The 276,159-nt window shown below is 33.1% G+C and overlaps 44 protein-coding genes, 3 long non-coding RNA genes, 1 other non-coding gene and 1 pseudogene across 92 annotated transcripts in view; 22 read left to right on the top strand and 27 right to left on the bottom strand.

Annotated features, from left to right (window-relative positions):
* The window catches only part of LOC101250365 (probable metal-nicotianamine transporter YSL7), a 4,351-nt gene extending 3,227 nt beyond the window's left edge, over positions 1–1,124 (top strand). For both annotated transcript variants that reach the window (XM_004233722.5, XM_026029446.2), the window contains exon 6: positions 1–1,124. This exon is cut by the window's left edge and continues 116 nt beyond it. In XM_004233722.5, the coding sequence (XP_004233770.1) occupies positions 1–991 (991 nt within the window). In that variant the 3' untranslated portion in view covers positions 992–1,124.
* A 245-nt stretch (positions 1,125–1,369) lies between these two features.
* LOC101260892 (uncharacterized) lies at positions 1,370–2,125 on the top strand. Its single transcript, XM_004232604.5, has one exon. It carries the CDS (start codon positions 1,577–1,579, stop codon positions 1,775–1,777), a length of 201 nt encoding a protein of 66 aa, XP_004232652.1. The 5' UTR covers positions 1,370–1,576; the 3' UTR covers positions 1,778–2,125.
* Positions 2,126–2,480: 355 nt separating this feature from the next.
* Positions 2,481–5,161, bottom strand: ftsH6 (FtsH protease). Its single transcript, NM_001247262.1, has 5 exons — positions 4,512–5,161; positions 3,879–4,419; positions 3,465–3,778; positions 3,047–3,287; positions 2,481–2,947 (listed from the first exon to the last, which is right to left on the bottom strand). Exons 1-5 carry the CDS (start codon positions 5,090–5,092, stop codon positions 2,606–2,608), a joined length of 2,019 nt encoding a protein of 672 aa, NP_001234191.1. The 5' UTR covers positions 5,093–5,161; the 3' UTR covers positions 2,481–2,605.
* Positions 5,162–6,630: 1,469 nt separating this feature from the next.
* Positions 6,631–7,369, top strand: LOC104645784 (uncharacterized). The gene is made up of 2 exons (XM_010318234.3): positions 6,631–6,979; positions 7,054–7,369. The coding sequence occupies exons 1-2, from the start codon at positions 6,829–6,831 to the stop codon at positions 7,236–7,238; spliced, it is 336 nt and encodes a 111-aa protein (XP_010316536.1). The 5' UTR covers positions 6,631–6,828; the 3' UTR covers positions 7,239–7,369.
* A 410-nt stretch (positions 7,370–7,779) lies between these two features.
* LOC101250659 (protein ROOT PRIMORDIUM DEFECTIVE 1) lies at positions 7,780–10,744 on the bottom strand. Of its 2 annotated transcripts, none has more exons than XM_010318235.3 (2): positions 8,698–10,744; positions 7,780–8,546 (listed from the first exon to the last, which is right to left on the bottom strand). In XM_010318235.3, the coding sequence occupies exon 1, from the start codon at positions 10,642–10,644 to the stop codon at positions 9,421–9,423; it is 1,224 nt and encodes a 407-aa protein (XP_010316537.1). In that variant the 5' UTR covers positions 10,645–10,744; the 3' UTR covers positions 7,780–8,546; positions 8,698–9,420. The 2 variants fall into 2 exon arrangements, with proteins under 2 accessions (XP_010316537.1, XP_004233771.1); XM_004233723.4 differs by having other exon boundaries at positions 9,312–10,738.
* Positions 10,745–12,914: 2,170 nt separating this feature from the next.
* LOC101261187 (nibrin homolog) lies at positions 12,915–29,918 on the top strand. 4 transcript variants are annotated; one of them, XM_010318245.4, is made up of 14 exons: positions 12,915–13,143; positions 14,318–14,371; positions 14,956–15,217; positions 15,327–15,415; positions 16,070–16,200; positions 17,316–17,362; positions 17,463–17,571; positions 17,700–17,768; positions 18,582–18,750; positions 19,943–20,448; positions 20,990–21,051; positions 21,135–21,237; positions 21,324–21,381; positions 29,609–29,918. In XM_010318245.4, the coding sequence occupies exons 1-13, from the start codon at positions 13,107–13,109 to the stop codon at positions 21,375–21,377; spliced, it is 1,692 nt and encodes a 563-aa protein (XP_010316547.1). In that variant the 5' UTR covers positions 12,915–13,106; the 3' UTR covers positions 21,378–21,381; positions 29,609–29,918. The 4 variants fall into 4 exon arrangements, with proteins under 4 accessions (XP_010316547.1, XP_004232653.1, XP_069149841.1 ...); XM_004232605.5 differs by lacking the exon at positions 29,609–29,918 and adding an exon at positions 25,255–25,541; XM_069293740.1 differs by having other exon boundaries at positions 12,971–13,143; positions 19,970–20,448.
* Positions 25,616–27,752, bottom strand: LOC104645785 (PR5-like receptor kinase). 4 transcript variants are annotated; one of them, XM_026029443.2, is made up of 4 exons: positions 27,322–27,439; positions 27,116–27,160; positions 26,905–27,013; positions 25,616–26,183 (listed from the first exon to the last, which is right to left on the bottom strand). In XM_026029443.2, the coding sequence occupies exons 2-4, from the start codon at positions 27,122–27,124 to the stop codon at positions 25,672–25,674; spliced, it is 630 nt and encodes a 209-aa protein (XP_025885228.1). In that variant the 5' UTR covers positions 27,125–27,160; positions 27,322–27,439; the 3' UTR covers positions 25,616–25,671. The 4 variants fall into 4 exon arrangements, with proteins under 4 accessions (XP_025885228.1, XP_069149853.1, XP_025885227.1 ...); XM_069293752.1 differs by having other exon boundaries at positions 25,616–27,013; positions 27,322–27,659; XM_026029442.2 differs by lacking the exon at positions 27,322–27,439 and having other exon boundaries at positions 27,116–27,251.
* Positions 28,388–30,529, bottom strand: LOC101250956 (rust resistance kinase Lr10). The gene is made up of 4 exons (XM_019212360.3): positions 30,351–30,529; positions 29,874–30,255; positions 29,760–29,789; positions 28,388–29,667 (listed from the first exon to the last, which is right to left on the bottom strand). The coding sequence occupies exons 1-4, from the start codon at positions 30,441–30,443 to the stop codon at positions 28,556–28,558; spliced, it is 1,617 nt and encodes a 538-aa protein (XP_019067905.1). The 5' UTR covers positions 30,444–30,529; the 3' UTR covers positions 28,388–28,555.
* LOC101261683 (uncharacterized) lies at positions 30,444–36,038 on the bottom strand. Of its 10 annotated transcripts, XM_069293742.1 has the most exons (5): positions 34,714–36,038; positions 34,569–34,589; positions 34,446–34,481; positions 30,618–30,685; positions 30,444–30,490 (listed from the first exon to the last, which is right to left on the bottom strand). In XM_069293742.1, the coding sequence occupies exons 1-5, from the start codon at positions 35,363–35,365 to the stop codon at positions 30,479–30,481; spliced, it is 789 nt and encodes a 262-aa protein (XP_069149843.1). In that variant the 5' UTR covers positions 35,366–36,038; the 3' UTR covers positions 30,444–30,478. The 10 variants fall into 10 exon arrangements, with proteins under 10 accessions (XP_069149843.1, XP_069149848.1, XP_069149842.1 ...); XM_069293747.1 differs by lacking the exon at positions 30,618–30,685 and having other exon boundaries at positions 30,448–30,490; XM_069293741.1 differs by lacking the exon at positions 30,444–30,490 and having other exon boundaries at positions 30,545–30,685.
* A 30-nt stretch (positions 36,039–36,068) lies between these two features.
* Positions 36,069–38,224, bottom strand: LOC112940940 (rust resistance kinase Lr10-like). 2 transcript variants are annotated; one of them, XM_026029445.2, is made up of 3 exons: positions 37,556–38,224; positions 37,440–37,469; positions 36,069–37,348 (listed from the first exon to the last, which is right to left on the bottom strand). In XM_026029445.2, exons 2-3 carry the CDS (start codon positions 37,465–37,467, stop codon positions 36,237–36,239), a joined length of 1,140 nt encoding a protein of 379 aa, XP_025885230.2. In that variant the 5' UTR covers positions 37,468–37,469; positions 37,556–38,224; the 3' UTR covers positions 36,069–36,236. The 2 variants fall into 2 exon arrangements, with proteins under 2 accessions (XP_025885230.2, XP_019067907.2); XM_019212362.3 differs by having other exon boundaries at positions 36,069–37,469; positions 37,556–38,223.
* A 2,196-nt stretch (positions 38,225–40,420) lies between these two features.
* LOC109119495 (rust resistance kinase Lr10-like) lies at positions 40,421–42,783 on the top strand. The gene has a single exon (XM_069293739.1). The coding sequence runs from the start codon at positions 41,950–41,952 to the stop codon at positions 42,574–42,576; it is 627 nt and encodes a 208-aa protein (XP_069149840.1). The 5' UTR covers positions 40,421–41,949; the 3' UTR covers positions 42,577–42,783.
* A 1,354-nt stretch (positions 42,784–44,137) lies between these two features.
* On the top strand, positions 44,138–52,623 carry LOC101262474 (gamma-tubulin complex component 2). The gene is made up of 21 exons (XM_010318246.4): positions 44,138–44,538; positions 44,725–44,780; positions 44,948–44,993; positions 45,424–45,558; positions 45,744–45,875; positions 46,384–46,467; positions 46,546–46,644; positions 47,933–48,024; positions 48,551–48,623; positions 48,695–48,847; positions 48,967–49,086; positions 49,204–49,257; positions 49,721–49,804; positions 49,905–49,979; positions 50,066–50,197; positions 50,724–50,849; positions 50,951–51,058; positions 51,551–51,613; positions 51,741–51,815; positions 52,064–52,266; positions 52,351–52,623. The coding sequence occupies exons 1-21, from the start codon at positions 44,452–44,454 to the stop codon at positions 52,475–52,477; spliced, it is 2,124 nt and encodes a 707-aa protein (XP_010316548.1). The 5' UTR covers positions 44,138–44,451; the 3' UTR covers positions 52,478–52,623.
* Positions 52,624–54,504: 1,881 nt separating this feature from the next.
* Positions 54,505–55,702, top strand: LOC101262768 (NDR1/HIN1-like protein 6). Its single transcript, XM_004232611.5, has one exon. The coding sequence runs from the start codon at positions 54,804–54,806 to the stop codon at positions 55,584–55,586; it is 783 nt and encodes a 260-aa protein (XP_004232659.2). The 5' UTR covers positions 54,505–54,803; the 3' UTR covers positions 55,587–55,702.
* Positions 55,703–56,389: 687 nt separating this feature from the next.
* LOC101251847 (uncharacterized protein At1g65710) lies at positions 56,390–59,230 on the bottom strand. The gene is made up of 2 exons (XM_004233727.5): positions 57,781–59,230; positions 56,390–57,406 (listed from the first exon to the last, which is right to left on the bottom strand). Exons 1-2 carry the CDS (start codon positions 59,014–59,016, stop codon positions 56,570–56,572), a joined length of 2,073 nt encoding a protein of 690 aa, XP_004233775.2. The 5' UTR covers positions 59,017–59,230; the 3' UTR covers positions 56,390–56,569.
* A 3,278-nt stretch (positions 59,231–62,508) lies between these two features.
* LOC101263072 (uncharacterized) lies at positions 62,509–64,217 on the bottom strand. Its single transcript, XM_004232613.5, has 4 exons — positions 63,811–64,217; positions 63,564–63,639; positions 63,304–63,476; positions 62,509–62,711 (listed from the first exon to the last, which is right to left on the bottom strand). Exons 1-4 carry the CDS (start codon positions 63,921–63,923, stop codon positions 62,636–62,638), a joined length of 438 nt encoding a protein of 145 aa, XP_004232661.1. The 5' UTR covers positions 63,924–64,217; the 3' UTR covers positions 62,509–62,635.
* A 3,308-nt stretch (positions 64,218–67,525) lies between these two features.
* Positions 67,526–73,893, top strand: LOC101252144 (uncharacterized). 7 transcript variants are annotated; one of them, XM_069293755.1, is made up of 9 exons: positions 67,536–67,664; positions 67,989–68,111; positions 68,723–69,283; positions 69,465–70,859; positions 70,939–71,263; positions 71,399–71,660; positions 71,740–71,956; positions 72,122–72,170; positions 73,056–73,082. In XM_069293755.1, the coding sequence occupies exons 2-8, from the start codon at positions 67,992–67,994 to the stop codon at positions 72,137–72,139; spliced, it is 2,898 nt and encodes a 965-aa protein (XP_069149856.1). In that variant the 5' UTR covers positions 67,536–67,664; positions 67,989–67,991; the 3' UTR covers positions 72,140–72,170; positions 73,056–73,082. The 7 variants fall into 7 exon arrangements, with proteins under 7 accessions (XP_019067902.2, XP_069149856.1, XP_025885221.2 ...); XM_019212357.3 differs by lacking the exon at positions 72,122–72,170 and having other exon boundaries at positions 67,526–67,664; positions 73,056–73,893; XM_026029436.2 differs by lacking the exon at positions 72,122–72,170 and having other exon boundaries at positions 68,870–69,283; positions 73,056–73,893.
* Positions 73,894–74,336: 443 nt separating this feature from the next.
* LOC101263564 (uncharacterized) lies at positions 74,337–78,383 on the bottom strand. The gene is made up of 8 exons (XM_004232614.5): positions 77,109–78,383; positions 76,297–76,378; positions 76,001–76,097; positions 75,787–75,850; positions 75,644–75,700; positions 75,496–75,533; positions 75,331–75,412; positions 74,337–74,760 (listed from the first exon to the last, which is right to left on the bottom strand). The coding sequence occupies exons 1-8, from the start codon at positions 78,201–78,203 to the stop codon at positions 74,671–74,673; spliced, it is 1,605 nt and encodes a 534-aa protein (XP_004232662.1). The 5' UTR covers positions 78,204–78,383; the 3' UTR covers positions 74,337–74,670.
* Positions 78,384–79,776: 1,393 nt separating this feature from the next.
* Positions 79,777–79,858, bottom strand: TRNAS-AGA (transfer RNA serine (anticodon AGA)). Its single transcript has one exon. It is a non-coding gene; the product is annotated as a tRNA-Ser (tRNA).
* Positions 79,859–79,917: 59 nt separating this feature from the next.
* On the top strand, positions 79,918–84,252 carry LOC101263864 (protein DJ-1 homolog D). The gene is made up of 5 exons (XM_004232615.5): positions 79,918–80,135; positions 80,256–80,372; positions 81,353–81,793; positions 83,329–83,691; positions 83,897–84,252. Exons 1-5 carry the CDS (start codon positions 80,079–80,081, stop codon positions 84,083–84,085), a joined length of 1,167 nt encoding a protein of 388 aa, XP_004232663.2. The 5' UTR covers positions 79,918–80,078; the 3' UTR covers positions 84,086–84,252.
* On the bottom strand, positions 82,295–83,081 carry LOC112940939 (uncharacterized). Its single transcript, XR_003245314.2, has 2 exons — positions 82,942–83,081; positions 82,295–82,825 (listed from the first exon to the last, which is right to left on the bottom strand). It is a non-coding gene; the product is annotated as an uncharacterized lncRNA (long non-coding RNA).
* A 5,421-nt stretch (positions 84,253–89,673) lies between the features above and the next one.
* LOC101264170 (probable polyamine oxidase 4) lies at positions 89,674–94,858 on the top strand. Its single transcript, XM_004232616.5, has 10 exons — positions 89,674–90,269; positions 91,373–91,488; positions 91,578–91,666; positions 91,772–91,885; positions 92,285–92,372; positions 92,464–92,549; positions 92,648–92,750; positions 93,035–93,132; positions 93,445–93,874; positions 94,385–94,858. Exons 1-10 carry the CDS (start codon positions 90,224–90,226, stop codon positions 94,700–94,702), a joined length of 1,488 nt encoding a protein of 495 aa, XP_004232664.1. The 5' UTR covers positions 89,674–90,223; the 3' UTR covers positions 94,703–94,858.
* Positions 94,859–95,669: 811 nt separating this feature from the next.
* LOC101265393 (ras-related protein RHN1) lies at positions 95,670–100,275 on the top strand. The gene is made up of 7 exons (XM_004232619.5): positions 95,670–95,950; positions 96,045–96,122; positions 96,244–96,411; positions 97,018–97,066; positions 97,337–97,410; positions 98,486–98,579; positions 99,814–100,275. Exons 1-7 carry the CDS (start codon positions 95,912–95,914, stop codon positions 99,912–99,914), a joined length of 603 nt encoding a protein of 200 aa, XP_004232667.1. The 5' UTR covers positions 95,670–95,911; the 3' UTR covers positions 99,915–100,275.
* A 4,306-nt stretch (positions 100,276–104,581) lies between these two features.
* Positions 104,582–106,604, bottom strand: LOC112940025 (trans-cinnamate:CoA ligase, peroxisomal-like). Its single transcript, XM_004232617.5, has 2 exons — positions 106,314–106,604; positions 104,582–106,215 (listed from the first exon to the last, which is right to left on the bottom strand). The coding sequence occupies exons 1-2, from the start codon at positions 106,509–106,511 to the stop codon at positions 104,713–104,715; spliced, it is 1,701 nt and encodes a 566-aa protein (XP_004232665.1). The 5' UTR covers positions 106,512–106,604; the 3' UTR covers positions 104,582–104,712.
* A 7,238-nt stretch (positions 106,605–113,842) lies between these two features.
* Positions 113,843–116,026, bottom strand: LOC101264780 (trans-cinnamate:CoA ligase, peroxisomal). Its single transcript, XM_004232618.5, has 2 exons — positions 115,632–116,026; positions 113,843–115,533 (listed from the first exon to the last, which is right to left on the bottom strand). Exons 1-2 carry the CDS (start codon positions 115,827–115,829, stop codon positions 114,004–114,006), a joined length of 1,728 nt encoding a protein of 575 aa, XP_004232666.1. The 5' UTR covers positions 115,830–116,026; the 3' UTR covers positions 113,843–114,003.
* An 11,515-nt stretch (positions 116,027–127,541) lies between these two features.
* LOC101265090 (trans-cinnamate:CoA ligase, peroxisomal-like) lies at positions 127,542–130,345 on the top strand (annotated as a pseudogene).
* Positions 130,346–130,505: 160 nt separating this feature from the next.
* On the bottom strand, positions 130,506–132,171 carry LOC101265881 (glutathione S-transferase F11). The gene is made up of 3 exons (XM_004232621.5): positions 131,623–132,171; positions 131,472–131,520; positions 130,506–131,173 (listed from the first exon to the last, which is right to left on the bottom strand). Exons 1-3 carry the CDS (start codon positions 131,767–131,769, stop codon positions 130,677–130,679), a joined length of 693 nt encoding a protein of 230 aa, XP_004232669.1. The 5' UTR covers positions 131,770–132,171; the 3' UTR covers positions 130,506–130,676.
* Positions 132,172–133,632: 1,461 nt separating this feature from the next.
* On the bottom strand, positions 133,633–137,927 carry PSY2 (phytoene synthase 2, chloroplastic). 6 transcript variants are annotated; one of them, NM_001319853.1, is given in 7 exon segments: positions 133,633–134,175; positions 134,574–134,766; positions 134,994–135,229; positions 135,503–135,675; positions 136,386–136,436; positions 136,544–137,253; positions 137,621–137,816. In NM_001319853.1, coding segments are annotated over 6 exon segments (1,317 nt in total). In that variant the 5' UTR covers positions 137,028–137,253; positions 137,621–137,816; the 3' UTR covers positions 133,633–133,995.
* Positions 137,928–142,326: 4,399 nt separating this feature from the next.
* LOC101266180 (protein SET DOMAIN GROUP 40) lies at positions 142,327–145,162 on the top strand. Its single transcript, XM_004232622.5, has 6 exons — positions 142,327–142,579; positions 142,670–142,820; positions 143,131–143,262; positions 143,413–143,553; positions 143,786–144,052; positions 144,325–145,162. Exons 1-6 carry the CDS (start codon positions 142,431–142,433, stop codon positions 144,949–144,951), a joined length of 1,467 nt encoding a protein of 488 aa, XP_004232670.2. The 5' UTR covers positions 142,327–142,430; the 3' UTR covers positions 144,952–145,162.
* Positions 145,163–145,934: 772 nt separating this feature from the next.
* On the top strand, positions 145,935–149,721 carry LOC101266474 (uncharacterized). The gene is made up of 4 exons (XM_004232623.5): positions 145,935–146,486; positions 148,023–148,106; positions 148,215–148,304; positions 149,022–149,721. Exons 1-4 carry the CDS (start codon positions 146,076–146,078, stop codon positions 149,283–149,285), a joined length of 849 nt encoding a protein of 282 aa, XP_004232671.2. The 5' UTR covers positions 145,935–146,075; the 3' UTR covers positions 149,286–149,721.
* Positions 149,722–150,694: 973 nt separating this feature from the next.
* On the top strand, positions 150,695–151,073 carry LOC138341831 (uncharacterized). Its single transcript, XR_011214768.1, has 2 exons — positions 150,695–150,830; positions 150,928–151,073. It is a non-coding gene; the product is annotated as an uncharacterized lncRNA (long non-coding RNA).
* Positions 151,074–158,414: 7,341 nt separating this feature from the next.
* LOC138341830 (uncharacterized) lies at positions 158,415–159,602 on the bottom strand. The gene is made up of 3 exons (XR_011214767.1): positions 159,464–159,602; positions 158,859–159,378; positions 158,415–158,782 (listed from the first exon to the last, which is right to left on the bottom strand). It is a non-coding gene; the product is annotated as an uncharacterized lncRNA (long non-coding RNA).
* LOC101266782 (sucrose synthase 7-like) lies at positions 158,885–163,006 on the top strand. Its single transcript, XM_004232624.5, has 15 exons — positions 158,885–159,118; positions 159,227–159,381; positions 159,487–159,679; positions 159,767–159,885; positions 159,962–160,178; positions 160,383–160,478; positions 160,561–160,734; positions 160,817–160,933; positions 161,018–161,184; positions 161,313–161,537; positions 161,626–162,192; positions 162,274–162,412; positions 162,506–162,597; positions 162,711–162,734; positions 162,843–163,006. The coding sequence occupies exons 1-15, from the start codon at positions 158,885–158,887 to the stop codon at positions 162,871–162,873; spliced, it is 2,550 nt and encodes an 849-aa protein (XP_004232672.1). The 3' UTR covers positions 162,874–163,006.
* Positions 163,007–163,556: 550 nt separating this feature from the next.
* LOC101267079 (DEAD-box ATP-dependent RNA helicase 21) lies at positions 163,557–166,384 on the bottom strand. Its single transcript, XM_004232625.5, has one exon. The coding sequence runs from the start codon at positions 166,044–166,046 to the stop codon at positions 163,911–163,913; it is 2,136 nt and encodes a 711-aa protein (XP_004232673.1). The 5' UTR covers positions 166,047–166,384; the 3' UTR covers positions 163,557–163,910.
* A 1,562-nt stretch (positions 166,385–167,946) lies between these two features.
* Positions 167,947–171,720, bottom strand: LOC101252458 (uncharacterized). 3 transcript variants are annotated; one of them, XM_004233729.5, is made up of 11 exons: positions 171,390–171,720; positions 169,992–170,097; positions 169,831–169,844; positions 169,537–169,755; positions 169,345–169,416; positions 169,162–169,248; positions 169,034–169,072; positions 168,849–168,953; positions 168,594–168,759; positions 168,359–168,468; positions 167,947–168,208 (listed from the first exon to the last, which is right to left on the bottom strand). In XM_004233729.5, the coding sequence occupies exons 1-11, from the start codon at positions 171,612–171,614 to the stop codon at positions 168,122–168,124; spliced, it is 1,230 nt and encodes a 409-aa protein (XP_004233777.1). In that variant the 5' UTR covers positions 171,615–171,720; the 3' UTR covers positions 167,947–168,121. The 3 variants fall into 3 exon arrangements, with proteins under 3 accessions (XP_004233777.1, XP_069149839.1, XP_010316552.1); XM_069293738.1 differs by having other exon boundaries at positions 169,992–170,086; positions 171,390–171,584; XM_010318250.4 differs by lacking the exon at positions 171,390–171,720 and adding an exon at positions 170,901–171,022.
* Positions 171,721–173,006: 1,286 nt separating this feature from the next.
* Positions 173,007–177,586, bottom strand: LOC101252745 (NAC domain-containing protein 54). Of its 2 annotated transcripts, none has more exons than XM_010318251.4 (6): positions 177,197–177,586; positions 175,925–176,202; positions 175,213–175,590; positions 174,476–174,892; positions 174,244–174,319; positions 173,007–173,832 (listed from the first exon to the last, which is right to left on the bottom strand). In XM_010318251.4, the coding sequence occupies exons 1-6, from the start codon at positions 177,351–177,353 to the stop codon at positions 173,183–173,185; spliced, it is 1,956 nt and encodes a 651-aa protein (XP_010316553.1). In that variant the 5' UTR covers positions 177,354–177,586; the 3' UTR covers positions 173,007–173,182. The 2 variants fall into 2 exon arrangements, with proteins under 2 accessions (XP_010316553.1, XP_010316554.1); XM_010318252.4 differs by having other exon boundaries at positions 173,007–173,839; positions 177,197–177,502.
* A 3,871-nt stretch (positions 177,587–181,457) lies between these two features.
* On the bottom strand, positions 181,458–190,791 carry LOC101267372 (pentatricopeptide repeat-containing protein At1g06710, mitochondrial). 8 transcript variants are annotated; one of them, XM_010318256.4, is made up of 7 exons: positions 187,393–190,791; positions 186,363–186,450; positions 184,872–184,955; positions 184,681–184,754; positions 184,371–184,553; positions 183,288–183,443; positions 181,458–181,843 (listed from the first exon to the last, which is right to left on the bottom strand). In XM_010318256.4, the coding sequence occupies exon 1, from the start codon at positions 190,508–190,510 to the stop codon at positions 187,568–187,570; it is 2,943 nt and encodes a 980-aa protein (XP_010316558.1). In that variant the 5' UTR covers positions 190,511–190,791; the 3' UTR covers positions 181,458–181,843; positions 183,288–183,443; positions 184,371–184,553; positions 184,681–184,754; positions 184,872–184,955; positions 186,363–186,450; positions 187,393–187,567. The 8 variants fall into 8 exon arrangements, with proteins under 8 accessions (XP_010316558.1, XP_004232674.2, XP_010316556.1 ...); XM_004232626.5 differs by having other exon boundaries at positions 184,860–184,955; positions 187,393–190,700; XM_010318254.4 differs by having other exon boundaries at positions 184,867–184,955; positions 187,393–190,700.
* A 1,155-nt stretch (positions 190,792–191,946) lies between these two features.
* LOC101267670 (PH, RCC1 and FYVE domains-containing protein 1) lies at positions 191,947–198,673 on the bottom strand. Of its 6 annotated transcripts, none has more exons than XR_011214765.1 (9): positions 198,290–198,633; positions 197,536–197,622; positions 196,902–196,991; positions 196,729–196,803; positions 196,405–196,599; positions 193,558–195,624; positions 192,909–193,066; positions 192,345–192,742; positions 191,947–192,255 (listed from the first exon to the last, which is right to left on the bottom strand). XR_011214765.1 is itself a non-coding variant. In XM_010318257.4 (9 exons), exons 1-9 carry the CDS (start codon positions 198,338–198,340, stop codon positions 192,135–192,137), a joined length of 3,231 nt encoding a protein of 1,076 aa, XP_010316559.2. In that variant the 5' UTR covers positions 198,341–198,673; the 3' UTR covers positions 191,947–192,134. The 6 variants fall into 6 exon arrangements, 4 of the variants coding, with proteins under 4 accessions (XP_010316559.2, XP_010316560.2, XP_025885216.2 ...); XR_011214766.1 differs by having other exon boundaries at positions 196,895–196,991; positions 198,290–198,609; XM_010318257.4 differs by having other exon boundaries at positions 192,920–193,066; positions 198,290–198,673.
* A 9,050-nt stretch (positions 198,674–207,723) lies between these two features.
* On the bottom strand, positions 207,724–209,111 carry LOC101267956 (probable glutathione S-transferase parC). The gene is made up of 2 exons (XM_004232628.5): positions 208,660–209,111; positions 207,724–208,381 (listed from the first exon to the last, which is right to left on the bottom strand). Exons 1-2 carry the CDS (start codon positions 208,981–208,983, stop codon positions 208,037–208,039), a joined length of 669 nt encoding a protein of 222 aa, XP_004232676.1. The 5' UTR covers positions 208,984–209,111; the 3' UTR covers positions 207,724–208,036.
* A 379-nt stretch (positions 209,112–209,490) lies between these two features.
* On the top strand, positions 209,491–211,116 carry LOC101268538 (protein ALTERED XYLOGLUCAN 9-like). Its single transcript, XM_010318260.4, has one exon. It carries the CDS (start codon positions 209,876–209,878, stop codon positions 210,992–210,994), a length of 1,119 nt encoding a protein of 372 aa, XP_010316562.1. The 5' UTR covers positions 209,491–209,875; the 3' UTR covers positions 210,995–211,116.
* Positions 211,117–212,051: 935 nt separating this feature from the next.
* LOC104645788 (berberine bridge enzyme-like 21) lies at positions 212,052–213,943 on the bottom strand. The gene has a single exon (XM_010318261.4). The coding sequence runs from the start codon at positions 213,941–213,943 to the stop codon at positions 212,354–212,356; it is 1,590 nt and encodes a 529-aa protein (XP_010316563.1). The 3' UTR covers positions 212,052–212,353.
* A 535-nt stretch (positions 213,944–214,478) lies between these two features.
* On the bottom strand, positions 214,479–217,625 carry LOC101268246 (expansin-A13-like). The gene is made up of 2 exons (XM_004232629.5): positions 216,851–217,625; positions 214,479–215,239 (listed from the first exon to the last, which is right to left on the bottom strand). The coding sequence occupies exons 1-2, from the start codon at positions 217,333–217,335 to the stop codon at positions 214,930–214,932; spliced, it is 795 nt and encodes a 264-aa protein (XP_004232677.1). The 5' UTR covers positions 217,336–217,625; the 3' UTR covers positions 214,479–214,929.
* Positions 217,626–220,360: 2,735 nt separating this feature from the next.
* LOC101268827 (protein CLMP1) lies at positions 220,361–223,641 on the top strand. The gene has a single exon (XM_004232631.5). The coding sequence runs from the start codon at positions 220,690–220,692 to the stop codon at positions 223,024–223,026; it is 2,337 nt and encodes a 778-aa protein (XP_004232679.1). The 5' UTR covers positions 220,361–220,689; the 3' UTR covers positions 223,027–223,641.
* Positions 223,642–224,987: 1,346 nt separating this feature from the next.
* ACO4 (1-aminocyclopropane-1-carboxylate oxidase) lies at positions 224,988–226,681 on the bottom strand. Its single transcript, NM_001246938.2, has 4 exons — positions 226,479–226,681; positions 226,140–226,366; positions 225,591–225,924; positions 224,988–225,508 (listed from the first exon to the last, which is right to left on the bottom strand). The coding sequence occupies exons 1-4, from the start codon at positions 226,584–226,586 to the stop codon at positions 225,215–225,217; spliced, it is 963 nt and encodes a 320-aa protein (NP_001233867.2). The 5' UTR covers positions 226,587–226,681; the 3' UTR covers positions 224,988–225,214.
* A 9,465-nt stretch (positions 226,682–236,146) lies between these two features.
* Positions 236,147–237,398, bottom strand: LOC104645789 (uncharacterized). The gene is made up of 2 exons (XM_010318262.4): positions 237,259–237,398; positions 236,147–237,032 (listed from the first exon to the last, which is right to left on the bottom strand). Exon 2 carries the CDS (start codon positions 236,994–236,996, stop codon positions 236,385–236,387), a length of 612 nt encoding a protein of 203 aa, XP_010316564.1. The 5' UTR covers positions 236,997–237,032; positions 237,259–237,398; the 3' UTR covers positions 236,147–236,384.
* Positions 237,399–242,822: 5,424 nt separating this feature from the next.
* On the top strand, positions 242,823–244,566 carry ChrC (plastid lipid associated protein CHRC). The gene is made up of 3 exons (NM_001247254.1): positions 242,823–243,326; positions 243,862–244,057; positions 244,153–244,566. Exons 1-3 carry the CDS (start codon positions 242,857–242,859, stop codon positions 244,465–244,467), a joined length of 981 nt encoding a protein of 326 aa, NP_001234183.1. The 5' UTR covers positions 242,823–242,856; the 3' UTR covers positions 244,468–244,566.
* Positions 244,567–246,219: 1,653 nt separating this feature from the next.
* Positions 246,220–252,889, top strand: LOC101243849 (pyrophosphate--fructose 6-phosphate 1-phosphotransferase subunit beta-like). The gene is given in 16 exon segments (NM_001310043.1): positions 246,220–246,523; positions 247,166–247,327; positions 247,418–247,539; positions 247,649–247,702; positions 247,808–247,914; positions 248,037–248,142; positions 248,728–248,791; positions 250,407–250,495; positions 251,029–251,160; positions 251,274–251,444; positions 251,518–251,633; positions 251,744–251,855; positions 252,019–252,103; positions 252,208–252,252; positions 252,368–252,436; positions 252,578–252,889. Coding segments are annotated over 16 exon segments (1,710 nt in total). The 5' UTR covers positions 246,220–246,324; the 3' UTR covers positions 252,655–252,889.
* An 11,597-nt stretch (positions 252,890–264,486) lies between these two features.
* Positions 264,487–265,930, top strand: LOC101244145 (uncharacterized). The gene has a single exon (XM_004232632.5). It carries the CDS (start codon positions 264,680–264,682, stop codon positions 265,727–265,729), a length of 1,050 nt encoding a protein of 349 aa, XP_004232680.1. The 5' UTR covers positions 264,487–264,679; the 3' UTR covers positions 265,730–265,930.
* Positions 265,931–269,378: 3,448 nt separating this feature from the next.
* LOC101244442 (plant UBX domain-containing protein 4-like) lies at positions 269,379–272,909 on the top strand. Its single transcript, XM_004232633.5, has 4 exons — positions 269,379–269,821; positions 271,124–271,412; positions 271,837–271,932; positions 272,283–272,909. Exons 1-4 carry the CDS (start codon positions 269,667–269,669, stop codon positions 272,655–272,657), a joined length of 915 nt encoding a protein of 304 aa, XP_004232681.1. The 5' UTR covers positions 269,379–269,666; the 3' UTR covers positions 272,658–272,909.
* A 951-nt stretch (positions 272,910–273,860) lies between these two features.
* LOC101253352 (chromatin remodeling protein EBS) overlaps positions 273,861–276,159 on the bottom strand; it is a 3,492-nt gene continuing 1,193 nt past the window's right edge. The window contains exons 2-5 of the mRNA XM_010318264.4: positions 275,739–276,081; positions 275,589–275,657; positions 275,379–275,505; positions 273,861–274,142 (exon numbers count right to left, since the gene is read on the bottom strand). Coding sequence (XP_010316566.1) covers positions 274,116–274,142; positions 275,379–275,505; positions 275,589–275,657; positions 275,739–276,081 — 566 coding nt within the window. The 3' untranslated portion in view covers positions 273,861–274,115. The remainder of the gene's footprint in view (positions 274,143–275,378; positions 275,506–275,588; positions 275,658–275,738; positions 276,082–276,159) is intronic.

Below are 276,159 nucleotides of genomic sequence, written 5' to 3'. Positions count from 1 at the left end.
CCTGCCAGTTGGTGCTCGTCCATCTCCTCCAGAGCCTTCCATGTCTTTTGATGACCAACGACGAACAACGCTTTTCCTCAAGGATCAAATTCCAACATGGGTTTCCATAGTTGGTTATGTTGGCATTGCTATCCTCTCTACTATAACACTTCCACACATTTTCCATCAACTTAAGTGGTACCATATCATTGTGATTTATGTTTTTGCACCGGTATTAGCCTTCTGCAATGCTTATGGTTGTGGTCTCACTGACTGGTCTTTGGCATCCACCTACGGAAAGTTGGCAATCTTTACAATTGGTGCATGGGCTGGGGCTTCTCATGGAGGGGTTCTTGCTGGACTAGCTGCATGTGGCGTCATGATGAACATAGTCTCCACTGCATCTGACCTAACACAGGACTTTAAGACTGGTTATATGACATTAGCTTCCCCACGGTCGATGTTCATAAGCCAGATTATTGGCACAGCAATGGGTTGTCTCATCTCCCCATGTGTATTTTGGCTCTTCTACAAGGCATTCCCTGACTTAGGTACCCAAGGTTCAGCGTATCCTGCCCCTTACGCCCTGGTGTATCGTAACATGTCTATCATTGGAGTTGAAGGTTTCTCAGCTCTTCCAAAGAACTGCCTCATCCTTTGCTGCATATTCTTCATAGGAGCTATTGTGATCAATGGCATCAGAGATCTTGTGGGAAAGAACAAGGCAAAGTACATTCCTCTCCCAATGGCGATGGCTATTCCCTTCTATCTTGGCTCCTACTTTGCTATTGACATGTGTCTCGGGAGCTTGATATTGTTCGTTTGGACAAAGATTAATAAGGCCAAGGCTGATGCATTTGGGCCTGCTGTGGCTTCTGGTCTGATTTGTGGTGATGGAATCTGGACCTTACCCAGTTCAATACTGGCTTTGGTAGGAGTGAAACCGCCTATTTGCATGAAGTTTCTGTCTAGGAATGCCAACACCAGAGTCGATAGTTTCTTAAATTCTTGAACTCCCCCCCAGTAGGTGTTTCTCATTTTCTTTTGTACTGATAGTATTATCGTCACATTTGCTATGAAATTGTTCGTGTACATATCAACTACTTCAATTGTCGAACTCAATTGAAACAGGAATTGCTATCTGAGTTGCTTCTTCCTTTCCTGCGTCAACTTTCTTTATTATTATTTGTTTTATTGGAAAGATAATATATCTCATTTCTTTACTGTTGGAAAGACCAAGAAAAATTAAAAATAAAAAGAAGAAAATTCGTTATCCAGAAGCATATATAAAAGCTTGAAAACGTCAACACGTTTTTTACTCGAGTCCTTTCCAGATATTTCTAGCTTTTCCCATATTCCCTTATCTTTTCGAATATATATGCTTAATCTTAATCCCAACAACCCCACCTTTGTGACTCTATTCTGCCATATCTCTGTTACTTCCGGGTGATCTAAGTTTCTTTAATTGCCACAAGTTTTGCAGCAAATCTGGTATATACGCAACAACTGCTATTGAAGCTAAAATTAAGGTTGTGGCTGCAGTAGACTTGCCTCAGAGAGTTTTGGTTTCGTTATAATTGTCACTAGTGCCCCAAATATGTGTTTGGTGTTTGTATGTGATGAAGATGAGAGGGTGTTACAAAGACAGGCAGCTCCAGGAGCTTGTCCTTACTGCGGAGGGATGGTTCAAGCCGTGGACATGGAGAGTCAGTGGAGATTCTGCTTTGTCCCTTATTATTTCAAGACTAAACGCAGATACTACTGTACCCTTTGCACCAGACGTCTCATCATCCAATAATTTTACCTAATCTTATGATATAGCCTCTTTGTGGTCCTTGAACTTTCTAGAAAACAAAGATGTATGATCTTTTGGCTTTTCAGGTGTAAAGGGTGTGTATGTGTTATTGTTATCTGAGTTTTATATGTTGGTTTACCATTTCTCTTTAATTATTTGTTGGTTATCTATAGATAACTACTCTGTTCTGGTTCCAAAATCATATGGTTAGAAGTTAGAATTACAAAATAAGGAAAAAGGAAAATGTACAAATTTACCTGTGATATTTGGGATTTGTCTTGCATTTTCCCTTTGTTTACCTTTCGGTCCACAAAAGTCCACATTAATGGAAAATTGCTCTGATTTTGCTGATATGAAGGAAGCCACACATGATATTATCTGTTCAAACACTTTGTCTAGACAGCAATTCAGCATAATCTTGAAGGTTTTTTAACTATTTTGCTCGAGTAAAACTTGGTGAATATGATTCCAATGAAATATTTTCCTCTTAACAATATCAACTAAATTAATCACCATAATTGAAGTATTTCCTTCTCCATTTTCCTATTCGAATCGTTATAGTGCATTCTTATTTTTCTGTAGAATTCAGTGCCTCTCTAGCTCGGGTTTGTTTCATCACAGATGTCTTTCAAGTGTTGTTATGTTTACTTTTCCTATACTTGATGTCCTTCTGTCCGGAAATGCTTTATGAAAAGGATAGATCTGTATACACAAAGTTGATGAAGATTATCTATTTATATTACATTGATCTTGCTTTCTGCACTGCATTAAACATGTAAAATCTTGTGAAGGTATTTAGTTTCTGCAGCTGTACATTGGAAGTAATTTCACCTAGGCCTCAATTAGTTCTCTAATTGGTTTTCTGTTTATGTTAACGAATGGGATATCAGTGAATTCTGAGAGTATAGCTCTAAACTCATCTCCTGTAAGAGTCTCCTTTTCCAGCAGGACATCCACTAATTTGTCGATTGCCTCCCTGTTGTTCCTGATGTGGTTCTTTGCAATTTCATATGCTCTCTCGATTATGTGCCTTACAGATTCATCAATGTCTTCTGCTAGTTTCTCTGACATTTGATTCCTCGCTAGCATTCTCAGCACCACATCGCCACTTTGTGCTGCTGGATCTGTTAACGCCCATGGTCCAATCTCAGACATCCCAAACATTGTAACCATCTGCTCAGGTTGCGAATATTGACAAGTGAAAACTTGTGAGTATTCGACTATGTTGTTTTCTTTAGTAGGTGCAACAAGAAAATGTGCTTGAGTGAATACCTGTCTTGCTATTTGAGTTATTTGTTGCAAGTCTCCTGCTGCACCAGTAGTGATTTCTGGTTCACCAAAAATTATTTCCTCTGCTGCTCTACCTCCTAAGCCTCCCACTATTCTAGCAAAGAGTTGCTTCTTAGAGATTAAGGTTGGATCTTCACCAGGAATGAACCATGTAAGACCGCGAGCTTGACCTCTTGGGATCAATGTGACTTTCTGTACTGCATCATGGCCAGGGGTCAATGTCCTACAAGCACAAGAGCTCACTCTTAGTACCTTGTCTTTTGATCACAAGAGCTCACTCCTAAACTTGTTCAGTTATTTCATTTAGACACCTTATTTAAGGGCATGGCCTATTGAACACCTAATGTTAGTTGAAAAACAAACAACAGAACAATTAAAGGGGCAAGAATTGCTGACTTACGCGCAGACAGCATGTCCAACCTCATGGTATGCTACCAGAATCTTGTTCTTTCCATCTGTCATGGTAGTTCCTTCCATTCCAGCGACAATTCTATCGATGGAATCATCTATCTCTTTTGAGGTAATCTTATCTTTTCCTCTCCTTCCAGCTAGAATGGCAGCTTCATTCATCAGGTTTGCAAGATCTGCACCACTGAATCCTGGTGTTCTCATTGCAATAACACTTAGAGACACATCTTTGTCAAGCTTCTTGTTGTTACTGTGAACTTTCAATATTTCTTCTCTTCCTCTTATATCAGGCAGTCCAACAGTTACCTGTTGAATTACAATATAAATGTAATATCAATGTTAGTGAAGTGTATCCTGGAAACTGAAATCTTTTTGGAAATTTTACATTAAAAAACTCATTTCTTACCTGCCTATCAAACCTTCCAGGTCTAAGCAAAGCTTGATCAAGAATTTCAGGCCTATTAGTAGCAGCAATGACAATGACTCCAGTGTTCCCAGTAAAACCATCCATTTCAGTAAGAAGTTGGTTCAGTGTCTGCTCTCTTTCATCATTTCCTCCACCAATACCAGTTCCTCTCTGCCTCCCAACAGCATCAATTTCATCAATAAAAATTATGCAAGGCGAATTTTGTTTCGCCTTGTTGAATAAGTCCCTAACTCTAGAAGCTCCCACACCAACAAACATCTCAATGAACTCTGAGCCAGAGAGAGAAAAGAATGGCACCCCTGCTTCTCCAGCAATCGCCTTAGCCAGCAATGTCTTCCCTGTCCCTGGTGGCCCTACTAAGAGAAATCCCTTTGGTATCTTTGCTCCAACTGCAGCAAACTTCTCTGGAGTCTTCAAAAACTCAACAATCTCTTGAAAATCTTGTTTTGCTTCATTAACTCCAGCCACATCATCAAATGTTACTCCTGTATTTGGTTCCATCTGGAATTTGGCTTTGCTCCTGCATTGTCCACAAACAAGTTAAGCATATCAATCCATTAGACATAAAGTTTCAATCTTGATCATGTTTTTATAAGTTCCCAGTCAGCATACCTTCCTAATCCAAAAGGCAAGTTTGGCCCTCCAGGGGTATTTGAAGAGCTTCTCAACAGTAAATAACCAAGCAATATCAATGGAAAAGCTAAATTCCCAAGCAAATCAAGAAGTGGTCCAATTACATTCTTTTCAGGTAGATGAGCAGCAAAATCTACATTCTTGTCTTTAAGTTTTCTCACCAATTCTGGTGGCAATCCTGGCAACTGAATTTTAACTCTCTGGACTTTGTTAAGAGCAGGATTGATCAATATCTCAGCAACAGCACTGTTCTCAAAGAAATCAACTTTCTTGACAGCACCTTGATTCAAGTAATCCAAGAATCTTGAATATGACATTCTACTTGAAGTTACCTCAACTGGTGCTTCAGTCTCAGCTCTTGCTGGCTTAGACAAAGTCCCTGCTACAAGGCTCAAACCACTAGTACTCAACAGCTTCCTCCTGTTTATTCTGGTGTCTGAATGTGTTTTCTGACATGGGGTTTCTTTATTGGAGATTTTAGGATTGTAAACATCCTTGGAGAAGTCTTGGGATTTGCATAGGGGGAACTGAGAGACAGACAAAGAAAGAGCAGTAGACATTTTGTTTTCCTCTACTTAGGCTTTTTGTGCTTATGAACTATGAATTGCAGTTTGGGAAGTTGAAGGCAGTTGACAACTTTAGATGGAGAGTTGGTAAGAATGTTACAACAATGTAGTTAGTTATATATAGGATATGAAAGGGACTACTTTGTTTGGAATTATGTTTGTGATATATATTTTGGTAGAATCAAGTATGTACTTGGTTATTCATGAAGGGTCTAGAGTAAAAGATGACTCATGGCTTATATATATTAGGATATGATGTGATGGAAAATAGAGAAGAAGCATATCTTAATTTATAATTTAATTACTAGACATTATATCAGTTTAACCATACACTTGGAGAGAAAATAGTGGTCTATTGTTTGGACAAATTCTAGTGGGCACTTCTACAGTAACTTTTGTTTCCAAAAAGAAGAAAGAAAAGTTCAAATAGTTTATCCTAGTGCCATCTAAATATAATTATTTATTCTAGTGGCAAACATAATATTTTTAAACATTCTAAAACAAGTAAGACTATTTGAATTATTCGTGACCTAATTTGATATGATATATTTTTTTTATTCGTTACTTTCATATTTCAATCATAAATTAAATTAATATTATAAATTTTATATTCAATCAAACATTCTAAGAGTAATAATATTGAAAACATCATGCATATTGCCAAACACTTGTGAATTGCGAGCCGTACATATTTTAACTATATTTTCTTGGGATGAAAAGGTGAAAAAATAAATAGCTTAGAGTTTCTAACAGATATATTTATCAGTTGGATGAGAGTGAAAAGTCGGAAGAAAGAACGGAGAGCATTGAAGAAACCTTTAAATCCTTTTCTTTGTCTCTTCTATTATTATCAAGCACTTGATTTGACGAATAAAACTGATTTAGGGCGTGTTTTGGTAAGGAAAATATTTTTTTAACGAATGCATCTTTTGTACTTTGATTTTTTATATTTACAAATCAGCGAACAAATCTTATTTTAAATTTATTTATTATAATATGCAAAATACTATGGGTGTGGGCCCTATAGGTGGATGGGGTATAGTATGAGTTGCCATTTGTGAAACTTATTTTTTTAATTTTTAAGAAACTTATTTTTTGTGAAAATATTTTAATATATTAAACAAATAAAATTGAATTGGATGAAATATCTAAAACCTTGGGTGGAGTAAGGAGGTTTATTCGAATTCCATTTTGACAAAAAATTAATATGTATATTTAAGATTAAAATTACTTTTGAAGTATTTTATATAACAAATGTTGCATTCATTCTTCTGTGTGTGTTTAATTTTTACTATTTTGAATTCACTAAATAATTTTTTTTATTTCATTGTTATTTAAAACTGGAATACTTTTTATTATAAAAAACACAATCTATTTAGCTCCGTTGACGATACATGTTAATAGAAAAACTTGAGCTTTTGAAACTATATTTGGACATAGTTTTTGGGTTGATACTTCCTTAGTTAGTTTTATGTGCTTCACAAACTGGTTCTTTTAGTACTTCAGATAGACATTTAAAAAAAGACTAAAATGTGATTCAAAAATATAAGCTTAGTACTAGTAATGGGGTAGACGAAGAAGCTTTTATAATATCGAGAAACGGACAAAGAAACTTTTCATGTCTTGCTTTATGGCTTAGTTGACACTGTACGAGGAGTTGGAATTTTAAAATAGCAGTCATTCGAACTTTCCGGTATTTACTCTTCTTCCGTCTTTCCACGAAATAAAGAATGGAAGAAGCAAAAAAAGAACTGGAAATTTTAGAAACTCAGCATCCGAACAAGTTTGAATATCTCAAGTTGGAATTAAGATCCTTCATATCTTTTCTTGAATCTCACTACTCTCACACTCTTCCTTCTTCCTCCTATGTGGATACTCAAGGTAATTTCTCTTGTCTCTGTTTCTCTACTTTAGTTTTCTGTGTGCTGATGTTGAGTTTTTGGGGACTTGTATAGAGTCATCAAGTAACAGGAAGAGGAAAAATGGAAGCTTTGCTAGTAAAGAAGAACCTAAGAAGAAGCTGCAAAGGGTGGGACAGGATACTGTGGGATGTAATAAGAGGAGTAGGATTGATGTTGTTATGGAGAGGGCGCAGGCATGTCTACGAAAAATTCAACGATTCAAAACTAGTAACATGTGATTTTCTTGTAAATGCATGTATAGTTCGAGTAGAAAACAATGAGTTCAGTTGGAATCAGAGGATGAGATGAAGAGTTGGTTCTTGGCTTATGTTTAAACCACTGTTGGAAATTTTGTAATGATCTTCACCAATATCATGTAACAGCATTGAAAATGTTTGTGTAGTAAAGAATGACACACTGGCCAGTGGCTCCTTGTGTCTCTATGCTTGTCGTTATCTATATACTCCTTTGGGTTTTGGTGAAACTTTTCTGATGCAAAAGAAGCATTATTGATCCTGGAGGGGGGCTCAGTGAGCTGTCACCTCATCATAAGGTGAAGATCCTGCATTAATAAGTGCTCAGTTAAAAACATATGTTGCATACAATCCTGCCAAGAAAAATGAACTCATATAGCGCCCATTGTTCTTTACTTGTTTTTTTGGCATTGAGGTGGATTGGTAGGATAATATACTGATTAAACTATATTTGACATTTTAAGAAACACCATGCATACTGTGGTGGTTTGATTTAAGGAATTTAAAGCATGGTATGAAAAAAGAATGGAGGAAGAGTGGAATATCATTTAATATCAAATGGTGCATTATTTCAAAAATCAAATTTACATTCTTCTTCAACTAATAATATCAGCTTTCAACTCACTCGTCTGATTAACTCATACATAAGGATCAATGAAGGATCCACAAGAGTAAATTTTTTTAATAAACATGGTATCCAGATCGCATCTCTGATTATTTCACTTGGTACCTGCTATCTCCTGCCAGCAAGGAGACCAGGTAATTCCATCCAACAACATCGGGCAGATGGAGAAAAACTACTACGGTTTTTCTTCTCTGCTAGAATTTGTGGGTAAAGTACAACACAACTGCAGAGCACAACACCAAAGTAAAAGTGATCATTTTCCGAGCAAAGTGATATAATCAATGACACTAGTCCTGTCTACATTTTAGAAACTGAAGTCAAGCATCCATCTGAATTGCTACACTGAATGCTCAGATCCCCTTCGCTGGCTTTCCCACCTTCACAACTGAAAAGAATCGCGCGGAAAGTTCAGAAAACAGGACACTGCAAGCATAACAGCCTGTGTTTCGGCCAAAGATCACAACCCTAATAAAAACAACTCTCTTAAGTTATCAACTAAACATTCACTTGCTCAGGTCATCCATCCATCACAAAGCCGCACGTCTCACAGCACTGTTACAATTGTACAAGGAGACTCGGCCTTTTCCTCTGAGGCAGATCTCTACGCTAATTGGTAGATAATTAATCCCCGCTGACAACAATTTGAATGTTATACATGACCCATCTCCCTGAAGATAAACAATAGGACAAAATCAATAAACCAGATATACAGCTTCTAGCTTTTTTTTCTTTAACATGGAAAAATCAAGACATGACTGCTAGGACTGTTCTGTCAATGAAAGGTGGATGCACATGGATATAATATCAGATAATACTTACATTTGTCTTCCAACGTGAACTAGCTATATATGCAAACTCTCACAGATCAGCCAACCTACCATCCCACTGTATTAGTTGAAAGGTTGCTAAACATCAAATCGTTGACCTTAATTTCAGATACATGCAGGGTGTGTTTCATGTGCATACGAGTCTTTGCGTTGCATTGGTTTTCAGTAAGTTAAGTTAGAAAGACCTCAAGTGGTAAGATTAGCTTTCTTGATAATAAACAGATGATATTACCGTGTATAGCCATGAGATATATATTACTTGCTTCTGCCTCTATAACATATGTTGGGAAGTCAGGAAAAGAAAAGAGGAAGTTCAATTTTTTGATAGTATAAAAACATCTGCTCTTTCTGGACGTTGTAATGAAATGGGTCTGAGCCCTGAGGAGAGTTGAAAGGATATAGACGACTAATATAGCCAATCTTAAATAGTAGTTTGGAATTGATGCATAGTTGGTTGATTGGGCGACAACATACTGGAATGTCATGGACAAGAATGTCGTGGTCCATCAGAAAGTAAAGTGAAAGCAATGTTTGTGCTTTTGAATGAAAGGCTTCCAAAACACCTGATAAAATGAAGAATATATAACTTGTGGGCTCAATCCTTACCTCTAATTTCATTTGCTAAGAATTTGTTCAAGTCTCTTGACTTCTATGATCCTTTCCATCAGGCCTTTAGAATTGCAAAGCATCTTGCATTTATGGTACGGATAGTAAACTAATCTTCATCTGAATCAGTCTTCAGCTCCTCAGTGAAACCGTCTTCCCCTTGGTTCACACCTGTTGGCTCAGAATGACCTCTAGACAACCCTCGCCGTCCCAAAATAACAAGATCAAGAAGCTTCCTCCTAGCCTCATACACTGCATTGGGTTCAATCAAGCATCCCCTTTCATAAGCCTCCCTCAAAAAAACTGTATGCCGATACCCTTTTGTCGAAAGATAAAATATCCCTGGATGATCCAAAAACAAGTCCCTTACATTCAAATCAATCCCAAACCACTTCCTAAAATGACTAATCTTCTCTACCTCAACCATTTTCTCAACTGTCAAACTCAAAAACTCGTGGACAATACCAACTGCCCTCTTCTCCATCTCCATCATCCCAATCTTATTTTTCCTCTTCTTTCCAATATCCACAGCCTCATACGGCCCCACATACTTCAACTGTTGCCATTCTTTAACCTTTGCCTTAAAACTCCTCTTCAACTTCATCCCCGGTGGATAACAATGCTTAAAACTATACAAAATCTCATTCCTATCAACCCCACAATCCTCTTTACAACATTCCACTACCCTCCAATTATCAACAGCAGCCACTAACTCCCCCTTCGGTATATCCCCAACAAGCTTCAACAAATGAGTGTTCGGTTCATTCCCACTATCAACAAGTGCAAAAAGGTCAGATTTTTTCAAGATTACACTTTCCTCAAAGTCATCAGGCAACCCAAGTTCCCTAAAAACCTTGAAAATGGCTCTAAGGGGCAATGATTTAGTCACTGACATCGACAATAAACGAACCAAACGGGTTACTACAAGTGGTAAAGTAGCATTGATAGCTGTAGCTTCGTGTTGGGTGATTTTGAGGGCGGTTTCCGTCAGTGTACAATAAGGTTGTAATTTGATAGGGTGGTGGAAAATGTTGAAGATGTGAGGGTACTTACGGAGGAAATGGGTGGCGCCGCGGTTGAGATGGAGGCGCTGGGATAGGCGGTTGAGGAAATCGAGGGAGACGGCGGGAGGTGCGGCGGCGTTGGTGGTTGTACCGAGGATGAGGTCTTGTATTGCGATTACTTTGAAGAGGTTTTTGTACTTGTCCATGAGTTTTTCGAAAGTGGGGTCTCGGTTTCTTGAGGCTACGTATTCAGCTGAGGTGGTTTTCCGGCGGAGGAAGACGGTGGTGGGTGGTTTATGGTTTAGTTTTTGGAGGAGATGGGTCAGCATGGTTCAAGAAGTGAAACCAAATTGCAATTTTTATTTTTCTTAAGTCAAATTTATTTGCCCAATTATTAATAACAAGTATTGTTTGGAACAAAGAACAAACAAAAAGAGTATATTAGAGCAAACGTTTTGTATTTTAATAAAAAGATAAAATAAATTTATTAAAAAAATAAACCGTCTCAAGAATTTTATATTTCAACAATACATTATTGACTATTTTCTGTATCTGGATAAACTATCGATCTACTTATATAAACACATCTTAATATTCAATTGTCTAAATATTAAAAATTGATTGACATTAAGTATAGAAATAAAAACCTTGAAAAGAAACAACAAAACAAAGTAAGTTAGAGCAAAACCTTTTTATATTTTAAATTAATAAAATTTATGAAAATTTTATAACTTTTTTAAAAACTTCGTATTTCATTATATATTATTTTATATAACTAACTAAATTATTGGTCAAACTCACATCCAAACACACTCCATATAAATTGTTTAAATATTAAAAATCAATTGACAACAAGTGTTGAAATTTCTAAAAAAAATTATAAAATTTTCACAATCCATATATTGAAAATCAATTAACAACAAGTGGTGAAAATTTATAAGAAAAGATCGATCTCACATGACATTTATAATAGCTAATTGACCCCTTTTTAGTTATTTATTTATACAATTTCACAATAAATCTTAATATTTTATTAAATTCCCCAATGAATAGTATAACTCTACAAAATCTTAAAATTCTACAAAATCTTATTTTCTTATATAACAAAAAATAAATTGAAAGCTACGCGTTGATCTACGTTGAAATTGAAGGTTAAAAGGGGTAAAAGTTAAGATTGAGTGCTTTTAACCATATAATTCTAATTTTTGAACTTTAATTTGATTTTTAATCCTTTTTAATCTTTATCCATTTAATTAAATAAAGAAATTCGTCTAAAGTCTTCCAAACTATACTTGAAATTTCAACTACACACTCTAACTTTATCGAATTAAACCACATGCTCCACCGCTTGTGCAGGCCCCCGTCAATTCCTTTGAGTTTCGGTCTTGCGACCGTACCCCTTCAACTGTTTAAAATTAATATAATTTACTCCCTAAACGCTTATGTGCGCAGTGAGTCTGTATCTCAGTCTCTCAAAAAGAGTGAGGATCAAAACAAATAATAAAATTTTATTTTTAAATTTTTTTCCCATAAACATGTGTATTTTTAATTATTTTTTTTCCTATTTATTTCATTTATTTTTCACAACACCATAAACTAAATCTCTTCATCACTCACCCGAGTTTGAATTAACCATGAAATTTCATTATTCTTTTTGATCCTAGAATTTCGTTTATTCAATTTGTGCATGAAATTAGAAGATTTTAAAAATCAACTATTTATTAATATTATTAAAATTGATGATCATCATTCCTAACCACATGGACAAATAGGTTAGCAAATTCTTATATTGATTTTTGGTGCCATAATTTAATAATTTAAATTCAAGTTCAGGAAGAATTTTGGGTTGTCAATAAAACTCATATGTGAATTTGAAAATAGAAATGAAAAGATCCATTGTTATGTATCCATTATTTCAATTTGAAGAATTTAACAAATTCACCCATGAAAATAACTTGAGTATCAATCAAATGATGAACGAAACGGTTAAAAATAAAATTCTCGCTAAATTGTACCTTTCAAAATTGATAAACGAAACAAGATACGATTCAAATATAAATTTTCTGAAACGTAATAATTTAAATATATTTTTAATTCATAGCTCAAATTTTTAATATACATCACACCAAAAACCGAATAAATAATCACACATACTAATAAACATATGTACATGAGATATGTTTACAATATAGTATGGATTAGAAGATGTTAAGATACTCCGCATTAATTTGACACAAAATGATTAGCAATCACAATCAAGACTATTATAAAGTAAGATTAAGAAAACATTGAAATAACAATTAAAAGTTTAAAATGTAATGATCATGATATTTAAATCCTTAAATTAATTATTAAAATTTAATAAGTAAATATCTAAAAAATTATTAAGAAGTAATAATATCAGTAATTTTTATACATATTATTTGTATGTATCACATTAATAAAAATAAAAGTAAATTATTTTAAAGTAACATAAAGAATATATATACATACGATATGTCTGCATTAAACTTTTTATCCTCATATAATTTAAATAATATAAAATTTATTTTAATTAGGAAAATATGTGTATATAGGAAACTTGGGAGGACTATTGGTTATTTTTCTTTTCGTACACTATAAATACATGACCCCTTTTTAATTTCTTTTTGTCCATCAAAGGCACTCAACTTTCTTGAAATACTTCGATTTTCTTCTTTATACCGAGAAAAAAAGCTCCGGTGCCGGAGAAGAAATCGGCGGCAAACTTCCATCGACGGCGCGTCCTTGGTGTACATTCTTGAACAAGAAAATGGTTTGGGGCCTTTTTCCTATTGATCCTCTTCCAGGTTCTATACAGGCTTCTCTTTACGTGTTGTTTCTTTCCTTAAAAATTACATGAACCACTAGAAGTTCACTTAACCCAGTAATCAAGAAAGCAATGATACTAAAAGTTCACTTGACCTAGTAACCAAGAAAGCAGTAATACTAAAAATTCACTTGACCTAGTAATCAAGAAAGCAATGGTACTAAATGTCACTTTTAGGATTGATATTAATTATTAATCAAGAAAGCAATTATTTAGCCCTCTTTTTTCTCTTTAAGTTTATGGAATATTAAGCACTCAAAAGGGTGTGACCAGTGATCAATGAATGAAATATTAATACCTCAAAAGGGTGTAAGACCTAGTGATCAATGAAATGGGAGGAGAGGAGAACCGTGATGTTTCAGGTTTAAAATTGCAGTGGAGGCAAAATTAGATGATTTCTTCCTGCATAAGCCATTGTGGGGCTGAGTTATGGTACTTGTGCTGTGAGTCCAGGATTATGTCTTTGTTTATGTTATTATGCCTATATTAGGTTTGGTCTGAGTAGAGGCTTGTATTTTTGTGTAGCACGATTTATAGAAACACTAGGTTTAGAGAACCTCCAAGTTTGTCTTAAAACACAAATTACACGTAGGTGTCTTGGCATAACAATAATTAATTTATATGAAAACCATGCGAGATCAGATTCAAATACTACTACTGGCAGACGAGGTTACATGATTTGTATGTAATTGTGTAAGTGGCACCTGTGCCACTGGGAGGTATTAGGTACCTAGTAGACTCTACTTTTTGAGGTGTGCGCATGTTGGTCTGGGGACCACCATATGTAAAGACAAATTCATTTTGTAGTATTGAAACCGAATGTGGCTGGATAAGCAGGATGGATATATAGATCAATATAGCTTAGACCCTACTAGTTGGGCTTTGAGGCACAATTGATTGAGGACTTATGTCCCATGAATAAACATATGCACGAACAATCAATTGTGTTAGTTATAGTTACAACACTACATTTCATGTATGAGCTAATTTTACTAATGTTGAAAGTTGAAGCAAGTCGTCCATGGCTTTTATTGATCGCATTTTGTTAATGACTTCTGTTGGTTTCATTTTAGACTAGAATTCTGGCTGATTTATCATGTTATTAACTTTGCTACTATCAATTGCTAATACACTGCTCTTTGTATATGCGGCAGGTGAAGATAGTTACTATTTCTTCAACGAAGGTACATATAAAGTGGGTCGAAAAGGTAATATTCTCAATTACGTACTCTCATAAAATCTCTCATAAAAAAAAATAGTGTCAAAAAAAATATGTACTCTCTTAAAAAATCTCATAAAGTTTTCTTAATATGTTTACTAATTCATTACAAGGAGTAACTTTTGAGTTTCCTCTCTTAGCTTGGTTACTCGCACTGTCACTGCTTCCTTTTTTGATTAATCTTGTTGATGAGATGACTTATATGTCACAATTTCTGATGTGATCCGTCTTCAGTCCAAGTTGTGGGTCATGACAATAGAGCATTTAACATGCCATAATTGGTTTGCTGATGGTCTGTTGTAATTAGGCTTAAAACATACTTTTCCTTTAACTGGTAACGAAATTCCTTCAAGACACACTCCTCCTTCACAGGCAAATTTTTACACACCGCGCTTGCTCAGCTGGCATGCATATTTTTTACCAGCTAATGAAGTGCGTGAACAAGGATTTTGCATCAGATGTATTATTAAGTAACATGTGTCAAAGTTTTATTACTAGTTATTTTTATCTTCTTCCTTACTTAGACCCACATTACTTCTGTCATGGACTTTCCTTAAATGTATTGTTTCACAGGATGTGATGTCATTGTCAACAAGGATAAAGGAGTTTCAAGGATACATGCAGAAATTTTAGTAGATGAGATGATTTCTTTGGATCAGTCGAAGAAACCCTCAAATATTCTGTCTAAAGTACGTGTAAGAGACTGCTCAAAGTATGGCACATTCCTCAACAAGAATCTGGATTCGAAGGAGAAAGTTCATGAGTTTCCAAATAAAGAAACGATGCTCAAGGATGGCGATCTAGTTTCATTTGGAACTGGTAATGCAACTTACAGGTGATTGAAGTTACATGTTGTGATTCTTACCTCCTACATAGTATTTCTTGTTAATTGTCCATCAATCCTATTGAACAAACATATTGATGTGATGATATTCATCAAACAGATTCTCTTACGTATCATTCATATTTTTCATTTGCTCCCCGAAGCATTCAAAAACAAATCAACTTATTACAAAGAAGGTTTCATCAATAGGTGAGTGATCATTTATGCTATGTACATAAAATATATGTTCAGACAGTTTATGCACTTTTGTGTTTCAGGCTACTTATAGTGTTACCAGTGTGATCTGTTGAATTCTTGATCTTGTTTAATTTTTTTGCTGTGCTAATTTCAAAATATTGTTTCCTATCCGGTGGAAAAAATGATGAATTTTAAAATAAAATAAAGATGTGATGGGAATTATACTAGTCTTTGATGCACAAATTGTGGTTAAATGACGAATACAACCAATTATTTTATACCTATTTTCTATTGGTGTTGTGGTCAAAAGGACCAAGAACTACTAGAGTATCAAAATATGTCCTCATACATAACCCTAGAAACCGGATTTGGTACTTGATTTACTGTAGACTGCAGTTACATTTAAAAGAATAAATACCTATATATTATCAAAAAAGAGTAAATGCCTATATATAATGTGCTTACAAGCATAGAAAGTATCTTGAATGCTTTCATGCATTTTAGGATGCCACAATCATAGTAGTCTAAAGTTGCAAAAGCACAAGGAACCTGTTAGGCTGTTATAGAGGGAATACCTAGATTATATTATAATCTCAATTCTTTTCATTATATGTATTTGTATGTTCAGAGGATGTCATATGCCTATTACTTTCAATCTCCTTGCAGGTGCAAGTATAACTAAGAAGTGGAGTTTGGATTGCTCACATGTGCTTGTAGATGACTCCTTTCCTCTGAGTGATGACCTGATTGATGCTATTGTCGCTAGAAAACCCTTGGTTCAGTATAGCTGGGTCGAGGTATTCTTGTATAAATTACCTAAGATTTTGCAAGTATAATTTGCCAATAAACATGTTTATTCGCATTTAGAGTAGCTGATATCTAGATACACAATGTAGTTCAAAGTAGTGATACTGTAACCAAATGTATACACATGACAATCCTTACACATAGATTTACTAATGTGAGGAATATGATTTAGTTGTTTTATGATTGTGCTTTACCTACCTTACATTATGTTAGATCTTTCCCTTTGTTATTTGAAGATTTGAGATAGTTTTCAATCTTCCAGAGAGATCCAAATAAACAGGCGGGTATCATTATGCGTGAACTTCATGATTGCAGTGATATAAACAATGATAGCATTATGCTTTTCTTTCAAATATTGTTCCATGACATCAGATAATCATCTGTCCCCTCTGCATCAGGAAATTTGTTAGTTATTGAGCCGTGCTATAATAGACTACTTTTCCCTTTCTTGTAGAAACGAGGAAATCTAGAAGGAGTACAAGTGTGGTCTGAAATACTATCTCTTTGCATTATGTTGGTTAAGAAGCCAAAGATTCTTTGAAGGAATTAATAATTCCCTACATAGCTTGCAATACTTTAGCTTACAGTTTCAGTTTTCTGGTGCAGCTTAACAAGCGTACATGATGTAAATGTTTTCTTGGATTTGTGGCTCCCTACCCTTTGAAAAGTGTCTTACATCTAGAAGAAGTACAACAGTAGTCTGATTTTTATTTTTTGTTTTGTTTTGAGAAAGGATGTAAAATATTCTTTCTGCATCATATGGGTAATATGGATTATGCATTATATGGGTTATCTAGAAGAGAATCCATATATTCTTTGGAGGAATTTGTTCAGCTTTCTGTTGCACCTTAATAAGATTTTCGTGGATTTTGTGGCTCCTATCTCTTTGATAAGGGACCTAAATCTTTGTACCTTTTGTAATTTTGAGTTCATAACTTCCTTCTCTGAGTTGTTGAAATGGATACTCTTTACTCATTCTGAAAACAGAAGAAAAATGAACTTAGCCCTTAGCTCTTCGATTTGTTGCATCATGCTTTTACAGTATTCAATCATGAAGAAATTAATTTTTCTTTTGTTTATTTAATTGGTTGGCTGTGAATTTCAGCTAATTGCAGGAAAAAATATTTGCACCGATATTCCAAGCCACAGTTCGTAAGTACTGTCTTAATATTAATCACATTATGCTTCTGAAATACATGTACAACATTTCTCTTTTGTATGCTGAAAAGATTAGTTGTGCCGTGTTACCCAGTCATGCACCAAAGTTGATGCTGGAAGGAGTTTCCGTGCAAGTGGTAGATCCTCAATCCCGTGAGTGTTGTTTGAAAGGATATGCTTTTTTGCTGGAACCAGAAAACAAGGTGATTGTTTTCTTAGTTTTTGCTGCTACTCTTTTGCATTGCATCAAGCAAGTCATGCAAGATGACTTGATTGAGAATTACTTAGATATTTTTGCTAGACTGAGATAAATTTTTCCCGTTCTTTGCAGTATAAATTTGAGGGCAGGTTGCAGTCCTTACTGGAAGTTGGGGGTGCCAACATTTCTTCTTCTGAAATGGTTTGTCCTAATGGTCTATGTTATTGTTGGCTGCTCTCCCTTCCCCATTTTCCTTGGTCTTCCTCTCTGCATCTTCTGTATAGCTCACCTCTTAAGATTGAACTAATTTGGTAAATCCTAGCATGTTTGAAAAGGTACATGGCACAACCTCTTGAATCATGTGTTTTCTAATGGATAGGGGGTCCAGTTCATAAATGGGAATGCTTGTTGGAAGGGGGGAGAATCTAAAACGGGAAAGCATTTTGAAGATGCAAATTGCCTAAACCAGCATATTAAAAACTCTCACTCACTTAAGTGCACCCTTGTTATCCTTTTCTCTTTTTCATTGGACTGGTAAACTGCAATTTTTTCACTTCTACCAGAATATGTTTACTTTAAGTGTAGTATATAGTTCTCAACAGTCAGCAAAGCGGTGGTAATTTTCTTGAGTTGATTCCATATTCTTAGTGGATAAGTGAAAAAGGTTAACGGAATGACAAATCAAGATAGAAGTGAAGGCATACAAGAGAAGAGGTCCTTATCCAAAAAGAGAGAAAAAGCGCATGGCCTACTATGGGAATGGTGGCAAGACATAGGCGGATGAGATTTTGGATTCATACAACTCCAAATATACTACATGAGTCTAGATTGAGTTGAATCACGCCTTTGCATTTCCTATTTTGTGATTGCTGCCAAGTTTCAATCTTTTCTATTTTGTGTGGTGGGGTTTATGGGGTGCTCATGGTTTTGCATACAAGGTAGATACTATTGAGCCACAGAAGATTGTGTACGTAGTAATGTTTAAACTCACTAGCTCATTTCATCTGCTTTTAGGTCTCGGAGAAAAATGGAAATGACCGTGTGGTATGTGTAGTTCCAGCAGGATCAAACAACTTTAAGTCTTTTTCTAACCAAAGTTCCTTGCCTTGGGTGAGTGAAATAGATCTGGTTTCTGCGGTTCTATCCGGATATCTGGATCCTATTCTTATCACATCCCCACCGGGTGAGTGTAGTATAAGCTTAGAATTTATTTCTTTCCTTGCACACGACATAACAATTGACTTTCTATGTACATAAATTTCTATTTTCTCCATTTCATGTCTTTGCTCACTCATGTTCACTTTCCTCCTTTCCTATCTCTTTCCCCCTTTAGATTTTGGTTTGGAACTTCTACCAGCAGATTCAAATTGCAAAACATGACATGTATTGAATTTACTAATTACATGCTCAGATATGGACCTCTAACTTGCAGTGGATCGCCATTTTGAAGTCTGGTCTGTGGTAATAAAAGTAAAAAACCTCGTGATGATTATTTGAGGTGGTCAAGGATCAGGTCATTTTATCACTGTGCATCTGTGCCTACTGTTGTGCAAAAGCAAATAAAAATTGCTTGTTAGAGTAGCCAAGAGATTTAAGAGTGTGGCTTTGGACTGGTTGATAATGTCAACTAATCGTGCAATAGAATTTCTCATAAAATCTTGCTCATTCTTGTTTAATGCTGGTTGAGTTGATTTTTAACTAGGGAACGATTCATTATTAGTACGACTAATGGATTCCCTTTAGATAGATAGAAACTGGCTACTCATGACCATGGTAATTGGTCATTGATCTTGCAGTTTGTAATGTCTTTCAACAATTGATTCTTGAAGCAGTCGCCTTAATTTCTCCAAATGAAAAAGTAAACTACCTTTGTAAGCTAGCTTTGATGTGACATATTAACTAAAAATGCAACAGTTTTTCTTTTCACAATAAGTTTTTTAATAATTTACAAAATCCCTGCTTTGTGTACCATTTGCTCAAAATGGATCCAAGAAGTTTCTTACACAAATAAATTGCTTGTGGATATGCTTGAATGCGTGGATACTGGATAACTTATTTTACTTTTCTGACTTCAAGAAGTACATGAGTAGAATTCATTTGTTTTGATGAAGTAGGTAGGATATATCACAACAGGCAGAAATCCTTTTGTGCAAATAATATAGAAGATGCAAAAAGGTTACAAAAGAAGTGAGAAATTCATTGAAGTCTTTATCAGGACATTCTGGTTCAACCCGGTGCTGATAAGATGTGCATTATTATGAATCTATGTGTTCTGCCAATTTTATCTCATATGCTGATAAGATGTGCATTGTTATGAATGTATGTTCTTTGCCAATTTTATCTTATATTCTTTACTAAATAATTGTCCTCTGCAGTGCTCATTACCTCTTCATGCTCCACAGATGAGACAGTGGTTGCAGACTCAGATGCCGAAACAGAAAGTACAAAATCAGATCACGTCGCTGCTGCTTTCTGTTCAATAGAATCTTCTGAGCATGACAGCAAGGGAACAACTTCTATACACAAGTTAGAATCTGTTGAATATCACAACGAAGATAAGTGTACTGTTCAAATAGAGATGCCTAGGGATAAGGTATCCATGAGGGACACATCTCCCAGTTCAACAAAACATATTAAACACGATGGAAGTCACATAACACATGATGATGCTACCATCCATGACGGCGAAGGTGGTTACATCAGGCGCCTAGGTGTCAAAAGTGATAATACAGTGGTAAAAGAAGATATCACGGATCAGCGGGAAAATGGGAAGTTGGATATCATATATAGCCAAGATTTAATTGTTAGAGATTCTATCATGTCATTACCAGTCTCTTCTTCATCAAATGGCGGAGTTGCAAATTTTAAGCGCTTCCGTAAGGTTTGTATCTATTACAGTGTCTTATATGAAGTATATTTTTATAACAGAGAATGGAAAATTCCCACTTCACTTTCTTCTTTAGCCTGCCTTCCCTTTGTTGCTGAAATATTAGACTTCCATCAGCATCAGAGTTCAGCTAGCAATTTCAGCTTGATCTTGTCCTGTTCTGTCTAAATTGGTATTGAAAAGTCTGATATAGACTATGATGATGATCCATGTGTCTGTTTTGCTGGTCTAATATGCAGTTGGTTCAGTAAAATTCTAGGTTTGATTTGATTGCTAGTCCAGGAAGCATATAAGTTTTTGTAGTCATAATATTGCTTAGTGAAGATTCTTACTAATTTTTTTTTTGCTTTCGAAAGTTCTCTGTAACTTTATTGCTTCTGTAAAGTACATTTAGTTATGTCCATGAATTGCAATTCTAAAATTGATGCATCTTCACTTTCAGTTTGGTTCCTCTTCTTCTTTGGTCAGTGGATTTGATTATTATGCTATATTCTAAATGCCAATTTTTGCTGTTCTTTTTGACCTATTTTTATAGGCAAATGCTCCATCCCAGAATAGCTTTGCAATCTTCATTCCATTCTCCAAGCATCCATACCAGTAAGCAGCTAAGTCTATCTCTGGTTTGTTTATAGTCTGTATTACATATCAGACTTTGATGTTGATCTGTGATCATATGGCAGAGAATCTGAGTGTAAGAATGAGGATGTTGCTGAATCTATTAGAGAAGAGAAAAAAAGAAAACAGATGGAAGCAATTGCCGAGGACCTGTTTAAAAGTGAAAAGGTCAGTAATATGACTTGTATTATTGCCGCAGCTAAAATCACAGGAAATACATCTCTCAAGCCAGTGCTTCTATTTCTCTATCACAGGGAAAAAAAAGTGGTGTTGCTGGTTCCTTGCATGGGTTGTTTGCTCGTAGATAATATGGTAAGTTTCTTTTCAGAGTTGAAGAACTATACCTTCTTTTCGTTAGTCTGCTAAGCACATGCAGCTTTTAGTCTGCAAAGCACATACAGCTTTGTACTTTGTGGAGGGAGTGAAAGGCTAGATGCTTTGAAGATAGAGGAAATTCCATTCAGAAGATCTGAATGGGTTGTTTACTTTTGTTATATTTTTGGTGCAAATAGAACTTTGTTAGTGACATTGAAACTGTTATAGATCTTATTGTATCCCTTAAGTACGGAAAAAATCTTTCTGTCTCTTGGGAAGGTTGTGCCTTCTTGGTGGTTTTATTTAATTATGATACAGCAAGCATTTCTTGAAAAGGCTCTGTTCGGCGTTCGTATGCATCAATTTCCTCATGCAGCGTAGCATCTTTGATGTAGGTCAGACGCAACATAGCAACGACATACCCCGTGTAGTCCCACAAGTGGGGTCTTAGGAAGGTAGGATGTACAAAAACCTTACTCCCACTCTTGTGGGGTAAAGAGTCTGTTTTTGATAAGATTAATATACCCTTGACTCAAAAGAGCAGATACTTGAAGCAGGGTTATTGGCAAAATATGACATCAAAGATCAACATACCAAGCTAATAAAATAACAGGTAGTAAAACACATTGAGAGATAAGAAACTACATGATTACTAAATACTACTGCCTCTGTCCCAATTTATATGACTTACTTTCCTTTTTAGTAAGTCCCAAAAAGAATGACATTTCTATATTAAGTAACAATTTAACTATAAAATGCCTATTTTACCCTTAATGTAATGATTTACAGCCATACAAATTTCTGTCATTCATTTTGGACCACAAGTTTTAAAAGTCTTCCTTTTTTTTAAAAAAAAATTCCGTGCCGAGTCAAACTACATCACATAAAATGGGACAGGGGCATAATAAGGTTGCGACGAGGAGATAGGGCTAACCCCCTGTCTCTCCTACTGAAAGGACGACAACCCTTGGCACACCTGCTAACCTTCTACCTTAATCTTCAATCTCAACATCTTCCTATCTATTCTGTCTAATCACCTCCCCTTGGTTATTCTTTGAACTGCCTCTACCTCTCTTAACTCGTATAACAACCAACTTCGCTCACACCTCCTTACTGGCGCATCCGCTTGCCTTCTCTTTCATGCATGCCCGAACCATTCCAACCTTGCTTCCCTTGTCATTTCTGCCATGGAGGCCACTCTAACCTTGTCCTGTAACTTCATTCCTAATCATATTTCTCCTAGTATGCCAACACATCCACACATTATTATCATTTTCCGAGACCAGAATGCAAACGGAATAACTCTTAAGTACAAGTGTTAACTTCTGTCAGCATCATATATAAGAAGTGTATCGTCAGGATAAACAACATATCCACACATTATTATCATTTTCCGAGACCAGAATGCAAACGGAATAACTCTTAAGTACAAGTGTTAACTTCTGTCAGCATCATATATAAGAAGTGTGTCGTCAGGATAAACAACATGAGTCTAGCAGATTCCTCTGCCATCTTTACCAGAAATGCAAAACCCTCCATTCCAGCTCAATTCTTCAGGTCTCTTAAGCATTATTCTTAGGGGTTCCATGACAATCACGAATAGATAAGGAGAGAGAGCGTCTCCTTGTCTTAGGCTCTTTTAGACTTAAAGAAGCCTTCGGTGCTTCCATTAATGTGAAGATGAAGTCTGACATTAGAGATGCAATTAAGGATCCACTGTATCCACCTATCCCTAAAAGTGCGCAAGTCATGACTTCCAATAGAAAATCAAATGCCTTTTCTAAATTACACTTGAATATTAATCCTGCCTTCCCGATTCTCAAGTAGTAGCAAAGACACTTTGCAATTAACGACACATCTAAAATTTGTCTACTTTAATTAAGGCATTTTGGTTGTCTGTAATGAGTTTGCTTATCTTATGTCTTCAATCTTTCGGCAAGCACCTTTGCAATGAGTTTGTAAATGGTACTAGGATGCTATAGGTCTAAAGTCATTAATCTCCATTTCCTCTTTCTCTTAAAGGGAGCTCTGAAAGTAGCAGTGAAACTCCTCTCAAATGTGCCTTCCTGATAATTTTTTTTCAATGTTTTCATTTATATCGGTCCTGTCAGTGGACCAACCTTTTTTGTAGAACATGTTAAATCCATCAGGTGCCAGGGGCTATATCCCCATCAAATTGCTTGTGTGCGTCCACTACATCTTCCTCTGTAAATGGCCTTTGAATCCACTTGCATTCTTTGACCCCACATTTTTGTCTTTCAGTAAAGAGCATCTCATAAAAGCTCTGAATGTGTTCTTTGATCAGCTTCTTGTCTCCAAACAATTTTCTTTCAACCTCAGTCTTGTTAATATCATTGTACTTCTCTGGGCATTGGCCATCTTGTGATAAAAAATTGTATGCTTAAAATCTTGATTTTTGTGTTCAAGGTATTTCCAAAGCCTCTGCAATTTCTTCCAGCTCATAAGACTACCTTTTTGTCTGCCTCTTTCAGCTTCATCTTCATTCACAGACTGAGCGATCCAGCTCCTCTAATTCGGAGAGGATGTTCTCTGCTTGTGTTTAAGCTTTCCAAATTCTTGCTCGTTCCATTCTCTAATGACTGCCTTGAGCAACTTAAGTTTTTTGGGAGGTAAGCACTTGAGACACAAATTAGAACAAAGAGAATTTTTTGTTGTAGAAAGTCTCAAATTCAGGATCTTCCTCTGCGAATTTCCTGAGAAACAAAGTCATGGGCACGTAGGTTCAGAGCTAGACCCAACTTCCTCTGTGAATTCAGGATCTTCCTCTGCAAATTTCTTCATGGTTGGTTTACTAGGGTAAAACGTGCCCCTTTCCACCTCTAAGTAGTGGTGTTGGTGTGTTTCGTGTTAATCATTCTTGGAAGATTTTCCTATATTAACTTTTGGCTGTATTGTTAAAATAATTCATAAGGTAGTAGAATAGTGGCTACAATTTGGATATGAATCTCATTTGATCACGTACTTAGGAGAAAACAAACTCAAGAACATGTTGTTTTCCATGTGGATTCTGACAAGAGTCAGAGTACTTTTGTATCACATGCATATGGTTTGTGTTTCTACTTTCACCCACATACATTTGATCTCAGTGTTTTAGGGTTAGTGAACTGAACTGAAGAGCTTGATAGAGGATCATTGGTATTGGCTCAACTGCAATTTTACATGCATGATGATTAGCTGCCTACAATGCGAGTTTCCAGAACTAGGATCAGCCTACTTATATAGAATAGAAGGGTTCTTTTTAGCCAATGGTTCTTGAAGTTTATCTGCCTACTGTTGCAATAAATATTATAATTACATAACGTATGCTATATTTCATTATGAGATTGGCGAACCTGTTTTACTTGCTTAGTATTTGCGAGACAAATTAAAAGCCAGGAGAGATGACTTGAATGGACAAAGTGTTGACCTGATGCTCAAGCATTTTTAAGCTGTTATCTGATGGTGGAAACAGATTTAGTCGGTTTTGTTAACAAATACAGCTGCATTTTGGTGTTATACTTGATCCCTGAAATCCTTAACAACAAAAAAGAAAAGAAGAAGTAAAAGGTCAAAGCTTAGTTTATATCCCTCTGTCTTAAGGGGAACAATCTCAGTAAATCGGGAGTTTTAAGTGCATCAGATGAGCAAGCTGCATTATGCAGAGATGGTATTGTGGTAGAGCTGCCTAACTCTTGGTTCCTAAGAGAGAAGGTTTGATGTTGGTTTGAGTTTGATGAACTGCCTTAAGCTTACTTGATGACTGTCCATCTAGGCTCTCCACAAACTCTAAAATTGTTTTGATTGATGCAATATTATATCAGTAGTATGATTTCTTCTTGTAATGCTAACACACCAATTTTGTGTTTCCAGATACCAAAGATACAGAGATGTACTGGATCAACCATCCAAGACATTTTGTTGGTATTCCTAGTTTCTTAGCAAACACTGTAGATAGACCCCTCCTTTTCTTTTCTCCTTGTATGAAGATGGGGAAGTCATCAAGTTCTCTTCAGGATGAATTTTGTTAAGCTATTGTATTGGGTCATTCTTGAAACTAAACTTCAGCGTCCGTGGGAAATCATAGGATTTGCACCCGGCAGTTGATTGTACATGATGGTGTTATTCAAGCTTATAAAAAGTTTTTTCAAAGTCGTTAACTTGTAGCTAGTGTGGTTTGGTTTAACTTGTGTTGCTTTGCAGAACTAGTACGTACCACAATAACAACACCTCATTCCTGAACATTAATATTTGTTATTTTGCAAAAACATTACATAAACTATGAGTCGATCAAAATTTGTCTAATTCAACGGGATTATCTGCGGAATTTTCTAACAAAGCTATTGAATCAGACGAAAATGTCATGGGACTTGCCATAACCTGATGAACAATCGGTTGAGATTGAAGAGGCTGAGGAGGTACTTCTAGCACTTCGCCTTCACCTTCAAGCATTTCTAATACTCTACTCATCGAAGGGTGTTGTAACGGATTTGTTTGTATGCACCATAGCGCAACTAAAGTCAGCTTTCTAGCCATCTTCTTTTCATCATCATTTGCTTCTTCATCCACAACAATCTCCTTCCCTTTGTTGAACTTATCGTAAATATAGTAAGGAAAATATTGGCTGGAATTCTCTTCATTTGCACCTTCATGTCTCTTCAAGTCCAGCATTTCCATTAGCAGCATTCCAAAGCTGTAAACATCAGCTTTGTAAGAGATTACTCCAATGCTTCTGCTGATCAACTCTGGAGCTACATAGCCAATTGTTCCACGAGCAGCTGTGAGATTCACAATGCTTATATCTGTTGGATATAATTTTGCAAGCCCAAAATCAGAAATCTTTGGAATGAAATTCTCATCCAAAAGAATGTTGTGTGGCTTGATGTCAAAATGCAAAATTCGTACATCACAGCCTCGATGCAAATATCCAATTCCTCGAGCCACTCCAACAACAATGTCATACTTCCTCTGCCAACTTAACAGAGGACTTCCTTCTTGACTGGTGCTGATGTACTTGTCAAGTGATCTATTGGGCATGAAGTCGTAAACAAGAGAACGCTTTGTTCCCTCAACACAATACCATTCTGTTCTTCGAGTTGTTCTATTCAAGAATTTTTGTATACTGCTTACTTGTGTTAGATTACTAGTTTTTGGGAACGTGCAATGTTGCACGTTTATCTCCTATTATTTTATAAACTCTGTACATGCCGTACTTTTAGGAGGATGTGATACATTATATTCTGATTTATTCAAAAGTATAAAATTTTAATTTCATTAAAAGATGCTACAAGAAAATAACAAAAATAAAATTCATACATCAAATCATCTTTTCAAGAAGCAACATGTAATAGGCAAGCAAGACATGTTGGTTCACTACCATATTAAAAGCTAAACCATATGATTATAACTCCTAAGCTCTTCTCCGTGTATTTGAGTAAATGGATGAAAAGCAAAATGGAATGTTAATCTGTGTACAGCCAAATAATCCTACAGCTTGCTGAAAGGATATATATAGGAGCTTACCCATGAAATACAGAAGTAGCGACAGACTGGTCACTGAGAGATAATGGAGAGTTGAAAGTATATATGGAGAAAAGTTTTGAGTCCTCACGGAGAATCTGTTGACTAATACCTACAAAGGCCATAAAGAAATTAAATTGTTGTGAGTTAATTCATTGTTTTGTTAGGATGGAAAAGAGAGTTAATTAAGGAGCAGAGCAAATATTGTCCTTACTTTGTTCATTAAATAGGAAACACATGTGTGTTTCTAGAGTGTCACCTGGTTAGATTAAAGTGCAGAAAATATAGAATGAGGATTAGATTAGAAGTATATGTAGTGAAGAAATTAGATTGTAGTGAGTGAATCCATTAATTGTTCACTGAATTTCTTAGGATTGAAAATTAAGAAGCAGAGCATATATAATTGAAGTCCGTCCTTACTTATCCTTTGTCCAAAATCCCCATAATTTTGGAGCATATAAACGATATTCCGAACGTTATTATTGTTGATGGCTTGTACATAGAGCTTCTTGGAGGATAGCCATATAACTGTTTGTTTGGTTACCTTCACAACCTAATTCATATCCTGGAAAATGACAATCATTATTTGGATCAGTGTTTAAGATAAAAGGGTAACTTATGTTACGGATATCGCCACAAACAGAAGTGGGAAAGTAGTAGTGTTTGTTCTTCCTAGCATTGCATGTTTGCAGAAAGATGAGGAGGATTATTTGGTTCCCCTACACAAATACATTTTGTACTTTCTTTTCAAAAGACTTGAGACTTGAAATGCAGGTGGGTGTATTTAAAGTTGTGTGGAATTTTCATTAACAATGGAAGACTAGCTTGTGTTTGGTTGTTGCAATTTGATTGACTATTTCCATCCTGTCTGCTTAACCAAATGATGCCCGAATTTACTCCATATTGATTGGGGTGGCAAAATCAAATCCAACCCAACTCATTTAGGTTTGACCCGCTCATTTGTTAGCTCAACTCATTAGAAATAGCTCAAACCATTAAAAATTAGGTTGATAGGTAACCAGATTGATTTTATATAGTTATAATAAAGATTTTTTTTATTAGGTACTGAAATACACAAATAAAGCTATTAAAACTTGTTAGGTTACTAACTCGTTTTGACCCAACCCATTTTGGCCCAAACTAATTTGGGTTGGGTTGAGTCTTGCCCCATTTTGATTAGCTAATTTTTGTCCAGCCAAATAATGCAACTTGCCAATGGGATCGGACTTACCCATGAAAAACTCAGCAAGCTTCTCAACGCTCCTCCTTTAAATTTAGTCCAAATTCTTTGTCGAATAACTTTTAGATGTATGCATGTCTACTTATACTAAGTTTGCTCCATCATCACTAAGTAATAGTATGTACATTAACTCTATGCATCCATCCTCTTCAAATCCTAAATTCGTCTTTATAAAAACGGGCCTTCTCTATAATATTTTGAGTAAAGCTTTGAAGAAATAACTGACTTTTCTTTTGGATGAGTGTGTTTGAGGAAACGACTATTTCTCAATTTATCATTGAACTAATTCTTCCGATTAACACGGGTTTAATGCAAGGATATAATTAATAAGTCTACATATTTATCATTCAGCTTCCTGATCACTACTATGAAATAAAATACTTTTGCAATTCTTTTAGAAATGATTTTGAAGTGCTATTCAATTTCTAATATCACGTCTAGATCTTCACCGTGAGAACTTGCATTTAACTTAGGCTTATCAGTAGCCATAAAAGGATTTGGGGACAAGTTGAGATGGCTTCCATCTCCTTCCAACATCTGAGTAACTTCTTTGATTGAAGGCCTATCAATTGGATGCCACTGTATGCACCAAAGTCCAACAATAGCTAACTTTCTCACAATTCTACCATCTCCTTCTTCCTCTATCTGAATCTTTAATTCTTCCCCTTTCTCCAAATGTCTATATATCCATTCCAAAGAATTCACTTTGCTATGGTTATTCGTCTTAGCATCCATATTTATCCTCCCACCAACCATTTCTAACAAGAGCATCCCAAAGCTATAAATATCAGACTTATGAGAAACTTTACCAAAGTTTCTTGATAACACTTCTGGTGCAATGTAACCAATGGTTCCCCTAGCAGCTGTCATAGTGACCGCACTTTTTTCTTTAGAACACAGTTTGGCTAGGCCAAAATCACATATTTTGGGGTTCAAGTTGTGGTCTAGAAGGATGTTTTGTGGTTTGATATCGAAATGCAGGATTTGCTGATCACATCCCTGGTGAAGATACTCAATCCCTCTTGCAGTACCCAGAGCAATATGGTGAAGCTTGTGCCAGCTGATGAGTGAAACACTACCCGGGCTTGAGCTTACTGGTAAAATAAACCTTTCAAGTGAATCATTTGGTAGGTATTCGTAGATCAGAGCTCGTCTGAATCCATCAGCACAAAAACCAACCAAACGGACCACATTAACATGGTGGATTCTCCCAATCGTATCAATTTCATTGATAAATTCTTCCCCTTTACCCTTGGAATCGCGTAGGACTTTTACTGCAACATAGATGTCACTGGAAAGTTTGCCTTTGTATACAGTTCCATAACTCCCTTCTCCTAACTTTTCATTAAAATCATCTGTTACCTTCTTAATATCAGCATAAGAATATCGTGTTGGTCTGATGGCCTTGTAGTCATCCAAAAACTTTTCAAGTCTAACTCGACTCTCTCTTTTGTTTCTACTTGTCAGGTATAGCTTATAAAGTGAGAAGACAATAATGCAAACAAGCGCTGCACCTGAAACTACACCTACAATAATTGAATTGAATAAACAACATGTCATAAGCATAAAGGAAAATCAAAGTAGGAAACTGATGGAGTAAGAAGTTAATAAAACTAACCTGCAATCAAGTGCTGCTTAGTGTTGTTACCTATTATGGACAAAAATAAAAAGTGTCTGTTAAGTGTTTTTTAAATAATGATGGAAAAAATTAATTAAGATATGCAAGTAGTACCTGTTCGGGTTATATCTTTTCGATTGAAACAATGAGTTTCCAATAGCTTTGTTCCGTCCTTGAAACCACAATCCATTCCTTTGAACTCACAGTTTCCACAGAGTGGTACATTCCAATTCAGCTGTAGCATGTTCTCACCAAATGTTGAGTCTGAGTATGGGTACTGATGAATTTTTGTGCAAGGCCCAGACAACAAGAGGTCAAGGTCAAAAGTCGAAGTAACAGCATGTACTTGGTAACCAGAAGAAGCAAGACATGGAACCAAGTAACCATCATTACTTTCTGGGAATGGTTCAGAACAATTGAATAGGACTGTGAGATCGTCATCATTTGTGAAATTAGATTGTGACAAATTCAGTTTTGGTAGCTTGGCTGCTATGCACTGGTCAGGATCATAAAGGTGAATTTGCTGTGAGACATAATCAATATTTTCAACACCAAAGTGAACAGAGGAGGGAAGCTCAAGGATGGTGTCACCTTTAGTGTTACAGTGTAGTTCAAAGCCAGGATCATAGCCACAATGTTTTGGTTGATGACTGAGTCTGAATGGGAAATGAACGTTGGGACCATCACTCTTGCACCAAGAATCCTCACAACCCTTTAGTCTATGTCCTAAGCTAAGAAATGGGAAAAATACCAAGAGAAGTAAGATGGACATTTCTCTAAAAATACTCTTTAGTTTGATGCTAAATCACTACTAGTTTAGTGCTACTATATAGATATGATTGGCAACATTTCTAAAACCTCAAAATCTTTTTCTTTGAAAGTATTCAGTTTGAGGAGCGGACTTTTCCACACACCTTCCTGAGTTCCTGTAGTTGGAAAATTATTGACTAGATCAAATTAGTCCAGAATGTAGACATTCATCGACAAGTCATTTTGGGCATATTATTTCATGGAATATGTGGACTAGATCAGTCTACCTTGTTTGCTAGTAGTAATTTGATAAGAAAGCTCAACTTAGCAATGGGAGACTTCCAAGTCAATGGAAGACACGTGTTTAAGTCGGAAAAATTACATAAACTCGGACATTCTAATAAATAATTACTGATTTTAGCAATATTTTTTATATATTACCATTTATAACAATATTATGTTTAATCTACAAAATGAATTAAAAGTGAATTATGTATGTAATATATATGAATTATAATTGTTTTTTTGAAATATATTATATTTGTTTGGTAAAAATTTGACACATTATTATAAATGTATTAAAAGATGTGATAAATTTATAATCCATCGTTAAAACTTGTCCTCTCTTAAACCTTATCTCCGCTAGGGCTAGAATTTGACACATTATTGTTGTAGCGTTGCTTGCCTAGGTGTTGCCCCTAGAGCCAATGCTGTCTCTACCTAGCCAAAACAAACTACATTTTTTAGTATATACATACACCAAATTTGTCAACAACAACAAACAACATACTTACTATAGACCAAATTTGTCACCAACAACAACGAACAACATACTCAGTATAGACCAATTTTGGCAACAACAACGAACAACATACTCAGCATAGACCAAATTTGTCACCAAAAACAATGACAACATACTCAGTATAGATCAAATTTGTCACCAACAACAACTACAACATAATCAGTATAGACCAAATTTGCTAACAACAACAACATATTCAGTATAGACCAAATTTGTCACCAACAACGCACAACATACTCAGTATAGACCAAATTTTTCATTTACTAAAATTGAAACTAATTTTATAGCAATGTACTATCAAAATTGAGCAACTTTTCTACTTCTTCTTGTTCCAGTTTATGTGACAAAATTTTCTTTTTAACGAGACACATTATCTATAAACATCCAAGTGGGAGTGTTACAAATCCACTTTATTGTGTGGATGTTTATCTTAATCCATCCTAACGTAATATATCTATTAATTAAATATGTTCTAACGTATTTGTCAAATATTGTAAATGATGGTTTGAATGTCCTATAAAAGGGAAGTCTTTCACCCTTGTGAAAGAGACTTGAGGAGAATAACAAAGCTCTCAATCTTTATACTTGTCATCACTATTTGTCTTACCTTATTGTTTGTGTATTCTTATATCTTACTCTCGTTTTACAAACAAAATAAAAATTAACAAAACTTATACGTCATATACATGCAAAGTTAATTAGAGCCTCAATACCTAAATGTGAAAATCAGGAACAAATAAATTATTTATGATATCGCTAAGATTTCTACCATTTTCAAGACCAATGGACATATTTAGAATACTTGTGATCTCAAAAAGATTTGAGAAAAAATAGAATGTCTAGTGGTAATTAATTCATGTTATTTTGGATAATGACTTTTCATTCAATGAAATGTATCATTCAACTGTATTGGAACATAATGTCAAGTGATAATGGATAATATCATATTAATTCTAATAATATATACATAACACCTATAAAATTGATATCTAAAATTCAGTCCAAACCCATGTAAATAAAGAGTAGTAACAATTACTCTCTTCGTTTCATTTTATGTGACACTTTTCGTATTTTGAGATTCAAACAAATCCATCTTCGATCGTAAGTTTTTCATTGATCCTTTTAGCATTTTGAATTATCTTTCAATTATTGCGACTTATAGTATTCCTTACGTAGTTTACAAATATATAAATTTTATTTTTAAAAAAATTAAAGATTTCATACGCAAATGTCCGGTCAAAGTTAAGTTGTTTGACTCTCGAAAAATGAAAAATGTCACGTAAAAAGGGACACAACGAGTACTAAAAGTTGAAACATAAAGTTATCAAAAAGAGAAACTTGAAAAGGAAACTTACTACAATGGCAAGATGGTCTTGAATAAAAATGAAAATGATATATAAGAATATATACATAAGAAATATTTTTTTTATAAATTCACATATGTTGACCCTTCGTCGTCTATTACAATTCTTAGTTTTATTCCTTTATTAAAGTAATAAAGATCCAAACTTTGTAAAAATGAAAGAAAAACTCTTAATCTTCTCCCTTTATTGAAGCAATAAAACTCCAAACTTTGTAAAAGTGAAAGATGACCCTTTATATATATATATATATTTTGAAATTCATGTCTATTTATATATATTTTTCATAAATATATAAATAATAACAACAATAATAATGATAATGTTGAATATAACGTTATAATTAATGTGTATTTACATTTTTGTCCACAATATTATTACTTTATAATGATATTTCAACTTTTAACTTGAGTGTTTTTCACTTATAATAATACTAGTCTTCGGGCATGTGCGTTGTACGTGTATCCTAAATAAAAATCAATAAAAAAATTAATGAAAAAGTATATAATAAACTAATAGGAAAACATGATGTTTTTTTGAGTGTTCTCTCGATATTTTCGATCTACTGCACATTAGATAAGTCTCCAAAGCTTACCCATTTATAAGCAATTAAATGCACAAACAGTCATCAACAACTAAAAAATTCATGAAATTGATCAATCAAAAGGTGATTAGATATCAATATTTGTAAAATATTCCAAGAAAGACACATCAAGTTAAAGAATTAAAAAGGGAAAATGCGACGTTACTTAAAGTCTTCTTGTATCCTTAATGTGTGTCGTTACAAATGTAACTACTTCCTTAAAAACTTCAGATATATGCAGACTTACATTTATAGGCTTATAACTACTATCCATCACTGTTAGAAAAGACTTGGAGTTGCTACATTTGTTGAAGAAAATGTGATATATTTTGCTAGCAAACAGCTGCAATTTCAATTTATTATTAATAGTTTAAAAGTTTATAACATGGTTTCTTTTCTGCGGGAAACTATGCTTAGAGAGTATCAAAGAAAGTTGATCATCATTCAGTGTCAAACCATATGTGTACAACACTCAATTTTTTATGTGTGATTATACCTTTCAAGCTATTTATTTTATCTATTAAAAAAATTAGAAAGTTATCATTCAAATGAAGTTAGCAAATCAAACGGAAAAATCTAGACTTAATAAGATTGTACCTGAAAATTAGAAGACACTTTTGTATCCACTTAACAATGGAAGCTTATGTTGAATGACTAATATTGAGTATGTTTATATAGTGTAGTCTTGAAGATTTGTTGATAAAAACTCTTTGATATTCCTCAATTACTTATTTTAATTCCTTTCAACTTCTCATATTTAGCAAAATACGTATCAACTTTTATATTAATTGAAACTTTATTATTGTTCATCCTATTTCGTTGTTTCACACATAGTAATTGAGTAGACTGCTGAACTTCTCATTTTGTTCCTCTATTATGTGATTCAAATATTACTATTTAATTTATACTTGGGTAAAGTATTTTATTACTTTTTAATTTAGTATAGAAACAAAATAGTAATTCAACTTTATACTTTCGAGCTTCATACTTACAATAATATATGATATATGCATGATGTTTGGGAAGGAATATATGTAATAAAAAAATGATCGCTACTAATTACTTTACTAAGAGTAATATATTTGGAGTTTGGAATTATGGTGGTGTGCTACAAATTTACGATCAACGAATGGTAATGTGTGTGTATTCAAATAAGATACAGCTTGCTTTAGGGATATAGAGGAACTTACTGGCGACACGCTGAAGTAGCGGTGTGCTGCTCTCTGCTTTAGATTAAAGGGCAAAAAGTTTAGAATGAGAGATAAATGGAGAATTATTTAAAAGTCTATGTAGAGAAAAGTTTGAGTCCTCACATCGAATCCAATCAAGCACAACTACAAAGACATGAAGAAATGAAATTGTAGTGAGTGAATATATCCATTGTTTTCCTAATTTGTTAGGATGGAAAAGAAATGATTATTAAGAAGCAGAGCCTATATAACTGAAGATTGTCCTTACTCTTCAAAATCACGCGGAGAGCGAATAAAGAAAAGCTCAAATCAGAATGGGAAATGTTATTCTCTGCGTTTTTAATATCAGGCAATGAGGTCATGGCTATAAATTCCATTCTGCATCCATGGCTGACTTCAGAGACTTTCGTTTCTCCAATCTTTAAATAAGTGTACCTGCTTAATTTGCAGCCACTAATTTCCAGAAATGTCGAAGAACTATTAACAGCAGATGGACAGTTGAACATGAAAATGGGCTCTGCTGATCTAAGCCCACTATAGTATGATCGGAAGATTGTATCGGATTGGTCGAAGAACAGAAGCTGAGGACTGAAAGAGCATAGATCATCTTGTGTTTGTAAAGCTGGATCTACCAGGTGAATTGTCTTACTATTATAGTTGATGGCTTGCACATACAGCTTCTTGGAGAGGATCGACATAACCGTTTGGTTATCTTCACAACTAAATTCAAATTTCGGATCATCTCCACAAATTTCTGGGTCACTGTTTAAGTGAAAAGGGTAGCTGATGTCTCGGATATGACCACAAGCAGAAGGGGTCTTCGGATAACAGTAATCGGGCTTCATCTTCCAAGCATTGCATGTTTGCAGAAAGATGAGGATTAATGTTGAATATTTTAGCAGAGAGGTATCCTTAGACATTTCTGTACTACAACAGCTGAGACCTCACAATTATTTTATTATTAGGTATAAGAGTATATGCAATTAAACCATCTACCTACTTGAGGCGGTTTCATTACCAATATTACTCCTTTGGGTCCCCAAGCCAACTTGATGAAAGGGCCCTCAAGAGGAAGACGTTGACGTTTAGCACTTAAAAGGAAATGAGATTTATTGTAAGGTCCTATGATAACGCGGATAATACTTTTCTCAGGAACGCGCAAAAAACTTAAAAGACCTTGAGAATACTTTTCAGTTTCAGTCATTGGCGTTTACCGATCTAATGAGCTATTAGTCATCGCTTGGGGTCAATAATTTTCTTCTCCCTGTAATTTCCATCTAGCATATAAGGTAGCATTCTGTGTTCCTAACCAAATAATGCCCGAATGTAGTAGACATAGATTAATGGTATGCTAACTTGTGTTCAGACAAATAATGTAACTTGCTAATGGGATAAGAGCTTGCCTATGAATAACTCAGAAAGCTTCTCAAAGCTCCATCGTCAGATTTAGTCCAAATTTTAGTCGAGTAACTTTTAGATGTGTACTTATACTAAGTTTGCATCCACTATCACTAACTAATAGCATGTACATTAACACTCTACATCCATCCTCATAAAATCCTAAATCCGCCTGTATAAAAACTGACGTTTATTTCATTATATATGATAGTATTGGGAAAAGCCTTGAGAAAACAACTGACATTTCTTTTGGTTTCAATGTAAGGATCTAATGCATACAAATCGAGAAATAAGACTAAATGTGTATCATTCAGCTTCCTTATTACTATGAAACAAAATACTTTTGCAATTCTTACACTAATTCCTTTTCATTATACAAATGACTTTGAAGTGTTATTTAATTTCTAATATCACGTCTAGATCTTCACCGTGAGGACTTGCATTTAACTTAGGCTTATCAGTAGCCATAAAAGGATTTGGGGACAAGTTAAGATGGCTCCCATCTCCTTCCAGCATCTGAGTAACTTCTTTTATTGAAGGCCTATCAACGGGATGCCACTGTATGCACCAAAGTCCAACAATAGCTATTTTTCTCACAATTGTAGCATCTCCTTCTTCCTCTATCCGAATCTTCGATTCTTCCCCTTTCTCCAAATGTCTATATATCCATTCCAAAGAATTCACTTTGCAATGGTTATTCGTCTTAGCATCCATATTTATCCTCCCACCAACCATTTCTAACAAGAGCATCCCAAAGCTATAAATATCAGACTTATGAGAAACTTTACAAAAGTTTCTTGACAACACTTCTGGTGCAATGTAACCAATGGTACCCCTAGCAGCTGTCATAGTGATCGCACTTTTTTCTTTAGAACACAGTTTGGCTAAGCCAAAATCACATATTTTGGGGTTCAAGTTGTGGTCTAAAAGGATGTTTTGTGGTTTGATATCGAAATGCAGGATTTGCTGATCGCATCCCTGGTGAAGATACTCAATCCCTCTTGCAGTACCCAGAGCAATATGTTGAAGCTTGTTCCAGCTGATGACTGAGACACTACCCGTACTTGAGCTCACTGGTAAAATAAACCTTTCAAGTGAATCATTTGGTAGGTATTCGTAGATCAGAGCTCGTCTGAATCCGTCAGCACAAAAACCAAGTAAGAGGACCACGTTAACATGGTGGATTCTCCCAATTGTGCCGATTTCATTGATATATTCTTCCCCTTTACCCTTGGAATCGCGTAGGACTTTTACTGCAACATAGATTTCACTGGAAAGTCTGCCTTTGTATACAGTTCCGTAACTCCCTTCTCCTAACTTTTCATTAAAATCATCAGTTATCTTCTTAATATCAGCATAAGTATATCGTGTTGGTCTGATGGCCTTGTAGTCTTCCAAAAACTTTTCAAGTCTAACTCGACTCTCTCTTTTATTTCTACTTGTCAAATATAGCGTATAACGTAAGAAGGCAATAATGCAAACAAGCGCTGTACCTAAAACTACACCTACAAAAATTGAATTGAATAAATAACATGTCATAAGCATAAAGGAAAATCAAGTAGGAAACTGATGGAGTGAGAACTTAATCATACTAACCTGCAACCAAGGACATCTTAGATTTCATATCTATTATGGACAAAATGAAAGTGTATATATGTTAAGTGCTTCTTTAATAATGAGGGAAAAAATTAATGAAGACATACAAGTAGTACCTGTTGGGGTTATAGCTGTTCGATTGAAACAATTGAGTTTCCAATTGTTTTATTTCATCCTTGAAGCCACAATCCATTCCTTTGAACTCACAGCTCCTACAGAGTGGTATAGACCAATTCAGCTGCAGTTTGTTCTCCCTAAATGTGTACCATGCGTAAGGGTAGTGATGAATTTTTGTGCAAGGCTCAGACAAGAAGAGGTTGAGGTGATCAAACTCATAAACAGCATAAACTTTGTAAGCAGAAGAACTAAGACAAGGAACGAAGTCATGAATAGTATCTGGTAATGGTGCGGAACAATTTAATAGGACCATGGGTAAGTATTCATTTTTCAAATTGAATTGTGAAAAATTCAGTTTTGGTAGCTTGGCTGGTAAGCACTGGTCAGGATCATAAAGGTGAATTTTCTGTGAGACATAATCAATCTTTTCAACACCAAAGTGAACAGAGGAGGGAAGCTCAAGGATGGTGTCACCTTTAGTGTTACAGTGTAGTTCAAAGCCAGGATAGCCACAATGTTTTGGCTGATGACTGAGTCTGAACGGAAAATGAACGATGGGACCATGACTCTTGCACCAAGAATCCTCACAGCCCTCTAGTCTCTGTCCTAAGCTAAGCGATGGGATAAATAGCAAGAAAAGTAAGATGGACATTTCTAAAAGTACTCTTACTTGCATTCTTTGCTTTGATGCTAATATACCGTACTAGTTCTCGAATACGTCCGTTGCACGTATATTTCACGTTAAGTAATTTTTTTAAGAAAATAATATGAGTTGTATAGATTTGAAAGGGTAGATTACTTTTTGTCTGATTTAAACTTTTGAGTCATTTCTTTTTTGAATTCAACATACATAATTAGTAAAATATATGTATATTGAATGTAACATGACAAACTATTAAAATCAATGTTTTTCATGCATTGCACCACCATATTAAACTAATAATTTCAAATTTTTGATTAAACCTCTAAAGTATATAATCTCATATATAACATTTTTTTTTCTATAGTAATACATGCACTTACATATATTAAAGTGTAAGATAAATTAAAGAATAACAAAATAAAGACACAACAATTTTAACTAATTAATCAACATCACCTGATAGGTAAACTACCACGAAATAGTTATTTGACATTGTTGCCTCAAATATGCAATCGGCTATAAGAATCTCAAGTTTTCAATCGTATGATATAATTTGAATAGTAATACACTTATCTAAATTACTTTGCAAATCAATTGGAATTGCATCCTATGTTTTTTTTTAAAAAAATGTTATGTATATTTATATAAAACTTAATAGAGTACATGAAAAGTTTTCTAACGGATGAAAATTAAAAGAAATAAAAAATTTAAAATTAATGGGATAAATGCATATATAATTATATAGTAAAAGATAAATTATACTAAGGGCTTGATAGATTCATGAACTTCACATTAATGTTTCATAATTTCCGGAAGTTGAAACGAAATTAAAATATTGAATAGAGGACAATTTTAGGAAGATGAAAAAGCTAGCAATTCCAAAACATTGAATATAGATTCCAAAACATTGAATACGGACTGTTGTAATTTGAGTGATAAATTAAAATATTACTCCTATTTAATTAGATTGTGTAACAATTTAAATAATACTACTAATTAGATTAGTTATTTTTGTTTATTAAATATTTTTATTAAGTAAAAGGCAAAAAAGTAATTCAACTTTGATAATCAAAATTCATTGAATCCCGAAATAAATATTAAACGAAAAAAATAATATTTTAAATAATTTCAAGAAAATAAATTAAGATATTTTAATTAAAAATTATTCTAAAGGGTGGAAAAGTCATTAACATTTTGATTAAAATAATATAATTTAATATTTAAATTAAATAGTTAAATATCTTTATAACATTTAAATTTATAATAAGGATAAAATCGTATTTCAACTTTTAACTTTTTTGGTTTCCTCTTATAATAATATATGATTGGCAACATTTTCCAACTCTCAAGACTGACTTTTCTTCAAAACTGTTCGATTTGTGGAGCACACTTTTCCACATACATTGCTGTTTGGGGTGGCAAAATGTGTCTACATAATCCAGTCTAAAATAGAGGGCAGTTGGAGTTAATAGATATTTATTTATTACACTAATATCTCCAGTTGGGTCAGTGCATATTTAATTTTATGATATTTATTAATTTTAAAATCTAATGGTCCATACTTATTTAAATAAAGCATTCTTTAAACTACAGTGAAATATCATTAACCATGGTAATTACACACTATTTCTCTTTCTCTCTCGTCTCTCTGTCTCTTCCTTTCCCACTTAATTTTGCAACAAATTCTTTTTGTCAATCATCAAAGAATTTGCTTGGTTAACAATAAATCATTTTTTCTTTTCATTATTTTTACACAGTATTAAAAGAAAACAAAATTCAAAGGATGAACTTGGGTCATAAAATTTAAAAAATCTAACCCATCATGAGATTATTTCTTTGAAGCTTGATTAGATCATAATGGTGATTCACAAAACTCTGTCATGTCGTCTTCTTCGTAACATCAATATTTTCGATTAAGAGTTTATGAAAAATTCAACTAAAGGATTTGGAAATGGCACAAGAAATGGGTAGGAAAATGTTTTTTAATAAATTTTTCTTTTGAAATTTCAATTAAACTTTGTGAGACAGACATAAATTGAAAAATTATTCATGATTAAAAATAAAATGAATTTAATGTTTCAAATATCAACACTAAAAATAAAATTCAGAAATCTTTTATTGATTTGCTGCAAAAACAAGAATTTGAAAAAATAAACTAAAACAGAAAAAAAGGATTCTAAGCACAAAAAGAAGTGAGAAATGTTAACTATGATAAAATTCTTAGTTAATCAAGCAAATCGGAGTCATAAGATTATTTGTACGACACATGTGAAAATATTAAAGAGATAATTGATGAAGCCAAATCCTAAATTGATTGACAAATCATTTTGGGCATAGTCCAAATCAGCACATGGTATATGTGGACTACATCAGTCTACCTTGTTTGCTAGTAGTAATTTGAAATTATGGGGAGATGAAGAATCAAGATCCAAATAGATAGATTGATAGAGTACAGGAGATAAGAAAGCTCAACCTTTAATCAATAGTTAACCTCTTTGATATGTCTATGGGAACCTCTCTTCTAAAATGTATAACAATAATCTTGATCATCTCTGAAACATGCTATGCTAGGAATAGCGAATTTCACTACTATGTCCGTTCTGCTTGTGGAAATATCCCTGACATAAGTTACCCTTTTCGTTTAAAGATCGACTCAAAATATAGTTACCTTTTCAGCTCAAATACCGGTTCAAAGCTATTTACAGAATATGAATTAGCTTGTGAAGGTAACCAAACGGTTGTATGGTTATTCTCCAAGAAGTTGCACGTTCAAGCCATCAATTATGTTAATCACACAACTCCTGTTGTAGATCCAACTTTACAAAAACAAGATTTATGCTCTCTATTACCTCAGCCTTCAACAATACATGAATAGTTCGCGTTTTCATCCATATTATAATTACACTAGTAATGGATCACAGAGTAATAGCAGAGCCTATCTTCATATTCAACTGTCCGTTTGCTGTTAACAATTCAACATTAGTGGCTGCAAATTAAGCTGGTACACTTATTTAAAGATTGGAGAAATGAGTGTATCTGAAGTCACCGATGGATGTGCAGAGTGGAATTTATAGCCATGACCTCTTGGCCTAATATTAAAAATGGCAACAATATTTCCCTTTATGATCTTCATCAAGCATTCATCGAAGGGTTTGAGCTAACTTATCATCTGAAACTGGAAATCATAGAAACGATTCATTCAAGTAAGGATGACATGTCTGTTTACTTATTCAATTAATATTCGTTAGCAAAACAAAGAATTCACTACTACTAAAATTTTATGACTTCAATCTAACCGGGGAACAGAAGGCCGCTACTCTTGTATCTCGGAAGTAAGCTAAGCTCTTATCCCTTCAACAAGAGAGATTACAATTATTTTTACACAGAAGATTTATGATGTTACTCTTCCGACTATACAATCTTCACCAAATAAGTGAAAATGTTAAAATTTGATATCTTTTTTATTAATAACTACGCAAATCATATTGTTATATATAATAATATAGTTTGGGATCTACAATATTTGGTGCCTAAGGCAAGGACTTCACTTGCCTTAGCTTAGAGCCTGGTCCTGCTCATCCTAGAAGCTAGCTAGCTAGCTCATGAGATGAGGAATATCCAAGACACGACACACAACTCTTCTCTCAACTGACGTGGGACACTTAACAATGTAATTGTCAAGAAAAATTAGATTTTCCTGATCATCATTCATCACTATGAATCGTAGGCTTAAGAGCAAGTTACTTTTATATGACTTCTCAACCGTGCAGTGTATTGGGAGCAAAATGTGTGATTGGCCTACCGTTCATAATTGAATTTCTGGTGTACATCAGCACCAGTCAAGAAGGAAGTCCTCTGTTAAGTTGGCAGAGGAAGTATGACATTGTTGTTGGAGTGGCTCGAGGAATTGGATATTTGCATCGAGGCTGTGATGTACGAATTTTGCATTTTGACATCAAGCCACACAACATTCTTTTGGATGAGAATTTCATTCCAAAGATTTCTGATTTTGGGCTTGCAAAATTATATCCAACAGATATAAGCATTGTGAATCTCACAGCTGCTCGTGGAACAATTGGCTATGTAGCTCCAGAGTTGATCAGCAGAAGCATTGGAGTAATCTCTTACAAAGCTGATGTTTACAGCTTTGGAATGCTGCTAATGGAAATGCTGGACTTGAAGAGACATGAAGGTGCAAATGAAGAGCATTCCAGCCAATATTTTCCTTATTATATTTACGATAAGTTCAACAAGGGAAAGGAAATTGTTGTGGATGAAGAAGCAAATGATGATGAAAAGAAGATGGCTAGAAAGTTGACTTTAGTTACATTTATGGTGCATACAAACAAATCCGATACAACACCCTTCGATGAGTAAAGTTTACAAATGCTGGAAGGTGAAATTGAAGTGCTAGAAGCACCTCCTCAGCCTCTTCAATCTCCACTATTGTTTATCAGATGATGGGAAGTTCTATGACATTTTCGTCTGATTCCATGGCTTTGTTAGATAATTCTGCTAATAATACCGTATCAAATTAGACATATGTTATGAGTGATTCATAACTAATTTTATGTTTCTCATGAAGTTTGTTGCAACTATAGTCCCTATGGGTATTTCATATCAAGAAAAAAGGTGGTGTTGTATTGCAATAAAATAAAGAGATTTAGATGTAAATCATTACAAATATTATGATAGGACTTAGGAGGCAAAGCACAAAATCATGCATGTTTTAGGCATAAACATGTTGGACCTAAACTTGACTTTAAATTTTAATTTTGACCTCCAATTTTTATATTGCACAAACATACACTTTAACTATTCAATTTTTTAAATAAATAAACACATGAGTCCTACATTGAACAATACACGTAATACACCACATATGACAAAAAAATGACACGTAGGATGACATATGTGTCTCTTTGTTCAACTTTATACAAATTTAAGTGTCTATTTGTGCAAATCCAAAATTAAATAGCATAAATATAATTCGAAATCAAGTTAAAGAGCATATTTATGTATTATACCCATGTTTTAAATGCAAAGAACTCTATTGTTACTTTGATATGACCAAAAAAATAATTATAATTCAGATTCATTCATGAAACACAAATAACTACTCTTTCTAAATAATAATAATAATAATAATAATTATTTAATCTTTGTTCATTGACGAATAAGATATGTTTATGAAAGTAATTAAATAATAGTAGTATGTATTAATAAGGCAAATTGGTCATATTAAGATTTTTCACATTAATAATATTTAAATTAGGGAAAGGGTAAAAGTTCTTTGTTTGATCAAAAGTATCTTTGCCGTCAATATTTTGATCTAAAAATATTCTTGTTGTTATTTAATAGGTCAAAAATATTTACTTTCCAAATAAATATATTATTTATTATCCTTTTAGCACATTTTTAATAAATATTTTTATCGTAATATAAATATAAATTAATGATGAATATATTACGATATTTTATATATGACGTATATGATATGTCGAAGGGGTACATGAAATTATTCAATTTTAATTGATAAAATGAGATTAAGAAGAAAAAAATATTTCACTTTTTTATTTTGTTAAAGTGATTTCAAAAGAAAGAACACAAAAACATGGTTCGTTAATAATATTTTAATTAGGAAAAAGATTGTGTTAAAAAGAAAAATATAATATATTTATTCAGAAAATAACATTTTTGACTCATTTAGTAACTATAGGATCATTTCGGACAAAAATATTGACAAAGGTACTTTTAAACTAAAATATTGATGGTAGATATTTTTGAGTCAAACTATAAACAACGAAAAATATTTTTATTTCTTTTACATAGTTTAACAACATTTTTGACCCATTCCCTTTTAAAAAATTTAATTAGCAAAACAAAGTGTGGAGATTTTTGAAATTATATATATATATATATATATATATATATATATATGTTATTATTATTATTCGACAAAAGAGAACTACTACCATCTCTGGGCAAAATTTGCAGTTCTCTTTTTGTTTAAACTGTGAGACTGAATTTGCTTTCCCAAAAATTTCATCTTCAGCTAATCAGAACATCAACCCTAAAATGAGAAACACTTTGTGAAATCTTGAAAGTTTAAGTTCTGAATTGAACTGCGGTGGCATTGTGGTCGTGTCTACGGTTTCAAACAGTCACCGGAAGTGCCGGTGGAGCAATTCCTGCTGAAACTGAGTTGGGTCATCCCCATTTACTTCAACTTCAAGATTTGAGACGAATTACATGGATTCAGCCGCTGCAATTTCTTTATGCCCATCAACTCCTGGTTGGAATCTCGATCGTCCCTTTCTTACTGGCCAATTTTATCAGGTACTCAACATTTTATTGCTTGACATATGTATGCAATAAACCCCTTCATGCCGTTATCTAAAACCTTCATTTTCTTGGACTTTTTCGACTCTTCATGAATGCTGCTTTTTTCCGCCCTTCTTTTCTTCTTTTTCTTGATGTCCTAGGTTGAATTGAAACTATTTTGCCCCTTGAAAATACATACAGGAAACAAAGATTTCGTCTGGAACTTCTGAGTACAAGGGGTTTTCTGCGGAATCAAGGTTCCCCTTTTATTCCTTGGCTTTCTGCTATTACAATTCAATTTTTTTTTTTTTAATAATGTGTTTTATCTTGGTGTGTTTGATTTACTTTTTTAAGTCAAATTGGTGACTTCTATTTGGTACATCTCCTACTTATTTTCTGTTTCTGTCTGGAAATTTTAATGCAGTTCCGGAGCAGATAAAGCTATAGGTTGTTACCATGCCACCATTCAGGTATGCCTCTGCTGAATCAAATAGGTTGTTCCTTATCCATCTTTTTATAATTTTTGTTCATATTGTTGTTGGTTGTCACTCTTATTGTTATTGTTATCATCTAGTATAATGCCAGTAAGAAGAAGTTATATATTTGACTCCAAACGTATACACCTGGATCATAAGTTCTAACGAGACTGTAGTCAACTTATGTCATGTTTTCTTCTTGTGTGTGTGTTGATATAGTTTGCAAGTTAAGGTCCTGTGAATATTTGTGTATTTTCTTGCTTTAAGTTTTAAGGTTAAGGATAGTGAGGACTATTATGTTGTGGCCCATCTAAATGGTTTTTCTTGTTAATATGTTATGTCCTATATGAACTTGACGATCTTGGTTTTGAGTTTGGTCAGGGTCACCGTCATTTATTAAAATATTGTCTTAACTATTATGCAGGAATTGATTGTTATTGATGATCTTCTATCTACCCTTATTGGAATTGAAGGACGCTATATTTCGATCAAGAAAGTCCGAGGGAAGGAGGATGACATAACCTTTCAGGTTGATGCATCTATGGATTTAGCTCTTCAGGTACTTATAGGGAGATATGTTTTCTGTAAAAATAGCTAACGAAAAAATGAGACATTTCATCCCTGATATATAGTGTTCTAAAGCAACGAAATATTTTGAGGCTAAAAGCCAAGTAAACATGAAAGAAAATCCATAGCGTATTTAGTTTAAAACATTAGCTGAAATAATTTGGGCTATTATTGTAGGAGTTTGCAAAAAGGCTGTTCCCGTTATGCGAAAGTTATATCTTGATTAACCAGTTTGTGGAGACAAGGTCACAGTTCAAGACAGGCCTAGTCAATCATGCCTTTGCTGCAGCTCTAAGGGCACTCCTCCTTGTAAGTTTCTTATTTATTGATCCTTCTATGGTTGCATGGTGGATTATTCTTTTCTCTACTTGTTTATCTGGTATGTTATCCATCTTATGTATAAGCTCTTCTTGAGGATATCTAAATTTTATATTTGAGAAATCATTTCTGGGAGGATTGAATCATCTTCATTATTTGTTTAATCTCTTTTTGGATACTGTAGATTCTCTCCTCCTTGGTATAGCTTGTATATGGTTCAATTATTACTAAAAAAATTATTACCTTACAAAATAAAAATCTCTTTTTGTGGATGGATTAATGTGACTTTCAGAAGATTATCTCCTGGGAAGCTGAGAAAACCTGTCTGCTACCTTAATTTGGTTCAGCTAATTGTCTAAGGTTTTTGGATGCCATGAGTTGTTTCCATAATTGTCCCATGCTGTGTGGACATACATGTACAATGTAGTATTAAGAGAAAGAATAATAAAGGAAAATAAAAAGGGAGAGCTAATTGAAGTCTAGAATATATTTTTTCCAGGACTACCAAGCAATGGTGGCACAGCTTGAACATCAATTTCGCTTAGGAAAACTTTCTATACAAGGATTATGGTTTTACTGCCAGGTAACGCTGCTTAAACTGGTTTAATTTCCATTCAGTTTGACTCCTCGTCATTGGTGCTTATGAAGCTATGTCTTGCAGCCAATGATGGGTTCGATGCAAGCACTGTCTATGGTGGTGAAAAAGGCTGCAGCGGATAACTGTGTTGGTTCTGCAGTCCTTAACCTCTTGCAAAGCCAGGTCTAACATCTTAGTCACTTTTCATGACTTTAAGGATCTATGTCTGAGTTCCCCTGGAATTGTGGAATACCATAGATTCATTACGATGGTTTAAATTCCATATTTGCTTGAACATTTGTGGTTTGGTTTCGCATGGTTATCAAAATGAGACCTGCAATTTTTATGTTTTAAGGGGTCGTTTAGTAATGCATGTATTAGTTATGCTTGCATTCATTATTCAATAATTATTTTTATGCATTGTTTGGTTTGATGCATTAAAAATAGCATTTATTGCATAAAAAAGTTATTTACAAAGATACCCTCCACTATTATGGTGGAAAAGATGTATAAAAAGTTTTGAGGGATAATTGGGTCTTTAATTGAGTTAATGCATGCATTAAAAACCATTGCATTGCTAATACCTAGAAATATATGGTATTACTAATGCACACCTTAATACACAATAGAGTGTATAACTAATGCAAGTTAGTTATACATAAATTAGAAAAGAGTACCAAACAAGGTACTAGTAATACACAAGGCTAATGCATGCATTATTTTTCCTAATACACTCGGTCAAACGACCCCTAATAATTTTAGTTAATTAGTCTTTCTCATTCCAAAATCTTCATGGGAAGTTTGAACAGATTTTAAGTGTCTGTGATAGACTCTATTTTGATATGTTTAGAATTGTTGAGAAAATAAGATAAGGAACAACCCTTGGGGTTCATCTCAATTGGCAAAGGTTGAGGGACTTTGATCTTAAATCACTAGTGTGAGTCCTATGCCAAACGAATTAAGACTAGTTTATGTGGAGAATGGTAAAAGGCGGAGCCATCATCCTGGATTTCTGGAAACTGCAGTTGGCCCAAAGGGTTGGTTCCGAACGAGTTTCTTGGTCATAAAAAACATAAGAAGGAATAATTGGTTCTCACACAACATTCACGAAATAGAGAGCTAATGCAAACAGACATGAAAGTAATCTGTAACAATAGTGGTGGCTATTTTTCTTCTTTTTGAACGTCTCTGGTGACTGCAACAACGAGAATTATATTACCAATGCTATGATACCATCTGAACAAATAAAACATGGAATAATTGAGTGAAAACTTAGCTTGATTACTCCCTCAAGTTGCTGGACTGAAAAAGTGAATGTACGACAGTACGAGTGTTAAAATAGGGAAGAATCTCTCTAATTAGTCCTAGTTGGTATACAGTATCATTTACAATTTTCTTTACAGAAACTACATATGTTCTATTTGATCAGAGGGGGTCTATATTTATTTCCAGATTAATTGTTCTGTTTTAGGCAAAGGCAATGGCTGGTGATCATGTAGTGAGGTCTTTGCTGGAAAAGATGTCACAATCAGCAAGCACTGCATATCTTGGAATATTAGAGAGGTACTTAATCTAGATTCTGCAATGATTATCCAAGTTTGCTTAAGGTCTGGCTGACCTCTCATTGTCTGGGAATTGCCTAATCAAATATTGTTTTGTCCTAAAATAACATGTTTCTACTTTTTGTTAAGTGTAAAAGAAGTTGGTGATACATAAATCGCCAGGGTTAAAGGAGTAGTGGTTCCTATATCTGCTATTTGATCTTGACGTGTCTATGCTAATAATGTCTACTTGGGGAATCAGCTGATGTAGTTATAACACATATTAAAAAGTAGTGTAGGTTTCCTTCAACAATGAGTTTCCGCTAAATTGGTAATGCATTTTTTTAATCTTTATACTATTCCCATGATAATAAGCAAGTAAAGTACTTGTTTTCTTGTCTTCTAGAGTAAATGTTAGGTTTTCATCAGCTGCCTTTTGTAGGTATTAAGTGTGTCGCTTTTTCTCGTTTTTTGACAGTCTTTGAACTTCCCGTTCTTTTATAGTGAATTACTGTTGTTTCTCAATGTGAACTACCCTAAAATTTCAGGTGGGTGTATGAAGGAGTGATTGATGATCCTTATGGTGAATTCTTTATTGCCGAGAACAAGTCTCTTCAGAAGGTACATCTTTTTCAGCAACACTTTTTTACTTAGTTGCTGACATCTCATTGATCTCACTGTATTTTCCACAGGAGAGTCTTACTCAAGATTATGATGCCAAGTACTGGCAACAACGTTACAGCCTGAAAGATGAAATTCCTAGCTTCCTTGCAAATGCAGCGGAAACAATTTTGATCACTGGAAAATATTTAAATGTCATGAGAGAGTGTGGACATAGCATTCAGGTTTTGACAAGATCCCATTGCTGCTATATGTTCACACAATAAAGCTTTTCCATCTTTCTTTGCATTACAATTCCATTAGTAATATTAGCAGAGGTTCGTGACCAAATTGTTTTTGTTAGATCCCTGTGGCAGAAAAGTCAAAGTTGACAAGTGCAGGCTCAAATCATCACTATTTGGAGTGTATCAAGTCTGCTTATGATTTTGCCAGTGGCGAACTATTAAACCTTGTTAAAAACAAGGTATGCTGAAGCAAGAAAGATATTTCTTGACAGCTTTTTTCCATGTTTCTTGATTTGTTACTACAAGTGCTTTTACATGAAACTTCTCTCTGATGAAACCTTTCTATTCTTTGGCAGTATGATCTCATGGGTAAACTGCAATCTATTAAGCACTATCTTCTTCTTGATCAGGTACCAGCTAGCGATTAACAAATTATATATCTAAGTTTATGATAGTTTGGGAATTGGGGGTTATGGGGAAAACACTGGTAAACTTTGAATTTAAATGCTACATGCAATGGAATGCTTCAATAACTTTCTTTATTAACTAGTCAGTCCCTTTGCATTATCTTCTTTTAGTAAAAGAAGATATTTCTTGGCCTAGCAGCTGGCATCAAAATGTGTTGCAGGAAGAAGAAAATGTTAGACACTCTTATGCCTATCTTTTCCAAACAAGCAAATCCATCAATTAAAATGCAAATTTTTAGAATCATTCTATGCTTCTCTGTCATCCTGACCCTGGTTTTGCATTTTTCTTTGGTTTCATTCTTTATTTCTTCATGTGTGCTCTCTGTAGATGGAAGTTAAAGAATTGTTCTGGTGCTGGTTTCCATTAAGAAATTTATATTCATACTCACTTCAACTGTACATGCAGGGTGATTTCTTAGTGCACTTCATGGATACAGCTAGAGAGGAGCTCATGAAGAAGCCTGATGAGATATCTGTGGAGAAGCTACAGGTTTATACATAGTTCTTTAGGTTTCTGCTTCCTCTAAATAGGGAAATCATTTGAAGCTCTTTATAATGTGGTGTCATCTTCTTTTCTTTCTTCTGAGTAGTCTCTTCTAGACCTTGCTTTGCGATCTACTGCAGCTGGTGCAGATCCTTGCCATGAGGACTTGTTATGTTGTGTGGTGAGTTATTATTACCTTGGCCTGTTTAACCTTCTAGACATGGAGATAATCTGCTAAATTATGTAAAATATGGTCCATCTTTTCAGGAGAGGACTACTTTATTGAAAAGATTGAGTACATTGAAAGATCTTGAAATCAGCCGGTCTGCTCCAGATAGCAATGATTTAGAGGAGCCACTGAGCATAACTGGCTTGGAAACTTTTTCTTTGAATTACAAGGTTTGCCTTCTAATTTCTCTTGTAGATGAAGGAAATTACACCGCAGCTCCACACAACAAAAAGAAAAAGAAAAAAGATGAAAGAACAGAAAATTGCATAAAAGCAGTTCTCTATGTCTTCTATATCAATCATAGATTCAGAACTCATGTAAGATAAAGCAGTCTGCGACAATTTTGCTGTTCAATACCTGGCCAATTTCAAAAAATTAATTAGCAGGAAATTTATCTATACTTTTAGCTAAGTCAAGAGAATCAATTGGGGAGTAAAATACTCACTTTCCCCTCCTGATACTTGTCCTATATATCTCTGCGTTACAGTTTCTTTTATAGCTGTGTGCAATGATGTTAATCTGTTCATTGAGTGCCACCTAGCAACAACCATATTTAACGAACGCTGAGGGAGAGCATCTTGTTTCCTTCTCTTGATTTTCTGTTTTGGTGAGAATGACATTAAAGGTCGAGGTATTATTTTTGCTGGGTCATTATATTATTGTCTCCTGAGCCTGGTTGCATTTGTTGTGTTTCAGGTTAGATGGCCCTTATCTCTTGTAATATCAAGGAAAGCCTTGACAAAATATCAGTTGATTTTCAGATTTCTATTTCACTGTAAGCATGTTGATAGGCAACTCTCTGGAGCATGGCAAGTACATCAGGTATGAGCTTTCAGTTACTTTTACTAACAGTAGTAAAGTAGTTTCTCTTTTTCTTTTTGACTTCTGATAGATTTGCATTTTTGCGTATTTTGTTATTATAGGGTCTCCGCAAGCTTGACATGCAAGGAACTACAGTTTCTGTATCATCTTTGTTATGTCGCAATATGCTGAAGTTCATAAATAGTCTCTTACACTATTTGACATTTGAGGCAAGTTTCACCCCTTCTAAGGGAACCACAGTTCCTATGTTAGTTTGCTATGTCTGCCTGTCTTTGGTACATTAATTTCTGCTTGAAGGCTTTGAGTTTCTTACTTCTCTATTTGTATTTTTTTGATATGTTATTCTCCCGTTATTTTAATTTCTGGTTGCATACTTTTAGTTTCCCAGTTTTTCTCATTGTTCTTTTCATCACTGTCACCGTACCACCACTAATGTATCCTTCTCTTTCACGATTCTTCTTCATTATTTATGCTATATTAGACATGTACTAGTTTAGTACATCTACTAAACTAGTGAAGACAGCTGTTCCTTTTTTCTCTTGTTATAGAAGGTCAAAAGAATGAATTATATTGACTGATTTAAAAGACGGCTGACTGTAAAATTTTTGATATTTTATTGGTTGATATACAAGAGGGTTGACAGAATAAGTTTTGATGTGTATTGCTAGTCAGATTGAACCAGTATTTTATTGTATCTTCAGGTGCTTGAACCTAACTGGCATGTAATGCTCAATAGACTTCAAACTGCAAAAAGCATTGATGAGGTAAAATGATTATGTACAAAGAAATCTTGTGTCTAAACACCTTATAGGAGAGACTCTTGCTCGGGTGGTCCTTATGTTTCAACTTGATGTGTTGTCTCATTGATTGTTTGATTCAATTTTTGGGCAGGTTATCCAATACCATGACTTTTTTCTTGACAAGTGCTTGAGGGAATGTGTGCTTCTATCACCAGCCCTTCTTAAGGTTAGTTATGATTTCCACTCCTGGTTATTGGTGGCCTTCAGATACATTGTTCCTAATTATAAAGTCTTCACAAAAGATGATACTGATTATAGCCCTTCTGCAATGTTCAAGAACCAACATTTATAGCAACTACTAGATTACGTTTTAGGTTTTGAGTCTGTTCCTTTTCAGGTGATTAATTTTGTTATTTTGTTGTTCTAACTATTTTTACTGTCCTGATTTTCTCATGAATGTTTTTCTAAATGCAGAAGGTGGAGAGGTTGAAATTAATATGTCTGCAATACGCAGCTGCAATGCAACGGCTGATTACCTCCTCGTTGGATACTACTGACAATGACACATTGTCTAATGATTCTCCCAGTATAGAAAAATATAAGAACTTGAAACTAAGGACCCCATATCAGATGCTGAGACTAGCTCCTGAAAACGTCACAGTATTAGACTCCGTTCTGTATGTTATAACGAATTTGTACTTGATTTTTTAATCTCTTTTATCTGTGTCTCTCTCTCATAGCTAACTATAATCATTTTGCAGGAAATTTGAGAAGGAATTTTCTTTTGAGCTTCACAGCCTGGGACCGATATTAAGCAGTGGCTCTCGAGCAGAACCATACTTGACTCATCTTGCACAGTGGATCCTTGGTGTGGGAAAAGACCAGTAAGCTGATTGTTTTTTGTTGCCTACAAACTTTAGTTTTAGTGATGTTTATTTTTATTTATGTCTGTTCGATTTCTTTTTCTTCTTAATTACTCGGTTGAGCTTGTAGAGTGTGATCGTTGTGAAATCAAATCAAGCTTTTCTTATTTATTTACTTCTGTTACTGAAGAAAATATGTTGTTCTCCATTTCCAAGTATAAAAAAATACACTATCTGGACTAAGGTTCTATCTCAATTGTTTTCGATCCAGATAAGTGAAAAATATGTATAGGTCTATTTTCAATTATTTGATTATGTATACATAAATACATTTCTATAGTGTAGTAAAATACCTAAGGTTGAACTAATCCTAACATTTTTAATTTGCTGATTAACTAAATACAACAACCGATGGTTATTGGGTTTGTTGGCTCTAATAAATGGATAGGCAGCCGCTCCTTCTCCTTAAAGTCAAAAGAGGATTTGGTATTGCTTTATGAGAAGAGAATTATTTGTCCAAATAATATCGTAAAAATAGATATTTTTATGTACATATTTTTAGAATTAATTTAACAATATTTTTTAATCTTAAAAATTCTAGGAAAAAGGAAACCGAATAGTGTACCTTTAAGTATTGATTTATTAGTTTATAATTTGTTGTAAATTATAAATTCAAAAGTTCTCTATTTTTTTTAAAAAAAAATATCGTGTCCGATCAAAAGAGTAATAATTTCATGGAAGCTTCTAAAAACTTTGTTTGTTGCTCAACGTCTTTATTTTTCTTGATGCCTAAGACTTCTTCATATAACAACTAGTAGTAGAAGAAAAGCAAATGTGGAAGAAATAACGAAAGTTTTCAAAAAATAATAATTTGGGTAGCGTCTACATGTGTAACTCTGACCTATTTGCCTATTCAACAGAGTTCCTTATTTTTTTTCTTCAAGGATTTAAAGTTGTTAGATTCTAATATAATGAAAATTTTATATTAATAATTTAGTTTAATACGTTATATAACCAGTTGATTATAATTTATTATAGATTGTCAAATCAATATTATTATACGGAATACATACATACTTTTGAATTGATCTAATTACGTAATTATCTATTTGTACAAAACATGTAGTAAGTAGTTCATAAAGAAAATATAATTCTTTGTAAGTGGGGGGAAGAAAAATACAAGGCTATTATTATTGTGGAGGTTAAAAGCTATTCCCTCTAGTCCAATCAAAATATATTGTTAACAATGGTTCAAAATATATGAATTTTTCAAAGTTTTAGAATATATTAAAATTTATTTATTTTATTTATAGAATCAATTTTCTTTTAAGAGGGAGTTTCAACTATTTTTAAATCTCAAATAATTATCATTACTTTTAAGAAGAGTTTTGAGGAATCAAAAGGGTAGCATTAACGAATAATTTTTTTGATTGATGTCTTTAAACAAATTTTTTAAAGGATGTGTCACACTCCAACAAAATAATTAAATTGGACTAGAGAGGAGGATATAGTTCCATTAGCAACACAATTGAATATTTTGATTATATTACCATAATAATAACGAGTTAATGTGATTCTGAGATTCATAAAAATTTAAGTATACTCGATCGTATTGCATTCAACGGGTATGATAGCACTAAAAAAATTCAAACCATTTAGACTTTATAGATTGAATTGTTTAAAAAAAAAAAGAAAATCTCACCCCAAATGAATTTCAGTAGTTTACTTACCAAAACACATTTAATAACTTCCCACACAAACCAAACACTGACTTTGGGAAAAAATTAACGCGTCAACTTTTTGACTCATAAAATTGCACCTCCCCTTTTTTTTCTTCCCTATGAGCAGTTAACAAATATTTATTACTCATTTAAAAGCAAAGTGTGTACTATTAGAATACCAAATTTTTAATTAAGATGTTAGATAGGGACACATCAACCTCTCTTTATAAAAGAAAAAGTCAAAATAAGGAAACTTCAATAATTATACATATAGATCTTGAGGTATGACACTAATTATATTTTAATCTAAATGGTTTAATATGTTAAGTTTCTTTTTAATCCATGTCTAAATAGAATTTGTTGTCAAAATTATATTATAACAAGGTTTCCAAATTCTAGTTAAAATATGTTTTGCACTATTATAAATAAAAGGAGGGGTATTGCAACTTATTTTCTTACGAGTGAATTAATTTACCTTACGTAGTTTACCTGTTGGCCGAATTCAGATCAGTGAGTTTCGGATACCAAATACATAAAAGGAAAAAAAGAAAATTCAACTCTTTCAAGATTCTATATATATTAACCAAGTACTACACTCTTTGTTACATCCACCCCACATTTCTTTCTACAATGGCAGAGCAACAAAGAATTCATCCAGTACCTGAACCAGAACATGAACTTCCAGTACAAAAACCCTCTGTCCCTTTAGTGCCAAAGGGCTCTTTCAGTTCAGAAAAAGGTGACCCTGAGAAACAGCAGCAGCAGCAGCAACCACCTTTTAGAAGAACAATCCCATATTATCCACCATTAAAACCACCAAAGAGAAGATGTTGTTCTTGCAAAAGATGTCTATGTTGCACATGTTGTCTGTTGTTCATCATCATCATAATCATTGCTGCTTTATCTGCTGCTTTTTACTTTGTCTTCCAGCCAAAAATACCAAAGTACTCCGTTGACAGTATGAGAATCACACAGTTCAATTTCAATAATGACATGAGCTTATTGTTTGCTACTTTTAATGTTAACATCACTGCAAGAAACCCCAACAAGAAGATTGGGATTTACTATGAAAATGGTAGCCAATTGAGTGTTTGGTATACTGGTGTTCAGCTTTGTGAAGGGTCATTGCCAAGATTTTATCAGGGTCATCAGAATACTACTGTACTCAGTTTGGATTTATCAGGACAAACACAGAATGTAACTGGATTGTTGCAGGCACTGCAGGTGGATCAACAAAGAGGAAGTATTCCATTGAATCTCAGGGCAAAAGTTCCAGTGAAGCTCAAGATTGGGAATTTGAAGCTAATGAAATGGAACTTTTTGGTGAAGTGTAGTCTGGATGTGGATAGTTTGTCTGCAAATAATGCTATCAGGATTAGGAATAGTGATTGCCAGTTTGGTTTTAGGTTATAATCCAGTCCTGGAATTATTTTTTCCTTCCATTTTTTACAGATTTTTTTTTCAATATCTGTTGACACTGTTTACTCATATTATTTTGGATTGATATAAAGTGATCTGTTTCCTCTTTACTTTTTTGGGTCTAACTGGTTTAACGGAACAGAATTGTCGGTATCCAAAAGAAATTTCTGAACAAGGTAATACAATTTAAAAGGGCAGCTCGGTGCACAAAGAGGTGTAATGTAGGCAACCTACAGCGATTGATTCCACGGTTCGAACTTGTGACCTATAGGTCAACTTTAGTGTTGCAAGGCTCCTCTTCTGAACAAGGTAATACAATCACTATGAGTATTTCAATCTTGATATAATGTGAAGTACAATCACTTTATTTGAGCTTTTTGCTATGACTTGTGCACTCCAAAGATGTCCATTATTTGATTACTTTCCCTCTATTTTCATACATAAATTCTTACTTCCGTTTTTTGCCTAGTTTACTTAATTCCTGTATCTTGGTGAGACCTTCATGGATGTGGCCTAAGCAGATTATAAGAGCATCTATCGCTATGATTATTGCAATATACATGGTTAAGCATCTATCGCATATCAGGTGCAGGAAAGGGACTTTTATAGGATAAATGATATTCTCATCTTTTGCAGGGAATTCTAATTGCTATCTCTGAAGTCAATTTGAAATGGTGCATCTGTTGCGCATATTTGTTGTATGCTTTTGTTCCCTTCATTAAAGTGATGCTCCAATTTTAGCACGATGGTATCAATCATAGAACTTAAAAGAATAACTGTGACACAGATCCCACGAGTAGGCAGTAGATGAATTACATTTGCTTCAAGTAAATCATTTGCAGACAACATTCAACGAAAACGAAAGGTTGCAAAGCATACAATCTTCAATGAAAACAAAAGGCTGCAAAGTGTGCAACCACAACTAAAAATTCTATTCTAAAACAAACTGCATACATCTTAACAAATTCTTCAACGTTTTAAGTAGAAGCAGCCATAGAAATCCCTCCTCTAAGTCCAACTCTGCCACGGCCTATTCCTGTTTGCTGGTTGTCAGATTCCCTCCTCTTCACATTCACTCTTCTTTTTCCTTCTTCCATGTCGTGGCTAATCTCAGAGATCGCATGCCTTTGAAAGCCTAGAGGACTCTTGTTATCATCTCTACTGTAGGATTTTGAAGAAGGCCAACAGTCAGTTGAATCAGCCGAATTTGGTTCCCATGAGGAAGGGGAAAGCCAGTTTTGCTGACCACCAACAACACTGTTGCTTCCTGAGGATTCTTGTTCTTCCATATCAGTTCCCCTTCTGAAAGTTACATACTTTTGTATGCTTGGCTCCATAAGGTCATCACTTACAGTAACTTCAGACTCCATGAAGGGATCCTTGATCCCTAACTTCTTCTTCCCTAGAGGATCGAAAGAAGCATTATCATTCTGACTATATTGCTCAGATGTGGCGTTTCTTCTCCTGTCATCGGAGAGAGCACTGGACAGATTGGAGCTAGTGGTTGAGTTCAGGTCAGCAACTGCATCAACAATTGAGCAAGCTTTTGTTACACAAGGTGGTAGTGAAAATGCAGGGGTGGTGGTATTAGTCTTTTGATGGAAGTTTTGGATGTCTTCAAGCAACAGTGCAGTATATGATTGAGGAGGGTTTGAGAGAGCTTCAGGATTGATGTCCAGGTCTCTAGATAGCCTTAAAGACCTGCTTCTCTGTGGTTTATGGCTTTCAGGTCCTGAAACAATCACATTCATTGCAACATTATGCTGCTGCTGCTCCTTGACTTTGCCATTGCTCACAGTTTCTGCATTCAATTTCTGCAAAGAGAGAGCACATCAATATTGATACTAAATCAATCAAAATCCCGTACTAATCGGGGCTAATGAATACTCCACTCTCATTAGTCTATAGATGTCTATTTCAAGTAAATTATTCATCTTCCAAGGAAAATAAGGTTCTTTAAATTTCACATTTATTCCTACATAGATATACAAGTTTCTAACAAGACTAACATCGGTTTCCATTCTCTAATTTCACACTTGTACCTACACCAGACCTACAAAACTAAAATTCATTGCATCAAAGATTTGCTAGCACAAGCAATTATCATCAGCCAATCTATGATAAATAAGCAAAAACTAAAACATAAGTTTCTTCTAAGGAAGTCTACAACCTAATAAAAGGAGCCAACCTGGGAAGGGACCTTCAGTCCTGGCGCGGGCATCTGCTCCAAGACAACGTTGCTGTCAATCTCACTGAGAGGATTTCTTCTGTATGGAGATTGCTCGTGTTTCCTTGAATTGCTACGGCTAAGGGACATGGGCTGCTGTTGATTTTGATTAGAATGAGTATTGTTATCTCTCTCATTCAACACCTTTGCATTCACCCTTGCTGGTGACCGAGCGCGCGGAGATGCAGCAGTTCGTGGTCCGTCACCACCTGCATTTCTCTTCACTTGAATCCTCTTAACAGCAGCAGCAGATATATTGTCAGTTCCACCAGCATCAATGCTCTTATCCATCACCATAGATGAGACAGTAGCAGGTACAGATATCATCTTCCCTGGCCTACCACCATTATTTCCATTAGCATTAACAGAAGCCACATTACCACCATTTGTGGTAGTAGTAATTGGTGAGTCAGATCTTCTACCAGGAGATCTGCTCACCCTTCTACCCCCTCCTCCACCACTGCTGCCTCTTTCTCTACTACTCCCCGACCGCTGCTGCTGCTGTTGTGCCTGGTCTCTTTCCCTACTCGGGGTTCTCCTCCGTCCCTGAGACGAAGAATTAGGGGTTCTAGGCTGACGCTGGCGTTGCCTATGGCGACGAACTCCAGTCCCAACAACCCCATCATCCTCACAATCTACTACATTATCGTGCATCCCCTCATTTCCATTGTCATTCTCAAAATCAAAACTCCTCTTGGAACCAGAGTACTTTCTACTCCTTTGAGGAGTATCAGTAGATCCATTAGAACCCAAAACCCCTGTCTTTCCAGTAGATGAACTCCTGCTAAGCCGCCCACATTGTATCAAAATAGCATCAACCTCTTCTTTAGTACAACTTGAAGTCCTCACGGGAGCCGATACAACAATACCATTCTCTTTGCCTAATCCTAATCCTAACCCTAACCCTAACCCACCATTGCTATTACTAATACCATTTTTCACAGTCTCAACAACTTCAATTCCCTTTTTAACCATACCCTTTTCTTCTTCAGTCTTCCTATCCACTTCATGGCTTTTTCTGTGTTTAATAACAAAGATCTCTTTTTTCACACTTTCTCCTTCTACCTCTTTCTTGTTGTCCAGTTGGGTACTATTTTTAACAATTTCTTGATTTGTATTTGAAACTGCAACAGTAGAAGTAGAAGTAGACTTAGAAGAAGAACAAGAAGTGTTCTTCTTACTCAAACAACTCCCCATTTTTTTTTCTCCAAGAACTGAAATTTTTAAAATTTGCAGTGAGAAGAAGATAAAAGATTTGTAACGGGCAGGAGATGAGAAAAAGATAAGAGGAAAAGGGGTTCAGAGTTCAAGAAAACCACTCAATTAAAAATGGCAACTTTATGGGGTAATAGAAATAGATTCAGAAGAGGCATTTCAAATTTTGACTGAGGCGGGCAAGGGGGTGGGGGTGGGGGGAGGCAGTCTGTCAATAGAGCCGTTAAAAGGGGGTTTTATTAATTTTTTCAAAATAGAAAATAATAAATGTTGTCACCTATATGTTGTTTCAAGGAATAAAAACAAAAAATGTTGTTTTGTTTTGTTATTTTATGAAGTATGTTTGGGGAATGATGAGAATCTTGATCCAGTTTTTGGATTAGGGAATCCTTCAACGGTCGTTTGATCAGTGATGGCAATTACAATGGTACGATAGATATCGAATATTATATTAAAATTAAAAATTTTAGTATCGTAATTTAATATTATGCTATTTGAAATATATTTTTAAAAATATCAAATATTGTATTCATATATATATATATGTAAACTATACAATACCACTCTAACAAATATATAAAATAGTAACAAATTATTTAAATGTTAAAATTTTGATAACTCTCTTGATTTTTTTTTTTTTAGGTGACTGATTAACAAATAAAATTGTGTATACTTTGTTTTGAATATATTTACACGTATTATAATAGAGACGCTTCTTGAAAAGCTCAAGTTGCAACTTTTTTATCATATGAATATATGTAAGTTGAATGTTTGAAGTTGATCAAATTATGATAATTGATTTACCATATTATAATTATCAAAATCAAATTAAAAAAAAATATTGAATCATATCGAAATAATTTGTTAGGAGGATAGTATAATATTTTTAAAAACCGTAAATTGAAATTATTAAACGGAACTTTTTAATACCGTGCCTACCATACCACCCTACACGTGGGTCACATTAGTTTTCTGTAAATGAATCTTCTTGCTTTGGTGTTGTAATTGTGCGAATTTTTTTTTAAAAAAATTAGATGCCTTATATATAGATAATAATAAAATTGGAGAAAGTGATTTTATTAGAATAATTAAAGCAACACGAAGGTCCCAACTTCACCTACTAGTATTCGGAATTAATTAATTTTGTCCATAATTTATTTTTGGGTATTCGGAATTAATTAATCTTGTTCTTACTTTATTTTTGGTTCATTTATACTCTTTCTTTTAGAAAAAAAAAGTCTTCTATTTGTGTTTCCTATTGTACCAAGAGTTTCACAATGAAACAAGTGGTTCAAATTTTTGAAAAAAAAGAATGTTCAAATTTAGTTTAATGATTAGGTTAATTTAATAAGATACATCAATAATAAATATTTTTTAATAATTATATCAAATTAATACGATCAAATAATATGAAATAGAGAAAGTAATAATATTTTATTATCTTAGCTCGTAATTTAGTATACTTTTGTAGGTAGTGGCGCTTGCTAAAGCCTGGAAAAATATAGTATACTTTATATGTCATGTCTTTTGTAGGTGAAAAAAATTATAATTTTTTTGGTCTAAAAGTTTGCTATAGTCAAAACAAATGGTCGTAATTTTTTTGCCAATGTTAAAAAATGCTTTGAAAGAAAATAAGGTTCTCACTATCAGGACTTTGACTGGTTTTTAAATTTGTGTTTGACTAAGGTAACTTTCTAATGAGACCAGAAAATTAACAACCATCAATTCATAGCTTTCTGCCCTGTTTGAATTGAATTCTAAGTTTTTTTTTTTTTTTGATATTTTTCTAGTTTTCGAATAAAAGAAGTATTTATTTTAGGGTAATGCTAAATGGTTAGAAATTTAAAAATAATTATAATTTCTTTAATTTAAAATAAACTGGTCTTTATTCCATTTTTAATTAAAAGGTATAATAGTTAAAATGGTAAAAATGTAAATATCATTCTGACAGAAGAAATTTTTCCTTTATTTTAAAATCAAAAGAACAAATATAAGTCAGAAACTATAAATTAAAATTATGTTTATAATTCCATCCAAACAAGCCCTAGCCCTTTCTCTTCTTTTTTTTTTTTTTTCCTTTTTTTCTTTGTTGAAGTTGAAATTCCCAATACAAGTTTGGAATTTTTATTTATTTGAATCACATAACTAAAATGTTCAAACGAAAGTCCCCCACTTACCAAGCTAAAATTTTGAGCTTATGGATTAGGTATTAAAACCTGAGCAAAGCTACTAACTGGGGTGACTATCCCAACTAGTCTTTACAAAACCAGCCTCTGGATTGAAGTAATCCAAACATACCATTTTTCATTTCTTGAACCAACCAGTTTTGCTCTTAGGTAATTCAAAACATTAAGGGGTTTGTTTGGTACAAACATTGATAGTGCACGGATTAGTAATGCAGGGATTAATAATGCAGAGATTAGTAAATGCAGGGATTAATAGTGTAGGGATTATTTTTTGTCAAGTGTTTGATTCACTATTTTCCACTTAATTTTGTGTTCAATTTATAATTATACAAAAAAATTCTTTCCTATTATTCCCTTGTGTTATTATGAGTGTTTATTTCATATAATTGAATCAAGGTAGATAATCACCGGGCCGGATAATTTTTTTAAAGAATTTATTCTATTTAATTAGTTAAATCAAATATATATATAATTGTTATTAATTTTAAGGTATGATGTACCACTAAGAAGATCAGTGATGGCACAATGTATTTCTAATTTTTTGTGGGTCAAGTATATATCTTAAACTTAGCATAGATTTAAGACTACTTAAATTGTTAATACGGTAAGCTTATTTTTATTTTTATTTTTAAAACAAATAGTTCAAGTGGGTAATTGACAAATTATCATAAATATAAAAAAAAATCAAGAAAAAATGGAGAAAAAAAATATTAGTAAAATCATTAAATTACAACAAACGAATTTGGAGAATTAAAAAAAATATTTATAACCACTCCAATATAAATAAAAAGGAAATTAAACTACAAAAGAAATTTAAAAAAAGAATAAAGGGTCATTAGGGATCTTATTCAAGGTTTAACAAACCTTGGATAAGTTATCCCTCGATTTCCAAGAGATAAGATAATACCACATATGATGGATAAGCAATTCATGGATTAAATTAAATGAAGTAACCAACAATGGATTAAATTTTAATCCATGTATTATTTTACCTAATACCGCCTACCAAACAGGTCCTAATAGTACATATATTATGCATAAAAAAGAATCAAGCTCGGGCATTAAAGAGCATGTTACGTGCCTAAAATACCAAATAAAATGTTTTCCCTATATGAGATGGTCACATAAATCAAACACTTCGTCATATTTACTAACAAGACCTAGTTAAGATCAAACGATTCCAAACATGAAGTCATGTTACAATAGTCTTGAGCAATGCCAATTTCCTTCCAAATCATAATAAAATCACTGTAACTAAAAATGGCAAACACTGAAAACAGTATGCAGATGAGGTAACTTGATACAGAAAGTACCAATTCAATTCATATTAATGACAAAACAGACATAAAAAAGACATCATTTCTTACTGGAAATAAAGGGAATTACAAGGAGGTTACTCTATTTGAGACTAATATTCATGACATAAGAAAATTAACTCCACAAGATGCTGCGCAAATCATCAGTGCCATAATTGCCAAGAAATTGTATTTCCTGCACAGAAGTAAAACCATTATAATTAGCATTCAAAACATTACACACCATTTCATAAACTTTTCCATTCTAATCCCCCGCAACCAGATAAAAATACTCCATGTTTATATTAAAACAAAGACATTTAACCTTAAGGGGTCGTCTCATTCAAAACAAGGATATCCAAGGATTAAAACCAAGATTATAGCTTGGATAATGGATCCCACCATCTATGTAGAATGCCTACAACCAAACACGAGACAAATTTAATCCTAAAAACTATACAGCGATGATCCACCAAATCCCTCAAAAAAAATGGCCTGTGACAGTTAAAAATTAACCATGAAAGTGACAAATGTATGTATGAAATACACTTGACTTCCATTCATCGACCTGGATAAATTTTACCCCCACCATCATAACAAGATCATAATAATTCAATTAATGTTTCTTAGTCAGGGCATTAGGCAAGAGCAAGTAAAAGACTCAGTTCACTACTTCATACAGAGCAGTTTTTGTTTTCCTTCTTTGACATTTTTGGGTACTCAATTTGTCAGCACTATTCAATCTAAATGAAAATGTGCATTCAACGAAAACTGGACGAGAGACTAACCCAAGAGTAAGCCGATTTTGGGGATCGCCAGTGGAATAACCAGTGAAGTAGAAATAGCGAGATACAATATAAACAGCTCCAAGAGATGCACAAATCAAGGGGTGCCTAATTCCTCCAACAATCATCAGCATGAAAAATGTTGGCATCATTTCTAATGAATTCTGATGACCTCTCTGCAATCAACACACCAACATAACAACAAATTCATATCATTTTTTTCATGAATTACCAAACAATAAACTATGCAGAAGATAGCTTACCTGAACACAGTTAAAGGAATTAGCATTCTTGTTTTCAGCTTCAGTAGCATACATTGTTGGATAAGGAACCTTGTACCTGTTAAGTTTTCCATCATTAATCAGTATCTCTAGCTTCAAATCACAAAAGGGGTTGGGATAAATCTTACAAAAAAACAAATCTTTAGCTTCAAAATCACAAAATTCACAAAGGGGTTTTGTAAAATTTGGCAAAATAAAGAAATAAACAGAGATTTAGACAAAACCGTACTGTTTGCGGGCTTTGCCGACTTGAAAGGACATCCAGAAGTTGAAGAAACAGTAGACGACAAGAGCAAGAATTACATATCCATATTCTTTGGGGAGGAATTCAACTCCGGCCATGGTTTTTTTCCGATTTGGTGTTTTGAGAGGAAGTATGAGAAAAGGGAGAATTGATACTTCGCTTTGCGTTGAGGTGAGGTTTATTTATATTGACCTATTCAAGATCTCTCTACAGTAATGGTGTCTTGTTTCTCAAGACTGCACAAATGAGATTTTGACTTTGTCAATTTGTGTTCCCACAATTATAATAATGGATGCAATTTCTGCAATTTTTAGACCCTTTCTTCTAGAACTAGAAAAAGTGCAAAAAATTGGAATTGTCTAGTGTGAATTTCTTTTTTTTTTTGACAAATTAAATGATATTTGTCTCTTTACTCCCTTTTACATTTTCAACTTGTAATTTTTAATTATTCTTTTCATGTGGTAGGTATTTTTATTTTAAATTATGGAAAAGAAGTTGTGGAAATTATAAATTTTAATTAAGTGCATAAAATTTTACCAATAAATACAAAATAAGTGTAGATAAAACGCGTAGTTGTTTATTTACATAAATGAGTTTGAATTTATGATTTTGTCTATTTTGAATTTATATATTGTGGATTTGATATGTAGAAGCATAATTTCTAAAGTTTATATATATTAGGATAAATGTCTATATCAATTTTCTTATGACAATGTTCATTCTCATATTAGGATCTTTATCAAGCAGTTTTCAATTGTGAATTGAATTATCCTTTAAATTGACTTAAGCCCTTTCATTAGTTTATTAATGGTTATTTGGTGAGGAACAAATTATTACGAAATTAATTATTTGAAGATTAGTTATTTCATTATTATGTTAAAGAATAATTGGATAAATAATTACAGGATTATCTAATACCTTCAATCAAATATCTGAGATTATTATATTTTATATCTTACACCAAAAGAGAAAAATAAACTAAAAAATTAACTTTTATGGAAAAATATATTATATTTGTTATAAAATGAAGTATTGGAAATTTAATAACAAAAAAATAGAGAGAAAGAGTAGTAATATTTTTCTTTCAATCTTTCAATGTCTTTATATCTAGATATATGATTGACTATATATAGAAAGTAAGTATATCACTAATACTTCAAAGTCATGAAAGAGATCTTTAAATTCATAATTAAATCTCCTAAAATCATAAAATGTGGATTTAATACATGACATCCTCATATTATTATTATATGTACATGTGTAAGAGTAACGTGATTTATATTTTGACTCATTATTTTTTCAATTCTAATCCAATTCAAATAACTTTTGATTGAGTTATTTGCTCATATCAAACCTTTACACAACAATATCAAGTATGATCAAATCTACTTAATAATATCATCATTTTATCATGCTTGTTTTTTGTTACAACGAACGAAGTATTGTTGCATAGAAAATATATAATATAAAACTATATGAAAAATAAATTTCACAAAAAATATAAATATCAAAGTAATATCATAAAAGAAAATTATTTTAGAAAAATATTACTATATACTACTAAATGATTACACTAGCCAAATTTAATTTAAATCAGAAATGTACCACATGATTTCCACTTGAAAAATAAATAAACAATCGAGATGAGTTATGATGCATTAGTGGGAGTTTTTCACTCTGAATTAGATTTTTGGGTTTGAGCCCGAATTATAAAAAAAAAAATTTGAAAATGCAATTCAAAATTTAATTAAAACTCTAATATAAATTTTAAACTTTAAATTTTGTGAATGAAAATTTAAAAATAAAATAATAAAAATAAAAAGGACCAAGTTTTTCTCAAATAAATAACAAAGTGGACAACAAAAGGAAGGGGACAGACAATGTCACGGATTCTACAAAGTAAATAAATGGCAGGCTCGCAATTTAGCTCTTATTTTTTTCATCTCTTTTACATTTTCTTTTAAATGGAAATCGGAGAAGAAAATTATAAGAAGGAATATCGAACTCTTATAAATAAATTGCTATAATTTATTCGGTCAATTAAAAGTTACAATAATTTTCCTCCACATTTTCTAGATAATTTCAAGCAAAATATAATCAATTTTTCATTTGCTTTTTAGTTTTTAAAATTATTTTGACTTATTTTTAAAGTTAAAATGGATCAAATTAATTTGATAATTTATATCTTATAAAGTAGTCTCAGTATTGATTAAACACATACCACATAATTAGTCCGTAGATCAAGAAGAAGCAACATAATTATAAGGCATTTAAAAAGATTGATTAGGACTCAAAACCAATTAACTATTAGTTAAAAGAACGACAAATGAGAAAGAACAATTTATACATATTATTAAGAAAAATGTCTATTCATGTTATCATTTTTCTTAAAGTCGTCGTTTGGTGAGTGTAAATAGTTTTGAGATTAAAAAAAAAAGAGTTCTATGATAAAAAAATTTGTGTCTTGTTTCTCACTGTTAGAGGCAGAGTCAGGATTTTTAATAAGGGAATTCAAAATCTGTAGAAATAGATAGCCGAATGGGATTCGACATTCAATATATATACATTTAAACTTATTTTATTTTAACCATATGAAAATAATATATTTTTTTGCCGAATGAGATTCAGATGAACCCTTTCAATTAAGATAGCTACACCCTTGCCCATTGTTTATAACATAATTATGAAATAAATTATCTCATATATTTGGTGATGATGAAATAAATTAACCCATGATAATTAATCTTTGAAAATTTATTCTCAACCAAATACCCCTAGATGCAGTCATCTTCTTCAATATTCTTTTTGTTTTACTAGTCCATTGTTGTTCAAGAATTCTCTATTAATTCTTTTTTTTTAAAAAAAATTGAGCTCAATCATAATATATAAATATTTTTATTGTGAAATTAGAATTGTTATCGATAATTAAAAATCATACAATAAGAGTATTACAAACTTTTTGACTGTTAATTTCATCAGATTTTTTAAAATATTAATCAAAAAATTATATAATTTGTTTTTTCTAAAAAAGTTAAATAAATACTGTAACAATTAATATGAGAACGAGAAACCCTTATATTCTTAATTTTGCCGAATAAAAATATAATTAATAATCATCCTAAGACATTTTGATAACGTGTAACTTGAATTAACCTTGAATGAAGCTTGTTGCAAGAATTAACTTATATTTATCTGTTTGAATTTTTTTTCTTCTAATTAACACCAAACCACGAAATTTATAAAATCGATAAACTCTTACATAACTTTTATATAATGTTAATAATAAATAAACAATACTCTATAAAATAATCTGTTATAATATCATAAGATGTGGTACTAGTAAATGATATATTTTCTGTTTCTTTTGTACATAAATATTTGTCATCATATGCTAAACACTCAGTGATATAAAAAATTATTAATAATAATAATAAATTATTTTTTAATATAACCATTCCACGTTGTATGAACAATTTAATTACATCAAGTATGGATTTTCTCTTATTTGATTTAAAATAATAATATTTTTTTATAAATTTAAATTTATAGATAAGTATTATATGCAAGAAAATATAAAATCCTACTTAGAATTTGTGATTCTAAATTAGATTGCAATTACGCAATCACAAGACCTGACATTAGTTTGACGACAAAATAGCAATTGTGGTAAAATATAAGGACTAGTTTGTATTTTAACCAAAAGGCCAAAAAAATAAAAGAACTTTATATAATTTGTGTGTTGGCCCCTCTTCCCTGTCAAAGGGGTTCCCCTTTCTTCCAAGAACAAGAATCACTGGTAAACCCCTATTCGACGCAGCAGTTATCCTTCGAGTTTTACAGTTAACTACTTCACCTTTCTCTATCTTTTTCGATTTTACAGTAATGTAGTTTTATTTATAAATTATGATCATACAATGGGGTCTTGCAAGAACAAGAAAATCACTGAAATTGGGTTTTGCAAGAAAAAGAAAGAAAAAAGTGTAATGGGGTTTTGCAAGAAAAAGAAACAAAATAATAATTTGAAATTGGGTTTTGCAAGAAAAAGAAAAAAAACTAAATGGGGTTTTACAGAATGTGATATAAAAATGGTTTGCATATGCTTAGGATGTTTCTTGTTTGATTTATATGCTGTTGAATTGTGATCATGCAATGGGGTTTTGCAGAATATGACTGAAATGGAAACTGACGATGATGGTGAAGCCATTCTTCTTGAAAAGACACTTATAGACGTTATCTTTTCTTGGTCTTTTAAGGATGTCCTTAACGAAGATCTTTACAAGGACAAGGTTTGTTCTAATGCTATTTTTGTCTCGTCTTATTTTGTGTGTGTTTGGTTTTTGTAGTTATTAATTCTATGGTTTATCCCTTGCCTGTTTCATTTGGTGGCATTTGTTACCTGGGATTTTACTCTACTTAGAATGATCCAGATTTTAAGTAGGTGTCGATTACCATTGCATCCACTATGGTTCGTAAGTGCAACATGATACTTCTAATTTAGTTGTTTGTTAGACTGGGTAGGTGTCCTTTTACTTTTTCACAAGTTGGGTTGTGTGCAACTTTTAAAGATTGATATCGATGCAAAGAGTAGCTATGAGACTAGGCATTTGAAATGTGGATTATCAACTTTTTTTTGTATCTTATAGTACTTGTTAGTCATGAATATAGACAATGGGTTGCATTTGATCAAAACCTTTCTATCAATACACGATTAGGGTAGCATTGCCAGTATAACTGATGTTATTAGTTTTGCACATCGAAGGTAGATGATGAAGATTTCATAATATTTTTTGTCAAGGCAAAAACAAAATGTCCATTATCTTTCATGATGTTTGAGCGTATATGTTTGGATGTCTATCTTAAGTATATTCTAGTCATATGATCTTGAGTTATCCTGTAGGTGAAGAACATCCCTTCAACATTTCAGTCCACCGCTATGTATATGAAGTCATTCGTCTTCCCTCTTTTAGAGGAAACACATGCTGATTTGTCTTCTAGCTTTGATAAAGTGGCAAATGCATCTATATGCAAAATATTGTCTATTCAGGAAGTGGAGAGTAAAAGGCCATCTGATAAATGCTTATACAATATTGAGATGGAAAGGAAAGAGAGTAGTGGTGATGGCAGAGCATATGAACCTGAGACGGGGGATCTCTTTGCCATTACAGATGTAATACCAACATGTGTCGATGATCTAAACAGACCCACAATGTCCTACATAATGGCTCTGGTTCAACGAGTGGCATATGAGAAAGATTATATCAAGATCCAGGTCTTCTCATCAAGACCCTTTTGGGTGGAACAAGGCATTAGGGAAAATCATATGAGGGACTCTTTGTTCTTGGTCTCTCTTATAAATACGACAACAAATACACGCATTTGGAATTCATTGAACTTGGGGCTGGAAAGGCAAAACTCCAAAGTTATTCAAAAAATACTGGAACCTAATTTTGATGTGACTGTAAGCTTCATATTTTTCTCATTTGTTATTCTGCTTAAACGGTCTTACCAGAATGATACCTCTTCATATTTCCTTATGAATTTTCATGTGACTATTGGATGACCTTTTATCACTAAGTTCTTCCAGTTGTTAGTTGTATATCATAATATGAAATATTTGACTTCTTCTATTGCTTTTGTAGGGTAAGGAGAAGTGTAATGTCTGTTTGCAAGGGGAAGTGTATCGAGTTTGCAGATCAAAGATCCTTGCGTCTAATTGGTTAATCAATCTTAATGATTCTCAACAAGAAGCAGTTCTGAACTGTCTTGCGACAAAGTATTGCCATCACGAGAACACGACGAAGCTAATCTGGGGTCCTCCTGGAACGGGGAAAACGAAGACAGTTAGTGCATTGTTGTTTTTACTTCTGAGTCTCAATTGTAGAACAGTAACTTGTGCTCCAACTAATATTGCAGTCTTAGAAGTATCTAGACGAGCGTTGAAGCTTGTGGTGGAATCATGTGAATTTTTGACTTATGGTGTAGGAGATATAGTTTTGTTTGGAAACAGGAAACGAATGAATATTGATAGCCAAGATGAGCTACTTCATATTTTTCTTGATTATCGTGCTGAAGTTCTAGCAAGGTGCTTTACTCCTGCATCTGGCTGGAAATACTCATTGCAGTATATGATAACATTACTTGAAGACACTGAACTGTTGTACCAGCTCTATTCCATAAATGATCAACAGGAAGATGCTGATGCCGAACTTTATCAGAAGTATGATAATAATGCTAACTATGATAGTGATTCAGGGAATGCACTTCTTCGCAAAGAAGGCCTGAAAAACAAAGGTGACAAAACACGGAGGTTGTATGCTCAAGGTGTCAAAGACGAGTGGAACAAGAGACTTGGACATGTAATTGCCAAAACAATAAAATTGAATGATGAAAGTCAACTTGGCAGAGGGTTTTGTCGGAACAAGAAATATTCAAGGTCTGTTCCGAGAAAGGGTAGTAATGATTCTCATCAAACTAAAGCAAGGTTAAATTTTGATGAATTTGTGACAAGCAAATTAAATTGCAAACTGGAGGCTTTTACTTTCTATGTTGTTAACTTTGTCATGCACTTGCCAACTTCACTCCTGTCCGTGGTGGTGGCAAGAGACATGATCAGAGCTGTAAACTTACTTCATTCACTTAGTAGTTTATTGCTAAGTTTTACCTTTACTGGTAGAAGTTTAAAAGAAGTCTTTGTTAGAAACAAAGAAATAGAGAGACGAGTGACCGGCAGCTCTTCTGATGTAGAATTGGTTAAAGAAGAGTGCCTTAAGATACTCAAATCCCTTCCTAACAGCTTTTTTGAACTTGAAGACAAGTGTTCAATTAAAAATCAAATTTTGAAAAATGCATGCCTGCTTTTCTGTACTGCTTCAAGCTCCTTCAAATTGCATGAGACAGAGGCTGAATTGCTGGTTATTGATGAAGCTGCTCAGCTTAAAGAATGCGAGTCAACTATCCCCTTACAGATTCCTGGTCTCCGTCATGCTATATTCATAGGGGACGAGTGGCAACTGCCAGCCATGGTTAAAAGCAAGGTTGTCATGTGCTACTCTAAATGGTACCTAATTATAAAATTCTGCACAGTTGGAAAGTAAGTTGTTCTTTTCTAATTAGGTTTGCGAGGAGGCCAAGTTTGGGCGGAGCTTGTTTGAGAGACTGGCACTTTTGCGATTCAAGAAATACCTTCTTAATCTTCAGTATAGGATGCACCCGTCAATAAGCTCATTTCCGAACAGGGAATTCTACCAGAAACAGATTATAGATGCTCCAAATGTCAGAAGTACAGGATATCTGAAGCATTTCCTTCAAGGTGAAATTTATGGTGCTTATTCTTTTATCAATGTAGCATGTGGAAATGAGGAAGTCGTGGATGGGCGTAGCATCCGCAACATGGTAGAAGTAGCTGTGGTTTGTGAGGTAGTTGTCAACCTCTTCAAAGGTACACTAAGATTGATTTAATGGCATTATCAAGTGAAGAAACCTTACCAGTTTCAAAAAAAATAAAAAATCAAGTGAAGGTGCACATTATATCATTTGCTAAACTACGGATTTTCTGATTTTATTTCTGATACAGGATTCACTTCCTCCGAGAAAAAGATTAGTATTGGTATCATATCACCCTACAATGCTCAAATTGCTGCAATTAAAGAGAACCTCGGAACTAAGTATAGCACTGACGACGAGAGTGAATTCTCTGTGGATGTACGATCTGTCGATGGTTTTCAAGGAGGTGAGAAGGATGTAATAATAATCTCAGCGGTACGCTCCAATGCTAACAGATCAATTGGTTTCCTTTCAAACAGTCAAAGGGTTAATGTAGCACTGACTAGAGCAAGGTATTGCTGTTTTTCAAGATACTAACTCAATTCTCTAGGAGATTGTCTATGGTTCAGTAAGAAAGCTTGCTTCTTGCAGGCACTGCCTCTGGATAATTGGCAATGAAGCAACATTAAAAAGCAGTGGTTCCGTTTGGAAGATACTTGTACAGGATGCCAGGGTTAGGGGCTGCTTCCATGATGCTCAGAATGATAAGGACTTGGTGAAATCTATGGCAGCTGCCTTGGTAGATATTGACCTCCTTGACATTAAAATACGCCTTTATTCAGTAATTTTTGAAGGAACAAGGTGGAAGGTATGATATTTGAGTTTCTAAAGCAAATTCTCCTAAATCAACTGGCAATGCCTTTTGACTTACTTTATATTCATTAAAAATGTATTTTTACTCATTTTCTTTAGATATGTTAAAGCAAGTTTTTCTATCAGGTGCCACTTTCCTAATCTCCCTTTATACACACAGGGCATGAGCATATACTAAATCACATTTAATGTGCCATCGTTTGATTGGGGTATGAAGTTTTTTTCTTTTATATATAATTTTCTAGGGTGGGTAGGCCCGTGAGGACTGAGTAGCGGGGCAGAAAAGGCAGAAGGGAAAGCCTTGATTGGGAATAGAGCCCTAAAACCAAGTAATGTAGAGTGAAGTTGCAACTACTAGGCTGGACTCTCCCATGTGACACAAAATTTAAGATGTTATTGACTCTTGTTCATAAATTCATATAATAAGAGTAGAAGAAATATTAAGTAATGTTTGAAAACAATAAAATTTTAAAAGTAATGATATGATTATAAATTGTATTTACAATGAAATAAATGGTTGTTAGATATAATAGGGGTGGTTTTAACAAAATATAAACTTGTGGGTCAATTTTATATTTAAAAAAGCCCAAATCATGATATGGAATTCCCAAATCATGATTTTTGGAGAATATGTGATTCATCTATGATATGAAATAGATGGAATCAGTTTGAAATCGCATGTCCAAATGCTAATTCCATCTCACGATTTCATATCATGATATGATATTGCATGGCCAAACGCCTACTTACTTTTTGTAAATTCTTTTAACAAAATGTGTCACTCTATGGGACTAGAGCTAAGGTAATAGATAAAAACCAGTGAAGGCAATGCCTTTCTATAAATGAAGACAAAGAATTGAGTACTTACAATGAGTAGAGTTATAATTTCTTTTTGTTTGTTATAGAATCATACGGTTTATGGCATTACTAGTACTCCTTCCATCCTAATTATGAAGATTTCATTTGATTAGACCAGAGAATGAGCCCCGGTCAGGGGAGATTATGTGAATGTTGGTTGTCAGTGTGTTTAATTTATGGTTTAAATGTTGTGGGAAAGCGACTTAGATGCTTCAAGAATTTCATTTTCGTTACAGGTAAGTATTGATGATAAATTTTGGAAAGCAATGGAGAAAACTAAAAGCATAGAAATTCGTAAGAAAGCAATTTCCGTATTGATGAAGCTTTCTAGTTATTCACAATGGCCTCACACTGAACATATTACTGTGCCGAGTGGGGTGTCTAATCAACTCATTGAGCTCTGTCCTGTGGATGGGATACTTCATATTGTTCTGACTCTTGAGACAATTATGGAGACCTCTAGATATGTTGGTGTCATGCGGGTTTGCGATATTCGGCCACTGACAGAGATACCAAACCTAGATCCTATGTTTATCTTGTGCAAGCAGCTTGATGCTTTTCATTTGAAGGATGAGTCATCTGCTGAAAGTTCACATCAGGTAGGTTTATCTTGAAGAGTGCATAAAAAAAAGAAAAAAAAATATCTTTAAGAGTGTATACATGATGCAATATACAAGATTGGAAGGGCATTTTCTTGTAGAAATGCTGCAAATTTTTGAGACTTTGTTTTCTTAATGTGGCATAGATAGGATTTGTTACATATTGATGCAGTTATAGAATGAAGAGTTCTCTTAATGTGGCATAGATCATGCAATTACAGAAGGGGAAAATCATTTTGAGGGGATAGAATATTCTGTAGTTTACTTTTCAGTTTGTAGCTATCCTATTAATGGAGTTAAGAGAGCTTTTGGTTTGCAGTTGACATTTATTTGTTTATCTGTACTCATTTACATTTCCCTTTTCAGCCAAAATAGGTCAAGCTTCTGGTAGTTTGTGTATATCCTTGAACATCTCTTCAGAGACATTTATACCTTTGGAATCAGAAAAACTGCATTCTTGCTTAATCGATTCAAATATGTTCTCATTAACCAGTCTTTCGTCTGTTAACGTTCATTCTAGTTTATCATTTTAAGACAGATTCAACATTTAGGATTCAGAGTCTTGGGTAATATACATGACATTCTGATCTGGTTTGACGTTGCTCTTTGCATTAAAGCTGATAAAGAATACAGGATTAAACTCGGACTAGAAATTGATCAAGTTTTGCTCTGGCATTTGATAAATTGCTAAACAAGTACTGAACTACACAGAGCCCAAGACACACTATTTTAGTCGTACATTTCATTCAAAAACATCAATTCATAGTTCTAAAGCTTCTTTCACGTCTGCATTTTTCAATTGCTAACTTTCTGGTTCACATGAATGGTACATAGCAAAATTAGCAACAAACTTCATGATGGAAATGAAAATTTTGCAAGTCATTTAGACATTCACCAATAAGCTAATTACTGAAAGCATTTTCTAAAGAGAATACTGAATAGAATAACCATCCAAAGTGCCAGGTTTGGGATGGTGAAAGCTCACATAACATGCTCCACAAAGCACTGAACTTACACTGGGTAAAACTACTAATTGAAGTGTTACAAATTACACTGAATCGCATTCAGTACTAACAGATCTTCAGTCAAAACTGTCAACCCTCAATAACAGGTGGTAGCTATGCTCTTACACATTACATCAAAGAATAAAGTGACATGACTAACTGAGGACATCATCTTAATACTTTTAAAATAGCCAGAGTTTACACATCATTCCAATGATATAACGTGTGCTTTTTCAACTGTATTATGGTCAAAAGGACGATATGAACCTTTGAATCTTTGATTGTCCCCTCTCCTTCTCTTCTGGCCCTTCCAGATCCCCTATGTTGTCATGATATTCCTGTGGTGCAAGTATAAACTTCAATAACATAACAGACTTTATCTAGTATTCTTCAGATTAAAGGAAAAACTAGGCCTACTGACAAAAAAATGAACCATATAATAGGAAGGAAAACAGCTTCACATAAAACTTGTATGAATTTCATTAAAGATTAACACAGGCAATTCATGAAGATGGACAAGGGAAGTCCTCAAGGAGTTAATGCTTCTAGATCTATCTTCAGATATTACCACGCCAGAACACCGAAGTTATATTCCAATAATTCAAGCATGACAAGAAACAATTTACATTCGTTGAACTAAATCCAAAGTGAAAGATACAAAGGTCAATGCAAATAACATGTTGCAAAAGCTGAATTTTGCTCTCATTTGCTACAAGTCCTAAAGCTATTGTTTCTTGCAAGTTAACCTTGTCTCCAAATGTATCCAAAAATTTTCACTCTTTTTTTTGGATTAAGTAGAAGAATCCAGAAAAATTTGTTGTATAATAATGTACCCAACTCGAAAGCAAACACAAGAAAATCAAGAAGAGTGTATTGCTAGAGAAAAAAAGGAAGTCATGAGCAGACACCTGGAGTATATCTTTTACATCTTGCTTAGTCAGCTTTTGTTGCTTTAGCAAAAGGTCAATCCTTGCTCTGATTCGAGGATGTCTGCATTAAAAAGAACAATTAAGCAGGAGGAACTAGATATATCCAACCTGAAGAGAAAAGTATGTCCGGTTTTCAGAACTTACTCAGATGTCCAAAGATGACCCAGAATAACAGCTATCAACTGCAGGATCAGGGAGAAAAAGAAACTACAATAAGAATGCCAGAGATCTGAAGTGGTAATGTGCCCGTACAAGAGATAAGTACAAAATTAAAATGCAACAGATCTTTGACCTGAAGGGTATAAAGACCAGCTTCTAACTTTCTATTGTATTTCTCGTCTTCATCCATCTACAAACATGTTAACCATTATGGCAATATAAAATTAAAAGCTTTAGTGAAAGACATAATAAGCAAAGTCTAAAAAGTAAACAGACCTCCAAATCATCAAGTTCAAGCTGGTCAAACCGTTCAGACTCAAGTTTTACTCTATCGGAATATCTGCAACAGCCCAAAGGATTAAAAATTTAAAACAAGCACAATGTAACAAAATAGTACAATCAGCCTCAAGGGAACCATTCTTTTTTTTTTTTTCCAAACAGTGGAAGCAAATGAAGCAGGTACTTAGATATATGTTGCATGAACAATCACCTCATGTAGAGCTCCATAAGCCTGTCAATTTTTTCGCACTCATTCTCCACGAACTTACTTAACAATCTATCCCTTCTAGAACCTCTTAAGATTCCTCCTGTAACAGCAAACTAAAGCAGTCACATCCAAGGTATATGGGAGGTTTTCCCATTATAAATAAAATTATCTATCTTATATAAAAATGCAGTCACATACAAATATAAGGCAACTTTTTTTCTTCTTCCCCCCACCCCCTAATAACAGCAAAATACTTGTGTCTTCACAGATAGATTGTTCTCAGTTATTAGCCTCCTTACCAAATAAGGAAGCCACAAGTGATACAAGACGCTCTTCCAATTCTTCTTTGTAGCGTTTCTTGTTCTTTTTGCTCAGAGGCAGCTGATGATAAAACATTTAAGCATAATAAGTTATATGAGTCAATAATAGAAGAGATTATTTAAAAAAAACACCAAAATCATCCTAAAGAGCTCATTGAAAATTTGAAATAAAAAATGGAAACTCATCCATTTGGGGAGAACTTGTGATATGGTTATGTTTTTTAACTACTATATCTCATTAAGAAACTGCTATGTCAACAATAAAATTGATACTAGAGTTGTTGTCATGTAACAAATAGCCAAGTTATTAGTGAAGTAACAACCTGATGGGGGATATAATCCTTATCTAGACATCGAACATTTTAACAACGTATCTGTGAAAAAGAAAAATTGACATCCTAATCCATTCATCAACAAATTTAAACCGCAAGAGTTGTTTATGAGACAATCTTTGAAAAATTAACAACTTAGTCAATCAAACAACTATATTTCAGTTCCAAATTAACTGGAATCCACTGTATGAATCATTCATATCCGTTATGCTCAGAAATTTTTAGAAATTAGCAATCAATCAAAACACAATCAACCATATCTCAATCATAAACCAGCTGTGGTCTACTGTATGAGTCCTCTATATCCATTCAACTTAAGAAAATTATCACACTGGTCAACAAATGAACTATGTCTCAGCCATAAGTCAAAATCAATTGCTGACGACTACATGAATTCACTATATCATTCTATCAATGTAAAATGTAACAAAAATTAAAGTAAAAGGGAACTTGACTTGCCTTACCCATAAAAGCAGGAAATGCAGTCTTTAACCCCATTACATCCACAAACCTCTCACATGCTGGAGGATAATTAGTCATTGCAAAATCCAACGCCCTTATAGCTGATCCATAGCACATTTTCTTCTGATTCATAATAATGATCATCAATTCCACACCTTCAGATTTCACAAACTTCTCTTTATTCTCCAAAGGCATTAACAAACAACACAAGGCGTCAAACAAGTTCTCAACCATCTCTTCCTCATCTGGAGTCTTAGGGTCCTTCGATTTATACATTGCTACAGCTTGTAACAATGCGTCCACACCGTTCAATTGCCCTAATCTCTTCTGATTGGCCGTGCTGCTCTGCAGCAAAATAGCCAAAATCTCCGATGCATACTGCTTGTTTCCATCAAATTCTCTTACCTTTATTCTTGTCAGCAACCACTTCATTAACTTAGTCCTTTCACATACAAGTTCCGCCACCGAGGGTTTCACTTCAATAAAATTCTCAACAGTCGCGAGTATACTATATATGGCAGCGGACTCGTCCGGATCGGAGTCAGACATTTTACCTAGAAGCTGAACGAGCAATTCTAACGCATTGTTCTCAACCAATGAATCAACTAAAATTTGCGCCGGCTCGTCGTTGTCCTCGAGAACATCCTCGTCGGTCAGGTCTTGTAATAAGCCGACAACGTCAATAGCGATGTCAGTGTTTTCGTGATTGAGGAGGCTGGTGATAGACGCAATGGTCCCGAGATTCACGAGTTCCGGGTAAAATTCGGGGCCTCCGGCGAGTATTTTGAGCTTTTCGATTTCTTCATGGAGCTCGACTTCGGAATCCGCGAACTTTTCTGGTTGGTCCGGGTACTTGAGACGTGCAGCAATGTTCTCCTTAAGACGGCGTTCGAATGCAAGGACGAGTTTTTTCACTGTTTTGATATCGAGAACTTCCACAGGGTTTTGTTGAGATTTTTCTAAGGCTTCGAGCAGTGAAAGGTCGATCCCTCCGTTTGCGGCGGCTGAGGACGGCGGCGGCGGTGGTTTGAATGTGTCGTACTCATCTTCTTCGTACTCGGCAGAGTTTCGCTTGCGTTTTGCTGCTTCCATAGCTTCTGGCCAAAACCCTTAGCTCCCCCAGTAGCAGCAGAAGAGCTTCTCACACACAAATCACCTTTTCCCTTTTCACCCCTTCATTTTTCTGCTTGATACTTCATACACCTCTAATCTATGAAAATTGCTTGGGAGACCCCAAAGTTTTATTTAATACATAAATAATCCTTCATTTATTAATAAATTTAATTTAGAGTTTCAACTTGGAACTTATTTCAATTGGTCACTGTAAGTTTCAACTTGGAACTTATTTCAATTGGTCACTTAAACGCAGAATATGGTGTTTTTAGTAGACACTTTCAATTTAAAAAAATTTCCAAAATAAAAATAAAAATGCACATGTTATCCAGCTTTCGCTATATAAATAAGTTAAATACATAAAATATGTTATTATATTAAATCTCAAATCTATTTTAATTGAAATTAACACGTATATTTTAAGTATATAATATATATTATGTGGTTAAATACTTGTAAGTTTTTTAACTATTATTTTGAATACAAAACTTCATAAATCTTTGTTTAATTCGTTAATTTATTATCAACGAACATTTACTCTATACATATTTAATCGAGTCAATAAATTTTTTGATTTGTGAATCTTTAACTTCTTTATTTCGTATGTGAAGTTATTATTAATAGTCATAATATAAGTGCAGAATAGGTGCGTACATGATTGGGTTGGTTCGAATTTTTTAAATATCAAATCATTTGTGTCAATTCTTAAATTTATAAACCAAACTAAACTTATAAAACTCGCGGGTTTTCAATCTCAGATTTTTTCTAGTTGGTTTGAGTTTTTCAAATATCAAATCAAACCATTTATGTCGAATTTTAAAATTTTAAATCAAAACAAACTAATAAACCTCGATTTTTTTGGATTTTTTCAGTAAACTATTCATACAAACATATATTTAACGTGTGCTCCAAATATTTCTTTAGTCCAATAAAACTATTTAAGGTGTTTCTTAAGAAAATAACACAAAATATGAGATAAGTGATGACACTAAAATATTCAATAACAAATGATAATAAAAATCGTATAAAATAAATATTGTAATTGATAAGTCATAATAAAAATGATAATAAGTTAAAGTACTAAATTATGCTAAAATAAGTTTAATAAGTATTAATTACATGATTAAACATCAAAGAAAAAATAAAATTAGGTTATATAATTTGGAAGTCTAAATCAATGTAAAAAGTAAAGTCCAAATATTCAACGTTGTTGTTTTTCTTAAATCTCGGTGTTGAGTTAATTTTTTTTGTTAGCATTAATACTGATTAGATTTTGAAACGAGCTTTATTATAGATACTAATTACTAATATTTATGGACTATAATCTTTATTGGACCATTCAAAATTCTAAATCTCAAAAAGCTTGAAAAAGTATGTTAAAAAAAAGAAAACATATAAGTAATATTTAGAAATTACATCAAAGTAAAATACTCTAATGTATAAAATAAATTTTAAAAATTTTATTTATAATTTCGGGTTAATTTGATCTCAGCCGTTGTATTAAATAATACAAAGCATTCAAAAAGAATTGTAGAGAAAATATATAAAAACGCGTGGACGGCAGGATTCGAACCTGCGCGGGCAGAGCCCACATGATTTCTAGTCATGCCCGATAACCACTCCGGCACGTCCACCTTGTTTGCAATAAAACCTTTATTTTCTAATTTATATCAAACAAAACAAAACTATATCTGGAGAAGCTTCTACAACTCCACTAATATTCATTGACAGGTGGATTCTGTATAGCAACAGTCAGCTTCTTCGTCTTCTTCTCTTATAATATATATCAATTCCTTAATCTCTTCCACACACAGAGAAAGAGAAAGATAGAGCTCAATTCCAGCTGATTGAAAAATGGCAAATCAGAAAAGGGTTCTCTTACTATGTGGAGATTACGTTGAAGACTATGAGGTTGCTCTCTTTTTCTTTTCTTTTTTTTTCACATTCTTGATTTCTACTTAGTGTGTTATGAGTATATGTTAAAATGGTTAATCGGTTACTGATTTTTTTGTTTTGTTTGTTATTGTTCAGGTGATGGTACCATTTCAAGCTCTACTAGCCTATGGACTAGCCGTTGATGCTGTTTGTCCTGGAAAGAAATCCGGTGACATTTGCCGCACTGCCGTCCATCAGCTTTCTGGTCACCAGGTCAATTATTTTCTCTATCTTGTCTGTTAGTTTGAATCCGCATAGTTCTTCTAAGCGCTATGTTATGTAATGTGATTATTTACTAGTTTTTTGGAGTAGATTCTTGGTGAATAGCTTTGATCTGTCTGGCAACTCTGATAAAGACAAGGGTTGAATTTTGAAGTAGGTCAAAGCTAGTCTATTAATTAGAGCCTGATACATATGATTCATATAGTGGATCTCAATCAAGTCGAAAAAATGATTATAGTTTGCCATTTTGTGTATACCTAATTGACTCATGCTGGATTGCATTGGATCGTAATGTTTTCGTTCACAGTACGGATATATGCTCTTATGATTTCTGTTTGAAAATTGGATACCCATTTATTACAAAAAGTAAAAGGTTAAGGCTTTAGAGTTATTGGAGTATGATTTGAATCTGCATAATTCTTATCTATGATTATTATTTCTCAAGTAGTATTCGGGTTGACTTTTAGATGTTTAATGAGTAGAACTTACCCTTTGACTAATACTGGATTGTAGTTGAAGATTGAAACTCGATTTGTAGATGTGTTCATTTATTATGAGTTTGAATTCAAGGAAATAAAGGAGCTTTCATTGCTGATGGACGTAGAACTTATGATACTGGGATCTTCAAGTGTAGTTTCTAGCTTTCAAGAAATCGGATGTTGCATCTCTATATGCAGACCACTTAGCTCATAATAATTTACAGCTGAGGGCAAGAGACGTGGTGGATGAGTTCTTAGTCAAGGAGAGTCATCGTTGAACAATTTAGCTAGATATAGGCTGGCCAATTGGAGTTCTAGGTTTTAGACAATTACAACAATTCTTTAACCAAATTATATGTGTATACTCACTTGTACACATGGCTTTGAGCAATGCACTAATTTTTTCCTATTCATTTGTTATAGAATTTGAATTTGTGATGGTATTAATGTTTTGTGGTAGCAGAGTCTTATTTAGTTTCAAAATTGTTTCAGACATATTCAGAGTCCCGCGGACACAATTTTGCTGTTAATGCAACCTTCGATGAAATCGAGGCTACAAAGTATGATGGCTTGTTCATACCAGGAGGACGTGCTCCAGAATATCTGGCCATGAATGAAGCTGTGTTGGACTTGGTGAAAAGTTTTGCCAACACTAAAAAGCCAATTGTCTCTGTCTGTCATGGACAACTGATCCTGGCGGCTGCAGATGTGGTCAGAGGTCGAAAGTGCACAGCTTATCCTGCTGTCAAGCCGGTGCTTGTTGCGGCTGGTGCCCATTGGGAAGAGCCAGAAACCCTGGCCTCATGTACCATCGATGGTAATCTCATCACTGGATCTACTTACGAAGGAAACCCTGATTTCATTCGACTCTTTGTTAAGGCACTCGGTGGCAGCATAGTTGGTTCTGGTAAAAGAATCCTATTTCTATGTGGGGTAAGTTAATGATCATGTAGCATTATCTTTTTTAGCTTAGAGAATTTGAAATGCTGAGTTTCAAATTGCAGTTTACTAGTAAATGTTAGTATATGAACCAAATTTACAGATTATGGTATGACTTGTGACCTTTGAAACAACTTCCATCCCACTCCTAAATTTAACTAGTTCTGTTGATATGTAGGTGAAAGAAATTTCTCCTTACTGAAATTCCAATATGTGCCATAATAAGATTCTCTCTTTATGTTTATTCGCATAGTTTGTGTCATATTTTGCTCTCCACATGTTGGTGAGGCATCAGATAATCACCTGATATTGTTTGGAATGGCATGCCTGCGTACATAAGAAAGAGACTCCAGTTTGACCTGTCATCTTAAGTTTGACAGTATAGATTGATTATTATCAGCTGTAACTTAGTTTTGGTAGTGTGTGCTCCTATGTCTCAAGGAGGATTTGTTGAAGAAGATGAGATGTAGACTGTCATAGATGCTAAAGAATAAATAAGAGCTTTTCAACTTTGTTCTTTCGAAGTGCTATATTAGCAAGTGGTGCATCTCTTTGTTGTAAAAGCGAATAGTATTGTAACTTAAAAGTTCACCCAGGGAGCTTGTAGTAACTTTCATAGCACATTTTTTGGGAAAAGGTCTTTGCTGCATATGCTAATGTATTATTCTCTTTTCAGGCCATTGCAGAGCGCCTTTTACCTTTAAATGAACGTTTAACTATTAGTACTGCTTTATCATATAGGATTACCAACCTCATTCTTTTAAGGAACGTGATATCGAAATTGTCTCTTGAAGATGATATCTGGCTACTCTATCCTCCATGTTCTTTATGATCAAGGGTCGCAGTTCTTGTCATTCTCTTGGAGGATTGTTTTATTTGGATCATGAGCTGTTTATTAGCACATTTTAGTAGAGCTTCCTCCAAATAGAAAAGAAAAAGAACCCTTTCCTTACTCTTTCCCCACCTACGTGAATCTATGCAATCTACAGAAGTTATTGATGGTGGCCGACTCCTTGAGTTATTTATCTGAATTGCAAATTCCATACAGAATTAGTGAGGTTCACGGTTCACCTTGAACAGGATATACAGTTTTTAAAAAAAAGGTTTTTACAACTCATGATTTATGAATTCCCGTGTCTTACCTGTACTACTCGGCCAAACTATCTACACAATCGGATTAGATGTACTTCTTGCTTGATTTATATTTTTATTTCCCTCGAGTCACTCTTTTCCGCTTTGTTGATCATGTTATCATATTTCCTGTTACTTTATCTAATTGAAGCCATTGGTCTGGGGTCTGGGCATCGGATGTCTTGAAAGATGTTCCACTAAGTAGAAGGCTTGAAACTACCACGCTAGAGCCTTTATTTTTTCAGTATGAGTTACCTGGCTAGTATCACGGATGTGTGCAGATTTCATATTTAGAGTTCTTCTCTGCTCTGGTCTCAGACTGTTAAACTTGTATTAGATTGACATCTTATTTAGCAACTAATTTGAGCGCCCTTGTGTCTACTTTCTTTTGGGTGTAGGATTTCATGGAAGACTATGAAGTCAAGGTACCTTTTCAGTCCCTCCAAGCTCTTGAATGCCATGTTGATGCTGTTTGCCCCAAGAAGAAAGCCGGAGAGAAATGCCCCACGGCTGTGCACGACTTTGAAGGTGACCAGACTTATAGTGAGAAGCCAGGTCACGATTTTACCCTGAATGCCAATTTTGAAAGTGTGGATGTTTCAAGCTATGATGGACTTGTAATTCCCGGAGGCCGAGCTCCAGAATACCTTGCCCTGGATGATGATGTTATTAAGTTGGTCCAGGAATTTATGGAGTCCAAAAAACCAGTTGCATCAATCTGCCATGGGCAACAGATACTATCTGCTGCTGGTGTTCTCAAGGTATCTTATCTCTCTTAACATCATTTAGAATGGAAGTTTAAAAAGTTAGGTGCTTACATGATGTTTGAGGAACTTTTTATACTAAGATGTTGTGATAAAATTGATCCCATGCAGTAACTAGAACATGTTATCTTCAGAAATGAGATAAAATGAAAACATGTGGTGTGTGCAAACTCTAATCCGTGTTCTCGTTAAACAATTACAGGGTAAGAAGTGTACTGCGTACCCTGCTGTGAAACTTAACGTGATACTAGGAGGGGCGACATGGCTAGAACCAGAACCAATAGACCGTTGCTTCACGGACGGACATCTTGTGACGGGGGCAGCTTGGCCAGGTCATCCTGAGTTTATTTCTCAGTTCATGGCACTGCTTGGAGTGCATGTAAAATTTTAGGCTACTTGTTTGTTTGACATGTTTTGCCAGGTGATGAGAATAAATTTTTTTTAATTGTAACAGAATAATGAGTGTGTTTTTATAATGTTCGAAAATCACTAAAACTACTGATGTCCGCATAAATGTACTCCCTTGGGAATTCTAAATGTGACTTTTTTACCTATTTACTTAGAGGGCGTTTGGTAGGATGTATTAAAAGAAATAATCCATGTATTAGATGTGGTATAATTCAATGCTGTGTTTGGTAGGAATGTGAGCCTATGTATAACTAATCCATGGATTAGTTAATACATCCTACATGGTATTATGTGATGTATTGCTAATACCTTCCATTTGGAGGTATTAGCTCTAATACTATGGACTATTCTAGGTAAAGACAAAAATATCTCTCAAATTCTTTTAATATTTAATTTATTTTTTTGATTTTATATTTTATATTTTATATTTATACTAATAAAGTTATTTAAATAAATTAGCTTACAACTTTTATTATTTAGATATAATTTTTTGTTTCTAAAATATGAATTACTTAATCTATTTATTATTAATATAAAATATTATAATCCGACTAATATGTTAATGCTTGTATGAATTTAAGAACAATTCATAAGTAAAATATTGTTTCTTAATGAAAGTTCATTAAACATTACACAAGTAGTTTAAAACAAGAGTGCGTGTATATATACATATATACACACTCATTTCGAGTATAAAAACAGTTTAATTTATTTTTCTATTTTTATTTTATTTTATGATAAAGAATTTTTTAAAATTTAAAGTTCAATAATTTTTCTCTATAATCATTATAGTTGTGTGACCTTTTGAGTTATTAACTCTAATTTATTAAGATGACAATTATTTACTCTTAAATAATTTAAGTGATAAAATAGTGAACATGACAATAAAAATTTTATTCTCCTAACTAGTTAAAAATGTTATAAAAAAATAATATTCTCCGTTAATTATCTACTTTGACTCAATTACATGAAATACAAAATCTCATAATAACTCTAGGGTATAATTGGAAAGTTTTTTAAAAAAAACTTTTAAACCACACACAAAATTAGATAAGAAACAATGAACCAAACGCTTGATAAAAATAATTCCTGCATTATTCATTTTTGTATCAAAATAAAGGGTAATATTGAAAGAAAAATGATTAAATTTATCTTCAATTGTTTAAATAGTCGAGTAAAATGAAAAAGAGTTATACATAATTTGAAAATTGGCCAAATGATTATACCCAGCGGCTACCACAAATACTATATTTAGAAGTAAATGAATCGACATACAGTCACCTCCAAAAGAAAATGGGAAGTCATTGATAAGTTAACATTCCAATCTAGCAAGACAACTATAGTTAGAGTTGTTAATTATAACGAGGAGAAGGTTCTTTGCGATTTCCAAACAAGGATTAAATCCACGCACTTAACTAATCGATAAGTGGATTATTGAGTACTTATTAATTTTATATTGCCAATTATACTCTATGATCTTCTTGTCCTACTTTAATGTAGTCCCCTAAAATTAAATGGACAGTGGTTGTTTCTTGACAACCTTTTCCACTCAATTTCATTTTAGGGCAAAAGCAACTATCACTGTAATTACATTTTTGTTAAATTCAAGAAAATTGTCCAAAGTAGTAATAGATATTTTTCTATATAGAAGATAGAATATTCACTGTAAAAAGAAAGATATTTAATTAATGGAGAACGTGAGGCTGTTAGGTCAAGCTCTCAAGGAGTCAGCACAACTTTGTCCACACGTAACTACAAGTTGTCCTCTAGTTATGTTAGGTCTGATTTTGCTCTGGAAAATTCAGCGACAACACTTTGTCTTCATCTATTCATAGTCTTCAAAAGTGAATCAAATTGCCAACCTGATAATGACTTCTTTTTGTTTTGTTTTGTTTTCTGCTCAGTATCACATATGTAATGGTAGTGAGGTTTAATTAAATTATATATTCGAATATATTATATGACTTATTTTTTAAGGCGATATTTTCAATTAATAGACTTTCATTTCTAGAGATCGAATATGAGACTCATTCATTCCCACTGGCGGATTCATAATTTTCATTAGGAAGGTTCGAGTAGTGCCTAAGATTTGATCTTGACAAAGTGAGTTTTGAACACCTCAATCACTAAATCAATCTCTAATCATATATTCAGAAAGTTCAAAATCAACATACTTTTTTTTAAAAAAAATATACTTTTAAAATACAATATATTTTTTTATTAAAGGGGTTTAGATGAAGCCCAAGATGATTTTTAACATGTTGAATAGGCGGCTCTTGTATATTGGTCCTAGTTGAATGAAAGCCGAAAGTTGTTGTCTATTTTTTAATTTGCTAATTATTTTCTTAATTATACTTTCCTATATAATTAATTAGTGTGTGTCTAACTAATCCCACTAATAAATGTCTGCTGCACATAGTGGATTAAGTAATGTTTAGTAGTCCCTATTTACTTATTCATATTTTCTCTTTTAATTATTTCTATTACTTGTCTATTTTGACAAATCAAAAAAGGACAAAAAAAGTTTTTTTATTATATTCTTATTTAATTTTTTTAGAAATTTCTAAATTTTAATCCATCATTTTTAAAATCATAATTAATAAGGATAATATTATAATTTTACTATGTTAATTATTAGAGACAGTTAATTGGATCAAATTAATTATTACACAACCTAATTAAACCTAATTTGATAGGTAACTTTTCCATCTACAGCAAAGACATATCATAATTTATCGCGAATATATCATAACTAGTCCAAGCTTATGATGAAAATGTTAACATCTTGTCCTAATTATTTCATTTAGTATATAATTTTATATACAAGGAAAATATAATAATTTCTTAGTTTATATTATAGTAACAATGATTTTCATTTTTTGGTGCTTAGAAATTGATTGAGAGATACTGATATTTATGTTTATCGACAGTAGTAGATTTATATAGTATTGGTTCTTAAACCCTCTAATCGATTTGCTTTATTTATACAGCTAAGAAGGAATTAAAAAAATCCACCGTTAGGGTTTCTTTAAGTTTGAAAACTTACAAATGAAATTTGTAATTTCTTGATATTTTTGATAAATTGATGATTAAATTTTGTTAATAAAATTTATGTACGTAATCTTACCCTACTGCGGGGTGCTGGACCATCATCACAAGTGGATTGTTGGTCTCACACTTGCGCACAGTTGTGCCCATAGATGGGTGACTCATCGTAAATTAATTTATTTTATTTTGGCCAAATACATATGCAGGTCCCTAAAGTTGTTCGCATTTTCCCTCTAGATACCTCAACTAACCAAGATTCATATTAAATCCTTTAATCCCCTGTAATTTGATCCTTTTAAATATTCTTGGCTGATGTGGAGCCAAATTTTAATAAATTATTTTTGGTAATTAGGCGCGTGAGATGATCCTTCCCCACGTGGAAATTTTGACCAATACACTCCAACCCAATTACACGTCAGTGCCACATATTAAGTCATCAAACCTAAAAATCAATTTCCCCTCAAATCACTTCTAACCCGTTTCTAAACGAGAAAACCCTAAGAATCTCTCCCTTTCAATGACTTTTACAGCTGAAATTCTTAGATTTTAAAGTGATTTCGAGTGGATTAAAGTGATTAAAGTGAAATTCTTAGATTTTAAAGTGATTAAAGTGATGAAATTCTTAGATTTTATAGTGATAAAAGTGAAATTCTTACATTGGAACTTGATGATTAAGAAGAAATCAATGAAAAAGAGATAATATAATGAGCTAAATAGGAGAAATAATGATGAAGAGAAATAAAAGAGGAGAAAAAATGGAAGAATGGGAGAAATTAGGGTTAAAAGGGGGAAGAAGATAGTTGGTGGGTGGGTTTAAGATCCGCATCAGCGTTTTTAAAGAGTCTGCACGCACTTAAAGGACGTGAGATCACGTTTGGCTCCACATCAGTCAAGAATATTTAAATGGATCAAATTATAGTGGGTTAAAGGATTTAATAGAAATCTTGGTTAGTTGAGGTACCTGGGGGAAAAGCGCAAACAACTTTAGGGACCTGCGTATATATTTGGCCTTTTATTTTATACATATAAGCAAAAATAAAGAAATAATAATAATAAAAATATATATATATATATATATATATATATATATATATATATATATATATATATAAACTACTCAATAATTCTGATTCCCTTTCATTTGCTTCAGTCCAATTCCAGCCAAACTGACAGAAATATGAGCATTTTTAGCACAATAGTCGTTTGTTAGCTATCTATTTGTTCCCACAATCCCACCGTTATATTCATGCATTGTCCTTGGATGAAATTCTCTTTTTATTCTTGGTTTTGCGAGAGAAGTCATTTAAAGTATATGAGAGAACTGATTAGATAATATGTGAGATATTTATAATTTATAAAAAATATAATTTTATATAGGAAAATATAATTATTAAGGATTAGAATTAGAATAAAATTAAACAGGGAGGATTATTTTTATAATTTATAGTTGAAATACTATTTTTAAAGGAGAAAGTGAGAAAAATAAATAAAGGAAAAGATAAGTGAAATCCGAAAAAGGTTAAATACGTGGGAGAGAGAGACGGACAAACAGTTTGCTATGTAACACAACGATGTATTTATTTTATATTATTAATTTGTCATTTTGTACAAATATCCTTAAATTAAAAGATATATACATTTAATTAACTAACGAGGAATAACTTGAAAAGTATAAATTTTATGATAAAGAATTATTTATCCTGAAAAATAATTAATGTTCTACTAATGTTTTTTTCAAAAGAAAAACTTAGAAATTTATTGAATATTTCCCATAACAAAAAACAGCTTCCACTACTACTATATTATTTTTGTTGGTGAAACGATTTTCTTTTAAAAAATTATTTTGATAAAAAATATCATTTAGCTTTTAAAAGCTTGATCAAAACAGACCATCATTAATAACTTTGAGTTGTTGGCTATTTTGTGCATAATGTAATATATTAACAGTGTAAATTTGTCACGAATTTAAATTTTATATATAGTTAGTTACTTAAAATAATTTCTTAATGTAATTAAATATTATATGTTTTTAAATTGTGACACTCACTTTTCTCCTAATTACTCGACTTCTAAATTAGAAAATAATAATTAATATAGTGTCTTTACAATTTTATCGTATTAGTTATAAAGTGAATAGATTGAAAACTTAACTTTTTGAGAAGTTAATATTTTTTTAAAGTAATTAATCAAGTGTATAATAGATTTCTTTTGGTCCTTTGATTTGACAACTAATTAAGAACAATTAAAAAAGAAAAATGAACAAATAATTAGAACTAGTAGGAGTAATTATAATGAGATACTCCTTTCGTTTCATAAAAAATGATCTAGTTTGACTTGATACAAAGTTTAAACTTAATTCATATTAAAGATGTCCTAAAATATCTGACAAGCGAAAAGTTATAGTTAAAATGTTAGTAAAAAAAGAAAAAATAGTTCTTTTTTAAATTAATTTTAAAAAAATTTAATTTTTTTTTAAAAAAAAGAAACAAGAGAATGGTAATATTTTTGTTTTTACTCTTCAATAGGTGAAAAAAGAAAAGGGAAGCTCACGTGAAGCGAACATGTCATGCATTACGCGCTGGCTTCCAGTTGTATGCTCATATAACTCCGTTCATCGATATAAATACATCACCATATTACATCCACCATTTTGTTGCTTCATTACAATTTTTTCCAGACTCTTCCTTATAGAGAGAGAAAGAGAGATTATTCACTATTGAGATCTAGAGAGAGACGTACTACGATTCAGAGATTAATTTCTGGTCGATCTATGCAAACGAAGCAAAAATCTTCGATCAATTGTGGAGGATTTGTTGCGTTGATATTTGATCCAGGTTATGATTATGAGCTGGCTTGATAAGCTACGGTCTTCTTCTAATCTCAGCCGCTTCATTGCCGGCCTTCTTATCTTCATGCTTTATCATTCATCTCAATTAATTTCTAATTTCTTGATTCCTATACAACCGTAATTTACTTCACAATCACCTCCCTTCTCTGTTTTTTTCCTCTGTTCAAAAACATTCACTCTTCTCTCCCGATTTAAACAACGTCGGCGTTTTTGTTCACGGATTTCATGGAAATCAAAGATGATGATTCTGGTTCCAGCAATTTATTTGACGGTGAGTTCCCTATTTTACTCCAATATTGTTTAATTCATGAAATAATCATTTCTATTTCACTTGAGCTGTAACTAGGACCTGTGGTTTTTCCAATTAATGATTACTCTATTTGATGTCATCTGATTGTGTTTAAATGAGTATGATATTTTAACCATTGCGGCATTGTCGAGCTAAATGAATTAGTACTAAGTAAAAGACGAACAAGAAACCAAAACACAGAAGAACTTACTGATTATGAAATCTTTGAAGTCATAGTAGTAAAAGTCTTAATTCGGATAGAATTGTTAAATTTTGACATAGATGATGCTAGAATTATATTTCATTCGTCCGGTAATCTACCAAAGATAAAGATGATGCTATGCTAGCAGCTCCATGTGCAATTGTTTCAAGACCGACTAGAATTTCTGTTTTTCTTTTCCTGCCAAACAAAATTCTCTTGATTGATACATGTGCAAAGCCTGAAGTCATTCAAGTAAGGATTGGTTGTGGACAATAGACACAAAAGTGTCTTACCCTCTTCGGACATTATAAAATGGGAAGTGAATTACCTCGGGTAAAATGTTGATAAAACAAGCATTATGTCTTATTTCATATTTCAGATGTTGTTGATATCACTTTGAGCTTGAAAGAACTATAAAATAATTATATCTCGTCATAGTAGTACAAGTCTTACTTAGGATAGAATTGTTCTGTTTGACATAAATGATGCTATAATTATCTTTCATTCGTCTGGTTTTTTAACAACGATTAAGATGGTGTTATGCAGCAGCTCCATGTTTGGATATTATTAAATGGACAACTCTTTGGACTATGAAAATTTCTCTTAGACGGCTTCCGCAGATATCAATAAATGAATGTTTACTTGAATTTAAAATTTGATGTTAGATTTTCTCTTCCAGAAACTTTGAGTTACATGCATTTTGATTGTCTACTCATGAGGAATTTTATTCTTATCTTAATTCTTCACGTTAAACATTTTGTTTTTACTTTGTTGGGAGTGTTGAAGTATAAATGAAGAACTTTATATTCATGTCCATCATATTGCTTATTCTAGTGATTTCTATCGGTGGAACTTAATTTGCTCCTTTCTTTTGCTTGACTAGGCATTTTACCACCCCGCTTAGGTAGGCTGCATAGTTCAGCTCCGTCTGTAATTGTAATTGGTGGAGGTATCTCAGGGATAGCTGCTGCGCGTTTCCTTCACAATGCATCTTTTAAGGTGGGTATACTCAGGCTTTCTAACTCTTTCACATGTAACAACCTTTTATTCTTTCATTCTTAAAAACGACACTTTCAATATTTGTCCAGGTTCTCTTATTGGAGTCACGGGATAGACTGGGTGGTCGCATACATACCGACTACTCATTTGGTTGCCCAGTTGATATGGGAGCATCATGGTGAGGGAATTTAAACTTTTCCTCCAAAATTATCTTCCCAGATCTGGAAGATTATAACTTTCCAATCTGCAATTAATTGACTCTGATCATTAAACATTCTTTCAGGCTCCACGGGGTGTGTGATGAGAATCCGTTGGCTCCATTGATACGTCGATTAGGGCTCACCCTATATCGCACTAGTGGTGACAACTCAGTGCTGTATGACCATGACTTAGAAAGGTAACCTGGATGACATACATTGAACAAATGATTTTATCATGAATTAGTCTGCATTTTCCCTCTTTTGTTTGTTCACTCTCTCTCTCTCTCTCTTGTTAGATATAGGTGTTAAATTTTTACTTTCTATAACATCATCCTGATTCAACTAATCAGAATATTGACACTAACAAATTTGGTAGTTTGTTTTGAATTTAAATAAAAAAAGGACTTACAATTGGCCTGGGTGGAATGAAATTTAGTTGCCTCCAGAGTTCCAATGTGGTCTGGTTTCAAAGTCTCCTGCATTTCCTGAATTTTAGCCTCTGCTCTTTTTTCTGTTCTTTTTTTATTTTTCTGTGCAAATTAAATAAAGATTCTATTAACTCAGTCAAGAGCTTAATCGTGTTTTCCGTTCAATAGTTACATGCTGTTTGACATGGATGGTCATCAAGTTCCTCAAAACACAGTTGTTCAAGTTGGAGAAGTTTTCAAGAAAATCCTCAGCGAGGTTGATCTTTAACTTTAAACTACTCAAAAATGCAGTTCCTCCTAAGATTTTAAAAAGAGACCAGTGCTGATTATTTGTATTGCTTATGCAGACTGAGAAAGTGAGGAATGAGCATAGTCATGACTTGTCAGTTCTTCAAGCAATATCTATTGTACTGGACAGGCATCCAGAATTGAGGTATGCAGAGAAAATGTTTCTCATGTGGTCTGCTATTGTCTGTTGGAAGTGGAATGAAGTTATACATGCGCATACATATTGTGTTATTTGTAATGCAGGCAAGAAGGACTTTCCCATGAGGTGTTGCAATGGTACATATGCAGAATGGAGGCATGGTTCGCTGCGGATGCAGACACGATCTCTCTGAAAACCTGGGATCAGGCAAGCGTTTTTTCATTTACTGTTATTATAAGCAGTTTATTGGGTGTTTGATGCAGTTCCCAATTTCATTATCTTGCTCAGATAAGGTCTTATTTCGAAATAAGTAACTTCTCAAAGATTAAAACAAGGGCTTTACAAGATGCTGCTATTGATAGCAGTCACTTATTTTGACTTATTCCCACATTGCAAATTGGGCACAATCATTTGATAGATAATTTTTGAAAACATTTGAACAATTGTATTGTTTTAGGCGAGTAATATTGATAGTTAAACTTTTTATGCAGGAACAAGTTCTCACTGGTGGTCATGGTCTTATGGTGCAAGGTTACAACCCAGTCATAAAGGCCTTATCAAAAGACATTGATATCCGTTTAAATCACAGGTGCAAATGGGTTTCTCCAATATGCGGAAGTTCTACTTTTTCTCTTTGTTTCTCGATATAGCTGCAATGACTGTAAAACCATATGAACTCTTTCAATCCTGTTTCTATTTAAGAAATGAGGTCAACTTTTTTACACCTTTGGTTACTTGATTTCCTAAGATATTTAAAACAAAATGTTGTTCCTTTCCTCCATGGAGATTTCTTTTTAGTTACAGCTCTACAGCCATAAATGATCTTTCCTCTATGGTATTTTTCCAACTTTTGTTTATTTTGAAGAAACTAAACTGTTTTGTATGGATCTAATTTTACCAGGGTCAAGAGGATTACAAATGGGTATAACAAGGTGATGGTTACAGTTAAGGATGGGAGAAATTTTATTGCAGATGCTGCTATTATAACTGTGCCTCTAGGTGTTCTGAAAGCCAACTTGATTGAGTTTGAGCCAAAACTGCCAGAATGGAAACAATCTGCAATAGCAGATCTTGGTGTAGGCAATGAAAACAAGATTGCATTACGATTTGATAATGTATTTTGGCCAAACGTAGAATTGTTAGGTGTTGTTGCACCCACTTCATATGCTTGCGGTTATTTTCTTAATCTCCACAAGGCAACAGGACATCGGGTCCTTGTTTACATGGCTGCTGGAAGACTTGCTTGTGACCTCGAGAAATTAACAGATGAATCTGCTGCTGAGTTTGCAATGTTGCAGTTGAAGAAGATGTTCCCTGATGCCACTAAGCCTGTAAGTAATCTCTGCTTCTACACCAATTGAATTACAAGTCTTAGCTAGTACATGCATGAGAAAGGACTGAATTTCAATAGTGTTGCGCACATGATAGTTTACTTTGGTCTATTTTTGGTTCAATTGGTGAGTTCACACCATGTCGATTATTAGTTTATTACAGTTTGGTAATTGTTCATTTTCACTGTACTTTTAACGTAAAAAGGTAAAACAATCCGATAGAAAAGAGCGAAATATAGAAGTAGAAGGGAAAATGAGGAAGCACCTCCATCCTCTTATCACTTTCTTTCATTTCTTATTTTACTTCAAAAATTGTCTTTCTACATTGAATAAATAAGGGAAGTGATGCATATTCCTTTCATTAATTACGGCAAACTATAAGCAAATCTGCATTTGTTTGTCTAACACTCCTATAACGTAAACTTAGCTAAAGCAGTGTTGAGTAATCAGAGAATGCTAGCACAAAAGCACCTGTAAGCGCTCTTGTAAATCATCCGGTATATTTTACAGGTTCAGTATCTTGTATCTCACTGGGGTACGGATCCAGACACCCTTGGATGTTATTCTTATGACTTGGTTGGAAAACCAACGGATGCTTACGATAGGCTTCGGGCACCAATTGGTAATCTATTCTTTGGAGGGGAAGCTGTGAGCAGTGATGATCATCAAGGGTCGGTTCATGGTGCGTATGAAGCTGGAATTATGGCTGGTGAAACGTGCCGCCGACATCTCATCAAAAGACATGGAAGTCTGGAAATGGTTCAGGCTGTTTCCTCTAGGGAGGAGACCCTTGAAGCAGCAGTTCCTCTCCAAATCTCAAGAATGTGATATATCTTCTCTGAATTTGCAAGTTACATTTCAAGTAACTTATGTAGTTTGTTCCAGTTTGTACTATTACCTTGTATGAATAAATTAACGATTATGTCTCCGTGCAACTGAAATATTCAAACTATATATATATATGTCAGACTTTTTAATTGACCATGTCTGAGAGTTTTATTATTTCTTCTGTCGGAACAATTAGTTGTTTATTATGTTTTCATTATCCTTGAATAGGAAATTTGTATTGGAAAGCATTGCACAAGCATTTCCCTTTGAATGAATCACATTAAAAACCCAAATTATTTACCATTTGAGTTTGATTCTTAATCAAATTACACAAACCAAAAAGAAGAAAAAAGGAAAAAAAAGATTAGAAAGAACGAGAGGTCTGCTTTGGGGGAAAACATTTTGCGAGACTGCAGACATTGGGCTTGTGCAGCCAAGGCCAACCTAAAATTACTGGGCCCAATTAGGTTGGTCAGTCATTTTATCATCCAAAAAGAAAGAAAAAACAGAAATTTAAGCAGGGTGGCCTTTTAAAGGGCTAATATTTAACTTTTGACCCCAAAATACACACATCCACCTAACTTTCTCTTCCTCCTCCTTTTTAATTTTCTTCCTATGTTCCAACGAAACATGACTAAATTTGGTCCTAGTTACTTTTAGAGCGAAAGAAAAGGAAAATTTATTACTTATTTATGATTAAAGAAATTTTAATAAATCTACCGAGTATTTTTTTATGCGTTTGTTGATAGAAGAAAACAAAATGAAAAAATTCTGTGGATAAAATTTCTAAACAATTAATCATAATAGTTATAACGAATTTAAAATCATTTAATTGTTAAAATTCTAATTACAAATATTGAAAGATCATAATGATCCGGTAAAATAAACGATCAAATCGCAACGACTATTATAATTTGTTAAGAGGATTAAATAATAATAAAAAATTCATGACTACTTCTAAAATAATAAATTATGGCAAACCAATTTTATTACTCTACTTTTTTTTCTTTTTCAGAGAGAAAAAAAAAAGGTCTGGTCGGTGGCTGATAAGAAAAGTCCAAATAGAACAGTGGAATTATTAACATTTGGTGTACAACAACAACATTTTGTTACTATTTCTTCTTCACTTTGCATTAAGAAAACAACAGATCCCTTCTCCCTCTCTAAATTCTCCATTTTTCTTCCTTATTTTTTTTACAAATTTTATTCATGGCATCCACTGGGCACACCAATCTGAATGCAAAACTTGTAAAGTTTTTTTTTGATCCATGCGTATGAGAATGAATTTGAATTTACAGCTTTAAATCTTTTACCGTAAATTTCTATTTGATTTTTCTTTTAGGTATTGTTAGGTGACATGGGAGCTGGTAAATCAAGCTTGGTTATACGATTCATAAAGGGCCAATTCCTTGAATTTCAAGTATTCTTCTTTCTTTTCATTCGACCTTTCAATTTTGACATTTTTAGGGTTTTGTAATTTTTGAGTTTATGGGTGTTGATTTACAATCCGGTATTCAAAGTTGATTTTGTTGATATTACAGGAATCGACGATTGGGGCGGCTTTCTTTTCGTCTACATTGGCAGTTAATAATGCTACGGTGAAGTTTGAGATATGGGATACTGCTGGGCAGGAGAGGTACCATAGCTTAGCACCTATGTATTATAGAGGCGCTGCAGCTGCTATTATTGTCTATGATATCACTAGCTCGGTAAGAGACTGTTTAATTGGGAGAATTTGGAATTCAAATGGGTCAATACAAGTGCTTTCGTTGTTGGCCTTCTTAAATTGTTTTACTTGATAAATATATTGGTTGTGCATGTGAAAAGAGATAGGAGTAATGGCTGCTTTACTTCATGCATTTTTAAGGTTGAAAAGAGTAGATTTTGGAGCTAATTACAGGCGGAAAAAAAACTAATGCTGGTCTCCATATGATTTTCTCTGTCAATAAATCAACCCCCTTATGAGGAGGTCGCCTTTTTTTCTCAAATTTGGAAGGTTAAGGTATTAAATGTCCAATTCAGTAGTGTCAAACGAAAAAGTGCACAAAATGCAGTTTATGGTTTTCGAGTATCTCGTATCCTAGAAAATTTTGTTCCTTAGTGGTGGAAGGACTTCTCATGAAATGAAAGAAGCAGTAGATACAGTTTTGGTCTCTATAGAATTGAGATTCAGAGAGAATTCTTGCTTATGTTCACTTTGCCTTTTACTTTACTTATCTTGCTTCGGATTTGAATGATCACAAATCTGTAATATGGATGTCTACATGTCTATGCATCTACATTGAGCTGTTTTCTTTTATTTTCTGCTAATTTAGGATTCATTTGCAAAGGCAAAGAAATGGGTGCAAGAATTGCAGAAGCAAGGTGATCATCCCTTTAATCTACTTGCTCTGTATAGATTTAAAAAAAGTGAAAGTTATTATCTTCTTTCTATTTTGAGTAACCCTGACAGCTCCGTTTTATGATGTCTAGAGAACTCTGGAAAAATCATCTTGATGTCTCTTATTTTTTCCTATATGGTTTTCTGCCTAGTGTCAACTTTACTTTTGATGATCCAGATTTTGTTTTGAAATAATCACGACCCTGTTTAGATGGGTTTTCAGGAAAATAAGCAATTTTTTGATAACATGGCAGGTAATTCTAACATGATCATGGCTCTTGCTGGCAATAAGGCAGATCTAGAAGATCGAAGGAACGTTCCTGCAGAGGTGAGTTGTACTTTTTGGTTATCCAATGTTTCATGCCCATCATCCTTTATTGACATTCCTCCTATTGGTCTTTGCCTAGCGTTTTTATATCACAGTTCTTGGATGCAGATTCTGATATATTGTTAGTAGTCTCTGCTTAACAACATATCCAATCTACAAGATTGACATTTGAAAAAAAAAGAGTAGTAATTGGTGCTTATTATTGCTTAAGCTTTCTTAACCAATCATGTATTGGACTAGATTTGAGAGGACCCAAACATTTAGTCACCCTCTAAGATCTTCAGTTCCGAGCACGATATAAAACTAAGGTACTCATTTGGTGGGAATCAATATGAATCAAGTATGTTTCAATCCTAAACAAGTTGGTGTTGTCTATATGAATCCTCTACATCTATTACCGCCTTCAGAGGTTTCATCATAATCAGCCTATTTTTGTATTGGGCGCTAACCAGTACAGCTTTTCTTTATCTCAATTGGGAGTTGACTATGCTTTACTATGTTCTCATAGGCAGAGGTTTTTTGTGGCAGTCACTTTAGGTAAAATTAATTCAATGCAATTAGTACTCGAGGAGAAGCTTTCTGCCTTTTCCAGACTCCATTTATGGGATCACACTGGATATGTTGTTGTTGTTGAGGAGAAGTCTGCTGCCTTCATTTTTTTGAAAATGCTATATTCTAGTTTAGTTTGTTGCAATTATAAGATAGGCCATATGAACTCGTAGGCTCTTAGGTGATACATAATCTCTTCAATTGTGGAACAGGGATGAGTTCTCAATCCATTGCCTAACCTAACGTGCAATTTGCTGTGGTTAAGCATTGTTAGATCTATGTCAATGCTCTTATGGAACCTTGAAAGTTAAAAACAATCTCTTTATTTGAAGAGAATGTGGAAGTCATAAATAGTGAAAATTCTTAGAGAAGATAATTAGAACTCAGTGTTCTTTGTTTCTCTGCTTAATGATTTGTATTTAGTTACCTTATTAGGTTTCTCTCTTATCCAGTAACTGAGGTAGTTCAATCTCTTCATTGTTTTGGTACATCAGTTTTCCTGATAGTATTCTTGGTGATTTTACAGGAGGCACGCTTGTATGCAGAGGAAAATGGCCTCTTTTTCATGGAGACCTCTGCCAAAACTGCTGCGAATGTCAATGATATTTTCTATGAAATAGGTATGATGATTTCTTTTCTCGTTTAAATATTTCCTTTTGTTGCTCTGTGTGTTTTTCATTTATTTCTAATGGTATATTAAGAGCAGGCAACATTATTATGCATCCAAGTGATTGAATCTTAAGGTGCAAGTCAAATGTAATTTTATCTTCAGTGGTTGTCATCTTGTGCTTATCCTATTATATCTGTTTCTTTTTCTTCGATTAATATCATATGTTAAGTTATTTTCTTTCGGGTTTAGCAACATAGGATTACTATTATATTTAAAAAACATTAGGCTTATTGTTTAACCTACACTCGAAGGGTTGAAAGGAGATAGTGCAACAACCTTGCCTTGGTGTTTGCACTTAAGTGCTGCCTAAGCAAGGTGAGCTGAAGCACTCAGTTCTTGTTATACCTAGCTTTAAAGCTTTAAGCACGCCTATTTGCTTTAGCCTAGTTTTACTTATACTATAGTTAGGCATCTCCAGTAGCTTAGTTCGTAAAGTGGAACTTTGTGGGATTCAACTTGTCTGAAAGTAGTGTTCTTCCCTTCCTGTTGTTTGGGATGATGAGAAGAGAGCAGTGTACATTTCTCTTTCCCCTTCATTTTCAATCGGAAAAGCTTGGAAAGACTAATGAGTTTCTCGCTCTGTTAAGAAAATGAGTTCTCGCTACACCTTTTTCACAACAAACCACCTTCAACCTTGCTCAAATATTTTATCTTACTGAATTCGAGCATAGTAATTTTACCCTATGTTTATTACAGTTTGTGATATATATATATATACAAGGGAAACCCGGAATCCCGCAGCTGCTACCCTTTGGGTGCTCACAGGGTAAAAACCCACTCCTATCCAATAGCTCGCAAACCACATAGGAGAGGTAACCCGCACTAGGCAAGCTTGGTGCGACGAGCTCAACTCAGAAGGCAAATCCCTAGCTTTTGCTGGCAAGGGGTTCAAACCTAGACCTCCAACATGGAAGTCCCAAGCCCCAACATGGAGACCTCCAACATTTTTATCAATCTTTCTAAAAGTATGCTAATATTGAATGGGGAGAAACATCTCAAGTCTTTTACAAGTGTTAAAGTTATTTTTCTACACATGCCTAAACTCTAGCAGGTTAAAATTCTGAAAACTTTTATTCTTTTAGGGCTTGCACTTTATGTAGGTCTTTTACTTCTGTGTAAGAAAAATAGCATGTCTTTTTTATTTGCTTCGACTCCCTTAATCTTTGGAGTTTGCCATTTTGCAGCTAAACGGTTGCCTACAGCTCAACCCACTCAAAATCCAGCAGGAATGGTTCTTGAAAACAGACCAGCAGAAGGATCTCGAACTGCATCATGTTGTACTTGAAAATCATCATCTCTCATAAATTCATTGAACCTTTCCTAATCCTTGTCTAGAGTTCACTTGTTCTTTCATGCTGTGCTTGTACCGATGAACATGAAGTCTGGAAGTGGGAGTGGCATGGTTCATATGGAGTAGAATATGTAAAAAAGAAGAAAACGATTTCTTTAGAAGTTCCCTTAATAGAGGCAGGAGGCACCTGATTTAGTGCACGTTGGCTTGGTCCTCACCTCATGCTTCTGGTTTCTCTCTTTTCCTATTTTGTAAATGATTCAACCTTTACCTCTTCATTTCCACCTGATGAAGTCCGAACTCTGTTATGTTATTCCTTGAATCTTGAATAACCTGCTTTGGTTTCTTTTTAGCATATTGGTGTGATTGTAAAGCTTGAAAAAGGATCATCTGAGACTGCACGCATAATCTCCTAACTACCTCTATGTATTCAATCCACGCATAAAGCGTAACGTCAGTGACCGAATTAAAGAAAATTAATTATTGAAGACAATTATTTTTCGTTTGAAAATTCGATTTGACATATTGTCTTGTCGTGTTATGCACATTCATAAACATCACTTTTGCCAACTTTATTTTTCTTTTCTAATTCGTAGTAGTAGTTAATATTGGTATCTTAGAAATAATTTTAAATATTCATAAGAATAATCGAGTGGATTGAACAAATATAGTGTTTTGTCTTAATTTTGAGAATTCATGTTTGCCTTTTTGATCGACCTTGCTATACTAAAGTTACTTCTCCAATATAAATTTTCGAGCTATTAGACTAAATAAGAGTTGACCTGTGTATATTCGAAAGATAAGCAACAAAATTTCTTGTCGACGAAAGAGGAAAAATATTAATTTTAATCACATATTTAATTTAATCTAATCATATTTTCCTGACTCAATCTAATCATATTTTTGTAATACATAGCATAATACTATTACTGAAAATTGTGTCAAGTAATATGTAACTCAAAATCTCTTCTAACTTAAAACTATAGACTAAATAGAATAATAGTTTTTTTTCATATATTTATCCATTTTAATATGATTAACTTGCTGCTATCATAAAGTTAAAATTTAATTTCACGAAGATTCAGTATCAAGGCAGCAAAGTTGTTAACTTCTTAACCACATTGCAAACAAATAAGATAGAAATGAACAATATGTCACAAAAAAGATTCATGGTGAACCCTTCAAATCCACCCTATTTATTATTTAATTAAGTTACACCAAGTCAAACCATTTAGCATTGTTATTTATTTTATAAATATATTTTTATAAGACTACAATTGTGAACTTCTTAGAGTAACTTCTCTGTTATTCATATTGGAAAATTGCCTAGCAATAACTTTTGTTTCTTTTAACACTAACATATAATCCAATTACTTTTATTTTCTCAAAATAAACTTAACATAATAAAAACTTTTTTCTCCCAACACATTATTCATTTTTTAAAATAAACTTTTTAATTGTTTCAAAAAGAATGACTCGTTTCTTTTTTTGGCAACATTTTAACTTTAACTTTTCACGTGACATGTTTAAGACAACAAGATTAAACGACATTTTGATACATTTGACATAACTTTAATTAATAACCACAAGATTAAAAAGTCTTCTTTCTTTTCTTAAACTTTGTTCCAAGTCAAATTAAGTCATCCCTTTTTAAACGGAGAGAGTATTGTTTTGATTTGAATAAATTATGGGAAAAAATTAATAAAGATATTTTTTATTTCATCCAATAAAAAAATGACAAATAATAATTATTTTTTGTAAAAAAAAAAAACATTACCTTCCTTATCTTGACAACTATATCAACCACATGAATTCTAAGTGAAAAAAATATTTTCCTAACTATTTTAATGGCGTTCCAAGACGGGACCTGAATGTTTGCCTCTTGCACCATAAATGAAATTTGAAATATATATATTTTTTTGTCGTTAGTTATTTTTTTTTTAAGTTATATTTGATTATTTTTTTAACAAATTAATAACAAATAATTTATTTAAAATTTATTGTATCTTCAACTAATTACATTTAAATATGTAAAACTTCATAAAAATTTTAAATTTTAATCCATTCACTTCATAATTAATAGAAATAAAAAAATAAACACACTATATCAAGTATTATTATTTTAATGTATATATTATTTTAAAAATAAATTAATAATTACAAACAGCCAAAAAATAAGTCATGTGTGTGAACATTATTGGACAGAATCAATCTCTTTCATTAAGATTTTTTACTTTAATTTAATACGAGGACAGAAAAAATCGGCAATCCGTTTCGAACAAATAAATATTAGCCATGTGGAATTTTAAACTCAATTATATCGACATCTCAACCAACGATCTGATTTCGAAATAAATAATTTTGAGTTGAAACATGTATTACGATTAACAATCGAAATAATTTAATTCACTATAACTATAGTTTAAACAAATCTTATACCAATTCAGGCTACGCTTGTGTTGAAGTGACATTATTTTTTTATGAAAAAATTACATTTTACTGTTAAGTGATTTTTATAAATAAAATATATGTATTGTATGTTGAATTTTCTTAAGTTATTCGTGTGTTTATTTCTTTATAGTATGATTTTTTCTTTGGTGAAAATTTTTGATCAACCACTAAAAATTTTCTATAATATATATATTTTTTCTGACTAAAAATTTACTAATAATTTTATAGTTTGGTAAGAAAGTTGTTATTCGTTAACTACTTTTTTTTTTTAAGAATATATGCATATCTTCAATAGTTTTTAATTGTACAAATTCATGGTTTTCAGAAACTTTAAAAAAGGCTGTAGAGAAGTATGGTTTCAGGTTTACAATGTCAATTCACTGTCCCAGTCAGTGGTGTATAAAAAAGGGATCCAACTATAGGTACCGTTACCGTAGTCCATTTTATATGAATTAGTTTAATTCGATACGTAATTTAAGAAATAAATTAAAAATTTTGAATTTTATGATTTAAAATAAGTGATAAATATTTATGTGTCTATAAATCATTTCATTAAGAATAAATTTAACATTACAAAATTAAAATGTGTTAGAGTTTTATTCTACTTTTCTTACTTTATTTGAAGTTTATTTTCTTTCATAAAGAAAAATTAAAATATTATCATAAATGTTAGAACTTTTTATGAAAGAAAATATTTTCTTCTATATTTGGTTTATTCTTTTTAGGAAAAATTTGAATATCTACAAATCTAAGATTTCTATTCTCATAGTTCTCTCTAAAATTTTAATGTATTTTATTAGTTTTTAAAATGCAGGCCAATTGACCAAGTTTCATACAATTATATTTTGATTTTAGTATAAGTTTTTGGCATTTGATTTATTAATTATATGATTTGCAATTTTAAGCTTTTGCATGATGCCCTAATCTCCCTTCATAACCAACAAATTGTTATTTGATATGAAAATATCATTTTTTAAAATGAAACTGATAAGAAAAGTAAGTCGCATAAATAGAGACAGTTCAAAGTATATAACATGATTTTATATGAAGTGTGGCCCTGCTTGAAGAATCAAATTTGATACTTTAGCCAATTATCAAAGAATATTTTACTTTTTGTTTTGACTTTTGAGATCTCCGGAATAACATGCAACTTCTCATTGGGAAATTTTCATAATTTGCAAATTACACCTGAGATATATATAAGTTATATTAGACATATTTTACGTAACTATCTTAACTTAAAAGATATTGAAAGGAAATCATTTCTGCTTGAATGACCAGCAAATCAACTGATACATTTCAAAAAACATTGAAGAAATTCGAACCATGTTTATTTTCAGAGAATAATTCAAAGTTACAACAATCCCTTGAAGTGAAACAAACTGAGACTTCGCTTTTTCCTCTTTGGTTATGCCCCAAGTTTTAAGAACCTAAAAAAGACCTTCAAAAATCATGATTTAAATGAAATAATTGTGCTTCACATAAACGAATAAGGGAAAGCATTTAATATTTGAAATTATGATAAGAAAATGAGATGACTTTACAACTATTTTACATATAATGTTCGAAATGTGTAAGGGTGAAATATATCATAAATAAGTTGAAAATAAAAGAAATAAATAAATAATTATCTTGAGATGTGGATATATCATTCTCTTTAAAGCGATTTAAATCCATTACACACGATATAATCTTCACTATCCAGCATTATAATCTTGAAATGCGGCCTTCTAAATATAATAGCTCAACAACGTCATACGACTCTAAATTAATTAAATAGTCCAAAGTGAAATGTCTTTACAATTATTTTACATGTAATGCACAAAATTTTTAGAAAAATGTGAGTGAAATATATCATAAATTATAATTGAAAATAAATAAATTAAAATTTATACTAAGGTGGTATACATTGCTCTCTTTAAGGCAATTGAAGTTCACTGAAATGTGGTACAATCTGCATCGATCCATCAATCTAATTCTCAACTTATGCTCTTTTAGTTACAATAGCTCAACAACATCGTAAAGTTCTGCCCGAAGAGTACATTCGTTGATCAACATAAAATTACTCTACTTTTTTTTATAGGAGCAGAACTCTTTTATGGATTAAATAACAAAATAGGGTTGAGGATTGGTAACTAGTGATAGATTGTGGCGTTAGTGATTACCGACAAATAATTATAATCACCTTCTTCTCTACTAACATTAAGAGAAAAAAAAAAAAGAAGAAGATGAAATTATAACCAAATTCTTGAAATATTACAAAACTAAATAAGGCATACGGTAAACTCAAAGTAGAGACGTGATTAGAATTAAACAAGCCAAACGTCTTTCTCTTCAATCTCTAGAGACGAGACAGAACAAGAATCTGCTCATGATTTTGATTGTGTGCTATAGGCTTTTCCCTTTTGCTTGTTTGATCAGACACCACAAATGTCTTTGCCACTGCTCTCAAATGATTCTTCTGCACTTTTCCTGATCCTGTTTTAGGCAATTCTTCAACAAATTGAACCTTCTTTGGTACCATGAATCCTGCTAACTTCTTCTTACAGTGTGCTATTATATCTGATTCTTTCAAGTTTGAGTCTTTCCTCAATATAACAAAAGCACATGGACTTTCACCCCACCTTGGATGTGGCATTGCCACAACAGAGGCCTCTACTACATACGGATGTTTCATTATTGCACTTTCTACTTCTACACTGCTAATGTTCTCTCCACCTGATATGATCACATCTTTGCATCTATCTTTGATTTCCAAATACCCATCTGGATGAATCACTCCCATATCCCCTGTGAATAACCAACCATTCTTGAATACTTCTGAATTTGCCTTTTCATTCTTTAAGTACCCTTTCATGATACTGCTTCCCCTCAGGCATATTTCCCCTGCTGTTTTCCCATCACGAGGCACACTTTCCATATTCTTCACATCAACATCAGCAAGTGTTAGTATGCCCAGCCCTTGTCTTGCCTTTAATCTGGCTTGTTCTTCCCTTGGTAATTTGTTCCACTTGGCTCGCCACTCACACACAAGAGCTGGTCCAGTGGCCTCTGTGAGCCCATAGGCGTGGACCACGTGGAACCCCACCCTCTCGGTTTTTTCGAGCAGTGGTGCTGATGGGGGTGCACCCCCCACCAAAACTTGTACCGGGGTCATAATTTGACGCTGCTCGTGTGGCTTGGCCTCAAGGATTATGCTGAGAACAATAGGCGCAGCACACATATGCGTTACTTTGTGTAACGCTATGTTGGAGTAGATTTCTTGGGCTGTTGTATTGCGGATACAAACATTTGTGCCACCCCTTGCAGCTATTCCCCACGTGAAAGTCCAACCATTGCAGTGAAACATTGGGAGGGACCATAAGTAGACAGGCTCAGTACCCATCTCCCATCCCAAAATCAAACTCAAAGTGCTTAAAAAAGCACCTCTGTGGCTGTACACAACTCCCTTTGGCTCTGAAGTTGTACCTGATGTATAGCTCAAAGTAATTGGATCCCATTCATCATCGATATTCTCAACGACATATTCAGGGTTGCCTTGGAATACCAACTGCTCGTATTCAAGCTCCCCTAACCGGATTCCAGTAGGGGAATCAAGGTCATCAATGACAACGACAAGAGGCATTGGCATTTGAAAGTCGGACATTAGTATTTCAATGGCCTTTTTAGCTTTGTCAATGTATTCATAGTCGATAAAAAAGATCTTGGCTTCGGAGTGCTTGAGAATAAGGGCAACATTTCTAGCGTCCAGCCTTGTATTGATGGCGTTGAGCACAGCCCCTGCCATAGGCACAGCAAAATGCATTTCTAACATGGCGGGTACATTTGGTGCAAGGACTGAGACCTACATGATTGTAAAATCAAGCCACATTAATATATGACCATAATCTCAATGAACTCATATATGAGAATTACTCGCGATAATTAACTAGATAGACTTACCACGTCGTTCTTGACAATGTTTAAGGAGCGAAGGGAGGAAGCAAGGCGACAACAACGTTCATGGGTTTCCCGCCAATTGAAGCCAACATTGGCATAAATAATAGAGGTGCGGTTGGCATAAGAATTAGAGGCTCTTGTTAAAAAGGTGAGAGGAGTAAGAGGCACATAATTAGCTCCACATTTAGGTAAATTATCCATGGGAAGTTGCAATTTGTTACTAATAATAAAATGATGTGTTTTGGAAAAGGCTTGCAACTTTGTATTTTGGAGAGGTATAGAAAATTTGTATAAGAAATGGAGCTGATGGGTTCTGCTTTATATATATAAAATTTAGCCCCCTGTCTAGTTGACCCCCTAAACGTTTTAGTGCACATTGATTTGGTCGATCACCTCATGATTCTCGTTTATTTCCTTTCCTATATTCCTATTTTGCAAAGGTAAAGAACCAAAAATTCTCATGGACTATAGTAAAAAGTTTAAAAATATAATCTCGTACATTTATTGGATTTAAAATATTCTTCATTTATCTTTTTGGTTCATAATTATCCTTAATACTAACAATTTTTTATTTTTTACTTATTATGTGACATCTTCCTATTGAATAAATTTAAATTTCAACCCTCCAAAAAAATTTCTACCATATGACCCATATCCACAATTTTTAACCGAAACCAAATTAAAAATCATTAAAATTAAAAGATTTGAACATTTCTTCTCTACCATTCAAACCTAATAACCTATTCTCATCTCATCATCATACACAACCTCAATCAATGATAACTAAAATATAATACATATATTCATATCAATAATCAACCAAGAACGAACGAATATAATACCAATTAGAAATAAAAAAAAAACTCTTCTTGATTGTGTTAAGTACCAATTAGAACTAAAAAAACTCTTCTTGGTTGTGATAGAATTTGGTCAATATCACCATTAAAATACAATCAAATAGAGATTTTTAGTGTAACTCCACTATGAAAAATTGAATCTTTGAAAAGGATATGAACCAAAAGGACTAAATAAGAAAACCCAATTCAGGTTTCCTCAATGCCACCATGAAAACACAATCAAGAACAACTCTGTTAGTGCAACTCCACCATGAAAATGAATCTTTTGAAAAGAATGTGAACCAAAAGGAAGAAAGAAACAAGACCCAAGTCAAATTACCTCAATTTCACTATAAAAGCATGATTAAGAAGAGCTATCTAGTGCATCTTTTCCTTAAAAAACTGAATCTTTTCGCATGGTGTGAATCAAAAAGAAGAAACAAAAAATACCAAATTCAAACACAATCAAGAAGAGCTTTTTAGTTCTTTTGATGTGACCAAATTCAAATACCAATATGTCACTTTCAAATTCAAATACCAATTGATTCAATCAATAATTTTATTTTGAAATTGTTGAATAAGAAAATAAGAAAAAAGAAATAGGTTATTAGGTTCAAGGGGAAGAGAAGAGTGTAGAATTTCATGTAGAAATCTTACATTTAAGTAACGGAGAAATCAAAGATTTATTAATATATTGATGATATTGATCGTATTGATAAATTGATATGTTGATCAAAATTGGTAATATATGAATAATAATATTAAGTACATACTCCTTATATATTAGAGAATTGTAGAGTCTTAAGTTAACTATACTTAGAGTCCTAATACAATACATATTACTATTATGATAATAATAATAATGCAATTATAAATAATTTATATCCTAATTATACTATAATTCTAATAGTAATCTAATCCTAGTTGTAAAATAATTCTAATCATAATTTCATTCTAGACGAAATATAATCCTAACTAACATAAGTAGTCTAATCCTTGTGTGACTATAATTTAGCAGTACTCTAAACTCGCCAGTCAGTTTCGTTGGACCTGTTCCTTCAACATGTTTCAATCTTCAACTTCCTTCTTCATCAACAATTGTTGCAGAACGTCAGTCAACTGCGTTAGACCTGTCCTCTTGACAGGTTCCAATCGTCAGTTTCCTTTTTCTTCAACACTTCCCCTCACACTAGTGAGTAGAGACACAGTTACTCCTAGCTTACTTTGAATATCCAGAAAAAAAAATCTTTAAATACCCAGCAAAAACTTATTTTTATGTTGATGTTGTTGTTGCCGAATATCCAGCAAAAAAAAATAACTTTGAATACCCAGCGAAAACTTATTTTATCAATGCTTCGATATGTTGATGTTGTTGTTTCCTCTTCCCCCGTCTTTTTGGGCAGATAATACCATGTTATGATTTTGTTATGACATTTTCTTTTCCTCTTCCTTTGTATCAAAGCATGTGAGAGTATTATCAAATTGATTAAGGGTGGGTTATGGTGTTTTACCTAAGCTTCTAGCAAAATTTAATTGTTTTTGGTGCTTGAATGTATATTTTTTAAAAAGATTTTTTCGCATTCCTTGACAGTTGAGCAACCCACAATTAGGTGCATGCTTTCTTAGATTAATTGGGATATGTATCTTCTTTATGAGGTAGTTTGGTGGCTTAAGTTTAATGAAGCAAGCGACAATTATTTGGTGAAGTAAGAAGGTTGACATGGTTTTTGGTAGAAGAGGTCATTGCAACGTTTGGGTTTTTTTTTTTTTAATTATTATTTTTTTGGATCAATACTCAGAGAGCGAAAAGCTTTAAGCTCTGATATCATGTGAAATTAGGTCTTAGGCCTAAGTCACACCCCAAAAGTTAGCTCAAAGGGAGGAGGATTGCCCAAGCCATATAAGGACTCCACCCATCTCATTAACCACCGCTGTGACACTTTTGTCATTCTTTAACACCCCACCTCACACCCAGCGCGAAGCATTTAGTGTGTGGGCAATTTTGATTTTGGGGGCCCTAACATCGGGTGAGACGGGCCCGACTCTGATACATGTAAAAATCTCACATCTAAGTACCTGGAGAGAAATCAAGGATTTATTGATGCATTGATGGTACTAGTCGTATCGATATGTTGAGCAATATTGGTAGTATTGATCTGTTGATCATATTGATAGTATTGATGAAAAATAACGTTAAGTACATACTCCTTATATTGGAGAGAATAAAAATTTTATTTAAGCCTCGAATGATGTTGACCCGAAGCAGTTAAATATATATAAAAAAAATAACAGACTGGTTAATTATATCATGAGTGAACATTGAACAAGGACCAATCTCTTTCGTTATGAAATTTTTATTTTTTTTAACTATATGTAGAAAGACTGAAATGATCAGCAATCCCTTTTGAAGAAATATATATATGAGCCATATGGAATTGAATCTCAACCTTATCCACATCTCAACCGATGATCTAATTCAAAATAAATAATTTCGAGTTAAAAGATATTCTCTCATAAATAGTTTGGGATAATTTAATTTAAGCTAAGCACATATACAACTTCTTAAAAGGAATTAAAAATTAATGAATGGACATCAATTTTCCTGGAAAAAAAAATTACTCTTTCAATTTTATAATAACTTAAGCTTCGAATTCTTCTTTATTTTTTAAATTAACTTAAGTTTTCAATCTTTGAGACTATTTTAAAATTATTCTTTCAATTTACCCTTTGAGTTAGTACTGAAATTAATTATTACTAATATTCATTTTTTATAATAACTAATAAAGATAAAAATAAAAAATTATGTTCAATGTACTCAAATTTTAAGTTATTATGGAAAAGAGGGAGTAATAAATATTTCTTTGAGATTTTTTTCATGAAAAATCGATAATTTTCTTTCTTAAACATTCAATTAAATTAAATAATAACATAACATAATTTATTAATATCATCAAAACTATCTGAATTAATATAAATACCCGCTTTTGAATTTTAAATTCAACTGAATAAAAACTCGTGGGGGTAGAGATAGAAATCTTTGTTCCTCCACGAAGTAAATATACTGGTGTACATATAGAAATAATTTGAATGAACCGATAGTATATGGTCTTTTTCTGATTAAAATATACTAATATTTTTTTTTCGTGACTAAAAAAGGGCTGCAGTCTGAGAGAAGTGTGGTTTCGGCTTTTCAATGTCAATTAAGAAGTGTGGCCTGCTTCAAGAATCAAATTTGATATTTTAGTCAATCATCAAAGATTTTTTTAATTTCTTCTTTCTTTTTGAAATATCAGGATAACACGCAACTAAAAAAAACTGAAACCAAAAAAATGTAAAACGCTAACACATGGATAAGAAGAACTAGGGTTTGACATTCGGTATTTTGGTTTGGTTTCGGATTTTTTTTTGGTTTTCGATTTTGTAAATTGTGTACTGAATATCGAACTGAAATATTTTAGTTCGGTTTGATTTTTGTTAATTCAATTCGATTATTATTAATTCGATTCGATTTTTTATTTTGGTTTTTTAATGGGCCTGAGACGGCGCGGCTGCTGGCTGCTTGATGTTGGACGGCGCGGCTGCTGGCTGCTTGATGGCGAACGGCGTGGCTGCTGGCTGCTTGATGTTGGACGGCGCGGCTGCTGGCTGCTTGATGGCGAACGGCGTGGCTGCTGGCTGCTTGATGTTGGACGGCGCGGCTGCTGGCTGCTTGATGGCGAACGGCGCGGCTGCTGCTGGCTGCTTGACGGCGCGGCGGCTGCTGCTGCTTTTGGCGGACAGCGCGGCTGCTACTGCTGCTTCTGGTGGACGGCCGGCGTGGCTGCTGCTTCTGGCTGGCGGAACTCGAAAGAGGAGAAGAGGAAGAGGAAGAGGAAAAGAGTCAAGAAGAAGATGAAAGACCAAGAGAAAAAGAAAATCACTAAAAAGATGAAAGAGAGAGGAATAGGGCCATAGGGTTTCTTTTTTTGAAAATTTATTTAATATTAATAATTATTAATTAATATAATATAAATTATAGTATATTTCGGTTTAAATCGAAATATCAAAAATCAAAATAATACGTACCGAAAACCGAATCAAAATATCAAAAAATACAAAAAAGTAAATCGAACATTGAACCAAAAACTGAAATACCGAAATCAAAATTCTGAAAAAATTTTAGTTCGATTTGGTGTTTCAGTTTTCCGGTGTTTATGCCTACCCTTAAGAAGAACCCTCTGAAGCTTAATTTCAAGAGGAACTGTCGCTAGGTTATAGATTTTGTTATTGTCTTTTAAGGGGTTCAAAATATATATATTCACATAAATATAAAAAATTTATCTTGTAAGTTTTTGTCGATAATGTTTAAGTGAATCCGATGGAATCCACACGGGTCTGCCCCTGCACACGTGAGGTGGATTTCATGACCCTATGTTAACATGTTTGACTTAGAAGGTATTAAGGAAGAATAAATTCCCTGGTCATATACGTGGATGACCATCCATTAAATCAACTGAGGATATCAATTCTTACAATATTTATTTTCAAGCATAATTCAAAGTTGTATGATATTTTCTTTGTTTCTTTTTAATTGTTATAGTCTTTTTTTTTTAGAGTCAAATGATATGAATTTTATCTACATTTTAAGACATACTTTTCATCTTATTGATATGAATTTTTTTATTTATTTATAGTAATTTCTCTCTAAATTTTTAAATGTTGAAATTTTATTTTAAAATATCAAATAAATATAGTTTAATTTAATTTTAAAAATTAGTTAAATTGCTCTATCATACAAAACACGAGAGAACGACATAAAATAGTCCCTTAACTATATAGGATAGGAGTAGGTCTAAAATGGTCCTTTAACTATATACTTGACGGATATATTCCTTTAACTATATACTTGACGGATATATTCCTTTAACTATTCAAAGTTTTATCAGGTTTGATCCCTTAATTATACACTTACCAATTTTATTCCATTAACTATAAACTTACCGATTTTAATCCTTTAAGTATTAAAAAACTTATCATGTTTGGTCTTTGTTCATTTTTTTAATACAAATAGCTTAGGTTTATATTAATAAAAATATTCGTGAACGTAAATCTTTAACCCATTTTTAAAGTTGTTTCTCTATCCCCACCTTTTTTTCAAACTACTGTTACAAAAAGAACAATAACGGCTGCGATTCAAAATAAAATTAATGAGGAAACAAGATATAAGTCCTAATTTTATTCAATGGGTGATAAAATTAAGCATATACGTAATTGTTTTAATGACTTGAAGTCGCACTTGAATATTTTAATTAGTATGAATTTTGTTGAATTTACTCAAATTCTTTACGTAAAATAAAATAAATAGAATAATAAAATTGATCTATTTCAAAATATTGCAAATATACCATTTTATAAATTTCAATTTCTTAAAAATTAAACAAATTTCGCTCAATGAAGTCGTTGAAGTACAAACTTTGAATTTAACGAAAATAATTTATTTCTTTTATATTAAAGTTTAGCATATTCATGTCATTAATAACAATAAATATGTTTTATTTTATCATTTATTGAATAAATTTATGATTTATACTTTCTTTGCTCATGAATTTTATTTTGCATCATTAAGTTTAAGATTCTTCGCATAAGGTTAATTTGAAGAAAATGAAGCAGAGAGAGAGAAACAAAAAAAATTGCTAAAAGATTTAATTTCTCGAGACATGTTCCGTAATATGAACATAAGCTATTTATATTTTTAAAAATGGAAAAAGACCGAGCGTGATAAATCTTTAAATACTTAAAGGACTACAATCAGTAATTTTATAGTAAAGAGAGTAAAATTGATAAATGTATAGTTAAGGGACCAAAACTGAGAAATTTTTAAAATGTTAAAGGACTATATTCGTCAAGTGTATAGTTAAAGGACCATTTTAGACCTACTCCAATAATGAAGAGACTATTTATGTCATTTTCTCTATAAAATACAATCATCCCCAAAAAAGGAAGATCAAATTGTGATTTAACTTTCATTTTCACTTCGCACAACAAACGATGTGTACTATTTATTCCAAATTAAGTAGAATTATTTGATTATATCTAAGACTGAGCAATGAATCGAAAAGGGATCACCGGATCGAAACAAATCGATACCGCAACGGGACGAGTTGATCGGTATCGGGATGAACCGGACCGGAATTATCAGGACGGATACTCAGCCGTCCCGTCTCACTATATATCGGGATGGAATCGGAACGGACCGAAATGAAACAGGATGACACATCTAGTTATTTCAAAAAATAATTTTTTTGCATTACGAAAATATGAATATTTTTTTATTTTTCTAAGTTTAAATCAATAGTTTTTAAATATATAATCTAATATTTTACTTAAGTTTAATCTAAAGATATCTTTTTTTTAAAAAAAAATTACTTATTAAGTTTGCAAGTTAAGTCTAATTAAGTTTTTAAGATTTAAATATCTTGAAGTTTATAAGTTATAATTATAATTTGTAATTTAAATAAATTAAATTTATAATTTTAAAAAAATTAATTAAAAATAAGGATAAAACAATTACACAAATAGGGAGATAATAATATTGTAAAACATACCCATGGGTAACTAGTGATAGATGGTAGTGTTAGTGATTATACTGAGAAATAATAATCACCTTCTTGTCAACTTGTATAAACTAACATTCAAAAAAAAAATATTAACATGAAATTATAAACAAATTCTTGAAGTATTAAAAACTAAATATCCGAAGACAACGCATACAGTTAACACCAATTACAGATGTGATTAGAGAGAGTTAAACAACTCAGCTGCAGCCAAAAGGAGAAAAAAGAAAAAGTTCAAACACTTGTTAAGTCTTTCTTCAATCTCTAGAGACGAGACAGAGCAAGAATCTGCTCATAATTTTGATTGTATGATCTAGGATTTTCCCTTTTTATTTGGCTTGATTTTTTGCTTGTTTGATCAGACACGACAAATGTCTTTGCCACTGCTCTCAAATGATTCTTCTGCACTTTCCCGGTTCCTGTTTTAGGCAATTCATCCACAAATTGAACCTTCTTTGGTACCATGAATCCCGGCAAGTTTTTCCTACAGTGTGCTATGACATCTGATTCTTTCAAGTTCGAGTCTTTCCTCAATATAACAAAGGCGCATGGACTTTCACCCCACCTTGGATGTGGCATTGCCACAACAGAGGCCTCTATTACATATGGATGTTTTAGTATTGCACTTTCTACTTCAACGCTGCTAATGTTCTCTCCACCTGATATGATTACATCTTTGCATCTATCTTTGATTTCCAAATACCCATCTGGATGAATCACTCCCATATCCCCTGTGAAAAACCAACCGTTCTTAAATACTTCTGAATTCGCCTTTTCATTTTTTAAGTACCCTTTCATGATACTGCTTCCCCTCAGGCATATTTCCCCTGTTGTTTTCCCATCACGAGGCACACTTTCCATATTCTTGAAGTTCTTCACATCAACATCAGCAAGTGTTAGTATGCCCAGCCCTTGTCTTGCCTTTAACCTGGCTTGTTCTTCCCACGGTAATTTGTTCCACTTGGCTTGAAACTCACACACCAGGGCTGGTCCAGTGGCCTCCGTGAGCCCATAGGCATGGACCACGTGGAATCCCACCCTCTCGATTCTTTCAAGCAGTGGTGCTGGTGGGGGTGCACCCCCCACCAAAACTTGTACCGGGGTCATTATTTGACGCTGCTCGTGTGGCTTGGCCTCAAGGATTATGCTGAGAACAATAGGCGCAGCACACATATGCGTTACTTTGTGTAACGCTATGTTGGAGTAGATTTCTTGGGCTGTTGTATTGCGGATACAAACATTTGTGCCACCCCTTGCAGCTATTCCCCACGTGAAAGTCCAACCATTGCAGTGAAACATTGGGAGGGACCATAAGTAGACAGGCTCAGTACCCATCTCCCATCCCAAAATCAAACTCAAAGTGCTTAAAAAAGCACCTCTGTGGCTGTACACAACTCCCTTTGGCTCTGAAGTTGTACCTGATGTATAGCTCAAAGTAATTGGATCCCATTCATCATCGATATTCTCAACGACATATTCAGGGTTGCCTTGGAATACCAACTGCTCGTATTCAAGCTCCCCTAACCGGATTCCAGTAGGGGAATCAAGGTCATCAATGACAACGACAAGAGGCATTGGCATTTGAAAGTCGGACATTAGTATTTCAATGGCCTTTTTAGCTTTGTCAATGTATTCATAGTCGATAAAAAAGATCTTGGCTTCGGAGTGCTTGAGAATAAGGGCAACATTTCTAGCGTCCAGCCTTGTATTGATGGCGTTGAGCACAGCCCCTGCCATAGGCACAGCAAAATGCATTTCTAACATGGCGGGTACATTTGGTGCAAGGACTGAGACCTACATGATTGTAAAATCAAGCCACATTAATATATGACCATAATCTCAATGAACTCATATATGAGAATTACTCGCGATAATTAACTAGATAGACTTACCACGTCGTTCTTGACAATGTTTAAGGAGCGAAGGGAGGAAGCAAGGCGACAACAACGTTCATGGGTTTCCCGCCAATTGAAGCCAACATTGGCATAAATAATAGAGGTGCGGTTGGCATAAGAATTAGAGGCTCTTGTTAAAAAGGTGAGAGGAGTAAGAGGCACATAATTAGCTCCACATTTAGGTAAATTATCCATGGGAAGTTGCAATTTGTTACTAATAATAAAATGATGTGTTTTGGAAAAGGTTTGTAACTTTGTATTTTGGAGAGGTATAGAAAATTTGTGTAAGAAATGGAGCTGATGGGTTCTGCTTTATATACAGAAAATTTAGCCCCCCGTCTATGTGGTCCCCTAAATGGTTGTTTAGATGGAAATAATTGAGAAATTACAGTGAATGTGTTATGCTAATACCAATTACTTAACACACATGGAGTATTTCATAATTTAAACTTTAAACAAAAAAAAAAAAAGACTTTGACATTGACTATTAAATGCCCTCAACAAGTATTTAAAAGCCACGTAACTAGTTCCTTCACCCTTAAATTTTAACAAACAGAGAAAAGAAATGTGAACTGACCTTAGTGCATTTGATATTTACTATAAATATTTAATGTATAAATATGTTGGAAATGATTTTTAATGTATTTAAATTTAAAAGGTGATCAATTTGGTCCCAAGACATATAAGTAAAGAAAATCGTTGTGTTTGTTGTTAAAATAGACTAAGGCTCTCGGCATCTTAGACTTCCTTTAATATTATTTACTATAAACTTGCGATTTTCTTCAAGTTCTATCTTTGAAGGATTTTTTATGTCTCTTCCAAGTTTGGGTTATGAAGTTTGATGTGCATTTTAAATCGTATCGAATGTTACAATAATATATATTTATTTGGTAGTTTGATACCAAAAACATCTGTTTTAATAAAAATAAGAATAACGATTATCTTTACTTATATGATTTAGGACCAATTTGATTTCATTTTTAAATATATTCACGACTTTTCCATCATATTTATACATCAAATAAAATGAAAATCATAGGTTAAGGACCAATTTTGATCATTTTCTCTTACCTGGGATACAAACAATTTCATAACATTGAACATACAATGCCAAGAAAAGGGTTGTTCGTTTAAGCAAAAAATCTATAAAAGAATATCCTATGGTCATATAACGTGTGGTGACAAAAAAAAAATATCTTAAAACATTTTATCAAATTCATATCTCAATAACCAATTTTTTTGGGGGAAACGCGAATAAAAATCATATAGCACATCAGAGTAAATGACAAAAAAAACATCTTTTATTTCTTTGGGTAGGTTTTAAATAATTACGTTCTTTGAATATATTGTTGTGCTATTTTGTTTGTAAAAATTTGTCAACCGTATGTATTTTTGTCTTCAAAATATAATTAACAAACTTTAGCTATAGATTTTTACGAGAATTTAAAATAATTTTTAGAGACAATTAATTAGTTGTAATTACTTAATTATTGTCAATATTTATTTTTAGTGACAATTTGTTCTTTTTGTAAATGTCCTTAAAATTAATAGCGACACTAAATTTAATGCCAATAACTAATGCTAAAAAGATTTACTAACATTTTTTGTTAATGTGTATGAAAAACTATTTTTATTATACTTCTTTTTTTTTACATGTCATCCTTACTATAAATAGTTGGTCCATCATATTTGTCATTTCAATGAATGAAATCATGAATAAATTATAATATTTTTTCTATTATACCTAGTTTTTTTGTTATTAATTAGTATTAAAAATAAATATTTCAGCAACCTAGAAAGACTAATAAGTAATTAATGTTCATTGTAATTACTTCATACATTTATTTATTACTCTAACCACCACACTACTCTATAAAATCTAATTTTTTTTTAAAAAATCTTTACAAAAAGAAATTTAAAAAAAGATGAATAATTTATTCATTTATTAAAAAATTGATTTTAAAAGTATATCAAATAAGAATAAAATTGTAAACTTAATTTGTTATATACAAGTAAAATCTAAAAAATAACATACTAAAAAGTACCGAAGAAAATAGTAAAATAGGAACAAGTAAGAGTATGAATATATTTTTTTAGTGCAACGCTCATTCACTACTGATAGATTCCCACTAAATCTTTTGAAATTTTATCTACAATAAATAATTTGATCATGCGCTATTGTAAATATTGAAATTTACTCGACTTTTTTTGATGAAATTTTAGATCTAATTTGAATTAATATATGTTATTGTTCTTAAAATATCAATGTTAATAGTATACTTAACATATATTATTTATCTTTTTTTATACTAAATGAAATAAATTATCATTATATTATTTATTTTAAATCTTTTTAAAAAAGGAAATTATGAATAAATATTGGTGGTGCACTTAAATGGTGGATCTATGTTCAAGCAATCAAGCTTATGAATGCTTGAGCACTCATTACATTTTGGAGTCATCACAATTATTTATATAAAAAAAGTCTAGTAACTTGTACAAATATGTACATTGAGCGATGGATTTTAATAACAAATTCAAACTAAAAATAATTAAATATTTTATAACTATAAAATTTTAAATCCGCCACGAGCTGTTCATACTTTTTGCTCGTTATAAACCTTTTATTGAACAGTGTGCACCACACTCCCGATAAAAAGGGGATGTCCAATACAAAAGGTGATTGATTACCACCCTCCATTGTCTGTTCAACACTGGTTATGATATTTTTCATCATACAAAACCAACAGTAGTTTAGAATCATAATCAATTCCTTTCAAACTATATATATTGAAACGTCCTATTTGAAAAATTAAGAAATAATTTATTATTTTTTATCTATTTTATTTTTATTATTAAATAAATTTCCTTTAGAAATGTTTGGGAGTATCTTTTAATGTGTGCATGTGAAAAATCAATGGTGAACAAGTATTATTGGACAGAGAAAATATTTTGTGTCTTAAGAATTCATTTAACAAATTTATAAATGTTAAATTTGATTGAATTTATTTAATACCAACAAAAAAGTTAAGATATTCAAAAATTTCTACGAAAAATATTATAAATTACAATTTTTTTCATACAATATATTAAATATTTAAGAAAATTATGTGGTTTGACATTAAAAAATAAAAATAAAAGTATTTTGATACAGAAGTAACACATCTGAGTGGCTTTTAATAGAAAATAGACTATTCGTAGTATGTTGATAGATAAAAATTTAATTAGTGATTTAATATTTATTTTTTAAAAGAACTAGTTATACTAATTGATTTGGAAATAGAGAAATAGCAAATTATGAGGTCGTTGTGATTACAAGAAGAGAAACTAGAGTGGTGGCTACTATTAATTATTATAATGCCTATCACCAATTATTCTTTATTGTCTTCCAATATTATGATTAATGGATATTTATAGTGAATTTTTCAGAAACTTTACCAAGCACAATAGTGGAAGAATGAGGGGAGGGGCCAATATAATCCCTTGTCATGTTGCTTTCTTTTTCAGAACTTTTTTTCCAACACTTTTCTCTTGAACAAGATATTTGGAATAATTTATAAAGTCTTTTCCTTGTATGTTCATCATGAACTTCCATGGAATAAGAAAATTATTGAATTAGATAAGAGATAACAACCACGGTCTTTTAATTGAGTCGATTAGGTCAGATCTTTAATCAATAGAAAATGTACATAGTTGAAATACTAGGAATAAATATTCTATCCTAACTTTTATCGGAAGTAGTTATTTAATACTATTTTTTTTGACGGATTTCAGAATTTGATACAAGCCTCTTGAAAAACTTTAAGCTATGTTTTTTTTTTTTGGTGAAACTCTCCAAATAATAATGTTAATAATATTTAATTGAAGGAATACGAAATTTAAAAATACATTTATTTTACCATAATTCTCATGATCGGAATTAAAGACCATATATATTAAATATATAATTGGGACATAAGTTGATCAAAGTAGAAATTTATTTTTTAAAAAACAAAGGACAGTTAGAAGCATGACTTTCATTGAATATAGAATTTAGCTTTTAAAAATAGAGTCAACAAATATATTTTATTACTAATCAAAATTCAAAAGGACTAATTGCATGGCAATTATTTGACTTCCACATGCAACAAACTCATTTTTTCGTTTTTTTTTTTTAAATTCTTACTTAGTAACAAACTTGAAACTTCCCAAGAAGAAAATGTAGGTTAAGATCGAGACTTGGTCTTAGAGTGTGTTTGGTACAAGGAAAATTATATTACATTATTTTTTGAAAAATGAATATTTTGAAAATATCTATAGTAATTTAACTAAGAAAATAATTTGGGATTGGATGTTGATGGGGAGTGGAGGGGGACATCATTACGTCAAATTAAATAATTGCCTTTATTTCTATGTTCTTTGTATGATTGATGAAGCGTTTGAACAATACTACTGAACAAACTAAAAGGAGCCCACTTAATTAAAACATCAATTTCATGGTAAAATACAAATAAAATAGCATATTGTTATTATTACTAACGGAGTCAGAATTTTTTTTATCGAATCCACCTTTTCACTTTTTAAAAATTATGCAGTGAGATTTGAAGTGTTGTTTTGTACTATATGTTTAGAAAAAATATATATACTTGCTATATTTGGTAACGATACATCTTTCTATGTTTGATAATTATGAGTCTTATTTTTTTATATATTGAAAATATTACCAAATAAAATTGATTAAAAAGATAAAGATAAACTACTTTGTTTGATATATAGACCAAGAAGGATATTAATTTCTTTTTGTGAAGTTTGTTAAGTAGGAATAAAAGATATTAAAGTGAAGAAGGGGTTTATTAGTTGCATATGTGAAAGCATGGAATTCAAAGTTCTCTCATTCAAACTTTTTTCTTTTAACACAAATTGATTGTTAAAAGCTAGATTTTGTAGTCAATGAAAGTCATGACTAACTGTACTTGTTCATGGGACCATATTCTAGATTATATTTTAGTCAAATTATGTATGAATCCAAGCTAGTAGTCATTTTTCTAGTATAAGAGCCTGTTTGGCTCAGCTTAAAAGCTGGTCAAACTGACTTAAAAGCTGGTTTTTGACTTATTTAACTGTTTGACAATATTCAAAATAGCTTATTTTAAGTTAAAAAAAACTTATTTTAAGCCAAAAGTTAAAAGCTGGGGTAGGGGTGCTTTTTTTTTTTTAGCTTATAAGCTGTTTTAAGTTGACCACATTTTTATGTTTTTTTCCTTAATATTTTTATACAATCTCCAAATTACCCATATAACCCTAACATCTCTTTCTTCTATTTTTCCCTTTTCACGTTTGGCATAACAACTTCAGCACTTTTATCCAAACACATAACTGCTTATTTTAAAAATAAGTTTCAGCACTTTCAAAAGTACTTTTTTAAAGCTACTTTTATTAAGCCCATGGGCCGTAAGTATAGTTGAAACATACTTTTCTTGCATCCTCTTGGTCTCATGCATATATAATTATGTACTCCAAATCAAATAAAGAATGACAACTACTTCTTTTTTTCCAAAAGTTACTCTAGCATCGTGGTTCTACCATTAATATATAACATCCACTTGATATAAAAACTTAGCTTTCTATAAAAAGAGAAAAAATGATGAAAAGATATGACATATACCTTCATCACTCATTTAAAAGGATAATTTTGACATTTTATATATATATATATATATATATATATATATATTCGATTTATAACTTAGCAAATATCTATTCCATCTTATTTTATATATCATCTTTCGGATTTCAAGAGTCTAACAAGTCTAACTTTGATCGTAAATTTTTCATATATTTTAAACATTTTGAATTATCAATTATTGTGATTCATAGTACTTTTTACGTAGTTTACAAATATATAAAGTTCATTTCAAAAAAAAATAAAGATTTCATGTGTAAATTTTCAATCAAACTAAAACTGTTTGATTCTCAAAATATAAAAAGGTGTCATATAAATTGAGACAAAAATTCCGTAGATGGGTTATATAGTTACGTTGTGGCCTTTTTCCCCCTCCCACTAGTCTTTCAAAATTAACATGTAAAATGGAATATTTGGAGTAAAGAGTGAGGAAAGTGAAGGTAGAAAAGAGGACTTTTTATTTGGAATATAAATTGGAAAAATTACGTGAATAAATACATTTTTAAAATAATTACTGATTTTAGCGATACTTTTTATTTATTATCATTTATAGCAATATTGTGATAAATCTGTAATATGTATTAAAAGTGAATTATGTATGCAATATATTTGAATTATAATTGTTTTTGAAATATATTATGTTTGTTTGGTAAAAAATTGTCACATTGTATTGTAATTGTATTAAAATGTGTGATAAATGTATTATCCTTCATTAAAACTTGTATTATATTTGAATAATAAATTTATGTTTGTAATATGAATTAAAGCTATATTAGAAATGAATTAAAAGTGATCAAATAAAAAAAATATTATTGCTATAAATAATAAATATTTTTTTACGTAAGTTTCCTATATAAATTCTACACTAACAACAAAATGGTGCACAGCTATATTTTCTACAAAATTATGTTATTTTTGTCTAAACTTTTTCAAGAAATTTCATGGTACGTGAAATACAAGGACTTCAATACTATGAATTTATTTTTTATTACAAAGAGAAATTCTTCAAAGTTATTTTGTGTTCAAAGTAATACTTACAAGTCAAGAAAGAGTAGTTTTAGTTGCATCGAACACTTTGTTATACAATTTCTTAGCATTTTTCGATGCCAAATCAAACCCTTTGCTTTTTTTCGGTATAACACTTAATTAAATAATTGTTGACCCTTTTTTTAAAGATAAAATTTTCAGCAAAAGTCGTTAACAACGTTAATTTCCTTGTTTAATTTATGCATGGTTGATGCTACTATATATAAACTCTATATATTAACTATACTTTGGTCAAATTATAAAAATAGAAAATCTTTATTAATTGTTTTTTTGTGCTAATGGGTATGCATCCAGTTTTTCGATTCGGTTTTATGCTATTTGGTTTGGGTTTTTTAGTTTTTGATTTTGAAGAAGTGTTATCTAATCCGAACCAAAATAAATTTGGTTTGGTTTGGTTTTTCTCTTTTTGGTTTGGGTTTTTTTCGATTTAGTTAATCGGTTATCAATAATTAGAAACGTAACTTTTAAAACGTAAAACATAATACTTAAAAGTATATCGATTATAGATGTCCAAACATAAGAAAATAAACTAAATCATAATAAAAATATCTAAAAAGGGACAAAAGTGGTTAACTCCAACTTAATTTTATATATATATATATATATATATATATATATATATATATATATATATATAAAAATTCAATTTTCTCGATTTTTTGGTTTTTATTTTTCTAAATCCGAAACCAAACTAAAAACTAAATAAAGTAAATTCTAAATTCAAAACCAAACCAAGAATCCAAAAAGTCAATCCAAACTAAAATTTAATTTAATTTGATTTGATCTTTCGATTTAATCCAAATAGTGCACTCCCCTAATCAATTGAAATATTTTCTCATATGAAATTCGATATTAGTATTAAGGCTAAATTGAACATGATTCTAGATAGAGGCTCTCTTTGTAAATAACAAAACTTGGAATTTAAATTTTCAACAAATTAAAATGACGCATGCATATAAATTCACTAGACTTGGAAACGTTTATTTCTGTGAAATCATTTTCCATGAAAGTTTGGTGAAATTACAAAAGGAATTAAAGAAAGAAACTTATTTTTCTAGATGTTGAAAAGTTAGCTCAAATTGATAGTCAGTCAAATTGAAGTCGTTCCTAACTGTCCTTGTTGACAAACAATACACGAATTCTGTAGTTCTTTCTTTCTCCGTCTACTTTTACGCGTCATTTTTACTATATAAGATTTTTTTGATTAATTTTTTAATATAAAATTTAATTCAATTAGTTTAATATTTAAAATTTTGATATTCAAAAATTATATAAAAAAATATTATAAGTTGTAATTCTTCTCATATTATAAATTAGTTTAATATCCCTCCGATACACCTGTGAGCCAAGTGTTTGTGAAGTATCCGAAAACCTATAATTTTAAGGGATTTTTGTAACTCACAAAAAATTAGAGATTAGACGTAATTAGCTTTTATATCATGAAATTTATACGATTTTTACAAATTATATGTGATCTTTTTTATACGTAATTTAGATAATAAAAATGAGTGAAAAAGAAAACTCAAAATTAATTGATTTGTTTAGTCATCTAATTTATAAGATTTGTCTTCCTTAGAGGAATTCTTGAAAAAATGAAAAACATTTTTCTCAGTTTAAACATTTTCCAAGAAATTCTTACTGAAAATACAAGGAAAAGAACTAAACTTCCTTTGTCAGTATTCTAAAGAGAAATTCTTGGGAGTGAACGTTTCCAATAAAAATAAAAAAATAAAATGTGATGACAATAATTAATTTTTGTCCACCAAAATGCTAGGTAGTTTTCAAAAGTCCATATTATTATTATCCTCAAGTAGACAAGAAAGAGGAATTGGTGGAAGACAATATAATAGCAAAAATTCTAATCCAACTTTTCACCACTTCCTTTCTTCTACTATTAGAATTTTCAGATAAGAATGACATCATCAAATTTGTGGTTGTGTTTGAGTTCATAGTTTATGCGCCGCTAATGTAGCGGCTTGTCGAGCATTTGACAAACTCACACCATCCATTTCAAATAGGATTTTTCCACGATATCGTTATGATCAATTAATGGGACTTGGCCGGAAAGTGTTCTTGCCTCTATCATTAGCTCGGGTAGTCCCCGTTTCTGGTGTTTTAGTCACCTTTCGTTTTTAAAAAAATTCGTGTTTCGTTTATAATTTTAGAGATAATGCGCAAGTATCTTCTTAATTTATGTTTGAAATCTTAGAGACACTCTTGTACTAAATTAAGGTCCTGTTTCTTTCCAGAACTTATGTTATTAATAGTTTTCTATCCCTTTTCGATTTACGTGACACTATCTTGTGGGTCCAACGTTGATTGATTTTTTTTTCAAGTTAGTGCCACGTAAATCGAATTGGGATCGAAAATTATTTATAAAATAAGTTCAGGTGAGTAATAGAATCTTAGTATAGTGTAAGTGTATCTTTGAAATTTGAGACATAGGTTGAGGAGTACCCGTGCATTTTTCCTAAATTATTTTATTATTTTTTATGAATAAAGGAATATATCTCTTCCGATGAGTATAGGCAAAACAAATTTCATTCGAGAAATTAATATTTTATATTAGTTGACCTTCTTTTATTTTTATCTAAATTTTTTTTAGAGAAATATATTTTTATTTACTTATCAAATTCAAAAAAAATAATTCAACTTTTTTAAAAAACATTAAATCATTTTTAAAAAAAATAATATTTTAGCTTTATTTTCAAATATCCTTCAAAAATAAAATGCTAGTTTATGAATCCGCATAAGTTTTAACTTCAATTTAAAATGAGTCTTCAAAAATAAAATAGGACTTCAGGTTTCAAATTGTGATTTCAGTTATTATTTTGAATGTAAATATATCATTATCCGTAAATTCATATTTTATGTATATTTTAAAAATAATTCAGTATTTGATATTTAGTTAGAAGTAACTCATGTTTGATATAAATAGATTATTCATATCACATGAGGGGATTCTATTAAAATGGTAATTAATTACTACTAATATTGTTAATTTTTTGGATCAACAAATCTTTGTAAAATCACGGGTATTTGTTTAAGTAAAGTGTAAATTGAGAAATGTAGGAACATTTCTTCCCAAGGAAAAGTTTTATCATTATATTAAAAAACACTTTTTAATACTCCTTTCGTTTCATAAAGAATTATATAGTTTGACTTGATACGAAATTTTAAAAAATAAAAAAAGTTTTTGAATATGTAGTCCTAAATTAAATTTATGTCAAATTCACAAAATTATCTTTAATTTTGTGATCTTAAATATATAACGTAAAAAGTTGTTATCAAAAAAAAATTTAAAAAAAGATTTTTTTGGTGTACATTTAATAGAATTCGTTCAAAGTAGACGTGAGAGAAGAGAAATAAACAGCAACCAAGTATAACAGTGAATTGGGTAACAGGAGCATGTGGCTTAAGTAAAACGAAATAATATTTTTTAAACCAAAACATGTGGATTAAATAAAACTAAATAATTTTTTTTAACAAAAACAGGTGGCTTGAAATGATGTGGTTAATTTTGTATTATTATATAATATATATAGGGAGAGGGGAAGAACTCCAAAAATTATTTTCTTTCTCGTAATTCATGTGAGTATTATTTGTTTGGTGTTAACTTTAAAAATATACATATAAATATTAAAACATAAAAGTCTGATTTATAAAAAATATTTTATATGATTATAAATTATTTTATTAAATAAAAAATAGTTTCTTTTATATAAATTAAAAATAAACTTTATCACATAAATTGTGAATTAATGATATCTAAGTTATACTTTTTGTTTTTTGTGATACTCTATTTAAGTGTAACAAACAGCTCTTTGTTTTTCGTGAAAATAAGTAAGTAAATACACACTCTTTGTTAAGAAGTTGGAAAAGTAGAAGCATTATTTATGTTGGACAATATCTTGAAATTTGAATTTGTGGTGTGAATGTATCGATAAATAAAATAAATTAATGAAGTTGCACTAAAATAATATTCTTTTGGTAGTTATGTTCCTTAGGGGAGCTGCTATGTAATATGAAATCAGTTGACCCCACGTCATATGGAACAAAAACAAAATCATTTTTTTTGTTTTTGCTTCAATCAACAACCCATTTTATGTCTTCGTCTGTATCGATTATCTTATCCTTAATGAGTAGAATTTAGCGTCTCAGTATAAATGGGTTTGTGTCGTAATTTGTGTGATATTATTTGAATTTGAGGAATTAAATAATTATTTTTTGTTTAAACTTTTGAGATATTTTTTATTTTTAAAATTAATTTAGTTGTTCAATTTTTAAAATATTCTTTTAATTTTATCCTTTGTGATGACTTCATTGAATTTGACAACAATTAATAAAGGTAAAAATGAAAATTATATTTAATTACTTCATCCGTCTACAATTATTTGGTAAATTTATTAAAAGTAGATGTTCAAGATTAATTATCAATTTAAATAGTCAAGAAACAATTAGTCTTTTTTTTTCAAATTTTCCCTTAATGATTGTGTAGTTCAATTGAAAAGTTATGTGGACTTTTGATATTCTTGATATTGTAGGATTATATTAGTCAAATTAAATTTCGCATTAAATTTTTCTTGAGAGGTATGCATGACCTTACTATGATAACAATTGTGGACATAGGGAGGTGTGAAACATTCAAAAATTCAATTAATATGAAATGAAGAGAGTATAATGTTTTTTATATATTTTTTGAAATTATTATTTTAACGCAAAACTAAGAAGTTTACTCTAGCGATCCGAATAGTGATGGATTGGTGAATTGTTTAAAACATAAGTGGCTTAAGGTTATTGTCCCAGTTGGGTAAATTGGTGACGCCAAGTGACAAAAAGTTGTGTGACAACTGACTCAGTGGTTTAGGCTCGTCCCGCCAAAATTTTCCCAATAAAATTTGCCAGCTTTCGTATTGAAGCGAGATTTTACTTATACACATCTAAAGTAACAATCTCTTGTCGTTATAAAAAAATTGTGAAAATTACCAGACATTAGAACATTCAAGATTATTAGTCCCTTTTTTAAGAACTGTTTTTTTTTGTGCGCGCGTCTGTAGTATAGGTCGATGCATATGGTTTTAGTATTACACATTCACCGCAACTTCCTTATTATTTCCATCTAAACAACCATTAGGGGGCCAAATGGACATGGGAAATTAGGCTGAGATTCTTCTCTATATAAACAGAACGCTGAGCTGCATCTCTTACACAAATTCTATAGCCTATCTTTACAAACCTTTTCCATAACATACACTTTTATTAGTAACAAATTATAAATCAATTCAACTTTACACTTTTAGATCCCATGGACAATTTACCTAAATGTGGAGCTAATTATGTGCCTCTTACTCCTCTTTCCTTCTTAACCAGAGCCTCTAATTCTTATGCCAACCGCACCTCTATTATTTATGCAAATATTCGATTCACTTGGCGTGAAAACCATGAGCGTTGTCGTCGCCTCGCTTCCTCGTTAAAGTCCTTAAATATTGTCAAGAACGACGTGGTAAGTCTATCTAGATTCACATTTTAAATTAATTAACCTGTGTAATTAGTATATATGATCATATTTTAAATAAGGTTAAATATTTTATGATCATGTAGGTCTCGGTCCTTGCACCAAATGTACCCGCCTTATTAGAAATGCATTTTGCTGTGCCGATGGCAGGGGCTGTACTCAACGCCATCAATACGAGGCTGGACGCTAAAAATGTTGCCCTTATTCTCAAGCACTCCGAAGCCAAGATCTTTTTTATCGACTATGAATACATTGACAAAGCTAAAAAGGCCATTGAAATACTAATGTCTGACTTTCAAATGCCAATACCTCTTGTCGTTGTCATTGATGACCTTGATTCCCCTGCTGGAATCCGGTTAGGGGAGCTTGAATACGAGCAGTTGGTATTCCAAGGGAACCCTGAATATGTCGTTGAGAATATTGATGATGAATGGGATCCAATTACCTGTTGGGAAAGACAAGGCACTAACAAAGAATGCCTGACAGGATAACAGCGGAAGAATACCCAAGTCTATACTTTCCCTTTTCGATTTGAACCAAGAGAAAACAAACAACCACAAGCAATATGATAGTAAGGCAGCAAGTAATTCAACCAAACAAATATAACAAGACAATAATAAACCAATCACACAAGACACCAAGATTTACGTGGAAAACCCTTCGATGTGAAGAGTAAAAAACCACGGGACCAAAAGCTCCACTATAATCACCAAGAGTTACAATATTGTTCTCCAAAATTGGCCACAAAACAAAGTGCCAAACAACGAGCAACAACAAAATAAGATTGCACCAAATCTAGAGAATTAAAGGAGCAAAATCACCAATTTCGCAGCTACTGTTCACGACAGCAAAACTGAAGCTGCAGACCACCAAATCCAACTCTGTCAGTTCCTAATCAAAGATTGAGATGAAGATAATATGCTGTCCAAAAATCAGCTCAATCGGACAAGAAACGAAGCGGGAATCGCAATTTGAAGTTGGTTGTTATGGCTGGATTTTTTACTGCGAATTTCTCTCTTTTTCTCTCTTTTGGCTGCTGAAAAACTCTCTCTAAAAAATCTGAAAATAAGACCTAAAATAGGCTTATATTTGCCTCATAAGAATGGGCTTATGCACAAAAATGGGTTGGTCCAAATTGGGCTTTTATTTATCTACATAGGAAGGGAAAAAAGACCCATAACCCAACATTACCTTGAGCTATACATCAGGTACAACTTCAGAGCCAAAGGGAGTAGTTTACAGCCACAGAGGTGCTTTTTTGAGCACTTTGAGTTTGATTTTGGGATGGGAGATGGGTACTGAGCCTGTCTACTTATGGTCCCTCTCAATGTTTCACTGCAATGGTTGGACTTTCACATGGGGAATAGCTGCAAGGGGTGGCACAAATATTTGTATCCGCAATACAACAGCCCAAGAAATCTACTCCAACATAGCGTTACACAAAGTAACGCATATGTGTGCTGCACCAATAGTTCTCAGCATAATCCTTGAGGCCAAGCCACACGAGCAGCGCCGAATAACGACCCCAGTACAAGTTCTTGTAGGGGGTGCACCCCCACCAGCACCACTACTCGAAAAAATCGAAAGGGTGGGGTTCCGCGTGGTCCACGCCTATGGGCTCACGGAGGCCACTGGACCAGCCCTGATATGCGAGTTTCAAGCCAATTGGAACAAATTACCAAGGGAAGAACAAGCCAGGTTAAAGGCAAGACAAGGGCTGGGCATACTAACACTTGCTGATGTTGATGTGAAGGAATTCAAGAATATGGAAAGTGTGCCTCGTGATGGGAAAACAGCAGGGGAAATATGCCTGAGGGGAAGCAGTATCATGAAAGGGTACTTAAAAAATGAAAAAGCAAATTCAGAAGTATTCAAGAATGGTTGGTTTTTCACAGGGGATATGGGAGTGATTCATCCAGATGGGTATTTGGAAATCAAAGATAGAAGCAAAGATGTGATCATATCAGGTGGAGAGAACATTAGCAGCGTAGAAGTAGAAAGTGCAATTCTGAAACATCCATATGTTGTGGAGGCCTCTGTTGTGGCAATGCCACATCCAAGGTGGGGTGAAAGTCCATGTGCTTTTGTTATATTGAGGAAAGACTCGAACTTGAAAGAATCAGATGTCATAGCACACTGTAGGAAAAACTTGCCGGGATTCATGGTACCAAAGAAGGTTCAATTTGTAGAAGAATTGCCTAAAACAGGAACAGGGAAGGTGCAGAAGAATCATTTGAGAGCAGTGGCAAAGACATTTGTTGTGTCTGATCAAACAAGCAAAAAATCAAACCAAGTCAAAAGGGAAAAGCCTCGAGCATACACGATCAAAGTCAAGAGCAGATTCTTGCTTTGTCTCGTCTTTAGTGATTTAATTTATAAAAAAGATTGTAACACCATCACCTTCATATTCATATAGCTGTCAAAAGTCTTTTTCGATGGTTCTATAAATAAGTAATGACAGAATGAGACACATTTTGTTTATACAAATTCATCTTCTGGAGATACTTTTTGGCAGAAATAATGCCTAGCAGAATCGAGAGAAAAAAAGATGTTATCAACAAGTATTATTTATTCTGTTTTCCATATAATTTGATCATATTTGTCATTAAGGTATTGGTTATTGCGGATATGTAATATGTTACATGTCTTGATGGTAAACCCATAGTTCAATTTTATTTTATTTTTGGTGATTACAACACAACGAAACACAAAACGCTTCAATTTCAAAACCTAACTGATTAGATAGACAGAGTTGGCAATATGAATTCTCAGTATCCATGCCACTCGTAACAGAATAATCATGGCGTTGTAGTGTTTGTTAAACTTTTACTTCTTCTTTAGGTGGGCCGGGTAACATCTCTAATTTCTTCAAATTCATGAAGTCCAACACTTTGCTCCAAGAAGGCCTACTTGAAATATCCAAATACCAATCATGCAAATACTTCCTTTGAGTCACCAAATGTGCAAAGCCACCTTCATTCATCAAAAATCTAAGGCTAGGGAGGTGGCTTAGATCAGCTAAGGAGAAAAAATCTCCTGCTAAGTATTTACTCTTGGACAACCTTTGTTCATAGATATCGAACACTTTCTCTAAATTGTTGGCACATTTTTGTACGACGATCAAGTCACTTTTGTGTCCCATTTTAGGGAATACGAGGAGTTGGAGTACCATGTTGTATACCAAGTCATTGTAGTTGTTGGATTCCACTTCTAGCCATTGATCTACTAGAGCTTTTTCTTCCAATGTCGTTCCGGTTAGTTTCTTTCCCTTGTCTTCATATTTTGCTGCATAGTACCTTATTATTGCTCTAGATTCTGAAAGTAATCAAAAACAAAATTTACGTGTTACCATCTTTAATTAAATAAAGAAAAAAACCGACCTAGTTCACCCACATCAATAAGAGGATTTGAGCGTTAAAATCAATTGACTTAATAAATGTCCTAAAATAATGGGCCATAACTCAATTCCCTCGACTCTTAATTGGGTGGATCCAAATACGTTGAGTTAATAACTAAGTGGGTTATGTTATCTTGAACTAATATTGGTACTTCTAGTGGAGTGGGCTGATTTGCCTCAATGGGCCTGGCTTTAATAATGATAGTATATAGTTACCGAAAAGCCTGAAATCGCCCTCTTCAATGACAGGAACCTGTCCAAATGGCTGCAAGAATATATAACAAAGCGATTCGAAGCATAAGTAATTAATGTTATGAGTAAATATGATTTTCTTTTGATAAGTTAAAAGCGACAACTAAAATATTACCTGTAAAAGCAAGAAATCAGGTTTTTTCTGCTGGAGAGAATCAAGATCAACATGTATAAGTTCATAATCGACTCCCAATTCTATAAGACAAACCATGACCCTTTGTGGACATGCAGCCATTGCTGAACCATACACTTTCACTACCATTTTTCCTCTTTTTTTTTTTGTTGTGATGTCCTAGTACACCAGGTTGAAATTTCTAATAATCTTCTTATTTGTGATCAATAATTGACCATATATATAGATATATATACTTTCTTCTTAAATAGACAATTTCATTAGCATGAAAAAAATAACAAAGGACCAAAGAAAAAGAGCTACTAGTGTAGTGGAGGTTGTACTTGTCATATGAGAATTAGGTGGAACAGAGTGAGTGTATTTGAACTGAATAGTAGAAAGTGAATTGCTTAAAACAGTTGTACTTGCTGGTTAAATGATTGTACGTACATTTGATGGACTTGAATATTTAACAATTTTCTTGTATTGGGGGTTGGCACGTGAAGATGAGCAGCAACCAGTATGTGGTCGAGTGGAAAGTCCCACTTACCAAAAGACTGATCAAATAATAATATTAATCGGACGACGTGGAAAGTCCAGCTTACTCTTTCTGTTTCAATTTGTTTGTACTATTTTTATTTTAATTATAATTTTTTAGTTTTTATTTTACATGACATGTTTAAGATCATCAAATTTGTTTGCCTCAAACACGTCGTGTAAAAAAAAACTAAAAAGGAACGTAGTAGAACAAAACAAGGAAAAGTTATATATCTTATTTTTATCATAATCTTTAAAATTTTCAATCATTTTCTTGAAAAAAATAAAAAATCCCCCCTCAGATTCATCATTTCCCTCTTTAGAGTACATCTCTATCCTTCTCATATCCATCCGTTCCCTCTCAAATACATCCCTTTCATGTGTGTCTGAATGTTTTATTCCCTTTCGGATACATCACTTCTCTATGTATCTAGATGTCTGTTGATGTATCTGAATGTGCAGTGATGTATCCCGAGGTCTAATAAAGTATCTGAAATTCATAAATTTTTGAGAGATTTTTGCAATTTAAAAAAAGGAACAAAAATAATGTAATTAGATTTAAATTCTATAAAATTTATGTAAATTAGTACTATTTCTAATCTTTTTTATTTTTTCAAATTCAAATCAAATCAAACACATGAAAAATCAAAACGGAGAGTATTTAAGAGTGTAAAAATCACAATATGCATGATGTTAAGACTTTCATTTAAAAGGGCTAGTGACTTGGTGTATAGTGGAGGAATTTTTGGGTGAAATTAGATTAATCAACTCAATTAGCCTATTTTTTCCTACAAAAATGGTACTTACTCAATTAGTATTCTCTAAGCTTAGTGACGATAATGGTACTTATAATAATAATAACAATAAAGCTAATAGTTTAGTTATAAATTTGGCCTATTTTAAACTTCAAACTTGAAACATAAAATTTAAAGTTTGACAAAAAATAGTTTAGGTTATAATATACTTTTTGGACTTTTAACTTTTAATAGTGTCCACCTCTCTTCAAATCTTAATCAAATCATGTAGAAAAAAGTACTTAAAAAATTAATATTTTTTTTATATATATTTTTTTAAGTAAAAAATTGTTGTTTATTTGTTTGTGTATTTATATTTTTAAATTCTTGTAATAAAAAATTTGGCTGTATCAGTGCCTCCCATGTAGTAAGCTACTTTGTCGTCGTTGTATTTTGTCCCCTTATTCTCTAGCAAGCTTTCATCAACTTAATTTACCAATTCTTGACAACTGTTCGATTTATTTTATTCAAATTCATTTAATCTACTCAACATTATATTCTCAAGAAATTAAGAAAGATCTTTGATAAGATTTTCTTCCATTTGTTAAATATAAAGGGTTAATTAGCCAACTCATTTTCAGAAATAATTCCAAAATTTAGAAAAATATATAACGTTGCAAATTTTATTTCTAACTAATTTCATGTGATTACTGATTTTCTCCAATTTGAATTGGTATAAACATTCGAGGATAAAGTTTTTTCCTTCGATTAGTTATGACCGAACATGCGATCTTGTTGACTCCTCCATGACACTTGACACGTGGCATGAAATTCAAATGGACTTTAATTATTTTATGAAGCCCAAGTAAATGTTTGAAACTCAAATGAAGTCAATTATCTACATGAACAATTAACTTTTCCCCCTTGAGGATTTGAGTGTGAAGAGTGAAGACACATTAATCTACCAAGAAATAGGCATATTGAATTTACAATCTACTTTTAATGATATGATGAAACACATGTAGCAAAGATAGCTCATTTACAATTAAGTACCTGTTTTCTTTAGTGTATGTATAGGCCTCTAATTGGCATTTAGAAACTTCATTCATGTCTTTGCTAGTGGGGAAGAAGTTGACTTAGGGGGCACTAGAGATCTTGCATAAGCAATGGGCAACGTCAGAAGCTTCTTTGGCTTGCTCACATAAGCCCTCCTTGTGAAGTTGTTGTAGTCGTTTGCTTCAATCTCGTCCAGTATCTTGCGATATAACAGCAACGATGCCAACACCTGCAGTAACAAAAAAGAGTCTGCTCATTCTTCATACTAGAACAAAGATTTCACAATGTAAGTTCAATGCTAAACTAGACCATAATTGCCTAGGCACGTCGATCAAGATCTCTTTCCTCTGTGATGTAGGAACATAAGCAGCACATTACAGAGAAGGTTTGAGCAGATTTAAGAACTTGATGTCAATTAGTCCATACAAATTATAGTCAAATGAGACGGAACTATTTTCTGGACTGAAGTTTATTATGCTTTGTGTAACAATGTGATGGAATGTGTTGTGTCACTATGAAAGATTTAGTTCGAATTGCCTTTTCCTTACTAATATAACAATAAAAGAAAAAGTAGCAGATGCAAACGATCAATTGTATTTGTATTCATGTAACTTTATGACTACATACCGGCCATCTACTAGCAGAACTCAGTTCTGTGACACCTTTCTCTGCCTCATCAAAGAATTTCCTTGCCCTCTGGATTTGCTTCTTCATAAAGATTCTCCACTTATCAGTCACCTTTCCAGCAAATATGTCTTCATCGGAGAGCCCTGCCTGTGCTAATTCATCTTGAGGTAAGTATACTCTTCCTCTTCTTGCACTGTACAAAAAGAAATATGTTAAGGCATTTTAAGCACTGAATACATTGTACTTCAAAATAAACTGAAACAAATAGAATGGCAAAGTCGCCTGTGACTTTTTAGAAACAACATGGAGCAATAGGCATTACACTGAACTTGTATCTGAGAAATAGACTACTCTTTCGATATATTTTGGCATGTTACTTGGGAAATGATCAATATGAACTAAATATAGCTTTGTACTTACTCTTCTCCTACATCTCTGAGTATATTGGTTAGTTGATTTGCGATCCCTAAAGCCAAAGCTGCATTATATACACTCTCTGTCGTTGCCTTTGATTCAGGTGCAATGCCCATAATTGGAACACTCATCAATCCTACTGTACCAGCGACATAGTAACAATAGAGATATAGCTCATCAAAGTTGTTGTATCTGGATTTCCACAAGTCCATACGCATTCCTTCAACCATATCTCTGAATGGCTGCACCAGATAAATGAATAATCAGACACTTCACATGGGGAGGTTATTAAACACAAGATAAACGTCAGCTGCAGTGATAGCAAATGAAAACTAGTTGCCTAATTTGCTAATCAAATAACAAATATAAGTAAATGTTATTAGAGAGAGAGAGAGAGATACAAAGAAGAAAAGTATATCAAATTCTATAAGTACTTGCATCGGAAAAGCACTCAGCAAAAGAGAATAGCATCTGAATCTGGCGAAGATAATGGTGATCCACTTAGAGAGATTAACCTGAATATCAACCGGAAATCTGGAAACAGTGTCGGATAAAGCTGCATCAAGCATATCAAATGGCCGCCCGTTAAAAATATCTTCCAGCCTTGCCTCCCACCTATCTAAAGCTTGTGGAGTTATGTGTGATGCATTAGGGCCATCAACAAGCTCATCAGTTCTCCTGCACCACACTGTATAAAAAGAACACAGCTTTCAGACAACAAGGTCATCTATAAGTACGCTTAACTTGCTTGAGCTACAAATTAATCTAGCAAGCCAGAAACATCACATATTTTTTCAATTTCAAGTGGAAATTTTTTCATTGGCAAGATCTAGCCCTTCTAGGAAACGGAATACATGAAAGCACCAAAAGTAACAGATATACCATAATTGACTATGCAAAAACCTTGACCAAACTTGTAAGACTGCCAAACGAAACGGTAAAGAGAATCAAATCACACCAGTTTTTCACCTAGAGACCAGAATGGGAAGTGCCAACTGCATAATGTTAAATTATCTGGATGCTACTTTCTTTAACCTTTTGGACTGTATAAAGCATAATATTTCGGTACATAAAGAGCGTAACTACCGGCAGTGAAAAGTTGAAAATATGTCAAAGATTCCCAAGAAAGCTGATAAAACAAACAGTTAGCATGTTACACTTCTGTGGATCCAGTCTAATAATTTAGCATTTCTTCCACTAATTTTGACTGTTGTATATGGTAAAAGAAATTAGATCTCCTCTCTTTATGCATATAATAATGTTTCACTACCTAGTAGAGATCAACTAGCACCTATAATATTCCATGTCTAACTAAAATATAATTCTCTTTTGTATGTCCTCAGTTAAGCATAGATATATACATAGAAATACTATATGTCTTGAAAGTTGAAACATCACCATATATTGCCCAGATAGCTCTTCTTCTGTCTGGAGTCATTAGCATGGTTCCTAAATAAGAACCAAACAAAAAGATTTAAATTTTGTCTTCATCAACTAATACCTTAACCAAGATTTTGTAAACTAAAGAACAGATAAAAACAAAGGTTGAGACTGACCTAAGTAAAATGTCTTTGCATACTCTGCACATACTTCGCCACAACGATCATATGCTTCACTCAACAAGCCCAAATTACCCGGAAGAACAATATCCGGCTTCACTTGTATGTCATCAGTAGATATCAGATGCCTCTTCACTAAAGCTGCCTGCTTCAATACCACCTCATACACTTTTTTTTCTGATGACACAGCCATTTCTCCAGCTGGACTAGCCACCAAACTAGACTGTACAGAAAAACTCCTTCCATTCTCAGTTCTTGATCTTCCTAAACACGAATATCTCAAATCTGCATTTAAAAACCCAAAATTCCACCCCTGTCTCCCACCTTTCTTGAATCCTCCTTTCCACATCGAATTCCTATCCCGAGATGGGAACCTGGATGATTCCAAACCCCGGTTCCCTTCTCGGACTGAATCCAAGAATCCTGTCCCGTATGAGACCTCGGAATTCGGAGAAACAACCCACAACAAAGCAACAGACATGCTGAAACAACAGACACCTACAATTCCCAAGTTTTTGTCTTTCCTTTATGTTACCTTGTCACCTCAGCCTAGTAGATACCCACTAGAGTCTATCCACTAATTTCAAACAATACCAACGATTATAAAAATCGCATAATAAGAAAGTTAACCGACTTTGGCTTACACAAACAGATGTATAATGCACTCACTCATCAACAACAACCAAAAACCTTGTATTTCTGAGTTTCTGCACAATGAGATAAACCAAATAAACACAATGAGATACAGTTATGACCACACAAAAATCATAAAGATTGAAACTTTATCAACAAATTAAAAAAAGTATCCCAATACCAAGAATTCAAATCAGCAACAGCACAAAGCCAATTACTCAACTCACCCCAAATGAATATGCTTTTTCACACTTTCTTCAAGTAATTGGATTGGAGCTTACTATATATAGTCAATTAGATTATAATAAGTTCCCTTACTACCTTTGATACACGTAGAGACTATCTAGAAAAGGAAAAGGGTGTTCAAATCTTTAATATTATATTAAGTTAAAAAAAAAACAGATTAATAATGAAAGGTACGGGGGAATTTAAAGAAATAACCTGCGAATAGCAATAGAAAGAAAGCTCCTATTAGTTGAACAAGGTTTTTTTTTTAACACATCAACATCAGTTGAAAGAAAGTTAAAACAAAAAAAAATGGCCTCCTTGTTGCTTGTTGCTGATCACAAGAATTTTAGCAGCATTTTCTTGTTCAAATTACTCCTATATATTTTTGAATACTTTAGACCATTCAATCTTTTTTTTGTTTTTTGTTTACTCGTGCTGATTAGAATTGAGTGATTCAGATTCTATCTCCTCCTCCTCGTCCTAGTTTCCACCTTTTAACCTTTTGTCACTCAAATTTTACAGTTTGGTCCCACTAACGTACCATGTTTTATTAAGAAAGATATGGTGCCGTGGATGAAATTATTTCTTCATAATTTAATATGGTGCAGCGAATTTTTTCATGAGTCAATAAGTTTTTCTTATTGACATGATATGGAATAACCCTTGACAGGGAGAGATTTTCTTGAATGGGTCTTATGTTATGCGAATCTGAAATAATTCAAGTAGGATTTTTGAGTTTTTTTTTTTTTAAGAGTATGCATTACATTATTTTATTTTACATTTTGTCTAGCATTACATATACTTGACAAAATGTAACATTATATTAAAGCGAAAGTATTAAAAATTTGGTTAATTAAGTATAGTGTTAGAGAATGACAAAAGTCTGCATTGGTGGTTCTTATATGACTTGATAATCCTCCTAATTAGAGTTATCTTTTAGAATGTAAGTTAGGTTCAAGACCTAATTTCATATGATATCAGTGTCAAATTTCATCTCACTGAACGTTGAGGTTCCTTAAATCAAAATAATCGTGTGAAGTGACATAAGTCTATATTGATGATTAATGAAATCAATGGACTTATTATAAGGCTTACGCGAGCCTACTCCATTTAAATTAACTTTTAAAGTATGAATTAATTTCAGACACAGAAAATTGACCTAATTTCCACTTTTGTGCTGCATGAGCTAACTAGCTTCCGAGGGAATTGATTATATACATAAAAGAGCACACATGAGTCTAACAAGTTGTAGCTACATTAAAAGTTTCCAAATAATAAGTGGCGCGGAATAGAGGTTGGACCCTATGGTAGATAGTCAATAATTTCTTGATTATCAATAAAATGATAAAGTTTAGAGTGCAATGTTGTGCTCAAGTCTCTTAATTTGGTTATCAATAAAATCCACATATTGTAATTTAAAACTACAAATACATTAATGAATAGTCACAATTTCATAATCAAGAATATTTATTTTGAAATATTGTAGGCTAAAAAAGTAATTTTGACTTGGGAAACAATTTTATTTTTATTTTGTATTTTGACACGTGGTAGGATTGTTCCCTAAAATTTAATGCTATTCTCTTCTGTAATTGTAAAGAATATGAGCATTATTGAGTCCATTTATAAGTATAATACCAACTTTAGTAATGGGGTAAGAAGATGGTGTATAAAGAGGACACGTGTAAATCACAGCCCAATCAGTGGAAGATAGCGTTATCAAAATAAAAGTGGGCAGCTGGGTTACGATGTACATGTGGCAATTTTTCATTGGATCAAAATTCTTACCTTTTAACCCAACTATGAGTCGCAGCGGGCCCACGGACTAGAAAGTGCCTACTCCTAATCAAGTGGACTGTGGGTCCCACTCATGTGGGTCATACACCAGAACGTACGAACCTAATTGTCTAAATTTGTCATTTGCGCGCAAAACATCTCTATTTCGGGGTGTACATCTTTAATTTTATGTTTGAGAGCGTAAATATTTCTTTCATTAATTTATTTTGACTTAAAATGAAAACGAAGTTCATTGAAATATTTCTTTAAAAAAAATTGCGAGAAAATTTAGGATATAAGTTTAAACATATATATGTTTGAGCATAAATTTTATGACACGAATTATGTTCCAAACATAAGTGGAACGATATAAACTATGTGTTCAAATACAAAAGAAATTAAATTCGGTAATGTACTAAACTACGCCGAAATACTTATGTATAGTGACAAATTATAACTAAGGCATAACTCAATGACACAAATTTATAACTTTAAGACTAATTGAGTGACCAAAGTTATATTTTAAGACATCTTAAATTTTTTTTAGAAAGGTCTGCTTGGTGATGAAATATTTTTTTTAGAATAATCAATGAAGTCAACATTAAATAAGAGCGGACCACGTAAAAACTTGATTCTGGAAAATGGAAATTTATGCATGGGCCAGAAAAGCCCACCTACGTATGCGTGTGCTATCCACAACAAGTTGAGTTGAGCCTAACTGCGGGCTCAACATTTGACACGTAGCTGTTTGTACTTGCTTTGGAAAAAAATAATATTTATTCTGTTTCTATTTATGTGATATTTTAAATTTTAAATAAATTTATTATTATTTATTAATTTTTTATATATATTTAGATAGACAATTATTATTATTTATAATACTTTTTACACAATTTACTAATATATAATTTTTATTTTAAAAAAATTTAAAATTTCATAATCAAAGAATCTCAATTAAATTTAAATGATTTGGTTCTTGCCAAATAAAATATGCAGAAAATAGTGATAATTTCGTGCAGAGATACTAATACAGTTAGGGCCATTAAATTCAACGGTGCAATAGCAGTATCAATTTATTTAGTTATATATTTATGGCTAATGGAGCAAAACTATTTTTGGATCATTAATATAATATGAAAATGAAAATAAAAATGAAATAATTTCCTAAGTAGCAAATCATCAATTTGAAAACTGGTCAAATAACATCTAGTTAGAGAAATATCATTTGAAATCAAAGGAGAACATCTGATGAATAGAATAAAACGATGTTATAAATAAAAAGATAAAAAATAACAAAAGGATGTTGTAAAATAGATTAAAGAAAATAGTACTCTCCGTATATGAGGAAGGATAACTTGGTCAAATTGCAATCTTTTTTTTTTTTAATATTAAATAATTATGTCAAGAGAATTATAATAAAATAACTAAAACAAGAGAGGTAAATATTTAATTATAAATCACAAAGGAAACAAGTATTACGAAATCAAACTTAAGGGAGATTTAATTACTAGTTAGCTACTACTCTCTTGTCTTTTCTATATTTTGAGTTGTATCACATTTAAGCATTGTGCCCACGTACTCCTCATTCTTAAAATCATTTATTTGTAAATTTTTAACTATTTTTTTTCAATTTATATGGAATCTTTCGAACTTCGAGAGAATATTTTTTTAGGTGCATGGTTCTAAAAGAGTAAAATCCACCAGAAAGAAAAGGACTACCAAGTCTATAAATAAAGTAGGCTCTCCTAAACTTTGTTGAAAAATAGAAGAAATAATATCAATAAAGAGTTATAATTTGTTATATGTTATTTACGTGTACGTTTCTATAATGTCTCACTAAAAATTTCTTCAAATAGTACAATGAATATGAAATGTATAGAGGCAATAGTTAAGATTTTGAGTTCTTGTTATATCCTAGCTACTACATTTACTCTAAAATTGATTGTGTTGCAAAAGTTTGTTGATTAATTAATACACAATCATACAAAAAAAATAATAATAATAATATAAGAATTCAATGGAGATCATCCATCAATATTTTGCCTCGAAATTATTTTACATTGTTTTTTTCTAAATTAGGTTAAAACTTAAGTAAAAACATAAATTTATATTGAGATATTGACATAAATAAAAGATACATAAAAGAAAATTAAAAAGGAAGATATTAATCAACGGTCGTCATAGTCTATTTTGACTCCTTTGCAAGGAAGGAACGAGTCACTTCCCCCTTTCCTTCACCGTCAGCTTGAGCACAGTTTTCATCAATTTCAAGGTTATCAAAAATACAAGTCCACCAACATGGCTACGAGCTCTTTCTTCACTTAGATGTCCATCAAATAATAGTCAATAAGTATATATTTTATATGATATATGTTAAAATATACATTTTGATATAAAATAATGTATAATTTATAATAGGAAAAATTGTATATATAATAGTAAACTATTAATTCAAATTGAATGTTATAATCATGAATTAATTTAATTGTACACTATAGCAAACTGTTGCTATTTCGCCTCTCTCCTGGTGAATCTCGCTCGTCACTATCGTTTTCTCCCTCCACTCTCTAGCCTTTTATACAAACGCAAATGTATAAAATGTGTTTGTATTTCTATAAAGCGAGAAAAATTATATATATACATATACTTTCGTTTCTCTCTCCCATATCTCGCTCTTCACTCTCTCCGATCTCACTCGCCACCCACGCGTTGCTTTCTCTCACTAATACAAACACAAAAGAAATGTATAAATTGTGTTTTTGTTTGTATAAAGTAAGAGAAAATTGTATATACACATGCAAATACGTATATTTTGTCTTATATACTGATAATTATACTATACAAATACATTCATTTTCATTTTTTTGTCTTTTTCTCTTTCTCGTTTTATACAAACACAAATTATAGAATTGATCTTTTGTAGATGTATATTGAAAATGAAACAATTTATATACAACTATTTTCTTTTGTATATGTATAACGAAATATACATATTTATGTTTCCTATGGAGTGCAATATTTCAAATAACATCTAAATGATTTTTGTGTTTGCTATATGTTTAGCGATTGTAATTATTTTTGATTGGCTAAATATGTAACTTGCCAAATCATATTTAGGCCATTAGCTTTTGGACTTGGGCTCACTTAAGCTGAATTGGCCCAGTAAATGAAACAGTAATCCAATTGGGCCATCAGAATTTTCTCTAACAAAAGAAACGGGAAAAAAACCCAGTTCCACCGGAAAGCCGCCATGGAAGAAGCTGAAGAATTGAACCTGAAGAGCTTTCTGAAATGGGCAGCGGAGCTGGGAATATCAGATTCTCCTTCAACTTGTATAACCCAATCAGATTCATGTTTGGGAAACACCCTTTGTGTCGCTAATTTCCCTAAAGCCGGAGGGTATGTATTAATCACAATTCTTTTCTTTTTATTTTTTGATTTTCTGGTATGAAGCTGATGAGGAATGAATGATTTTTTGAATTGATGAAGGAGAGGCTTAGCAGCTGTTCGTGATATTAAGAAAGGGGAATTGATTCTTAGAGTTCCAAAGGGAGCGCTAATGACTAGTCAAAATCTTATGATGAACGATGTGGCATTCTCCATTTCTGTCAAGAATCACCCTTCTCTGTCCTCCGCACAGGTTATTCTTTGGAGTATAAGAATAAGAATTTTGAGTTAGGAACTTTATGTTTTTGGGGTTTTATATGATCACCTAGTAATATGAATTTAACTCAATCTGATTGTTGTACTTGTACCGAATGGCTGGATTTTTATGATGAGTCTGCAGTTTCTTCAAGTGTTTATAGCTAACGCGTTGGTTGTGCAAAGTGAATCAAATCTCCAATATCAGAGTGTTTAACACTTGTTCTACCCTACGTGATTTGTTTGGTATGCAACGATGGTTTCATTCAATTTCATGTTTATGTTATTTGATCTTATTTTTACTGCAGATATTGGCTGTTGGATTGTTAAATGAAGCGAACAAGGGTAAGAGTTCTAGATGGTGGCCCTATCTAAAACAGTTTCCCCGCAGCTATGACACACTTGCGGATTTTGGCAAATTCGAGATACAAGCATTGCAAGTTTGTAGCAATCCCTACAAGTTAAAATGTATTTCATAGTTGGAAAACACTTCTTCTGTTCACTGCATTGCTAATGTCTATCATAAAGCATCATAATTGACTGAAATTCAACATAAAAGATTTCATCTTATATATCTCCACTGCTTTTAGATTGATGATGCCATATGGGTTGCACAAAAGGCTTCTAGGAAGGCTGAACAGGAGTGGAATGAAGTGACTCAGCTTATGCATGAACTGAAGCTCAAGCCACAATTCCTTGCTCTTAAGGCATGGCTCTGGGCCTCTGGTTCTGTAAGTATGTAGTGAACTCAAGTGCTAATCTGGAATAGTGCGATGTCATTTCTTACTCTAGTGGTCTGATTAGATATCCCTAATCATTGCAAGATTCAAATGCGGTGTTTGATTCGTGATCTATCTAACACTGTCTGTCTTCATTCACAATGTACTTGAGCACCACTGTCTATCAATTAGACAATTTCGTGTCATATTCATGGTTTAACATGAAAAAAGTTTCTTACTGAAGATATCCTCGCGGACCATGCATATACCTTGGGATGAAGCTGGATGTTTATGTCCTGTGGGAGATTTCTTCAATTATGCAGCACCTGAAGAGGAAACATCTATTTATGAAGATCAAGGTGCTGGAAAGCCTTATTTTATGCAAGAAAACAGTACACTTAAATCAGAAACTGAATTGGATTCTACCACTAGGCTAATAGATGCTGGATATGAGAAAGACGTTTCTTCATACCATTTCTATGCTAGAAGAAACTACCGGAAAGGAGACCAGGTGATTCTGAAATGCTTCCTTCCTTTTAATACTTCTTTTCTTTATGTGTGGCATTCAGTAAATTAATAGAAGTGGTTCCTTTCCATTAATAAGTTGTGAGGTGGATGCTCCATTACTTGATATTCAGGATATTAAGAACTACAAAAATGAACAGCGCTTGCATTGCATCAAATGTAAAGTGTCATTATCACGACAGTTTGCCATCTCAGTTTGAATTATTTTCTTGTTTGAAGGAGTTGCTTTGATCCCACTAGCTTGATTGATCACTGCAGGTTCTTCTAAGCTACGGAACCTACACCAATCTGGAGCTTCTACAACACTATGGATTTCTTCTGACTGAGAACCCAAATGACAAGGCCTTTATACCTTTAGAACCAGATATGTATTCTCTCTGCTCATGGGATAATGAGTCACTATACATTCATCCAGATGGGAAGCCATCCTTTGCACTACTATCAACATTGCGATTCTGGGCAGTCCCTAAAACCAGTCGCAAATCTGTTGTACACCTTGTTTATTCAGGGAACAGACTTTCAACAGAGAGTGAAGTTGTTGCAATGAGATGGCTAATTATGAAATGCAGAACCACATTGGAAGTTCTTCAAACAACTGCTCCAGAAGATTGTAGGTTGCTCAACATCCTATATAAGTTTCAAGACATTCATAAATTCCCCGAGGTCAAAGAGATACCACCACCCCTTGCTAGTGAGCTTTGTGCTTTTATTGAAAAAAACAAGAATGTGGCCAGTGAAGGAATTTGCTCCTTGTCAAGTGTAGCTAGAAGGTCCACTGAGAGATGGAAATTAGCTATTCTGTGGAGGTATCTCTACAAGCAAATACTTTGCAGTTGCATTATACATTGTAGTGCTGTAATTTATTATTTAGGGGTCGATCGGTAGGAAGTATTAGGAGAAGTAATTCATATATTATTTAGTACTATATTTGAAAGGAATTTTGGACCCAAGTAAAATTAATTCATGGATTAGTTATATATCCTTCATGGTTTTGTAGGATGCATTACTAATACATATGATTTAATACCATGGAATTCATCTATGTAAGATTTTCTTGATTTTATATTTTATATTTATACAAATAATATTAAATAAATAAGCTTGTAAATGTTATTATTTAGAGAGTTGTTTGTTGCTGAATAAATAAAGGGTAAAAGGGTAAAAAAATGCCCTTAAACTATGCGAAAAGAACAAAAATACTTTGTAGTTTGGTCCAAAAATGTCCTTCTCATCAATACTTTGGTTCAACAATGCCCTTATTGTTATTTTGGATAAAAAATGCTCGTTTTTTCAAATAAATATATTATTTATTTTATTTTGAATACACTCTATTTCTAATAATATTTTTTAAAATTAGAAATTGTTTATCTTCAAATATAAAAAAATAAAAAAAATACTTTTTATTTTATTATAATGATTTATTATCGGTATATAAATATAAATTAATGATGGATATACTATAATCTTATATATGTAATATATATTATTTGTCGAGATAGTATATGAAGTTATTTTTATTTTAATTGATAAGATGAGGTTAAGAAGAAAAAAATATTTCCTACATTTTTATTTATTAAAGTGATTTTAAAATCCTACTTTTAAATGACCATTACTAATTTTTAACAAATTCATACATTACTAATTTCTACTTTATTTATTTTTATACTGAACGACACTTAGTATCTCAAACTACCCCTTTAAAATAAGAGAAGAAATCCAGCTAAGAGTTAAATTAAAGGATGATTTTTGACAACTTTCCTCTTCTTATTTTCAATTCCAAGTTAAATAGTATGTATACCTATGCCCATATGTAGTGAAGGGACCAAATCTAATAGTTAAAACGAAACTTACAAGCTCAAAGTGTAACCAACATAACTTTTATTTAAACCACAGGACTAAAATGTAATAAAAAGAACTAGTATCAAATTAACAGTACGCGACCTGGCAACTTCACACAAAACTTATAGCAGTAAGGTGATTACATTGCTCAACTATAAACCCTAGAAGAAATGTTGAGAAGAAGAATCACTTCACTACTATCATCGTCTTCACTCCAAAATGTTCCAATCTACGGCGAACCCATCAAGATTTCTCAACCCATATTCACATCTTCACAAAAGTTACCACTTTTGCAATTCTCTCAACGCCCCATCTCCAGCATTGGATCATTGGGGTGTCAGTTTCGCAGAGCTTACAGTCTTCTGAGCCTAAATGATTTGCAAGATAACAAAGGTTCTAGGAAGCAGAAGACTCGGAAGGGAAGAGGTATTGGGTCTGGTAAAGGGAAGACGGCGGGTCGTGGACATAAGGGTCAGAAAGCTAGAGGGACATATAAGTTCGGGTTTGAAGGTGGACAGACCCCACTTCGTCGCCGTGTGCCTAAACGTGGATTTAAGAACCCGTTCAGTCTCACATTTCAGGTATTTTTACTCTTGGGTATTGGATTTTGGTTTTATTTTTCAGCAGTTGATTGATTTCGTGCTTATAGCTGGGATCACGTCAAAGTTCAAATTTTGAATGGTTTGAACGTTCTCTTGAAAGTTACATAAAATAACTTTTTAAAAATGATTATGATAGAAGGTAGAGCATTCATTGAGTAAATATGTCATTTTATAAATTAGTTTCTAGTTTGGTTGCTGATAGACTAAAGGAATAATTGTTCCATAACCAGGGTTGTACTTTTTGTTAACGTATAGAATCAAAAGAAAGTAGGACATGTTAAATGGGAGTGGCAGTTTAGAAAATTTGGTAGTTTGTTTGTGTTTTATGCGAAGATTGTATAGAATTAGCCATTTGGTGTTATGTTATTGTGTCTGTTTGTACTTTTTAGCTATGTAGTACTTTCTGTTAGCGCGAATTTCAACTTTCTTGATTTCAGACTCTGTAGCTTCTTCTTTCCTAGAAATGTTATTGTTGTGTAGTGATCCAGTAATAAGGGTAGGTCTTGACTCACTCATAGGAGTGAGGTTTTTACCTATTGCGCACTCAAAGGGTAGCAGCTGTGGATTTTCCTTGATGTAAAAAAAAAAAGCCATCTGTGATCTTAAGCTCTTCAAGTTGTAGCTTTTGATGTGTGTGTCATCAATCAGAGATCATAGAATCTGTCTATCAAGCCAATAATGGTGGATTTTCCAGAACCACTTTGCCCAACAAGTAGTACTGTTTTCCAGATTCGTCCCTGGGAAGATTGATTGATCAAGCTTAGAAGGATGATAAAAGAAGACATTCTTCTGCTCTATCTTTCCTCTTTATACCTTTGTGACATAAAGCCCTTCAGGATTCTCAAGTTCAATCTCAGTCTTCGATCGAAGACAGCATATACAGATGCAATGGCACTGCTACCTGTTGCCAATTCAGAAGTCATACTTTCAGAATCTGCTATATTTTTCCCCGTACTCATCAAAAGGAACAAAACTTGAAATAGTTGCTATGAACCGAGTAAGTTTTGTCCATTAGTCTTCCCCATACCAATATGTTAGGGCAATGGCAACTGCAGTTAGAAATTGAGAGCAAAAGAAGCCAGCACCAGAAAGTAGCGACTGTCTAATATTTTCTTTTCTGGGGCTTCCTGAGATCCTTTAAAGCGGTCTAACATTCTATATTGAGAAGAGAAGGGTGTGATAGTCCTTTGATTGATCACTGCTTCACTTGCTAGCTTGAAGAAGTTATCTAAGAGTAAAGGTTTTATAGATATTAGTACAACTTCTACTTAAATATGTTGTTTGCACCATACAGGTGCCATCAATTATCATGACAGGAGGCGGCACATCTTTTTCTTACTAAAATTCCCCCTTTTTTGGATGATATGTGGTTAAATACGTCACTAATTATTTTATCATTGAGTCAACATATGTGAATATTTGTTTAGTTATTAAAACCAAGATGGCTTAACACCTTGGAGTAATGTTAGTGGTTCTCTTCTGATTAGTTGTTCTTTGTTTATGTGCTCCATGCAGCCAGTTGGGTTGGGAAAGATTGCAAATCTGATAAATGCTGGGAAGATTGACTCGTCAGAGTTGATCACAATGAAAACTCTAAAGGTAATTGTAGATTATGGTATAACTATAGCATTATATGGTATAACTATAGCATTATATTGCTTAATCATTTAGCACCTTCCTTTACAAAACAACTTCTTGGGCCAATAGGATTCCGGTGCAATAGGGAAGCAAATAGAAGATGGAGCCAGGTTGATGGGGCGTGGGGCTGAACTTATTCAATGGCCCATCCATCTAGAGGTAATATTCAGTCAAGACTAATTAATATAGCTTTTTTATTCAATTTTGTATTCATTGTTAAAAAACAATACTCCCTCTATTCCATATTGACTGAATTTCTGACGCAATGATCACTTATTAAGAAAAATATTCATGGAAATATTTTAAACTATACTTTCCACTATTGTCCTTTGTGAAATTATAAATATAACTTTGCTGGTAGTGAAAGTTATCTCCTAGAAATATCAAACATCATTAAAGGAATGAGCAAAAAATTTCAAACATCCATCCATCTTGAACTTTGAACAATTCAATTATTTTGAACAATGATAAAAGACCCAAAAATTCAACTAATGTGGAATAGGACGAGAAATATTAAATTTGGTATTGCACTTCATATAAAGGTCATTTGGTAGAAATAACATAAGTTGCATTTTGCATTTGAGTTGCTAAGTGGTTCTTGACATGTACTGCTATTTATATTAAATGTGTTGCAATGTATAAGTATTTGTAAAAGCTCACGTCAGTTCAGCACTATTTGAAATGTGCTTTGCACAAATATTGATGGTGGAGAGGGGATATTTTCATGTTCCTTAAACATAGATGTTTGGCATGATCCTTTTTTCTCTTTGTTTATGGTGTTGATTTATTGAGAATATGCATTACATTTACTTGCTAAAATGGCAAATGATGTCTGTCCTCTCAGCGTACTCATCCAACATCAACTGTTGATGACAGGTTTCAAGGGTGACCGCTAGAGCTAAAGCAGCTGTGGAAGCAGCGGGTGGGTCTGTAAGGAGAGTGCATTACAACAAACTTGGGTTGCGGGCACTACTGAAGCCTGAGTGGTTTGAGAAAAAGGGCAGGTTGCTCCCGAGACCAGCAAGGCCTCCACCAAAACTGAAGGATAAGGTGGATAGCATTGGGCGGCTGCCTGCCCCAACCAAGCCACTTCCTTTTGTAGTTGAAGAGGCTGAGTCCGTGTCTGCTGCCCCGGCTTGATAGTGATTAGCTTTCTTCATGTTTTATAGATCTAGGTTCCATTGCAAGGGAGCAGTTTTTGGCTTCATGTAGCTTCCCTAAAGCCTTTATACTTGGTTTTGAGTGTTCCCCAATTGCCATAGATATTCAGAAATAAAATCTCACTTGCTGAATTTTTTGAGTGACCTTAAGTTCACTCAAGGATGTATTTTCATAGGTATTTCTGGATTCCCAACAATAACCTTCGCTTCTTTAGATTGAAACAGAGTGCCTTAATATTTCATTCCAAAAGCAGGTATATGAAGATGAAACTTCTCTCTAGAGATGGTATCTCTTTTTTTTACATTCCAGTGTCTGCCTTTTCTATTGATAAAGCTTCGATGCTCTGAAGATGACAATTTGTACAATTTAGAGCAAAGTGGACTAATTAATTAATGAGAAGATTGATTTCATCTAATGTATTGTTGGTCATAAGTTCTAATTATGGTGTCTCCATATTTTGGCTGCTTTGCATATATAAAGATTATGTGAAGTAAGAAAGGATAAAGCTCAAAAGAGTCATATCCTGAAGATCCTGTAATATATTTCTTGATTTCTTCCGTTAGGTATGATTCTTGTAACCTTATAAATTCCATCATATTCATGAATAGAATCACTAAGTTGTTCCAGCCTGGGAAGAGGTCTCTGCTGTTGCCTTCCACTTGCTGGCATGGTTCAGCAGATCTGACGTTGGCTTGCTGCTCCACATCATCTTCTCATTCATGATACATTACGGTATTCGTCTGGTGTTGAATCTCTATGTGAAGGTGTGCTTTTCACTTTGTCTTCTTCACAGTTTCGTGTTTTGCCTTAGAACTTTTGGGTAAAGGTTCAGTTTTTTGGGATGAAGCTGCTATTTTCTTGAGGAACAGACACTATTTATTTGCCCTCGTTGTCAGTTTCTTCACTAAACAGTAGTTGAAAATGTCTGTTGATAAAGTTTCTCCCTCTTTAACAGTATCCAAAATTACAGAATATTAGTTAAATGGGTCATATTATTTAATATTGGAGTAAAAAAATCAAGGTCTACTTGCGTAGTGTTGAAAGGATGACCATCTTAGTCAGGACCCTCCAACTGATGAAACTAAAAAAGCTTGGATGAGAGATGATGCTACACTGTTCTTGCAAATTATAAACTCTATGGACAATGCAGTAGTTGGTTTGGTTCATCACTGTGAATTTGTTAAAGAGTTGATGGATTATCTAGAGTATCTTCTATATTCTGGCAAAGGTTAAGCATCTCGAATTTATGATGTTTGTAAGGCTTTCTACCATCCCGAGAACTGAACATGTTTTTGCCATTTAGTACTGATATCAAGGTGCAACAAGCTCAGAGGGAACAAATGGCAATAATGAGTTCCTTAGCGGGACTTCCCACTGAGTTTGAGACTGCTAACTCACAGATACTCGCCAGTTGTGAGATCACTTCTCTCAACGATGCGTACAGACAGTACTCCATCCAATCAGCTAACCAAAGTAGTTGTTGCAAAAGGAGAAGAAAAAAGTGATGCTAGAAGAAACTGTTTAGTGAGTTAATTCTTTTGGTTGTCTCCTTTTCTACAACTATTTTGTGAATCTGCCTTAAATTCATCGATGAGACATGTCATGTTGATTGCACTTTCAGGCAATGTCGAAATGTTCTTTAGCTGGAAGAGAAACTAATGTTGAAGCTGCTGCAACATCAACAGATGAATAGGTGGAACAGTATCAGCCCGGTGTCTATGTAAGATTGACAGTGCTACCAAGTGGAAAGAAGGGATCTAGGTTCAGGTATATTTTCTTTCATAAGTTGTAAGAAACACAAATTTCCACCTTTTCTGCTCTTATTATGTCTTTTGATTAAAATCCTCACTTTAAACATCTTTAGCTAATATGTTAAACTGCTTACTAAATGTCTTTTTGATTGAATTTTGCAGTAAAAAAGAAATGGTGGAAAGAAAACAAGCTTTCTGTCTACAAGAATTATGATATTGAAGACGCTTACGACGGTGGTTCATGTTAGACAAATGGATTTAATCACTGAATGTGCTTCATATGTTGAGGAGAAAAGTGCTATTTTATACTGCCTATGGAATATGTAAAGACTATCTTAAGATTAATTGGTATTATTGGAAAACTCTCTTTTTCCTAAATTTTATGTTTTTTTTCTTCCAGATATCTTAATTCAAATCCTTCTCACTTAAACTGTTGTATCATTTTTCATAATTTTATTTCAAAAATTAAGAAACTGATGGCCAATCAAAGAAGAATTCGATGTTTTGATTCTTGTGCTCCGAATGGTAAGTATTCTAATAAATTTTATTTCCTGTCATACTTCCATATTTTTTATGCTAACAAGAAATCTCTTGATGAAATGGCAAATATTATCATATTGTTACACAATGAACTTAGCCAACTTTACCCGTAACATTTGTCTATGGTTAGAAATAAGTTATCCCACGACAACTAACCTTGAGACAAGTTATTTCACTATGCATATATAGATAACTTATTCCATCACTAAAGGCTCGTTTGTTGTGAGGTATTTTGTTGTGAGGTATAATAGTCTTAGGATAAAATGTAAGATTATTTCATTTCATGTTTGGTTGAAGGTATTAGATAGTAATTGGATTAACCATTCCACCATTTTTGTGATAGTGACTGGATAAGATATCCATATACATAGTGGAATAATTTATTGAAGATTAGATCCTGGGATAACTTGTTTCCACACAGACGAGGCTTACGATATAAATAATCTAAGAACTGCTTAATGTCTCCAATCAAACACGAGATAAATTAGTCCTACATTTTAAACCTGGAACTATTATACCTAATACTTTACCCTACACAACTCCTAAGGTTTAGAACTGAATGGTCAAACTCTTTTGGCATGGTATTAGAGTCGTACTGTCCCGCCCCGCAAGGCGGAACATTAAATTCCGTCAATTCCAAAAACGCTGCAGCTATTCCTCAAAGCTTGGAGGGTCCAAAATGCCTTGTCAAACTGCCTCCCCAAATGCTGGAGGTTGCTTGCCAACATGGAGAAAACAGGCCATGCTCACCAGGCCAGCCAAGGGGTGAAGGACAAAATTCTGTGCAAGCAGTCTGCCATGTGGCAGTAAAGCTGTGAAGACAAAGCTGCCTCCTTTCTAGCCTCTGAAAACCTGCCACTTGGAGCTTTTAATTTTGAATGTTTGCCCACACGTTTTTGGCTCACTTTTGGAGCCTTTGTATATTGTAGAAGTTGCATTTTCAGCAGATAGTTAGAAAAATACTTTCCTCTTACTTTGTAAAAGCTCTTGGAAGCTCTCTCTTGGAAAATATTGGAAAATTGGCCTTGCTGCCTCCCAAACTTGGTTGCCTTTCTTGCTTGCATTCTTGCCTTTATTTTCTGTTTTGTGGCTTTGCTTGTGGACTCTTGCTTTAGATTCTTTGGACGTTTGGTTGGACTGAAGTTAGAAGAGCTGTGCAAGCCTTCTTGACTGTCCTTCACGGTGCTGAAAAATTCACCCTATGACAAGTTGGTATCAAAGCAGCAGTTAAGCATGACGTCCAGGTCGCAACGGAATGAGGAGAACGTTCAAGACAAGGAACCAGAGGTTCGGAAAGAACCATCCAAGAAACGAGACAAGAGTAAGGTAAGAGAGCCCTCTTCTACCCCTTCTCTTGCTGGTCGAACTGTTGTTGAAGAGGAAGGAGGTTCGGACAACAACCCACTCGACGAGAGAATCGTCGGAGTTGAGGTGGGGTTGTCGGCCTTGAACCGGAGGATTGTGGTGGTTGAAAATAATTTTAGTTCCCTCGAGTCCGTAGCCATTGAAGGGCTGGACGAGGTGAAGAACAGCTTGGGTGAACTTGAAGACATGCAACGAGAGGGTCTGTCAGCCCTTGAAATCAAGTTCAACGAAACCATCTCTGCTCTTCAAAGAGAGGTGGAGGGTTTGAAACGGCAGGTTGATGAGACTGCCGAGGCGGGAGTTGCTCCTCCCGTTACAGTTCGAGAGACCCGGATTGAGGCTCCTAAACCCAAAGAGTTTCGAGGGGAGAGGAGTGCTCAGGACGTAGAGAACTTCATATGGCAAATGGAGTCATATTTCGAACATGTTGACATGCACACGGAAGCGGCCAAAATCCGGACAGCAGCTATGTATTTGACGGACACAGCCATGCTGTGGTGGCGACTCAAAAAGGCTGATATGGAGAGAGGGACTTGCCAGATTGATGATTGGGAGCAGTTTAAAACTGAGCTCAAACGATAGTTCTATCCCCAGAACGTCGTCCACGAAGCCCGCAGGCGATTGAGGGAGCTAAAGCAGACTTTCTCCATCCGGGATTATATTAAGGAATTCACGAAGTTGACACTTCAGGTTCCTAGTTTGACGAGTGAGGACTTGCTGTTCTATTTCCTTGATGGCCTGCAAAATTGGGCCAAGCAGGAGCTGCAAAGGCGTCAAGTGCATGACGTTGATGAGGCGATCGTAGTGGCGGAGTCGCTCAACGACTTCCGTGGTGATGCTGCCAAGGGGAGGGATAACAGGAGCAGAACTATTCCTCCCAAAGTCGACAACAACAACAGGGGCCGTAGCAGACCAAATACCAACCGGAGCAATGACACGAGAAGCAACCCTCGTGATCAGCCTTCAAACTTCCGGAAAAATTATGAAGACCGCAAGAGGGGTGCTCCTCAGCGGGAAGGCTGTTATATATGTGGAGAGACGACACATGCCGCTCGGTACTGTCCGTCGTTGAGGAAGCTTAGCGCCATGGTGGCTGCCGAGAAGCAGCAAGAGAAGGCTGCAGCGCAAGCAAGCAGTTCTGCCGGTGAGAAACGTGGGCAGAGTAGCGGAGCTGACAAAGGCAAGAACGTGGCCATAGGGATGTTCAACCATATGGCGCTGATCAGCCACATCTCCATTGCTGCCTTGGCTGCCAAACCAGCTGGAGTCAGGCCTCGGGAGTCATTGTTCGTCGATGCCAAACTGAACGGCAAAGACGTGCGGATCATGGTAGACACAGGGGCAACCCATAACTTTGTGACTGAGCAAAAGGCCAAGGAGTTGGGCCTAAATTATGTTGCCAGTAATACCAAGTTGAAGACCGTCAACGCCACTCCTACTACTGTCAATGGTTTTGCGGCTGCAGTTCCAATTGAGTTAGGAGAATGGGCCGGGCAGATTGATTTTACAATTGCGCCAATGGATGTTTTTGATATCATTTTAGGACTTGACTTTTGGTATGAAGTCAATGCCTTCATCTCACCGCGTCACAACCAGCTACATATTAGCGACGTTGGAGGGTCTTGCGTGGTACCCCTTATTCGGGTACCACAAACTGGAATGCAGTTGTCAGCAATGCAGATCATCAAGGGGTTCAAGAGAGGCGAGCCAACATTTATTGCCACTCTGATTGAAGACGCTGGGAGCTGCGATGAGGCAGTTCCATTGCCGCCCTACATCGAACACGTCCTTAGCAGCAACAAGGACGTTATGCCAGCAAAACTTCCCCAACGGCTGCCACCTCGGAGAGAAGTTGACCATCAAATTGAGCTAGTTCCAGGGGCAAAGCCGCCTGCCATGACGCCTTATCGCATGGCGCCCCCAGAGCTGGAGGAGCTAAGGAAGCAGCTCAAGGAGTTGCTGGATGCTGGGCACATCAGGCCGTCCAAGGCGCCGTTTGGTGCGCCTGTACTGTTCCAGAAGAAGAAGGACGGGACACTGCGATTGTGCATCGACTACCGGGCACTCAACAAGGTCACAGTAAAGAACAAATACCCCGTGCCTTTGATTGCAGATTTGTTCGACCGGTTGGGACTGGCGAAGGTGTTTACCAAAATGGATTTGAGAAGAGGCTATCACCAAGTCAGGATTGCCGATGGTGATGAGCCGAAGACTGCTTGTGTAACGCGTTATGGGGCGTTCGATTGGCTGGTAATGCCATTTGGGTTGACAAACGCACCGGCAACGTTCTGCACGTTGATGAACAGACTGTTCCACTCCTACTTGGATCAGTTTGTTGTGGTTTACCTGGATGATATCGTTGTCTACAGCGACAACATGGAAGACCATGTAGAACACTTGTGCAAAGTGTTTGAGATTCTGCGCAACAACGAGCTGTATGTGAAGCGTGAGAAGTGCAGTTTCGCACAACCAATTGTCCGTTTCCTTGGGCACACTATCAGCCATGGCAAGATTCAAATGGATAGCGACAAGATAGCTGCTATCAACAATTGGGAAGCACCAACGAAGGTACCAGAATTGAGGTCCTTCCTTGGCCTGGCTAATTACTACCAGCGCTTCATCTTCAATTATTCCACAATTGCAGCGCCTCTCACAGACTTGCTGAAAAAGGACCGTGCCTGGAATTGGTCGGCAGCTTGCCAAACTGCCTTTGAGAGGCTGAAGTTGGCTGTGACACAAGAGCCTGTGTTGGCCTTGCCAGATTTCTCCAAGCCATTCGAAGTCCACACGGATACATTGGACTTCGCTATCGGTGGCGTCCTAATGCAAGAGGGCCACCGGATAGCCTATGAGAGCCGGAAACTGAATGAAGCGGAGCAGCGGTACTCAGCACATGAGAAAGAAATGACTGTCGTGGTGCACTGCCTGAGAACGTGGTGCCACTACCTGTTGGGGGCTCACTTTGTCGTCAAGACGGACAACGTCGCGACGACATATTTTCAGTCCCAAAAGAAGCTGTCCGCCAAGCAAGCTCGATGGCAAGACTACCTGGCTGAATTCGACTTTACCCTGGAGTACAAGCCGGGGAAGGCAAATGTAGTGGCTGATGCCCTTAGCCGCAGGACTTCATTGGCAACTATTGTGAGCTCAACCAGCAGCTCAATTGTTGACGACATTAAGCAGGGATTGCAACATGATCCCATTGCCAAACAGCTCTTCGCCTTGGCCCAGCAAGGCAGGACGAAGAAGTTTTGGGCGGAAGACGGCCTGCTATATACAACGGGCAGGCGTGTGTACGTCCCGAAGTGGGCTAGCCTTCGGCGTACCTTGATGAAAGAAGGCCACGATTCTGCTTGGGCTGGTCACCCAGGGCAGAAGAGGACCTTGGCACTACTGGAAGCTTCATACTACTGGCCTCAGATGCGAGATGACGTCGAGGCGTATGTGCGAACGTGCCTTGTCTGCCAACAGGATAAAGTTGAGACAAAGGTACCAGGCGGATTGCTGGAGCCGCTGCCCATTGCTGAAAAGCCTTGGGACAGCGTCACCATGGATTTCATAACATGTTTACCAAACTCGGAGGGCTTCGGAACAATTATGGTCGTGGTGGATCGTTTCTCCAAGTATGCGACGTTCACCGCCACCACGGCTAACTACAAAGCCAAGGAAGCTGCCAGGGTCTTCCTACGTGATGTTGTCAAATACTGGGGCATTCCTAAACACATCATCAGCGATCGTGATCCCCGGTTTACAGGTTCGTTTTGGAGGGAGCTGTTTAGCTTGCTGGGGTCGGAGTTGCATTTCTCGACCAGTTTCCACCCTCAGACGGACGGGCAGACGGAGAGAATCAATGCACTATTGGAGTGCTATCTGAGGCACTATGTTAGTGCTAATCAAAGGGACTGGGCAAGGCTGCTAGACACTGCCCAGTTCTCATATAATCTACAGCGCAGTGAGGCAACGGGGAAGAGTCTGTTCGAGTTAGCGACGGGGCAGCAGCCAACAACACCCCAGTCCTTGCCTGTTGACACTGGTTTCAAAAGTACAGGTGCCTATCAAATGGCCAAGGCCTGGGAAGAACAGGTCGACCTTGCACCGTCGTACCTCGACAAGGCTGCCCGAAAAATGAAAAAGTTTGCTGATCGTAGGCGACGTCCGGTGAATTATCAGATTGGGGATAGAGTCATGGTGAAACTGAATCCCTGGCAATTCAAGTCACTGCGAGTCGTGAATCAGAATTTGATTCGCAAGTACGAGGGGCCATTTGAGATTGTTGCCAAGGCTGGCAAAATCTCCTATCGGGTAGACATGCCGCACCATCTGAAGATTCATCCGGTCTTCCACGCAAGCCAATTAAAGCCCTACTTTGAAGACAAAGAGGATAAGGATCGGGGTCAGTCCGAGAGGGCCAGAATTTTCGTAGTGCCGCCTACTGTGGACAAACAGATTGAGGCGATCATTGATCACCAGCTCATTCGTGGGAAAGGCTGGAACAATTCCAGTTCCCAGTTCTTAGTACACTGGAAGGGGACGGCGCCGGAGGAGGCAACTTGGGAGAAGTACGAAGACTTGTGGCAGTTCCGCGACAAGGTCCATCGGTACATGCAGCTATGTGGCGTCGGGTCGTCGCCAGTTCAGGCGGGGGAGCGTGTCCCGCCCCGCAAGGCGGAACATTAAATTCCGGCAATTCCAAAAACGCTGCAGCTATTCCTCAAAGCTTGGAGGGTCCAAAATGCCTTGTCAAACTGCCTCCCCAAATGCTGGAGGTTGCTTGCCAATATGGAGAAAACAGACCATGCTCACCAGGCCAGCCAAGGGGTGAAGGACAAAATTCTGTGCAAGCAGTCTGCCATGTGGCAGTAAAGCTGTGAAGACAAAGCTGCCTCCTTTCTAGCCTCTGAAAACCTGCCACTTGGAGCTTTTAATTTTGAATGTTTGCCCACACGTTTTTGGCTCACTTTTGGAGCCTTTGTATATTGTAGAAGTTGCATTTTCAGCAGATAGTTAGAAAAATACTTTCCTCTTACTTTGTAAAAGCTCTTGGAAGCTCTCTCTTTGGAAAATATTGGAAAATTGGCCTTGCTGCCTCCCAAACTTGGTTGCCTTTCTTGCTTGCATTCTTGCCTTTATTTTCTGTTTTGTGGCTTTGCTTGTGGACTCTTGCTTTAGATTCTTTGGACATTTGGTTGGACTGAAGTTAGAAGAGCTGTGCAAACCTTCTTGACTGTCCTTCACGGTGCTGAAAAATTCACCCCGTGACACGTACTCTTCTATTAATTTATTGTTTATTCTATATTGCTTGGGGTTTTTCTTTCTCAAATTACTCTATCTAGTCGTATTGAGTTTTGAATCCACTTCACTGAATAAGGACAAAATGCAAATTTTGTTTATAAAAGAAATTCTTGAATTGCCATTGGCTGACGCATCTCTACTTGACTCGTCTTAATGTGCTAACAATGTAAAATATATTTACAATCCAGTCAAGTAAAATACAATTATGTTAAGTAAGTTACATGCTATAACAAGTTAAAGCGAAAACATTAAACAGGGATTGATATAAAGGTACTTGTCTATCCTGATTGCATGCTCTTTTTGGTTTTCCTCCTAGTCTTTCTCATTTGGTACAGTTTCTTTTTGTTTGTCGTGAGATAGTGAATATTCTCATGGCTTGATCATCAATCAGACAGAAAGAAAAGAATGATACCAATACCTCAACCATTCACCCAAATGACAACAACATTCCTTTCTTTTCTTATTTCTTTAGAAGAAAGTTTTGTCCTTCCTTTCCTCTTTTCCTTGTAACATTCTCTTGCTAATTACCTATAAATTCCCAAAAAAATCTCAACAAAAATCACAAGTCAATAAAAAACACAATTCTTTGTGTAAATATCGACACCTTAAGCTTTTGTAGCTCGCCGAAAAATGGCTACTACACCAGCCTTGAAGAGATCAGAGTCCATAGCTGATAGCATGCCAGAAGCCTTAAGGCAAAGCCGGTATCACATGAAGAGATGTTTTGCCAAATACATAGAGCAAGGCAAGAGGATGATGAAACTTCATAACTTGATGGATGAATTAGAGAAAGTGATTGATGATCCAGCTGAAAGGAACCATGTCTTGGAAGGCTTACTTGGTTACATTTTATGTACTACAATGGTATAGCAAGAGCCATATGCTGCACTTAGTAATAGTTTCCTTACATTGTTTTCAGATTTTGCATGATGTGCATTTGTTCTTAAAATCTTCTGTGATCAAATTTTGCAGGAGGCTGCAGTTGTTCCTCCCTACATTGCCTTTGCCACGAGACAGAATCCCGGGTTCTGGGAATATGTGAAAGTGAATGCTAATGATCTTTCTGTTGATGGTATTACAGCTACAGAGTACTTGAAATTCAAGGAAATGATAGTTGATGAAAGCTGGTATAGAAAACACTGTAGCTTTTATAATACCTTCTATGGTTTTATACCTCCAATCAGAAAAGTGAAAACTCATAAGGATTACCTTTGTGTGAACATGAAATGCAGGGCAAAAGATGAATATGCACTGGAAATTGATTTTGGAGCAGTAGACTTCTCAACGCCTCGCCTGACACTATCTTCTTCAATCGGAAATGGTCTCAGTTATGTTTCCAAGTTTCTAACTTCAAAGCTAAATGCTAGCTCCATGAGTGCACAGTGTCTAGTTGACTACCTGCTCACGTTGAACCATCAAGGAGATGTATGTCAAGCAAAACTAGACTTCATAAATAATAACTTGTCCTAAGAGGAAAAGATAATAACAAATTTCCTTTATGTTCAAATGCAGAAACTGATGATCAACGAGACACTCAGCACTGTCGCAAAGCTTCAGGCTGCATTGGTTGTAGCAGAAGCATCTATTTCTTCCTTACCAACTGATACACCATATCAGAGCTTTGAGCTAAGGTTAATTAGTTTTTCCTCTACTTCCTCCCCCTTTTGGCATGCTACAAAGTACTAAGTGGCTTCAATTCTTGTGCAGATTCAAAGAGTGGGGTTTTGAGAAAGGCTGGGGTGATACAGCTGAAAGAGTCCGAGATACAATGAGAACACTTTCTGAGGTGCTTCAGGCACCAGATCCATCAAACATTGAGAAATTCTTTGGAAGGGTTCCGACTGTTTTCAATATTGTATTGTTCTCTGTTCATGGATACTTCGGCCAAGCTGATGTTCTTGGCTTGCCAGACACCGGTGGTCAGGTAAGCATCTAACTTTTACTTACTTCACTGTAAAAGAATTTTTAAACTATCAGGTCACCTAAAAGATAATCACAAGTAACTTCCATTAGAAACGGAATTGAAAAACCTGCAAAAATCAAGAAGGTTACCTGCTACGATAGGTTAAAATACACTACTATTTTACACTTGCCATATTATCCAAGTTAATACGTTGCGTTTGATCAGGTGGTTTATGTTTTGGATCAAGTTGTAGCTTTTGAAGAAGAATTGCTTCAAAGAATTAAACAGCAGGGGCTCAATGTTAAGCCTCAGATTCTTGTGGTGAGTTCCTAGACAATCAACATGAGTATGCAATAAGGTAGAGGTTGTTTAGAAAAGCTAATATCATATCTTGATTCTACAGTTAACCCGGCTGATCCCAGATGCAAAAGGAACAAAGTGCAACCAGGAACTAGAACCAATCAACAATACAAAGCATTCTCACATCCTCAGAGTTCCATTTAGGACAGAAAAAGGAGTGCTTAATCAATGGGTTTCTCGATTCGATATCTACCCTTATCTGGAGAGATATACTCAGGTGTGTATCTTTATGTAAAACCTTGCTCATCCAGAGTTTTTCTTTCTTTCTAAATTACATTTGCTTTTTGCCTCGACTTAAGGATGCTTCTGACAAAATCATCGAGCTAATGGAAGGCAAGCCTGATCTAATCATTGGTAACTACACTGACGGGAATTTAGTGGCATCATTAATGGCTAGAAAACTCGGGATAACTCTGGTAACTTTCCCTAATCATATTCAATATTGTTTCTTCCCCAAGTTAGTGTCTATTGTCCACTTACCTAGACCATCTCTGTACTAGGGAACAATTGCTCATGCACTGGAAAAGACTAAATATGAAGATTCTGACATCAAATTAAAGGAACTAGATCCAAAGTACCACTTTTCGTGCCAATTTACAGCTGATTTGATTGCAATGAATTCTGCAGATTTTGTTATCACAAGCACATATCAAGAAATAGCTGGAAGGTAAGAATTAGAGAGAATAAGTAATGCATTAATATGATAGAATTGAATACACATCAGAAATCCAGTTATGTATTTGCTCAAATTATTGAAATTTCATGGATCTCATTCTTATGTGCTAACATTTGCAGCAAAGACAGGCCAGGGCAATATGAAAGTCACAGTGCATTTACCCTTCCAGGGCTTTATAGAGTTGCTTCAGGCATCAATGTCTTTGATCCTAAATTTAACATTGCTGCTCCTGGGGCAGACCAGTCAGTATATTTCCCTTACACAGAAAAGCAGAAGCGTTTGACTGATTTCCGACCTGCCATTGAGAAGCTTCTTTTTAGTAAAGTGGATAATGACGAGCACATGTAAGTCTTAGTGCTCAAACTTCAGTTTAGTGCCAATAGGAATATCCCACAGTTCTACGTATTAATGTTTTACTTCTTTCAACCACAGTGGATATTTAGAAGACAGAACGAAGCCTATCCTCTTCACCATGGCAAGGCTGGACACAGTGAAGAACACAACTGGACTAACTGAATGGTTTGGCAAGAACAAGAAGCTCAGAAGCTTAGTGAACCTTGTTGTGGTTGGCGGTTCCTTTGATCCTACAAAATCCAAGGATAGAGAAGAAGCAGCTGAAATAAAAAAGATGCATGTACTGATAGAGAAATACCAGCTTAAGGGTCAGATTAGATGGATAGCAGCTCAGACTGACAGATACAGGAATAGCGAACTCTACCGCACAATAGCAGATTCAAAAGGAGCTTTTGTGCAGCCTGCTTTATATGAAGCATTTGGCCTTACAGTCATTGAAGCAATGAACTGTGGATTACCAACCTTCGCTACCAGCCAAGGCGGCCCTGCTGAGATTATTGTTGACGGGATTTCAGGCTTCCATATTGATCCAAATAATGGAGATGAATCAAGCAACAAAATTGCCAATTTTTTCCAGAAGTGCAAGGAGGATCCTGAGCATTGGAACAGGATTTCAGCCCAGGGTCTAAAGCGTATATATGAATGGTAACTCACAAATAAACAATTGTTCAAATTGCAGAGAGGCATATATCTGGTTGAAATTTTCTTAATCCTTATATTTTGCAGTTACACATGGAAGATCTATGCAAACAAGGTATTGAATATGGGGTCAATCTACACTTTTTGGAGGACATTGTACAAAGATCAGAAACAAGCAAAGCAAAGATACATCGATACTTTCTACAATCTCGAGTTCAGAAACTTGGTATATTTCTGCATGCCTGCATTACATTCTACTCCAAACATCCTTATGAGATATACTTTTCTTATTTTGCTTCCTAAATTACACTTGCTGCAGATAAAAGATGTGCCGATCAAAATTGATGAAAAAACAGAAGGACCAAAGGAGAGACCCGAGAGGGTGAAAGTTAAGCCACAGTTATCACAGAGGTACGCTCTAGAACTTTTGCCCACAATTTTTCAAGGGTCCTAGAATATTCTAGTAGTAAATTAGAACCACACAGCAACGGTACTGATGTATGCAATTTTTTCTATGGTACCAGGCGCTCACAATCAAGGTTGCAGAAGTAAGATTTTATACAATTGCTACTGCATGGATCACGGATGTGTCTATTTCTTTTATCCTCCCTCCCCTTTTGAGGAGGTTACTAACGATTTGAAGTGTCATACTGCAGGTTGTTTGGATCATCGAACAGCCAGTCATGATACTTGTTCCCTCATTGTCAACCATAACACGCAAATAAAGAGTGTAATTTTCTTTTTTAAGTATGATTTGTAATTCAATTTCAAGACAGAATAAGTGAAAACCAGCAGTGGCTGTGTCTTTCTTGCTTCCAAATTCCAGATTGATTGCTCAAATCTATCTTTTTGAATATTGGAAGTCCAGTAGTGTTTACTTGCACGAGCATGGACATTCTCAGCAAGTAAATCCCTCTTATTCAAAAAGTGTAAAACCCAACTAAAAGCAATAACAGAAATTATACAAGATGTTTCAAATTTCAATCAATTTTTCTCAAATTGTAAATTAAAAAAACAATGACAATCAAATTCTTAAACAGAAATAACACCAGCTTACAGACTTCGGTGTCTACCCCAAAACTTTTAAGAAAGGAGGTTGAAATGGTGGTGCATGACTTGATTGACAGATTACTGAGAGTGCATTTCGGTAAAAACTTTGGATTACACAAATGAAGAATATTAAGTGCAGTTACGTGAGGCTAGATAGAGTTGAAGCAAATGAGAACCACACAACATAACATAATAACGTAAAACAATCATAAAGGAAGTAGGTTATATCTACTAGAATATGGACTGGTTTACCAAATTCCATACTCACATGTACCTGTTGTCCAAAGAACTTGCTAACTAATTGGCGATAAACTTCATACTTTGGCGATAAATTTAAGTTCCTGAGACTATCTTAAGATTAAGTAATAAAGAAAGGGAACACAAGAAATGTTTAAGAGTTTACAGGAAGCTCTTCAGTAAAGCCTAGGCATCGACAAACGGAATCAGAATAAAAAAGCAAATCCCTTCAGCAAAGCTGACAGCACATTACTTGTTAGTAACAGAAAAAAACTCATTACCAAACATTGTTACCACTTCACTTCCATTATGTTTGAACCCTAATATCTATCTACCAACTCCATCAATCACCCACCTAGCTCATTTTTTTCAGCAGATACCATTATAGAAACTCCCAACACTTGACCCCTACAATAGCATATGTAGCAATTCCAACTTTAATGAACAAATACAGTATCATTCCTCCTAGGTGGTCTGTCGGGAATACTTCCTGGCTTGAACTTCGAAGCCTCGTGCCGGGCAAGTTCTGGGGGAACAGGACTGTTGCTTTGTGTGAGCATTTGTTTAAGATCATAAAAGACTTCAGTATCCTGCATGGTCAAGAATGTTGTGGCTACACCCGTCTTTCCTGCACGACCTGTACGTCCAATACGATGGGTGTATGCTTCAATATTGTTTGGCATATCAAAGTTTATCACATGGGCCACATCAGGTATATCAATACCACGACCAGCAACGTCAGTAGCAACTAACACATTGTACCTCTTGGTCCTAAATCCTTCAAGGCTGATTTCTCTTTGCTCCTGAGACTTTCCACCATGCAGTGTGGTTACCCTGTAGCCGTTTTTATCCAGATTCTTGGCAACAAAATCAGCCTGCTTCTTAGTGTTGATGAACACAATAGCTGTCTTATCTCCAAGCTCATCCAGCAATTTCTGCAGTTTATACATTTTCTCTGATTCCTTTACCATAAACACGTGCTGAGTGATGAGGTCAGTAGTCTTTCCAGCAGTGCCAATAGTCACAACAACAGGATTTCTCAAGTATTTTCTAGCCAGCCGCTCCACAGCAGGTGGCATGGTAGCACTGAACATATAAGTGGTTCGATAAATTCTTTTCTCATCAAGCTCTTCATCCTCATTCTCCGGTTTCATATTACTTGAAGGCATAGCATCCAGTACACCAACAACTTGAGGCTCAAAACCCATGTCAATCATACGGTCAGCTTCATCAAGAACAACATAATTACACTGGTTCAGAACACAATAACGTCTCTCCAAGCAATCAAGAAGTCGCCCAGGGGTTGCAATCACAACTTCACAACCTTGCCTAATCCTAAAACCTTGCTCCTCTATGGACTGCCCACCAACAATAGAAACAACTTTGATACCCAAATAGTGTGCGAACTTGACAGTCTCATCCTCAATTTGTTGAGCAAGTTCTCGTGTGGGGGCCATAACAACGGCATATGGCCCCTCCGCCTCATTCTCCTCACTCAATGGAGGAAGCCTAGTGATATAAGTCAACATAGGGAGAACAAAAGCAGCAGTTTTACCTGAACCCGTCTCTGCAACGCCAATCACATCACGCTGTTGAAGTCCAAGTGGAATGGCAGCCATTTGTATGGGAGACGGCTTCTTGTAGCCAGCCCTATCAACAGCCTTGAGCAACTCAGTAGTTAACTTGCTCTCGACCCAATTCCTCATTGGACGGGGTATCCTCGACCCCTTGTATGATATATTGTGATCCTCCCTGAATATCCTCCAATCTCTCTCTGTCATTTCCTCTAGCTTCTTGTCTGACCAATGGCGATCGACCCTCATGTCAAAAGTGTCATACATGTCGGCATCCTGTTCCTTCTTCTTCAGGGCAGCTGCTTCTACGGCAGACTCCTCAACGCCATCCTTTTTCCAGATCTCCTCCCGCAGCTCTCTCTCATTCTTGGCAGCAAGCTTCTTCTGCTCCCTCCGGTCCATTCCAGCACGGAATCCGCGACCAAAGAGTAAGCGGGCTTCGTGAGGGTTTTGGTATAGAGCGTTCATGTCGCGAGATGTGTCCTCGGTGTTCTCCCAATCAAACGAAAATCGGAATTTCTCACTAGGTTTAATCACCCGCTTCTTAGGTTTTTTGGAGCCAAGGTACTGCTCTTTGATTGCATCAAGCTCTTTCTCTCGCTCTCGCTCAGCTAATTTGTCCAGTCGAGCTCGCTCTCGTTCCTTCACCTCTTCGTCACGCTCCCTCTCGCGCTTCCGGCGCTCCACCTCCCGGTCCCTCGACTCCCTTTCTCTTTCCCTATCTCTGTCTCTATCTCTGTCCCTGTCCCGGTCCCTGGAGCGATGGTGGTCACCCCTACTATCTCTGTCACGATGATCTCGTTCATGGTCGTTATCGGTGGAGGAAGGGCGGTTGTTACCCTGTTGTTGGAGAAGCTGTTCGGCCCGCCGTTTCTGTTCGGCGATTTCATCGTGGCGGCGCTGTAGGGCTAGCTGCTCTCGCTGTGCTTTGGTGAGGAAGACGGGCTTCTTCGTCGGATCCGGTTTGGTAGTTCCGAGCTCGTCCACTGACCGACTCATATCGTCCGGCTGATGCAGATAGGGTTCTTGTAAAAGGGAAAAAGTCGCGATACCGTTTTCTCCTTCTGATGATCGATTAGGGTCTTTTTAACAATATTTCACTTTAGTTGTGCAAGACTAACAATATGCATCACGCTTTGAACACAAAAACAATTAAGTAATTGTGGTGTTCAAGTCTGTTTTTGCGCGAATTAAAATTGATGTAGGAAAATAATTTGGTAGTCGTGATGTTTAGATCTATTTTTACATGCATTAAAATTAACACTTAAAAAAATAAATATGGAATTTGTGATATTCAAATTTGTATTCGCGCGCATTAAAATTAATGTAGGAAAATAATTTGACAGTCGTGATGTTTAGGTCTATTTTCGCATGCATTAAAACTAACACAAGAAAATAAATACAGTACTTGTGTTACTTAAATTTGTATTCGCGCGCATTAAAACGAACAAGAAAAAGTAATTTCATAATCGTAGTGTCCAATTTCGCAAGAATTAAAACTAACACGGGGAAATAATTTTTGCAACTGCGATGTTCAGGTGTGTTTCGCAGGCATTAAAACTCACAATGGAAAACAATTTGGTAACTGCAATGTCTAGATCTATTTTCGCGTGGATTAAAATTATTACGGAGAATAATTTGATAAATGTAATGTCCAGATGTGTTTTCATGTGCGTTAAAATTAACATAGAAAAACAATTTGATAACGGCGATGTCCAAATTTATTTTTTGCGTGAATTAAACTAACATCCAAAAACAATATTTCTAGGTCTATTACCTCCAACTAGTAACAACATATAATAGATAACTCGATAAGAGAAGATATGTTTGCTCAACCCACTTCATTACATATTAGTCATATTCATTAATAATTCTATGTTATCAAAGTTTTCAAAATTGTCATCCATCAAACCTAGCGGATCCCTCAATTATCATTTTGTTTGGTAGAATCTTGTTAGAGTGGATAAAAGTTCCACATTGGTTGGAGAATGAGTTAGTGGTCTCCTTCTATGAGTTTGGACAATTCTTCCCTCATAAGTTAGATTTTGAGATTGAGTTAGACCCAAATGTCATTTTTTTTATTTGGTATCAAAGCCAGGTCATCTCAGTTTGGACTTCCACCCAGTCCACGCTCCTGTCAGGTTCGGGCGTGAAGAGATTGTTAGAGTGGGTAAAAGTCTTGAGTTAAGTTCACGTGTCATATTTTTACAAATATGATTTCATTTATGAAGTCTTACACTAGCAAACTAATAAAATCAGCTCTCAATTTAACTATTCGATTTCACATCATTAATCTATAAACTCATAATTAATAAACTCAATTCTCAATTTTATCATCTGATTTCATCTTACTAAACCTTTAATTTCTTCTCGGTTGTCCGGATTAAAGCACTTGAAGAAATGACAAATCTTTAATTTCTTCTCAGTTATCTGGATTAAAGCACTTTAAGAAATGACTTCTATCTCTTCAAAGTAGGTAACATTAGGAACATGTCAAGATGTGAAGCCATTACGATTAAAAAATCACTTTAAGAAATGACTTCTATCTCTTCAAAGTAGGTAACATTAGGAACATGTCAAGATGTGAAGCCCATTACGGTTAAAAAAGCACTTTAAGAAATGACTTCTATCTCTTCAAAGTAGGTAACATTAGGAACATGTCAAGATGTGAAGCTCATTACGGTTAAAAGAATAATAAAAGTCTTATTTTAGTAAATTCTTTATAAAGTTTGGACAATTTTTCTCTCGGAACTAGATTTTGCCATATGATTTAGGTGTAGAATCTAATTTTAGATGATATCATAGCAAAACATATCTCACCCAATGTTAACCCTGTAAAGCAATAAACTGAAGCTGATGGCGGCTAGTACCGTTGGTTTAACTTAAATTCTGCAGAAAATTTGCTTGTGACTATGCAAGACTCTTCAGAGTACGTAGTACCCCATTGACTTCGACTTTACTGATATATAAATTGGTTCCGTTCGAATCTAATCTTATAACTACATAGCAGATCAATAACAGGCCAAAATGCGACTAAAAAAGAGAAGCGAAAAATCATGAGAAAGAATTGCTAGTTACTGGCAAGCTACAACTGTAGGTTCCATTGGGATGGAGCTATCTCTTTCACACATTTCAGGAACAATGCTTATGATCCCTTCTCCCTGCGATAGTTAACATGCCAGAATGTTAGTGACTTCCAATTTCTTCTTTGACGTGTTATGACACGCAATATTTTTCATTTTTAGGTGACGCGGTAGTCACAATGTAGAAGTTAATTGAACTTGTATTGTATGCAATTAAAATTGTCATACCTTGGCGATATTTCTGAAATATGTAGTGTTATAATTTCCGGTAGGATATAAAGCTTCGACAATATCTGCTAGGACCAGTTGGGGTTGAGAGACAGCTCCATCGTACCAGTCTTCAACAAGCGAAAGATGAACATTATCAGTCCCAGAAACAATAGAAAACAAGGTTCTCTATTACTAATTAAATTGGTTATGCATTCAACTCCAAATAATCTTTGAAACACGAAGAGAATCCTACCGAGGACTACAGAATTTTGCACTCTTTTATCATATCTCCATATGCTTTGATTTGTGAGAAAAGCAAAGCAAGTTTGATCTTCCAAATTGATGTTTCCGAGAAATGTGGAGCCATTATAAGCCGCTGGATCTGAGGTATATGTTTCATCAATCACTACATCCACAGTCTACAAAACAAAAAAAAAAAAAAACAAATGAGCGGAAGGAGATTTGACATATTGATAATTTAAATGATCAGCTGAGAGAATTAACATACACACAAAATGGCATGAATCTCTTCCAAATCATCAGGGTTAGACATATTGTATGTGACTTTGTTGATGGAATCATCAACATTGACTCCACCAGCATCCTCTACAAACTGCATTGTCAAATTAGTATAGCTAAACTGGAGAAACTGATCAAAAAACTATTGAAACTTGAAAGTGAGAAAGATCTAACCTTTAATTTGTATGGATCTCTTGTAAATGACCACACTCCCTATTCAAGAAAACAGGTGTATGTTAAACGGAAACTGTAAAACAAATGATTATTGTAAAAAAGTTGGGTTCACGAGTGGGTGTACACACATCTTTATACTCCATCCAAGAGACAGTTGGTTTTAATGAACTCCTACCAGTTGCAGCTTTGCTCAAGCACAAATAGTTCTCCTTAATCTGTCCATAAAAGAAGCAAAATCCTTAATAAACAAGAAATTCTTCTAACTATTGTCATCATATTGGAAACTGAGGATGTCTGATTTCTTCACTTACTGCATCGTAAACTTGGTTTGCCCTGTTTTCCATATTCGCAAAAACTCCCAAGTACTTTATCCACTCTGCACGCTGTTAAAGTAGTACAAATTGTGTGTAACCATCTAACCAGAGATCAAAGCAAAGCTCCGCAAAATAGAAAGAACTTAATTGCATTGTCAAAGTGTGTTAAATCTTTAGTCCCTTATGTACCTGGAGAGGTGCATCTTCACCTATAGGGACAAATGTAGCAAAGTTGCAGGGTTGAGCTTCATCCGTGTTGGCGATGAAGTGAGCTGCATATTGTGCAAGTTGTTGATGGTCAGTCTTGTTAATGCTCTCCACTTGTCCGTCCTGGTATAGTTTCAGTACACATTGGGAGGCCACGTATGTTGATGTTATGCCTTTCAAGTTTCCCAATAGGCCTAGAAGCTGCAATATTCCACGCAAAAATTTTCAATCTAGTAATACAGCTATCAGAATAATACTAAAACTGTGCATTCTTACCTCGAAAAAGGAAACTGTGAATTGAAGGAAAGAAAGAGAAGAAAAAGAGAGAAACAGTCAGTGCATGAGTTATCAACGCGTACCAAAAAGACATATAAAGCTTATAATATGATGTTATAAAGTGGAAAAAAAAACAAGGAGGATGGTTAAAAATGGTGTACCTGGAAAAAAGTAGTCAGTCTCGATCGAGTAGTTTGCTAGTGGGATAACAAAAGACTTTATTCTTGAGGTGCAATATTTTGTTCTACTGGCCATTCTTGTGTTGTTCTGCATAAAATTTACATTCTAGTAAATCAGGAGAGAATTGGTTTCCTAGAATCATATTGTTATGATCCTATTGCTAGGTATGGGACTTTGGTTAAATGAAGAGCTGATGCGGGGCTCATATAGCCTTGGGCTCCCCCACCATAATAGCTAGCTTTAAAGGTGTGGGCATGTGGCTATGTAGCCTTGGGCTCCCCCACCTTAATAGCTAGCTTTAAAGGTGTGCAGCGTGTGGCTGTATAGCCTTGGACTCTCCCACCTTAATAACTAGCTTTAAAGGTGTGCAGCGTGTGGCTGTATAGCCCTGGACTCTCCCACCTTAATAGCTAGCTTTAAAGGTGTGGGCGTGTGGCTATATAGCCTTGGGCTCTCCCACCTTAATAGCTAGCTTTAAAGATGTTGTTCTCCCAAGGTTGTATCACGTATTCTTAGATCACAAAAGAACTAAGAACTTGCAACTAGCTGGAATTCACATAAAAGCATTTTGTTAGAGTATATGACCAGTTCTGAATTCCAATATCAACGCGGACACCAAGGGTGTTCAAAATTACTATATATGCATATTCCAGCAATGAACCCCCTCTCTCCCTGATTGCGGATAAATATATAGATCTAGTTGAAAGAATTTTAAAACAAAGAATCTTCAATCTCTATAAGTTCTGGTTCTGTCAAAGGTATGCTCTTATACATGGCTGTAAAATCCCCTGGCTTCTCCTAAAAAGGGAACAATAGAAGACGAAAACGAGCTAATTCATGACTGTATTGATCAATAAGAATAATGTAGCTGTAGGTAGTGACACTTTTACTTTTTTTTCTGCAGATTGATCATTTAGCCAAGAAAACAACACCAACAGAAAGTTCAAAACAAAGCAACTTGTGCCATGGAATTCAGCAACCAAGAAGTACTTTGTGAGTTGTTGGATTGCCAACTACAGAGGACCAAATGAAAAGAAGTATAACTCTTTTTCATTTTAAAAAAATATTCTTGACCCTACTACTTCCAATGTCCAACTTTTGTGGTCCAGTAACCCTTATCATCTTCTTTTCAAGTAAATTCTAGCCTGGAAATATCTTCATCTTTTTTTTTTTACAGTTCTAACTAAATTCAAACAAGACTAAAGGTGTGAAAAATATTCACCCAATTAGAATTGGTAACAATAACCTACTATTATAACTTAAATATACGCGGACATTGTCGGTGTATATCACTTAAATCCTACTTCTTGCCGGAGTCTGTCCTAGCAATGAACTATACAATAACAATTACATAATCTGTTCGAAATAAATGTAGTTACCTGGATAAGAAGATAACTCTTTCCATCAAGGGTGTTCTTAATAACTTTGAAGGTTTGTCCATAGTATATCCTAAAATATGCAGAATCTCCCACTTTTGATATATTCCCAACTTTCACTGTTGGAATTGCTGCATTTGCATAGTCTAAACTCTGAATGCACCACAACAAAACAAACAAAATTTGCACCACATACAAATTAGTAGAAAAATGTGTGAGTAAATACATATTTATGTGCACATACACTGACAAAATTAGGCTAGGGGATTTAGTGAAGGGGTGAAAGAAATGCGAACACTTATAATACTTTCTAAAAGTATAATCAGAGTATCAGTGTAATTTAATCGGTTATAACAGGGATTCAAATATTAAAAGTAGGTAGTGGAGGGTGGGGACATACTTCACAGAAACAGTTGAATTTGGGGTTACGAATTATTTGAGTTCAGTAATGTTGGCATGTGAAAAAAGGACTGTACCTTTTTAGTATTAAGTTCTTTTTACTGGTTATTTCCAATTTATGTGACCCGTGAGTACACTGAAAACATTAGACTTGTTTTTGTCATCTTGTTTCTATATGTTTTCTATTTGTTCTAAAGTGCTCAAAATTTTTCTACTGTTTTAGCATCCTTCATGTGCTGCCCATTACCATCTTGCCACCTCCTTAATTCCTTATATACAATAATCTTTTAATATTTAAGAATCGTTTGCTGCGCGAACTAAATATCCTATAAATATGATGAGAAATTATGAGAAGGATTATTTTGTGAGATAGGAGTAACGATATTTCAAACAAAAGATGTGAGTTTATATTTCTTTCATCGTATCTAAATAAGTAAAAGAACTTACTATGGGTAGAAACGAATTTAAAATTTAAAATTTAAAGTTAAGTATATAAGTTAGATTAGAAGTATCGAATTATATCAAATCCTACTTACTATCACAAACCCCCTTCCCACTTTTGGGAATCAAATTACTATATATGATATAAGTTGAATCCATATTACAATTGGGGAAAAGTAAATACAAATAGAGATATATAAAGATTTTATAAAGCCACAACAAAAATTTGGTGCTTATTGTAATCATTTAAACTTTATTGGGAGAACAAACAAAGAGTAATGGAAGTAAAAATAGTGCATGAAAAAGGAATATAAACAAGAAAAACTTGAAGAGACAGACAAAAAGCATAAATAGTTGAATGTACAAGTACAATATTGGGCAGACACTTTTAGGTAAAAAGAAGAAATAAATGAGGACAAAAAGAAACCAAACAAAAGCAAAAACATATGAGCATGTGAGTTGGAGTTTGATGCTTTTGCTATCTTTAAGTCTTATCTTTGCTATATTTTCACAGACTCAACAGTTCTAAGCGTGAACATTCAACTATCCATTTGCAAAAATTTGTTAAGGTACTCAATGAATGGCACCACAACTTTTTCTTTTTCGAAATTCAGTGATCTGACTAATTCAAATTTAAAAAGATATGACTCTCTTATTATCAAAATGTTTACGATTAAAGATTCCACATTTTTTTATTTCACGCTAAATGTAGTGAATGGAAAAAGTAGATGAATACTTTGTCATTCTCCAAATTAAGATGAGCAATAAATCATGACTCAATTACAAAACAAAAACTCGCTTATATTAAAGTATAATTTGATAGAGAAAGTACATTTATATTTTTTGTATCTAATTCAAGGGGGAGCTCTTAATATTAGGCCTTCCCCAACACAACTATAGTTAGCAATACAAACAAAATGTTAAAATGTGAAAGAAAAGAAAAGAAAAGAAAAAAGTCAAAATGAAGGGACAATAATATGATGCAACCAAATGCTAGAAAGAGCAACTACAAGTGTAAGATAATTTGGCCATTTCTTTTCCACATAGCAACAATATTTGATCCCTTCTTCTTGTTTTTCCCCAATTAGGAATTTATTTTGCTCATAAAAATCCCATTTAAAATCATGAACTTTCTTGATCTTCTTCTCCACCCCCTCTATTAAGCAACATTCTTCATAGACACCCTTCTTGTCTTCCAATTTGAAACCTTTTACCTCCAACTCCAAACATTCACCAAAATAGATCCAAAAAGTTTGTAAAATTGCAACCATACCCACCAAAGTTCTCATAGTTGTTGTCCATGGTCTAGTGACAAAATTATTAATTGAACTTTTGGGAAAATCATGGAGTGGAACTAGGTTTTTGTGAATTTTAAGTGTCCTAGAAGGTGTCACTTGATGATAAAAAGTCTTGGATGCTTGCCTGGTAGCTATAAAAAACCCATGATTCACTTCAACTTTTTCATACACTTCAAAGCTTGGGGAATTTGAAAAACCATCAATGTCACCATCATTATCCAAAAAGTTGTCAAATCCTATTGAGAAGTTGTTTGCTTCTGTCTCATTGAATCCAGTAATGAAGCTGTTGCTATGACCACTGTTTTCACCTGTAATCTAAGATATATCAAAAAAGAAACTTAACAGAAAAAAAGAGAGGAAGGAACATAAATTAATTTATGTCATTTTAATTTATATGACGGTATTTGACTTAACGTCAAATTTTGAACCTATATAAAAGGTGGATAAATTAAGTACTAAAACCGACAAGTTTAAACCCTGGTTGTATCTCATAATTATATTTTTATGGCTAAAAAAAATATGTTCATAAAGAATAAAATGAAAAGTTCAAAATTAAAAAAAAGAAATCAATTATAGATATTAATTAGTTGCAAAATTCTTGTAAAAAGAAAATGTATTATATAAAATGGAACAGAAATTGAAAAGGAATATATATATATATATATATATATATATATATATATATATATATATATATTTAGGGGAGTTTATATATATACCTTGAAGCTCATGCTCTTCTATGTGGACTGTTGCAACATTTTCTAGTGGAACAGTTTTATAATCCTCAAGAAATGTCTGTCAAAGTAGAAAGGAAAAGTAAATGCATAATTAGCATAATGGATTCTAGGGATTAATTATATATATATATTTATATATGAATGGAGCTAGAATATATAAGGTTTAATTAAAAATGGGAAAATATATAATTAGTGGTTAGATTAATGAAATTACCTTCTCAAGATCTCTGTTTGACATTCCTATCCATCTCAAATTTTCCACCATTCTATCAGATTTAAAGTCATGATGATCAAAATCTCCAATATCAATGGACCTAATTACATTCTCATCTTGTTCCATGAAATTGAATGAGCCCAAATCACCATGATGATGGATTTGGTTACTATTATTAAGAGGGATTAAGAAAGAGAAGTCATCATCCATATTTGGAGCACATGATGAATTATAATTTCCACCCCATGAATAATCTTGATTTATTACATGATTTTGTGAAGCTTGTTGAATAAAACTTGATTGAGCTGGTATCTTTGCATGATCAGCATAGCTGCCAACTTGAGGGAAGTCTTGAATCTCCAATTGAGGTAATGTGAACCTATGTTGCAACCTTGCACACTCTAATGCTATATCAACCTGATCACATGTATATAGATTAGTAATATATTGTTTATTAGAAATTTTACACTATAATACCATCTAAGTAACGATCTATAAATTAAATAACAAAACTACGTACTAACATGTAAAATGATATGTAAGACATGTTACCTGTCACTCACTAATCGTACTTAAAAAATATTTACACCATCAAACCTAGTGGGTTTCGAACCTGTACCACTAGAGTGAAGGTGTGGGCAACTCTCTAACTAAACTATCATTGTAATACCATATTTATAGAAACATTAAGATATTAAATTTATAAACTAGAGCAAGTTGATGAAAACATTACGTACCTTAGATGGGGGAAATGGCAACGTTCCACAATTTGGAATGGGCTGCAAACTGTTGTTGAAAGTAAAATTAGGTTCATTTGATGACAAATATTGCATCCATTTATCATCATCAGCCTCACTTGGAGCACAAACATTATCATTAATAGGAGAACTTCCATGGACTGCCATGGATGTGGATGATGATGATGATGGCATTAATCCATGAGAACTTTCCATCATATCATGACATGATCTTCCCCCATCATGAGAGTAAACATGATCAACGCTAGATGATCTATCACTTGTTGCCGCGTTACCATAATACTGCTGCTCCCCTATTTTTGCACCATTGGTCGTATTCAAATTCTTCTTTATTACTCGGCACAGTGCATATGCATCCTGTGTATAGATAGCATTTCTGTTAGGATCGAATTCACACACACACTTGATGAATAAAGAACATAAGAACTTTAGAGAGAATGAGATGAGAGATCTAGAGAGAAACCAATATTTCTTGGTAACACCCCATGAGTAAACTTCCACGACGGTGAGGTATATTTATATTAATAAATCAGAGTATTTTTTAATTACAGAAAATAAATAGTACAGCCTAAACCGCGTAAACAGTAATTATATATACTAATCAGGCTCCACAACCTAACAATTTCAAGTCAAATTATAATTAGAGGCCTGGTCCAATGAATTAATTAGTTTAAAAATTATATTTGCGTACCTGCAAGCCATTAGCAACTTCACATTCACGTTCATCTAATCGATATTCATGCATAACCCAATCAGTTCTAGCTCCATGAGGGGCTCTCCCTCTATAATACACCAATGTTTTCTTCATCCCCACTGACCTTGTCTGTGAATTTACTTTCCTGTCCTTCCCCGTCGCCTTCCAGTATCCAGCTTTCGTTGCCCGATTTGTCCTTGATCCATTTGGATATTTACGGTCACGGGGACTGAAGAAATACCATTCTAGATCTTTGCTAGGCAATAGAGACTTTCCTGTAGTGCACAATTATTTGAGTCACAAAGTAAAAATTCATATTTCAAATGAACCAATGAAAACAAGATCTTCATGGGAAATGAAGAATGATTGAGTTAGACAAAAAAAATGAAAAACTGAAAAGGACGTGAAAGAGATTCTTGAAACATGGTAATCATCAAAGGGATTAAAATAATTTTTTTGATAAAAGGAAAAAAAAAAAAAGAGTTTCAACTCATGAAATAAAACAATATTGCAATCATGTCATTTTCTTTTTGAACACTGACTTTTGACTTCGATAAATCATCATCGAATAATCAAAGTACAGTCTTTAAGATTCAATAGAAGATCAAAAGATGTAGGGACCAACTTCCTTTAACATTTTTATATAATATTTTTATAATAAAGCATTATATGATTTTTAATTTGACTGTTAAAGTGTGATGCAAAGTGTCAATAATCAGAACATACTGGTCATTAAGCACGCGTATGGAATTACTATATGGATTTAATGATCTTGCGGGTGCTTTAATTTTCATTTTTACGTTCAAAGAAGGAAGAAAAAATATCCATTGAATTCCATTATTTTTATAAAAATAAATAAAGTAATTAATGGCCACTTCCAAACATTAATTATTATAAAATGAATAAACACATGGTTAATTAAGGAAATAGTGGTTGGTAATATCTTTGTTGTATATACCTTTCTTGACAATCACTTTGTGATAAATCTTTTTGGCTAATTAAATATCTTTTCGTTTCTCTACACCTTCAAAATGAATGGTATGTAGTTTAATTAATTTTATCTTTCTAAATTACCAATTTATTTATTTATTGACAAATAGAAGCCTAATATTACACACAAAAAAATTAAGCTAGAAGGTGCATGTTACATATGGGAATTAATTTTCCTTTCATATAATTATTGATTACACATAAATTAAATTATGTGAACAAGCTAGGTTTTGGTTCCATTAGAGAAAATCAAAAGAATTAAACATATAGGTAGGGTACCTGGTAAATCCCATGGCTCACATTTGTAAAGATCAACTTCAGGAATGATGTCAAGTTCAATTTTCTTGGCATTGATTTTTCTTTTCAAATAGTAAGCCACAAGTTCTTCATCAGTAGGATGAAATCTAAAACCAGGTGGCAATGAAACAGGTGCCATATATATGCTCCTAATTTGAAACTTCTCTCTTCAACTTTTTTTTTCTTCCTAATTTGGCAATATAGAGCAAAAGATATTGAAGAGGAAGATCCAAATTAAGAGGAGGATGGGGGGAACTCAACAGTTTGAGAAGAAGGATGAGGAAGTTGAAAGGAATTGGATGGAAGGGTTTTTATGATAAGAAGACAAAAAGAGAAGTAAGTCCAAAAAGCAAATAGGGTGGCTGCCACCCCTACCTTTAGCTACTTTTCCCTTTAAATTTGTTTTTTCACATCAAAATGATAGCTTTACTTATCTTTCCTCTCAAGCTCATATTTACAATATACTATAAACTCCTCTTTATTTATGCGGTTTTTCATTATATATTCTTTGCGGATTGATTAATATACAAAAAAAGAAAATCATAATGAAGGGTAAAATCCTAGGATTTTTAGTTGAAGTTTGAATCAAAACCTCTAATTTTAATCTTAATAAACAGACAATAGCATATCAATATATATCATTATTATTATGCAACCATCAAGTCGTGAGGCCTTCCAAGGAGTAATATTTATCATTGTATCACAGCCGTTAATAATATATTCTTGGCTCTCATAGGCAGTATCTAGATCAATGCACATAAAATTAGAGAGTGATTTCAAACTAATACATTCGAACATTTGTAACTACTTAATTTCATTTTAATGTATTTGCAAATACAAAACTTCATTACTTAGAACTATCTATAAAGAGGTGTATTCAAGATAATATGTTATACTTTGCTCCCAAATCTTTAACTTGTAACAATTTCTTCAAAGTTTATGTCCAAATAACTAGTTAAAATTTTGTAATCTACAAATTGTTAGTTTTTCTTCAACTTCAATTCTTTTGTTAATGTTAGCTCCTAATGTAAATGTATGTAATAGCTACAATGATGTTGAATCCTCCCTCACGCTACTGCGCCAGCGTTCTGCTCTGTGATGCATATTAAATTAAATATTAATATAAGTATCCTGTTTTATCAAAACAAAATCTTTTTGTTAATATCGTCTAATGTTGATTGTTCAACTTCATATTTTATATTTTGAATCCGCTCGACCACCGTATACATGTAGCGTGTATTTTATATACATGGTAGTTACAATAATATTCTATGCTTCAGATTTGTCCATTCGGTATTTGTTTAGTAGAGGTAACCAATATACGTATAGGGGTAGTAGCTAGGGGGGTATTTATGTAATTGCAAGAAAGACAATTCTTCAGAGGAACTGTATTGGCGGCTTTCGTAACTGCCAATCTGCTAAGAATGTTCTTTTCACATGCTTATTCCCCGCTCCTCGCCGATCTACCGACAAATTCATCGCCAAATTAAACATAATTTTCTACTAATATCTTTCTTATATTAGAATAATACGTTGTATTAGTCGATTTAATTTACGTAGGATTGATGAGACATAAATATACTATTTTGTCGTCAGAAGTTATTCATGTTTCTCTCGAAATTTTGTAATGTATTGATTATTTTTGTTATTTTAAATTACTGCGCTTAGGAAAAATAAAGGTAGGGAGGAGGGTGTCGTGATGGGTCCTACTTTTGCCACGTGATTGAAAAGATCCTACGTGGCAAAGGATCACTTGTTGCAGTCTATTGTCATTGTCATTAAAATTCCCTCTCTTCCACCATTGCTTTTCCTTTCCATCAATCTATCTTTTGGTGCTTTCCCCTTTTTCTACGTTTTTTTTTTCATTTTTTTTTAAAAAAAAAATAGAGGAGGAAAGGAAAAATGTTATGCGGAAAATAAGCAAATATCTCGTAAAATAATTAAAAACATATGATTTTAATATCCATATGTCACTAAATAATTATATCATATATTATATTGATATTATTTAGACGAATAATTTTGCTTAATTAATATTAAATCATATGTATATATATATATTATGTATTGGTATCATTAAGCTTTCTAGTTCAGAAATTAAGCCAATGATACTATCAGATAATGTTTCTTGTTCAGATTTTACTTATAATGATTTATTTTTTAATAGAAAACCTTGATAATATCATAAACTCTCATTAATAAAATGAAGGTACAGATTGTCAAATAACTAAATTATTTAAATTTGCTTGTAGGTTTTATTCTTCTTCATTATTGTATAACCGTGTGTGTGTATATATATATATATATATATTCATTGATATCTTCTCTACGGTTCTTCGTAAGTTTTCCTCTTTGCTTTTCTTTCAACTTGCAAATTGGATTGGTACAATTGCATGTTCATTTCTGTCAAATAAAACAATACTTTAAAATAGTAGCAAATATAATGTGTACGTAAGAACAACTTTTTGTGTTACATATATACGGATAAACGATAATTAGCTACTAGATTATCCAACTCAATGAAAAGGTTATAATATATTAAGGATTAGTATGAACGCAATATATCATTGTTTTAAATTCAAAATCCATTTCCCCTAATGCATTCAAACCTCATTCTATTATAGAGTATAATAATATCCCAAAAGAAAACATAGTTTTAATTTATTCTTTTTTTTGTTATTTTATATATGTCTCATTGTTCACACTATGCTCAAATATTATTTTTAACTCCACAATAATCATTAGTATTCGAACTTTGTGATATTGGAAACCCCATAGAAAAAGAGGGACATGAAAGGGTTCTAACTTATGTAATGAGGAAAGTAGTTTGAACATGCATTCAAAATGACGTAATCATAAAATTAATCAATAATACTAAATTACATAAAACAAATCCAACCTTTAATACAGTAATGTTTTATAATTCCACTTAATTAAAGAAGAAAACACTTGCCGAAAGAATGTCCCCCAAAATGAACGTCACATGAATCGACAGCCCAAAAGAAGAAAAAAAATTGTTGGGATTATTTTATTTATTATATATAATAATCAATCATCTGAAGAAACAAAAGCAATCACTTAGCTTGTTTATAATCAAAGTATTTCCTATTTTTCTTATTAAATTAAAATATCTTCACGACCATAACATATTAATGACGTGTTAATAAAAGAATTAAATAAGAAGATTTTGATTTAATTTTGGGTAATTTTCCCATGCATTAAAGTTTATTCAACGTATATTGCTTTATCCAACTCATCATCCTAAGATCTTCCATCATTAGCAACAGAATATTATTGACTGGGGATTAATAATCATGCTGATAAAGTTAAAGTCTCAAAATACTTTTTAGTAATAATATTGGATAAGGTTTTTTTTTTTTTAAAAAAAAGAAGAAAATAACCGTCGAAGTTTGACTAGATTTGCATTGGAACATGAAAAAGAGGAAAAGAAAATTTTGAGTTAAATCCATTTAAGAGGATTAATTTTACATGTAAAGTAACTAATAGTAGTCACCGTTGAATAAACTTAGTTTTACGTTTTTTTCTAAATGAACTACATTTTCTATGGGAGTTGAAAAGCTCCCAAATCTGCCTTTTTCTTTTTACCCCTACAAGAAAACATCAAACATGTCCCACTTTGCATTTTTCGATATATTTTTACTTTTTCATTATATTAAATTTATTTTTATTTACTTAATTTAAAAATAATTCATCACTTAATTTTCAATTTATTTTTATTAATACAAAAATTGCCTAAAGTACCCCTCAATTATGCTATAGAATAATGACAAGTTGTTAATAAATTTGTTGATCAGAGTTACCAATTCAGACCATTAACACCAGGCATGAGGCATTTCTGAGTCTTCGTAATACAGAGATTTAATAACATAATTAAAGATGCAATTACCTTTAAAATCCTTTTTACCCCTTTTCCACCATAATCATGGTGGATATCTTTGTAAATAAATTTTTATACAATGCATGCAATTTTTAATACATCAAATCAAACAAAACATGAGAAATAATCTATGTACAACTAATGCAAGCATTATCAATACATGAGTCGTTTGGTAGAGTATAGAAAAATAATACTCAAAATATTATTATTTATACATAGATTATTTCTTATACATTGTTTAATTTGATGTATTAAAAATAGTGTACATTGTATAAAAATATTTATTTACAAAAGTATGCTTCACAATTATGATAAAAAAGATATAAAAGTACTTTTGAGAGGCAATTGAGTCTTTAACCATATTAATGCATGCATTAAATCTTTTGCATTACTAAAATCATAGATTTCTAGGTATTAGTAATACACTCCTCAATATACAATAGAGTGTATAACTAATGCATACTATGAAAAAATGCACCAAACAAGGAATTACTAATACATAATTAATGCATGCATTATTGTTGCTAATACACTTTACCAAACGACCCCTATGTTTTACATTATTCTTATAAACTCTACCAAACGACCTTCACCGCTGTAGAAGAAAGTAAAGATCCCTGTAAATTGTTCAGGCACTGTCCCTCCCTTCATTATCATGTATAAATTTCGCTCATCAGTTGACTTAATTCTTGCTGAACTTTTTCCAAAACACATACACAATCCCAGGAAATCTGTCATCATGAAACAACATTTTACCCACATGAGAACAACTAGCTAATAGACAGCATTTAGATGAAAAACAAAAATTAGCATTTCCATGTTATGAATATTAGAAACTGACAAAAAGAAAAGGTATAAACAACACAAAGGAGATGAGTCAACATTTGGCAGTGATACCCTATGCTTTGGCTTGTGAGAAGCACATTTTACCAGACTCCATTATGGGAGAAAAATGATATATGACTGGACACTTAGGTACCAAATGGAACTTAAACCATACTACAAAAACTCTCCTTTAAATCATTCTCAATTTATAAGCTACATAATCATAACAGTTGCAAGACTCTTATCAAAACTAAGGTTTCAAACATAACCACCTGAGCAGCTACAACAAGTCACCTTTTTCTTTCTTTTTCATTGCTTTTTTTTTTCTTTTGGCTCTAAGCCTCTAACACAAAGTCTTGCATTTCTTGTAGAGGTGAAATCAAAAACATATAGTGGAGTGTCACAAACTACAACAATTTGTTCAGAGGCACAGAACACACCTGAATTTAGTTCTACAAATAGTAGCAAGAAATAACAGACATGATCCATGATTTAAGAAGATGGACTTAGGTTTTGTAGGTAGATCAAAAACCTCAACAAAGGTCACGGAACACTAACAAGATGCGAAAGATCTTAAACTTTTTAGTTAGAGATTGTTTGCTGTTGCTTATGCCTCACAAGAGAAGTAAAGTTCTCCTCTCCTCTCTTTCTATTTCGTATCTACTTCTATAACTTAATCCTTACTTTAACGATGTAAGGTTAGAACATAATAGTAATAAAGGAAAAGCACGATTTGGCGGTAAGTCAAGAATTTTTGGTACCCTACTTATGATTCAGCATTTAGCTCAATCTATAATAGATGTCCTTTTTACATCAATGGCATCAGTTGGAGCTTGCACTTAATTACTTACCCATGGAGCTCATTTAACCCGACCTGCATAAGTACCACTGTCCCTTCCCTTTCACCTCTAGGAAAAACTTCTGGGATGAGCCCTTCTACTCTTCATTTTTATAAAGGGAAATTCTCGAACCTGGACCAGGCTCTGATCAAGACATATAAAAGCATCAACCTCATCCTAAAAGGACTGCTTTAGCTTTGGGGTTGATTTATACGGCTCAACTCTCAAGATTTTGAGTCAAGAGTTCAGGTGTCCGAAAAGGTGGTGATGCGGCATTGGCATTTTTAGCAAATTTACGTAGCGATCAAAGGGCATATTTATTATTTATAGTTGGAAAAGGTAATTGTATGGGCCTTTGCATCGAGAACAACATTTATGCAGGCCACCGATGAATTATGGACAGATTCATACAATAGTTTCTTTAGGAAAATCGTGGCAAATGGTAATAAATTGACGCACATTATGGATCAAATTGTCTTATAGTAGGAGACGGCCAAAAGAGTTAACTCACAGAATAGTTATCCTAGATGTCAAAGCTTTTATAACTTCTTTTGCTGCTTTACTCTTGGAAGCTTCCTCTTTAGCCACTGATCAGGGTTCTCCAACTTTTTGTTGACTCTTGAATTTTCTCCTTTCTTGTTTCACATAATCTTTCAAGACTTTCAACCTACAGTATAATGCACAGCAGTCAGAATCTTGACTCTTGAGGCACCTAATTAGAACCTATAACCTATCAAACATTACACGAAAAGAGAAACAGCATATTTCCACCTAATTAGCTTGAGAAGAGAAGCAATCTTCTGCTTATCTAAAGTTCTTATAGTAGAATGCCAACACACCTCATGTTCATGCTATGCCACAAAATATGCAGAGCCTATAGAAAAAACAAACATACATGTGAAAGGCATACATACAGAAAAATGACTTCTCAATGTCCATCCATCTATACAAAGTAGCATATTTAAGCATTCCATTGTGCAGCAGATGAATTTTGATCTCCTATATTGGAACCCATCTTAGGTATTCTTTCTTCCCATCTCATAATTCTCAAAATGCAGTTTCCTTTTTAGAGTTGAACTCACAAAACAAAAGTAAATGATATCAAAGTACAGGTTCACTAACCAACAGCAACATTTGAACACAATGTAGAGTATGACGTCAAGCCACATTAGGGAGAAGCACGATTAAAGATCTGATAAGGATTATGAAAGTTTTTACTTAATCAGTCAAGACTAAAATTCTCGATAAAGCTATAGAATAAACATTGACCATTGTCTATAAGCAATCTTTTTTTTGCTCTCTAGTTATTTCAGCCATTTATTATCGCCAGTAATTTTTAACTTTTCTGTTTGTCCATCACAGGTTTTCAAACAGTCTTGTTACAAATTCAGCACCAAACTCACCACTCCACAAACAAGTACTAGATTGTGTACTGGAAACAGAAACTTTTGGAGTAAATTCATGCTGTCAGGAACTAACAGAATCGAAAGACATCCCGAGATGAAAGAAGATTGCATACAGGGAATAATAGCAGTTAGTTAATCACAAGGTTAGGCACTGGGAACTTGATAAAACAAAGACAGATGTGAAGAACCTGAGAAGGTCTGATTGTCATCGCTGGAAGTCCAAGATTCTGTTTCTTCCAACTACTAACGCAACTATGTGCACATCTACTGCTTTTCAGAGGATCCAAACCATTCTGTGATGGTGAGTCCTGGATATTATAACTCTCAAGCCTACAAAACCAAGTCTCAGCCTGCATTTTGTCCTTGCAAATCTGAAAATGAAATATAAAAAGAAAGAAACAACAAATGTTAATGAAATGACAAACAGAAGTACAAAGCACGCAAGCTTGTACTTTATACAACATCCCCCAATTAAACTATGAGGAATGGACAATTTACCAGATCAAGAGTACGCTTGCCATTTTTCATATAAAAGTGATATGCACTGACTTTCATTCAGGCTGAAGAATTACCTTAATTAGAAAACAAAACACTCTTTGTCACTTAAAAGGAAATTTCACGGTTTAAGAATATATCTTGAAAATTGTCATGTATATTAATATGAAAGGTAGCCTCACTGCTTACAGTACTTTGGCTGCGGATTACATTTGTGATTGAAGTTAACCTCAGTTGGTTTTCTTCTCACCAGAGTATCAAATCAAAAACTTCTCATTCTGGAAAGAAAGACAAAACCCACATAATTCACCAACAATAACTGAAACATCAAATGGTAATGATTCATAAAACAGAAAAATGAAAATGGTTTGGCCTGCGATGTGGTGATATAGGTCTAACTTGCTTTAGATAAAAGTAGGAGTTTAGAAGGACAAACATACAGATTCCTCGGTGGTCCATCTAAAATTAGACTTTCATAGAGACACAACTTTGTCTTTATAAGAACACATTAGACCTTAAGATCAAGCACCAAATGTTTACTTTTTTCTACGTTTCAACCTTTCCATGAAATGCAGATGCCTAGACTACAGACTAGAAGAGGTTTAAGAGAGAGGAACTTGGTATTGTGTCCATCAGTTAATTATAAATTCTTTACTTGTTTGATGGAAAAATCATCAATCCTCTAAGAATGCAACCCTTGATTTTAGTTTCAAGATTAATTATGCTTAAGCATCCACATTGACCTTTTTGGCTTTTCTTTTTTTTTTTTTTAATCAAGGAAGGATAATTCATTAGAAAGCATCAAGAAGATGCAAGGAAAATATTTACAGCAAAAAAAAGTATCTGGTCCTGTACAAGGATTTACTAGATGACAAAAGAGCACACAAAATCCAAAAAAAGATTAACCGTGGTTACAGGGGCCAGGTTGAACCAACTATATAACAAGACTAAACAGTTGGATTTAAGAATGTGGTTAGGAATTGAAACCCCATCGAAACATCTACGATTCCTTTCGTTCCAGATGCACCAAAAAATAGCTGCAGGCACCATACGCCATGTTTTTATGATGGGTTGCCCAACTCTCCATGAACACCAGCTCTTGTAGGCTTCTTTAATACTACAAAATAGTTCACATTTCTCCGCACATCCCAAATAAATCTTTGCTTTTAAGATGAAGAACAGAACATAGACAACAAAAAGATGCATGTCTGATTAATAATTAGGAACTTGAAGCATAGTTTTGTGCACAATCTCTATCCAAGAGGCACTTTCACATACAAATAATAACACGTCCAGTCAAGAGCAGCTTTGCCCGTCTCTGATTAATACATTATCAAAACAATTTTAATATTATCGTTCATGTCAAAAAAGAAGAATTAACAGAGGTCCAAATGGATTTATAATGTACAAGGGTTTACTGTCTTCTTAGTTATGCAGTTGGAATAGATCATCATTTCTTCACAATCGGGATCAAAGTAATGGGAGATTCAGCAGAAGGTATAATTTGGTTCCAAGCCATATGTTACAGCAAAAACTAGAGTAATTTATTGCATCTCCTTTTTTGACGATAAGAACAATATGTTATTCAGTTATGCCAGAGAGTACAAAATTCCGACCATTATATTATTTGTTATGACGACTTTCTTGGTTAAAAGGCAATGATATATGTTTCATTAAGAATTTACCGCGGATAACCTTAAGAGAATAGAAGTTGGGCTTCCCTCTTCTGCCATGCTTCAAAAGTTGTGCCCCCTTCTTCAATGCAATTATTGCCTGGACATTGTTTGAGAGAGGAAGTAACAAGAGGAGAAAAAAAGATGTTAGTACAATAAAATTTCCTGCTGGTTTAAATCGTCAACAGCAACGTGACCCCGAAAGAAAACATATGAATGGGTGATATCAGCAAAAAACATAATTTCTCGCTCTACAATTACCAATAGATATCTAACAATAAAAATGTTAAATCTGCAATTAGATCATATGCTGATCATAGAAGACTCATGAGACAACAACAACTGTACCTAAGTCCCAAACAAATAGGGTCAGTTAAATAAGACAATCATCAAGGAAAATAATATTAGTGAGCTAACTTAAGCAAGAAGAAGATTTAATGGTGTTGGTGAATGACCAAATTAGAGGATATAATCTTTCTGAGGAAACTAAGTTTAAAATTTAACCAAATATGGAGGGAAAATGTCAAAGAAAAAGTTCTAATGAGATCATCAAGTTTCTATTCATCTTTCAAAGCAACAAGAACATAAACATATTTTCATCAACTTTTTAAAAATGAATCTCCGCAAGTATTTTCTTTTATACTATGATGTGTATCATCAGCCCTCTAGACCTATATTATGCTATAAAATTGCAAAAGAAGGTCTAAATAAAAGCAATTAGCTCAAGGCCCTGATACATATAGCTTTCACTCGGAACTTGTTTACTTTAGGAGGAACAAATACTGCAAAACAAATACAAGAATGTCACAAAAAATTACTGCTTCCTCATGGAACAATATAGGACCTCTGAATGCCTTGATTACGCAATAGTGATTATTTAAAAGAAATTATTCTTTACCACTGTTAGACAACAATACTAAAAATATAAACATAAAAAGGGGAATACGGCAAATATCAAGAATCTAGTCCAGGAAAAAACAAGAACTTACTAGTCAAAACAATGAAAGCAAGCAAAAAAAACAGAATTTGAAGAAAGAAAAACCTGTTTAACGGCTCGATCAGAAAATACTGGCTCATTCAGCTGCCAGAGCAGGTATATGGTAATAAGAAAGGCCAAACTGCAGCCTTCCAACCAGTGCAGCTCCAAGAATGTATATGAGGTGCCAGCAGGTAGTGCCTCAGGATTTGATGGTCTCAATGTTATCATTTCTTGACCTCTAAAGGAGCTGAATGGTGGTGGACTTCGATGCATGTAGCATGTAATACAAGCTCTCAGAGAGTTCAAGTGCATTCTCCCATTTATTCATACTTATTAAGCCCTTGATGAGGTTAACAAAGTCCGTCAGCTCTGGAACTGCACCTTTGTTCATCATGTCCACATATAACTCAAATGCCAGATCAATTTTGTTTGAAACAGAAAGACACTCAATCAAAGAAGAGTACATTCTCTTATCAAGATGTGGAAATGGCGAAGAAGATGAAATCTCTTTAAGTAGCTCAACGGCAGATTCAAGTCTTCCAGCTTTTTGATATCTATCAATTAGAAGCCTATAAACTGGAATAACTGGAAGAAAATTGTTGTCGCTCATGTCCTCCAATATACCCAGACTGACTAAGTACTCCCGTCTGAAGCCTTCAATAACCTTAAGATGGCTGGCCATGTGTTTTGGCCAACTTATTTGTTTCATTTCCTCAAGGAGTTGGAGAGCCTCATCCAAAAATCCTGCAGCACAACAATGCTTTATTGCAACTGAATAGGTTATGTAATTTGGCGCACAACCTTTATTACCCATACTCTCAATGAGTTCAAGACATTTATTCACTTTTCCAGCTTTGCCAAATCCATCAATCATTGCAGTATAGGTTACAACATTTGGATGACAACCCTTTTCTTCCATCATCAACATAAGTTTATAAGCTTCATCTAGTTTACCAACTTTACAAAGACCATCTACCATCTCTGTGTATATAACAACATTTGGGGGGCAAGAACTCTCGAGCATTTTAGACAAGACTTTTACAGCAAGATCCAAATGTTTATCCTTAAATAGCCTATCAATTAGAGAGCTGTAGGTGTATATGCTTGGACTATATCCACATTCTGACATTTTAGCAAATATCTCCTGTGCATCATCTAGCTTACCAACCTTGCAAAACCCATCAATCAATGCATCATACACAATATGATTTGGCTCGCATCCTTCCGCTAACATGATATCCAAAAGATTGTGAGCTTCCTTCACCTTGTGTGCTTTGCACAATCCATCAACCATAGCTCCAAATGTAACAATATTTGGTTCGTTATTACCATCAAGATTAACCTTGAAGTATGAATCTACTTCAGGGGTATCTAAACTCCCCTTCATTCTTGCATAGATCTGGCAAGCCTTCTCTAAATGTCCAGCTTTACAGTATCCATCAATCAAAGCAGTGAAAGTGACAACATTTGGGATGCATCCTTGCATTAACATTGATTCAAAGAGCTCATTTGCATCTGAAATTTTCCGTTGCTTGAGGTAAGCATGGATAATAGCTGTGTAAGTCACTACATTAGGAGTACAACCCTTTTGAATCATTTCATTCAACCAATTACGAGCCTGTTGAATGAGGCCAGATTTACAAAAGCTATCAATCAAAATTGTGTAAGTATAAACATCTGGAACAATTCCATTCCTCTTCATTTCTCGGAACAACAGGAATGCCTTGTCCACTTTGGAGGCATTACAAAGAAAACCGATAACTTTCGAGTATGTACTGACATCAGGTACAAAACCTTTGCTCATCATTTCCTTAATAACACTAAAAGCATCCTCATATTTTCCAAACGCACAGAGGCATCGAGCAAAATTGACCACATTGACTTTATTCAGTACTAGTCTTGCAGTCAGCATTTCACTATATACATTTTCAGCCAGTTCTAGTACATCCTTGCTTGGTAACTCCTCGTTGCCACAAATACCACCAATCAATATGTTGTAAACAACATATCCTGGCTGACAGCCACAGCCATCCATTTTTTTGAGCAATTTGTAGGCATACCAGTAATCTCCTGATCTGCAATATGCATGTACAAGAGAATTAAATATTTTCTGACCTGGATAACAACCTTCCGAAATCATAAGATTCAGAACCCTCTTGATGCGACCAAGTTTTCTCCTGTTTAAGAGTGCACAAAGCAAAACTTGATATGTTACAGTATTAGGAATACACGAAATAGTGCGCATTAAGTTGAGAAAATTCATTGCTTCTTCAAAGAAGGAACCTTCACATAATCCTGAAATCATATTAGTATAAATCACTGTATCAGGCACAAACTCTTCCTTGTCAATTAAATCAAGGGCATCTCTCCATTTACCCACTTTGCACAATGATCGTGTAAAGCTATTTATTGTGTGCTTATCCATCTTAAAATTCAACTCTGACATCTCTTTGTATATTAAAGATGCAGTCTCCAATCTATCTACTTGCAGAAACACCTGAACCAATGCATTATAAGTGGCAGCGGAGGGCTTGAAACCAGAATCCTTGAGCCTCCCTAGCTCCTCCAGTGCTGAATTCCACCACCCATTCCTGCAACACTTTCTTATCAACACATTAAGCAACTTTCCAAGAACTTCTTTATCGTCTTTTCCTATATCATTAAATAAATGTTGTGGTACACCAACACATCCTATTAAATCCAACAAAGCATCATAAACAGACGCATTATGCACATACCCAATTTGTCTACCAGCCCATTTAAAAAACTTAACACCTAATTCAGGGTTATGTATATTTCTCAACACATCAACCACTAAACCAGGGTTGAGTTTCTCCCTAAACGACCGAAGAGCTTTCTCAGTTCTCTCTCCAAACCCATCATTACCGTTCCTAATAGCATTTATCATCAAGAAAACATCTTCTGGAAACTTACCAGTGTCAGTTTTGGAGCTAACTGAACTCAAGATTGAATCTTGCAAAACACCCAATTCTTGAACTGAAAAAGATGATTCTTTTAACTTATTTTCTTCTTGTGGAGTACATTCATCTTCTGGGAATTTCAATAGTGAGTCTACCAGTTCATCGAGTTTATTGTCGGCGCACATGAATCTTGAAGAAATTTTGAATGTATTACCAAGAAAACGAATGGGAAGAGCACACTTGAAGAGCTTTAAGGTCATTCTACGGCTAAGGGTTTTATGCCGTTGCGGAGGCGCCGGACGACAGCCGGGATTTAAATGACAAGTGAAAGGGCATTCTGTAATTTTACCAATACTAAAAAAACCAAATAAAACAATTGTTATTTTGAAAAATTAAGATACGTAGTAACTAATTTCTATTCTTACCGAATAATAGAGAAAAAGTAAAGATGATAGAAAAAGTTAATATTTTCTCATAGTCTGTGGAGAAGAAAATATGATAAATGAAATAAATTGGAGAATGTAAAAATTCTAAGATCTCCAATTCAATAACAAGTCGTCCATAACATATTTAACGTAAATTATGAATGGATTTTGTAGAGGACATTAAGTGCGTATTTTATATTTATATCGAGAGATAAAAAAAAAATCTATTTAAAGCGGAAATTAAAAGGCCACGCTAATTAGTTTTCTTGTCCAAAACGAATTAATTAGAAGCTTAATTAAATAAGTTGAGAAAATGTGTTTCGATAAAATGAACTAAAAAATTAAAAATTAAAACAGTTCCCTGATCTTCCATAACATTTTCCTAATCTCTCACACTTCTATAATCTATTCTGTGATCGATTTAATTAATATCATATTTAAGACAATATAATGATCTCTCTTGATATAACAAAACATAAATATAAATTTGAGATAGCAATATATAATACACTTGGAAAAACATAATTTTTTAAAAAAATTATACTTTCATCTTATTACTTACTTTGTCTATAATTTTTTTTTTGTTATTATATTTGTAACAATTCTTATATCATATGGAAAAACTTAAGCATGTTATAAATCCATTGAATTGTGTGGATTTTCCTTTAGATATACTCAAAACTTAATTGTATTCATGTATACATGTTTTCAAGGCGATAAGAACCATTTGGATAACTATGTACCTACTAATTGGGAATTTATCATGGTGACCTTTGGGGTGATATCTCAACTCTATAAATAGAGATATCATTCACCTTTTGTAGAACACACTTGAAAGTCTTCTCTTCCATCTTATTTCTCTTGTTTTCATCTCTTTATATTTATATTGCCATGAGCTTGATTTTATAACAAAGCATTCAATCAAAACTTTTAAGCTTATGGATAAAGTAACCCAAGTATATCAAAAGTCAAAACATTATGATATTATTTATCATTTTTTCAAGTATTTCATACAAAATATCACAATAAAAATGCTTTTTATTAGAGTACTTTGTCACTCCATAAATTTCAAAAATTAAATAACCAGAGCCTCAAAATATTTTGTATTTTTCTTATATTCACCATAAAATTTTTAACCATTGGAACAAACATTATAGTTTTAGAAAACATTTGATTCAATCAAAAATCTAAGTCACAAGAATTTAAATTAATTAAAACATCTTAGAAAACATTTGATTTTTTTGTCATAATTTAAGAAAAAGAACTTTGACTTATCAAATACTAATAACAACCTTATATTTAATTATGTATGATAGTCCTTCCATATTCCATTGGCAATACACCATTGCACTTTCCTCTTACATTGTTAAGTTCCTTAAATAATCCTTTCTGTAACCTGAAATTAATCACTACTGTAATCATATTCAATTTACATTGTGAAGAAAAAGGGAAGTGGAGACTACTTCTTCAGCAAAACTTGGTTCACATTTTCATATCCTTCAACATCATACTTTTTGTACACAGAAAGCTGATTTTCTTCCCACCACTTCTTTGCTTCCTTCTCAGTGAACTTTTTCCTACTGCAAAATTCAACCAAAACACCATTTGGTAACCTATTATCAAAGGTGGAAAATTTTATGTATTATACAACTTATGAAAGGAGATATACCTGAATCTGACTCGCTTGAGTCCCTTATTTCCACTTGGCAGTATTGTCAACGTAATGAAGACACCGAGTTGATACTGTTCCACCCATTCAACTTTTGATGTTCTGATCCCAGCTTGGACATGATCAGTTTCTTTACAAGACTCTTCTGTTGATCGGGACTCCACGTTGTCTTCTTTGTTATAGAAGGATCTTAAAGTACTAGAGAATACGATTGGAGAACCACATAGGCTATCAACATTTCTCTCCTCTAGTTGTGTGTTTGCAACAGGCACAACAATTCGGTGTCCACTTGTATGATTTTGGCTATCTGAATATGTTGATGTGGTCTGCAGTACATTGGCAATAGCTTGAACATTAGCTTCTGCTCCAGCAAAAAAGCTCTCTGACATTGCCTGAAGCTGCAATTAGCATAACAAGTTTCAGCGGAAAAACAAAAGAGGCATCCCACCACAGATGAATTACGGACATATCAACAAAATAGTTTCTTTAAAAAATTTGTGCCAAGGGATAATACTATGGATCAAATTGTTTTGTAGAAGGAGACAGCCAAAATAATTAACTCACAAAATAGTTACCCTAGATGTCAAAGCTTTTATAACTTCTTTTGCTGCTTTACTCTTAGAAGCTTCCTCTTTAGCCACTGACCAGGCTTCTTCAACTTTTTGTTGACTCTCTTGAATTTTCTCCTTTCTTGTTTCACATAATCTTTCAAGACTTTCAACCTACAGTACATATGCAAAGCAGTCAGAATCGTGACCATTTTTACTAAGTATGACCAATCAAACACTATATGAGAAGAGAAGCAATCTTCTGTGTATCTAAAGTTCTTACAGTAGAATGCTGATGTTCATGTTATGCTATGTGAAAGGCATATATACAGAAAGTTTTATAATAGAAAACTGCCCTCTCAATGTCCATCCATCTATACAACTGAAGTCAGTAATGTAAGTTGAGATAATTGGCAGGGAACATCTGTTAAATATGAATCTTGAAACTATATGTGAAATAAACATATTGGTTGTGCTATTCACCTCTGAAATTTTTTTAAACCAGTTAAACAATAAGCTTCATGCTGAATTACTTCACATAAGTACACCGGCAAAGCAACAATTATAAACAGACAGAGTTGTGCATCAACATTTAATGGTCTCAGACTCTCAGCCAAGTATAAGCAATTGAATAACAAAGTCTCTACTCTGGATATTAGGATTACCTGAGTTCTTAGCTTGCAAACTTCTTTAAGTAGGATCTTTTCCGATTCTTGAAAGTCTTCCTCCATAGTTAGACCAGCAGAGAGGACAACTTTTGGTTCTACGAAATAAGTTGGAGAAGCTGAAGCCAGTGAATTCCTCAAATGAGGATTTTGGGTTCTCATCTGTACATAGTCTCTTCTAAAGACTTTTGGACAAGGAACTTGGCCCCATCTTGGAAAACTATCCATCAAGGACGTAACAGGATCAGAGAACTGCCTACTTTCTCCTAGACTGTTGGCAGACCTTCTGTCAAAACATTGATTGTTCTCAGTAAGATACTTTTTTGTCGACATCATTCGACTTGACGTAGTATCTGCCTCGTCTCGCTCTACTTTCTCACAAGTAACTGCTTTTACGGTAATCGGTAAGGGTCTTGGACTACGGTTTTCAAGCTTGGATGACCTGCTTGACTGAGCAATCCTCTGAAGTTGATAAAAACATGGATCACATACCCGAAAAGCTTTAGTCTTGTCAGGGGCTAGAGAGGCATTTGGGGTTTTCTTGCTGCAGCACGTGCGGCAGAAGAGAAGGCCGCAATTGTAACAGTTTTGCTTCTTCCTCGTAATTCCAAAAGACATGTTACATCCTTTGCAAGATGATTGATCAGTACTAGATGCAGATTTGTGCAAACATATTGCTGCTGTAGTACTTGACCCACAAGCAATATGTTCCACCTGCCTGTCTCTCAGTGATTCAACTAAAGTTGGCCAACTTCTATCTTTTGTATCACCTAATCCTAACTGTCCATTTTCTCCTTTCCCCCATGTGTAAACACTTCCCCTTGATGTTAGCACAGCAACATGATATGATCCCGAGGATATCTCTGTAATGAACTCCTCCCTAAGTTTTCCTTGCACAAGCACTAATGATTTATCTTTGGCTTCTGGATTGCCTAGTTGCCCATGCACTGCACTTCCCATCATATAAACTTTTCCTGTGCTAGATAGTGCAGCGGTTAGCGTGCTTGCACAGGATACTTGAATGAAATCATGATCAACAAGTTTTGCCACACAGGTCGGTAAGAGCTTTGTCTCCTCACCAGGATGACCAAGCCTTCCTTTATCTCCGTCACCCCATGTAAACAGCTTTCCACCTGGATTGTTGAATTTAAGACGATCAACAATGACTTCCACTACTGCAGCTGTATGCCATGGCCCACATGCAACACATTTGACCCACAAACCTCTAAGTGACTCAACTTCTTTGGGCTGAGCAACACTTTGGAGATTTCCATGACCAAGAACCCCAAAAGTTCCATCTCCATAAGTAAACAATTGCCCAGATGTTGAAACAATTGCTGTGTGCCATTCTGCACAAGCAACATAAGAGATTTTTACACCACCCAGAGAACCACATACTCTGTTTGGTAGCCAATGGCTTCTCTTCTTTTCCTCACCTACCAACTCAGCACAAAGAGAGTTGTCCCCCCATGTATATAGTTCACCAGAAAAGGTCAGGGCACATGTTTGGTATTCCCCACAAGAGACAGATTTTACTCGAACCCCGTTAAGAGAGTCAACCAGCTTTGGTCGTGCAGTGTCCATATCATGTTTATGCCCAAGACGTCCATTCTTTCCTTCACCCCAGCAAAAAACTTCACCTTGTTTGGTGACTATGGAAGCATGACTCCTACCAATGGATATTGCTTGTACATCAAGCATCACAGTGGACTCAAGAAGTTTGGGTGACAAAGCATCCAACTTCACTTCCCCAACCCCCAAGCACCCCCCTTCTGCTCCTTCTCCCCAGATAAAAACATCCCGCAGTATATTCTTTCCAAATGGTCTTGACTCATTACTGGATGGTAAAAGTGGAGCAAGCATATCAGTTTGGATTTCAGTCCCAGCACAAGATGCTCTCGTCTGGCTTAAGTCATCTGGTTCAAAATATGACGAACATGAAGTAAAATTATCCATTACATTTGATAGGCTTGATTCTGAGAAAAAGCTCTCGGAAGAACATGATAAGCCGTCAGTAAAACACCTTTCTGAAAATGACTGAGTGGGACTCCCCGCTAAGCTGCGAACCTTGATCAAATAAGTACATATCATTTTTAGAGTAATGGCAAATTAAGGATGTTTTATTTTTAGTTCTCTCAGATAAGAAAGAACTTATTCATTACAGGTCTTACAATACATAGCCACAGAAGGACAGAAAATATAAGAAAGATAATCTTGAGAAATAAAAGATCAAAATGCAAGTTTCCTTTTTAGCTTTGAACTCGCAAAAGAAAAGTAACTGATATCAAAGTACAGGTGCACTAACCAACAGCAACATTTGAACACAATGTAGAAAATGACATCAAGCCACATCACGGAGAAGCACTCATGAGGAATGATCTCATAACGATTACAAAAGTTTTTACTTAATCGGTTACAGATTACAATTCTCGAGAAGCTATAGAATAAATATCGACCACTGTCTATTACCAATCCTTTTTTCTCTCTTAGTTGTTTAAGCCATTATTATCACCAGCAATTTTTATTTTTTCTGTTTGTCCTTCACAGACTTGATACAAATTCAGCATCAAAGTGGCAACTTAACATATAAGTACTAGATTGTGTACCGGAAACAGAAGCTTTTGGAGCAAATTCATTCTTTCAGGAACTAACAGAATCGAGATCCTTCACAGAAGTCAAGTGATAAAACTACTAAGAACAATATCAAAGCTAGTTTACAGACAAGAACAAAATAGTAGGACATTCTGAAGACGGAAGAAGAATAAACACAGGGATAATAACAGTTAATAAGTTAATCAAAAGGTTAAGCATTGAGAACTTAATAAAACAAAGACAGATGTCAAGAACCTGAGACAGTCTGATTGTCTTTGCTGAAAGTCCAAGATTCTGTTTCCTCCGCATATAACCCGCTGGACTACTGATGCAACTGTGTGTACCTCTTTTGCTTTTCAGAGAGTCCACCATCCTGTGATGATGAGTCCTGGATATTACAGCTCTCAGGCCTACAAACCAAGTCTCTGCCTGCATTTTATCCTTGCAAATCTGAAAATAAATTATAAAAAGAAGAGAAACAACAAATTACAACAAAAGGATAAACAGAAATACAAATCATGCATGATTGTACTGTTGTACAACATCCTTCAATTAAATTAGGAGTAATGGACAAAATACCAGATCAAGAGTGCGCTCGCCATTTCCATATATAAGTGATATGCATTGATTTTCCATTTCAGGCTGAATAATTACCTTAATTAAAAAAAAATCTTGTCAAGTAAAAGGAAATCTCACATATATCTTGAGAATATGTCATGTATATTAATATGAAAGGTTGCCTCACTGCTTACAGTACTTTGGCCGCGGATGACATTCGTGATTGAACTTAACCTCAGTTGGTTTTCCTTCTCACCAGAGTACCAGATCAAAAACTTCTCATCCTGGAAAGAAAGAAAAATCCATTTACTTTACCAACAATAATTGAGACATCAAATGACAATGACATTATGAGCTTGAACCATAGTTTAGTGCACAATCTCAATCCAAGAGGCACATCCACATACAAATAATAACACTTCAAGCAAAGAGGAACTTTGCCCATCTCATTATTAATTCATTGTTAAAACAATTCGAATATTATTGTTTCTGTCGAAAAGAAGGACTAATAGAGGTTTAAGTTGAATTCTAATGTACAAGGATTTACTGTCTTCTTAGTTCTGCAGTTGGAATAGATCATCATTTTTTCACCATCGGGATCAAAGTAATGGGAGATCCTAATAACACTCTCCATTGACTGCATACAAGTGGACGTCAAGCCATATTTTACAGCGAAAACTAGAGTAATTTATTGTATCTCCTTTTTTGACAATAAGAACAATTGGTTATTCAGTTATACCAGACAGTACAAAATTCCAACCATTATATTATTTGTTATGACAATTTTCTTGGTTAAAAGGAATGAGATGTGTTTCATTAGAACTTTACCGCGGATAACCTTAGAGGGTAGAATTTGGGCTTCCCTCTTCTACCATACTTCAGAAGATGTGCCCCCTTCTTCAATGCAACTATTGCCTGGAGGAAGTAACAACAAATAAAGGGGTGATATCAGAGAAAAAAAACATAGTTTTTCACTCTACAATTACCAAGAGAGATTATATAACCAAAAAAAAAAAAAGTTAAATATGCAATTTAACCATAAGTTGATCATAGAAGACTCATGAGACAACAACAACAGTAATTGTGCCTACTCCCGAACAAATTGTCATCGGTTATATGAGGCCATCATCAAGGAAAATAATATTAGTGAAGAAGATCTAAGAGACATAAGGTTTAAAATTTAACCAAATGTGAGAAGAAGCTGTAATGAGATCATAAAGTTTTCTAATTTAATCTTCCAAAGCAACAAGAACAAAAACATATTTTTCATGTATTAACAGCTCTCTAGACCTATATAATACTATAAAACTGCAACAAAAAAAAGGTCTAAAGAAAATGTTACAGACAATAAACACAAATACAAGATTGTCACAGACATGTTAAAACTGCTTCCTCATGTAACACTATAGGAGCTTTCAATGCCTTGATCAAACAATTGTGGTAATTTAAAAGAAATTGTCGTTAACCCCTTGTTAGTTAACATTACTAAAAATATACATAACAGGGAAAACAGAATCTAGTATAGGGAGAAAAAAAAAGAATTTACTAGACAGAACAATGAAATCAAGAAAAGAAGAAAAACCTGTTCAACAGCTCTATCAGAAGGATCAATGGTCAAGTGTTCTTCACCCATTATTACCAAGAATCACATGTAAGTAAAAAAAATAAACACAAGAATGACAAGAAGAGAAGAAGAATGTGAAACAATTAAAGTTTCTTCAGAAGAAAACCTTAAAGAAGAAAAGTGTGGGAAAACCCAAAAATTGGTAAATGAATTTGTAGTAGAAAGAATTGAAGAAGCTTTAGTACTTGAAGCAAGTGATCTACAATGAACAAGAAAAGTAGAAGTTGTTAAAGAAGAGAGAGAGGAGAATGAAAATGACTTTTTTTGTTCAATCTATTGATGTGATTCTACAATGAAGAATCAAAATCATCAACCAACCCTTGTTTTTTTTAATTGTCATCCGTTTTCTTTTTATTTATTTATTTATTTATTGTATTGTTACTTGTTAGTTGGGTAAGAGTCTATCACTGATTTTCCTAAACATAGGCAATGCTTTTATTTCGAGTTAATTTTTGAGATTGAATTATTTTTACGACGTTAGAGTAATTAGTTTATTTGTAATTCATATCCTTAATTGATTTACTCGTGACTCATATCTTAATTAATTTATATAAATTTAATGCTCTTAACATGATCAATTAATTTTTGAGATTGAATTAGTTTTATGATATCAGATTCAAGTTTATTTACTCGCGGTCCACGTCTTAATTTGGGTTTGATAGTGTCTGATTGGCTTAGAGCTATATAGTAGTACTTGACAAATATAATTACCTACCGTGGCAAAGCCACCTTACTGATTCGAACTCATTTCGACGAAAAATTATAGTATAATATATATATATATATATTAAATGTCGAACCCCTTTCGACTATTTTACTTCTCTAAATATTGTTCGTCTGCGTGCTAATTTTTAAAATTTTGCCTTCGTTGTAAAAAATAATTTATGATGTGTGAATCCTAACCCTCTAATAACGAAAATTATGTTAGTGATTCTATTATTTAATTTAATGATGAGTGAGGAGTCTTCGCTGTGTTGGGGTTTCGTGGAAGGAAATAAAAATTAAGAAATGATTTCTTAGCTAATCAAGTTGCACGTGTGTACAGTACCAAACTTAAAACTCCATAAATACATCCTCTTTTAGCCTTTTTTATTTTATTATTTTAAGGAAGTCCTATAAAAATTAGCACATGATTAAGCTCCTTTATATATTTTTTCTTCTTCTCCAGTAATATTTTACGATGGAGACCAAAACATGTCTAGAAGCTGTTGATGTTGGAAATTATTTGCTCTTAGACGTGCAATAATAATACATTAAATGTAATTTTATGAATAAAATATTTTTTTCACGTGTGATTTAATTTACACTCGACTGAAATATGTATTTAATGGGAATTGACGAGTTTTAGCAAAGTTCATTTTAAAGAATTTTTAAAAAATATATGTCGAGCCCTTGATGATTATACCAAATTAATTTAAGTTAAAAATTAAAGAAGATATAAAAATACCTTGAATTCAATGGTTTGATTGCGTAAATTAAGTGCCAATATATTTTCCCCCAAAATTTCCTTCGTTAATTGTTTATTTCGCCAATTTATATAATATCTAATTAAGTAAAAAATATTGATTGTTCTCTCTCATATTTTAAATTAACATATTTATTAAGAAAATATAGATTATTTTATAACATCATCTCTATTAATTGATGTTTAATGGTATGAATTCTTCCAAAAAGATTTGAAAAAATCTTCATATGTTACAAATAATAAATAAAAATAACAAATAGCATATTTTATTTGTCCACTTTTAATTGTCATGTTATATTTTTTTGAAAATCATATTGATTAATTTTTAAAATTAAATTTGATTACATTAATTTAATACTATAAACAAAAAAATTTAATATTCAAAAATTATACGAAAAGTATTATAAATTTTAATTTTTATATTTTAAATAATAAAAAATTATATAATAAAATATTAATTAAAATTTTTATCGTTTAACTTTTAAAATATTGATAATTAAAAGCGAAAGAAAGTAAAAAAATATACTCGGTAGTCGGTTGTGTAATCTATTTGTGTTTTCTGACAAAAATATGAAAACACGCATCCCTTTAATGAATATAGGCATTTAGAAGTAATTGGACTTTTGACAATACTTTAAGGCAATGAAAGTACTAACGTACATTAAGCAACAGAAGAGACAAATTTTTACGAAGCAATAGTCAATTTGAATTAGCTTAAAAACTAGTTAAATTTATTTAAAAGTTAATTTTTAATTTTTTTAAATATTTGATAATATTAAAAGTGATTTAATTTAAGTTTTTAAGCTAAAAGTTAAAAGATAAAATAGAGATTTTTTTTTTTTAGCTTAAAAGCTTTTTTAAGTATCAAATAATTTATTTTTTCGTCCTTATTTTTTTATTTTTATTATTATTAGTAGTAGTAGTATTAATTATTTAATTATTCTTCTATTATTATTATTTTAATATTATATATTATTATTTATTTTATGATTCTTTATTATTATTATTATACGTTATATATTATTGTTATTGTTATTATTTTTATATTATTTTTGTTATTATTATTTATTATTATTATTTATTTATTATTTATTTATTATTACTATTATTATTTTCATATTGTTATATTATTTATTATTATTATTATTTATTTTATCATTCTTTATTATTATTATTATTATTTTGATATTATTTTATTATTATTATTACTATTTATTTATTATTATAATAATTAAATATATTATTTTTATTAATAAATCAACTTTTATCATTTTAACAACTTTTATAGGTATTTCTGACATTTTGATTAAAAAAATGTTTATCAACACTTATTTGCCAAACACATCAATAATTTTTTTTTGACTTCAGCATTTTTATCCAAATACATAACAGTTATTTTAAAAATAAATTTTAACACTTTCAAAAATACTTTTTAAAAGCTACTTTTTTTAAGTCTATTCAAATTGATTCTAAATCTAAAAAAAAGACCAACAAAATTAAAAGTTAAGTAATTTAGATTTTGTATATATATGATTTTTAAATAAAGAAGATAGGATGACCTTCGAGATACTACAGTTTCACTTATGACAATTACACGCTCGATTTTCTTCAAATAGAAATATTTATAAAATAACACTAAGCTATGTGCTAATATATTATTACCAATGCTTCACACTTCGCAGTGCCAAAAAATATAATTATAATTATAATTAACTGTGATATATTTTAAAGGACAGAAAATATAAGTTTTAATTTATTTAAACTCAAATATACTTTGATCAAATATTACGAGAATTCCAGAATTTAAAACAATAACTTAAAGGACTAGAGTGCAATTATCCCACAATATTAAATTAAAAAATATATATATACACATACGTAAAAACTTTGAAAATAGATAATAAGTATTCCAAACACCATGTGTACATGTTTGGTACTAGTTGTCCATATTTACGGCCATTAATTATATATATTTATACTTGCTCAATGATGTTATTCTTGTACTTTATTTATGGGGCAAATTTATAGGTTAAATATGGTACACAGGAATTCCTTTTTTTTCGGTAAATAAGATATATATTTTTTTAAGCATTGTATAATATTATATGCACACATTTATATTTTTTTTTAAAGAAAAGGTTGAAACTTCAACACTTAGTTAAATATTAAGTTATTTATCTAAAAATAATAATTATTAATTCTATAAAATTATAGATCCACAATCTGACTTTATCCATGGAACCTCAAAATTAATCGTACTTTTAATATCTTTTAAGTTATCAAATGGCGCAGAACTAGATGTAACCCTTTGGAACTCGCATTAAAAAATAATAACTTTGTGGGCTATATATACACACACCTAAAGTATCGATATAGGCAACTAAATAGAGGCCTATCATGATATCATCCATGTTGGAACTTAAGCTTAGTTACACTTTAATTATTTGAATATTCCTAATGGAATTTGTGCAGCTAGCTATTGTGCGTGCATGTGCATACCAATATCATTGTTTTAAAAAAAATAAAAACTATACTTTATCTCGGTTATTTTTTATGTAGAAATACAAAAAGAGAAAATAATGATTTGCGCTTCATAAAAAAAAGTTTTGTTAGTTCAATAATTGTTACTTTTTTCATTCACAAATGTTCCAACTAAGTTTTTACTAAAACTAAACGAGGAGAGGTAGGGGTGAATATTTTAAACGTAAGAATTTAAAGTGATCTATAATTAAGTGAAAAAGTAGTGCATTTATTACAAGAAATGACAAGTAATTACGTATGATGGTCCAGTTGAGGGCACAAGGAACTGTTATTTTTGAAGAATGAGTGATTAGAGGGTTCAATTATAAAGACATTAATCACATGATCTTCCCTTTTAGGGAATTAATGTCACAATGTTTGTTACTAATATGGTAAACTACCACTACCCCTTATAGCCTTTAAAATTAAGTATGTGATTAAGACTTGAAAAGTAAAGACAAAACTAGCTTTCCAGTGGGAAGATTAGAAAGTGACTAACAAATTGGTCCAAATATTTTTTGATGAATAAAAAGAGACAATGACTATAGTACATTTTGGGTCCAAAAGTAAGAAAGTGATGACACATAAATTTATTAAAGTAGCCAACAAACAACATCAAGTGGGCTCAATCACACAGGATTAGAAACTACAAAGATAGATTTGAGTAATTTGGTTAACTTTTTAGAGATGATAGAATATGGCCTACCTTGTTGAATGAGATTATGTGTTAGGTTTGAACGTTGAAAGGATAGAGGAAAGTTAAATCTTTTTGTTTTGTTTAATTGGACTTTCCTATTTCAAAAAATATGGCAGGTAGAGATAAGTGGGATATAGATTTGATCAAGTATAATTAAGTCAAGTAATGTATAATGACCTTGTAGATTCGTGCCATGTGTATTATATGATTATTTATGGCTAAGATTCATTTAAATTATATACTCATCTTAATAATAAAAACAATGAAGTTGTCAATTATTTTTATTTTTAAAACTATTGAATGGAGCAATTAAGTGTATATCCAAACTAATATCTTCAAAAATAAGAATAACTAAGATTGAAAAAGAAAATTTAATATACCTGATTGAAAGTATTTGCGTTATTAATTGAGTCTTATCGTCAACTCTCGATTCGCATGCCCGTCAATCTTAATCTTTTTTCTTGAAAATATTAGCTTGGATACACTTAGTTGCTTTATTTGATATTTTTTAAAAAAATAGTTGATAACTTTGTTGTTTGTGTTATTAAGATGAGTATATAATTTAAATTTATTATTAAGATGAGTATATAATTAAAATGAATCTCAACCATAAATTATTATATAACACATATTACATAAATTTACAAGGTCATTGAACATTACTTGACCGTATCTTTATTCAGATAAGTGTATATACACACCACGTTCACAAGATCTCATTACTAGGATTATAATTTATCGTCATTGTTGGACTTGCTTTGTTCTAAGAAATTAATGGACTCAACATAACCTTCTTGGGTGGGGTATTTTCGTGTGATTATTTCTAAAACGAATTCAAGATTTAAATTTAATAAATTCAAAAATTATTAACCATCTAAGTTACTGAGTTTGATCGATAAATACTAGCTATCAAATTTAACCAAACCTATGTTACATCGTATATCCATCCATATACTATCATTATCAATAATTTGGTAGAGCGGGAATACCTTTAATTTCTCCTTAATTATAAAATAGTAGCACACTCACTAAAATACTGAATATTCTGTCTTTTATAATTTCTCCAATCAAAATATATAAAAATTTGTTTAGATAATAATAATATTTAAACTCAAAGATTTCTGTCTATATAATCTGATGATAGGTGAATTTTGTGACCACATACATTTCTTATCACTTAACTATATTATATTTAATGGGGGTGGGGTTAGTGGATTAGTACAATTCATGAAGGATGATGTGGTGGTGGAGACTTGAGAAATATATATATATGTATGGCAGAAAATAGTTTCATTAAAACAATTATAACTAAACAAAGTATAGTTTGGTATGGTGTATCTGACAATAGCCATGCTATTAGTTGGTCCACATATTTATCAATCAAAAATATGTGTTGGGACACACAGTCCCCAACCTGTTTCGTAGCCATCTTGTTTCATGAGTCCCACTCCAGATGTTTAACGGATTGGTATTTTTTTCAATATGATTCTAATAATTTAATTTTTATGAACGATTAGCTTTTAGAATTAAATCAAATTTAAAATTTATTTTTTTATATGATCTTAAAATATAGTTTTATTTATTGATAATGACCCTCAGGATTCAACTATCCACACATTAGATCCAGGCTTGGATGTAAGGTGGAGTATTAAAGAGCTTGACATTGATCATTTAATAAATAAGTGATCTCTTTAATGTGATTTGATAATCTTCTCTTCAAGGCTAGCTTTATATACAATTAATTTCAGTTATTATTTATCAATAATAATAAATGAAGACCTAATAGTTAAATTGTCCATACACCATATGTTCTGACTTGAACTGCACCCTTGAAGATTTCACATCAAATGTTAAGGGATGGACAGTTTCAAAAATTAAAATGGAACAATTCTCCTCTAATATGCTAACTTTTAATATTGAGTGAAATTCAAAATCATTTTTTACACATCTCACCATAAATCAAACAAAACTGAAACAAATGGTAAATCACTATGCCCATGTGTCCATGGATAAGTTTGTTTTTTCTTTCTAATGCACCGACTTTAATCTGAAAAATAAAAAGTCTTTTCTTGTTGGCATTACAAATAAACAAGGATAAAATAATTTGTTTTTTATTTAATAAAATAAAAGAAGAGAAACACAAATATATGGGAGTTGCAACATTGAAACTTAATTAATTGAGAATTAATTAAGTACTGTGCTACATCTTTCTATTTTACTGGATATTATTGCAATCTCGACATGTTATACGTACTAACGAGTACACGATTTTGACATTATCCTAATAATGGACAACGACATATATATATAATTGAAAGAAAAGGGTGATTTGATTTCCTTTTCTCTTTTCCCTGTACGTTGAATAACAGTTTGGTATTTTTTGTTTTTAGCTATTACACATCTCTTTTTTGTTTGAAATATTAGAAATCTTAAGGTGATTAGATGATAACATATGAAGATGTGATTCTACATAAGAAGATATGAAGATTGATAATTAGAATAGTTTAGTTGGCAGTTGAGTAATCACATAGTGTGTTTCTACTATTTGCCATTTTATTTTGTTTTGTATTTTAATATTATACTATTTATTTATTTTTATCTTGTAATCCTTTTCTGAATAACCTATCTTTTGAGTTGAGAGTCTATCAAAAATTTGAATACAAAGTCTGCTTCTCAAACCTCACTTATAAGTTATGATATTACTATTGCCTCACTTATAAGTTATCATATTAGATAGAATATGTATTGTTATTTATAAACCCCAAGGGAATAATCTATCTAAATTATATTTATAATCATGATCCACTGCAGATTCAAAATTTTAAATCGAGACAGTAAAAAGTACCATTTCAATTATTATCCCATTGCTAAAAATGGATGTTCACTTAATATAAATTTATATTTCTAGTTCTTTTTTACTTTAGATACATAATTAGAGCACTTACATATAAATCAATGTGAAAATTGTTGAATAAGTCAATATAATTAGATAGTATAAGAGGTCTATTTAGAAAAAGGCAAGAAATGACATAATAGCATGTCATGTGGATGGCTGTGCATAGAGAGAACAAAGGTCAAGAGTTATATCTCAAAACTACCTAACATATTGACCACTTGGGACAAATCCACATGAGTTTTTTGTCAAGATCCATAGACTTACCTAATTAAAATTGATTGATTTTATGGGCATTTATCAATAGGGTCTGCTACAATGGGTTCATCTCCACATGCTCTTATACACATTGGTTTTCACCTTATTGACAATGGCTAGGAGACATGCTTGAGAATTGCCCCAAACTTTCAAATTAATATGCACATCACCAAAATCTATACATGCATGCATGTTTTTTTGCCAAATAATAATATAAAATCATTTTGACTCGATTTGATGGCATAATGCACACTTTGTTCCCAAGAATTTGATGATTTGAGTGCATATTAATGCATTAGCTCCCTCCCCTCACTCAAATCAACAACTTGGATATTAATATAATATAAAATGTTTCTTTCCAAATTCTCATAGAACCAAAATATATATTCCTTGTTTAAGCCAAAAAAATGACTAATTATACCATCAAAATGTTTGCGGTAGAATTATAAGTATTTCTTTATTCTTAATAAGATGCTTTTATATTTGAGTCATGTGTATGACATCGTCTTTGATAGGGAGCTCTTAAACCGCTAACATGTGATATTTGGGTGAATATACAAATTAATCAAAACCTAAAGTGATAACACCTAGTAAGAATTTAACACTAAAAGAAAGATACGAGTTATGACTAATATTTATTAAGAAAATATATCATCGATTATGATGAAAGTGATATGTTAAATAGATGAATATGATCTTTTGATCAAATTTTGTATAAATATAACATAAAACTAAAAAAATATAAATTATAAAGGACTACGAAATCAAATTTTTCGCCGGTTTTGGGAAGGTATTTTAATTCATTCTAGCTAGTTATAGGGTAGTAAAAGTGTGACATGACATATTTTTATGGGTGCAATACACCCTATTGTTTGGTAATGTAGGCCTAGCTACTTCCCACAACTCTATAGAGTATTGATATACTAGTATAATTTCATTGCTTTAGTTGAGTGAACTTGTGCAGAATTTTCAACTACTCTATGGATGCTTAAATACTTTATAGATAGATTAATAAAGTATACTCTTTGTCTCTACTCACTTTTTCTTGGGTTTATTACTTTCTCTATCCGATATTGTTTATCATGGTTTCTATTTTTAGAGTTAAACTATAAAAATTTTGACTAACATTTTAAGATGTATTTTTTCATCATATTAATATACAAAAAATTGTAATTTATAGTACTTTTCATATAGTTTTAGAATATCTATTTTTTTTATTTAAAATATTGAAATAATGTGATCTAATTTAACTTTGCAAGTTAATCAAATTGACTTTCGAAAAGTGTAACATGATAAACGATTCGAACGGAGGGAGTATTATTCTATAAATATCTTTTAAATTATATATAAGTATCTTCTAGACCGAATCCAAAGTACATTTGAACAAACAAGATCTTTGCTACATGTTCATATTTAGGATGTATTTATGTGAGTTATGAAATATGCTAATTTTATGCAGGATTATTAATTAATAAATTGACATAATTGACTTAATGATCACTTGGCAATTATTTGACATCAATAATTGTGTAAACACACGGTACAATTAATCTGTATAATTAAGAAAAAAACTTTGGCGGATTATCCATTATTATATAATAAACAAAAAGATGGCTAAAAAGCAATGAATTGACAGAAAAAGAAGACTAAAACCTGTCCAGTAAGGCCCAAATCAGCAAGGAGTGGCCCAGTTTAGATTTTCTTGCAACACATCAAAAATAACTGATCTGTTATTCATGCATGTTACATCTGAGGCGAATCTAAGTACTAGTATTCGCGAGTTCAGAATAATTATTAATACATAGACATTTATTTATTTCATTTTTTCCTTTAGTACATGTATGTATCGCAGTTGAATCAACAGAACCCGTCCTATTCAATGCCATGCATCTTCCTAAGCATGACAACACACTGATAGATCTTTTCAGGATCTGGAAGGACACTAGAAACACTCTCCCTCTCAAGGCATCTCTTCATCCAGCAGCCAAATTTAGGACACTCTTGTTCAACCTTAAAATCTCCGAAAACCTCGTAAGCATGGAACCAAGATGTCATGGCAATGGCTATAACATCAACATACCCAAAGTTGTCTCCTCCAAAGAAATCTTTGTCACCCATGGCTCCTTCAAGCTTCTTCAAGATTTCTATGAAATCTTTCTTTGCAATCTCTAGTTCTTCACCTTTGCTCTTCCATATGCACATTCCTCCTTCAAATATCTACACCTCAAACACATCCAACTAAGTTAAACTAATTAACAGATGGTGTATTATATAAAAAAAAATACATTTTACCTCATTTTACGTGACCTTGTTTGACTAGACGCGATCAGTTGACAAATTTTTACACTAGTAGAATTTTATATTGCTTACAACAACTTATGAACCTTTTAGACCGCAATCTAAAGATCTCTTGAGAACAAAATGTTAGTCTATGGCGTAAAATTATAATTTTTTTGGTATTGTACGACGATAGTCTAATATTTTTTCAGTTATACCTTTTTGTCGATGAAGTCTGCCCAGAAACGTGCACGGGAGCGTCCATAAGCACAAGAAGGCAACAAAGGGTTCGTAGAAGGATACTTATCCTCAATATAATACACAATGTTATTGGACTCAACAATTGGCTTTCCATTATCCAACAAAACTGGAACTTTTTCATAAATTGGGTTAGATTTGAGAAGCATATCACTTTTACCACCAAATAAGTCTTCTTGTTGAGATTCATAGGCTACACCTTTTTCAGATAGAGCAATTTTCACCCTCATGCAAAATGGGCTTGCCCAGAAATCCAATAAACGCAATTCATCATCTTTTGACATTTTTGATAAAGTTTTCAATTATTTATTTTCTGTTTAATTTGATGATTGGTACATGCTGGGCTTTATATAAAGGCAAGAATCTGAATTTCCAAAGTAATATTCTGATTGGGCTGAACTTCCAAGATGGGCATTGAAAATGTCGTTGTTTTGAATAAATGAATCAAGTGATAAATTATTTTTTAATTGTTTAAATTGAACAGGTTAAAATAAATTGAAAAATTATTATTGTTTCTATGGAATTCAACAAATAAAGACAAGGGTTGCAATTTGCAAATTCTATTCGAGGCAAAAGGCACTGATTTGTTTCTCATACCTTCATTTGGAAACTATTTTTTTCCCTCTTTCTCACATGTTTTTTCCCCTCACGTAATCACAATGATATGATATTTTTATTTTGAATGGAGAAATATATTAAAAATAATCTTTGTATTTTTTAAAAATAGAACTTAAATATAACTACGTAGAATTTTTTGTAAGATTATATTGTGTATGATATATCTATTTTAGTATTGAAATGATATTAAATTCGAATCAGCTTCAGAAAGTCCATATTTACTGCCCTTTTTAACTTCCCAAATATTTTATACCATTCAATTTTTTTCGACATTCTGTTCTTGAAATTTTTTTGAAGATCTCTGTTTTCCTGTTCTTGAAAAATCTTCATACAAAGTTGTTTCTTTTTCAATTTCCAACAACCCAAATCAAAGATTGCTAATCTGCTTTCAAAGTTTATTCCTTTTCTCTTTTTATGGGAATTCCCTTTCAAGAATAGCAGCAAAGACACTCCATTCATCTTCAATTGGATCCAATATTCCATTTATTGAAACTCTGCTGCCAAAGCTCTGTTTTCTTTTTCTTTTCGTGTGATTTAACAGTCAGAATCAGAGAAATAATGTGGGGCGCCGTTCAATTGGGAGTATTGGCGGCCTTTCTTGTACTCTTTGTCCCTGTCGGTATGGCTGGTTGGCACTTGAGTCGCAACAAAATGTTATTTTTCAGCTGTGCCCTCTTTATTACCCTTGCTGTTTGTGTTCATTTGACCCCTTATTTCCCTTCAGTCTCCTCTATGCTTTCTTCACCAGGTTCACTACCCTTATCTTCTTCATCATCAAATGGAAATCTTGATTCTTGTATTTCTTTACTTCACCAAGTAGCATTTGATTTTCAAAAATTGAATAATGAGAATAGTAGTGTGGAAAATACTGTTAGGAGTAGTAGTGAGGAGTCCTGGAAGTGGATTGAGTCTGAGCCTGTTGTTCAATGTGATTTCCATAAGTTGTCCATGTCTGATGCTTCAGATTTGTTTAATGGGTCATGGGTTGTTGTTGCTGGGGATTCACAGGCAAGGTTATTTGTAGTTTCTTTGTTGGAGTTGTTATTGGGGGAAAGTGAAATGGAGATGATTAGGGGGGATTTGTTCAAGAGGCATAGTGATTATAACATACTTATTGATGAGATTGGGATGAAGTTAGATTTTATTTGGGCGCCTTATGTGAGTAACTTGACTGATTTGGTTCTGGGGTTTGAAGAGAAAAAGAGCCCTTATCCTGATGTATTCGTGATTGGGACAGGGCTATGGGATATGTTACATATAAATAATGCAACTGATTATGGTGTTTCCTTAAAGTTGTTGGGGGATTTGGTGGTATTGCTGTTACCAGTACCTTCAGATTTTGTTAATGATGGAGCTGGCACGAATTTAGTTTCAGTTCGTTCACCCAACTTCTTTTGGCTGGGAATGCCAAAGCTGATAAACTCTATGTTGAATACAGATGAGAAGCAAGAGAAGATGAGTGATGTGATGTGGAGAGCTTATACTGATGAGCTTTATAGCAGTAAGCTGCTGCGACAATCTGGTGGACCACTTTTGTTGCTGGACATTCATGCATTGAGTAATAATTGTGGAACTCATTGTACTGCTGACGGAATGCATTATCACAGAGTTGTATATGAAGCTGCAGTTCATGTAATGCTAAATGGATTGCTTATAGAATCTAATCAGAAGCTGTAATGGAGCCAGGGTAATAAAATTAGTTTGTAATTGCTAGAGCTTTCACTATTATATGGGATTCTTTTCCTGATGTTACACTCATCAACTGAAGACCAGTGGCAAGAAGTTTTTGACGCTAGTCCTTACTGAGGTTCATATACACTCCCCCCTCCCTTTTTCTTCAATTGCTGAATTACTAATACTCATACAGCTTATATGTTGGAGCAAGGAAACCTGTTGTCTCAGTCTCACAACAAATTTCAACAGGAACATGTATAGAGATTCACATCAATGTTTAATGGTTTTAATATCTCCATGAAATGCACCTATATTCAGTTTTCTCTTGCATTCCATACAAAGCTGATCTAATTTCTTTCAGAGCTAGGCAAATATGGTAAAAAACATATTGGTGATTCTCTTTGTGCCCTTTTATTCTTTCCCATCAGGTTGAACAGGTCCTCAGACTTATACATGTTAAATTCCTGCTATTCTTTGTCAAAATCATTGTTGAAAATGTAGTCCAAACATCCAATAAGCTAGTATGTGTATATATATATATATATATATATATATATTTTCATATCCAACCAATAGTATGAGCTGAAATTTCATAGCAAAATTCATTTTGACCAATATGCTCTCTCCTGAAATGGAGGTCCTTAGATTTAAGCTCTACTCAGTGATTAGTTGCTGCTAACTCCCAAGCGATTATATGTCAAGTTGAATAATTTTCCCTCAGATACCTTCTTGGTAATGTTTTATTAACGAAACTTTACTCGTAAAAAAAGGAGACAGGTGAACAGTTTCGAAGTTTAGATTATTTTTGAGTAATTTATGGATTATACAATTTAGATATTAGTTCTTTAGTTAATGAACTAAAGTGGGCGTGTAGGTTTACAGTCAGTTACACAACTACATTCTAGGAAACTAGTTGCACGATACAGCTTAATCACACTTGAGTTCCTGCATTATACTTATGAGCCAGAGCTACAAACTTTTATGAAGTTTGTCTTTGGATGCGTTAGATTTTGATGTAGTTTCTTTTTTGACGGAGGTTCTTATCTAGAGTGCGGGATGTTTAAAACCTTTGATTGGAAAATAGGTAATTAGGACTAGGAAAAACTTACACCTCTGTCTATAAACCCACCTCCCTCCAAAGGAAAGGGAAAAGAGAAATACATATTCTATTTGAGGCTTATTAAGATGTATGAGAACTGAGAAAGGTGTGTGTTATTTGCTTTTCTTAGTCCCTTGAAACAGACTTGATTCAGCATAAAAGGAAGTTGCAAATACATATTATACAGAAGGTTGTCTCTCAAACTAATCTTTTCACAGGAAACTTTGTGGAAATACTGATACCTCAAGGTTGCACAGAGTACTTTATGCTGCTAAAGGAGGGATGCTCTGTTCGTTCCAGAAGAAGTTATCTGGATCAACAAAAGTCTTGACTTGGACCAATTTATTAAAATTATCCTTGAAATACTTCAATCCATAAACACGACCTTCAATGTAGCGATTGTTTCCATTATGGTTGACCCCTATGTCAAGGTCTCTATAATTTAAATATGCACATCTTGGGGATTTTGACACAAAAGGAGTCATGTAGTTGTACAATACTCTGGTCTGGTTCAAATAGAAGTTCTCTGCTTCGTTTCCTTCTTTTCCCCAGTTTGCTGCATACTGGATTTTAAATATATTGCCTGCTCTGTGAGGAAATGGAGTTCCCCATTCTGGTATCTCACTCATCCTTCCACCATATTGATTGAATACTAATTCTGTGTCTCCTAATTCAATCATTTTATCTAATAGAGATTTTAGCTCATCCTTGGGAATGGGTTTCTGCAAATAGTCTGACTTGCGCTTCAGAAACTTCGCTCCAGGTTTTCGGTTGAGCAAAACATCAGGCAGTGTTCCATTAGGGAAACTTGCCCAGAAAAGTGCAGACTCTATCCAACTCATTTCCTTGCAATCCTCGATATGTAAACCCAATTGAGGAAAATCCCTATTCATGATGGATAGAAGTTCTTTGGAATCTCCAAGAAATAATGATACAAATGTTGCTGTAATTGTCTTAGTTCCTTTTTGCTTCTCATCAATAGGTTTTAGAGCTAACCTTATAAAGAGATTGCTATCTATTTTCTCTGCAATGAATTGCCACCAGTAAACAATGTCAATTGCATTTTCTTCGAGGGTCCTCACTACCCGGAAAACAGTAACAACATCAGGAACTTTTACCAATCTAAGTTTGTAGGCCGATATCACTCCAAAGCTAGCACCACCCCCACCTCTGATCGCCCAAAACAGGTCTTCTCCCATTGATTCTCTGTTAAGAATTCTACCGTGAACATCCACTATGCGTGCATCAACTAAATTGTCCACTGACAGTCCATATTTTCTTAACAGGTTACCGTATCCTCCTCCAGTTATGTGTCCACCAACACCAACAGTTGGGCAAACACCAGCTGGGAAGGCATGAACTTTGCTTTTCTCCCAAATTCTGTAGTAAAGTTCGCCTAGAAGTGCACCAGCTTGGACCCAAGCAGTTTCATTTTGGATATCTACATCAATTGAATGCAGGTTAGACATGTCAAGAAGAACAAAACTGATGTTGGAGACATAAGAAATGCCTTCGTAGTCATGGCCTCCACTTCGGATCTTTAGGTACTTGTCAGTTTTCCTGCAGCAAGTGACAGCAACCTGAACATGGGATTCTTGCAACGGAGTGAAAATAATGTCGGGTTTTGGAGTGGTTGATCTATTGAACCTCTGGTTTCTGATATAGTGTTGTAGCACAGACTTATATGAGGAGTTGTTTGGAGTGTACACTCTTGACAGTATGTGGTCAGATGGACGTGAATGTTCGGATAAGCACTGAAGGAAGCTCAGGTATGATAGAGTTGAGGCTGACAACGGAACAAAATGGATAACAAAAAGAAATGAAGAAATGGTTAGAAAGAGAGAGTTCTCCATATCGAAACCCTGGTTTCCTTGTTTTCTTTTATTTTTCCGCTATGGGGACATGGAGAGTTAAGCTATTCCAGGCCAACTAGAAATATAACAAGAGAAGATGCCAGCAAATCAGGTGTAATACAAAGTTCATCAAGCAGACTGTTGTGCCTTGTTTTCTTCTTCATAATGTTGTGAACTGGAGTAGAAAACTATCGTTTTTGTCATCTTGCAGTTTAGTAGTACTAAGTGAATGTAGATCCTCTCCATATTTACTTGTCTTCTCACGCCGGTTCTTTAAACTATAGACTCCTAATCGAAACCTTGATTTGAGTTCTACAAACTGACAAAATGCATCATCTGCAGTCTTGATTTCTAGTTTATCCAAGTCTTTGTTGATGATGTAACTAGGACAGCAGTATGGCATGTGTCAAAAAACTACACAAGGAAAATGAACTTTGGATGACATGCTATTTTAACATGTCATAATCTTGACAGGAGTACTGCCAAAGGTGTAAAGGTTCCTCCCGAAGTTTCGAGTTTGAGTCGTATCAGTGGGTTTCAGGCACTGAAACAAATATTTAATAAATAAAGGTGACAAGATAAGGATAATGTTTTGATCGTTTGACAAAAAAATCTACAATAACAAGGAAATATTTGTCTCCTTTGGATGAGTTCATAAATTTCATCAGATTCGAAAAGGAACATTCTTAATCTACAAATCAACAATTCTAACAACTTTGATTCAGGTTCTGCAACATTTGACTGGCAAAACAATTGCTTGATAAAATTGCCTTGCAAGTGGCAAGTTTCTTCTCTGGTTCCGTTCAAGTTCACAAGGATTGAGTGAACAACAACATACCGCACAATCGCAGAGCTTTGCTCTGCAACGACTTAATCAGGTAGTCACTTGTCCAACATGAACTCGAACAAAAATGTCCCAACATTGCTAGCCAATGTTGAGCAATCCAAAATAAAAGATGAGCAATAGATACACTTTTGGCATGAGTCTAAGACCCAAACTGCTTGCCTTCAAAGGTCTGACCAAAATTCCAATTCTTGGGAGCTACATTGTAAGATGTTAAGGTGGCCCCATCACCACTAGTCATCTCAAAAGAAAGCGGCTGATTCTTTAAGTCAGCATTAATGTGCCAGTTTTGGCCCCAGTTCCTACCCATAGGAAGCCAGCCTGTTCTTGAACCCTTAACTTTTGCTGCCACTATATCACCCGAACCTGCAACATTACTGATTAGAACTGACAAGAATATACCAGAGCCACCAAGAGTGAATCGAACTCCACCTTCCTTTCTGCACTTTATCCTGTTCAGAATTAAGAAACCAAGCATATGGTTAGGTGCCATACATAAAAGGTCTTCAACAAGGGAATTCTGGAAATTACTTGCATTGTCAAATTAAAAAGGGAGACCTATTTTGGGATCAGAAGGACTACATGAAATTTGCAGAAAATTGCACTGAATGGACAAGCGGAAAGAAAAGACACTTGAAGGTGGATGGTGTAATCAGTCTCAAATCTTTTCATGGTGCTTCTTGGTTGGGAAGTACATCTAATTTCTATACAAAATATTATGGAACGCAAATAATACCAAAAGGTGCATATTTGGTGGATTGCGACATGGAATACCTCTTGTGAGTGTATCCCTATATCTATTTGCACATAAATCACCATTGACTTAAGCAAATGAATGGGTCTAAAGTTCTAGCTTGTAGAATTTATTTTATTAGGACAGGATGGAGAAGTGAAACTGATAGGGAGGTAGTCACAGCCAGAACCAATAGTGCTGTTCAATTCCCATTTCCCAGGAAGCTCTCAATTCATTTTCCAATACAAATGAACTTTAGATCATCTTCAGCAGGATATTTTTATAAATACATTTGTTTGGATGTTCCATATGCTTATATTTTTTCACATGCGTTGGCCAAAAGGTTATTAGAGACTTCCCTTGAAGAGAAACATTCACATTACAATTCAGGATAACTTTTGAAACAAATAGAAGATATGAGAATCTACAGAAATCAATACATAGATAATGATTCTTCTGATACAGATCATGCATATCATAAATATTAGAAAAAGATTTGCCCCTCCCTGGAAGTCATTGAAATTACTTACTAAAGGAAAAAGCCAATGAAATCACAAGTAATAGCTAGGTTCGTGTAGTTCATCAACAGGAGATTTCATTGGCTTTTTCCTTTAGGGCCCATTGTACTTTACATCTCTATTTCCTTTTCCCCCTTCATTCTTTTCGTACTCTCAATTGCAATGTCTATTTTTTTTCATTTCTACCTGTCCTTAGCATTAATTCAAATTTCATTTCTGTTTTCAGTAAATGTCCTTCAGATACTTTCTTTTTGTTTCTACCTATCATTAAATATTCAAGAATCTCAAACACAGCTCTTCTCCCGGGCCTCAACCTCAACTACAGCTGTAAATACTTGATGTTTTTAAGCTGTAATCAAACCAGTTCAGAGAATGTTTTAGCTGACAGTTGGTAAAACTTTTGGCTATAAATGGGTAAATCAATATAACAACTAAACCTCAGTCCTATATTATCTGAGTTATGAATCCATTCCCCTTTTCTCAGTTCTATTTCATTCTAACGCTAAATAATATCCAGTCCATTTCAATTTGTTTGTCTTGCTTTCGTTTTTAGTGTGTTTAGATTGTTAGCCTCTTTCCTTTATTAGCAACTATTTATTTTCAACTTTTCACCTAACCTGCTTAACACTAGAAAATTATAACACATTTTGATAAGTCTTTCTTGCTTTCTTAAATTCCACATCAAGTCATAATCGGACAAATAAATTAAAATGGAATAACTGTATTCTACAAGTATGATTCTTGGATTAGGAGAAACATAGAATCAGTTAGATATTTTCTAAAAACAAGCATATATTAGTTGCTGCACGAACCTGCGGTATTGAATGGGCATATTAGAAGCTTTCCAAATGGCAATCTTCTCAAAAGCCTCAATGGGTAGCACAAAATGGGCATTAGGTGGATTACAGTGACCACCACCATCTAGATCAAACCCATAATTTGGTGCACAAAAATTAGTGGCTGTAACAATTATAGAAGTACCCGGAATGCACCACCGCAGATCCTCCACACACCTCACTTCATAACAAGCACCACAGATCTGACCCTTGTCAAAAAGCACAGTACTTAACCCAGCTGTAGCTTTTCCATACCCATTTCTCTCCAAATCCCCATATCCGCACGCGCCACCCACAACGTCACGTGGGTCGGCGGCGGCGTAATAGGTGGCGCGTGCAGGACGCCACTCGGACTGAAAATTGGAGGTGGAGGAAGAAGAAGGTGACCAGTTGTAGTGAGAATGGACAAATGGGGTTGGAGAAAAGAGTGCGAATGCTACTAAAAGTGACAGTAGTAGCATACTTACAAAATGGAGTGTATATGTTCTTCTTCACTATCAAAGAGATGAAAAATTGTTGCTTTGCTTAAACTCTTGAATCTGATGAGTTGTTTCACTATGCAGGGAATTATGAGAAAAGGGAAAGTTTGTCACTTTTTGCAGAGATATTACCATGGATGGTCATGTTTCTTCACTGCTTTTTTGAACTTTGCCAATTGGGCTTGTCGGCGCCCCTTTTTCTCTCTCTTTTTAATAAATTAGTTCTCGAATACGTCCGTAGCACGTATATTTCACGTTAAGTAATTTTTTTAAGAAAATAATATGAGTTGTATAGATTTAAAAGGACAGGTTACTTTTTGTCTGATTTAAACTTTTGAGTCATTTCTTTTTTGAATTCAACACACATAATTAGTAAAATATATGTATATTGAATGTAACATGACAAACTATTAAAATCAATGTTTTTCATGCATTGCACCACCATATTAAACTAATAACTTCAAATTTTTGATTAAACCTCTAAAGTATATAATCTCATATATAACTTTTTTTTTTCTATAGTAATACATGCACTTACATATATTAAAGTGTAAGATAAATTAAAGAATAACAAAATAAAGACACAACAATTTTAACTAATTAATCAACATCACCTGATAGGTAAACTACCACGAAATGGTTATTTGACATTGTTGCCTCAAATATGCAATCGGCTATAAGAATCTCAAGTTTTCAATCGTATGATATAATTTGAATAGTAATACACTTATCTAAATTACTGTGCAAATCAGTTGGAACTGCATCCTACTTTTTTTTTCTAAAAAAATGTTATGTATATTTATATAAAACTTAATAGAGTACATGAAAAGTTTTCTAACGGATGAAAATTAAAAGAAATAAAAAATTTAAAATTAATGGGATAAATGCATATATAATTATATAGTAAAAGATAAATTATACTAAGGGCTTGATAGATTCATGAACTTCACATTAATGTTTCATAATTTCCGGAAGTTGAAACGAAATTAAAATATTGAATAGAGGACAATTTTAGGAAGATGAAAAAGCTAGCAATTCCAAAACATTGAATATAGATTCCAAAACATTGAATATAGGCTGTTGTAATTTGAGTGATAAATTAAAATATTACTCCTATTTAATTAGATTGTGTAACAATTTAAATAATACTACTAATTAGATTAGTTAGTTTTGTTTATTAAATATTTTTATTAAGTAAAAGGCAAAAAGTAATTCAACTTTGATAATCAAAATTCATTGAATCCCGAAATAAATATTAAACAAAAAAAATAATATTTTAAATAATTTCAAGAAAATAAATTAAGTTAGATATTTTAATTAAAAATTATTCTAAAGAGTGGAAAAGTCATTAACATTTTGATTAAAATAATATAATTTAATATTTAAATTAAATAGTTAAATATCTTTATAACATTTAAATTTATAATAAGGATAAAATCGTAATTCAACTTTTAATTTTTTTGGTTCCCTCTTATAATAATATATGATTATACAAATTTGTCTCAAACTATTTAGGGGTGCATTGGTTCAGGCAATTTGCACTATAATTCTTACCATTTAGGTTCCCCCTAACGAAGAAAATTGTTGAATAGAGTCTATTTCTTCCGTTTGTCATTAATTGTCATAATTTTTTTTCTTTTATAGCTAAATTATAAGAATTTTGATCAATATTTTTATGATGTATATTAATATGTAAAATTTAATAATTTATTTATCACGAAAATCTCAGCTTTAAGTTTACTTATTACCATTATTCCTTTTATTCCTTATAAGTTTTACAAACTTTAAAAATTCCTCATTTTTGAGCATCACATTAATATATCTCGCGCATTAGATTAGTGTATCATGTATAAAATGTACCTCGCGTATTAAATTAGTGTATCATGTGTAAAATGTATCTCGCGCATCAAATTAGTGTGTCATGTATAAAATATAATGCATATTACCTAACGATTAAGTATCTCGTGCATTAGATTAATTTATCAGGACTTATATTATTATATCCGTTTTGAGGAATTTTTATAATTATAAGTTTTTAAGTGATAGATTGTAATTTTATCTTAAAAATATGTGATATTTATAATTTATTTATATTTTTCGTATAAATTTTTTAATACCTATTTTTTTTAAAAAAAAGAAAGTAACTCATGTTTGGGCTGACCCACTCAAAGCAGCCCATTAACGGCAAACCAACGTAGCGATTCCCATGCTCATTGGTCGTTTTGCGCACACAGTTATATTTGGCTGTTTACTAATTTTTACCTTACCATGATTTTAATTTTTTTTTTTCCTTAACAATTACTTAAGTAGACACTAAACACCAAAATAACAAATAAGGATTCGCTTATCATAAGTTCATGTTTTTATACCATAACATATCACAAATTATATCATAAAAGAAACATTCATTGTATCATACTGCATAACATAATTTTATAAAACTTATATGAGCGAAAGAGATACTCAAAAAATTGTTTTTGAATTCATAAATTATATCGTAAAAGGCACAACAAGGAGTAATACGGTATAACATAACTTAATTCCTACGAAATTTATGTTAAGTTAGATCTAAATTCTCTAAACTCACGCAGAATAAATAAGATCATAAATAATAATATTTTGATCGATAATTTTTTTATAAACAAGCAGTATAGACAAAAATTTAAAAACATTATATTTAAAAAAATAAACTAAAGATCACTCCAAAATAAGATTAAATGTTTACAAAATTAGACTTCATATATTCATGGCTCAGTTGGGCTGATTCTTGAAAATACTAGTAATATATCGCAAGGACTTCAATAGGCAAAATAAACATATAATATAATGTTGGTAATATTACGGGATTAGTTATAACTTGATTGACATAGAAGCGAGTTTTAAAATAAAGTTTTAGGGTAATATAAAATGAATAAGATCTACGGTGATTATAAAATATGATCATCCATCGCATGGTTCACAATATTTAGACCTAAATAGTGGGTCCCACCGTTGGATACTCAATCCAAACAGCACCAAAGTGAATTCAGCTATCTAGGGTTTCAAACCCAAAACCTTACATTAGTGCTTCTCCTCGAAAAAAAAACACACCCATTTATCCAACCTATCAGATTCCTCAATCCATCTTCTGGGTCTTCAAGATTCAATCAGAAAACTCTAAATTCTGCACTAAAGGTGGAAACTTTATACCTGTAAGTAGCTCTTTCTGTTATCATTTCTGATTCTTGATTTATACAGCTTAAAAAAGAAGGGTGAAGTATAGTGATATATTAGTTTATACTGGCTTATTGGGAATAAAGATTGAATCTTTGTACAAGTTACTGTTAGGACAATTTCATGGGGAAATCAGGTGGTAGGAAAAAGAAGGCGGGTATTAGTCAAAACCAAAACCAAAACCAAGGGGCTGTAGGGAACAGCCATTCACCTGTTGTTAATGGTAGTGTTGATTTGGACTCATCAATTTTCTCAAAAAGAGCCCATGAGCTGAAAGAAGAGGGGAACAAAAGGTTTCAGGCTAAGGATTATGTGGGTGCTCTGGAGCAATATGAGAATGCTCTCAAACTTACACCAAAGACGCACCCTGATAGAGCTGTTTTTCATAGCAATAGGGCAGCCTGTTTGATGCAAATGAAGCCCATAGACTATGATTCTGTTGTTTCTGAATGCACTATGGCACTTCAGGTTCAGCCCTCTTATGTTCGGGCCCTTCTACGAAGGGCTCGTGCATTTGAGGCTGTGGGGAAATATGAAATGGCGATGCAAGATGTCCAGATACTATTGGGTGCTGATCCGAATCACCGAGATGCTTTGGAGATTGCTGGACGATTGAGGATGGCACTTGGTCCTCGTCCAGAGGCCCAGCAGGACCTCCAAAGCCGCCCATCTCCAGCTGCACTTGGTGCTTCTGCAGTGGGTGCAGCTCCTATTGCTGGTTTAGGACCATGCTTACCTGCTCGGCCAATGTCTAAGAAGCCAGCACCCTTAGGTGGGGCTTCAGCTATATCAGTTAATAATAAGCCTGAGAAGCCATATCAAGTTACGCCAGCTGAAAATGGTCCTCATGCCAAAGTTCAGTTACCAAAAGTTGTTTTGAAGCCTGCAAATGGTCCTTCCAGGCCACATGCTGATCGCAATAAGGATGGACAAAGAGAGAAGGCATCTTTATCAGCATCTAGTGCTGTTCATGGACATTCTAAAGATGTTGCCATTCGTTGGAGGCCATTGAAGCTTGTTTATGATCATGATATAAGGCTTGCACAGATGCCTGTGACTTGCAGTTTTAGAGTGTTGAGGGATATTGTTAGCAAACGGTTCCCTATGTCAAAATCTGTTCTTGTTAAATATAAGGACAGTGATGGAGATTTAGTAACTATAACCTGTACGGCTGAACTTAGATCGGCAGAGTCTTGGGTTGATGGTTTACTACCAAAAGACCCTGATGCAGATAAAACCGGCGCCATTGGGTTGTTAAGATTGCACGTCGTTGAGGTGAGTCCTGAACAAGAGCCAGCCTTGTTGGAAGAGGAAGAGGAGAAGCCTGTCGAGAGTGAAGGGAGTAAAGGGGATGATAGTGGATCCCATTCTTCAATAAGTGACTTGGTGGTTGAAACTGTGGATAATGAGAGTAATAAGGCAGAGAAGGTAACTATCACAGAAAAAGCGGCTACAGCCGAAAATCCTGACTGCAAAGAGGTTGAAATGGATGACTGGCTTTTCGAATTTGCTCAATTATTCAGGACCCATGTAGGCATCGATCCTGATGCTCACATTGATCTGCATGAACTTGGGATGGAGCTTTGCTCTGAAGCCCTTGAGGAAACTGTCACAAGTGAAGAGGCTCAAGTTCTTTTCGACAAGGCTGCCTTAAAATTTCAGGAGGTTGCAGCTCTTGCTTTCTTCAACTGGGGAAATGTTCACATGTGCTCAGCAAGGAAAAGAATTCCAATTGATGATTCTGCTTCAAAGGAGATGATGGCTACACAACTCCAAGCAGCATATGACTGGGTGAAAGAAAAATATTCTCTGGCCAAAGAAAAATATGAGGAGGCACTCTTAATCAAACCAGACTTTTACGAGGGGTTGCTGGCATTGGGGCAGCAGCAATTTGAAATGGCAAAACTTTACTGGTCCTTTATCTTGGCTAAGAAAGAGGACCTATCAAATTGGGATCCTACTGAGACTCTTGCACTCTTTGACAGTGCAGAATTAAAAATGAAAGCTGCGACGGAAATGTGGGAGAAGATTGAAGAGCAGAGAGCTAATGAACTAAAGGATCCTAGCACCAGCAAGAAGGATGAACTATTAAGGAGAAGGAAGAAGCAAGCAAGTGGTCCTGAAAGTGAGGCGTCAGCTGTTGCTGGTCCAGCTGAAATTTCAGCTGACGAGGCTGCAGAGCAAGCTGCTGTTATGAGATCACAGATCCATTTATTTTGGGGTAACATGCTCTTTGAGCGCTCTCAAGTTGAATGTAAGTTGGCTTTGGATGGTTGGAAGAAAAACCTTGATACAGCAGTTGAGCGTTTCAAGCTTGCTGGAGCTTCTGAGAGTGACATCTCAACAGTTTTGAAGAACCATTGTTCCAATGAGGAAGCTGCAGAGGGATCTAAACAAATGGTTGAGAGCTTGAACACTGATGCTGCTGCAAATCATAAGAATGATGCTAGTCAAGCTTAGGGCAGTGACCTGCTTCCAGTTTCATTGGATTGCGCTGTCCATCACCTGCATTAGCATTTTTTTCATGCATGTGTCTGAAATGGGGCGACGGAAAGTTCACTTTTAGAAGAGTAGGTAGCATTATCTTCTCGATGCTGGTGGAGAACTGGCATCATAATGCGCTGTCTCTGAAGGTTCTAGATTATGAATGTGTGCCAACAAGTTCTGACCGTCAGCCTGACACTAATTTTTCTACATTGAGTTTGGTTTCTGAAATTTTTTTATTGACGCGATTAGTATTTTTAGCCTCCGCAAAATTAACATTTAATTCCGTAGTTATATTTTGATAGAAACAGCTCACGGTTCGAAACCATTAGCAATCTGTGTTTCCAGCAGGCATTTGCTCTTAAGCTGTAGCTTATCCTACATTTATTCGTGAAGAGAGAACCACGGAATGTAATTTCATGCTACTTTGTCGCCTTTTTGGTCTTGTTTGGAAGTTGTAATTTCAGATTTCCATGTCAGTATCATGGCAGAAAAGACATGTCATTGTTGCTAGCATTTCAGGCTGTTGAAATGTAGATGTCAATGGTTGAATTTCTGATAAATGGCAGTTTCATTTGCTTTTGTTGCTTAGTTGTTCAGAAGTTGATGTTTGAACTCTTAATCAAGTGTGCTGTTCATAATGGATACTATTCCATTGAAGATATAAGTTTTCTATGTAACAACTCATATTTCTCACTGTTTGGAATTTTTGCACTTCAAAATTTTCATTACATGCTTGAAATGTAGCCAGCAGCAGTAGAATGCTCCCACATTTCATAGCAAGTGTTAGTCTAGGAATCCAATATCACCAGAACTTAAAATTGTCTTCCCCCTATGAAACCATTAGCCAATTAGCCTTAAAGCGTATTTTTTTTTTGTACCTCTTTGTCAAAACAGAGCTTTTGAGAAAAGGAATGAAATGGTGGCGCTGCGGTGGGTCTCTACAGTTCTTTTAGAAATTTAGATGTTACAAATGTGCATTTAACAAAATATGACAACTGTAGCTAAATACTACTAGTATAAAGTAGTTTGACCAAATGGCCTGGGGTTCTTTTCCACTTTTGCAAAGAATCATACTCAAATACGCAGACCTCTTCAAGTTATGGTACATGTCAAAAGTAAAGCAGTGAGTTCAGATGTATCATAATGATAAATCCACCCTTGCCTTTTTCTATGTTGTTCAGACTTATAGGTGCGTATCTGATACTCTAAAAGTAGTGCGCCCATACACAATTCAGGTTTAATAGCACTTCTATGTTTTTCCCATCCCTTTTCATTGGGGAATCTAAGGTGGTAATTGTTGTACACATAATTGTCAATGACAACAGATAATGCAGAGGGAAAAAAAAAAGGTGAAACACAGCGGTTGAGTATCTATACTATTACTTGTGTCTTTTCCTATTAACATCAGAGTTGTTTTGGTGTTCAATTGAGAATCCCTGGAAAATGACAGTCATGATAAAAAGGAAAAAAAGCAATAAATGATTTGAGGTTGTCAATTTTGCTATGTCATCCAAATTCCTTTTTCAATTAAGTTTTAGAGTCCTTTTCTGATTTTTATATTATAGTTGTGCTGTAACACAAACCCTCAAGAAAAGCAAAGCTTCGTAGACTCGGTCAAGTCGCTTATAGAATGCCGACGACTATTTTCCACTTAATAAGTGAAGGGGAGAGGGAAGCGAGGCTTAGCGAGCTTTATAAGGTAATCGCTTTTAAAACTTATTTATATACACTAATAATATAAAAAAAACATGCTCCGCGAACATACAATTTTAACTTTTAGCCGTTGTAACATGTGATTTATATGTTCTGCATGTTACCAATCCATGTCTAGCATGAAAAGTTATTCATAATTCTCTTTCAGCGTAATTTTTCTTTTTATCTTGTCAGTGTATATTAATTAAACTCAAACATGTAGTAAGTGATAGAAAGAGTTTGTTTTCTTTAAGCATAGATTTCATTAAAGTAAAAGAGGAAACTTTACAATATACCCCATAGAGAACAACCTCAAACAGCTCACTACCAAACAACAGACAATGACACATCAAGTAACATAGTAAATTATTAACTAAAAGGACAACACAGCTTTAGAAACCTTAACTTCTTTAATCCTCTTAATTAGTGTCCTATTAAAACATAAACAAATTCCCCCTTGAAAAGATTATCAAACAGTTTCTATTGGACCTAAGTTGACAGTAGTCTCCACAGCCTTCATTGCTTCAAACCTAGGCTCCTTAGCCTGGAATTTGAGACCTGCATACAACTTCATATAATCTTCAAACACAAATTTTGGATACTTCAATTTGTTGTCCTCTTCTGTCTTCTCAATCAACTCTGGTGCTGGAAATATGACAGCATCACTTCCTGGATTATAAAAGGAAGCTATTGACATCCTAGTGCCATCTTGTTGAGCAATCACTCTGTGCTCAATACTCTTGTATCTTCCATTAGTAATCACCTTCAATCATTCAAACAAAATCAGTACTACCCTAGAAAAATAAGGCGATTACCTGCTACAACACGTTAAAAGGAATGCATACCTCTAGCTGATCGCCGAGGTTGATGACAATAGAGTGTTTCATAGGAGGTACATCAATCCAATTGCCATCTTTTAGCAATTGGAGACCACTGACTTTGTCATCTTGGAATAGAAGGATGATGCCACCAGCATCCGTGTGAGCGCGAAGGCCTTTGATCAAGTCTGGCTTGGGACAAGGAGGATAGTTGCTAACTTTGGTACCAAAAGTTGGACCCTTTGAGCCATAAAATGCTTTTTTCAAATAACCTTTCTCTAGTCCAAGATTCTCACATAGCAAATCCAAAAGATTTTCAGCTAGTTTCTCTAGCTTCAGTGCAAAATCTTTCATAACTTTCCTGTCATGAGGTTATAGGTAATATAAGTTAAGTTAAAAAAAAAAAAGAACTACTAATCAAGACTCAAGACTAAGGATAGACTCTGATCAACAGTAAAGTTTGTCACTTTATAAGTGACAAGCTGAACTGATACAAATCCCAGATATTTGGAGCCATCTAGTATAGGATATGTTTATATGAAATGATAAAAATTGGATCTTTTTTGTTTTATAAACCTGTATTCATCATCCAGGTCAGGAACTTCATACACATTGGAAACAGGAAGATGTTTCAAGAAGAAAGTGCTCTCCCAATCAAGATCATCAATTTCAGTTTGGACAGCTTCAAGTCCTTTACTTGCCACCATTTCTTTAAACCTTTGTTCCATGCACTTTTTGTAATGTCCCTTAGTTAAATTCTCCACTGTGTCCAGCAATTCATGAGAAATCCCATGATTCACAAGCTTTGATATATCACATAACAGACAACCAAAAAAAAAAAAAAGTTCAGAAATCAAGAAAGTTAATTTTTTTTATTTCTTCAAGATCCTGTATTAGTGTAAAATATAATTTTACCTCAAAGAAACCCCAGTTTTCACATGCATCTTTGATTTTGTCCATTGCTTCAGGCCTTTTCTCAGTTTGAAGCAACCCCATATCCACAACTGGGAAATTACTCTCCATTTTTCTGTTTTTTTTTCTTTTCTTACTAAGCTGACTCTCTAGTTTATCTTTTAATTTGCTTGTGTTTGGTATCTGTTCTCTATGGTGTGAGTGATAAAGTAATATGCTAGAGAGGGGTATTTATAGGCCTTTGAAAGGGGTAGGATAACAGATGGAATTGATAAAAGATAGGGTGAATTTTAACTTAAAAAATTGACATGCAAATAAAAAATAAAATCTAAAGCAAATAAAGGGAATGTGAGAAGTTGCCTGGAGAGTAGTTTCAAATCTTGGAACAAATTAGAAAATATGTTGATAGGTTCCTTTTAGTTCGTCTAATTATTGATAAATCGAGTTACTTGATACAGGTCAGAAGCAGATATAATGCGTTAGTAATGAATCCATTTAAATAGAGTGGTTTTGATTCAATTTATATATATATTTTTTAAAATTTTGTTACATATTCGATAAAATTCCAATAATGTGAAATAATTGAAATGCATGCAAAAACTAATTTGATAAATTTGCAATATTTTTATATATTATATAAAAGAAATGAGAAGTGGGAACAGGAGTGGTGGATGATGTATGTGTGTACATACTGATGGACCCCTGCCAGGTTTGGAAGAATGTCTTGTAGCCATGGCTATGGGCAATTCCTACTTATTGTCTCTCTTTTGGTGGGGTAACTAATAAGTAAGTTGCACCTAATAATAATAAGTGTTCCTTTTATTTTTCTGCTACTTTTTCCCTTCATCTCCCGCTTGTTCTGGTTAAATGTTTTATTTCAAATAATATCGTATGAACTCTCTTCGAAATATTAGGTATGCATACATTTTATCTATCTCATATCTTATTTTATAAAATTATATATCAAATATATTGTAGTTGAGTTAGGTATACAACTTAAATTAGTTGTAGAAGTGTCATCTTGGCATGGTCCATAAAAAGGAAAAGATGCTCCATTTCTTAAAATATTATTAATTAGTAAAGAAAAATAAAAATGTGGCCATTGATAGGCTACATGAGCAAAAGGAATTCTTTTTTTGATTAAAATATTAAAGGTAATGTTGTCTTATACTACTATTAAGAAGCTCTTAGATTCATCTTTACGTAATTAAATCCTAATCGAAAGCATTAGATGCAAAAAAGGTAATGTCGGCATTGGAAATCCACCTGAGATATTTTATTTTAATTTTTAATAAGATTGAGATTAATTAGCCTAATTTTGCAAGTCCCGCCGCCTAAAAAGTTAAGAGTTTTTGGAATCAAATAACAACTTTCACAAAAAAAAATCCATAATAATTAATAATCATCGTACAAAGTGCAATGCAAATTCTTTTGATTTGTTTCAATTTATATGATATTTTTTATATTTTAATATTTTTTTAATTATAATGGTGAAATGAATTATGTTTTTTAAAATAAAAAGCATTATATCTGTTTATTTTTAGTTCGTGAGACTCAATATTATACATCAATTAATATGAAATATCATAATAAAATGTTCATATTAATTATTGTTCTTAAAAAACGTGTAAAATTCAAAGTTTATAATAATAAAAAAAGTAAACGAAAGAAATATTATAAGTTACGATCAAATATATAAAAACACGTTGAGAAATTGTCATTGACGACACGGTAGAAGATTTGAACTTCACCTATAGTTTTGGAAACTTTTTCAGGCCATTAAAACTTAGTTGACAAACAACATTGAAACAGTACCGTAGACGTATAAAATGCATATTCACAAATTTAAGTTGATATACATTAGTTACTTTCTCCATTTTACTATCTCTATATATCTGAAAACAAATGTTTGTCAGATACCACATGTTAAATTTGTGGTCCTAAATATATTGTGGCTAAGAATGGAGCTAAACAGCGTGAGATCAAGTCCATCCCTTCCTCTTCATCAAGATATTATATTATATAAAAAGTAATTAATTTTTTTTTTTGTGTATATATATATATATATATATATATATATATATAAATATTTAATATCATCGGTATATATATTGATGATTTTAATTTTTTTATATTTTGGATATTTATATTGTGAAAATCATTATTCTGTTATTAATATGATACTTTTAGTATCATATAAGAACATATATAGATCTCATTTTTTTGGAATTGATAAAAAGAAATGACATGTAAATTTGACCAAAGAAATTATCTCTACGTATTTATTCTTCTATGATGATCGGTGCAAGCTTAATAAGGTACTAGAATGGAACGGTTAGGAGAAAAAAAATGTGTATATTGAGATGTCCATCTCAAGGACAGAGTGGAACAAGGGTCAAAAGAGAAAGATCGATAAATTTTTAGATTGACACGCTTCTGAAAATGCGTGCTACCTAAATTTTATTTCAGGAAATTGAAAATGTAAAAAGCTTAATAAGACACAATACAATTAGTTATTATGATGCGTACTCTTTTGGACTCGATCGATGACAATATAATTAGCCTACATAAAATGTGTGATACATAATTAAACTGTGATCGATGACAATATAATTAGCCTACATAAAATGTGTGATACATAATTAAACTGTGATTGTGACGCACACTAATTTGTATTAATCAAGTATTATATATTCTGTTGGTGTAATATACCATAAATATAATAAATTTCAGTTGAAATAAAATGAACAAAAATGTGTAAACTAATCTTTAGGCTGAGGCACGGATACCTCGTTCTCTTTAAGGAGATTCAAGCCCACTGCGGTATAATCTACACAAATCCAGCAGTATAACTCTTGACTTGTCCCCTCCAGGATACAATATTCCAACAACAGTGTGTAACTCAAACAACTTCAGATTAGTTGAAGAGTCCAAAGCTTCACAAAAGAACACCTTCCTTCAATTCAACATATAATACTCTCTTTTGTATAGTGAATATAGTTCAAGACTTAGAATATTTTTTAGGTCTCAACTCTCTCTTTCACTACAGTAACCTCAATATAATATACTATTCATCTTTTTCATTCTATATTTTCTAGTACTTCTCTTGTTTCTTCTCATGTCATAACACAAATGAAGACTACACTATTTATACGTGATGAATTCTTCCTCGCAATGAATAGGAGATAGTGGATAGTAAATTTGCCAAATGATTGACTCAAATGTTACATAAGTTACAAGACATAAATATAGAATAATGAATGAAATGAAGACTTGGTGGTTACATAAATTACTAAAAACTAATGACTGTTTTCTTCCACAATTGATGAGAGTAAAGAAACACAAATATAATATCCAACAATAGAAATAACATGATATATAATGTGACATATAATATATATTTTTATTAATATTAAAATATCTTACCAACATATTCTCACTTTAATCAACTCTCAAAATTAAACAATTCTTTTATTGTAAAAAATTGGTGCATATTAAGTACTACTAAGTACTATCCATCTAACTACCCGTTAGTATATTGAATTCACCAATTACTTTTTTGAAAACTAGCCAAAAAAAGAACAGAAAAAATTCTACAACTTAACTACCTAAAAACCAAAATGGGACTAAATAATAGTAAAAGATGAAATTACCAAGTAACCTATATAGATATCTGAATTTAGAAAAGCTACATACAAAAATTCAAAGAAATATTAATGGCCTGCAGTGGATAAGGTTCTTAAATTCCAAATATAGTTCATTTATTTACTCCAAAATGTTAGATAGAATTTTACAGGTAAAAGTTATTTATCTTTGACAAAGAAACAAAAGTGAGGTAAAAACAAGGAAAAGAAAAAGACATCTGCCTAAAAAACAAATAAATGCATGATATGAAATGGGACAGGGACAGGCCTCTATTATTTTATGGGTTTAAATTTGAAAAGAATTGTACAAATGTTGTTATCTTATTTATGTAAATAACACTGTATTTGACAGCTTTATTATGAATGAGACTTTACCTAAAAAAGGTTATATAATGAGTATGAAAGAGAAACAGAATTAAGGGCAATTTGAGCATGCGTGTCTGTACTCCTTCCTTTTTGTGGATTTTATTAAATTGAGTTTGAGTTAATTACTGCATAGTGCATATAACTATTTATATGTATGTTACGATTTGAAATTTATTAATTCGAAGAATTTGCAATGCAGTGTGACGGTTGAGATGAAAATTAATACAAGGGTAAAGTCGTAAAGAATCACTCTTTCTATTTAATTAGCTTCTCATTCTATCAATAAAGAAATCATCATTCGTAACGATTTTTCATTCCTTCCATGACAAGCCACTTCTTTTAGCCATTCGATATTTCTTGCATTGCTTTATTATTAATAATAATAATAATGTTGGGATTTTGCGTTTGATGTGTTTGTTATTTACTTTTTTAAAAATATATGTTGATTAATGGTATTATATGTATGAAACTTTTTGACAATTTGATACCATAGAGTGACAAAGATATTGCAGGGACCTCCTTATAAACTTTGACATCCAGCAAGTATAGTTATCATAATTCATTATTACTTCATTTCTTTTTTACATTTATTTCCTGCAGCTAAACCAATGGGCCTTCTCGTTTTAAAGTTATTATGGGAAAACCATGCATGGGTAAAACACTATATGTACATATTTCGAATTAGTGACTGTACTTTTTTTTAAAAAAACTTTTCTATTTTATTCCTGTTTAATTGACATAACAATATATATATATATATATATATATATATATATATATATATATATATATATATATATATATATATATAAATTCTAGGTCATTTACAAAATTATCGGAAGAAAAATGGTTTCTTTTCGATCTTTTTGTACGTAAATATGAAAATTTCTAATTAAATAAAAACACAAACATGAAAAATATTATTAGAAAAATATGAAACCAATTTTCCTTGATTGATAAGTGCTACACATTAAACTTTATTATTCCAAGAATCAACAAAAGAAAAATGCTGTTGCTTTAAAGTTGCACGAGTGGAGACCAAGAAATATTTTCAAGATTGTCTTTGATTTGATTACTGCTGCGAATTTAGAATTTAAATTTGATTTATTTAAAGTTTAAGATTCTTTAGAATTATGCATTCAAAATTTAATATTTATGCAGTATATTACTCCATCTTTCAGCATTTGCACGTCGTACAGAAATATTAAATTTTGGGTGCAATTGATAGTAAGTAAAGTCATTAACTCAAATTAAAATCTATAAGTCTAATAATAAAACATTATGGTTTAGCTAATATATTTAAATTGGTTTGTAACCCATTAACTTGTCGAATTGTGATGGTGAACTAAATAGTGGATTAACTCTAATTCCTCGAACATTTCACTAGAGGATAATTAGTACAGTAATCTTCATGCTAAATAATAATGAACTAATCTCTTGAGCCATCGAATCTAGGTAAAATAATTAGATATTGACATCAAATCTTAGCTACTGTTGAACAAATTTATCAAAATAATACGAGTACCTATTTTTATCAACATCATAGACACATAGGCTATAAAATAAAATACAAATTTATACCAATATAAGTAAATATATTATCTCGCTAATACTCTTTTTCGTTTCATTTTATGTGGCACTTTTCGCATTTCGAGATTCAAACAAGTTTATCTTTGATCGTAAATTTTTCATAAATTCTTTTAACATTTTAAATTATCAATTATTGAGACTTATAGTACTCTTTACATAGTTTACAAATATATAAATTTTATTTTAAAATTTTTGAAAATTGCATACTCAAATGTCCAGTCAAAGTTAAATTATTTGACTCTCGAAAAATAAAAAATGACACGCAGAATGGGGCAAAGGGAGTATTTATTATTGCAACTCGAAAACATAAAATTAATATACTCCATCCATTTCAAAAAGAATGACTCTATTTTTTTTAGTCTGTTTAAAAAATAATGACTCATTTCCGTTTTTTTCAACATTTTAACTTTATTTTTTTATGTGTATTGTTTAAGACCATAAGATTAAAGAACATTTTGGTACATTTGACATAAATTTAATTCAAAATCACAAGATTAAAAAATCTTCTTTCTTATCTTAAACTTCGTTCCAAGTCAAATTAGGTTATCCTTTTTGAAACGAGGGGTAATACTTTTGTTCTTTCTTACAACCGGGGTTGATTTACATATTATATAGATATAGATATATCGTATATTAATGATGATAACTATATATGGAAGTGAAAAATAACAATTAAAGCAAATAATTAGAGAAGCTCTATGTATTTCATAAAATACGAAGAGCACAATGTACATGTTGCATGTCGGACTTTTTGGATTGTAGCTTTAGGTTCCACGCATGGCTACTTTAAAGTTTAATTATCTAGCTATATATGAGTTCTAATTTTATTTTGTGCGTCTCCCACTCATAAATATTATGAAAAATTATTATATAATGGTCCCGAGAACATATATTTCTTGGGGCATATCATGAAGACAAGTGAAAAACTATATCCCTATGTACAATATGACCAAATTAATTAAGACCATGAAAATTTATGATTGTTATCTTGACTTCATTGTGAATTACAACTTCAAAGATACCGTGACTAAATTCAGTGTATACGTTCGAAAATGGATTGAATCATAATCTCACACACACATATATATATATATATTCTTAGTAGAATTCAAAATTTATTTGACAACTAATTAGATACTATTTCTATCAAAAAAAAATAAAAGGGGAGAATTAATACTATATTTAAACGAGAACTTCAAGAATTTTTTTTAAAAAAAGATAAAGATCTAATCTTTAATTAGGAATGACAAAATTCAAAGTAAATAAATATTAAATAATTCTATGTCAATCGTTAATTATAAATGAATGCTAGTCGATCAAAGATCTAAAAAAAGGTAAAATTATTCAATTTTAATTTGTTCAATATAAATATCAAATATATTGTGAGAAATATAATAAAGAAGATAATTTGTTCTTTACATGCAAGCCCAAAATTTGGAGTCTTTCCCAAATCTTGAATTTAAAGTCGAATTCCCACAAGACTCTTTTCTTCTCTTTTTCCCTATTGGGGACATCCCTACCCAATAGGAATTTACGAATAAAAAATAAACAAGCTGTTCAGAATAATATATAAGAGAAAAATAAAGTTAGAAAGTATAGGGCATGTTCTTTATAATTTAATTTAAAATAATGAAAATTCTCCATTCGTGATTTAAAGAGGTGGAAAAAGAATAATTGTCGCACAAATGGAGAATAAATAGTATTGGGTGGAAATGTACAAGATTGTCAGCGTCGACACACATCTTAAAAATTCTTATTTTTATTTTAAATCATAAATTGTTTTTGTTTGTTATGTAACTTAAATTATGTGCCAATAATTATCAACTTGTAGAAGATTCTGATTTGGCTTCTGCCGTATCTAATTATATATATAATCGGATTAGTAATGGATTCAGGATTTTCATTTAGGGATTCAAAAAATTAATATATAAATACGTAGATAAATTTTTAAAAATAAGATTTTTAATTTTTTTTTTTTGAGTTTAAAACCACACTTTTAACACGTTTTAAAATAAAAAATAAGGCTTAAAAAAACTTGAAAAACAGAAATGATTTTTATAAAAAAAAATTGAAACTAAAAAAAGAAAATTAAATACTTTAATAAATGTTGTCATGATTCAAACAACGGACATAGAACTTAATATACAGTGAACTTGCCAATAAGTTATCTATTTCTATTTGTCTTTTAGAAAATTCAAAATATATATATCTAAAAAAATTTTTTATCATATATATTATATTTTTTGCTGAGAGGATTCGGGTGAATCCCCTGATGAGCTGTCCCCTTTGGCCCCAAATCCTATGCTTATCAATTTATGCAAAATGTTTAATGCATCAAATTAATTTTTGAACAGTTCCTTTTTAAGTAGAGAAAACTCTAACCAAAAATCTCCTCCCCACATATTTAATATTATTTATAAAAATATAATGTATTTATTATCCTTTATAATTTTTCAAAATACTATGTTAAAAATGCAAATGTATTCCCCAAAATTAAGTTAAAAGAAATTTAAAAGAGTAAATGAATAGGTCATTGGTCAATTACGAACTAATCTTTGAATCTCCAACTTTAAAGAGATACCCCTTTAGATCAAAATATTTGCATTTAAAGGAGCATATAATCTTTCTTGATAGGTTTGCAAAATCATGATATGGGTATCTTCTTCTTTTTTTTTTAATATTTAGTATTTGAGATTTAATGATTAGATCAATATATAAATTATTAAAGGAAGAAGCAACTTCCATTAAGAGTTTCTTCTATTGAAATTGATTTCGAAATCTTTAATAAATTTTTTATGAAAGATCTTATATTCATCTTAGCATAATCTTAAATATTGTGATATATAATATATGCGTATCATATACAATAACTTATACAGTCTACCTATGGAAGTTAGTGTGGGGTCCTTTTACAATTGGAGAAAATAATATATATCAAGAATGTTAAAAAGAATTCCCTCCTTTTCTGAGGGTGTATGTATTAAACTGCTCATTTAGGTAGCTTCTAGGAAAGATCAACCAATTGAAGATGAAAATGAAATGAAGACATTAAATCTTGATGTTGATTTGTAGAACATATATGGGATTCCTTATATCAAATTGGGACCCTTAATTAATTGAGAATGTATCAAAACCAAATTTAGTCATTTTCTTTTTTAACTTTAAAGACAGTTGACTCATTGACCAATTTTATATTTCAAAAGTGGTCTGATTTGATGAATTGGAAGTGTTGAGTTACTTCTTGGTTGATTCCTTGTGATTGTGACCCTTATTCTCAAAGTTTTATGTGACCCTTATTGCTTGAGAACAAGTACTAGTTGCTAATTTCTTGATGGATGTTGTTTTCACTTGTCAACCTAATCTATACCTTTGGTAGTCACTAAATGTGCATTTGGAAGCTTTAGCAAGTGCTCTTTATCAATCAATCAACTATCAACACATCCAAAGCCCCAAATATTTATTTGTACTCGCACCTACCTCTATATTAAATATTCAACATATTCATCATAATAAAATCATTTACTCAATCTTCTTTAAAATAGCTTACTATTGAAAGAGCGTCCTCTCCCTCTCTCTATCTCTTTATTCATCAGGATATTGAGTTTTACGATACTCATGAGCTTATGTTGTTTTCAACTTCTAACTTTACTATATCGATAATTTGTTACAAGGCTTTTTCTTCTTCTTTTTATTCCTTGTTTCCCTCCATTTGCAAGAAAATCAAATAAAAAAATCAAATGAAAACTCAAATCACTCGACAATAATAATTTCACCCTAACAGCTATATATGTCATTGGAATTCTTAATATTATTATTGCTCATTTTTGCATTCACAATTGGGCTTTTTGCACCAAATCAAATTGGACTGACCAGTGACTATGGATCGAATTGACAAAGCATCGAATAGATTGTCACAGTGCCTATTTATCTGCTCCAATTTTGTATTGGTCCAGCACTTCTCATTTACCCACTGTTTATGAGCTAAAAGTAACTGGGGCTTGGGACCTAATATATAGCAAGCAAAGTATAAGTAGCATGATAAAAAAAAAGTCATCCTTGTCAATCATGATATACGGGTTTAAAGATGACATGTAGTTCTTTTGATGTTTGACTTCAATCTCTTAATCACTAGTACACAGACAACAAATTAAACAAAAATAAAATATACATTGCGTAGATTTTTTTGACAAATGAAGATCAGATTTACAGACTTAAGTAGTGTAACAATTTTTATTAGTGCTACTTTCCGTTGTACCAAATGAAGGTCACAATTTCATAATGTCAACACAAAAATCCATGAGTTTTTTGTTTAGTAAATGTCGAGGATCTCAAGAATGGATCTATTGCAGAGGGGACAACAACCTCGGTTCAACCAAAGCTCTCTTGAACACACCCTACAATATGTGTGTCCACATGGTATGAATGCTGCTCCTTTTTTCCTTCCCATGCACACGCAGCACACCCTATCATTACCCAGCCCTGATTCTTCCTTCTCATCCCACCCGTTCGTTTCTTCCAACAATCTCATCAACGACACCCTGTACGGTGATCCTCCTCCAGTACCCGGCCCATCTTCGTTGGATCTTAACGGGCTTGTATTTGGGCCTGGGCTATCAGAATCTTGGGCCGATCTAAAATTACGCTCCGCTAGCAACGCCGCCGCTAAGTTCATCCCGGAACCCGTAGTAATATGATCAGCCAAGCATAAAATATTAACCGACTCTATCTCCGGCTGTGTTTCACGGCCTAATTCCGCCGGTGGCTCGTCGTCGTCCATCACACTTAACGAAGCTGGTCTGAGACACAAAGTGGTCCCACAACATGCAATGGATCCGGTGAATCCTAACCGTTGAGTTAAACTCTTTCGTCGTCTCACGACCCGATCATCACCGTCCATTCTCTCTCTAAGCAATTCCGCCATGGTTCTTACTTCTATCCCTCTCTTTCTCCTAATTTCCTGCAATCCAAAACCCAACATTTCGATAATTTCACTCATTTTTTTTTCCAGAAAATAAAAACACGACGAAAATATAAAAAAAAACACGTATAAATTAAACTTGAGCAAAAGATGCATGAACACACACATATAATGCATGTATATATATATATATAAGTAGAGGTAGAATAAATGATCGGAAGTTAATCACGTGATGAGTAATATTAGAGGCACCAACGTAACGTACCGCATGAACATAAGCTCCTAGCTAGCTAATTATAGAAGAAAGCAGTAACCTTGTGGGTATTAATAAAGTCATGCGGTTGATCAAATGGAACATAGGGATATGAAATATATAGTACGTAAATATACGCTTTATATTCGTAAGCAAATGAAGCTTTGAAGAAAGAAACAAATGAAAAGACAATTAAGAAGACGAAGAAAAAAAGAATAATTTGGGAGTGGTGGGGCTTAATGTAGATCAACTTCATTTAAATAATATTTTTGGTGGTTTAGATTAGACTATTATCTTATCCTACATTAATACAATCTGCCTGTTTTTTTGTATTAATATTTTTGGAATGGTCGCCGGCCATAACTAAGTCAACACCTATATATATATATATATATATATATTAAATAATAGGGTTTTCCAAATGGCATCGCCGTAATAGTTTTTATTTAGCTAAGCTTCAAAAGATTTACTTATCATTCCAAGAATAATTTTTTTAGTGTTCCATTTATTGGTGCAAGGATATAATCAATAGTTTTAGGGTTGTTTAACCATAAATTTTGTTACTCAATGACATTGATCTCTGCTAATACTTTGCTACATCTGATAAACCTAATACAGATTAGGTAATATCTTTAGAGGAATAAAATAATATGTGAGAATAATTGAACTTCTTAGTCGTCCATATGGACACAACAAACCTAACCAGAATTGGAACTACGTGAATAATAATTAATAAATAAAATCAAGTTTTTCCTAATTTCTCTGCCACTCTGAGCTTTATGTAATGTGATTTAATTACTGTTGTCACACTTCATTAGGGTGGTCTTTTGTTGTAATAATAATTCATTATGATTGTCTAAATTTTTTTAAAAATCGATTTTCATGTTATATTTAATATTTATATAATAGCATTCTAGCTATAAAACCAATGCCATTCTTTGTAGTGGTACATTATTTTGTTAAAGTTATTCCTTTATAATAATCATACTCATCAAATACCATGCAATAATATTCTGTTAAAAAATTATTATGTCATAATATACTCAATTAATGTGACGTACATTAGTATTCAAGTTCGAATATGTAAAAGGAAAAAAATATATTTAACTGATGATGACCATCGATTAGTTTATGGTCATAACTTTCACAAGAAAAGACTAATAGTATTCGTCTTTTTTATTTTCATACTCTTTCTATTTTTTTAATGTTAAATTGTTAAAAGACATTCTTACTCTTTCTATTTTTTTTATATTCTGGCTACACAAAAGCTTTAAACTGATTTTTGCTTACAACTATATTAGACTTTGAGGCTAAATACATAAATACATAGGGTAATGCACGACTATCCCCTCAATCTATGTTTGAAATTTCAGACACACACTCATACTATAGTAAGACCCTATTACCCCTGAACTAATTTTGTTAATAATTTTCTACCTCTTTTCGACTTACGTGACACTATTTTGTGGGTCAAATACTGGTTGACTCTTTTTTTTCAAACTAGTCCTACGTAGGTTGAAAAAGAGTAGAAAATTACTTATTAAATAAGTTCAGGGTTAATAGGACCTTAGTATAGTATAAGTGTGTCTCTGAAATTTCGAAAATAGTTTGATGGGGTACTTGTGCATTTTCCCTAAATATATCTCTAAACTTATTGGATTTTCCCCTTAGATATCTCAACTATGCTATTTTTCTATTGAAAAATGAACCGTCCATAATTTGTTCTTTTTAAACACTGTTGACTAATGTGGAACCAGATTTCATGAGGGGTATCAATAGAAGAATATAACAGAGCTTCGCTACAATGTGTGTGAAATTTTCACATAAATATTGTCACTATAACATGATTTAGCTGTATATATTTAAAGATTCAAAAGAGTTTTTCTTTAATAGTATGTTTTCATATGATTTTCTAATATTTTAAAATGTTGAAGTTTTGTAAGATACTATAATTTTTTATGCAATTTTAAAATACATGAATTTTACTTTTAAAAATTAAATATTCTACATATATCTATATTCATAGCATAAATTAGATAATTTGACCTTGAAACTCCTTATTGTCCCCCATAAAGTGGGAGATGGGAGTACAATTATCCTCACAATTTTTTTTTGGCTTGACACTAAAATATGGATAATATATAAATCTATCATTCAATTTGACTTTGTTTTATATTTATGTCTTTTAATTTTGAGTGAGGATAAGTAAATATTTAAATTTGTATAAAGTTGAACAAATAAACATGTGTTCTAAATGACAATTTGTGTCATACGTGATTTCCTACGTGTATTATATCACATCGAACTCATAAATGTACTTATTTATCTTTATATAAGTTTAACTGTCTATTTGTCCTGATTCAAAATCAGAGGACATAAAATGAGGTTAAATTAAAGAATATTTTTATGTACTGTGCCTTAAGACAATGGTATAATTTGATCCTTTTCCCTGTGACAGTGAATAAAATAATGATTCAACCCACTAAATAAAAATCATAGTTCTTGTAACTTTGTTATTGAGAAGATTGAAGAAAAGTATTAAGAAGCCTGCACTGAAGGAATGAAAATAGGGATAAGAGTCGGCCCATTAACGGCCCTTTTAAGTGTCTCATTGCGACTCACAACTGACCATCAGCTCTCAGCCCACTCTAATTATCTATATAGACTGTACAGTGTACTCAAGAGTGGAGTCTTAAAATGTTAAGAGCGGCGGCGGATAGGGGAGTATAAAATCGAATTGAACTGCAATTTGAGTTAATTTGGAAAAAAATAATGATTAGTAATTGATTTTATTTGGTTTGGTGTTAAAAAAAAATTCGACTATATTTGGATTGATTTGGTTTAAATTAAAAAAAAAAACTCAAGATCAAACCAATTCGACATTGTATATATAATTTTAAAATTTTATTTTACACATAAAAATATTAACTTTGATATAATTTTTAAATATTTCTTATACTTTTTTCATAATTTTTATCTTTTAATATATTATTTCAAGTTTCAAACTTAGAATTTTGGATTGTTCCATAAAAATTATAGTCCACTAGTGTTGATAATTATAATAAAACTTAGATCAAAATTAAATTAATACTAATGCAAAAAGAAAATCAATTCGTATGTGTTTTGAATATTTCAGTGTCATTAATCATATATTATCATTGTTTGTGTTATATAATCTTAAAACACCTTAAATAGTTTTAGTTTGGTATGATTGAAGAAATATTTGGATTATAAGTAAATTATATGTATATGTATGAATACTTTAGCGGGAAAGCCTAAAAACCCCAAGGCTAAAAACCCGAGTTTTATTGGTTTAGTTTGTTTCATAGATTTAACAATTCGACACAAATGCTTTGATTTGATATTTAAAAAACTCGAACCAATCCGACCAAATACGCTCCTGGCGGCAGATAAAGTTGTTCCATCCTTAAATAGAAATCTTGAATTCGAGCTTTAGGTACTGAAAATTTTTTAGTAGGAAATGCTTCCTTCCAAATTTAGCTCTATGTGATACAAATCTATAATAATCGAACTCTAATACGAATATCAGACATCATAAAAACAAAAAAATGTCTCAACTCATACATAGGAAACCACCCAACATATTTGTGCCTAACAAGTTATAAATGGCAATTCTAACGTCCAACTTTTATATTTCACGTGTGTTGCAGGGTTCTTTCTAGTGGGAGCAAAATATTTATTATTGCATTTAGTGGTGTCGATACATTTTTGATTACCAACTTAACCATATCAAGTATTAATTGGTACATATATTTCATTATAATAGGAGTAACTTTTAAGACGGAATTATGTAATTTGATGTAAATACTAAGTACAACAACTCTTAACTAGATAAAATTGAACTCACACCATCTTCCCCTAAAAAATTATTTTTTAGAAAAAAACATAAACTTATAATATATAAATATTAACTTAAAATCCTAATTCTTTGGGGTCGAAATTTATTAAGAGAGATAAAATCTCGTTTTCCTCGAATCATAATGTTCGTTGTTAAAATCCTAATCTCATCATCATACTAATACTTATATTTTTGGACATTACTATAGCCAAAATATCCTGTGCAATTAAACTCCTCCACCACTTAAAATGACCTACTTTTTGGTATTTAAAAAAAATTGGCGAATTGAGAGGATTAAAAAAAATAGAAAATTCTAGAAAGAGGAGAGTTACGTTACGTGTCTAGCTATCATTCCCTCCTCAACATTTTCTCGAAACCCCCAAACTACCCCTACATCATGACTTTTTGTAATTGAATCATAGTTGAGAAAAATAAGAATATAATTAAAATTAAAAATACTTTAAAATTCAAATTACAACAATTAAAGATGAGTGGGAAAAAATAAATCAATGTCAAATCATAATATGTAAAACAAGATGTTTAGCATATAGTGAAGTAATTGTTTATATTATTCTTTACGAATTAAGCTTTTAAATTTTATTACTATAAAAGAGAATTATTTTTCATAAAAATCTAATCCAAAATAGAGTTACAAGAAAATGAGTAACCTTTCAGAACATTATGTAAATATTTTACTGAGTCTATATATAATATAATTCATCTTTGTCAACTTGACTATAGTAGTTTTGTTTGAATATTTGATTATTGCAATTTGTTTTATAATTAATTTAGTGCATGCGCATTGTGTGTGTTGTATCAATATAACATTGCATAAAAAAATTATATATATTTTGCAACTGCAAGTTACAATTACATAATAATAATATAATAATTAATACATTTTGAGAGTTTTCAAAAAAAGTAAAAAAAAATGATATTTTTGGAACAAAACAAATATACTGTTAGATGAATAAATTGATTTTGAAGTTATAAATGAATTAAAGTTAGTAGTTAAAGAATTCTATTATTAGCCAATGTAGTTTGATTTTTTGATATCTTAATTTATAATTTTTGCGGTGTCGTGAAGTTTCATGACTTTAGTTATAGACATCAATCAACGACTATTCAATTACATATTTTAGTTATACATATCAATCAATAATTAATCATATGTATGAATTTAGTTATAAAGTTCAATCAATAATTATTTAACTACATCATCCCAATGTTATCTTCTTTTTATCATATATTTTAGGATATTTTTTTTCGTGAGAAAAAAATCATCATTAATAATTTTCAAATATACTTTTTACCATATATTTAGAATTATTTAATTTTTTAAGATAATCAATATTATAAGAGATTACATAAAAATCAAGAAACATGAAGTAATAGGTATTGATAGGTTTTCTTTTCGTTTATTCACACTCTCAACTAGTAAATATTTTTTATCCAACATTCAATATTCATTTAACATCTGATATATTTAAATTTACGTCACATAGAACTATTCAGAAATATTTAGTGAAGGAATAAATAACTCTCCATACTGATAGTCTCAAATTAATAAATATACTAAACTAAATGAAAAGGGTATGTATGTCTTTTTACCCCAGCTATCCAAGGCAACACGCTCGTTATAAAATGCATCATACAGTATTGTAATTCTCATTCAATCGAGCTTCCCCTGTTTTCTTCATTTCATATTTACAAAAAATAGCATTCTGCTCTTTCTCTGTTTCACTCTGAAAATGGCTTCCATCTCTTCTCTCAATCAAATTCCTTGCAGAACTCTCCAAATTACATCCCAATATTCAAAACCCACCTCCAAAATCTCAACTTTACCCATCTCCTCCACGAATTTCCCATCAAAAACAGAACTACACAGAGCAATTTCAGTCAAAGAATTCACATACCCAAAACCAAAATTCACAGCTCAAGCCACAAATTACGACAAGGAAGATGAGTGGGGGCCGGAAGTGGAGAAAATAAGTCCGGGTGGAGTAGCGGTTGTGGATGAAGAACCACCAAAGGAGCCAAGTGAAATTGAGTTGCTGAAGAAGCAATTGGCGGATTCTTTTTATGGAACCAATAGGGGTTTGAGTGCTAGCAGTGAGACTAGGGCGGAAATCGTTGAACTCATCACACAGCTTGAGTCGAAGAACCCTAATCCAGCACCTACTGAAGCCTTGACTCTTCTCAACGGCAAATGGATTCTTGCGTAAGTTCTTGATTTTTTTTTTTTGGTTGAATTATGTAGTGTGAATTCACTCACATGACCAATTGCTTCACTAGCTTGCAATTTTTTATTTGGTAATTACATCTTTTATTATTTTATTTGTTATGCTCTTAGCAATCGAATTAATTTATTAATTTAAAAACTATAGTAGTTTGCGTATGGGATTAAAACAGTCAGAGTATGAAAAGGAAAGATAAATGAAAGCCTTGTTGCAAACTGGAAGTACTAGTGATCAAAAGTTCAAATTTTTTGGTGCTAACTACCACAGCTACGTAAATATATTGAAGGAATTTCAATCATGACTGTGGCCACATATGTTGCCACGAACATATGACAAATATATGTCCAGTGTCCACTCTTAATTTTCGAATGTTTCTTGAGATGAACCTTATATGAGCATCACTTTCTTAGTCATGAGAATTCAGGTGGCATCATTTCGCTATCAAGAATGTTAAATGTTCTTGCTTCAGTGTATATTTGTCATGAACACTTGGAATTCTGTGCTGGAACACTGCAGGTACACATCTTTTTCGGGTTTGTTCCCCTTGTTGTCACGGGGCAATCTGCTTCTGGTTCGAGTTGAAGAGATTTCACAGACTATCGATTCTGAGAGTTTCACTGTCCAAAACTCTGTTGTCTTTGCTGGACCTTTAGCTACAACTTCCATTAGTACCAATGCCAAATTCGAAGTCAGAAGTCCAAAACGCGTCCAGGTAAGTATCTTCTTTAACATCTTTCTAGTCTTGTCATCGTTCCTTGTACTTTGATCATCATTTTAGTCTCATGTTATACGGTGTGTTTGGTTCAGATTAAATTCGAAGAAGGCATAATTGGAACACCCCAGTTGACAGATTCCATCGTATTGCCTGAGAACGTTGAATTCTTGGGACAAAAGATTGATCTAAGCCCCTTCAAAGGCTTGATTACTTCAGTCCAAGACACAGCTTCCTCGGTGGCCAAGTCCATTTCAAGTCAACCACCAATTAAGTTTCCTATTTCCAATAACAATGCACAATCATGGCTGCTGACAACCTACTTGGATGATGAGCTTAGGATCTCCAGAGGAGATGCTGGCAGTGTATTTGTGTTGATCAAGGAAGGCAGTCCCCTCTTGAAGCCTTAAAAGACACATGTTTTTGGAGTTATGTTTTTCATCATAATATAGGAGAGCAAACACTAGAAAGTAAAAAAATATGATGTAAACTAAAAATAAGTTTTCCTCAAGTCAAACTCTATAGATGGCTTGTCCTCATGATCTGTACTTATGGCATATTATTAAATTATAGCTTGAAAGAAGTTAACATATGAATCACTTAGCAGGAGACCATTCTAATTTAGAAGCCTTCATATGCTAATCGGAATAGGGTCAAAAATACCCTAAAATTATTTGAAATAACTCATATTTGTCCTTAAACTATATTTCGGTTCAAATTTATCTTTTTCGTCAAACTATTGGGTAATGGGTAAAATGTACTATTCTTATTAATGGAAGTTGTTAAATGTAATGTGGATGTCACATTACATGCCAATACTAATTACTCTTTTTTTTACCGTTACTTAGACTAAGTTCTTAAATTTTAACTATTCTTTTTTTCTTATTCATTATTTTCCAGAAAAGATTTCACCCCTTCTCCCTCATTAAAGTATGTTATTGAACAAGTATATTTTATCACCGCTAAACAAAAAACATTGAGCAATAGAATACCAACAATGTAACTTGATAAACCAATTTGCAAAATGAGGAACATTAACGGTGGAAGCAAATATTTGAACTTCATATAAAACATGTTGAGCACAAAACACACTACTCCAAATACAAACCCTCCGCTAGCTTGTTGTTTGTTAAAAATCAGCAAAGTTGGTCAATAGCCGAAAATAAACTAAAGTAAAGAACTAATGAAGAAATAGAGAAACTAGAAATAATTTCACAAAAGCTGGACATAAACCAAGTAAAGAACTAATGAAGAAATGCATTACTAAACATTAAGTAAAAAATGAAAATAAACATCACAAAATCTGGACAAAAACGAAACTTCAATCAGGGAGAAGCAGTGAAATTGATTCTGGAAAATAAGGAAATACGGGGAAAAAAAGAGTAATTGGGATTTAGGATTTATCTATGTGGCAGTGGAAAAAAAAAGTAATTTATATTGGCATGCAGTATGACATTTAAAACTTTCGTTAATAAGAAAGGTATTTTTGACTCAATAGTTTAACGGAAAGGATAGACTTGAGTCAAAATATAGTTTAAGAATAAATATAAGTTATTTTGGATCGTTTAAGAAACTTTTTGACGTTTTTCCATATGCAGATGTACATTGAGTTTATTTCATCCGAGTTCAATTTTTACATTAACTATTTTTTTAATCATATTAGCTGAAGAGATGCTATACAATAAGAAATTAATATACGGAATAATTGTAATTTGTGCGGCTACATATCACAATATGAATTGGGAAATTGAATCGATGAACAGTACTAAATCTAGTTCAATTTGGATTTCTAGTTACGTTGAGGGGTATTAAAATTTCAAAAATCGATCAAATGCCCACCCTGGTAACTCTAGTGGTAACAAAAGGAAGAGAAATAAATGGAATAAAAATCACAAAATAACGGAATATGCTTTTTTCACCTTTCCACCAACCATCCCCTACCTAAAAAAGGATTGCAAAAAAAAAAAAGAATAATTAATAATGTAGTAAATCCCTAACAAAATGACACTCTTTGTTGGTTGTATGACGAATATACTGAAGTACCCTTGTAATAAAATAAGTTTCTTACTAAAATACCCCTATCTTACTCACCCGGCGGGGTTTCCAAGGACAATTTTGCCCTTTTGCAAATCAAAAGCGACAGAGCAACAATAAAATAGGGAGCTCCGAAAGATCTGATTATTTGGCCTCTCAAGTCTCAACTTGTTCACTGCTACTCCTCACTAACCCCCAAAACAACTCTTCTCTTTTCTGCTCCGGCGATTTCAATGGCCGCCGCCGCTCTTTCTTTGCTTAACAACGGAGAGTTAGCTTCTTCCGTTAAGTCTCCGGGTACCGGACGATATGCTGCCGTTTACAGTGAAGTTCAAAACAGTCGTTTAGATCACCCTCTTCCTCTTCCTTCTGTTCTCGGAAGCCCTTTCAAAGTCGTTGATGGTCCTCCTTCATCTGCCGCCGGTCATCCAGGTCTTTTTACTGCATTCTTCCTAAATATTTTTTCCTCTAAATAGATCAAGTTTTACCTTAATAAATCAATTTCTGTACTGCTCTGCATTCCTGTTTAACTGTATTTCTAAGGTTACATTTTCCACCCGTAATAGATCAAGTTAATTCTGTATTCCTTTAACTATATATTCTTGCATAACATTATTTTTTTCCTGTAGCAGATCAAGTTACTTTACTGTTTTGCATTCGTTAGACTGTTTTCTATTGTACATCAATGCGTTAATTGTAATAGATCAAGTTGCTGTATGTATATTCATGTGTTATAATGTTTGTTTCATAATAGTCCAAGTGACCGTGATGTTTTGCGGGATCTCTCTTAACACTTATTTCAAGTGATGTGTAATGATTTCAGGTATATCCAAACATTACTTCAACTTCCAAATACTTCCTTTCCAACTTCAACCAAATAGTTTACAAACGCCAATTAAGGAGGATCAAATCTTGAAAAGTTTGATCTAAGAAGTTCATAAATTATAACGTAGAAGTTTACGGTTGCAAGTCGTTCTGCACCCTTCACTGGATAAACTTTATAGAGCCTTCTTTAGGAGCATGCTGTTGTTTATGATGTGTATGATAAATTTGAGGATGATTTGGTGATTGCAGAGGAGATTGCAAAGCTTTTTCCTTCCTTATACGGACAACCATCTGTTTCATTGGTGCCTGATGATTCTGGGGATGTTGCGATGAATCAAATCTTGAAAATAGGAGTGGTGTTATCTGGAGGCCAAGCTCCCGGAGGACATAATGTTATTTCTGGAATTTTTGGTTAGTTCATCCTTGAGAACTTTATGTTAGTTCAATTATTGCAGATTTTTCTTTTTCTTCTTTTACTCAAATTTTGTATTTGGACGGTAGATTATTTGCAGACTCATTGCAAGGGAAGCACAATGTATGGATTCAGGGGTGGACCAGCTGGAGTCATGAAGGGAAAGTATGTGGGGTTGACCCCGGAGTTCATTTACCCATACAGAAATCAGGTATGTTGCCTAGCAGCTTTTTTCTGTTAACAAGATATTTTAGAACTTTAATCTGTCTCCCAATTCAACGTCCAGAACATTATTTACGAGTTCATATTCTTTCTTCTAGGGTGGATTTGATATGATTTGCAGTGGTAGGGACAAGATTGAGACTCCAGAGCAGGTACTCACCATATTCTATAATTATACGAACCTTCTATAATCTATCTAGCTATGCATATTACACACGAAAAAGTATTCTATTTAATGACCAATTCCATCATTTCAGTTTAAGCAAGCTGAAGAGACAGCAAAGAAGCTCGATCTAGATGGTCTTGTCGTAATTGGTGGAGATGACTCCAATACAAATGCTTGTCTTCTTGCTGAGAACTTCAGGTGACATAATGTGCCCAAAAATAAAATGAGAAATAAAAAAATTAGCAGTTGAAATGATTGTCTTTTTTTGATGTTTAATCAGTACTATTGCTGGGGCTAAATAAGTTGCTGTGTTTTTTCAGAAGTAAAAATTTGAAAACTCGGGTTATTGGATGCCCGAAAACCATAGATGGTGACTTAAAATCGAAAGAGGTTCCCACAAGTTTTGGCTTTGATACGGCATGCAAGGTAACTCTTTCTGATTAACACATTTTTCTTTCTCTATAAAGATTCAATATCTTTCGATTTGTATAAAAGAAACAGTCTTATAAAGTATAGAAAGTGAAGCTGTACGAATGTGTGTTAATCTGGATAATGATGTTAATGATTCAAGCTTACCATCAGCTAGTCTTAGCCATCAGCCTATCCCGTGTCATAGACTAATCTATGAGTATAAGACCCTTAAACACAAGATACTCACAACAGAAACCTTGTTTTTGGGCATGTACCCCAGTCTTGACTGGCTTCCGGTGGCTGGCATGATCATTTTTCTCATATTTTGTTACATATTTGATTCTGATTGGCAACAAAAGATCAGTTTCTCTTCAAAGAACAATTTCTCATTGCATAACATGCTCAATGCTAGAAAATGTTGAAAACCTTCAATACTTTGTTTGCAAATGCTACAATCTTCAAATTTGCTTAAGTCATAATATTTCCATACAGACTGATTTTCTCATTTTTCTGCTTGAAGTTTTAATTGATAATGCATGATCCTGTAGTGCATTATCCGGTGAAGGTTCATGTAATAATAGTTTCCATTTTGATTTATAGATATATGCAGAAATGATTGGGAATGTGATGGTAGATGCTCGATCAACAGGAAAATACTATCATTGTAAGTTCACTAGCCTTATCATATGGTAGGATCAACTTCATCATAGCACTTCTTATCTCATGTCTCCTCATTTTAGGACAGGATTTTTGTGTAAAGTAAATTATTCATCAAGAACTGAAAATATACTATCTTTCTCTTACTAATGTCGTAATTGTATTAGAAATCGATCTTTTCCAAGCTACATGCTTCCCTTAGAAATTGGATCAGGCTATGGATTGGCCCCCCAGGGATTAGTTGAACTGGTAAATGTTGACACTTGTGACTTAGGGCACAGGTTTGAGCCCAAACAAGGCTGGTAGTATTTAAGTGGAGAAGAGAAGAGGGGCAGACACATTACCCAGAGTGTACAAGGCTGCCTTAGTCCTAAGGGTTGGTTCCAGATGGATTTCCTCAGTCAATTTTAAAAAATGGCTACGGGTTGGACCAATACTTCCATAAAGAGATCGGCCCTCTTATCTATTAGTGCTCTTACTCATGTCATCATTCTCTGTCAAAGTTTTCTTTGTCGCGAGTGTAGTTTTGGTGTTTATCATCTAGTTCCTGGTCGTGAAGGAGGGTTGCCGTTTATTGGTTAAAATTAGAGCGTATGAGAGGATCTGAGAGGCATTGAGCATACCTGACCGAAAGAGATCTGATGAATTGTTTTGCTTTACAATGAAGACTTGGACTTTCTTTTATGCATCTTTTCTCTTTCTTTCTCACTATAATTTTACAACTTACCTGTTTCTTTGATGTTATTTAATGGATTGGTACTTTTTCTTGATGATGAATTTTCACTTGACTTTTCTATATCTATTTGCTCTTTTTGTCTTTCCTTTTGGTTCCAGTAAGCAGTTATGCCTTTGATATTATCAAACTGTCGGTTGGTTGATCATTTTTGCTGCTCGGAGCTTCTTGTACTTACCTCATACAGGAAATAGCATGTTTCTTCAACCTAAATATATTTGAAAGAACAAACTTCAGATATTTGGATTTTGATTGCTTTCCGCATATGCCATGTGTCTCTACTGGTTTTGAATAGTTATATACTGTTCGTTTAGTTTGAGAAAATAAATGGTATTATATTCAAAATTATCCAATATATTGAAAAGCAAAGAGAAGTGGTGAGTCTCCACGATATTTATGCAGCAATTCTGTCATGAACTGAGCCTGTCATTTTGCCACTAGTCGAAGCTGAATTTTACTAGTGTCTTATGTATTCCACTCGGAGTTACCGTATGTTTTTTACTTTTTTTTTCTAGCATTTAATGTTTTACTAATTGCAATATCTACCAGTTTGAGTTTCACCTTCTGTTCATCTGATGTTTGTATATGAACTTATTTTCCCTACTGCTCATAAATTCAAAAAAAGAAAAAGAATAAAAGAAGGCTTAACTTTATTTTTACTAAACCATCATAGCTCTTGTATATTTAGTATCTGAAAATTCTATTATGTTGGTGGACTTCATTAGATATAATTGTGTTAAGGCATAAAAGTATTGCAGTTCAAATGTCACAAAAAAGGTCTTCATCGTACTTCATTGTGGTTTTCTTTGAGCAATTATTATCTGCTCAGTTCTCTATTTGCTTTGCATACATCTGAAATATCATAACCTTGTCTGTTAACTCATTACAGTTGTGCGGCTCATGGGGCGTGCTGCTTCACACATTACTCTAGAGTGTGCTCTGCAAACTCATCCAAACGTTACTTTGATTGGAGAAGAGGTATCTTTCTTAATTTTAGCACTCCTCTTCTGCACCAAAAATCTTTTGAGAAAATATAAACCTTTGTTTATAGTCAAATAAGAAAAATACACGAGTACTTATCTTGAAAAAAGAGGGCATCATTTTTTAGAAAATGTTGCTCTACGTTGTAGATTTAAATTTCTTGGTGTGATTTGTAAAGGTTTACACTTCTGCTTTCAAATATGCTCTCGATCCAAGAGTGCAATTAAAGTTCATTGGAAAGAAAAATATGTGTTTTTTTGGGAGGTGTAGGGGGTTGATTTGTGGTCTACTCTTGTTACTTAATGCATACAACTTGGGGACAAAATTTAAAATGCAAGGAGGAAAGAAACCAAGATTATTTAAGCTGCACACAAAGGCAGTTAATTCTGTGAAATTGCTTTGGCATGCGCCATTGAGAAAGTGAAGAAGTTTTTGATCACTAATCTGTAGTTATACGATGCTTATATCACATTCCACTGGTTAACAAACTTCAAAACCAACTATATCTCAAACATGTCAAATTTTGGCAGGTATTTGCAAAGAAACTGACTCTTAAGAATGTTACGGATTACATTGCTGATGTGGTCTGCAAGCGCGCAGAGTCAGGTTACAATTATGGAGTTATTCTCATTCCCGAAGGACTTATAGATTTCATTCCTGAGGTAAAACAGCATATAACTTAACCTAATGTAGTCAATTAAAGTTCTGACCTTATACTGGTAAACCTTTTGGAAACTGGTTGTATGTGTTCCGACTTCGTAGTGGTGTTTTGCAGGTTCAGCAACTCATTGCGGAACTAAATGAAATATTGGCACATGATGTCGTAGATGAAGCTGGTGTTTGGAAAAAGAAACTTACTCCCCAGTGCCTTGAGCTCTTTGAGTTGTTGCCCCTAGCTATTCAGGAACAACTGCTTCTTGAGAGAGATCCACACGGCAATGTCCAGGTAAATATTGATCATGGTCAAAGTCGATTCTACTCTGTGCTACACAATTTGATAACAAGTGTTATTTCTGCAGGTTGCGAAAATTGAAACTGAGAAAATGCTTATTCAAATGGTTGAAACTGAGTTGGATCAGAGGAAGCAGAAGGGTGCATATAATGCTCAATTTAAAGGACAGTCCCACTTTTTTGGGTACTCTTCTTGCACGATCTTTCATTGCTTTACTTTCTGTTTGTGTCATACCATAACTTTATATTATTCGAAATAAGGTCTTAGTACTGACAATTGGTCAAACTTTGCAGTTATGAAGGAAGGTGTGGCTTGCCATCCAATTTTGATTCTACATACTGTTACGCGTTGGGGTATGGTGCAGGATCACTGCTTCAAAGTGGGAAGACAGGGTTGATATCATCGGTATGTGCTTCTTCTGCTATAAAATAGTTTAGTTCCAATTGTTTTATTAGATGCATTGTTATATTTTCCTGATTAGTGACTATTTGGACCTGTGCGACTCATTTCTGAATATCCTAAAATTCATACATCAGCTAACTCACTCTTGATTTTCCTTGTGTAATAGGTTGGTAATTTGGCTGCTCCTGTTGAAGAATGGACGGTAGGTGGAACAGCACTCACTGCATTGATGGACGTAGAGAGGAGACATGGTACAACAACTCGTTCTTCCCTTCATTGATTTTCTACACAATAGACATGTCCTTGCTGCGTCATTTCATCTAATTCATACTCTAAATGTTTTTCAATTATACAGGCAAGTTCAAGCCAGTGATCAAGAAGGCTATGGTTGAGCTTGAAGGTTAGAACTCTCGGATATAATATAACTTCTATCAAAACTGTTTGTTCTTACAGAGCGCAACTACAACCCATTCATGTTCAACCAAGTAGAAAACTAACTTGGAATGTTTATTCAGGTGCTCCATTCAAGAAATTTGCTTCAAAGAGGGAAGAATGGGCTCTTAACAACCGATACATTAACCCAGGTATGTTGAGTTTGACCTTGGTTTATGAAGCAGCATTAGTTATTAATTATTATCGATAATTCTGCTCACCTTATTATATGACATATTTGGGGGAAAATGGAGCATTCAATCTCACCATCTCTTGTGGTTTTGTGAATACAGGTCCCATTCAATTTGTTGGTCCAGTGGCGAATAAAGTAAACCACACTTTACTTCTGGAGTTGGGAGTAGATGCATAGGAGGGAGGGGATATATGAATTGTTGTGAAATACACTTGTTGTACTATGATTTTTTCGAGGGAGAACGTAAGCACTTATCGCTTATGTTTAAGTTGTTTTTCGGCTAATGATCTATGTGAAACTCGAATCTTGCTTTTAACATATGCTTGATTACAAGATTTTTAATGTGGCATTTGAATAATATAATCTCTTGTTTTAAAAATATTCTCTTCTTATGAAGGTAAATGAAAAAAAATACATAAGTAGAGCCTTTGCATATTATTACTGTGTTTATGTCGATTTGATGAATCTGGCACTCTTTTGTCAATTTGTTCTTGGACTACCGGTGCTTGGTGATAATAATCAGTATGAATACTTGTAATCTAACACTTTACATAAATGATATTAACTCAAATTGTCGATTTTGATGATATTCTTAAAAGAAAAACCTATACTATTACATGTTTAATTTGTTGTATTTACACAGCAAATTTGAAAAAAGGCAAAGCGTATTTGGCATGAGACTGTGGTGATGAACTATCACATGAATCAGAGTTGGACAGTAAGACAGGTGAATAGTTGTTTGTAGACATAAGACTCCAAAAAGGGATTCACCCTTTTTTACCTTTCACCAAAATCCATGAAAAAAGGCATCAGAATTTCCACGTGCTCTACACATATATGGTCTCTCACTTTTCCGTTAATTTCTCCTTTACTTGCGACTTCAAATATTCTCCATTTCAATAAAATACTATCATTTATATTCTACATATCAAGTTAAAAGGATTTACAAACAACGATATCCCATTGTTTATATCAAAATTTAAACATATATTTGTAAATTTGTTGATTCAATATTTTCAAGTTGGTAAGAATTAGTTATTTCTTTCTATTACTAATGAGAAGGTTTTCATCTTGAGTGTGCAGAAACATTAGAAGAAATACATTTTGTCATACACCATATACCAAATTGTTGTAAATTATAATTCGGTATTATTATAGATTTTAAAATATAAAACAAGATTTTCCGACTAATAGTCCATCTTCTAGATGTTCTTTAAAACCAGCTTTGATTTGTGTTAGGGTTGTAGGGATGACTTCATTCTAAATAGAAGTATTTGATTCGAGGCTTATATATCTGTAATATGTGAACTAAAATTAATCAAATTTCAATATGAATATTGAATATCGAGTGGAATAAAAAAGATGAAGGAATATTGTCACCAACTGGAAGACTTTAATTGAACATACAAGTTATTTATACTTGTGATCTTATCAACCTACATCCTAAATAACTATTAGCAAGTCGCTAAGCATATAATATAAATAAAACATTTTCTCCTAATCCAAGTAAATTAATTATGTGACGTATCATTTTATTTGAAGAAGTCATACTTCGAATGGAGCAAAAGCTACGATGGTCAATGTCTGTTCTTACATATTTTTAATAGCAGTGCTTTTTCTAAGTACTTCCAGAATATGTTGAACTTTGTTTGAAATAAATAAACTTGTGTAATTGATGTCTACGTTCACATTAATGATTCTACTCACTTTGACTTTCATACCGTTTAATCAATAATTAAATTTATTATATTCGAGGACGATATAATAAAATTATTATTTTATAAATAAAAATAAATGGAGAGAATAATTACTAATTATATGAGTACGTAGTTACATTTTTAATAATTGGTGGGTATGAATCACAATCATAACAGCTTAAGAAAGATATGGTTCTCCTCCAACAAACAAAAAAGAGAAGACAAATTCGTTGTTAATTAGGACAACCTGGAACAGCAAGCTAACTATTCAATGGCTAAAACTTTTCTGGGAGTAAAAGCTTTAAAATTATACTCGAAAGTAAGTAGAGGCAGATTCAAAATTTGAAACTGATAGATTCGTTTAGTAATATCAATTCTCAAGTTAAATCTTTGAAACTGATAGATTCCTATAGTGATATTAGTTCTCAAGTTAATACTACAAACAGAAGTATTATTAGTTTCATTTTAAACTATTGATAGTCTTTAAAAACATCATTTTACTTGATTAATTGAACTTAAATACATTACAATTATGTAATATCAGTGCAATACACTCCTAAATTCTTATCAAATTTTGAGCTATTCTTAACGAAGTTTGAGAGCACTTGTTAACAATGTTAGCAATTTGGGAATAAAACAAATTATTTATGCTAAATTTATGAGTGATTTTAATATTTTTCACTTTTATAATAATATTGTGTACAAGTACTTATTTATGAGTTTTCAGTATATGTATATGTTTATTTAGTCCTACCCCTCTATTTAACAAAAAAAATAATATTTAAAAAATTATATAGCTAAAAAATATTTTTTATATAGATAATTTATATATATATATTTTAATTTATTTTTGCAAATGAGATTATTTTGACCAAGCAATCAAATACGTCAAAAATAAGACTGAGAGTGACTCCATTCGTTCTATTCAATGAGGCGTTATTTTCTCATTATCTATAAAGAATTATACAAGTATATTTTTATTTTTAGAATAAATTAGTTTAAAATTTCTTATCTTATTCTTAATGATATATTTTTATTTCATAAATTTCATCTAAGTTGAAGATCATAAATTAACATTGAATAAATTAGACCTGGAGGAAGGCTGCACCTACAAAACTAGGATGTATGGCAGCTGATTTTTGGGTCCAATAATATAATTCTTGCAGGTTGTTTTTTTTTGGATGTGACACTCAATATTAATTTTTGTCACAATTAATATATTTTTTCTGGTAGAGGGTTGTAATCAGTAATTGCCCATGCCTTTACTGCTATGCAAAAATTTCAACAAGAAAAAAAGATCAATTTTTTAATGTAGAATATAATTAAAATATAAATTTTATTTCGTATCAAAACTTTTGAAGATGGAGTTTGAAACGTAAAAAATGAAATATTTAAAATTATGTTTTGTCCAGGTAAAAGTCAAAACTAGTCTGACAAAATTTTGAGAACTCGAAAAATATTAGAATAATATTGTCAAAATCGAATAAAAAAGTTTGATGTTTAAAAATAAACTTTCAAAAATCATTTTTTTCTTTTGGTAACTGACATTTGCATGTTCGAGTTCTTAATTTGACATTCTAGTGTTCTTTAGTCGGTTTAATCATCTAATTAAAATTGTTAACCACGTAGAATTAATCTTTGTATGCCTCTTATATTATTATTTTTTAATTTTAACCAAATTAAATCATGCAATATTTTTTATTTAAACCTCATACCTTAGGTAGATGTACTCGTCTAGGTCAACCCTTAGGACAACTTATCGTTTTTGAAATTTAAGAATAATAAATTCGATCCTCTATTTTTCTCTACTTAAATATCAGATTAATTTACACGATGATTATTAAATTGAATTATTCTTCTAACATAACTTACAAACCATTCACCATTCGTTACTTGAACGATGCTCCATTAGTGAAAGTCTACAATATATAATTATATATCAAAAAAAAAAAAACAAATAAACTGTGATTTTAATTTAATTATCAAACTATTGGTGAAATCAGTCTATAATAATCAAACAAAGTTTATGAATATGAAAAATATAATTTAACATTTTTTTAGAAAAATAAATAAATAAATACTAGTTGGAAATTTGGGATGTGTACGACCTATATTGCATTATTTGCATATTTATTTCTGAAAAAAATTGGCAGGAATTGCCTCCCATAAATCCCATCCCCATCTGATGTCTCGTGCGGCATATAATTTATTCACATTATATAACTTTTTCAAGATTCATCAATTATTCGAAACTTTAATAATTATAAAAATACAAATATATATTATTTTTTTAAACAATTTTTATGAGCTATAAGAGCCTCAACTACCTGCATGATGAGGCCACCATATAGTATAAAGTCAATAATACAAAAGTGTAACATTCACATTTAATTTGTATCATTTTTTGTCCGATCTGTGACTTAATTATATTTTAATAGTGCAATTCCCGTATTGGTCACTTTTAGTTTTAATTATGTATAAATCAACATATTAATATAATTTACTTACTTTAAACATGAAAGTACATGTTTGCAATAATTTAGTTTCCATTAAACAATATCAAAATCGGACTTTTCGTCATAGTTTCCCACTAAACCAACTTTTCAAGTACTTAATGGTACTAATTTCTTCTAGTATTACTAATAATGTAACACAGCAAATTGAATTAATTTCATTTTAGATATTTTATGCAGCTAAATATTGCCATATGAAATTGAACTACTGAGTCATATTCTTGTTTGTCTATTTTTTTACTCTCTCTCTCTTCGAAATATACATCCATCTATACTTAATTAGTGCTATCTCTACCGTATCTACCATGTTTTTATAATTTTCTGTTAGTGTAATATATATATAAAAAAACACAATAAATTGATAAAAATGAATAAACAAATATCTAGTCTGAGACGCGGATATCTCACTCTCTTTAAGGAGATTCAAGATCACGACGGTATAATCTACATCGATCCAGTGTAACAGACTCTTGACTTGTTCCCTTCAGGATACAACAACTCAATAACGTCATACAACTCAAGCAAGTCTAGATTCAGTTGAAGACTCCAAAGCTCTTTATAAAAAACACCTTCATTCAACATATGAATATTCTTCTCTGATTTTTATAGTGAAAAATAGTCGAGGACTTGGAGTATTTTCTTTGTTTCCACTTACTCAATATACATAATATAATACTACTCGTATTTTTTGCCACTCTTTCTCTAGTATATACCACACCATCTATAGGTGATGAATAGGAAGTAGTGGATGGTAAATTTGTCAGATGAATAGTTCAAATGTTATATAAGTTAGAGGAGATAAAGATAAATAATTGATGAAATGAAGAGTTGGTGAATACATAAGTTATAAAAACTGACGACCACATTTTTTCATGATTGATGAGAGTAACAAAGCAAAAATGTAAAGTCCACCAATGAACACAACATGATACATAATGTGACATACGATATATTTTATTAATATTAAAATGTCACACTAACATTTTATTCTTAAATCATCTATAAAATTAATTATGGTGTTCTATATGGTATAGATAAAAATCTAATAATATCATGATATGGTGTGATCATTCTTTGAATTAATCATGTTAATTAGACGTTACATTTATGTTGCACCACACATCAAATACCAAACAAACTGATGATAACAAAAGAAAAAAAAGGAGAAAGAAGAATGATTGAAGGAGGGAACTTGGTTATTTATTGACTTAAACTATAAATATCCAACAAAGAGGTAACAAAAAATTCTTAAGGCTGAAATTTCTTCTAATTATTAGGATGAGTCCATATCAATCAATTAATCTAATAGTGTTAACTAGAACACTTATTTGGAAAATTGAGATTTCATACTATTCATTTGATCATTCCCTTTTCTTTTCTTTGTTAGTTTTGGTAAATAATTGTATAGAAAATTCATTTTGGATCATTATAATATCAATTATATTCTGCTTTGAAATTCGACTAATTCAAAGTTATATTATTAAATTCCTATATTATAAGGATAAATGTTTCATACTTAAGTTCTAAATTAAAAATATCTGATTAAAAAAAATATTTATCATTCTATTACAATATTTGATGATAGATATTTTAAAAAATAAGTGCAATGTAAAAAATTTAATAACATATCAATAATAGAAAAAGAAAATAGCCTAAAAATATAGAAACTCGAGGGAAAAGAATTACCATGAATGTGATGGGTTAGAGTTTAAAGCAAAGCAACAAAATATATTTAATAAAAAGAAGGAAAAAAAAACAATAATGTTGTTATCAAGTTGGGGGCTGTTTGTGGGTCAAAAACAATAAATGGAATTTTAATTTTAATTTTAATTATAAAATGATATATTTATTTGGCGTTTGCACATGTGAGTCCAATTATTTTTTGCCCACAAAAACAAACACCATTAACTAAACATATCGCTGTTTAGATTAATTGGTCCCTACTCAGACCAAAAGATTTTAATTCCAAATACACATGGAGCTGTCATATTTTGGACATTTTTATTTAGCATTTTCTGTATTTATACCCTATTTATCCCTCCATTTTATTTATTATACGTTATAAAGAGATAGATTTTTTATTTTTTTTTATATCTTAGTCATTAAAAAATTATGATGTTATTTTTTGTAATATTTGACAAAATACGTGTGTGATCTTTAATTAATTGAATGCATGTTTTTGATCTTTTTTAGTAGGAAATATAATATATTTATTCTATTTTAAAATTATATTACTATTGGAAATATTAAATAACAGTACAAGTCTAAAGTGATTAAATGTTGGAACTTGGAACAACTGATAATCAATGGTGATTTTCTGAATATTTATGGGGAAATAATATATTGAAAGTGCATGTTTCAAATAACTGATAATCAAACAATCTTAATAAGATATTATTAAGGGTTAAACCAAAATTTATCAATAAATAAAACATCAAAAATATATATAAACCCTTGAAAGAATTCAAATTGTGCATTGTTTGATTATATATATTTTTTATGCTATCATTATTGTTTAACCTATAACTATTATTATTCATAACTAGAACTAATTGATACTAAAGTTAAAAAAATAAAAAATAAAATAGAGAGAAATGAAACAATCAATTTCTTTGTGAGAACGTGAGGTCCATCTTCTAGAATCTTACTCCATGTTATTCCTTCAATCATATTTTAGAGGTCGTATTTTGTAACTATTTAACATTATTATATTTAATTGATTTAAGAGACTCTAAAAGGTTGAGATGCAGTTAAAAGAAAAATTAAAACTTTGAGTACTGTCTTAATTAAATCTTTTTTTTTCGAGAAAATAAGAATCAAAAACACATTTAAGTTTGATATATAGGACTATAAAATGTACAAATGTAGTAACTAATTTTAGTTCTAAGTAGACATATATGCTCCTGCTGCTTCCTTTTTTTTTTTTTGGGGAGGGGGTTAGGTGTTAGATTTAAATATTTAAGCCTTTTAAAGTATAAAAATACTTTTTATTTGAGAGTATTTTACTTCGAATATGAAATTTTTCATTATAGAAATTCAATTAAATTAAATTTTAATAGCATCGATTATGAAAAAATTACAACTTGCATTCCCAAAGTCGCAATGCAATGAGTTGGGAATCAAAATAAGCCACAAAAATATAAATGTAACTAAAATAAACCACTATTTTAGTAAGTAACTAAAATAAGCTTAGTGGAAGAAAAAGTTTCACTATATTCAATTTTCTAAACGTTTTCTGTTACTGCCATAACGTTTACTTTTTAATATATAACGGAACTTTTTCTTCCATTTTATAAAGTGGAACTTTTTATTCCACTTTATAAAGTGGAAGAAAATCTTCCATTTTATAAAAATTTTCTTCCACTTTATAAAAAGTTACCATTTCATCTTCACCTTCTCTCCCTTTCCTTTTCATGGCTTCTAAAAAAAATTCACTTTGAAGATGGTCTCAATCCGACAATTTGAAGCGGCCCCATACTAAACAAGTTGATTTTGTTTAAATCAAAATCAATCATATCGGTCGGTAAGAGTATTTTGATAATGAGTCATTTTAGGAAAATCAGTAGATTGAGTTATCGAAAATCCATCAATGCTATTGCTGTTTTCTAATTAGGGATGAACATCGACTGATAAAGGAGAACGTTGTTGACTAATCTTAGGCTCCTTCCTAACATAGATTTCAAATATTGTTAACTTGATTTGATCTATATAGTCATTTGGAACCCTTAAAAAGTCGATCAAAGATTCGTCATTATAGATAATTCACTCTCCAAAATTTACTTGTTCTTGTGATAAAAATGAAGTACGGTATTTTTCGGCTATAATCAAATTATAATCGTACTGTTTATATCCATTCTTTATAAATTGATGAAATATATTTATGATATCGAATATTTATTAGATATTTAGAATTGTGTTTGGGAGGACAATTGTAATAGATGATATTTCCGTCATGTATAATTTCGCCATCTCAATAAATTGAAACTTTAACTTTATGCGTAGAAGATATTTTTTTTAAATTGAAATGAACAAATATAGAAGACTTTATGTTGTAGGTGCTATCAACTATGTATAAACGTCCTTAAATAGATTTTTCAAAATAAAATAATAAAAATACAAAATGAAATATTTTTTTTCGTTTTAATGACATATCAAATCAATATAATTTATATGACAACACTGAAAAAACTTCTTTCAAAACGTGAAAAATATTCTTCTTATAAAGTGTAATAAAAAGTTCTACTTTATAAAGTGGAATAAAAAGTTTACTTTATAAAATGGAATAAAAAGTTCCACTTTATAAAGTGAAAGAAAAAACTCCAATTTATAAAGTGTAAGAAAAAGTTCCGTTATATATTAAAAATAAACGTTATCAAACTAACGAAAAACGTTTAAATTATTAGATATAATAAAACTTTTTCTTCTACTAAGCTTATTTTAGTTACTTGCTAAAATAGTAACTTATTTTAGTTACTTTTATATTTTTGATTTCTAACTCCAATGCAATGAACATGTGAGATTGGAAATTATTCTATACTTTAAAAAAGCACAATAATGAGTCTGGATTGTCAACGCTATCAATTTTCCATCTAACAAACAATTTTCACCCATTTTATTTTTCTCTCTTATTAATTTTGAAAGTAAATAAAGTAAAAGAGGAATTTTTTTATCTATGGACATTAAATACAAATATATTAAGTTAATTACTACTCCATTAGTTCACTTATTTACTTGTTCATTTCAAATTTTAAATATTTTTCAAAAAACAATAATTAGCATGTATATGGGTATGTTATAATAATGTTTATATTAATTTACATATGTAGCTTATGTCCTGCAGAATGAGTAATTAATATTGAGAATAAAATATAAAATATAAGTTTTATTTGATAGACTAAAAATAACTAAGTAAAAATATTAATATATTGCACAAATAAAAAAATAAGTAAATATAAAAAATGCATTATAATGATAATAATTATTATTATTTCTCTCTGTCCCTCTTTCATATCCTCATATATGGATCATACTTCTTTCGTCCATTCTTATTCGTTTGTCATTTTAAAATCATATATTATTTACTTTGAAAAAAATATGAAAGAATTTGTTATCTAGTTCATAATTTAGGACTTATTAATTATAATTATTTTTGAATGCATTTTTGCATCAAGACGTAAAATAAGTTGAATTTTCGTGGTAAAGAGGTTAAAGTGGAATAAATAAAAAAATAAAGTTGAACAGTTGAAAAGCACGAGAATATGATTAATTCCCTTTTATGAAACAATGACATGACATCAATCAATTTCACTTTATCGCTATGGATTTCGGTTCATTCATCTTTTTTCTTAATTTTCTTCACTATAATAATAAATAATCACAGTACATTATTGCAACTTTGAATTTCCTCTCAGCAATTTGGAATATACTCGTCCCACATACTATTCAAATAAAGTAATTCGGTGGGTCATAAATTTTTAAATTTTATTTTGATACGTAAATTTATAAGTATTTTCAAATGTCAGTTACATAGATAAGTTAAAACATTTTTTAATATGTTCAGTTATGTAATCGAATCATACTACAGTATGAATTGAATTGTTAGCCGATAGTCTACCATATCACCTATATATATTTTGATTACATATTTCATCAATTATATATGAGAAAAAATAACTAATAATACTTGTAAAATGATGTTTTTACCCTTCGTAATTTACCACTAGCATTTACCTTGAAACTCACAGATAGTACAAAATATTCACTGTATTTGGTGAAACTTAATACAAAGGCAGCAAAAAAAGGGTGTACCAGTTCACTTTTCCAAATTTTTCATAAATTCTTACGTATGTTTCCACTGGCTAATAGCTATTGGTATTGAATGTCACAATTTGATGTGTTGGGCAGCATGTGAAGCCATTTTTAAATACATATAATCATAATTGTATAATATTAAGAAAATATGACGCAACCACTTTATAAAAAAATATAACATAACATGAAAAATTGATTTTCCGTTACAATAACAGACTTAAAAGTTACTCCCCTCGGCTTCCTCTTCGGCGATGTTCATGCAATAGGTCCTAAATCATGTACTAACATCTAAATAATATATAGTAGCATCTCTTAAAAATATATTATGTTGACCATGCTAATGTGACAATCTCCTAGGCCATTGTGCCCTAAACATAAAATTGACTTTGTACAAGGTCAAACTTCACTTTCTCTCTAGCTAATAGTCCTACATCCAAGACTTTGACCAAAATATACGGTTGGGTTTGAAAATCCACTAAGCTAATTAAGATCTCATGCAATAAAGATTTTACTAATTTATATTAGTATTATTAATGAGTAATTCATTAATTATTACGGTATATATACAATCTAATAAGAGATCGAGAGTATGTGATATTTATCTTTTGAAATGTTTTTTTTCTCGTGTATATTTTATTCATCTTTTTAAGAAATAAATATCACTACAAAAAAAATGTGAAATATAGAAAGATTAGTGTAAAAATTCACAAAAAAGTTATTAGCTTACAGATTTTCATATCAATCCTCAAGAAACTCTTCATATAATTCACATTTTTCTTACAGTTTATTATGTTTTAATATTCCTCAAATACATGATATATGGTATATGTTACATCCCATTAATCAATATTTTATTAGTGATTACTAAAGTTATCATACGATAGACATAGTATAACATTATTACCAAAGAAATAACTATAATTGTATTGTGGTCAATTTGATTAAAAACTAAACTTTTGGAATATAAGATTTTTTTTAAGGAAATATATGATTAGTATTTTTAGGTGATATGATAATTAATTCCTTAATTAAGAGGAGAATAATTTTAAGGCCTATTATGTATGAGATGTAAAAATATAAATTACTCCCTCCATTTTAAAAAGAATGATCATATTCTTTTTTAGTTTGTTTAAAAAAATAATCATTTTTTATTTTTATAACAATTTAACTTTAATTTTTCACATGACATATTTAACGTCATAAAATAAAAGGATTTTTAGTACTTTCCACATAACTTTAATTTAAAACTATAAAATTTAAAAAAAAATCTTTTCAAATCAAATTAGCTCAATCATTTTTAAAACGGATAAAATATATATTAAACGATTGCAAATCTGCAAGGTAGAAGCATTTTTTATTATATATACCACTTCTAAGAAAGAACAATCCCTGTCAAGATGCTCATATACCTATGTAAAACTTTGTCATTTTTCAAGGTAAAATGATAAGATTTTCTTCTTCTTCTTTTTCTCTCTCTTTATTTTTAATTGTTATAATTATTATTTTAGAATTAATTATAAAAATTTTAATTAATATTTTAAAATATATTTTTCATTAGATTAATACATAAAAATTATACTTTATAATACTTCTTATATAAATTTTTAAATATTTAATTTTTTATTTCAAATATTAAATTTAATATAATTCTGATTAAAATTAATATGCAACCATTTCCCTTCCCCATCTTTTTTAATCAGATCAGTAAAAAATTAATCAAATTCACTTTAGAGAGAGAGAGAGAGAGAGAAACTTTTTGTGTGACTTCATCCAACTTCTCACCCTACCACCCACGAGTCCCCAACCTAAATATAAAATAACATGGAAAAAAAGATTAATAAATAAATACAACTCATTTATTTAATCTATTACATAAGTTTTAAAGTAACAAATTAAGTTGATCGGTTGATGAAATTTGTATAGCGCACTAATTTATTTTAGTGTGATATATAAGAAAAATATTTAGTATGTTTTACATTTTTCGGTTAGTCCCTCATCCAATTTCCACCCTACCCCCACATGGAAAAACTCAACCAATCTTATTGACAAATTTCATGTCTCCCTCTATTTATTATTCGTAGGGTCTTTCTCTTCCGTTCCTTCTTTTTCTTTCCTCGTAAGAACACAAAGGAGAAAGAAGAAAAGAGTTTCTTTTTTTTCTTCTCTCTGCAGAAACAAAGAATGGAAGACCCTGAAAGGCTTACATCATCTAACAGTCAAACAACCACGATTAGCTCCGACTCTATCCATTCACCCGAATTCGAATTTTGGATGGTCCGAAACCCATCTTTTCCTCAACCCAATCAGCTCTCTGCCGATGAGCTCTTCTCCCATGGCGTCCTACTCCCATTAGACCTCCTTCAAAATGAAACAAATGTTATTTCGCCTGAACCATCCGGGTCGGGCCGACCCGAAACTGAATCTGGGGTTGAGCCTTCTGCTGCGATAGTCAACTCGTCCGGCGGAGGAGCTTCTTTCACCTCCTCGAAGCGATGGAAGGATATATTCAAGAAAACTGAGAAGAAAGATAGTAATGAGGAGAATTGTAGAGAGAAGAAAAAGGAGAAGAAGAAAGAGAAAAAACTGGTTGGGGGAAGCAATGGCGTGACTGGGGCGGAGTTGAACATTAACATTTGGCCCTTTTCGAGGAGTAGATCCGCCGGAAACGGAGGAAGTAGGCCTCGGGTTACGGGTGGATCCGGATTGGCGACGCGAAAGGTCAGTAGTGCTCCGTGTTCCCGGAGCAACTCCGCCGGTGAATCCAAGTCACGGAAATGGCCCAGTAGTCCCAGTCGTGGTGGGGTTCATTTGGGCCGGAGCAGCCCAGTTTGGCAGGTACGACGGAGCTCTATCAACCCAGGATCCGGTACCCGGAGCTCCGACAACCTCGTCAAAACTACTGAAAAAGCCATCAGAAAAGAAGCCCCCCAGAAAGAAAGCAGCACCAGAAAGGTAGTAACTAAAAAAGAAGGCGTTGAAGTCCGCCGGAAATGGTCGTCAGCGGCGGCCGGAGGTGGGCCTAAAACTAGAGTCTTAAACTTGAATGTCCCTATGTGCATTGGTTACAGGAATCAGTTAGGTTGCAGAAGTGATCAAAATAGTGCCATCCATATCGCCGCCGCCACCGGAGTCGGTGATGATCAGAATGGTAGCAGCACAGTCACCGGTGAAGGGGTACGTGGCAGTAACTTATTTAATCTCAAAAGCCTATTTACTAAAAAAGTATATTAAATTAAATAGTGGCAAATCCAAAGTAATTACACACTTTTTGAGTTATATGTTAGTGTATCTATCATTATCCTTTTCTATATTCTCCTATGTAACTTTTTCGTAATGTAAAGTCCTAACTTTTGACGTTTGCAATGTAATATTTGGCCCTCAGTTTGGTCAACATACTGCCCTATTGCTATTCAAGTTGAAGTGTTTGTATAATTTTGCCTACTTTAGTATCTACTTGTTGCCAATTTTTGACAGTTCAATTGTGTTAATTTACTATGTTCACATGAATTCATCATCGGATACTAAAAAAGAGATAGTTACTGATTGAGCGAAATGTGTGTATGGGATATTGGGAGGCGCAAAATCGGAGAAGGTGATAAGGTTTGGTCATAAATTTTGACATGGATAAATTATGGGTAGCAAAAATCGAGCGAGACTCGGTGGGCGTTACACCATGCTTTTCACTTACCAGTTAAGGTCCCATGGGGCGTTGGACATTACTTTCATTCCCTCTTTCGTTACGTTACATCCATATAATTAAGTTGCTTTTGTTATTATATTGTCAATTTTTATCCTCATATATTTGGCTTATTCGTTTCATTCAATCAATAATGTCTTCTATCTGAAACTAGTTGTATTTTGGTAGATGAAATATCTTTCCAACACAGACTTCAACCGGAGGCGGATGAATAAATTTTGTATCGTGGCTTCTAGCTCAACTATTTTTAGCTATATGCTCAATTAATATATTTCAATGTAATACTAAATAATAAAATTGTCACAACATAGGTCCGCTGCCAACTGGTATTTTAGCAAATTTTTATCGTCTTCATGGAGAAGGAGATTTGTGTAACTATTAAGGGAAGTCATAATTTAATATTGATGTTTTTGAATTCAATACACTGCAGTTATGAACATCTTTGTAATTGAACTATACCGTTGGAGGCCTGCCAAGTGAGATGAATAAGTAGACGAGCAATGGTACATACAATACACTATTAATTCTGTCTCCACCAAAGCCCAACTAGATACTCTGGGCTATTAAACATTCTAAAGAGTTCATTTTAGATGGGCTGGTGTATGATATTTTCAGCCACGTCAAATCTTAAAACATTTTATGAATATATATAACATTAGAATCGTTTGGGGTGGCCTATGATTTGAGATTGGAACTTTCATGCTGGAGCTCTCAAGTTCGAAACTCATTGTTAGCGAAAATAAGGAATTTGCCTTCTAGACTGAGATCGTCGCACAAGGCTTGCCTTACCTCTCGTATGTGATTTTCGAGCTAATTGCATAGGAACGGAATTTTACCCTGTACGCACCTTACTGCGAATTTCTCTTGTCATTAAAATAAAATAGAAATGAGGTCAAGTCTTTGTTGGGTATCCTTTCCCTTTCAATTCCACCAAAGTCTTAGTCTTCGTCAAATGTACCAAAAAGATAAATTATCTACGAAAAGACGCATTTGGTTGCCGACGGCAAGAGGTATTAGCAAAAACATGTGATAACGCTTGTATATGCGGAAAATCTATTGGCAAAAATAAGTGACTTTTTTACCTTTTGGACTGTATTTAAAGAATAAATAGAAAATAGTGTTTAAATTTTATGAGAATTATATTTTTTCTTTCATATGAAACACATTCTAAGATAAAAATGAATCAAGTGTTATGCACAAAGTGACCCAATAAAAATAAGGAAAAAGTATCTTCCCTAAATAATTTTACCATATTTATTAGTACATTCTTTTATACTTTAAAATAATTACATTAAATTTCACGGAGGAGGATCAGAAATTATACATGAGTACACCGTATCTTTTGGATGATAAGTATATTACAAATTTTAAAATTAAACTACGTAATATACATGAATACTTTTTGAAAAAAAAATTAATACTATTGCTAGCGAGTTTTGAGCTAAAAAATACTTAAAAAATTTGTCTCTTTTAAGGCATCTTAAACTATTAGGCTACAACATTTTGTGGTGTTAAGGGTGTCAAGACACTTTATATATTATTTTATTTGTAAATTTAGTACAATTTTTTATTAAAGAATGTCCAATTGAACACCCTAAAGACTATGTAGCTACACCGTGCTTTCTCGTCCTCTTTCCTCTTTATGCTCTCTCACCTTTTTTCTCACTTTATCCGTCTCTCTCCTCCTTTTCTTTCAGCTTTCTTCTCAATAATGATGTGTATTAGAGGGGTTCGGATCCTAAAAGGTAAAAAAAAATTAATAAATTTTTTAAAAGGGTACATTAAAATTTTTTTAACCAAAAGGGTAAAAATTGCTACTGACATAACGATTTATTTTAACGTCGTTAACAGATGAAAATCGCTGCTCTAGTCCAATTTTCTTTTAAATCGCTACCCATGCAGCGTTTTTGTAAATTTTTTTTAAAAAAAAAGTCTAAAATCGCTGCGATTTTAAAATTTTTTTAAATTTTTTTTGTAAAAACGTTGCATGGGGAGCAATTTTCAAAAAAAAAAAAAAATTGGTATGTTAAAGGACATTAAAATAAATTGCTACATCAGTAGCGATTTTATCCTTTGGGTTAGAATTTTTTTTGATGTTTCCTTTTAAATTTTTTTATCAATTTTTTTTTTATCTTTTAGACTCCAGACTTTGTATTAGAACATATTTGATATACATTTATTTATCCAAGGATATAATGATAAATGTATCAATGCATGTCTTGATACAAGATATATATTCTTGATATCAAATACTTATGGACGTATATCAAGCATTTGATAATCAGTGGCGTAGTCAGAAATTTTATGAACAGTGTCCAAATATCTCATAGCTCGTAAAAATAATTTAAAGACGGAGTGTGCTTAAATTTTGTTAATCGAACTACATAATATTAATGATTAATTTTTTAAAATTTAGATATACCAAAATTTTTAAAATCAAACTACATAAAATTTAACTTTAATGTTTACGTTTATCTGATAGGAAGTGAAAAAACAAAGAAAAGGAGAGATATTTCAGTTTAGAGTGAATTCACTTTTATGCTTCAAGTTTTCATACACCTCTAATGACCAACAACGAAAAATGAAAAATAAAGAATAGAAGCAAACGAGTTATAATAAAAAAGAATATATATATATATAAAGTATTTTCACTTTTAGTAGCTTTATGGAACAAATAAATAGGATTTGCTTGTTAACTTTAAATTAAATAATTACTTTTAAATTTTATTTAAATATTTAATGAAAAAAATCAAAATCAAATAACGGGATAAATAGGATTTGCTTATTAACTTTAAATTAAATAATTACTCTTAAATTTTATTTAAATTTTTAATGAAATAATAAAATCAAAGTTAAATAACGGGAATCGTACCGCACACTGCAAGTTGCAAAGAATTTAGTAAGAGTTGAAAGACTAAAATCACTAAGTTAGAAAAATTTATTATTTTTTAAGGGTGTCCAAATATGTTATTTAATTATTTAAATTATTATTATACTTAAAAATATGATATAATTTTCTGATAAAGGGTGTCCAATTAGCAAAGGATAACTACGCCCCTCCCCTGTTGATAGCATATACATTAATGAAATTATATTGAATATACTAGATAAAAAATATGACATACATTAAATGAAATTGATTTGTTAATATATATATACACACACCATGTATGTAAAATAGTTACATTTAATTTGATCTCTATATATTTAAGATACATTTATTCGTAATCATATTAAAAATAAATAATATTGTGTTTTATGGAATATTTTTCCTCAAAGATAATTGAGAGGAGCAACACCGACCCAATATAAAGTAATTCAAGAAAAAAAAAATTGCATGTTGCAATATTGAAATTGGCACCCCCAAACAAGACAAAATAAATAAAAGCCCTAGAATTAGGTGATTAGTATAATCATTGAATCGAATCGTATTCCCCTCCTTCTCGAAGTTGCAGCAACAGAGTAGAATCAATGTCCTCACGCGATACCAAGAAACCCTCTAGGCAAACCTCCGGTAACCGTGCCGGTGGAATTCGTACACTTTCCGATCTCAACCGTCCATCAGGTCACGATTCCGACAGCGATTCCGATGGTCCCCAAGAATACTACACCGGCGGTGAGAAAAGGTACTTCTATCAATTGCTCAAACCCTAATTTCTCTCGCCATCATTCTCTATTCCTCAATTGATTAATCAGCTGTTGACTTTTACTCATCTATTCTCAATTCTATAAATCAGTCAACTATGAACTAACTATGTCAACATCGAAAACTTAGCTGAGAGCAGTATGTATGAATCTTCTATATTCATGAAGGGGATTTATGATAATTAGATTGTTTTCTTTTAAAATTCAAATGATGTTTCGTTACCTCTCCGTAGTTGCGTTGAGCTGAACATATACTAAACTGTTACATGTTTGCACGTTTTGATTCGGAATGATGTGTTAGAGTTTGCTAAAGCTGACGTGTTCCATGTGAATCGTATATTTGTTATGTTATTCTCAGCAAAAGGTAGGGCCTTTTACCATTTTCCTTTTCTAGTTTGTGAGCTTGTTCTTGTTAGAGGTTTTCTGTTGTAGTTGTGAGTTTCTTCTTGTTAGAGGGTACCGTATGGGATAAAAAGGTCGTATGTTTAGTTGCAGGTATTCTGACTCTTTTGTTGCTAGTGCAGAGCTGGTGGATTTAGAGAATTATAGTGAACTTTTGTTGATATTTTCAGGATGATTTTCTTGATCATGTTTTTATTGAGAAAAGGTGTTTCCTAAATAATACAGAGGTAAAAGTAGGGTGTCGGATGAGGTTTTTGTGTGTTTTGGGGTGGGAGTGGGGGAGATAAATCTTCAGGCTCAAATGGAAAAAAATTGGATATTGATAATTCTTATCGCCAATGTCAACTAGCTTGAGATTTAGGTGTTGTTGTCGTTGTGGCTAATAGGAGTGCTTGATCTGTTGGGGTGCTAAGAATTTATTATAGAAAAAGAAGATGGTGGCGAAAGGTAGGGGTAAGGTCTCCGTACACCCACTCTCCCCAGGCCATATGGGACTTCACTGGGTATATGACAATTGACATTTTCCAAAATTTAGACATTCATAAAAACCTTCCCAAAATGTATGTCAATTTGTTGGTTACGTCACTTATATTTTGTGGTTGTATGCTGTTTTCAACCATTCAGCTTTAATGTTGTTCTTATCCCAAAATCTAAGGTAGATTTTGTGCTAGGCAGATGTGTTATTGCTGAATGTGTCGCTTCTCGTGATTCTAACACTTGATTCATTTTAGTTGTACAATCTATGAATTGCCTACTATTCTTTTAGCTCTTTTTCTGCACATGGATGATTTGATAGATAGAACTTTAAAGGGGAGATAGAGACGCAAGCATGCCTATTACCTATAACTGTATCACTAATATAGCTATGATTATGCTTGTAGTGGAATGCTTGTTCAAGATCCTTCAAAGCATAATGATGTGGACTCCATCTTTGACCGAGCTAGGCAAGTGGGTGCCACACAAGGTCCTTTGGAAAGTGTCGTCCCTAGTTCAAGCTCAACAAGCTTTACTGGATCTGCAAGAACACTTGCAGGGGAGACAGTGCCAACATCAGCTCCTCAACCGCCCGAGTCCATCGTGCACAATATTGTCTTTTGGAGAAATGGTTTCACTGTAAATGATGGTCCTTTACGAAGGCTGGATGATCCTGAAAATGCATCTTTTCTGGAGGTAACTGTAGTGAGCACTTCAATTAAAATTCATGATTAGGAACAAACATCATGGGTCGGTTGATTCTGCTAGATAGTCAGTAGTCGGCCTATTTTTCAGATTTACAAATTCATATCCTGCTAATGTTAATTGTCACTTTATATCATTACAATTTCTATTGTCCTCCTATTATCGGGAGTCTAGCGGCATGACATATGCAGATGGCTTTTGTAAGCTCCCCAATTGATGTAAATGCCCTCAGTGAGCATAGCTAGTTTTAATTTGAGGATCGTGCTTTTAAGCTGCCATGTTTTGTTGGTCATCTATTTCATATTCAAATTATCACTCTGTTTTACTAAATCTTTTGCTGGTTTTTTTCATGGTGTATTTGGTGATAAATATTTTCTATTTTGAATGACTTTTGGTTACTGGTTCTTCATTTCAGAGTATCACAAAGTCTGAATGTCCTAGAGAGTTGGCTCCTGCAGATACCAGGTCCCAGGTGCATTGCAACCTCATAAGAAGGGATGAGAACTGTCCTGTAAGTATTGCATGTTCAGTCCACCATTTTTTTCATTTTTCATCTCCTTTGATGCACCAAATATGAAAATGGGACATTACAAGGAAGAGGAACAAGCTAATGAGTGCACATATACAACATTGGCCATAGTACCTTCGTTCTTTTGGATCTTTACTCTGTTATATAAGAAAGATTAGGGAAAGAACACGGGAACAAACCTATTTGGATATTCTTCTGTTTCTATCCCGTATCCCTAGATGTGCATCACTTTTGGTCCTCTGAACAGAAGTTTGGAAACCTGTGGCAGAATCTCTTCACTGGTATTGACTTCATTACTTTAATGTCACTAAACATGTGCAACACACTTGCAGGAACCAGAGAAACGCCAAGTTTCGTTTCAGGGAGTGGGAAGAACACTTGGAAGCAGCGCAACTCAAGCAACTTCTGAGCCATCTGCTTCTGCTCCCACAAGCAGAGTCCCAGCAGCTTCCACAAGTGTTCTGGATGAATCATTGCCTTCGACCTCGCTTCAAATTAGATTGGCAGATGGAAGTCGCATGGTTGCACACTTCAACTTCCACCAAACTGTTGGCGACATCCGTGCCTTCATTGATGCTTCAAGGCCAAGTGACACCAGGGCATATCAACTACAAACTGTTGGATTTCCTCCTAAAATGCTCAGTGACCCAACCCAAACGATTGAGCAAGCAGGACTGGCAAATTCAGTGGTTATACAAAAATTTTAATGTGCTCTGCCAAAACTCTCTTTTCGTTTTATTATTTCCAGATGTTTCGATCTATTTACTACTGGATATTAATTTTTAATCTATGTGAATCTAAAGCTGTACCAAGATAGCAGCAGGTGTTGTTTAAAATTCATTTTTTCTTAAACTCAACGTTGCACGGGTATTGTCCCCTAATTATGTGTCATATGGTACTTTCTTCATTTCCTGTAAGAACAACTGCTGTGTGGAAATGAAGTAGAATGGTTTGTATGATTTGAGCATTCATGACTTGTGATATCACAGAATATGATTTACTGTTGAATTGCAGTGAAGTATGTTTAGTAAATAAAATGCTGATGAGCACTTGTTTGAACAAAATGACTTGAGCTTCCTTGAAGCTATTTATAGAAAACTTTAAAAGAGTATTCTAGGTGTATCCTAACCTTTTCAAATTATGCTAGAGTAGCTTTTATTGCATGGATTCCACTGCCATATACTGATTTTTCAATTCATAAAAGTTAGTACATTTAAGTTTCATCTGGTTATGTATTGTTCACCAGTGCTACTACGGGTAGACATGTTATGATACAGTGTTTGAAAGTTTCTATATCTAAATTTTGATAATTCAATTTTTAAAACATTATATTAGTACCGTATCAATTTAATTTGATATGGTTCAATATATTAAATTTTGGGATATTCTGCGGTATGACAAATCAATAACTATAATTTGCTTAACTTCAACGAATATGTACTCATAAATAGAGTATAATGACTTCGACAATTAAAAAAAAAATCTCAATTGTATCATACTAAAACATTACACATAAAGATATATATATATATGCAAATAAATTTCAAACGACTCCTTTTGTTAATCAAGTACATTTCAAAATGGAGTTGTCAAAACATTTAGTTTATAATAAACTAGGTTGCATATTTGTTACTATTTTAATAATACATATGTTATGTATGTAACGAAATATGCTTTGGTATTCGGTATGTTATCTCTAAATACCAAATACCATATCAACTACAAAAGAAAAATGGATATCATACACCATACCAATTACCATAATACCAAAACTACAACATTAAAAGTTTCGGTAATATATGGTAATTCGGTATATACCATACCACGCCCCAAGTGCAGCATCCTAAAATTAAGCAAGTGCTGGTGTATAATACCGCCCAGAGTATGTAAACTCGGAGCAAAGTAGAAGATAACATGTCAATAGATTTACGCTAATATTGCAATTCAAAATCCAAAAGACTGTTTTGCTAGTTGAGTTTCAAATTCCAAAAGACTGTCAACATCTGCTTATACTAGTACATACAAGAGCTACTGACAAAAGCAGGACACAACAGAAATAAGATAATATATGAAAAGAACTGGCATTAGTTCCAGTGCAGTGCATTGTACAAAATCCTGATGAGCATGATGAAAACTATCTTCATCCATCTTTACCACAGCTCCGCTTACCTCTTCTGGCGCTTTGGCACAGCCTGGAAAATCATCAAAGAATTTTTAAGCATATCACCCCCAATGAGAGTGAGAGAGCGTAACTATAAGCAGAAAAGATGGAGCATGTTACAAAGACTTGCATATGTTCAATTCAGTTAGCAAGTTTGCCTAATGCTTTCAAAGATTAAAAAGCATAACCCATGACTATATGACAAGGAAAGGACAATCAGAGAAAATGAGGGTGCTGCCAAGAAGGAGAAATTCGACATAGATGTTGAGCAGAATTGTAATAATAAACCACAAAAGTGAGGGTCAAATCAGAATGAAATTGCAGCATAATCAAAGGGAAGTTGTTGCTTAACAGCAGAGCACCAGTGGCAGCATAGGTAAGGGTTCTATGCAAAGCAAGTGTTAGATCCAAGCTAACGCTACAAATGGGGACGTAGGGGTCAAAATGTTAAAAACCACACACGTACATGACCACTAGTTAATTATTCAAGAATGACAGGTTGAAGGAAAAAAGAGCAACAAACCTCACATCTTTGTGTCCTAACAAATATTGTTTCAGGGCAAAAGGCAAAGGTTTGCTTAGGCTTTAAAGAGTTGTTTGGTTCACATACTAGTTATGTGGGAATTATAATACATGAATCTTTATGCAGCGAGTAATAGTGAAGGGATCATTATGCGGTGAATGATTAATAATATAGGAATTGTTTTGCAAAGAATAATAATACAAACAAATGTTTACTAGGGATTACTAACTTTTAGAGCACTTTGTCATTGAAAACTTTCATCCCTTTACTCCAAATATATGTTTTTTTTTAAAAAAAAAAAATCATAACTGTGGTGTATGGGCTAGCTTGCTTACACCTTGAAAAATTCTAAGGGGGATAATGGCTACATCCCACCAACCAGCACAGATGTTGGGTGGTACTCTACTTCTATAAGTCTACCAGATGTTTGATTAATGAAATTCACTAAAAAGTAAATCATGTCACATCATTTCCTTTTGTTTTTTGACAAATCAAACAAAACCAGCTCGTTAATGACCTACCAAGTAAGTATAGAAAAAGCAAACAATGTTGCTATATAAAGCAGTCACAGTAATCACTAGTTTTAAATTTTTGATTAAGATGTGCAGATACGGTGTCATGTTTTGACATAAATTGAATGACTAGTTTTCATAATCACTAAAGTAGAGAAGTATGAACTTGAGCTTTTGAAATGTTAGAAGTCAATAAATAACAGCTAAAAAAGCAAGCCAACTCAGTTAGTACCTTGCCACTGGAGAGAGGGACTGGAGTATTAACAGACTTCTTCAGAGAGGCTGAGCAATCGGAACAAACAAATTCAGCTAGTTGTTTAGTTTGTTCAGTAGTCAAGCCCACACAGCCTGGGTGATACCTAGAAAGATCAGGGAAACAAATCGTAAGCCTATTAAAAGTGAAATTGGATTAATGAGAAAGATGAAATGTTGTGTATACTACCAGTCCTTGCAATGCTCACATTGTACCATTAAATCATCAGGGTTATAGGGCATCTCACATTTGCAATACCTTGATAGCCAAAAAAAAAGAAGGGTAATATAGGAGAAATAAGATCGATTAATGAGGAAACAAAGTTTTTCATCTACTTACACTGCAACACGATCTGGAATAAAATCTCCAGTTGCCACTTTATACTCAAATCTAGAGTAGTAATCATCAGGACCAACACATTTAAGCTTGGTATAGTTCTTGAATGTATGAACCGTGCACTTTCCTTCTATAGTGTATGCACTTTGAACATCATGGTGGTCTGACAAGAACAACTCCTTTGATCCATGAAACTCTCTCCGCCCTCCCATGGACTCCTCTGGACGGTAATACCATGTAACATGTACAAAAGTATGCTTGTTCTTATCAGCTTCAATTTTATCAACCCGTGCTACATACGGAGCCTTATCGTTTTCTGAGGGCCTCATCAACACACAGTCCCCAACTTCAAAAGTCATAAAAATAAAAAATCATATTCAGTTATGCAATCCCAAATACCATACAATCTTTACCAATTCAAAAC

This window comes from Solanum lycopersicum, chromosome 2 (assembly GCF_036512215.1).
Source record: "Solanum lycopersicum chromosome 2, SLM_r2.1".
In the NCBI taxonomy this organism is placed as follows: domain Eukaryota; kingdom Viridiplantae; phylum Streptophyta; class Magnoliopsida; order Solanales; family Solanaceae; genus Solanum; species Solanum lycopersicum.
This window is presented reverse-complemented; position numbering and strand designations above follow the sequence as displayed.

What these genes read in the sequence shown, in the direction of transcription:
- LOC101262768 (XM_004232611.5), top strand. Translation starts at nt 54,804, where the DNA reads ATGGCAGAGCAACAAAGAATTCATCCAGTACCTGAACCAGAACATGAA.
- LOC101252144 (XM_019212357.3), top strand. Translation starts at nt 67,992, where the DNA reads ATGACTGAAATGGAAACTGACGATGATGGTGAAGCCATTCTTCTTGAA. An exon ending in AACCTAATTTTGATGTGACT is followed by an intron (nt 69,284 to 69,464) that starts GTAAGCTTCATA and finishes TTGCTTTTGTAG; the next exon opens with GGTAAGGAGAAGTGTAATGT. An exon ending in CAGCCATGGTTAAAAGCAAG is followed by an intron (nt 70,860 to 70,938) that starts GTTGTCATGTGC and finishes TTTTCTAATTAG; the next exon opens with GTTTGCGAGGAGGCCAAGTT.
- LOC101267372 (XM_010318256.4), bottom strand. Translation starts at nt 190,510, where the DNA reads ATGACCTTAAAGCTCTTCAAGTGTGCTCTTCCCATTCGTTTTCTTGGT.
- LOC101266180 (XM_004232622.5), top strand. Translation starts at nt 142,431, where the DNA reads ATGGAAGAAGCTGAAGAATTGAACCTGAAGAGCTTTCTGAAATGGGCA. An exon ending in CTTCTCTGTCCTCCGCACAG is followed by an intron (nt 142,821 to 143,130) that starts GTTATTCTTTGG and finishes TTTTTACTGCAG; the next exon opens with ATATTGGCTGTTGGATTGTT. An exon ending in ACTACCGGAAAGGAGACCAG is followed by an intron (nt 144,053 to 144,324) that starts GTGATTCTGAAA and finishes TGATCACTGCAG; the next exon opens with GTTCTTCTAAGCTACGGAAC.
- LOC101250956 (XM_019212360.3), bottom strand. Translation starts at nt 30,443, where the DNA reads ATGGTCCCAACGTTCATTTCCCATTCAGACTCAGTCATCAACCAAAAC. An exon ending in AAAAGATATAACCCGAACAG is followed by an intron (nt 29,790 to 29,873) that starts GTACTACTTGCA and finishes TGTCCATAATAG; the next exon opens with GTAACAACACTAAGCAGCAC. An exon ending in TAAGCAGCACTTGATTGCAG is followed by an intron (nt 29,668 to 29,759) that starts GTTAGTTTTATT and finishes CAATTATTGTAG; the next exon opens with GTGTAGTTTCAGGTGCAGCG.
- LOC101268246 (XM_004232629.5), bottom strand. Translation starts at nt 217,335, where the DNA reads ATGCTACTACTGTCACTTTTAGTAGCATTCGCACTCTTTTCTCCAACC. An exon ending in ATGCCCATTCAATACCGCAG is followed by an intron (nt 215,240 to 216,850) that starts GTTCGTGCAGCA and finishes AATTCTGAACAG; the next exon opens with GATAAAGTGCAGAAAGGAAG.
- LOC101250659 (XM_010318235.3), bottom strand. Translation starts at nt 10,644, where the DNA reads ATGCTGACCCATCTCCTCCAAAAACTAAACCATAAACCACCCACCACC.
- LOC101263864 (XM_004232615.5), top strand. Translation starts at nt 80,079, where the DNA reads ATGGCAAATCAGAAAAGGGTTCTCTTACTATGTGGAGATTACGTTGAA. An exon ending in ATCAGCTTTCTGGTCACCAG is followed by an intron (nt 80,373 to 81,352) that starts GTCAATTATTTT and finishes AAATTGTTTCAG; the next exon opens with ACATATTCAGAGTCCCGCGG. An exon ending in GAATCCTATTTCTATGTGGG is followed by an intron (nt 81,794 to 83,328) that starts GTAAGTTAATGA and finishes TTTTGGGTGTAG; the next exon opens with GATTTCATGGAAGACTATGA.
- LOC109119495 (XM_069293739.1), top strand. Translation starts at nt 41,950, where the DNA reads ATGACTTCTCAACCGTGCAGTGTATTGGGAGCAAAATGTGTGATTGGC.
- PSY2 (XM_069293142.1), bottom strand. Translation starts at nt 137,027, where the DNA reads ATGTCTGTTGCTTTGTTGTGGGTTGTTTCTCCGAATTCCGAGGTCTCA. An exon ending in AGCTATCTGGGCAATATATG is followed by an intron (nt 135,676 to 136,385) that starts GTGATGTTTCAA and finishes CTTTTTATACAG; the next exon opens with TGTGGTGCAGGAGAACTGAT. An exon ending in CTCAGAGATGTAGGAGAAGA is followed by an intron (nt 134,767 to 134,993) that starts GTAAGTACAAAG and finishes CTTTTTGTACAG; the next exon opens with TGCAAGAAGAGGAAGAGTAT.
- LOC101263564 (XM_004232614.5), bottom strand. Translation starts at nt 78,203, where the DNA reads ATGGAAGCAGCAAAACGCAAGCGAAACTCTGCCGAGTACGAAGAAGAT. An exon ending in CTTATGGAGCTCTACATGAG is followed by an intron (nt 75,851 to 76,000) that starts GTGATTGTTCAT and finishes GGGCTGTTGCAG; the next exon opens with ATATTCCGATAGAGTAAAAC. An exon ending in CTGGTCTTTATACCCTTCAG is followed by an intron (nt 75,534 to 75,643) that starts GTCAAAGATCTG and finishes CTGATCCTGCAG; the next exon opens with TTGATAGCTGTTATTCTGGG.
- LOC101252458 (XM_004233729.5), bottom strand. Translation starts at nt 171,614, where the DNA reads ATGTATTTACTCACACATTTTTCTACTAATTTGTATGTGGTGCAAATT. An exon ending in AGATTCATGCCATTTTGTGT is followed by an intron (nt 168,760 to 168,848) that starts GTATGTTAATTC and finishes TTTGTTTTGTAG; the next exon opens with ACTGTGGATGTAGTGATTGA. An exon ending in GCAAAATTCTGTAGTCCTCG is followed by an intron (nt 168,469 to 168,593) that starts GTAGGATTCTCT and finishes CGCTTGTTGAAG; the next exon opens with ACTGGTACGATGGAGCTGTC.
- LOC101261187 (XM_010318245.4), top strand. Translation starts at nt 13,107, where the DNA reads ATGGTTTGGGGCCTTTTTCCTATTGATCCTCTTCCAG. An exon ending in ACTGGTAATGCAACTTACAG is followed by an intron (nt 15,218 to 15,326) that starts GTGATTGAAGTT and finishes TTCATCAAACAG; the next exon opens with ATTCTCTTACGTATCATTCA. An exon ending in TGCTGGAACCAGAAAACAAG is followed by an intron (nt 17,572 to 17,699) that starts GTGATTGTTTTC and finishes CGTTCTTTGCAG; the next exon opens with TATAAATTTGAGGGCAGGTT.
- LOC101261683 (XM_069293741.1), bottom strand. Translation starts at nt 35,365, where the DNA reads ATGTCTAAGGATACCTCTCTGCTAAAATATTCAACATTAATCCTCATC. An exon ending in TGTGCTTGATTGGATTCGAT is followed by an intron (nt 34,482 to 34,568) that starts GTGAGGACTCAA and finishes TTTAATCTAAAG; the next exon opens with CAGAGAGCAGCACACCGCTA. An exon ending in GCTACTTCAGCGTGTCGCCA is followed by an intron (nt 30,686 to 34,445) that starts GTAAGTTCCTCT and finishes TTCCAACTACAG; the next exon opens with GAACTCAGGAAGGTGTGTGG.
- LOC104645788 (XM_010318261.4), bottom strand. Translation starts at nt 213,943, where the DNA reads ATGGAGAACTCTCTCTTTCTAACCATTTCTTCATTTCTTTTTGTTATC.
- LOC112940025 (XM_004232617.5), bottom strand. Translation starts at nt 106,511, where the DNA reads ATGGATAATTTACCTAAATGTGGAGCTAATTATGTGCCTCTTACTCCT. An exon ending in ACATTGTCAAGAACGACGTG is followed by an intron (nt 106,216 to 106,313) that starts GTAAGTCTATCT and finishes ACAATCATGTAG; the next exon opens with GTCTCAGTCCTTGCACCAAA.
- LOC101267956 (XM_004232628.5), bottom strand. Translation starts at nt 208,983, where the DNA reads ATGTCAAAAGATGATGAATTGCGTTTATTGGATTTCTGGGCAAGCCCA. An exon ending in CAGACTTCATCGACAAAAAG is followed by an intron (nt 208,382 to 208,659) that starts GTATAACTGAAA and finishes TTTGAGGTGTAG; the next exon opens with ATATTTGAAGGAGGAATGTG.
- LOC104645784 (XM_010318234.3), top strand. Translation starts at nt 6,829, where the DNA reads ATGGAAGAAGCAAAAAAAGAACTGGAAATTTTAGAAACTCAGCATCCG. An exon ending in CTCCTATGTGGATACTCAAG is followed by an intron (nt 6,980 to 7,053) that starts GTAATTTCTCTT and finishes GGACTTGTATAG; the next exon opens with AGTCATCAAGTAACAGGAAG.
- LOC101252745 (XM_010318251.4), bottom strand. Translation starts at nt 177,353, where the DNA reads ATGGCACCTGTTTCATTGCCACCTGGTTTTAGATTTCATCCTACTGAT. An exon ending in AAGTTGCTAATGGCTTGCAG is followed by an intron (nt 175,591 to 175,924) that starts GTACGCAAATAT and finishes ATCTATACACAG; the next exon opens with GATGCATATGCACTGTGCCG. An exon ending in CAAACAGAGATCTTGAGAAG is followed by an intron (nt 174,320 to 174,475) that starts GTAATTTCATTA and finishes CTACTTTGACAG; the next exon opens with ACATTTCTTGAGGATTATAA.
- ACO4 (NM_001246938.2), bottom strand. Translation starts at nt 226,586, where the DNA reads ATGGAGAGTAATTTCCCAGTTGTGGATATGGGGTTGCTTCAAACTGAG. An exon ending in AAAACTGGGGTTTCTTTGAG is followed by an intron (nt 226,367 to 226,478) that starts GTAAAATTATAT and finishes GATATATCAAAG; the next exon opens with CTTGTGAATCATGGGATTTC. An exon ending in GACCTGGATGATGAATACAG is followed by an intron (nt 225,925 to 226,139) that starts GTTTATAAAACA and finishes ACCTCATGACAG; the next exon opens with GAAAGTTATGAAAGATTTTG.
- ftsH6 (NM_001247262.1), bottom strand. Translation starts at nt 5,092, where the DNA reads ATGTCTACTGCTCTTTCTTTGTCTGTCTCTCAGTTCCCCCTATGCAAA. An exon ending in CTGGAAGGTTTGATAGGCAG is followed by an intron (nt 3,779 to 3,878) that starts GTAAGAAATGAG and finishes GTAATTCAACAG; the next exon opens with GTAACTGTTGGACTGCCTGA. An exon ending in TAACTCAAATAGCAAGACAG is followed by an intron (nt 2,948 to 3,046) that starts GTATTCACTCAA and finishes CAACCTGAGCAG; the next exon opens with ATGGTTACAATGTTTGGGAT.
- LOC101268538 (XM_010318260.4), top strand. Translation starts at nt 209,876, where the DNA reads ATGTGGGGCGCCGTTCAATTGGGAGTATTGGCGGCCTTTCTTGTACTC.
- LOC101265881 (XM_004232621.5), bottom strand. Translation starts at nt 131,769, where the DNA reads ATGGTAGTGAAAGTGTATGGTTCAGCAATGGCTGCATGTCCACAAAGG. An exon ending in CTGATTTCTTGCTTTTACAG is followed by an intron (nt 131,521 to 131,622) that starts GTAATATTTTAG and finishes ATATTCTTGCAG; the next exon opens with CCATTTGGACAGGTTCCTGT. An exon ending in GGGCGATTTCAGGCTTTTCG is followed by an intron (nt 131,174 to 131,471) that starts GTAACTATATAC and finishes GATTACTTTCAG; the next exon opens with AATCTAGAGCAATAATAAGG.
- LOC104645785 (XM_069293753.1), bottom strand. Translation starts at nt 26,418, where the DNA reads ATGCCCAATAGATCACTTGACAAGTACATCAGCACCAGTCAAGAAGGA.
- LOC101244442 (XM_004232633.5), top strand. Translation starts at nt 269,667, where the DNA reads ATGTCCTCACGCGATACCAAGAAACCCTCTAGGCAAACCTCCGGTAAC. An exon ending in TACACCGGCGGTGAGAAAAG is followed by an intron (nt 269,822 to 271,123) that starts GTACTTCTATCA and finishes TTATGCTTGTAG; the next exon opens with TGGAATGCTTGTTCAAGATC. An exon ending in GAAGGGATGAGAACTGTCCT is followed by an intron (nt 271,933 to 272,282) that starts GTAAGTATTGCA and finishes ACACACTTGCAG; the next exon opens with GAACCAGAGAAACGCCAAGT.
- LOC101260892 (XM_004232604.5), top strand. Translation starts at nt 1,577, where the DNA reads ATGTGTTTGGTGTTTGTATGTGATGAAGATGAGAGGGTGTTACAAAGA.
- LOC101262474 (XM_010318246.4), top strand. Translation starts at nt 44,452, where the DNA reads ATGGATTCAGCCGCTGCAATTTCTTTATGCCCATCAACTCCTGGTTGG. An exon ending in AGTGTGGACATAGCATTCAG is followed by an intron (nt 48,848 to 48,966) that starts GTTTTGACAAGA and finishes TGTTTTTGTTAG; the next exon opens with ATCCCTGTGGCAGAAAAGTC. An exon ending in AGGACTTGTTATGTTGTGTG is followed by an intron (nt 49,980 to 50,065) that starts GTGAGTTATTAT and finishes CCATCTTTTCAG; the next exon opens with GAGAGGACTACTTTATTGAA.
- LOC101263072 (XM_004232613.5), bottom strand. Translation starts at nt 63,923, where the DNA reads ATGGCCGGAGTTGAATTCCTCCCCAAAGAATATGGATATGTAATTCTT. An exon ending in GTCGGCAAAGCCCGCAAACA is followed by an intron (nt 63,640 to 63,810) that starts GTACGGTTTTGT and finishes AAAACTTAACAG; the next exon opens with GTACAAGGTTCCTTATCCAA. An exon ending in CAAAATCGGCTTACTCTTGG is followed by an intron (nt 62,712 to 63,303) that starts GTTAGTCTCTCG and finishes ACTTCTGTGCAG; the next exon opens with GAAATACAATTTCTTGGCAA.
- LOC101264780 (XM_004232618.5), bottom strand. Translation starts at nt 115,829, where the DNA reads ATGGATAATTTACCTAAATGTGGAGCTAATTATGTGCCTCTTACTCCT. An exon ending in ACATTGTCAAGAACGACGTG is followed by an intron (nt 115,534 to 115,631) that starts GTAAGTCTATCT and finishes ACAATCATGTAG; the next exon opens with GTCTCAGTCCTTGCACCAAA.
- LOC101267079 (XM_004232625.5), bottom strand. Translation starts at nt 166,046, where the DNA reads ATGAGTCGGTCAGTGGACGAGCTCGGAACTACCAAACCGGATCCGACG.
- LOC101266782 (XM_004232624.5), top strand. Translation starts at nt 158,885, where the DNA reads ATGGCTACTACACCAGCCTTGAAGAGATCAGAGTCCATAGCTGATAGC. An exon ending in CTAAAGCGTATATATGAATG is followed by an intron (nt 162,193 to 162,273) that starts GTAACTCACAAA and finishes TATATTTTGCAG; the next exon opens with TTACACATGGAAGATCTATG. An exon ending in AAGCCACAGTTATCACAGAG is followed by an intron (nt 162,598 to 162,710) that starts GTACGCTCTAGA and finishes CTATGGTACCAG; the next exon opens with GCGCTCACAATCAAGGTTGC.
- LOC112940940 (XM_019212362.3), bottom strand. Translation starts at nt 37,388, where the DNA reads ATGCTTATGACATGTTATTTATTCAATTCAATTTTTGTAGGTGTAGTT.
- ChrC (NM_001247254.1), top strand. Translation starts at nt 242,857, where the DNA reads ATGGCTTCCATCTCTTCTCTCAATCAAATTCCTTGCAGAACTCTCCAA. An exon ending in AACGGCAAATGGATTCTTGC is followed by an intron (nt 243,327 to 243,861) that starts GTAAGTTCTTGA and finishes GGAACACTGCAG; the next exon opens with GTACACATCTTTTTCGGGTT. An exon ending in GAAGTCCAAAACGCGTCCAG is followed by an intron (nt 244,058 to 244,152) that starts GTAAGTATCTTC and finishes TGTTTGGTTCAG; the next exon opens with ATTAAATTCGAAGAAGGCAT.
- LOC101264170 (XM_004232616.5), top strand. Translation starts at nt 90,224, where the DNA reads ATGGAAATCAAAGATGATGATTCTGGTTCCAGCAATTTATTTGACG. An exon ending in TTCCAGCAATTTATTTGACG is followed by an intron (nt 90,270 to 91,372) that starts GTGAGTTCCCTA and finishes TTGCTTGACTAG; the next exon opens with GCATTTTACCACCCCGCTTA. An exon ending in TCCCTGATGCCACTAAGCCT is followed by an intron (nt 93,875 to 94,384) that starts GTAAGTAATCTC and finishes TATATTTTACAG; the next exon opens with GTTCAGTATCTTGTATCTCA.
- LOC104645789 (XM_010318262.4), bottom strand. Translation starts at nt 236,996, where the DNA reads ATGGCGGAATTGCTTAGAGAGAGAATGGACGGTGATGATCGGGTCGTG.
- LOC101268827 (XM_004232631.5), top strand. Translation starts at nt 220,690, where the DNA reads ATGGGGAAATCAGGTGGTAGGAAAAAGAAGGCGGGTATTAGTCAAAAC.
- LOC101244145 (XM_004232632.5), top strand. Translation starts at nt 264,680, where the DNA reads ATGGAAGACCCTGAAAGGCTTACATCATCTAACAGTCAAACAACCACG.
- LOC101267670 (XM_010318257.4), bottom strand. Translation starts at nt 198,340, where the DNA reads ATGGGTGAAGAACACTTGACCATTGATCCTTCTGATAGAGCTGTTGAA. An exon ending in TAAAAGCTTTGACATCTAGG is followed by an intron (nt 192,743 to 192,919) that starts GTAACTATTTTG and finishes TGCTAATTGCAG; the next exon opens with CTTCAGGCAATGTCAGAGAG. An exon ending in CTCAAGCGAGTCAGATTCAG is followed by an intron (nt 192,256 to 192,344) that starts GTATATCTCCTT and finishes TGAATTTTGCAG; the next exon opens with TAGGAAAAAGTTCACTGAGA.
- LOC101265393 (XM_004232619.5), top strand. Translation starts at nt 95,912, where the DNA reads ATGGCATCCACTGGGCACACCAATCTGAATGCAAAACTT. An exon ending in TCTATGATATCACTAGCTCG is followed by an intron (nt 96,412 to 97,017) that starts GTAAGAGACTGT and finishes CTGCTAATTTAG; the next exon opens with GATTCATTTGCAAAGGCAAA. An exon ending in GAAGGAACGTTCCTGCAGAG is followed by an intron (nt 97,411 to 98,485) that starts GTGAGTTGTACT and finishes GTGATTTTACAG; the next exon opens with GAGGCACGCTTGTATGCAGA.
- LOC101251847 (XM_004233727.5), bottom strand. Translation starts at nt 59,016, where the DNA reads ATGGGGAGTTGTTTGAGTAAGAAGAACACTTCTTGTTCTTCTTCTAAG. An exon ending in GACTGAAGGTCCCTTCCCAG is followed by an intron (nt 57,407 to 57,780) that starts GTTGGCTCCTTT and finishes CTCTCTTTGCAG; the next exon opens with AAATTGAATGCAGAAACTGT.
- LOC101266474 (XM_004232623.5), top strand. Translation starts at nt 146,076, where the DNA reads ATGTTGAGAAGAAGAATCACTTCACTACTATCATCGTCTTCACTCCAA. An exon ending in CGTTCAGTCTCACATTTCAG is followed by an intron (nt 146,487 to 148,022) that starts GTATTTTTACTC and finishes TGCTCCATGCAG; the next exon opens with CCAGTTGGGTTGGGAAAGAT. An exon ending in TCACAATGAAAACTCTAAAG is followed by an intron (nt 148,107 to 148,214) that starts GTAATTGTAGAT and finishes TTGGGCCAATAG; the next exon opens with GATTCCGGTGCAATAGGGAA.